Source organism: Phyllostomus discolor, chromosome 12 (assembly GCF_004126475.2).
Source record: "Phyllostomus discolor isolate MPI-MPIP mPhyDis1 chromosome 12, mPhyDis1.pri.v3, whole genome shotgun sequence".
NCBI lineage: Eukaryota > Metazoa > Chordata > Mammalia > Chiroptera > Phyllostomidae > Phyllostomus > Phyllostomus discolor.
In genome coordinates this window covers 22,303,716-22,590,697 of record NC_040914.2, presented here as the reverse complement: position 1 = coordinate 22,590,697, position 286,982 = coordinate 22,303,716, and the positions used below count along the sequence as shown (strand labels likewise).

General features: G+C 46.1%; 10 protein-coding genes, 3 long non-coding RNA genes and 4 pseudogenes across 13 annotated transcripts in view; 16 read left to right on the top strand and 1 right to left on the bottom strand.

The window, feature by feature from the left end:
- The first annotated feature begins 13,567 nt into the window (after positions 1 to 13,567).
- On the top strand, positions 13,568 to 16,585 carry LOC114510633 (sialic acid-binding Ig-like lectin 5). The gene is made up of 8 exons (XM_028529174.2): positions 13,568 to 13,739; positions 13,814 to 14,194; positions 14,414 to 14,692; positions 14,931 to 14,978; positions 15,204 to 15,458; positions 15,543 to 15,827; positions 16,292 to 16,409; positions 16,546 to 16,585. The coding sequence occupies exons 1-8, from the start codon at positions 13,703 to 13,705 to the stop codon at positions 16,583 to 16,585; spliced, it is 1,443 nt and encodes a 480-aa protein (XP_028384975.1). The 5' UTR covers positions 13,568 to 13,702.
- Positions 16,586 to 26,328: 9,743 nt separating this feature from the next.
- Positions 26,329 to 28,717, top strand: LOC114510632 (annotated as a pseudogene).
- Positions 28,718 to 35,950: 7,233 nt separating this feature from the next.
- Positions 35,951 to 38,839, top strand: LOC114511133 (sialic acid-binding Ig-like lectin 5). The gene is made up of 8 exons (XM_036012889.1): positions 35,951 to 35,987; positions 36,062 to 36,436; positions 36,657 to 36,935; positions 37,184 to 37,231; positions 37,458 to 37,712; positions 37,797 to 38,081; positions 38,546 to 38,663; positions 38,800 to 38,839. The coding sequence occupies exons 1-8, from the start codon at positions 35,951 to 35,953 to the stop codon at positions 38,837 to 38,839; spliced, it is 1,437 nt and encodes a 478-aa protein (XP_035868782.1).
- Positions 38,840 to 48,590: 9,751 nt separating this feature from the next.
- On the top strand, positions 48,591 to 257,607 carry LOC114510623 (sialic acid-binding Ig-like lectin 5). The gene is given in 6 exon segments (XM_036013257.1): positions 48,591 to 48,667; positions 255,412 to 255,786; positions 256,010 to 256,288; positions 256,543 to 256,590; positions 256,820 to 257,074; positions 257,158 to 257,607. Coding segments are annotated over 6 exon segments (1,302 nt in total). The 5' UTR covers positions 48,591 to 48,630; the 3' UTR covers positions 257,466 to 257,607.
- LOC114511130 (sialic acid-binding Ig-like lectin 5) lies at positions 58,200 to 63,018 on the top strand. The gene is made up of 9 exons (XM_036013268.1): positions 58,200 to 58,236; positions 58,311 to 58,685; positions 58,906 to 59,184; positions 59,427 to 59,474; positions 59,701 to 59,955; positions 60,040 to 60,324; positions 60,536 to 60,635; positions 61,770 to 61,851; positions 62,614 to 63,018. The coding sequence occupies exons 1-9, from the start codon at positions 58,200 to 58,202 to the stop codon at positions 62,806 to 62,808; spliced, it is 1,656 nt and encodes a 551-aa protein (XP_035869161.1). The 3' UTR covers positions 62,809 to 63,018.
- On the top strand, positions 70,068 to 70,946 carry LOC118497761. The gene is made up of 3 exons (XR_004900296.1): positions 70,068 to 70,143; positions 70,249 to 70,384; positions 70,521 to 70,946. It is a non-coding gene; the product is annotated as an uncharacterized LOC118497761 (long non-coding RNA).
- LOC114510629 lies at positions 78,088 to 80,598 on the top strand (annotated as a pseudogene).
- LOC114510626 (sialic acid-binding Ig-like lectin 5) lies at positions 85,887 to 179,934 on the top strand. Its single transcript, XM_036012749.1, has 9 exons — positions 85,887 to 85,896; positions 100,466 to 100,873; positions 101,096 to 101,374; positions 162,634 to 162,681; positions 177,118 to 177,372; positions 177,457 to 177,744; positions 177,965 to 178,064; positions 179,062 to 179,152; positions 179,690 to 179,934. The coding sequence occupies exons 1-9, from the start codon at positions 85,887 to 85,889 to the stop codon at positions 179,882 to 179,884; spliced, it is 1,674 nt and encodes a 557-aa protein (XP_035868642.1). The 3' UTR covers positions 179,885 to 179,934.
- Positions 105,234 to 118,357, top strand: LOC118497763. The gene is made up of 3 exons (XR_004900298.1): positions 105,234 to 105,244; positions 117,981 to 117,985; positions 118,193 to 118,357. It is a non-coding gene; the product is annotated as an uncharacterized LOC118497763 (long non-coding RNA).
- LOC118497747 (sialic acid-binding Ig-like lectin 5) lies at positions 112,196 to 116,829 on the top strand. Its single transcript, XM_036013242.1, is given in 10 exon segments — positions 112,196 to 112,232; positions 112,307 to 112,714; positions 112,937 to 113,215; positions 113,462 to 113,509; positions 113,741 to 113,995; positions 114,077 to 114,160; positions 114,163 to 114,387; positions 114,612 to 114,687; positions 115,936 to 116,017; positions 116,578 to 116,829. Coding segments are annotated over 10 exon segments (1,689 nt in total). The 3' UTR covers positions 116,773 to 116,829.
- Positions 144,892 to 152,503, top strand: LOC114511239 (annotated as a pseudogene).
- On the top strand, positions 189,361 to 193,289 carry LOC114510625 (annotated as a pseudogene).
- Positions 198,143 to 199,413, top strand: LOC118496644. The gene is made up of 3 exons (XR_004900292.1): positions 198,143 to 198,823; positions 198,947 to 199,221; positions 199,328 to 199,413. It is a non-coding gene; the product is annotated as an uncharacterized LOC118496644 (long non-coding RNA).
- On the top strand, positions 207,368 to 212,002 carry LOC114510624 (sialic acid-binding Ig-like lectin 5). Its single transcript, XM_036012748.1, has 7 exons — positions 207,368 to 207,446; positions 207,533 to 207,913; positions 208,133 to 208,411; positions 208,692 to 208,739; positions 208,969 to 209,226; positions 209,311 to 209,594; positions 211,808 to 212,002. The coding sequence occupies exons 1-7, from the start codon at positions 207,410 to 207,412 to the stop codon at positions 212,000 to 212,002; spliced, it is 1,482 nt and encodes a 493-aa protein (XP_035868641.1). The 5' UTR covers positions 207,368 to 207,409.
- Positions 257,608 to 269,298: 11,691 nt separating the features above from the next.
- LOC114510622 (sialic acid-binding Ig-like lectin 14) lies at positions 269,299 to 272,548 on the top strand. Its single transcript, XM_036012888.1, is given in 6 exon segments — positions 269,299 to 269,326; positions 270,099 to 270,479; positions 270,707 to 270,930; positions 271,201 to 271,246; positions 271,945 to 272,172; positions 272,270 to 272,548. Coding segments are annotated over 6 exon segments (1,047 nt in total). The 3' UTR covers positions 272,410 to 272,548.
- A 1,870-nt stretch (positions 272,549 to 274,418) lies between these two features.
- On the top strand, positions 274,419 to 279,061 carry LOC114511125 (sialic acid-binding Ig-like lectin 5). Its single transcript, XM_028529795.2, has 9 exons — positions 274,419 to 274,468; positions 274,545 to 274,925; positions 275,146 to 275,424; positions 275,649 to 275,696; positions 275,935 to 276,192; positions 276,278 to 276,556; positions 276,772 to 276,871; positions 277,660 to 277,741; positions 278,547 to 279,061. Exons 1-9 carry the CDS (start codon positions 274,426 to 274,428, stop codon positions 278,739 to 278,741), a joined length of 1,665 nt encoding a protein of 554 aa, XP_028385596.1. The 5' UTR covers positions 274,419 to 274,425; the 3' UTR covers positions 278,742 to 279,061.
- A 4,317-nt stretch (positions 279,062 to 283,378) lies between these two features.
- The window catches only part of CTU1 (cytosolic thiouridylase subunit 1), a 6,305-nt gene continuing 2,701 nt past the window's right edge, over positions 283,379 to 286,982 (bottom strand). The window contains 1 exon segment of the mRNA XM_028529167.2: positions 283,379 to 284,014. Within this exon segment, the coding sequence (XP_028384968.1) occupies positions 283,461 to 284,014 (554 nt within the window). The 3' untranslated portion in view covers positions 283,379 to 283,460.

The following is a 286,982-nucleotide window of genomic DNA, read 5'->3' as shown; positions in this document are numbered from 1 at the left end:
AGGCTGAGCTAACCTGAGGACACTTGTGAATGAATCTGAGTGCAGGTGGGGAGTGAAAGAGAGGACAGCTATCCCACCTTTCTGGTTCCCACCACCCCTCCTTGGGATGGAGTGTGTTCCATCAGGTGCTCCCCTCTGAAGTGGGGCCATATCTTTCTGTCCCAGATGCCCCATGGAACCTCAACATAGGCATGTTCTTCAGAAATGTCACAGGTAGGAAAGAACTACCCCTGTGGCTGGGACTTATCGCTGGAGCTTCCATGGAGCTGAGGGGGAATCAGAATGAGAATGGGATCAGATATGGGAGAGGCAAGGAGGAAAATCACCACCCTCTCTCCCTTACCTCTTGTGGGTTGTTGCATTCACCTGTGTTTTCTCTCTTTCTCTCTCTCTCTCTACCTTTTTCTCTCACCTGTGTCCTTGGAGGGCAGATACAACACTGACTCTCTTTTGGCTCCCCATGGACCCCCCCCATGGCTGCTGGGACCATCCTGCTATTGGGAGGATGAGGGTCTGTGCTGCAGCTGCCCCTCTTGAGCTCAGACAACTCTCTTGCTGCCCTGGAAGCTGGTGGAGGGGTTGCTGGAACGCAATCCCAGCAACGGCTCTTACATGGTCACCTCCAGCTCCTTGGAGCCCTGGGCCAACAGCTCCCTGAACCTTCAGGTGGGGTCAGCGCCTGCCTCAGACTCAGCTGCGATGCAGGGAATGTCCACAGGGCCCCAAACGCCACTATCCTGCTGCTGCCAGTTTGGGGGCCTGCTGGAAGAGAGGCTAGGAAGAAAGGAATGGATCAAAGAGAGAACGGAGCTGGGGAGAGAGGCTGTGGCGGGGAGGAGGGAGAACCCTAGGATGAGACCCTTCATTTCATGCCTGAACAGCACCTACAGCCAGTTCTGCAAGGAGCTGGGAAGACACTGAATCCTGGGAGTGGGTGGGCTCACACCCTCTTCTCTGCAGGGAAGTCAGTATCTGCTTCCAGAGAGTTTCCCCTGCTCTTGGAGGTGCTGGTGCCATGGTCCTCCTGTCCCTGTGCTTGTGTCTCATCTTCTTTTGCATGTAAGCCTGTGCCCTGGGGAGGTACAGGGAGGTGAGTCTTGGGGAGTATAGAGAGAGGCCCCTAAATTCCATGAAGGTGGAGCTGAGTGTTGGGAACCACCCTGCCTGGTTTCAGAAGCTGTAACCCTCCATGGCTAAGGCTGAGTAAAGAGACATTGAGGCCATAAGCCACTAATAAGACAAAGCTTATCTTCCTGGTAGGGGCACCATCTCTGCCCCCTTTCACTTCACTCTGCTTGGTCTTGGGCACGTGACTGGTTAGCCTATGATGGATAAGAGTCCTCAAAGGAGGGGTGACCTAGGATAGGCACGGTCATGAAGGTGCCCTCAAGGAAGGACTTGGGGGGCTATAGAGAAAGGGGGTGATGGACCCTTGCCCCTTGGCTTTGACATAGCCTGAGGCTCACTCTGCCTGCAAGAAGTCTCCTAATCTCTTGGCTGCCTTACTTCCCCTGCCTAACTTAAGCCTGAAACAATGCCAGAGGGTGCTCCAGCCCTGGGCAGGAATGGGAGGTCCCCTAGGGCAATCAGGCCTAAGAAAGAACACATAAAATCCTGTGAAACCTGCTTTGCTTCAGTTTTCTGATAAGGGTCCAAGCATGCAATGAGTTTGCTTCCCAAAGTTTTACAGCCCTTTAGCTAACTGACCCTGATTCAGAATAAGCCCTCATAGATCTTTGTATGTTATCTGTTGTTTGATCCTTACTGCCTGACAATGGTTGATGAGCTTTACCTGTATTCCTGTGCAAATTGAACCCAATAAAAGCCCATTGAGGAACAGTTCCTGGCCCTTCTTCTTTGAGAGATCGGCCACCTTTCCTCCCCAAGAAGATCATGTCTTGGAGACTTATTCTCATCTCTGGTGGCTGGAGTACACCTCTATGTACCCAGAGCTGAGTACATAGAGACGGGTCTTTTGGGGGGAGTAGGGTAGCATCTTTATTGAGATAAAATCCCCACATATTTAAAGGTACAATTCAATCGCTTTTAGTTCAGTCACGGACTTGTGCACCTCCCACCGCAATCAACTTTAAAATGTTTTCATTAGCACAAAATGAAGAAAGCAAAACCAAACCAAACATCCCTTATTTTGTCTTTTTGCCACCATTCTCCCTCCAGTGCCGAGCAACCACTAATCTATGTCTTGTTTCTATTTCTCTAGATTTGCCCAATCTTGATATTTCATAGAAATGGAATCCTATAATACATGGTCCTTTGTAACTTTTTTCACATAGCATATTTTCAAGGTTCATGTGTTATTATTTTATCCGTTTTGATTTCCAAATAATATTCCATGGTATGGACGGTGAACTTTTTATTTGTCTCCTCATTCATTGAAGCACAGTTGGGCCGTTTCTAGTTAACACTGTTATCATTGCTTGTGTAGATGTTTCTCCCTGTGTAGGGGCCTACTGTGATGTAAGGTTAGTCTTGGCCAAACACCTTGGGACAGAGCACTCACCTACATATGTGGAATGTCTCCAACTCTGATCCTGGGATCTGGATGCTTCAGTTTCTTGAGGGAGTAGGAGCATCCTGCCCACTTGAGCCTGAGCCATTGTGACTCCTGACTTCTTCCCTTAGAGTGAAATACCACAAGGAGCAAGCTGAGGGAAGACGAAAGGTCACGAATGATGAAGACACTGTCATGGGTATAGTCACGGGGGTGAGTGATGTGGGTGCCTTCTCATATTGTGTAAGGGGGAGGGGCTGGAAATGTCCATTCAACAAGTGCAGACTGAGCTTTCCTGCATTTCCCCAAATTAGCTTCTCTGTGGTCAGCTGGAGAGACAGCTGGGAGTTGACATCCCCTTCATCTCCCAGAGCCCAGGGTTAGACTCCTGCCCCAGCTCTGCTGACCACTGAGCCCACCTCACCTGTCTGCCCAGTACAGCCTGTCAGAACTGTCTCTCCAAAGCTATTACTTTCTACCCATTCCTGGCATGATAATTCACCTCTCCTCATCTCAGTTTTCCTATGTATAAATGGAAACAATAAGAGTATCATTTACACTTGGCTTCTGTGAGGATGAAATGCATGAATACTAGGCTCTCAATATGTTCTAATCAATTGTAGTATTACCAATTTTTAAATGAATGACTAACTAGTTGAGTTCATGAGAAGTATGTATAGAATAAGAGGATGAATGAAGAACTGCCCCATTAGCCCAACTACCCTTTGAGACCATGTCTGTTTTATTCTTCTCTGACTCTCTTCTGTTCCCTTTATTGAGGGTTCCCAGCTAAACCCTGGGCCAGATGGGCCTCCAGACCAAGTGTCACCCACTGGGGATACCTCTCCATCAGGAGAGGAGCAGAATACCCAGTACGCCAGCCTCAGGTTTCTCGAAAGGAAGCTGTGGGAGTCTCAGGACAAGTTGGCCACCACCTGCGAGTACTCAGAGATCAAGAAGACAAGCCAATGAGGACTCACTCAGAGGTGTTTCCCGGCCAGAGGTATCACAACCTCTCTGCGGAAAGAAGTTGGGGACTTATTGATGAAACATGAGGAGAGCTTGTGTCATGTTAACATTAACCACTGTAAGAGTATCTGCAGGCAGAGCAGAAAGAAGAAAGATGATGGATTTGGAGAGACTTGGGCTCAAGGGCAGACTTCAGCACTTCCTACAGTACTGTCTTCTAGAGATTCATTTCATTCCCGTGTCCTCAGTTTCCCATTCTGTACAGCAGAGACCATGCATCCTATTCAAAGGTGGTTGGGTGGTTGTGAACATTAAAGAAATCAACAGTCAACAGAGGTCGAGAGCTTGCCTGTCTCTCTTTTATAAACAGATAGGTCCTGGTGGCAAGTTTCCTGAAGCCAGGGGTAACCAGCCATAGAAAACAGGGTGGCGACTTGTTGCTGTCATTTTCCTCCCCTGAAGTCGTGAAAGCCTCCTCAGGGAAAGACCTGCCCGTCGGCCTGCTGTTGGGCTGTGATGAGGTACCTGATCCTCTGTCTGACTTCATCTCGTGTTACTTATTCCTGTCCATTTCCCAGCACCTTCTGACCACCAGCCCCTTCGCCATCCTAGTTACGGCCCCACAAGGATCTTTCCAACAGCTTGTCTACTGTAAACATGATCTGACTAGGAATTTCTTCACCAAAAGAATTTTTTCTAGGGACAAAAAAAGGGCTGCAATGCATCTGGTGCAGCCACAGTAAGCCACGGGCACACCCCGGGCAAGGAAGTATGCGGCAGGAAGTCCTCTTCACAGAGAGGAAGCGGAAATTTTGGGGAGGGGCTGTTACAACCATAGAGTGCTGCTGTGACCATAGAGAGTTTTTGGTAGGGCCTCCAGCATCATGTACGGTGTCACAGCGCCACCCACAGGCCTCCCGACTCATACCCGGGTTAGTTCTCCGTGGGAAAACGTGCCACACCAGAGAACTGACCCCGCCTCTGTCCTACACAAACACCTTTCTGACTCGTTGGCCTTAGACAATACGCCCCAGGCCCCTTCCCCTAGCATTTACCTCCTCACCCACCTTGTCCCCCCTGGCCTTTGTTCCTTAAACCTTCTATGGTGGTTCCTACAAAAGTCTTAGCAATTTGAGATCCTCTTCCTGGAGGCCACGCCCCCTTGCTTTCATTTGGCGCACCCCATCAAACCTGGGTTCTTGCACAGATTTAGGTTAAAAGTGTGGACTGAAGAGAGAGCTCATATCATTTGTCCTCTATATAGTTGATCTATTTTTTTTTAAAGATTTTATTTATTTATTTATTTTTAGAGAGGGAAGGGAGGGAGACAGAGAGAAAGAGAGAAACATTAATGTGTGGTTGCTGGGTGCCATGGCCTGCAACCCAGGCATGTGCCCTGACTGGGAATCGAACCTGCAACATTTTGGTTCTCAGCCTGAGCTCAATCCACTGAGCTACACCAGCCAGGGCATAGTTGATCTATTGTTAAAAAATGAAATTCTAAAATTAATCAGCCAGAATTTCACGAGCAGTACCATAGCTAAGGTGCCTCACCATATCCTGTTTTGATTGAGAGAATGGTAGCCTCCCTTATCATTGAGAGATAAAAAACCCCAGGTGATGCTTGAAACTACATATAGTAGCCAATCCTACATATACTGTGATTTTTCCTATACTCACTCATGTTAAAGTTTAATTTATAAATTAGGCAGTACAAGAGATTAAAAACAATAACTAATAATAAAACACAAGAATTATAATAATATACTGGATGAAGGTTATGTGAATTTGGTCTCTCCTGTCAAACTATCTTTTTGTACTGTACCCACCCCTCTTCTTGTGCTGCTGTAAGGTGTCCTGAATGCCCTGTGATGAGATGTAGGGAGGTGTCTGACACAGGCATTGTGACGAAACACGAGGCTACTACAAGGATGACTTGAACTGTGATACCATGAAAGTCGATCTGATGTCTAGATGGCTACTAAATGACTGACTACCATGTGGGTGGTGTGTGCAGTGTGGAGACTCGACAATGCGTCATTCACCTCAGGACAGGACAGAGAGAGCACAAAGTTAATCCTACTAATAAGAACAGTGCAAAATTTACAACTTTTGCTTTGTTTATGTCTTGAATTTTCCATTGAGTTTCTTTGAACTGCGGTTGCCCATCGGTCACTGAAATTGTGGAAAGTGAAACTGCAAATAAGGAGAAACAACGAAAATAAACCTGTTTTTTCAAAGTTTCCTGATTGTTGTTGGTGATGTGTCTCAATTAAAATACATCACAAGTTTTGGTCCAGCCACAAAATGAACTTCACTGCTGGAAATGTCTGTGGGAGTGGCTACAAGTAGTACTGAGCCCAGAGGACTGCCCCAGTGACACAAAACAATCACCCAACAGACATAACTTATTTCCTGAACTTTGCAAAGTGGCTCTGGGGGAAGATGTAGACATTTTCTTTTTTTAAAAAAGATTTTATTTATTATTTTTTAGAGAGAAGAAAAAGGAAGGAAGGAAGCAAGACAGGGAGAGAAACATCAAGGTGTGGTGCTTCTTGCACACCCCCACTGGGAACCAGGCCTGCAACCCAGGCATGTGTCCTGACTGGGAATTGAACCAGCAACCCCTTGGTTCACAGACTAACACTCAATCAACTGAGCGATGCAAGCCAGGATGAATTTCTGTATCTATATTAGCAATATCAGAAAATGAAATTCAAAATACAATATCATTTTAAAAAATGCCCCAAACCACAATATTCATAAAACTGAAACCAACAAAATCATTCCAAGACTTCTACACTAAAAACTGGACAATGTTGCTTAATCACTTCTGGATAATGTCCTTTACCACTTTTACAGGTTTCAGGGATTGGGACCTGGGGTCGCTATCTAGCCCAACACGTTTCATTATTAAATCCAGGTGGGTCAGGGTAATCTACCCTCAGCCTCCCCTAATTGTCACCATCGCCATTAAAGTGTCCTTGCCTATTTATGGCTCCAGCAGCTTCTGGGCCAGGGAACCAGATCCCTGTTGTGACTTCCTGCATTTGCCAGTCTCTGTAGATTTGGGGATGGTGGCTTACTCTGTGATTGTCACTCTCTGATGGTTCAAAGAAAAGTGATTGATTCCCAGTTGATGTTTATTTTCTTGTCCTACGAATGAGAGTGATACTGCAAGCAATTTCCATGTCAGAGCTAAAATCAGACATCTCCTGCAATGTCACTATTATTATTATTTCCTTTCTTTTGTAAATTTTTGTTGAAGGCTGGGCCTTGCATATGTGCACTTTGGAAACATGTGAAGCTTAATTTGGAGAATTAATATATATATGAGAGAAAGAAAAAAGTCGTTGGCAAAAATCAAGCAGGGGGTGCTGTTGCTCTTTGTTTTTTTTCCTTCTTCATCAGGTGAGTTTAGTTTCAAAGGCCAGTTATAGAAGGATACTCTGCAGCTGGTGGGGTTGTGCTGGGTGCATTCACAGCCCCACATATCAAGTCCTTCTGTAAATAAGACATTTAGAGGAAATGAGTGAAGTAGACGAGTGCAAGGAAAGAGACTGGGCATGTGTCCTGACAAATGGTGCTGGGAAGTGGCATGAGTGTAGGGAGAGGAGAGTGGGCAGTGGGGAGCCTGCCTGAGAAAAAAGTGTACAGGAGTCTGCAGAGAAGTTGTGAGCTGTGGACTGAAGTCAAGTTTCTCACAGGGAGGGTGTTGGCAGCTTCATGGGCTGAGGCAGAGCGGGGAGAGAGGGCATGGTGGTTAGGGTACAGGTTGTCTTAGCCACCTCAAGATCCTTGCAGCTTGAATTGGAAAAAACAAAACACAACAAAAGCCAAGTGTGGACTCAATCACTTTGAGAAGTTCTGAAGTGCCCTGACTTCAGGCAGAGAGGGTTGCAGAGCTGGGTCAATGTCACAGAAATCCTTCTTCTGTATGTGTTAACCCTGTAGCTCTGCTGCCCTCTGTGGGTTTAGTTCTCAGATTGCCTCTTGCTGCACAGTGGGCTCTGAGGTTGTCTGTTGATGGCTACTTCCTTCCTTAGAGATGTTGTAGGGAAACTTCCTTTTCTGCTCAATCTGGGTCCTTTTGTCCACATGCTGTGGCTTCTGGATGCGACTTCCTTCCCTCTCACTAATCTCAACTGCTCCAAGTCCTAATAGGTGAATCAGAGCTGCCAGTAGAGGATGAGGACATCCCAGGGCAGGGTCTTGACCCTGCAACCTCGATTCTTCTGTCCTTTCTGCTAGTGACCAGGTGAGAGCCTGTGGGTGTGCAGGAAGATAGTTTTTCAATCAACAGATTTGTTCGGTTCATAGCGACACCAACCTATCTCAGTTAAGTTCCCTTGGACTAAAATGTTGTTTCTTTCTAGGTCTCAAGCTGCTGGGCTACAGTCTGGAAAGACACACCAGCTTCCCTGGGTCTCTAGCTTGTTGACTATAGATTTGGAATTCGTCAACCTGCATAACCACATAAAACAATGTCTGAAAATAAGTCTCTTTATAGATGTACACACATCCTATTGGTTCTGTTTCTCTGGTGAACCCTGAATAAAACACCCTGAGTGAAAGTCAAGTTCTCACAATAGCCTCCATATCTCTTCATGGCCTGACCCAAGACCCCTTCCAGACCTGTGTTTCCATGTTCCCCAAGTCTGCTATGCTGTCACCTACCTGCTGTACACCTCACAGGCTTTCCCACCTTGGGACTGTTGGATGTGCACTGTAGCCTGAATACCCTCAGTTCCCACTCTCTCACTTTCCTCATGTCTTTACTCAAATGTCCATGTGGCCTGAGCCAGGCATGTCTTTGAAAACTCCAGCAGTCCTCACCAATTTCTCTTCTGTGTTCTGGTTCTTAGTTATTTTGCTTTTGCTTAAAATGTGTCCTTCTCTGAGAGATGATTTAAAAATATTCATGTTAAAGGTGTGTCGTATTGAAAGATGAGTTTTTGACTCACCTTTTCTTTCTTGTAGGAGCTTACCCTTTCTTGTATCTCAGCCACAAGAGCAGGCATGGAGACCCAGCTGGTGTTCACGAAACATTAGTGTAATGAGCAAATACTCAGTACCAGGCACTTTCTCACAAGCTTTTTCTCTCTCTCTCTCTCTTTTTTTTTTAAATTCAGAGAGTTACAGAGGCAGAAGAAGTGAGTCTTGGAAGAAATAGCTCAGGAAAGGAGCTAGAGAGAGGATGGAGTGGTGCAGGTGATGCCTCACAGAGAGAGAGGGCCCCTATGCTGTTGACATATATGAATTCCTTTAATCTTCACACAGCAGTAACAGTGAAGTTTCTATTTTATAGATGAGGAAACTGAAGCGAAGTAACTTTGTCAAAGTGGAACAGATGACAAGTGAGGTGGGGTGTGTGTGTCTGGCTTCTCACCCAGGCACTCTATGCCCCCACCTTCCATACTACAAATGCCTGACTCTCTGGCCTACTCTGGGCTTCAATGTCAGGACCAGACTCTGAGGCCACATGGGGTGAGGATAGTGATGGGAATGGCAACCCAGGTGAAAGGAGTTGGGAGGCAGGGTCACTGGTGGGGACCACAGGTCATGTCCACCTGACATATTCATCCATGTGAACATACCTTCTCTCCAGAGAGAGAAGACTCAGCTACCTGGACCCTCAGCATTGGCACCTCTCAGCACTGCACCAGTGATGTGATGACATATGTTGTCTGTGGTCTTCCTGAAACCCCCAAGGCTCTAGCTCTAGGGAGTTGGCCAAGTGGTGTTCTTCCCCCTGTGCAGCCTTGATGCCAAGTGAAAATGGCTTCCACTGTGGGATGTTATGATTCAACACAAACATGTCTAACTCAGTATCTTCCTGTGCAAATGGTGAGCAGGAGGACACAATATTTCTCAGCACCTGCCGACCCCACCCTGAAGGCTGGTGAAGCCCAAGTTTCCTTTCCAGGCCTGGCCACTGTAGTCTCCTATGGCTTCCTATTGGGACATCCTCGGCCATACCCATCAGCTCATAATTTTCACCCTTGACACAGAGACTTGGATCCACTCTGCCCTGTCAGATGCAGACATGGTGCTCCTGCTGCTGCTGCTGCCCCTGCTGTGTGGTGGTGAGTGGGTTCAGAAAGAGGGGTCAGGCAGGTAGGGGAGTGCCTGGGGCTGCAGCTGACTCTCTGTGTCCTGCCAGGGTCCCTGCAGGAGCAGCAACACTATGAGATCCAAATGCAGGAATTGGTGACAGTGCAGGAGGGCCTGAGCATCCATGTGCCCTGTTCCTTCTACCTGTGGAATCTGTGGTCTTCCTCTAGCAAACTCCACATCTGCTGGTACCAGCGTCAGAACCACATGTGCTACAGTAAACTAGTGACCACTAACAACCTCCATAAACCAGAGAAACTAAAGCTTCAGAGCCAATTCCTCCTTGGGGACCCCAGGAACAGCAACTGTTCCCTGAGCATCAGAAATGTCAGGAAGAGTGACAAACGAATCTACATTTTCCGAATGGAGAGAGCAAATACCATGAATATAATTACCAAGATAAGCAGCTGACCTTGAAGGTGACAGGTACGGCAGGGCCCAGGAGAGGACCAAAGGATATGGGACTCTATCTTAGAAGAGGGACAGGGCACTGGGACAATCCCTGATGCAGGCCTTGGGCCCAGGGTCTTCAGAAGAAACACAGGACATGGAGTGAGTTGGGGCCTTGAAGCATGAGTCTCCTTCAGAGTCTCAGTCTGTGTTCTGAACCCCCATACACCAAGCACCTCCATCTCTCCTCCTCAGTCCTGACATGGAAACCAGACATCCTTATTGCCTAGCCTCTGGAGTCTGGCCACCCTACACTGCTGACTTGCAGCCTTCCAGGGTCCTGCTAAGAGGAAGACCTTTCACCTTCTCCTGAGTGGGAGCTGCTGTTGACTCTTTTAACCCCAGAACCTCTTCTCCTCTGTAAGTGATAAGAGTACTTATCATCTTAGATACCACTACCATTCATCACATACAGAAATGAGTGCATGTACGTGGCATATAAATGCTGCAGATGTGTTTGCACTAAAACTCACTTGGTGCTAAATATTATTCCCAAGTGGTTTACAGGTGTTCAAGCATTTCTCTACAGTTTTATCAGAGGAAAATGCACTGGGAGGATGACAAGTGGATTGTTATCTTCATGCTCACATTGATATTCACAAACATGTACAGTCCCAGTCACATAGTAGATGTACATGCATGTCCTACGTGGGGCACACTTTTTTGCTTGGGAGAATACATTACATAAACTGTGGGCCAGAAGCTTATTCTACTTCAAAACTGCCATAGTTGTATGAATCCTTTGACTGAATCCTTTGTATGAATCACTGCACATGGAACAGTGATTGTAATACCTCTTTAGCAATCAAACTTATCCCTGAAGTGATCATTATTTCACAAAGATACTTCAACAGGTCTTCACAGAACAGAACTTATTATCTCGGACACCACTAGCATTCATCACATACATAAATGAGTACAGGTACAGGGTGAGCTTTTACTTATTGTTACAGCCTTTCTAGACCAGGACCTGATGCTACTGCCTTAGCTGTGATGTTTACTGAAGATAACCCTTATCTCATTAGGGAAATTCATCTTTATTCCCAGTTGTCCATGAGTTTTACCATGAAGGCATTTGAAACCATCCGCTGCTCATTGTTTTATCTCTTGAGATTCAATCAGTCAGGGGCAGATCAGGAATACAGAAGCCCCACTATGGATTTCAGCAGCAGGAATTCAATGTGAGGAATCTGTTATGCCGATGTTAGAGCACACATAGAGAAGAAGTGAAGATCTGCCTGGAAGACATGGACCTTCTAATCACACCCAAGCACCCAGGCTCAGTTATTTAGTATGTACATGAGAGTTATTGAGATATAATTGACATATACACTACTGCAGTCTGAAGCCCTACTTAATGATCTGACAGATGCATCTACTGTGATGTGCTTAGCACATATGTCTTATTAAATATCCATCACCACATAGACTTATGCACTTTTTACTTATGGTGAGAACTTTTAATGTTTTCTCTCAGTTATATGTTTTCTTAGCAATTCTTAAATACACAACATGGTGTTATTAATGATATTATTATAGTTAATGGTAGTAAAACCCTCTACAATTAACTATAGTCACCATGCTATACATTACCTCCTCATGATTTAATTATCAAATAACTGAAAGTTTGCACCTTTGACCACCCTCCCTCTTTTTGGTCCACTCCCATCCTCTGCCTCTGGCCACCACCAATCTGTATTCTCTGTGAGTTTGACTTTTTAAAAAGTTTTCTCATTTAGGTGAAAGTATATGGTATTTTTCTTTCTTTCTTTGATTTATTTCAGTTAGTAAAAAGACCTCACAGTCCATCCATGTTGAAAATGGCAGGATTTCCATCTGTTTTATGACACAAACACCTTCCACAGTGTATAAAGCACATTTTCTTCATCCCTTCATTTCTCAATGGACACTCAGGTTGCTCCCACATCTTGGCTATTGTAATAATGCTGCAAGGAACTCAGGGCTGCTTAGGTTATCTGAATTTCGTGTTTCACTTTCTTCAAATGAATACCCAGATGTGGAAGCACTGGATCTTATGGCAGCTCTATGTTTAATTTTTGGGGAATTGACATAGTGATTTCCATAGCAGCTGCCCTAAACTTACATTCCCAGGCACAGTGCAAGGGTATCCCTTTCTGTGCATTCTTGCCCACACCCATTCCTTAAGATTTTCTAGAGTGCTCAGTGCTGTCAATTATGGGGGGAACAACCATTGACATCATATCTCCTTTAATTCTTTGCTTGCACAAGTCAGTGTTCTTTGCAATATGTGGGGAGTCTTGGGTAGGTGGGTGCTGGTTACCTCTGGTTCATCTGTTCTCTGAGGCAGGAGCTGCCCCAGGTTCTGAGGAGCGTCATATTCATACTAATGTTGAGATCACTGCTTAAAAAAAAGCAACATGTGGCACCCATGGATATTCCTAATATGAGAAAACACTTCACATCAAGTAAGAAAAGCTGAAATGCTGAAAACCATATCATAAGACAATTCTAAACATCAGAGATATTTTCATCAGTAGTGGGGCATTCCTGTGTGGCCCACCTGCAGGACACATGACCCCCACATTTTTGATGGATGCTGCTTCATTGCTTCTTCATAGAGAATAATTCTGTTATATAGTAATAAATATTAATATATTAGTAATCACTATTCATGATTAAATACTATTATACACATATTACACAGAGAATAGGAAGAGAATTCAGTATTCCCCTCACTTGGCACTTCTTTGGCACTTCTTTCCTCCTGTAACAGTTTAAGAAACTTGTTTTTCATCATACAACTTGTCACTGGACTGTCAGAACTCTTCACATCATTGTCATAGTTGGGAATGTGTTTATCAAGTGTCTTTCTTTCCTAAAAGAGCAGTGGGCTTGCAGGTTATTTCCACACATCCCTGGAGACCCTGTGAGCCTTTGAGAAGGGACCCAGCTCTTCAGGGGCCCTGAGGATCCAGCTTCCTGAGGATTAAGGTGGCAAATTTGGTGCTGTGCTGAGGACTAGCAATTGGGGTCCCAGACAAAAGGGGTGAGGCCTCCCATGACACACCCCATCTTGAGGGTGTCTGTGCATTGTCACTGTCCCACAGGGCCCCAGACCCTAGAAGTCCATCACTTGTGCATCTCATGTCCCCCAAATCCTCAGGGCAAAGTGCTTTAATGCTCAGCTTCCCCCAGGGTTCCACCCTCCAATGGACATGCGTCTAAGTTCCTTCCACTTGTACCAGCACTTGGTGGTCTGAAGGAAATTTAAAAGTATCCTCTTCCAGAAAGTTCAGTGGTTTCAGCTGAAGGGTGGACCCCCCAGGTCACCAGGAGCAGCTCTGACTGCCATGACCCCTGGGTGACCTCCTTCTTGCCTTAAACATCAACTCTAAGGTGTTCACTTTCAGATTCCCACCTGGATGAGACTCTCAACCTCTGGCGGCCTGGGTATATCATTTGGAGGATCTCCAGAGGGCTGAGGTTGAAACAAGCAGATTTCTCAGCCTCTACCCAAGTCCCACGGTCTGGGGAGCCTAACTTCCCCTTTCAGGCCTGGCCACAGCTCTGTCACCCATGGCTTCCTGTTGGGGCGTCCTCAGCCCTACCACACAGCTTGGTATTTTCCTCCCTGACACAGAGACCTAGACCTGCTCTGCACTGTCAGATGCAGTCATGGTGCCCCTGCTGCTGCTGCCTCTGCTGTGGGGTGGTGAGTGGGCAGAAGGGAGGGGAGATGGGTAAGTGGGGGGCAGAGGCTGCAGCTGAGCCTTTGTGTTCCCACAGGGTCCCTGCAGGAGCAGGCAGGCTATGAGCTCGGAGTGCAGCAATTGGTGAATGTGCAGGAGGGTCTATGCATCCATGTGCCCTGTTCCTTCTCCTACCCGTGGTTTCCGTGGTATTCCTCTGGTGAACTCTACACCCACTGGTACCGGGTTGGGGACAACACACGCTATGTTCATCCTGTGGCCACAAACAACCCCCAAAAAGCAGTGAAGTTGGATACCAAGGGTCGATTCCTCCTCGCTGACCCCAGGACCAACAACTGTTCCCTGAACATCAGAGAAACCAGAAAGAGTGATACAGGAACCTACGTCTTCCGAGTGGAGAGAGGGAGAAATGTACAATATACTTACCAAGATAAGAAGCTGACATTGTGGGTGACAGGTATGGCGGGGGCCCAGGAGAGGATGCTGAGATATGGGACCTGGTCTGACAAAAGGAACAGGTCACTGAGAATGTTCCTGATCCAGGCCTTGAGCCCTGGGTGGTCAGAAGAGACACAGACTGGGGGTGAGCTCAGCCCCTGAGTCAGGCATCCCTCTCAGGTTCATACTCTAGTTTCCCAACCTCTGGGACCCAAGCACCTGCCCCTCTCCTCCTCAGAACTGACACAGAAGCCAGACATCCTCATTCAGGAGCCTCTGAAGTCTGGGCACCCTACAGAGCTGACCTGCAGCCTGCCAGGGTCCTGCCAAGGGGGAATATCTCCCTCCTTTGCCTGGGTGGGAGCAGGTATTGACTCTCTGGACCACCAAAACCTCCACTCCTCGGTGCTTACCTTCACCCCAAGGCCCCAGGACCATGGGATGAACCTCACCTGTCAGGTGAAACTGCAAGGATCAAGGGTGACTACAGAGAGAACCATCTGGCTTAATGTCTTCTGTGAGTGTTGGAGGGATGGCTGGTGTCCTAGGGGCAGTGGGACTGGTCTATGCACGTGTGTGTGTGTGCAGGAGGCTGAGCTTACCTGAGAACACTTGTGAATGAATCTGAGTGCAGGTGGGGATTGGGCGAGAAGGAGAGCAATTCCACCTTCCCGCTTCCCACCTCCCATCCTTGTTTTGGGGTGACTTCCATCTGCTCTTCCCCTCTGAGGCATGACCTTATCTCTCTGTCCCAGATGCCCCACAGAGCCTCACCATAGGCATGTCCTTCAGAAATGTGACAGGTAGGAAAGAACCTCCCTCTCTGGGGCTCAGACCCAATGCTGGGGCATCATGGAGCTCGGGGGTGTGGGAATCAGAGCCTGAATGGGATCAGATACAGGAGAGGCAAGGCGGAAAATCGTCATCCTCCCTCCCTCACTTTTTTGTGTGGATGCTGATACCTGTGTTCCACACCCTTCTCTCCCTGTTGTCTCTCTCTTCCTATCTCTGCACTTTTCTCCCCAAAGCCCTCAAGATTGTGCGCGATACCTTGATTCCCATCCTGGAGGGGGAGTCTCTGCATCTGCTCTGTGTGTCTGACAGCAACCCCCCTGCACAGCTGAGCTGGTTCCGGGGGTCCCCAGCCCTGAACACTATCCCCATCTCTACAACTGGAATCCTGGAGCTGCCCCAAATAAGGGCTGGGGAAGAAGGAAAGTTCACCTGCCAAGCTCAGCACCTGCTGGGCTCACAAAATATCTCTCTCAGCCTCTCTGTGGTCTGTGAGTGTGGGAAAGCCTGGGCTCAGGACATCTGTGTCCTGGGTGGGGAGAGGCACTGCTGACCCTTCTCCTTTCTCCTCACAGATCCCCCATGGCTGCTGGGACCCTCTTGCTCCTGGGAGGACGAGTGTCTCCACTGCAGCTGCTCCTCCCAAGCCCAGCCCGCCCCCTTGCTGCGCTGGCGGCTTGGGGATGTGCTGCTGGAAGGGCAACCAAGCAACGCCTCCTACAAAGTCACCTGCAGTTCTGCCGGGCCCTGGACCAACAGTTCCCTGAGCCTCTCTGCAGGGCTCAGCACCCACTTCAGACTCAACTGCGAGGCAGAGAATGTCCACGGCACCCAGCGCGCCAGTGTCCTGCTGCCGCCAAGTCAGTGGCCTGCTGAAGGAGGGGTTTAGGGAACACAAAAGGGTGAAAGGGAAGATGGAGCTGGGGGAGGGTCCTCCATGGAAGGGGCGATTTGTCAGGAAGGGATCCTCAGTCTCCTGACTGAGCTGAAGCTGCAGCCTGTCCTGCAAGGAGGGGGTAAGGCAAGACACTGAGTCCTGTGATTGGGTGGGCTCATGCTGAGCTTGTCCTTCTGAAGAGGGAAATGCCCTGAGCCCATCCCAGCCCTCAGTGCCTGGGGTCTTGGAGTTGCCCTACTTAGGGGCTGGAGGCAGAGGGGAGGGCACCTGCAGGGCTCAGCACCTGCTTGGTTCCCTGCATGTTTCCTTCAGCCTCTCTGTGAAGAGTGAATTGGAGGACAGGTGTGGCCAAACATGTCAGGTGTTGGGGCCGTGGCCAGGACTGAGACCAGGGTCAGTACTTTACCACCTTCTCCTCTTCCTCAGGATACCGCCCCAGAGAGCAGCAGGGCTCCTGGCCCCTGGTCCTCACTCTGATCAGAGGGGCCCTCATGGGGGTGGGCTTCCTCCTTACCTATGGCCTCACCTGGCTCTACTACACCAGGTGAGGAAGTCTGTCTCTCCACAGGGAAGATCAGGGTTTCGTCCCCAAAGCCAGGTGGGACTGGGGAGTCCCACTTGCCTGGCATTAGAGCTAATGGGTCTGAGTCCCTGAACTGAAATCTGTGTTGGCCCTGCAGGTGTGGGGGCCCCCAGAGAATAAAACCCACACCTGACTGACCCTCCCTTCTTGTGAGGATGGCACTGAGGCGAGACATGGAGTCGAGAGGGGCAGTCGTGGAGCATCAGTGTCACCTTCTCCCTGGGAACTCCTGACTCACCTTCCTCACTTGTACCCTTAGGGTTTTAATTTTTGTAAGTGACTGAGAGATGACAAGGAGAGTCAATGGCAATGAAAGAAGGCTTTTATTCCTCTCATTTCCTGAGAGGAGGCCCCGCCTGCCAGGCAGGGTCCTGGGGGGAAGCACCAGGTTGCCTCAGGGAGCAGATGGAAGTGGGGTACAGAGTAGCCAGAGTCTTATTGGGGTTTCCATGGGAAATGCAAGGCAAGGCAGGGAGAGCATTTAGGATCAGCTAGTATGAAGAAATCAGGGATGTTTATATCTGATGGGGAGGTCTTCATTTCCTTGGTCCCAGGACATGGGTGACTGAGAGCAGGTTGGGGTGATTGGGAATATGGGCTCAGGATTGGATGGTTTGCACCCAATTGGCTGTTCCTGGAAGAGGCTTTTCATGTGTTTGAGAATTGCCTGTCCTGGGTGGATCTGTCTCTCCTTGTTTAGCAGGGTTTTGAAGATTTGAAAGCATCATAAGATACAAAAATGAACCACAAGTGATACACACCCATGACGACCCCTTTGCTGCTGCCTGTGTCTCTCCCATTCTACTTGTCCTCTCTCTCCCCACCCCCTGCTCCTCTTTCTCCATTCATAGGCCCAGGAAGGGAATGAAGTTGGGGCGTTGCCCTCACATTGCCCAGAAGTTACCTGGTTAACACCTGAGTTTTTTGTCTCCAAAATGGCCCCGTCCATGTAGACATCCTTGTGCAGTAGTGTCAGGAGGACAGCTCTTCCTTTCGATTCAAAGACACCTGACCTGCCTTGTAATGATTACTGTTTGATTATAAATAAAAAATTTTAAGTAATACAACATAAAAATTCACTTTATGATTCTATTTAGTGCCTGTGCACATTTCTTGAGCCCATTCTCAGGATTCTGAGAATGACTGTGGTTAAGCTCATGGCTCTGAGGCAAACCTGTAATGAGTGTTTTCAGTGAATGCCTTCCTCTCCTCTTGTGGGTTTCTCAGGCTCTAGATTCAAAATATACAAAAACTGAATGCAGGTCAGCTTTATTTCCTGAAAGAACACTGAATCTGTGCCAACTCCCTAAAGAACTAGCACCTCACCAGTGTCAAGAGCAGGGAAGCAGGAGGTACTTGTTTCCTGTGGGGAGGGTCTCCTGTAAGATTATTCCAGAACATAGAAATGGGGATTGCACTGTGTCCGGCAGAGGGTGGTCTTGGCCTTGGTTTTCCATCCAAGATTTGAATGAGCCAGACCCTTGCTGAGAAGTTGAATTAAAGAGACACTCTATGGAATAGTCACTGTGATGCAGAGTGCATGAGAGGAAACATAGACAATAATAATGCAATGTCCATGTATGATGCCAGATGGGTCCTGGAAATATCAAAGGGAATCACTTTTTGAAGCATATGATTCTCACTCTGGTTGGTGTGGCCCTGTAGTTTGGAGTGTTGTCTTGTACACCAAAAGGTTGCAGGTTGGATCCCCAGTTGGGGGTGTGAGGAAGGTAGCAGACAGAGGTACAAATAATTTTTGTCGTTAGTTAACATACTCACACACACAGACACACACTCCTCTCTCTGAGATGAATTCTGGTGGCATTTCTAAAGTGAGATGGGTCCCTGAGTGACTCTGCCTAAAGTGAAATAGTGGCCCTGGCTGGTGTGGCTCAGTGGATTGAGTGCCTTCCTGCAAACCAAAGGGTCTCTGGTTCGATTCCCAGTCAGGGCACATGCCTGGGTTGCAGGCCAGGTCCCCAGTGGGGGGTGCATGAGCAGTAACCACACACTGATGTTTCTGTCCCTCTCTCTCTCCCTCCCTTCCCCTCTCTCTAAAAGTAAAAATAAAATAAAATCTTTAAAGTGAGATAGTGGTTTCTCCTTGCTCCCAGTTCACTGCTGTCGGTTGCTTAGGATGGCCATTTTGTTAAGAGGTGTTTCAGCCTGGTCTCCTCTGTGCCCCTGAGGCCCTCCCAACCTGGTGCAGGTTATGGCGAAATTTCCTCTTCTGCTCTTCTGTCCATACCTGTGGCTGTGGCCACAACTTTCTCTTCTCTCAGTGCCTCATCTACCATCCCATCTGTTCCTCAGTCTTGACCACAGGGCAGAGGATGGATCTAGGGGATGAGGCTGTGTTGCACCAAATCTGCAATCCCCACTGTGAGAGTTGCCTCCTGTGTCAGGTGGTGTGAAGGCCAGAGAGGACCAGGACAGGAGAGAGGCTGGGAAGAATCAACCAACAATGGTCTATGATTTATAATCATGACTACAAATGAAGCCGCCATGAAAACTAAGAAGGACACAGTTGGTGGGGTGGGGGGGGTGCTTCAGGTTAGTGGACACGTGTAGTGCTGGCAGAGAGGGGAACTCTGAGAGGCCATGGAAGCTCCACACCCCTTACTGCACACCCCATCCTCTGCATCTCTTCTGTCTGGCTGTTCCTGAGTCATATTCTTTTAAATCAACTTAGCGATCTAGTGAGTAATATGTGCTCTGAGCTCTGTGAGCTGCTTTGGTAAGTTAATAAATCCAAAGAGGTTGAGATTTTTGGAACCTCTGATTCAGAGCCAGTTGGTCAGAAGCACAGGTGACAACCTGGACTTCAGACTGGCATTTGATGTTGGGTTGGATTGGCAGGTTAAGAATTGAACTCCTGACCTATAGAATCTGATGCTCTCTCCAGATACATTTGGAGGTGGGGATGGGTAATGAGGCTGATGGCATTCTGTACTATAGCACAGAGATGTACCCCAAGTCCTCCTCAGTGTCCCTTTGGAAACCCTCACATCCTAGGGAAAAGGAGCTTTAGCCTCAGATAAACAATGCATTTCTCAGAGGTCTCTGGGGTCTTTGACCTTCATGGCTGACTCCAGAAAACCTATATCAGACCCTGGCCCTTCCTTCTTTTCCTCACAACAGTGGGTTGATGTTTTCTTCTTTTTAAAAATACCTTCCTTGTACTATCACGGAGCTCTGCATAAGAGGAAACATGATCTGCGAGTGTTTTCTGTGCCTGGCAGTATCCAGTCCCAATTCAGTTCAAATGAAGAAATGAAGAATCAGACGTCTGGCTGAGATATTGTATTTGGAGCTGTTAAGTCACTTAAATAAATTCTAAGCTTCAATTCATTCTACATGAAGGGGAAATATTCAGTTTGAGGAAAGGATTATGTGACTTCAGTGGATGATATCAGGGAGAATGCTAGCATGAAAGGCAGAGCAAGCCAAGCAAGGTCAGGGAAAAGTGGCGGTGGATTAAGGACAGGGAGATTCAGTAGACCCATAAAGATGGGGGGCCTTTTTTATTTGGAGGAACTGTAGAGAAGTCAGAGGGTGAGAGTACAGATTCCTGGGAATCCTGAGGATTGGCTCACAACCCCACATGAGTCCAGTGACTTTCCAACCTCAAGCTGACAGCAGAGACCCACCAGCAGCACCCTCACCTCTGGGACTGGAGTCAGGGCCTCTCTTCTCAGTTTGAGCTTCTGAGCATGATGGGCCCCTTGTCATGAGTACGAGTTCAACCACTTCTTCTTGAGGCTTCTTGTGTGACCAAGAAGGTCTGACCAGACCAGGGCTGAGGATGAGGACAGAGAGAGAGAGAATTTGGATTCTGGTAGGTCCAGGTTCCCAGACCTTCCTGCTCCAAGAGATGTTCTTAGAATTTTGATAGGGCAGAGACAGATCACCCTCTGTCCACTCTCTGAAGGGGCTGGGGATGAACACTTGGCACAGGTGACATGAGTGGGGAATGGGATTCAAAGGGGCCCTCCTGACAGGGTGTGACCAGACCTAAGGTGAGAAGAGCTCCACCTTCCCTTCCCTGTTTGTCTCTGGAGAGAAGAAAGCTTCTGAGAGAGGGTAGGTTTGGGAGAAAACCCTCCAGAATGCCCTGTGGGTAGACATCTACTGCTTCCAAGAGAGCAGGGACTGATGCTGTGACCTCAAGGATCCTGTATGTGACCTCCAAAGACATGCTGGTGCCACTGCCCCTGCTGTGTGTGTGTGTGGGGGGGAGCGGGTAAGAGAGCTGTGGGACACAGTCCTTTTCCTTTATTGTGGAGCAACTTAGAGAAGCATCAGGGCAGAAGCTGCAGGTGTGAGGACTGGGGACACAGTGAGGACAAAGTGCCTGTATGTTCTCATGCTCTGACCTTCTCTCATCCCAAAATCTATGGGTTTACTGTAGATAGTGTACACCTTCTGGTTGAAGGAAGAAACCAAATGTGCCACAATCATCCTATGTCCAAACAGACCAGGTCAGTATCTGAAGGAGACTATCAACAACCTTGGGTGGACTGTACCTCCTTGGGGACCTCTACCTGTGACTATTCCCTGAGTAACAAAGGTGTCAGGGTGGGGAGAGTAAGGCATTGCTCCTTCAGGAGGAGAATACTGCTTAGGAGATCCTGTCACAAATAGAAAATGCCCTCTCTGGATGGGACAGGTAGAGTCAGAGCATCAGCCAGAGGGCAGAGTTAAACAGAAGGACCCTCATGGTGTCACACATTTCTGAGCTGTGTCTCTGTTTCCTCCCTAGTGCTGACTCAGACCTGAAATCCACATCTTGGGGACTCCGGGGTCTGGGTGCAGGGGTCTGGTGAGGGACCATGACATTCACCTTTTACTGGTAAGATTTACCCTGAGTCACCCTCCACCAGACACATGTCATGATGTCAAAAGTCCTATGGATCCTTGCACCTGCTCCACTCAGGACCCCTAGGTGAACTCAGCTCTTGTTCATGCTGCTGCTTCTGGGAAAGAGCCATCATCACCTGATGGCTCCAGTGACCACACAGAACAAAGTGAGATCTGTAAGAAGAGGGCCAGGGCAACCTGTCTCCTCTGTGCCCCAAGACTGTCAATTGTTCCCAAGTGTGAGGGGTGCCCAGATGTGGACACAGGGACATGCTAACTGTCTGGGGTATGACAGGTCCTCACTGGGGTGGGCTAGAAGAGGATGTGGGGGATGGGGTGTGAGACCCAGAGCAGAGAGGGCATAGGGACTTGACCCAGACATAAACTTAGTGATTTAATATATGTATCTATCTCCAAGTACTCACCACAATATCTCATGTTAGCATTCATCACCACATAGAATTCCATATCTTTTCTCTTGTAAAGAGAACTTTTAACAATTTTCAGATGCATAACACATTATTAACTGCATCATTATAGTTAATAGCCACTCTTATTACTACAGTCACCATGCTCTTCCTGATGTCCCCATGATTCAGTTGTATGAGGACTGAAAGTTTGTACTTTGATCACCTCACCCATTTCTCCCTACCGACATTTATTTCTTCTGGCTACCTCCCGTCTGTTCTTGCTATCCATGAGTTTGATTTTTTATTTTAAATGCTTTATTGTATTTTCATGATCATTTAGTCCCCTTAGAGTTCCCCTTACCTTCACAATCACCCCACTGTTGGCCATGTCCGTGGGTCCTTTTGGCTTTTTGCCCAATCCCTCCACCCTGTACTTCCCCCCAACACCAGCTGTCATCTGCTCTCCATCTGTGAGTCTGTCTCTGGCTTCAGGTTCAGTTTGTTCATGAGATTCCACATATGAGTGAAATCTTGTGGTACTTTTCTTTCTGTGACTGGCTTATTTTACCAAGCATAATGCTGTCCAGGGCCATCCATATTGTCACAAAGGGTAAATTTTCCTTCTTTTTTATGGCTGAGTAGTTACCATTGTGTAAATGCCCCATAGTTGTTTTATCCACTCATCTACAGATGGACACTCAGACTGCTTCCATATCTTGGTGAGTGTAAATAACATTACAATGAACATAGGGGTGTTCATGTTCTTTGAAATTAGCGTTTTGGGTCCCTTTGGATATATTCCCAGAAGTGGGATCACTGGGTCAAGAGGCAGATCCATTTTTAATTTTTAAGGTATCTCCATACTGCTTTCCACAGTGGCTTCACCAGTCTGTGTTTTCACCAACAGTGCAAAAGTGTTCCCCTTTCTCCACATCCATGCCAGCACTTGTTGTCTGTTGATTGATTTCTGATAGCCATTCTGACAGGTGTGAGATGATATCTCATTGTGGTTTTATTTTGCATTTCTCTGATGTTTAGTGATGTTGAGCATCTTTTCTTTGTCTACTGACCATCAGTATGTCCTCTTTGGAGAATTGTCTATTCAGGCCCTTTGCCTATTTTTTCTTTGTGTGTGTGCGTGTGCGTGTGTGTGTGCGTGTGTGTGTGTGTGTTGAGGTTTGTAATTTCTTTATAAATATTGGATATTAACCCCTGATCAGGTATATCGGTAAATATGTTCTCCCATTCTGAGGATTGTCCTTTTATTTTGCACCCATTTTCCTTCTCTGGGAATCACCTACCTATTCTATCTATGAGTTTGATTTTTTTTTTAAGTTCCCACATACAAGTGAGATTGTACAGTATTTGTTTTTCTCTGTCATGTTGATTCACTTAGCATTATGGCACAATCGTATTTCATTGTACAGGCACCACATTTTCTTCATCCCTTCACTTATCAATAGACACTGAAGTTGCTTCCCCATCTTGGTTATTGTAAGTGATTCTGCAGTGAACATAGGGGTGCCTAGGGCATTTTAAGTTACTGTTTTCATTTCCTCCAAATAAATACCCAGAAGTGCAATTGCTGGATCTTAGGGCATCTCTATTTTCAGTTTTTTGAGGGACTTCCTTACTGATTTACATAGCAGCTGCTCTAACTTACATTCCCACAAGCAGTGAAAGGGGGTTCCCCTTTTTGAACATTTTTGCCAAGACTTCCTATTTGATAAATGAATTTATTTGTTTTTTCCTTTTTTATTATTACATTTTTATTGTTTTTCAAGTACAGTTTTCTGCCTTTTCTCCCACCTCTTCCCACCAACCCAGCCCTCCCCACCACCCTCCCCCATTTCCACCCCACCCTCGTTGTTGTCCACATGTCCTTTATAATTGTTCCTGTAAACCCTTTATTCTTTTACCCTTTTATCCCCTCCTCTCTCCCTTCTGGTCACTGTCAGCCTGTTCTCAATTTCAATGTCTTTGGATATACTTTGCTTGCTTGTTCATTTTGTCAATTAGGTTCCTGTTAATAGTGAGATGATATGGTATTTGTCTTTCACGGCCTGGCTTATTTCACTTAGCATAATGCTCTCCAGTTCCATCCATGCTGTTGCAAAAGGTAGGAGCTCCTTCTTTCTTTCTGCTGCACAGAATTCCTTTGTGTAGATGTACCACAGTTTTGTTATCCATTCATTTACTAATGGGCACTTGGGTTGCTTCCAGCACTTTGCCAAAACTTCTTATTTCTTGTCATTGTTGTAATCCAGGTGACATTTTCTAGACCTGTCAGTGATGTGTATTGTAGAGGCACCACCATGAAAATTCTAATTCTTAGTGCTTTGCTTGCACAAGACAATCTTCCTTGCAACATGTGAAGAGTCGGGGGTGGGGGGATCAAACTGGTTGCTTCTGGTTCACGTGTTCTCCATGGGAGAGGCAGACCCAGGTTTTGTGGATCCTGCTATTCATGCTAATGTTAAGATCACTGCTTCAATGAAAAGCAACATGTGGTACCCATGATTTTTTCTGAAATGAGAAAGCATATCACATCAAGTAGGAAGAGCCAAAATGCTGAAAACCAAAATATAAGACAATTCAGACAATTACAGACTATTTTCATTAGTAGTGTGGCATTCCTGTCTGGCACATCTGCAGGACACAGGCCCCCAACAGCTTTTTGAGTGACACTTTTTGATTGCTTCTTCACAGGAGAATAATTCAGTTTTATAGCAATAAATATTAATATTATATTGGTAATTGTTATGAATTATTACAATAATATAATGTTTATATAATATTGCCAATAGAAAGAGAATTAACATTTTCACTGGCACTGGAGATTGACATTTCATTTTCCTGTGAACCATCTTTTGCTGTGTATAAAGTGCACCTGTGTATAATGTGTGCCCACATTTTTGGTCCATAGTTTCAGGAAAAAAATCTTTTGCTTTAATTTTTAAATCAATTTTAAAAATGATTTTATTTATTTAGTTTCAGGGAGAGGGAAAGAGAGAAAGCGAGAGTGGGAGAGGAATATCAGTGCTCAGGAAAAACATCAGTTGGTTGCCTCCTGCACACCTCCACCAGGGAATGCCTTCTAAGCCAGGGATCTGCTCCTACTGGGAATCAAACCTGTGATCCTTCAGTTCACAGGCAAATGCTGAATGAACTGAGTCATCTCAACCAAGGCCAATTTTTTATTTCTCTATATTTAGAAACAAAACCAATTATTGTATCCAGGGTATTATTTTGCATATGGATATCATTATTGCTTTCTAGAGTTACACTTTTAACTCTTAAGCATTAAAGAAAGAGAGAGGGAAAGAAACATTGATGTGTGGTTGCTTCTCACACACACCCAACCAGGGAACTAGCCCGCAACCCAGGTGTGTGCCTCGACATGGATTCACACTTGTGACCCCTCAGTTCACAACAGAGCACTCAATCCACTGAGCCACACCAGCCAAGTCCAATTATTTATTTATTTATTTATTTATTCATTTATTCATTTATTTATGTATTTATTTATAGACAGAAACTAAACCAATTATCATATTCCAGGGTATCATTTTGCATATGGATATTAATGTCACTTTCAAGAGTTACACTCTTAATGCAAAAGCATAAATAAAAGAACTAAAAACAGTTATATAAGAACTGAATTAATACCATCTTTGTATAATGCACATCCTTATTTTCCTCTCAAAAATTTTGGCAAAACAATGTTCCTTATACCTAGCAAAATATGGCAGTTTAAGACACTTTCAATGACCCAAGTTGTTACAGGGAATATCTGACCTGTTTTATATCATCGTCATGTTTGAGAAAATGTTTATCAAGTTTCTATCTTTCATAAAGAGCAGTAGGACTGCAGGTTATTTCCACACATCTCTGGAGCCCTTGGTGGGTCTTTGAATATGGACCAAGCTGCTGAGGGGCACTGGGGATGGAGCTCCCTGAACTTCAAGGCTGAAAATGTGCTGCTGTGCTGAGGACCAGAGTCTGAGGTCCCCTGGAATGGGGTGAGATCTCCCTGCCCACATCCCACTTTGAGGGCAGCTGTGTGCTTTCACTGTGCCCTCACACCCTTTGACCTTTCTACACACCCTTTGACCATGGAAGACCATCACTTGTGCATCTCATGTTCCTGAAGTTTCTCAGAGCAAAGGGCTCTAATGCTCAACTTTCCTCTGGGTTCAACCCTCCACAGCAGTTTGGGTCTAAATTCCTTCTACTTTTACCAACACTTGGGGTATAAAGCAAATTTAAAATCATCCCAGAACATTCAATTGGTTTCAGCTGGAAAGTGTGTCTCCTGAGCCACCAGGAGCAGCTCTCACTGGAATGGACACCTGGGTGACCTCTCTCTCGACTTCAACATCAACTGCAAGGTGATCACATTGAGATTCACACCTGGAGGAGCCTCTCGACATCTGGAGACCATGGTAGATCCATCTTCAGGGTCAGGCTGGGGGAGGTGAGACAGGATATTTTCGCAGCCCTCATCACACCCCCCACAGCCTATGGAGCACAACTTCCCCTCCAGGCCTGGCCACAGCTCTGTCACCCATGGTTTCCTGTTGGGGTATCATTGGCCTCACCTCACAGCTGGGCATTTTCCTCCCTGACACAGGGACCTGTACATTCTCTGCTCTGTGAGAAGCAAACATGCTGCTCCTACTGCTGCTGCCCCTGCTGTGGGGAGGTGTGAGGGCCTGGGAAGGGGATGGACACAAGAGGAGGGGTTGGGGCCAATGCTGAGTGTCTGTGTCCTCCCAGAGTGCCAGCAGCAGCAGCAGCAGCAGCAACCAGGCTATGGTATCAAACTGCAGGAATCTGTGAGTGTGTAGGAGGGTGGATGCACCAACAGCACTGCTTTTTCCCCTCCACTTGGATATCATCCTATCCCTCTACTAAAATCTACATCCACTGGTATCAGAGTCAGTACCACCCACATAACCTTGAACTTGTGGCCACAAATGACCCAAATAAACAAGTGAACAGAGAAACTAAGAGCAGATTCTTCCTCATGGATCCCAGTGCCAACAACTGTTCCCTGAGCATCAGAGACGCCAGGAAGAGTGACAAAGGAACCTACATTTTCCAAATGGAGAGAGAATATCCTGTGAGATATACTTACCAAGAAAAGAAGCTGGCTTTGCAGGTGACAGGTGTGGTAGGGGCCCACGAGAGGATGCAGAGAAATGGGACCCATCTCAGAATGGCAACAGGACCCTGGGACACTACTTGATCCCAGCCTTGGGCCTAGGGTGTTGGAAGAGACACAGGACCTGGGGTGACCTCAGGCCCTGTAGCATGGGTCCCAGGAAGGGTCACATTCTGCCTCCTCATTGCAGCCCCAGGTTCAAGGTGCCTCCCTCTCTCCTCCTCAGACCTGACACAGAAACCTGACATCCACATCTGGTGGCTTCTGGAGTCTTGCCACCCCACACAGCTGAGCTGCAGCCTTCCAGAGTCCTGTAAAGGGGGAAGTCCTCTCATCTTCTCATGGGTGGGGGATGCTCTTGACTCTCTGAATCCCAAGATCTTTCACTCCTCAGTGCTCATCTTCACTCCAAAGCCCACAGACTATGGCACCACAGTCATCTGTTTGGTGACACTTGCAGGACCCAGAGTGACCACACAGAAAACCATTCAGTTCAATGTCTCCTGTGAGTGTTGGAGGGACAGCTGGTGTCCTGGCAGCAGAGGGACTGGTGAACCTGATTGTTTGTGTCTTTCTGTGTATTCTGTGTGTGTGTACAGTAGGCTGACTAAAAGGAGGAAACTTATTTACACATCTGAGTGTAGAAGGGGAGTGGGCCAGAACACAGCTATGCCACCATTCTGGTTCCCACTGCCCCTCCTTGGGTTGGGGTGGCTCCCATCTACTCCTCCCCTCTAAAGCAGGAACATACCTTTCTACCCTAGATTCCCCAATGGACCGCACCATAGCCATGCCTTACAGAAATGTCACAGGTAGGAAAGAACCTCCCTCTCTGGGGCTGGGATGTGTGCCTGGGGCCACCATGGAGCTGAGGGGGAATCAGAGTGAGTGGGATCAGATATGGGAGAGGCAAGGATGATAATCATCACCCTCCCTCCCTCACCTCTTGTGCCATAGGTGCCTATCTCTGTGTTGTTCATTCTCTCTGTTTCGTTCTTTCTCTTCTCTCTCTCTCTCTCTGTCTTTCTCCCTCTCTCCACTTCTGTTCTCAAACCCCTCAATGGTCTTCAGTACACCTCATCCCTTTGGATCCAGGAGGGCAAGGCTCTGTGGCTGCTTGGTATGGCTGACAGCAAGCCCCCTGCAGTGCTGAGCTGGGCTTGGAGGGGTCAGACCCTGAGTCCCTCCCAGCCCTCAGCATCTGGGTCCCTGGAGCTGCCCCACGTAGGGATTAAAGTGGCAGGGATCCTACTTGGCTCAGCACCTGCTTGGTTCCCAGCATATTTCCATCAGCCTGTCTGTGCCAAGTGAGTTGCAAGACAGGTGCTTGGGCAGGCAGTTAGGTCAGGTGTTGGGGCTGTGAATAGGACTGAGACCTGGGGTTACAGTTTCACTCCTTCTGCTCTTTCCCAGGAAGCCCCCCTTCCTGCATGTGTGTGGTTAAGGAGCAGCAGGGGTCCTGGCCCCTGGTCCTAACTCTGATCAGAGGGGCCCTCTTGGGGGCTGGCTTCCTCCTCACCTATGGTCTCACATGGCTCTACTACACCAGGTGAGCAGCTTTGTTACTCCACAGGGAGAGTCAGTGATTGGGCCCAAGTTCCAGGTGGGGCTGAGTGGTCCCACCTGCCTGGAGTAAGAAGTAAAATGGCTGAGTCCCTGAGCTGAAACCTGTGTTGGCCATGCATGTGTGAAGGCCCCTGGAGAAAGAGGCTGAAATCCTGAATAACCCTCCCTGACCCTCCCTTCTTGTGAGGACGGCACTGAGGTGAGACGTGGAGTCCAGAGGGACGGTCGTGGGACATCAATGTCACCTTCTCTCTGGGAACTCCTGAATCACCTGTCTCAATTGTACCCTTGGGGTTTTAATTTGTGTACGTGACTGAGTGACAAGAAGGGTCAATGCCAGTGAAAGATTTTTATTCCTTTAATTTTCTGAGACGAGGTTCCGTCTGGCCAGGCAGAGTCTGAGAGAAAGCACCAGGCTCCCTCAGAGAGCAGACAGAAGTGTGGGGGCAGACTAGCTAGAGCCTTTGTTGGGGATTCCTTGGGAAATGCAAGGCAGGACAGGGTAAGTAATTTCAGATCAGCTAGTATGAACAAGTCAAGGGGGTTTGTTCCTGGGGGTTAGTCGCTATTTCTCTGCTCCCAGGTCCTGGATGATTGAGGGCAGGTTGAGGTGATTGGAAATATGGGCCTGGATTGGGTGGTTTACCTCTAAAAGGCTGTTCCTGGTGGAGTCCTTTCTTGTCTCTGAGAATTGTCCAGTCCTGGGTGGGGCTACTCCTTTTTGTTAGCAAAATCTTTAAGATACAGAAAATAAGTAAGTGATACATACTCATTGTCCACCCTTGTGCTGCCTGTGTCTCTCCCATTTGAGGTGTCCTCTCTTTCTCCCCACCCTTCCTCCTCTGTCTCCATCTCCAGGCCCAGCAAAGGGATGAACTTGGGGCCTTACCCTCTTATTGCCCAGAAGTTATCTGTTAACACCTGGGTTTATTGTGTTCCAAATGGCCTCATCCAAGTAGACATCCGTGTGTGGTAGAGTCAGGAGCACAGGTCTTCCTTTCAATTCATTGACACTGGCCTTGTAATGATTTCTGTTTAATTATAAATAAAAATTGTTAAGTACAACATAAAAATTGACTTTACTATTTGGTGCCTGTGTGCATTTCTTCAGCCCAGTGGAGGGGTTCTGAAAATGACCGTGGTTAAGCTCACGGCTCTGGGGCAAACCTGTAATGAATGTTGGCAATGAATCTGTTCCTCTTCTCTAGTGGGTCTCCCAGACTCTATATCCAAAATATACTACACCAAACACAGGTCAATTTTAGCTCCTGAAGGACCACCGAGTCCGTGCTGACTCCCTGAAGAAGTAGTACCTCACCAATGTCAAGAGGAGGAAACCAGGAACCAGGAGGTACTTGTTTCCTGTGGGGAGGGTCTCCTGTGAGATTATTCCAGAATATAAAAATGCAGGTTGCACTGTATCCTGCAGAGGGTGGTGTTGGCCTTGATTTTCCATCCCAGAGTTGAATGACACAGACCCTTGCTGAGAAGTTGAACTAAAGAGACACTCCGTGGGATAGTCACTGGAATGCAAGGTGCTGCATAGGGAATGTAGACAATAACAACATAATAACTATGTATAGTGGGAGGTGGGTACTGGAAATATGGAGGGAAATTACTTTCTTAAAGTATATGATTCTGGCGGTGGCTGGTGTGGCTCAGTTATTTGGAGCATTGTCCCATAACTGAAAGGTTGTGGGTTTGATCCTTGGTAAGGGCATGTGTGGAAGGCAGCTGATTGATGTACAGATAATTTTTGTCATTAGTTTCTATTACAAAGAATTCACACACACACACAATCACACACACACACTCCCATCTCTAGAAAATTCCGTGGCCCTTGTTGAATGAGTTAGTGCTGGCTCCTTTCCTCCAGTTCACTGCTATGGGTTGTGCCTCATGCTGAGTTGGGTCAGTCTGGCCTCCTCTCTGCCCTGAGGCCCACCTTGCCTGGTGGCAGGTTATGGGGAAATGTCCTCTCCTGCCCTTTGGTTCATCCTTGTGGCTGTGGTCACAACTTCTTCTCCTCTCCCATCCCATTTGTCCCTCACAACTGACCCACAGGACAGAGGATGGGCCAGGGAGGTGAGGCTGTGTTGGGGCCATGTCTGCCATCCCCAGTGTGAGAGGGGCCTCCTGTGTGGGTGGTGTGAAGGCCAGAGAGAACCAGGGCATCAGAGGAGCTGGGTGGTGTCAATCACCACTGTTCTGTGATTTATAATGATGACTGTGTAATGAAGCCTCTATAAAAACTGAAAAGGAAGTGGTTTGGGAGGCTTTAGTCTGGTGAACACCTGTAGGTTCTGGGTGAGATGGCGTCTCAGAGAGGCCATGGAAATACCTCTTACTGCACACCCAGCCCTCTGCATCTTTTCTGTCTCACTGTTTCTGAGTCATATTTGTTGATAATAAATCTGTGACCTAGTGAGTAATATGTGCTCTGAGTTCTGTGAGCCTCTCTGTCAGTTAATAAATCCAAAGGGAGGACATCTTAGGAACCTCTGAATTATAGCTGGTTGGTCAGAAGCACAAGCGACAACCTACTTGAAACTGGCATCTGATGTGGGGTTGGGTTGGCTGATTAAGAACTGAGCCCTTAACCTGTGCAATCTGATGCTGTCTCCAGGTAGGTAGCGTCAGAATTGAGGTGAATTGCCTATTTGTGATGTGGGAGAAACTCCTCACCCCACCCCCACCCCAGTGGAATTGTCTCTGAATACCAGAATAGTTTACAATCGTTGTCTTATAGTAAGTCTTCCGAATCCAGCATGTGTTTTACTTTTATGACTCATCATCCAGCCCCTTACAGCTCACACCCTTACAGCCACCCTTCACGTGGTCACCTGACACAGTGGCCACAGGCTGCCCTGTGGTTCAGCACTGTTCTGGGGTGGATGTGGAGGATGGGATTGCTGGGGTGGTCAAGCCATCCTCAGTTCAGTAGATGAAGCTCGTGTTCTCTGCAGCACTGGTACCAGTTTACATGTCAGCAGCTGTTGCCCCCCACTGTCAGGAATGTGGTGGTTTTCACACTCTTCTATGCTTCTCTGCTTGCAGCCGGTGGAACAGTGTGGTTTGAACGTGCACTTTCCCCCTTGCTCTTGTTGTGAAGCTGCTTTTCATTTGTGTACTGGTTGGTTGTTTGCTCTCTTTTATGGGGTGCACCTGAAGTGAGCCCATTGTTCTGTAGTTTCTTTTTTAAATATATTTTTAGAAATACTTTTCTTATTCTTGAGACTGATACTTTGATGTTTACATGTGTTGTAAAGTTTGTCTCTCCCTTGATGGCTGATATTAGCACTACCTATGGTGTCTTATATAAAAAGTTCTTGATTTTAACATAGCCCAAATTTTCAATATTTCTCTTTATAAATACTGCTACTAATGTCTTGTTCAGGAAAACTTTCCTACCTTCTGTTCATGGAGGCATGCTGCTATATTATCACTTAATGACTCTATTGTCTTGTTTCTTGTAAAAAATAGATTTTTAATCCATCTACACTTGATTTTAGTGCATCGTTGGAGCTCGGGTTGCAATCTTATTTGAGTGCACATACATTTCTAGTTGCTCACATATATTATTGAAAAGTTTATCTTTTGTCAGTCTCTGCATCACCTCCTCTCTCACGCATGATGTTTCCTGTGGTTTTGGTCTATGGTATTGTGCATGCCCTACTCTATTCCAGTGGTCTAGCGGTCCCATCCTGTGTCAGTGCAACTGTGTCTCATTTTCTATAACATTTCAACATGTCTTGGCATCTTCCAGAGGCAGTCTTCATACATTGTTCTTCAGGATTGGCTTGGCTGGGTTTGGAAACATTTACGTCAATATAAATTATCCGATAGAGGTACCAAGTTCCACCAAAGTTAACTGGGAGATTGAGTGACATATTGCTTTAAGTCCTCAGATTAATTAGGGTAGAGTAGGCTTTTATGCAATATGGTTTTCATGTCCAGCAACATGCATATTTTCATGTTTGTTTACAAGCTTTATTTCTTTAAAGCTTGCTAACTTTCTTATTATGCCCCAAATATATCTATATATACTTGTAGATTTTTCTATATATGCAGTCATTCATGAAAAAAGCAGCTTTGTTTTCACTTTTCGTAGCTTACAACTATTGTTTTTTTTATTGTTTTGCTTCTGAAATAGCGATTTTAATATCACTTTAGTAATCAGCATTATCACTGAAGTGTTCATGTTTTACAAAGATATATCAACAGATCTTCACAGAAGAGGACCTATCATCTCAGATACCACTGCCATACATGACATACAGAAATGAGTGCATGTACATGGTGTATAAACGCTGCAAACGTGTTTGCACTAAAACCTGCTGGGTTCTAAGTATTCTTATCCCCAAGTGGTTTTGTGGTGTTCAAACATTTCACTACAGTTTTATCAGAGTGAAATGCACTGGGAGGACAAGTGGATTGTTATCTTCATACTCACATTGATGTTCATGAACATGTATGGTCCCAGTCATGTAGTAGATGTACATGCATATCCTAGGTGGGGCACACTGTTCTGCTTGGGAGAATACATTACATAAACTGTGGGGCAGAAGCTTAATTTGCTTCAGAACTGCCATAGTCGTATGAATTCTTTAACTGACTTGCACATGGAACAGTGATTTTAATACCTCTTTAGCAATCAAACTTATCCCTGAAGTGATCATTATTTCACAAAGATACTTCAACAGATCTTCACAGAACTGAGCTTATTATATTGGAGAGTACTAGCATTCATCACATACGGAAATGAGTGCAGGTACAGGGTGGGCTTATACTTATTGTCACAGCCTTTTTAGACCAGGACCTGATGCTACTGCCTTAGCTGTGATGTTTACTGAAGACATCCCTTATCTCATTAGGGAAATTCATCTTTATTCCCAGTTGTCCATGAGTTTTACCATGAAGGCATTTGAAACCACCCATTGCTCATTGTTTTATCTCTTGAGATTCAATCAGTCAAGGGCAGATCAGGAACACAGAAGCCCCACTATGGATTTCAGCAGCAGGAATTCAATGTGAGGAATCTGTTATGCCAGTGTGGGAGCACACATGGAGCAGAAGTGGAACTCGGTCTGGACAACTTGGACCTTCTAATCACACCCAAGTACCCAGGCTAAGTTATTTAGCATATATATATGTGTGTGTGTTATTGAGATATGATTGACATATGACACTACTGCAGCCTGAAGCCCTAATGATCTGATAAATGTATCTACTGTGATGTGCTCAGCACAATATGTCTTGTTAAATATTCATCACCACATAGTTACACACTTTGTGCTGGTGATGAGAAGTCTCAGTTTTTTTCTCTTAGCTATTATTAAATATACAACATGGTGTTATTAATGATATTATTATAGTTAATGGTATTAAAACCCTCTACTATTAACTGTAGTCACCATGCTATACATTACCTCCTCATGATATAATTATCAAATAACTCAAAGTTTGCACCTTTGACCACCCTCACCCTTTTGACCCACCCCACCCTCTGCCTCTGGCCACCACCAATCTGTCTTCTCTATTTGTGCGTTTGACTTTTTAAAATGTTTTCTCATTTAGGAGAAAGTATATGTATTTTTCTTTCTCTGTCTCATTTATTTCAGTTAGTAAAAAGCCCTCATAGTCCATCCATGTTGCAAATGGCAGGATTTCCATATGTTGTATGACACAAACACCTTCCACTGTGTATATAGCACATTTTCTTCATCCCTTCATTTCTCAATGGACACTGAGGTTGCTCCAACATCTTGGCTACTGTAAATAATGCTGCAAGGAACACAGAGCTGTATAGGTTATCTCAATTTCATGTTTTCACTTTCTCCAAATGAATACCCAGATGTGGAAACACTGGATCTTATGGCAGCTCTATGTTTAATTTTGGGGGAATTGACATAGTGATTTCCATAGCAGCTTCCCCAAACTTACATTCCCAGGCACAGTGCAAAGGTGTCCCTTTCTGTGCATTCTTGCCCACACTCACTCCTTGAGATTTGCTAGACTGCTCAGTGCTGTCAATTGTGGGGGGAACAACCATGGACATCCTATCTCCTTTAGTCCTTTGCTTGCACAAGTCAGTGTTCTTTGCAAAATGTGAGGAGTCTGGGGTAGGTGGGTGATAGTTACCTCTGGTTCACCTGTTCTCTGAGGCAGGAGCTGCCCCAGGTTCTGAGGAGCGTCATATTCATACTAATGTTGAGATCACTGCTTAAAAAAAGCAACATGTGGCACCCATGGATTTTACTAATATGAGAAAATGCTTCACATCAAGTAAGAAAATCTAAAATGCTGAAAACCAAATCATAAGACAATTCTAAACATCAGAGATATTTTCATCAGTAGTGTGGCCTTCCTGTGTGGCCCACATGCAGCACACATGTCCCCCACACTTTTGATGGATGATGCTTCATTGCTTCTTCATAGGAGAATAATTCTGTCATATAGTAGCAAATATTAATATTGTATTAGTAATCACTATTCATGATTAAATACTATTATACACATATTACACAGAGAATAGGAAGAGAATTCAGTATTTCCTTCAGCACCATTGACTGGCACTTCTTTTCTTCCTGTAACAGTTTATAAAACTTGTTTTTCATCACACAACTTGTCACTGGACTGTCAGAACTCTTCACATCATTGTCATATTTGGGAACGTGTTTATCAAGTGTCTTTCTTTTCTAGAAGAGCAGTGGGCTTGCAGGTTATTTTTACATATCCCTGGATCCCTTGTGGGGCTTTGAGAAGGGACCCAGCTCTTGAGGGGCCCTGAGGATCCAGCTTCCTGAGGATTAAGGTGGCAAATTTGGTGCTGTGCTGAGGATCAGCAGTTGGGGTCCCAGACAAAAGGGGTGAGATCTCCCTTCACAAATCCCATATTGAGGGCACCTGTGTATCATCACTGTCCCATAGGGCCCCAGAGCCTAGAAGTCCATCACTTGTGAATCTCATGTCCTCCAAACCCTCAGAGCAAAGTGCTTTAATGCTCAGCTTCCCCCAGGGTTCCACCCTCCACTCGACTTGCATCTAAATTCCTACCTCTCCTACCAGCATTTGATGGTCTAAAGGAAATTTAAAAGTATCCTCTTCCAGAAAGTTGAGTGGTTTCAGCAGGAGGGAGGACCCCCCAGGTCACCAGGAGCAGGTCTGACTGCCATGATCCCTGGGTCACCTCCTTCTTGACTTGAACATCAACTGTAAGGTGATCACTTTCAGATTCACACCTGGATGAGACTCTCAACCTCTGGGGGCCTGGGTATAATATTTGGAGGATCAGCCATTTGGCTGAGGTTGAGAGAAGCTGATTTCCCAGCCTCCACCCAAGTCCCACGGTCTGGGGAGCCTAACTTCCCCTTTCAGGCCTGGCTACAGCTCTGTCACCCACAGCTTCCTGTTGGGGCATCCTCAGCCCTACCCCACAGCTTGGCATTTCCCTCCCTGACACAGGGACCTAGGCCTGCCCTGCACTGTCAGATGCAGTCATGGTGCCCCTGCTGCTGCTGCCTCTGCTGTGGGGTGGTGAGTGGGCAGAAGGGAGGGGAGATGGGTAGGTGGGGGGCAGAGGCTGCAGCTGAGCCTTTGTGTTCCCACAGGGTCCCTGCAGGAGCAGGCAGGCTATGAGCTCGGAGTGCAGCAATTGGTGAGTGTGCAGGAGGGTCTGTGCATCCATGTGCCCTGCTCCTTCTCCTACCCGTTGAGTTCCGGGTCTTCCTCTAGCAAACTCTACACCTACTGGTACCGGCATGGAGACAGCACAACCTCTGCTGTGGCCACAAACAACCTAAATAAACCACTGAAGAGGGAGACCCAGGGCCGATTCCTCCTCGCAGACCCCAAGACCAACAACTGTTCCCTGAGCATCAGAGACATCAGGAGGAGTGACACAGGAACCTATGTCTTCCGAGTGGAGAGAGGAAGAAATGTACAATATACTTACCGAGATAAGAAGCTGACATTGCGGGTGACAGGTATGGCAGTGGCCCAGGAGAGGATGCTGAGATATGGCACCTGGTCTGACAAAAGAAACAGGTCACTGAGATAGTTCCTGATCCAGGCCTTGGGCCCAGGGTGGTCAGAAGAGCCACAGGACCCGGGGTGAGCTCAGGCCCTGAGTCAGGCATCCCTCTCAGGTTCATACTCTAGGTTCCCAACCTCTGGGACCCAAGCACCTTCCTTTCTCCTCCTCAGAACTGACACAGAAGCCAGACATCCTCATTGTGGAGCCGCTGAAGTCCGGGCACCCTACAGAGCTGACCTGCAGCCTGCCAGGGTCCTGCCAAGGGGGAAGAGCTGTCGCCTTCTCCTGGGTGGGGGCTGCTGTTGTCTCTCTGAACCACCAGAAGCTCCACTCCTCGGTGCTCACCTTCACTCCGAGGCCCCAGGACCATGGCACCAACCTCACCTGTCAGGTGAAACACCTATCGTCTTTGGTGACTACAGAGAGAACCATCTGGCTTAATGTCTTCTGTGAGTGTTGGAGGATTGGCTGGTGTCCTAGGGGCAGTGGGACTGGTCTATGCACGTGTGTGTGTGTGTGTGTGTGTGCAGGAGGCTGAGCTTACCTGAGGACACTTGTGAATGAATCTGAGTGCAGGTGGGGAGTGGGCGAGAAGGAGAGCAATTCCACCTTCCCGCTTCCCACCTCCCATCCTTGTTTTGGGGTGACTTCCATTTGCTCTTCCCCTCTGAGGCATGACCTTATCTTTCTGTCCCAGATGCCCCACAGAGCCTCACCATAGGCATGTCCTTCAGAAATGTGACAGGTAGGAAAGAACCTCCCTCTCTGGGGCTCAGACCCAATGCTGGGGCCACCATGGAGCTCAGGGGTATGGGAATCAGAGCCTGAATGGGATCAGATACAGGAGAGGCAAGGCAGAAAATCGTCATCCTCCCTCCCTCACTTTTTTGTGTGGATGCTGATACCTGTGTTCCACACCCTTCTCTCCCTGTTGTCTCTCTCTTCCTATCTCTGCACTTTTCTCCCCAAAGCCCTCAAGATTGTGCGCGATACCTTGATTCCCATCCTGGAGGGGGAGTCTCTGCATCTGCTCTGTGTGTCTGACAGCAACCCCCCTGCACAGCTGAGCTGGTTCCAGGGGTCCCCAGCCCTGAACACTATCCCCATCTCTACAACTGGAATCCTGGAGCTGCCCCAAATAAGGGCTGGGGAAGAAGGAAAGTTCACCTGCCAAGCTCAGCACCTGCTGGGCTCACAAAATATCTCTCTCAGCCTCTCTGTGGTCTGTGAGTGTGGGAAAGCCTGGGCTCAGGACATCTGTGTTCTGGGTGGGGAGAGGCACTGCTGATGCTTTTCCTCACTCCCCACAGACCCCCCATGGCTGCTGGGACCCTCTTGCTCCTGGGAGGACGAGTGTCTCCACTGCAGCTGCTCCTCCCAAGCCCAGCCCGCCCCCTTGCTGCGCTGGCGGCTTGGGGATGTGCTGCTGGAAGGGCAACCAAGCAACGCCTCCTACAAAGTCACCTGCAGTTCTGCCGGGCCCTGGACCAACAGTTCCCTGAGCCTCTCTGCAGGGCTCAGCACCCACTTCAGACTCAACTGCGAGGCAGAGAATGTCCACGGCACCCAGCGCGCCAGTGTCCTGCTGCCGCCAAGTCAGTGGCCTGCTGAAGGAGGGGTTTAGGGAACACAAAAGGGTGAAAGGGAAGATGGAGCTGGGGGAGGGTCCTCCATGGAAAGGGCGATTTGCCAGGAAGGGATCCTCAGTCTCCTGACTGAACTGAAGCTGCAGCCTGTCCTGCAAGGAGGGGGTAAGGCAAGACACTGAGTCCCGTGATTGGGTGGGCTCATGCTGAGCTTGTCCTTCTGAAGAGGGAAATACCCTGAGCCCATCCCAGCCCTCAGTGCCTGGGGTCTTGGAGTTGCCCTACTTAGGGGCTGGAGGCAGAGGGGAGGGCACCTGCAGGGCTCAGCACCTGCTTGGTTCCCTGCATGTTTCCTTCAGCCTCTCTGTGAAGAGTGAATTGGAGGACAGGTGTGGCCAAACATGTCAGGTGTTGGGGCCGTGGCCAGGACTGAGACCAGGGTCAGTACTTTACCACCTTCTCCTCTTCCTCAGGATACTGCCCCAGAGAGCAGCAGGGCTCCTGGCCCCTGGTCCTCACTCTGATCAGAGGGGCCCTCATGGGGGTGGGCTTCCTCCTTACCTATGGCCTCACCTGGCTCTACTACACCAGGTGAGGAAGTCTGTCTCTCCACAGGGAAGATCAGGGATTGGCCCCCAAAGCCAGGTGGGACTGGGGAGTCCCACTTGCCTGGCATTAGAGCTAATGGGTCTGAGTCCCTGAACTGAAATCTGTGTTGGCCCTGCAGGTGTGGGGGCCCCCAGAGAATAAAACCGACACCTGACTGACCCTCCCTTCTTGTGAGGATGGCACTGAGGTGAGACATGGAGTCGAGAGGGGCAGTCGTGGAGCATCAGTGTCACCTCCCTGGGAACTCCTGACTCACCTTCCTCACTTGTACCCTTGGGGTTTTAATTTTTGTAAGTGACTGAGAGATGACAAGGAGAGTCAATGGCAATGAAAGAAGGCTTTTATTCCTCTCATTTCCTGAGAGGAGGCCCCGCCTGCCAGGCAGGGTCCTGGGTGGAAGCACCAGGTTGCCTCAGGGAGCAGATGGAAGTGGGGTACAGAGTAGCCAGAGTCTTATTGGGGTTTCCATAGGAAATGCAAGGCAAGGCAGGGAGAGCATTTAGGATCAGCTAGTATGAAGAAATCAGGGATGTTTATATCTGATGGGGAGGTCTTCATTTCCTTGGTCCCAGGACATGGGTGACTGAGAGCAGGTTGGGGTGATTGGGAATATGGGCTCAGGATTGGATGGTTTGCACCCAATTGGCTGTTCCTGGAAGAGGCTTTTCATGTGTTTGAGAATTGCCTGTCCTGGGTGGATCTGTCTCTCCTTGTTTAGCAGGGTTTTGAAGATTTGAAAGCATCATAAGATACAAAAATGAACCACAAGTGATACACACCCATGACGACCCCTTTGCTGCTGCCTGTGTCTCTCCCATTCTACTTGTCCTCTCTCTCCCCACCCCCTGCTCCTCTTTCTCCATTCATAGGCCCAGGAAGGGAATGAAGTTGGGGCGTTGCCCTCACATTGCCCAGAAGTTACCTGGTTAACACCTGAGTTTTTTGTCTCCAAAATGGCCCCGTCCATGTAGACATCCTTGTGCAGTAGTGTCAGGAGGACAGCTCTTCCTTTCGATTCAAAGACACCTGACCTGCCTTGTAATGATTACTGTTTGAGTATAAATAAAAAATTTTAAGTAATACAACATAAAAATTCACTTTATGATTCTATTTAGTGCCTGTGCACATTTCTTGAGCCCATTCTCAGGATTCTGAGAATGACTGTGGTTAAGCTCATGGCTCTGAGGCAAACCTGTAATGAGTGTTTTCAGTGAATGCCTTCCTCTCCTCTTGTGGGTTTCTCAGGCTCTAGATTCAAAATATACAAAAACTGAATGCAGGTCAGCTTTATTTCCTGAAAGAACACTGAATCTGTGCCAACTCCCTAAAGAACTAGCACCTCACCAGTGTCAAGAGCAGGGAAGCAGGAGGTACTTGTTTCCTGTGGGGAGGGTCTCCTGTAAGATTATTCCAGAACATAGAAATGGGGATTGCACTGTGTCCGGCAGAGGGTGGTCTTGGCCTTGGTTTTCCATCCAAGATTTGAATGAGCCAGACCCTTGCTGAGAAGTTGAATTAAAGAGACACTCTATGGAATAGTCACTGTGATGCAGAGTGCATGAGAGGAAACATAGACAATAATAATGCAATGTCCATGTATGATGCCAGATGGGTCCTGGAAATATCAAAGGGAATCACTTTTTGAAGCATATGATTCTCACTCTGGTTGGTGTGGCCCTGTAGTTTGGAGTGTTGTCTTGTACACCAAAAGGTTGCAGGTTGGATCCCCAGTTGGGGGTGTGAGGAAGGTAGCAGACAGAGGTACAAATAATTTTTGTCGTTAGTTAACATACTCACACACACAGACACACACTCCTCTCTCTGAGATGAATTCTGGTGGCATTTCTAAAGTGAGATGGGTCCCTGAGTGACTCTGCCTAAAGTGAAATAGTGGCCCTGGCTGGTGTGGCTCAGTGGATTGAGTGCCTTCCTGCAAACCAAAGGGTCTCTGGTTCGATTCCCAGTCAGGGCACATGCCTGGGTTGCAGGCCAGGTCCCCAGTGGGGGGTGCATGAGCAGTAACCACACACTGATGTTTCTGTCCCTCTCTCTCTCCCTCCCTTCCCCTCTCTCTAAAAGTAAAAATAAAATAAAATCTTTAAAGTGAGATAGTGGTTTCTCCTTGCTCCCAGTTCACTGCTGTCGGTTGCTTAGGATGGCCATTTTGTTAAGAGGTGTTTCAGCCTGGTCTCCTCTGTGCCCCTGAGGCCCTCCCAACCTGGTGCAGGTTATGGCGAAATTTCCTCTTCTGCTCTTCTGTCCATACCTGTGGCTGTGGCCACAACTTTCTCTTCTCTCAGTGCCTCATCTACCATCCCATCTGTTCCTCAGTCTTGACCACAGGGCAGAGGATGGATCTAGGGGATGAGGCTGTGTTGCACCAAATCTGCAATCCCCACTGTGAGAGTTGCCTCCTGTGTCAGGTGGTGTGAAGGCCAGAGAGGACCAGGACAGGAGAGAGGCTGGGAAGAATCAACCAACAATGGTCTATGATTTATAATCATGACTACAAATGAAACCGCCATGAAAACTAAAAAGGACACAGTTGGTGGGGTGGAGGGGGGCTTCAGGTTAGTGGACACGTGTAGTGCTGGCAGAAAGGGGAACTCTGAGAGGCCATGGAATCTCCACACCCCTTACTGCACACCCCATCCTCTGCATCTCTTCTGTCTGGCTGTTCCTGAGTCATATTCTTTTAAATTAACTTAGCGATCTAGTGAGTAATATGTGCTCTGAGCTCTGTGAGCTGCTTTGGTAAGTTAATAAATCCAAAGAGGTTGAGATTTTTGGAACCTCTGATTCAGAGCCAGTTGGTCAGAAGCACAGGTGACAACCTGGACTTCCGACTGGCATTTGATGTTGGGTTGGATTGGCAGGTTAAGAATTGAACTCCTGACCTATAGAATCTGATGCTCTCTCCAGATACATTTGGAGGTGGGGATGGGTAATGAGGCTGATGGCATTCTGTACTATAGCACAGAGATGTATCCCAAGTCCTCCTCAGTGTCCCTTTGGAAACCCTCACATCCTAGGGAAAAGGAGCTTTAGCCTCAGATAAACAATGCATTTCTCAGAGGTCACTGGGGTCTTTTACCTTCATGGCTGACTCCAGAAAACCTATATCAGACCCTGGTCCTTCCTTCTTTTCCTCAAAACAGTGGGTTGATGTTTTATTCTTTTTAAAAATACCTTCCTTGTACTGTCACGGAGCTCTGCATAAGAGGAAACATGATCTGCGAGTGTTTTCTGTGCCTGGCAGTATCCAGTCCCAATTCAGTTCAAATGAAGAAATGAAGAATCAGACGTCTGGCTGAGATATTGCATTTGGAGCTGTTAAGTCACTTAAATAAATTCTAAGCTTCAATTCATTCTACATGAAGGGGAAATATTCAGTTTGAGGAAAGGATTATGTGACTTCAGTGGATGATATCAGGGAGAATGCTAGCATGAAAGGCAGAGCAAGCCAAGCAAGGTCAGGGAAAAGTGGCGGTGGATTAAGGACAGGGAGATTCAGTAGACCCATAAAGATGGGGGGCCTTTTTTATTTGGAGGAACTGTAGAGAAGTCAGAGGGTGAGAGTACAGATTCCTGGGAATCCTGAGGATTGGCTCACAACCCCACATGAGTCCAGTGACTTTCCAACCTCAAGCTGACAGCAGAGACCCACCAGCAGCACCCTCACCTCTGGGACTGGAGTCAGGGCCTCTCTTCTCAGTTTGAGCTTCTGAGCATGAGGGGCCCCTTGTCATGAGTACGAGTTCAGCCACTTCTTCTTGAGGCTTCTTGTGTGACCAAGAAGGTCTGACCAGACCAGGGCTGAGGATGAGGACAGAGAGAGAGAGAATTTGGATTCTGGTAGGTCCAGGTTCCCAGACCTTCCTGCTCCAAGAGATGTTCTTAGAATTTTGATAGGGCAGAGACAGATCACCCTCTGTCCACTCTCTGAAGGGGCTGGGGATGAACACTTGGCACAGGTGACATGAGTGGGGAATGGGATTCAAAGGGGCCCTCCTGACAGGGTGTGACCAGACCTAAGGTGAGAAGAGCTCCACCTTCCCTTCCCTGTTTGTCTCTGGGGAGAAGAAAGCTTCTGAGAGAGGGTAGGTTTGGGAGAAAACCCTCCAGAATGCCCTGTGGGTAGACATCTACTGCTTCCAAGAGAGCAGGGACTGATGCTGTGACCTCAAGGATCCTGTATGTGACCTCCAAAGACATGCTGGTGCCACTGCCCCTGCTGTGTGTGTGTGGGGGGGGGGAGCGGGTAAGAGAGCTGTGGGACACAGTCCTTTTCCTTTATTGTGGAGCAACTTAGAGAAGCATCAGGGCAGAAGCTGCAGGTGTGAGGACTGGGGACACAGTGAGGACAAAGTGCCTGTATGTTCTCATGCTCTGACCTTCTCTCATCCCAAAATCTATGGGTTTACTGTAGATAGTGTACACCTTCTGGTTGAAGGAAGAAACCAAATGTGCCACAATCATCCTATGTCCAAACAGACCAGGTCAGTATCTGAAGGAGACTATCAACAACCTTGGGTGGACTGTACCTCCTTGGGGACCTCTACCTGTGACTATTCCCTGAGTAACAAAGGTGTCAGGGTGGGGAGAGTAAGGCATTGCTCCTTCAGGAGGAGAATACTGCTTAGGAGATCCTGTCACAAATAGAAAATGCCCTCTCTGGATGGGACAGGTAGAGTCAGAGCATCAGCCAGAGGGCAGAGTTAAACAGAAGGACCCTCATGGTGTCACACATTTCTGAGCTGTGTCTCTGTTTCCTCCCTAGTGCTGACTCAGACCTGAAATCCACATCTTGGGGACTCCGGGGTCTGGGTGCAGGGGTCTGGTGAGGGACCATGACATTCACCTTTTACTGGTAAGATTTACCCTGAGTCACCCTCCACCAGACACATGTCATGATGTCAAAAGTCCTATGGATCCTTGCACCTGCTCCACTCAGGACCCCTAGGTGAACTCAGCTCTTGTTCATGCTGCTGCTTCTGGGAAAGAGCCATCATCACCTGATGGCTCCAGTGACCACACAGAACAAAGTGAGATCTGTAAGAAGAGGGCCAGGGCAACCTGTCTCCTCTGTGCCCCAAGACTGTCAATTGTTCCCAAGTGTGAGGGGTGCCCAGATGTGGACACAGGGACATGCTAACTGTCTGGGGTATGACAGGTCCTCACTGGGGTGGGCTAGAAGAGGATGTGGGGGATGGGGTGTGAGACCCAGAGCAGAGAGGGCATAGGGACTTGACCCAGACATAAACTTAGTGATTTAATATATGTATCTATCTCCAAGTACTCACCACAATATCTCATGTTAGCATTCATCACCACATAGAATTCCATATCTTTTCTCTTGTAAAGAGAACTTTTAACAATTTTCAGATGCATAACACATTATTAACTGCATCATTATAGTTAATAGCCACTCTTATTACTACAGTCACCATGCTCTTCCTGATGTCCCCATGATTCAGTTGTATGAGGACTGAAAGTTTGTACTTTGATCACCTCACCCATTTCTCCCTACCGACATTTATTTCTTCTGGCTACCTCCCGTCTGTTCTTGCTATCCATGAGTTTGATTTTTTATTTTAAATGCTTTATTGTATTTTCATGATCATTTAGTCCCCTTAGAGTTCCCCTTACCTTCACAATCACCCCACTGTTGGCCATGTCCGTGGGTCCTTTTGGCTTTTTGCCCAATCCCTCCACCCTGTACTTCCCCCCAACACCAGCTGTCATCTGCTCTCCATCTGTGAGTCTGTCTCTGGCTTCAGGTTCAGTTTGTTCATGAGATTCCACATATGAGTGAAATCTTGTGGTACTTTTCTTTCTGTGACTGGCTTATTTTACCAAGCATAATGCTGTCCAGGGCCATCCATATTGTCACAAAGGGTAAATTTTCCTTCTTTTTTATGGCTGAGTAGTTACCATTGTGTAAATGCCCCATAGTTGTTTTATCCACTCATCTACAGATGGACACTCAGACTGCTTCCATATCTTGGTGAGTGTAAATAACATTACAATGAACATAGGGGTGTTCATGTTCTTTGAAATTAGCGTTTTGGGTCCCTTTGGATATATTCCCAGAAGTGGGATCACTGGGTCAAGAGGCAGATCCATTTTTTAATTTTTAAGGTATCTCCATACTGCTTTCCACAGTGGCTTCACCAGTCTGTGTTTTCACCAACAGTGCAAAAGTGTTCCCCTTTCTCCACATCCACACCAGCGCTTGTTGTCTGTTCATTGATTTCTGATAGCCATTCTGACAGGTGTGAGATGATATCTCATTGTGGTTTTATTTTGCATTTCTCTGATGTTTAGTGATGTTGAGCATCTTTTCTTTGTCTACTGACCATCAGTATGTCCTCTTTGGAGAATTGTCTATTCAGGCCCTTTGCCTATTTTTTCTTTGTGTGTGTGCGTGTGCGTGTGCGTGTTTGTGTGTGTGTGTGTTGAGGTTTGTAATTTCTTTATAAATATTGGATATTAACCCCTTATCAGGTATATCGGTAAATATGTTCTCCCATTCTGAGGATTGTCCTTTTATTTTGCACCCATTTTCCTTCTCTGGGAATCACCTACCTATTCTATCTATGAGTTTGATTTTTTTTTAAGTTCCCACATACAAGTGAGATTGTACAGTATTTGTTTTTCTCTGTCATGTTGATTCACTTAGCATTATGGCACAATCGTATTTCATTGTACAGGCACTACATTTTCTTCATCCCTTCACTTATCAATAGACACTGAAGTTGCTTCCCCATCTTGGTTATTGTAAGTGATTCTGCAGTGAACATAGGGGTGCCTAGGGCATTTTAAGTTACTGTTTTCATTTCCTCCAAATAAATACCCAGAAGTGCAATTGCTGGATCTTAGGGCATCTCTATTTTCAGTTTTTTGAGGGACTTCCTTACTGATTTACATAGCAGCTGCTCTAACTTACATTCCCACAAGCAGTGAAAGGGGGTTCCCCTTTTTGAACATTTTTGCCAAGACTTCCTATTTGATAAATGAATTTATTTGTTTTTTTCCTTTTTTATTATTACATTTTTATTGTTTTTCAAGTACAGTTTTCTGCCTTTTCTCCCACCTCTTCCCACCAACCCAGCCCTCCCCACCACCCTCCCCCATTTCCACCCCACCCTTGTTGTTGTCCACATGTCCTTTATAATTGTTCCTGTAAACCCTTTATTCTTTTACCCTTTTATCCCCTCCTCTCTCCCTTCTGGTCACTGTCAGCCTGTTCTCAATTTCAATGTCTTTGGATATACTTTGCTTGCTTGTTCATTTTGTCAATTAGGTTCCTGTTAATAGTGAGATGATATGGTATTTGTCTTTCACGGCCTGGCTTATTTCACTTAGCATAATGCTCTCCAGTTCCATCCATGCTGTTGCAAAAGGTAGGAGCTCCTTCTTTCTTTCTGCTGCATAGAATTCCTTTGTGTAGATGTACCACAGTTTTGTTATCCATTCATTTACTAATGGGCACTTGGGTTGCTTCCAGCACTTGCCAAAACTTCTTATTTCTTGTCATTGTTGTAATCCAGGTGACATTTTCTAGACCTGTCAGTGATGTGTATTGTAGAGGCACCACCATGAAAATTCTAATTCTTAGTGCTTTGCTTGCACAAGACAATCTTCCTTGCAACATGTGAAGAGTCGGGGGTGGGGGGATCAAACTGGTTGCTTCTGGTTCACGTGTTCTCCATGGGAGAGGCAGACCCAGGTTTTGTGGATCCTGCTATTCATGCTAATGTTAAGATCACTGCTTCAATGAAAAGCAACATGTGGTGCCCATGATTTTTTCTGAAATGAGAAAGCATATCACATCAAGTAGGAAGAGCCAAAATGCTGAAAACCAAAATATAAGACAATTCAGACAATTACAGACTATTTTCATTAGTAGTGTGGCATTCCTGTCTGGCACATCTGCAGGACACAGGCCCCAACAGCTTTTTGAGTGACACTTTTTGATTGCTTCTTCACAGGAGAATAATTCAGTTTTATAGCAATAAATATTAATATTATATTGGTAATTGTTATGAATTATTACAATAATATAATGTTTATATAATATTGCCAATAGAAAGAGAATTAACATTTTCACTGGCACTGGAGATTGACATTTCATTTTCCTGTGAACCATCTTTTGCTGTGTATAAAGTGCACCTGTGTATAATGTGTGCCCACATTTTTGGTCCATAGTTTCAGGAAAAAAATCTTTTGCTTTAATTTTTAAATCAATTTTAAAAATGATTTTATTTATTTAGTTTCAGGGAGAGGGAAAGAGAGAAAGCGAGAGTGGGAGAGGAATATCAGTGCTCAGGAAAAACATCAGTTGGTTGCCTCCTGCACACCTCCACCAGGGAATGCCTTCTAAGCCAGGGATCTGCTCCTACTGGGAATCAAACCTGTGATCCTTCAGTTCACAGGCAAATGCTGAATGAACTGAGTCATCTCAACCAAGGCCAATTTTTTATTTCTCTATATTTAGAAACAAAACCAATTATTGTATCCAGGGTATTATTTTGCATATGGATATCATTATTGCTTTCTAGAGTTACACTTTTAACTCTTAAGCATTAAAGAAAGAGAGAGGGAAAGAAACATTGATGTGTGGTTGCTTCTCACACACACCCAACCAGGGAACTAGCCCGCAACCCAGGTGTGTGCCTCGACATGGATTCACACTTGTGACCCCTCAGTTCACAACAGAGCACTCAATCCACTGAGCCACACCAGCCAAGTCCAATTATTTATTTATTTATTTATTCATTTATTCATTTATTTATGTATTTATTTATAGACAGAAACTAAACCAATTATCATATTCCAGGGTATCATTTTGCATATGGATATTAATGTCACTTTCAAGAGTTACACTCTTAATGCAAAAGCATAAATAAAAGAACTAAAAACAGTTATATAAGAACTGAATTAATACCATCTTTGTATAATGCACATCCTTATTTTCCTCTAAAAAATTTTGGCAAAACAATGTTCCTTATACCTAGCAAAATATGGCAGTTTAAGACACTTTCAATGACCCAAGTTGTTACAGGGAATATCTGACCTGTTTTATATCATCGTCATGTTTGAGAAAATGTTTATCAAGTTTCTATCTTTCATAAAGAGCAGTAGGACTGCAGGTTATTTCCACACATCTCTGGAGCCCTTGGTGGGTCTTTGAATATGGACCAAGCTGCTGAGGGGCACTGGGGATGGAGCTCCCTGAACTTCAAGGCTGAAAATGTGCTGCTGTGCTGAGGACCAGAGTCTGAGGTCCCCTGGAATGGGGTGAGATCTCCCTGCCCACATCCCACTTTGAGGGCAGCTGTGTGCTTTCACTGTGCCCTCACACCCTTTGACCTTTCTACACACCCTTTGACCATGGAAGACCATCACTTGTGCATCTCATGTTCCTGAAGTTTCTCAGAGCAAAGGGCTCTAATGCTCAACTTTCCTCTGGGTTCAACCCTCCACAGCAGTTTGGGTCTAAATTCCTTCTACTTTTACCAACACTTGGGGTATAAAGCAAATTTAAAATCATCCCAGAACATTCAATTGGTTTCAGCTGGAAAGTGTGTCTCCTGAGCCACCAGGAGCAGCTCTCACTGGAATGGACACCTGGGTGACCTCTCTCTCGACTTCAACATCAACTGCAAGGTGATCACATTGAGATTCACACCTGGAGGAGCCTCTCGACATCTGGAGACCATGGTAGATCCATCTTCAGGGTCAGGCTGGGGGAGGTGAGACAGGATATTTTCTCAGCCCTCATCACACCCCCCACAGCCTATGGAGCACAACTTCCCCTCCAGGCCTGGCCACAGCTCTGTCACCCATGGTTTCCTGTTGGGGTATCATTGGCCTCACCTCACAGCTGGGCATTTTCCTCCCTGACACAGGGACCTGTACATTCTCTGCTCTGTGAGAAGCAAACATGCTGCTCCTACTGCTGCTGCCCCTGCTGTGGGGAGGTGTGAGGGCCTGGGAAGGGGATGGACACAAGAGGAGGGGTTGGGGCCAATGCTGAGTGTCTGTGTCCTCCCAGAGTGCCAGCAGCAGCAGCAGCAGCAGCAGCAACCAGGCTATGGTATCAAACTGCAGGAATCTGTGAGTGTGTAGGAGGGTGGATGCACCAACAGCACTGCTTTTTCCCCTCCACTTGGATATCATCCTATCCCTCTACTAAAATCTACATCCACTGGTATCAGAGTCAGTACCACCCACATAACCTTGAACTTGTGGCCACAAATGACCCAAATAAACAAGTGAACAGAGAAACTAAGAGCAGATTCTTCCTCATGGATCCCAGTGCCAACAACTGTTCCCTGAGCATCAGAGACGCCAGGAAGAGTGACAAAGGAACCTACATTTTCCAAATGGAGAGAGAATATCCTGTGAGATATACTTACCAAGAAAAGAAGCTGGCTTTGCAGGTGACAGGTGTGGTAGGGGCCCACGAGAGGATGCAGAGAAATGGGACCCATCTCAGAATGGCAACAGGACCCTGGGACACTACTTGATCCCAGCCTTGGGCCTAGGGTGTTGGAAGAGACACAGGACCTGGGGTGACCTCAGGCCCTGTAGCATGGGTCCCAGGAAGGGTCACATTCTGCCTCCTCATTGCAGCCCCAGGTTCAAGGTGCCTCCCTCTCTCCTCCTCAGACCTGACACAGAAACCTGACATCCACATCTGGTGGCTTCTGGAGTCTTGCCACCCCACACAGCTGAGCTGCAGCCTTCCAGAGTCCTGTAAAGGGGGAAGTCCTCTCATCTTCTCATGGGTGGGGGATGCTCTTGACTCTCTGAATCCCAAGATCTTTCACTCCTCAGTGCTCATCTTCACTCCAAAGCCCACAGACTATGGCACCACAGTCATCTGTTTGGTGACACTTGCAGGACCCAGAGTGACCACACAGAAAACCATTCAGTTCAATGTCTCCTGTGAGTGTTGGAGGGACAGCTGGTGTCCTGGCAGCAGAGGGACTGGTGAACCTGATTGTTTGTGTCTTTCTGTGTATTCTGTGTGTGTGTACAGTAGGCTGACTAAAAGGAGGAAACTTATTTACACATCTGAGTGTAGAAGGGGAGTGGGCCAGAACACAGCTATGCCACCATTCTGGTTCCCACTGCCCCTCCTTGGGTTGGGGTGGCTCCCATCTACTCCTCCCCTCTAAAGCAGGAACATACCTTTCTACCCTAGATTCCCCAATGGACCGCACCATAGCCATGCCTTACAGAAATGTCACAGGTAGGAAAGAACCTCCCTCTCTGGGGCTGGGATGTGTGCCTGGGGCCACCATGGAGCTGAGGGGGAATCAGAGTGAGTGGGATCAGATATGGGAGAGGCAAGGATGATAATCATCACCCTCCCTCCCTCACCTCTTGTGCCATAGGTGCCTATCTCTGTGTTGTTCATTCTCTCTGTTTCGTTCTTTCTCTTCTCTCTCTCTCTCTCTCTGTCTTTCTCCCTCTCTCCACTTCTGTTCTCAAACCCCTCAATGGTCTTCAATACACCTCATCCCTTTGGATCCAGGAGGGCAAGGCTCTGTGGCTGCTTGGTATGGCTGACAGCAAGCCCCCTGCAGTGCTGAGCTGGGCTTGGAGGGGTCAGACCCTGAGTCCCTCCCAGCCCTCAGCATCTGGGTCCCTGGAGCTGCCCCACGTAGGGATTAAAGTGGCAGGGATCCTACTTGGCTCAGCACCTGCTTGGTTCCCAGCATATTTCCATCAGCCTGTCTGTGCCAAGTGAGTTGCAAGACAGGTGCTTGGGCAGGCAGTTAGGTCAGGTGTTGGGGCTGTGAATAGGACTGAGACCTGGGGTTACAGTTTCACTCCTTCTGCTCTTTCCCAGGAAGCCCCCCTTCCTGCATGTGTGTGGTTAAGGAGCAGCAGGGGTCCTGGCCCCTGGTCCTAACTCTGATCAGAGGGGCCCTCTTGGGGGCTGGCTTCCTCCTCACCTATGGTCTCACATGGCTCTACTACACCAGGTGAGCAGCCTTGTTACTCCACAGGGAGAGTCAGTGATTGGGCCCAAGTTCCAGGTGGGGCTGAGTGGTCCCACCTGCCTGGAGTAAGAAGTAAAATGGCTGAGTCCCTGAGCTGAAACCTGTGTTGGCCATGCATGTGTGAAGGCCCCTGGAGAAAGAGGCTGAAATCCTGAATAACCCTCCCTGACCCTCCCTTCTTGTGAGGACGGCACTGAGGTGAGATGTGGAGTCCAGAGGGGCGGTCGTGGGACATCAATGTCACCTTCTCTCTGGGAACTCCTGAATCACCTGTCTCAATTGTACCCTTGGGGTTTTAATTTGTGTACGTGACTGAGTGACAAGAAGGGTCAATGCCAGTGAAAGATTTTTATTCCTTTAATTTTCTGAGACGAGGTTCCGTCTGGCCAGGCAGGGTCTGGGAGAAAGCACCAGGCTCCCTCAGAGAGCAGACAGAAGTGTGGGGGCAGACTAGCTAGAGCCTTTGTTGGGGATTCCTTGGGAAATGCAAGGCAGGACAGGGTAAGTAATTTCGGATCAGCTAGTATGAACAAGTCAAGGGGGTTTGTTCCTGGGGGTTAGTCGCTATTTCTCTGCTCCCAGGTCCTGGATGATTGAGGGCAGGTTGAGGTGATTGGAAATATGGGCCTGGATTGGGTGGTTTACCTCTAAAAGGCTGTTCCTGGTGGAGTCCTTTCTTGTCTCTGAGAATTGTCCAGTCCTGGGTGGGGCTACTCCTTTTTGTTAGCAAAATCTTTAAGATACAGAAAATAAGTAAGTGATACATACTCATTGTCCACCCTTGTGCTGCCTGTGTCTCTCCCATTTGAGGTGTCCTCTCTTTCTCCCCACCCTTCCTCCTCTGTCTCCATCTCCAGGCCCAGCAAAGGGATGAACTTGGGGTCTTACCCTCTTATTGCCCAGAAGTTATCTGTTAACACCTGGGTTTATTGTGTTCCAAATGGCCTCATCCAAGTAGACATCCATGTGTGGTAGAGTCAGGAGCACAGGTCTTCCTTTCAGTTCATTGACACTGGCCTTGTAATGATTTCTGTTTAATTATAAATAAAAATTGTTAAGTACAACATAAAAATTGACTTTACTATTTGGTGCCTGTGTGCATTTCTTCAGCCCAGTGGAGGGGTTCTGAAAATGACCGTGGTTAAGCTCACGGCTCTGGGGCAAACCTGTAATGAATGTTGGCAATGAATCTGTTCCTCTTCTCTAGTGGGTCTCCCAGACTCTATATCCAAAATATACTACACCAAACACAGGTCAATTTTAGCTCCTGAAGGACCACCGAGTCCGTGCTGACTCCCTGAAGAAGTAGTACCTCACCAATGTCAAGAGGAGGAAACCAGGAACCAGGAGGTACTTGTTTCCTGTGGGGAGGGTCTCCTGTGAGATTATTCCAGAATATAAAAATGCAGGTTGCACTGTATCCTGCAGAGGGTGGTGTTGGCCTTGATTTTCCATCCCAGAGTTGAATGACACAGACCCTTGCTGAGAAGTTGAACTAAAGAGACACTCCGTGGGATAGTCACTGGAATGCAAGGTGCTGCATAGGGAATGTAGACAATAACAACATAATAACTATGTATAGTGGGAGGTGGGTACTGGAAATATGGAGGGAAATTACTTTCTTAAAGTATATGATTCTGGCGGTGGCTGGTGTGGCTCAGTTATTTGGAGCATTGTCCCATAACTGAAAGGTTGTGGGTTTGATCCTTGGTAAGGGCATGTGTGGAAGGCAGCTGATTGATGTACAGATAATTTTTGTCATTAGTTTCTATTACAAAGAATTCACACACACACACAATCACACACACACACTCCCATCTCTAGAAAATTCCGTGGCCCTTGTTGAATGAGTTAGTGCTGGCTCCTTTCCTCCAGTTCACTGCTATGGGTTGTGCCTCATGCTGAGTTGGGTCAGTCTGGCCTCCTCTCTGCCCTGAGGCCCACCTTGCCTGGTGGCAGGTTATGGGGAAATGTCCTCTTCTGCCCTTTGGTTCATCCTTGTGGCTGTGGTCACAACTTCTTCTCCTCTCCCATCCCATTTGTCCCTCACAACTGACCCACAGGACAGAGGATGGGCCAGGGAGGTGAGGCTGTGTTGGGGCCATGTCTGCCATCCCCAGTGTGAGAGGGGCCTCCTGTGTGGGTGGTGTGAAGGCCAGAGAGAACCAGGGCATCAGAGGAGCTGGGTGGTGTCAATCACCACTGTTCTGTGATTTATAATGATGACTGTGTAATGAAGCCTGTATAAAAACTGAAAAGGAAGTGGTTTGGGAGGCTTTAGTCTGGTGAACACCTGTAGGTTCTGGGAGAGATGGCGTCTCAGAGAGGCCATGGAAATACCTCTTACTGCACACCCAGCCCTCTGCATCTTTTCTGTCTCACTGTTTCTGAGTCATATTTGTTGATAATAAATCTGTGACCTAGTGAGTAATATGTGCTCTGAGTTCTGTGAGCCTCTCTGTCAGTTAATAAATCCAAAGGGAGGAGATCTTAGGAACCTCTGAATTATAGCTGGTTGGTCAGAAGCACAAGCGACAACCTACTTGAAACTGGCATCTGATGTGGGGTTGGGTTGGCTGATTAAGAACTGAGCCCTTAACCTGTGCAATCTGATGCTGTCTCCAGGTAGGTAGCGTCAGAATTGAGGTGAATTGCCTATTTGTGATGTGGGAGAAACTCCTCACCCCACCCCCACCCCAGTGGAATTGTCTCTGAATACCAGAATAGTTTACAATCGTTGTCTTATAGTAAGTCTTCCGAATCCAGCATGTGTTTTACTTTTATGACTCATCATCCAGCCCCTTACAGCTCACACCCTTACAGCCACCCTTCACGTGGTCACCTGACACAGTGGCCACAGGCTGCCCTGTGGTTCAGCACTGCTCTGGGGTGGATGTGGAGGATGGGATTGCTGGGGTGGTCAAGCCATCCTCAGTTCAGTAGATGAAGCTTGTGTTCTCTGCAGCACTGGTACCAGTTTACATGTCAGCAGCTGTTGCCCCCCACTGTCAGGAATGTGGTGGTTTTCACACTCTTCAATGCTTCTCTGCTTGCAGCCGGTGGAACAGTGTGGTTTGAACGTGCACTTTCCCCCTTGCTCTTGTTGTGAAGCTGCTTTTCATTTGTGTACTGGTTGGTTGTTTGCTCTCTTTTATGGGGTGCACCTGAAGTGAGCCCATTGTTCTGTAGTTTCTTTTTTAAATATATTTTTAGAAATACTTTTCTTATTCTTGAGACTGATACTTTGATGTTTACATGTGTTGTAAAGTCTGTCTCTCCCTTGATGGCTGATATTAGCACTACCTATGGTGTCTTATATAAAAAGTTCTTGATTTTAACATAGTCCAAATTTTCAATATTTCTCTTTATAAATACTGGTACTAATGTCTTGTTCAGGAAAACTTTCCTACCTTCTGTTCATGGAGGCATGCTGCTATATTATCACTTAATGACTCTATTGTCTTGTTTCTTGTAAAAAATAGATTTTTAATCCATCTACACTTGATTTTAGTGCATCGTTGGAGCTCGGGTTGCAATCTTATTTGAGTGCACATACATTTCTAGTTGCTCACATATATTATTGAAAAGTTTATCTTTTGTCAGTCTCTGCATCACCTCCTCTCTCACGCATGATGTTTCCTGTGGTTTTGGTCTATGGTATTGTGCATGCCCTACTCTATTCCAGTAGTCTAGCGGTCCCATCCTGTGTCAGTGCAACTGTGTCTCATTTTCTATAACATTTCAACATGTCTTGGCATCTTCCAGAGGCAGTCTTCATACATTGTTCTTCAGGATTGGCTTGGCTGGGTTTGGAAACATTTACGTCAATATAAATTATCCGATAGAGGTACCAAGTTCCACCAAAGTTAACTGGGAGATTGAGTGACATATTGCTTTAAGTCCTCAGATTAATTAGGGTAGAGTAGGCTTTTATGCAATATGGTTTTCATGTCCAGCAACATGCATATTTTCATGTTTATTTACAAGCTTTATTTCTTTAAAGCTTGCTAACTTTCTTATTATGCCCCAAATATATCTATATATACTTGTAGATTTTTCTATATATGCAGTCATTCATGAAAAAAGCAGCTTTGTTTTCACTTTTCGTAGCTTACAACTATTGTTTTTTTTATTGTTTTGCTTCTGAAATAGTGATTTTAATATCACTTTAGCAATCAGCATTATCACTGAAGTGTTCATGTTTTACAAAGATACATCAACAGATCTTCACAGAAGAGGACCTATCATCTCAGATACCACTGCCATACATGACATACAGAAATGAGTGCATGTACATGGTATATAAACGCTGCAAACGTATTTGCACTAAAACCTGCTGGGTTCTAAGTATTCTTATCCCCAAGTGGTTTTGTGGTGTTCAAACATTTCACTACAGTTTTATCAGAGTGAAATGCACTGGGAGGACAAGTGGATTGTTATCTTCATACTCACATTGATGTTCATGAACATGTATGGTCCCAGTCATGTAGTAGATGTACATGCATATCCTAGGTGGGGCACACTGTTCTGCTTGGGAGAATACATTACATAAACTGTGGGGCAGAAGCTTAATTTGCTTCAGAACTGCCATAGTCGTATGAATTCTTTAACTGACTTGCACATGGAACAGTGATTTTAATACCTCTTTAGCAATCAAACTTATCCCTGAAGTGATCATTATTTCACAAAGATACTTCAACAGATCTTCACAGAACTGAGCTTATTATATTGGAGAGTACTAGCATTCATCACATACGGAAATGAGTACAGGTACAGGGTGAGCTTTTACTTATTGTTACAGCCTTTCTAGACCAGGACCTGATGCTACTGCCTTAGCTGTGATGTTTACTGAAGATAACCCTTATCTCATTAGGGAAATTCATCTTTATTCCCAGTTGTCCATGAGTTTTACCATGAAGGCATTTGAAACCACCCATTGCTCATTGTTTTATCTCTTGAGATTCAATCAGTCAAGGGCAGATCAGGAACACAGAAGCCCCACTATGGATTTCAGCAGCAGGAATTCAATGTGAGGAATCTGTTATGCCAGTGTGGGAGCACACATGGAGCAGAAGTGGAACTCGGTCTGGACAACTTGGACCTTCTAATCACACCCAAGTACCCAGGCTAAGTTATTTAGCATATATATATGTGTGTGTGTTATTGAGATATGATTGACATATGACACTACTGCAGTCTGAAGCCCTAATGATCTGATAAATGTATCTACTGTGATGTGCTCAGCACAATATGTCTTGTTAAATATTCATCACCACATAGTTACACACTTTGTGCTGGTGATGAGAAGTCTCAGTTTTTTTCTCTTAGCTATTATTAAATATACAACATGGTGTTATTAATGATATTATTATAGTTAATGGTATTAAAACCCTCTACTATTAACTGTAGTCACCATGCTATACATTACCTCCTCATGATATAATTATCAAATAACTCAAAGTTTGCACCTTTGACCACCCTCACCCTTTTGACCCACCCCACCCTCTGCCTCTGGCCACCACCAATCTGTCTTCTCTATTTGTGCGTTTGACTTTTTAAAATGTTTTCTCATTTAGGAGAAAGTATATGTATTTTTCTTTCTCTGTCTCATTTATTTCAGTTAGTAAAAAGCCCTCACAGTCCATCCATGTTGCAAATGGCAGGATTTCCATATGTTGTATGACACAAACACCTTCCACTGTGTATATAGCACATTTTCTTCATCCCTTCATTTCTCAATGGACACTGAGGTTGCTCCAACATCTTGGCTACTGTAAATAATGCTGCAAGGAACACAGAGCTGTATAGGTTATCTCAATTTCATGTTTTCACTTTCTCCAAATGAATACCCAGATGTGGAAACACTGGATCTTATGGCAGCTCTATGTTTAATTTTGGGGGAATTGACATAGTGATTTCCATAGCAGCTTCCCCAAACTTACATTCCCAGGCACAGTGCAAAGGTGTCCCTTTCTGTGCATTCTTGCCCACACTCACTCCTTGAGATTTGCTAGACTGCTCAGTGCTGTCAATTGTGGGGGGAACAACCATGGACATCCTATCTCCTTTAGTCCTTTGCTTGCACAAGTCAGTGTTCTTTGCAAAATGTGAGGAGTCTGGGATAGGTTGGTGATAGTTACCTCTGGTTCACCTGTTCTCTGAGGCAGGAGCTGCCCCAGGTTCTGAGGAGCGTCATATTCATACTAATGTTGAGATCACTGCTTAAAAAAAGCAACATGTGGTACCCATGGATTTTACTAATATGAGAAAATGCTTCACATCAAGTAAGAAAATCTAAAATGCTGAAAACCAAATCATAAGACAATTCTAAACATCAGAGATATTTTCATCAGTAGTGTGGCCTTCCTGTGTGGCCCACATGCAGCACACATGTCCCCCACACTTTTGATGGATGATGCTTCATTGCTTCTTCATAGGAGAATAATTCTGTCATATAGTAGCAAATATTAATATTGTATTAGTAATCACTATTCATGATTAAATACTATTATACACATATTACACAGAGAATAGGAAGAGAATTCAGTATTTCCTTCAGCACCATTGACTGGCACTTCTTTTCTTCCTGTAACAGTTTATAAAACTTGTTTTTCATCACACAACTTGTCACTGGACTGTCAGAACTCTTCACATCATTGTCATATTTGGGAACGTGTTTATCAAGTGTCTTTCTTTTCTAGAAGAGCAGTGGGCTTGCAGGTTATTTTTACATATCCCTGGATCCCTTGTGGGGCTTTGAGAAGGGACCCAGCTCTTGAGGGGCCCTGAGGATCCAGCTTCCTGAGGATTAAGGTAGCAAATTTGGTGCTGTGCTGAGGATCAGCAGTTGGGGTCCCAGACAAAAGGGGTGAGATCTCCCTTCACAAATCCCATATTGAGGGCACCTGTGTATCATCACTGTCCCATAGGGCCCCAGAGCCTAGAAGTCCATCACTTGTGAATCTCATGTCCTCCAAACCCTCAGAGCAAAGTGCTTTAATGCTCAGCTTCCCCCAGGGTTCCACCCTCCACTCGACTTGCATCTAAATTCCTACCTCTCCTACCAGCATTTGATGGTCTAAAGGAAATTTAAAAGTATCCTCTTCCAGAAAGTTGAGTGGTTTCAGCAGGAGGGAGGACCCCCCAGGTCACCAGGAGCAGGTCTGACTGCCATGATCCCTGGGTCACCTCCTTCTTGACTTAAACCTCAAGTGTAAGGTGATCACTTTCAGATTCACACCTGGATGAGACTCTCAACCTCTGGGGGCCTGGGTATAATATTTGGAGGATCAGCCATTTGGCTGAGGTTGAGAGAAGCTGATTTCCCAGCCTCCACCCAAGTCCCACGGTCTGGGGAGCCTAACTTCCCCTTTCAGGCCTGGCTACAGCTCTGTTACCCACAGCTTCCTGTTTGGGCGTCCTCAACCCTACCCCACAGCTTGGCATTTCCCTCCCTGACACAGGGACCTAGGCCTGCCCTGCACTGTCAGATGCAGTCATGGTGCCCCTGCTGCTGCTGCCTCTGCTGTGGGGTGGTGAGTGGGCAGAAGGGAGGGGAGATGGGTAGGTGGGGGGCAGAGGCTGCAGCTGAGCCTTTGTGTTCCCACAGGGTCCCTGCAGGAGCAGGCAGGCTATGAGCTCGGAGTGCAGCAATTGGTGAGTGTGCAGGAGGGTCTGTGCATCCATGTGCCCTGTTCCTTCTCCTACCCGTTGAGTTCCGGGTCTTCCTCTAGCAAACTCTACACCTACTGGTACCGGCATGGAGACAACACAGTCTCTGCTGTGGCCACAAACAACCTAAATAAACCACTGAAGAGGGAGACCCAGGGCCGATTCCTCCTCGCAGACCCCAAGACCAACAACTGTTCCCTGAGCATCAGAGACATCAGGAGGAGTGACACAGGAACCTATGTCTTCCGAGTGGAGAGAGGAAGAAATGTACAATATACTTACCGAGATAAGAAGCTGACATTGCGGGTGACAGGTATGGCAGTGGCCCAGGAGAGGATGCTGAGATATGGCACCTGGTCTGACAAAAGAAACAGGTCACTGAGATAGTTCCTGATCCAGGCCTTGGGCCCAGGGTGGTCAGAAGAGCCACAGGACCCGGGGTGAGCTCAGGCCCTGAGTCAGGCATCCCTCTCAGGTTCATACTCTAGGTTCCCAACCTCTGGGACCCAAGCACCTTCCTTTCTCCTCCTCAGAACTGACACAGAAGCCAGACATCCTCATTGTGGAGCCGCTGAAGTCCGGGCACCCTACAGAGCTGACCTGCAGCCTGCCAGGGTCCTGCCAAGGGGGAAGAGCTGTCGCCTTCTCCTGGGTGGGGGCTGCTGTTGTCTCTCTGAACCACCAGAAGCTCCACTCCTCGGTGCTCACCTTCACTCCGAGGCCCCAGGACCATGGCACCAACCTCACCTGTCAGGTGAAACACCTATCATCTTTGGTGACTACAGAGAGAACCATCTGGCTTAATGTTTTCTGTGAGTGTTGGAGGATTGGCTGGTGTCCTAGGGGCAGTGGGACTGGTCTATGCACGTGTGTGTGTGTGTGTGCAGGAGGCTGAGCTTACCTGAGAACACTTGTGAATAAATCTGAGTGCAGGTGGGGAGTGGGCCACAAGGAGAGCAATTCCACCTTCCCAGTTCCCACCTTCCATCCTTGGTTTGGGGTGACTTCCATCTGCTCCTCCCTTCTGAAGCATGGCCTTATCTTTCTGTCCCAGATGCTCCACAGAGCCTCACCATAGGCATGTCCTTCAGAAATGTGACAGGTAGGAAAGAACTTCCCTCTCTTGGGCTAAGACCTGATGCTGGGGCCACCATGGAGCTCAGGGGTCTGGGAATCAGAGCCTGAATGGGATCGGATACAGGAGAGGCAAGGTGGAAAATCATCATCCTCCCTCCCTATCTTTTTTGGGTGGATGCCGATACCTGTGTTCCACACCCTTCTCTCTCTGTTGTCTCTCTCTTCCTATCTCTGCACTTTTCTCCCCACAGCCCTCAAGATTATGCAAGACACCTCAATTCCCATCCTGGAGGGGGAGTCTCTGTATCTGCTCTGTGTGGCTGACAGCAACCCCCCTGCACAGCTGAGCTGGTTCCGGGGGTCCCCAGCCCTGAACACTATCCCCATCTCTACAACTGGAATCCTGGAGCTGCCCCAAATAAGGGCTGGGGAAGAAGGAAAGTTCACCTGCCAAGCTCGGCACCTGCTGGGCTCACAAAATATCTCTCTCAGCCTCTCTGTGGTCTGTGAGTGTGGGAAAGCCTGGGGCCAAGACATCTGTGTCCTGGGTGGGGAGAGGCACTGCTGATCCTTTTCCTCACTCCCCACAGACCCCCCATGGCTGCTGGGACCCTCTTGCTCCTGGGAGAATGAGAATCTGCACTGCAGCTGCTCTTCCCGAGCCCAGCCAACCCCTTCGCTGCGCTGGCAGCTGGAGGAGGGGTTCCTGGAGGGGAATCACAGCAACTCCTCCTACGTGGTCACCTCCAGCTCCACCGGGTCTTGGGCCAACAGCTCCCTGAACCTATGCAAGGGGCTCAGCGCCGGCCTCAGACTCAGCTGCCAGGCAGAGAATGTCCATGGGGCCCAGAGGGCCAGTGTCCTGCTGCTGCCAGGTCAGGGGCCTGCTGGGGGCAGAAGCTGAGGGAGAAAGGAAGGGATCGAAGGGAGGATGGAACTGGGAGAGGGGCTATGGCCAGGTACTGAGTGGTTGCTAGGGTGGGACACTCAGTCTTGTTTGGAACAGAACAGCAGGTTCTTCAAGGGGGTGGGAAGACAAGACTCTGAGTGTGGGAGTGGGTGGGTTCACACCCTTCTTCTCTGCAGGGAAGTTGGTATCTGTTTCGAGAGTGGTTCCTGCAGCTCTTGGAGGTGCTGGTGCCATGGCCCTACTCTTCCTGTGCTTGTGTCTCATCTTCTTTTGCGTGTAAGCCTGTGTCCTGGGGAGGTGCAGGGAGCTGAGTAGTGGGGAGTACAGAGAGAGGCCCCAGAGTCCCAGAAAGGCAGATCTGAGTCCACACAGATTGGTCCTCTGGCAAGGCAGGCAGGGTAACAGCTTTATTGAGAGAAAATTCTTGTAAAGTGTGCAATTCAGCAGCTTTTAGTTTAATCAGAGCTCTGCACCCATCACCACACACAGGAGTGTGTGTGGAATAACAGGATGAATGAAAATTTTAAGTTTTTCATTATGCTTAATTCATGAGGCTAAGTGAAATAAGCCAGGTGGTGAAAGGCAAATACTATATGATCTCACCTGTAAGGGGAATCTAATTAATGCAGCAAAGAAATGAGCAAAATAGAACCAGAGACTTGGAAATAAAGAACAACCTGACAGTGACCAGAGGTAGGGTGGGGGAGTGGGATCAGGGGGGAAAAAGGGTAAGGGCAAGGAAAGGAACATGAATAGAGAACTCATGGGTCTGCCAATGGGAGGATTGACTGTGGGAGTGGGGGGCAGTGGGGAAAAAGGCAGGACAACTGTAACTGAACAACAAGTAATTTAAAAAATCTTTCCTTAGATCCAGATGAGAAAACAACCCACATCCCTTATTTGTGATTCCACCAACATCCTAGCCCAGCCCCAGGCAGCCAGTCACTTCTTTTTGTTTCTCTTGACTTGCCCATTCTCCACATTTTGCCTAAATGGAAGCATATAATACATGGTCCTTTGTGACAGACTTACTCCACATAGCATAACATTTTCAAGGTTCATGTGTCATTACTTTATTCTTTAATTTCTAAATGATATTCTGTGGCATGGATGGGGCACATTTTAATTCTCCATTCGTTCATTGAAGGACTTTGGGTTGTTAGTTTTTGGCTATCATGGGTGACACTGTTATGATTGTTTTTGTACAAGTTTCTATGTGTAAGAGGGCCTTTAGTTTTGAAAATTTAGTCTAGGTCCAACACCTGGTCACAGGAACACAGCGCTCACTCGTATGTATGGAGGGTCTCCAGCTGTGGTTCTGGGTTGGATGCCTCTGTAGTTTTATCAGGGAGTGGGAGCAGCGGGACCACCAATGCTTGATTCACTCTGGCTGCTGAATTCTTCCCTTAGAGTGAAAAAGCACAGGAGGCAAGCAGCCGAGAGACGAAAGGTCACAAGTGATGAAGATCCTGTCCTGAGTACAGCCACCTGGGTGAGTGATGTGGGTGTCTTCTCATGAGGTGTAGTGGGGTATGGTGTAGGCCCTGGGTATGTCCATTCAGCACGTCCAGACTGAGCTCCTCTGTGGTCAGCTGGACAGACAGCTGGGAGGTGGCTTTCCCTTCACCTCCCAGAGCCCATGGTCAGCCTTTCACCCTAGCCCTGCTGACCACTGAAACCCACCTCACCTCTTGGCCAGGTACAGCTTGCCAGAAGCATCTCCCCCAAAATGGTTAGTTTCCACCCATTCTGGGCTGGTTACCTCACCTCTCCTCCATTCGTTTTCCCTTTCTGGGAATGGAAATAATAAAGTATCATTCATGCTTGGTCTCTTTGAGGATGAAATGTGTTATTATCCCTTAATAAGATCTAATCAATCATGATTCTGATCTTTTAAAAACATTTTATTTATTTATTTAGACAGAGGGGAAGGGAGGGAGAAAGAAAGGGAGAGAAGCATCAATGTGTGGTCTCCTCTAACACACCCCCTTATGAGGGAACTGACCTGGCTTGCAACCCAGGCATGTTCCCTGCCTGGGAATCGAACTGGTAACCCATTTGGTTCCCATGCTGGTGCTCAATTCACTGAGGCACACCAGGCAGGGCTCTGATTTTAAATAAATAGCAAATGGTTGAGTTCATGAGGATTGTGTGTGGAATAACAGGATGAATGAAAAACTGTTCAGTCAGCCCAACTTCCCCTTGAGCCATGTCTGTTTTCTTCTCTCTCTTCTCTCCCCTCCCCTTTACTCAGGGTTCCCAGCAAAACCCCAGAACACATGGGCCCTCAGACCAAGAGTCACCCCCATGGGACACCTCTGCACAGAGAGAGGAGCAGGATACCCAGTATGTCAACCTCAGGTTTCACGGGAGGAAGAAAAGGGAGCCTCAGGACAAGGAGGCCACCAGCACCTGCCTGTACTCAGAGATCAAGAAGACCAGCCACTGAGGATTTGCTCAGAGCTTAGTCCTGACCAGAGGCATCACAGCCTCTCTGAGGGAAAGAAGTCAAGGATAATTGATGAAACCTGAGGAGACCTTGTGCAACATTAACATGAATCACTGTAAGAGCATCCACAGGCAGAGCAGAAAGAAGAAAGAGGATGGGATTGGACAGACTTGGGCTCAAATGTAGACTTCGGCACTTCCTAAGGCATTGTCTTCAGGCAATTCACTTCTACACGCCCCGCCCCCCCCCCCCCCCCAAGTTTCCCTTCTGTACAGCAGGGATCATACATCCTAGTCAAAGGTGGCTGTGAGCATTAAAGAAACCACAACCAACAGAGGTCCAGGGCTTGACTGTCTCCCTTTTTTGAACAGAAAGGTCCTGGTGTCAAATTCTTCTGAATCCAGGGTGAACAGGCAGAGAAAACAGGGCGGCAACTTGTTGTTCTCATTTTCCATGCAGAACTCTTGAAAGCCTCCTCAGGGAAAGACACTGGACTCAGCTGGTGCTCTGTTGTGATGTGGTATCTTGTAGTTTCTGTGAGGTCATCTTGCCTCACTTTTGCCTGTGCCTTCTTCCTGCACTTCCTGAGTGCCAGTCCCTTCCCCATCCCATGTACAGCCCCACTGGGATCTTTCCAACAGCCTGGCGATTGTAAACAGGAGCTGACCAGATATTTCATCACCAAAAAGGATTTTTTTCAGAGACAAAGAAATGGCTGCAATGAAGCTGGTGCAGCTACAGTAAGTCAGCAGGTATGCAGTCCTTTTCACAGAGCAGAAGCGAAAGTTTGGGGGAGAGACTGTTTCAACCACAGAGCTCTGCTGTGACCCTAGAGTGTTTAGGTAGGGTCTCCAGCACCATGTAGGATGTGACAGCGCCACCCACAGGCCTCCCAGTTCCTGGCCAGATTAGTTCTTCAAGGTGAAACCTGATGTGCTAGAGAGCTGACCCCGCCTCTGTCCTTCACACACCCTTTCCTGATTCCCTTGTCTTAGACAACACATCCCAAACCTTTTCCCCTAGCATTCACCTCCTCATCCAGCTTCTCCCTGTGCCTTTGTTCCTTAAAGCTATGGTGTTTCCTACAAATGTCTCAGGTAATTGAGATTCCCCCTCCTGGAGGCTACACCCCCTTGCTTCACTCTGGCGCACCCCTCCTGTCCTTCAGAGCTGATCTTGCACAGATTTGTATTGAGAGAGCAAACTGAAGAAAGAGCTCATAGTCTCCCTCCTCTATACAGATGGTTTCATTTTTTTCTTTTTTTTTTTTGCAATTTTTACCATCATTTTATTTATTGTCTAGATGTGTTTCTACCAACTATTTATTTATTTATTATTTATTTATTTTCTATATATTTTATTCATTATGGTATTACAGATGTCCCATTTGCTTCCCTTCACTCCCCTTCACCCTGCACACCCTCTCCCACCCACATTCCCCCTCTTTCATTCATGTCCATGTGTCATAAGTTCTTTAGCTTCTACATTTCCCATACTATTCTTACCTCCCCCCTGTCTCTTTTCTACCTACCATCTATGCTACTTATTCTCTGTACCTTTTCCCCCTCTCTGCTCCTCCCACTCCCCTGTTGCTAACTCTGCATGTGATCTCTCCATTTCTGTGGTTCTGTTCCTGTTCTTGTTGTTTGCTTAGTTTGTTTTTCTTTTAGGTGTGGTTGTTAATAATTGTGAGTTTGCTCTCATTTTACTATACAGTTTTTTATCTTCTTTTTTCTTAGACAAGTCCCTTTAATATTTCATAAAATAGGGGCTTGGTGATGATGAACTCCTTTAACTTGACCTTATCTGAGAAGAACTTTACCTACCCTTCCATTCGAAATGAAAGCTTTGCTGGATAGAACAATCTTGGATGTAGGTCCTTGCCATTTGTGACTTGGAATACTTCTTTCCAGGCTCTTCTTGCCTGCAAGGTCTCTTTTGAGAAGTCAGCTGACAGTCTGATGGGAACTCCTTTGTAGGTAACTGTCCCCTTATCTCTTGCTGCTTCTAGGATTCTCTCCTGCATTTTTACCTTGGCTAATGTAATGATGATGTGCCTTAGTGTGTTCCTCCTTGGGTCCAACTTCTTTGGGTCTCTCTGAGCTTCCTGGACTTCCTGGAAGTCTATTTCCTTTGCCAGATTGGGGAAGTTATCCTTTATTATTTGTTCAAAGAACTTTTCCACTTGTTGTTCTTCCTCTTCTCCTTCTGGTATCCATATAATTCCAATGTTGGAAGATTTAAAGATGTCCTGGAGGTTCCTAAGCCTCTCCTCTTTTTTTTGAAGCCTTATTTCTCCATTTTTTTTCTGTTTGGTTGTTTCTTTGTTCGTTCTGGTCCACTCTATTGTTTTGAGTCCCAGTTTCCTTCCCATCACTATTAGTTCCCTGTGCATTTTCCTTCATTTCACTTAGTGTAGCCTTCATTTTTTCATGTAATTGGTGACTAAATTCAACCAATTCTGTGAGCATCCTGAGCACCAGTGCTTTGAACTGTGCATCGGATAGGTTGGCTATCTCTTGGTCACTTAAAAGTATTGGCTCTGGAGCTTTGAACTGTTCTTCTATTTGAGCCATTTTTTTTTTTTTTGGCAGTGGGAGGGTCTGGTGGCTCCTGTTACATAGTGAGGGGTGGAGGCTTTGGTGTTCTCCAGGGCAGGACAGCCCAGTTGCTGGGTTGTAACATTGTATGTGTGGTTGGGGTCTGAGATGAAACAATGGCACTTGCTCCTCTCTCCATTGGATTTCAGTCCCCTCTGCCACTTTCCCCAAGCTACCTCGGCCTTTCTGGTGCTAATTCCCATGTGGGTGGGCTTGTGCATATTCTAGGACCCCGTGGGTCTCTCCAACACATTCTTCTGCAAGGCTGGGAGTCTCTCCTTGCACCTCAACTCCCACACGTGTTTTCAATCATGTCCTGAGGTTCTATTTCTTGGCACTGGAACCCTGGGTTGCATGGTCTGTCTCACTGCCCAATTTCACCTGGTTTATCTGCACCCAAATGTGGTCCAGACAGCCAGGAGCCTTGTGTGAAGTGCCTCACTTCACAGTCACCGCCTCGCTGGGTCTGCCAGCTGCTTGTGTGCCCAGGGTCCAGCCACTGCAGTCTTGCACTCAGGATACCTTATGTGCCTGGGATGCATTAAGCATCTGGTGCCACCACTCTTTGTGCCTCGACCCCTTTCCTTCCAGGCTGGCCAACTCTGCCCCTCCTACCCGTCTGGATGAATGTGTCTATTTTAACTCCTTGGTTGTCCAACTTCCATACAGTTCAATTTTTTTGTCATATCTGGTTGTTATCTTGTTTCTAAATGTTTACAGACCTTTTTTGGTTGTGGGAGGAGGCACAGTGTGCCTACCTGTGCCTCCATCTTTGCCGGAAGTCCTCTATCTCATTTAATTTTTTCAAAAGAAAACTGAAACAAAAACAGCCAAAGTTTCATGAGCAATACCAGAGCGTACATGCGTAATAATAATCTCTCCGATTGTGAGGACACTAGTCTCCATTATGTGTGGGGGAGATGTTTCAAGATCCCCAGTTCATGCCTGAAACCACAGTTAATTCTGAATCTCATACATATTATGATTTTTCTATACACACCTAGTATAAAGATTAATTGGTAAATTAGGCACAATAAGAGATGAACAAGAGTAACTAATAAAACAGAAGATTTATAACAATATACTCTGATGGAAGTTATGTGAATGTGCTCTCTCCCACCCTTGAAATATCTTCTGTTTGTGTACTTACCCTTCTTCCTGTGTTAATGTGGGAAGTCATCATGCCTCTGTGATGAGATACAAGGAGGTGTATGGCATAGTTGATGAAGCATGCAACTACTATAAGGGTGACGTGAACACAGGCATGTGATACATGACAGTCGATCTAATACCCTGATGTATCAGGTATCATTTAATACTTAGATGTATCCAAATAGCTTTGTTTTCTTTTGACTTTTCATAGCCTATACCTATGGTTATTACCTTTCTAGACAAAGACTAAGACCTGATACTACTGAATTAGGTGTGATGTTTGCTGAAGACACCCTCTATCTTGGTAGGGAAATTGTCCTTCATTCCTTGTTGGCTGTGAGTTTTATCACAAAGGCACTTCAAATCACCCACTGCTCTTTTTTTTATCTCTTGAGAGTTAATCAGCCAAAAGCAAACCAGGAACACAGAAGCCCCACTATGTATTTCAGCAGCAGGAATTCAATGTGAGGAATTTGTTATGCTGATGTTGGAGCACACATGAAGCCAGAATGGAAGTCTGTCTTCTAATCTAATCTATGTACCCAGCCTGAATGCTATTCATATATATATATATATGATATATATATATGTACACACACATTTGTACAGTGAAGTGCTCACCACAATATGTCTTGTCAAATATCCATCACCACATACTTACACATTTTTTTGTAATGATAATTTCAACATTTTTGTCTTAGCAATATGCTCTCTTAGCAACTTTTAAATATATAACATGGTATTATTAACTATAGTATTACCGTTAATGCCCACTATTATTAACTATAGTCACCATGCTGTACATTACACCCTCATGCTTTAATTATCTTATAACTGTAAGTTTGTACTTTTGACCACCCTCACCTTTTGCCATGCCCCCACCCTCAGCCTCTGGCCACCACCAATCTGTTGTCTGTATCTATGAGTTTGAATTTTAACAATGTTTTTACATATATTTGAAATTATATGGTACTGGTCTTTCTCTGTCTGATACTTCACTTAGCATAATGCCCTCATGATCCATCCATGTTGCCACAAAGGCAGGATTTCCTACTTTTTTTTGGCAGACTAGTATTCCATTTATATACACCACATTTTCTCCATCCATTCATTTATAAATGGACACGTAGATTGCTTCTACATCTTGGCTATTATAAGTGATTCTACAGTGAATGTAGGGGTGTATATGTTAATGTTTTCATTTCTTTCAAATAAATGCACAGAAGTGGCATTGCTGGATGTTATCGGAGCTCTGTTTTTAATTTGTGAAGAACTGCCATAATGATTTACATGGCAGTGGCCCCAACTCACATTCCCAGCTCCATTGCAAGACGGTTCCCCTTTAGGACATTCTTGCCAACACTTACTATTTCTTGAGATTTTGTAGACTGCTTGGGGATGTGAATTGTGGGGAGAACGGCCACAGAAATCCTGCTTCCTTTAGTCCTTTGCTTGTACAAGACAGTCTTCTTTGCAATATGTGGGGAGTCTGGGGTGGACGGGGAGTAGAGTTGGTTACCTCTGCTTCACATGTTACCTATGGCAGGGGAAGATCCAGTTTTGTGGAGCCTGATATTTATACTGATGTTGAGACCACTGCTTCAACATAAAAAAGCAATATGTGGCACCTATGAATTTTTCTGAAATGAGAAAACACATAATATCAGTTGAGAAATGTTAAAAAGCAGAAAGTCAAAACATAAGCCAGTTTTAAAATTATAGACTATTACCATTAGTAGTGTGGTGTTCCTCTCTGGCACACCTGCCTGAAACATTTTTATTCAAACATTTTTTTAAGAAGTTTTTTTAAAAGATTTTATTTATTTATTTTTAGAGAGGGAAGGGAGGGAGAAAGAGAGAAACATCAATGTGCGGTTGCTGGGAGTCATGGCCTGCAACCCAGGCATGTACCCTGAATGGGAATCGAACCGGTGACACTTTGGTTTGCAGCCTGAGCTCAATCCACTGAGCTACACCAGCCAGGGTTATTCAAACATTTTTTATTCAAATACTTTGATTGCTTATTTATAGGAAAATAATTCTGTCATATAGTAATCAATATTAGCTTAATACACATCATTAGTTGTTATAATAATATGATATTTATGTAACATAGTAAATAGAAAGAGAACTCAGTATTTCCCTTGGCACCAACGATTGACATTTCTTTTTCTCTGATGTAGTTTTTTCTCCTATGTAGTTTAAAAAAGTTTTTAAATCACACAGTTTGTTACTGGGATGTGTGAACTGTTACACATCATTATCATATTTGGGGAAAAGTTTATCAAGTTTTTCTTTTATAAAAGAGCATCAGGATTGCAGGTGATTTCCACACATCCCTGGAGCCCTTGCTGGGGCTTTGAGAAGGGACTGAGCACATGAGGGGCACTGGGGATGGAGCTTCCTCAGCTTTAAGGTGGCACATTTACTGCTGTGCTGTGGGCCAGCCTTTGGGGTCTCCACTGAATGGAGCGAGATCTCTCAGCACACACCCCACTTTGAGGAGACCTGTGCACCGTCATTGTCCCACAGACCCTCAGACCCTAGAAGGCCATGACTTGTGCATCCCATGTACCCACAGAGCAAAGCACTTTAATGCCCAGCTTTCCCCTGGGTTCCACCTTCCACTGGAGTTGGGTCTAAATTCCTTCCTCTCCTATCAGCACTTGGTGGTCTAGAGGAAATTTAAAAGTATCCTCTTCTGGGAGGTTCAGTGGTTTATGCTGGAGGTTGGGTCCTCCCTGACCAGGGTTGAGCCACCATGACTGGTTCCGCCCAGGATGACCACTGGGAGACCCCCCTCTCAACTTAAACATCATCTGCAAGGTGATTGCTTTCACATTCACATCTGGAACAGCCTCTCAAATTCTGGGGGCCTGGGCACATCCACTTGGAGGGTATGGTAAAGGGCTGAAGTTCACAGGATGATTTCTCAGCTGCCACCCCACCCCCATGGCCTGTGGAGCCCAAGTTCCCCTTTCAGGCAGGGTCACAGGTCTGTCACTCACGGCTTCCTCTTGGGATGTCCTCAGCTCCACCCCATAGCTGGGCATTTTCCTACCTGACACAGGAACATAAACCATCTCTGCCCTGTCAGGGGCAGACATGATGCCCCTGATGCTGGGGCTTGAACCTGACCCTGGGGTCACCATGGAGCAGAGGGGGGATCACAGTGTGAATATTATCAGATATGAGAGAGGCAAGGATGAAAATCATCACCTTCCCTCCCTCACCTCTTGTGGGTGGGTGCCTGCCCTGTATTTCCCTCTCTCTCTCTCTCTCTCTCCCCCCACCCCACCCCACTTCTGTCCCCAGGGCACTCACAATTGTGCAAATCGCATTCCATCCCATCCTGGAGGGCAAGGCTCTGTACCTGCTGTGCATGGCTGACAGCAACCCCCTCCCTGCAGTGCTGAGCTGATTCTGGAGTTCTCCAGTCGTGAACATCCCCTGACACCCACCCTGCCCCTGATCTCCACCACCACGACCCTGGAGCTGCCTCATGTGGAAGAGGGACAGTACACCTGCCAGGCTCAGCCCCAACTGAGCTCCAAACATGTTTCCTTCAGCCTCTCTGTGCAGAGTGAGTTGCAGGATAAGTACTAGGGGTGGGGAGCCAAGTCAGGTGTTGGGCAGTGGGCAGACTGAGATCTGGAGTTACAACTTTACCCCCTCTCCTTTTCCCCAGGATGACCCCCTTCCTGCAAATGTGTGACTGAGGACTAGCAGGGCTCCTGGCCCCTGGTCCTTACTCTGATCAGAGGGGACCTCATGAGGACTGGCTTCCTCCTCAGCTATGGCCTCACCTGGCTCTACTACACCAGGTGAGTCGCTCTGTCTCTCTACTGGGAAGGTCAGTGATTGGCCCTGAGTTCCAGGTGAGGCTGAGCAGTCCCACCTGCCTGGAGTTAGAGCCAAAGGGTCTGAGTCCCTGAGCTGAGAGCTGTGTTGGCCCTGCAGGGGTGGAAACCCCCAGAAAATGAGGCTGACAGCCTGACTGACCCTCCCTTCTTGTGAAGACGGCACTGAGGTAAGACATGGAGTCCAGAGGGGTGGTCATGGGACATCAGTGTCACCTTCTCCCTGGGAACTCCTGACTCACCTGTCTCAATTGTACCTTTGGGGTTTTAATTTGTGTAAGTGACTGAGGATGACAAGTAGAGTCAACACCAATGAAAGAACGTTTTTATTCCTTTCATTTACTGAGAGGAGGCCCCACAAGGCCAGGCAGGGCCCCGGGGGAAGCACCAGGTTTCATCAAAGAGCAGATGGAAGTGGGGGACAGACTAGCCAGAGTCTTATTGGGGTTTCCATGGGAAATGCAAGTCAGGGCAGGGTGAACAGTTGAGGATCAGCTAGTATGAAGAAATGAGGGTTTTCTTTCTTCCTGTGGTCTGGTCTCTATTTCTCTGGTTCCAGGCCCTAGGTGATTGAGGGCAGGTTGGGGTGATTGGAAATATGGGCTCAGGATTAATTGGTTTGCACCTGAAAGGCTGATCGCGGCAGAGATCTTTCCTGTGTGTGAGAATTGGCTGTTCTGGGAGGGGCTGTGTCTCCTTGTTTAGCAAGGATTTTAAGATGTCAAAACATATAAGATGCAGAATATAAACAAGAAGTGATGCACACCAACTGACTGCCCCTTTGCTGTTGCCTGTACCTCTCCCACTCAACTTGTCCTCTCTGTCTCCCCACCCCCTGCTCCTCTGTTTCCATCACAGACCCAGGAAGGGAATGAACTTGGGGCCTTACACTCCCATTGCCCAGAAGTTACCTGGTTAGCACCTGAGTTTCTTGTCTCCCAAACAGCACCTTCCATGTAGATGTCCATGTGCGGTTGAGTTGGGAGCACAGCTCTGCCTTTCAATTCAAAGATGCCAACCTTGTTATGATTACTACTTAATTATAAATAAAAATTTTATTAAGTTATACAATATAAAATTTCTTGAGCCGAATTATGTGATTCTGAGAATGAATATAAATAAGCTAACAGTTCTGGAACAAACCTGTTATGAATGTTTGCAATGAATCCATTCCTCTTCTTCAGCGGGTTTCACAGAGTCTAGATCCAAAATGTACAAAACAGGATCCGAGTCAATTTTAGCTCCTGAAGGACCATCCAATTCTCCCCTGCTCCCTGAGGACTAGGCATCTCTTGAATGTCAGAGTAGGGAAGCAGAGTCATGTGAAATTTTCTGGAATGTAAAAATACAAATTACACCAAGTTCAGCCTAGGGTTTTACTGGCCTTGGTTTTCCATTCAGCATTTGAATGAGCCAGACCCTTGCTGAGAAGCTGAGTCAAACAGACACCCTGGGATGTAAAGTGAAGCATAGAGAATATAGACAATAATAATGTAATAAGTACATATGGTCCTGGTAGGCACTGGAAATATCAAGGGGATCACTTCGTAATGTATTTGATTGTCTGACCACCATGTTGTACACCTGAAACTAATACAAAATAATATGGAATATAAACTGTAACTGAAAAATAAAACTTAAATACTAAAGAGACACCCTTTGGCCTGTAGGACTTTTTGCCTGATGCATCAGTGCATCAATCATTCCAAATCCTCCATATCAGATTCCTATAAGGCAAGACAAAGGAGCACAGTAAGCCTGAGGAAAAGAAAATCATGGGGACGTGTAGTGATAAACAGCTTCAACATTTGCACATCCAAAATTAACATTAGTGATTTTATGCCATGTGAATATCACCCCCATAAAAATTTTGTTCATTAGTTTATTTGGAATAAAACAGACACTCTCTCTCTCACACACACACAGAAACTGACCTTCCTTTCTCTGAGGTGAATTCTGTGGCCTTTCTTGAATGAGATAGTGGTTATGCCTTTTCCCTAATTCATTACCGTGCATTGTATTAAGATAGTCCTTGTGCTCTGAGGTGGGTCAGCCTGGCCTTCTCTCTGCCCTGAGGCCCACCTTGCCTGGTGCAGGTATGGGAAATTTTCTCTTTTGCCTTCATCCATACCTGTGGCTGCAGTCAACTTTCTCTCCTCTCACCTCCTCATCTGTCCCTCACACCTGACCCACAGGACAGAGGATGGGCCTAGGGGATGAGGCTGTGTTGGGGCCAGGTCTGCAGTCTCCAGTGTGAGAGGTTCCTCCTGTGTTGGGTAGCGTGAAGGCCAGAGGGAAACAGGATGGGGAGGGGACCTGTGGAATCAGTCACCAATGGACTGCGATTTAATTAATCATGACTATGTCATGAGGCCTCCATACAAACCCCAAAGGACATGGTTTGGGAGCTTCAGGTTGGTGAACAGATGTAGGTGTTGGGAGAGAGGGCACTTCAGAGAGGCCATGGAAGCTCCACACCCCTTACACACCCCTTGCACACCCAGCCCTCTGCACCTCTTCCATCTGGCTGTCCCTGAGTCATATTCTTTTACTGTAAACCTATGATCTAGAGAGTAATATGTGCTCTGAGTTCTGTGAGCTCCTGTGTTACGTTGATAAATACAAAGAGGAAGAGGTCTTGGGAACCTCTGATTTATAGCTCTTTGTTCAGAAGTGCAGATGACAACCTGGACTTGAGACTGGCATCTTTTGTGGGATATGGGGGGACAGGTTACGAACTGAATCTTTAGTTGTGGAATCTGATGCTCTCTCCAGGTACATAGTGAAAGAATTGGGTTGAATTACTTGGTGGTGTGGGAGAAACTCCCCACTTTCACCTCCATTGAAATTGATCTCAGAACACAAAAACGGATAATTTACATTCCTTTCTTGTAGTAAGACTTCCGATTCCAGTGTGTGTTTTACTTTATCACCCATCGTCTGTCCCTTACAGTTCACATCCTTACAGACACCCTTCATGTCGTCACCTGACATGGTGGCCATGGGCTGCCCTGTGGGTTGATGCTGCTCTGGGTCAGAAGTGGAGGAGGGAATTGTTGGCGTGGTGTAAGCCACCCCAGTTCAGTAGATGATGCTCGTATTCTCTGCAGCACTGGTACCAGTTTACATGTCAGCAACTGTTGCCCCACACTGTCATGAACACGGGGGTTTTCACACACTTTAACATTTGTGCACTTGGAGCCAGTATAACAGTGTCTTATTGTGGTTTGAAGGTGCACTTTCCTGGCTGCTAATAACCTGGGGCTGCTTTTATTTGTTTACCCGCTGGTTGTTTGCTATCTTTTAAGAGGGGCAGCTCAAGTGAGTCCATTTTCCTGTTTTCTTTTTCTTATGTACTTTTAGAAATACCTCCTTATTCTGGAGACTGATACTTTGATGTTTACACGTGTTGTAAAACTCATTTCTCACTTGATGGCTGATGATTTAGTGTATCTATGAAGAGTCCTTAATTGTAGCCTTGTCCAACTTTTCAATGTTTCTTTTTATAAATATTTCTATTTATATCTTGTTATGAAACCTTCTTTCCCTTAAGTTTATGGAGACATTCTGCTATATTGTCTTCCATCCTCTCCATTGTCTTGTTTCTCCTAGAACAGCAGATCCTCAACTCATCTGCCCTTGATGTTCATGCATTGTAAGAGCTAAGCGTACAGTCTCATTTGAGTGCATTCGGATCACTAGTTGCCCACATGTATTATTGAAATGTTCATTGTCCCTGGACAGTAACACTGTTGGTTAGAGCATTGTCCCCATAAGCTAAGGTTCAGGGTTTGATCCTCAGGCAGGACACATGCAAGAATCAACCAATTAATGCATCAATAAGTGAAACTACAAAACTGATATTTCTCTTTCTTTCTCTCTGTTTCCCTTCCTCTCTCTCTAAGCAGGATGACAGCTAATGGGCAGGGGTGAGGTGGTCAGGGAATGAAAGAAACAGAAAAAGGACTCATGGGCATGGACAACAGTGTGGTGATTGCTCAGAGGAGAGGGGTAAAAGGAGACTAAATTATAATGGAAAAATACAATAAAGAGCAGATAAAAAATCAGACCAGAAATAAAAAAATTCTAAGGAGAAGTTTCTCTTTTTGTCACTTTTCTGCATCACCTCCTCTAACACACATGGCATTTCCTGTGGTTTTGGTCTTTGCTATTTCTAGCTGCCCTGTTCTGTTCCAGTGGTCTGGTGGTACCATGCATGTCAGTAAATGCCACACCATCATATTTTCTGTGACACTTTTACTATATCTTGAAGCCCTAAGGAGCCAGTCATCATACATTGTTCTTCTCCATGTTTGTCTTGACTGCTTTTGGAAAAATTTACTTTAATATAAATTTTACAATAGAGGTACCAAGTTTTACAGAAGTCTACTGGGAGATTGGGTAACACATTGCTTTAATTCTGCAGATTAATTTGGGTAGAGTGAACTTTTACACAATATTGTTTTAATATCCATCAACATGCATATTTCTTTATTTATTAACATCTTTAATGTCCTTCCAAAGGGATTTATAATCTTGTCCACTGAAAAAGTGCAGCTTATATTTCTATTATGTACACATCTGAATAGATATATTTTAGGTGTATCTTAGTTTTTTAAAATGATTTTATTTATTTATTTTCAGAGTGAGGGGGAGTGAGAGAGAAGGAGAGGGAGAGAAACATCAATGTGTGATTGCCTGTCACATGCTCTCAACTGGGGACCTGGCCCACAACCTAGGCATGTGCCCTGAATGGGAATCGAACCAGTGACTGCTTGGTTCAAGGCCAGCACTCAGTCCACTGAGCCACACCAGTCACGGCCAGATGTATCATAATTTTTGATGCTATTGTCAATGGCAACTTGATAACATCCTACCTTTTATTACTCTGATAGAAGAATGCATTTGATTGTTGTAATTTGATTTTGTCTCTAGCAACCTTGCTAACTCTCTTATTAAACCCCCCAATGTATCTATGGATATTTGTGGATTTTCCTATATATAAAATCATCTATGAAGACAGACAGTTTTGTCTTCTTTTTGCATTTCATATACCCTTTCTAGACTAGAACCCGATGATACTGCATTATGTATGATGCTGCTGAAGACACCCCTATCTCATCAGGGAAATTCTCCTTTATTCCTGGTTGGCTGTGAGTTTTATCATGAAGGCATTTGAAATCACCCACTGTTCACTGTTTTATCTCTTGAGAGTTAATCAGTCAAGGGAAGAACAGGAACACATAAGCCCCACTATGGATTTCAGCAGCAGGAATTCAATGTGAGGGATCTCTTATGCCGATGTGGGAGCACACATGGAGCAGAAGTGGAACTCTGCCTGGAAGACCTGGACCTTCTACTCTAACCCAAGCACTCAGCCTGAGGTTTTTAGTACATATATATTTTTGAGATATAATTGACATGTAACTTCATGATTCGATATACGTGTATATTGCAAAGTGCTCACCACATGTCTTGTTAACACCCATCACCACACAGAGTTTCTACACTTTTTTTTCTTGTAATGAGAACTTTCAACAATTTTATCTCTTAGCAATGTACACTCTCAGTAATTTTAAAATATCCAGCACAGTATTATTAAGTACATTACTACAGTTAATAGTATAATACTAATACCCACTATTATTAACTACAGTCACCATCTGAACAGTACATGTTTATGATGTAATTGTTTTATGAGTAGAAGTTTGTACCTTTGACCACCTTCTCCTATTTTTGCCCAACCTCCTTCCTCTGCCTCTGGCAACCACCCATCTATTCTGTCTATGAGATGGATTATTTTTTAAAAGTTTCCACATGATCATGGAGTCATGCAGTATTTGTCTTTTTCCACTTATTATACTTAATAAAATGCAGTCATGTTCCATCCATGTACAATAGTTGCAAATGGCAGTAGTTCTTCCTTTTTTATGGCACAATAACATCCCACTGCATGTGTACCACTTTTTCTTCATCATTTATTGGTGGATGAGATGTTTCTTCCACATCTTGGCTACTGTAAATGATGCTGCAATGAATGTAGAAGTATATATGTCTTTTTAAGTTAGTATTTTCATTTCCTCTAAATAGGAAGTGGAATTGCTGGATCTTATAGAAGCTCTATTATTAATTATTGAGGACCTGCCCTACTGATTTACACTGTGGTCCCCAATTTACATTTCTAGGAACAGTTCAGGGGCGTTCCCTTCTCTGAATATTCTTACCAACACTTATTTCATGTCATTTTTATAATCCAACTTGCAGTTTGCTAGACCTCTCAGTGATGTGAATTATGGGGGCACAACCCAGGAAATTCTGCTTCCTTTAGTCCTTTGCTTGAACAAGACAGTCTTATTTGTAGTACATGAGGAGTCTGGGGTGGGTGTGTGTAGAGTTGGTTACCTCTGGGTCACATGTTCCCTGTGGCAGGGGCAGCCCCAGGTTGAGTGGAGTCTGATATTTATGCTAATGTTGAGATCACTGCTTTGAAAAAGAAGCAATGAGTGGCATCTATCAACTTTTCTGAAGTAAGAAAACACATCCCATCAAGCAAGAAAAGCTAAATGCTGAAAACCAAAATATAGGACAATTCCAAAAATTACAGACTATTTTTATTAGTAGTATGGATTCTTGTCTGGCACACCTGCATAACATGTTCTCTACCTTTTTTGACTACACTTTTGTTGCCTCTTTTTTTTAAAAGATTTTATTTATTTTTAAAGAGGGGGAAGGGAGGGAAAAAGAGAGGGAGACAAATGTCAATGGTTGTTGCCTCCCACGCACTCCCTGCTGGGGAACTGGCCTGCAACTCAAGCATGTGCTCTGACTGGGAAATGAACCAGTGACCCTTTGGTTCTCAGTCCTGTGCTCAATTCACTGAGCTACACCAGCTGGGCTGTTGCCTCTTTATAGGAGAATAATTCTGTCATATAATAATAAATATTAATATTATATTTATATAATATAAAGAATAGAAGAGAATTCAGTATTTCCTCAGCACAGGTGACTGAGATTTCTTTTTATCCTGTACAGTTGAAGAATCTTTGTTTTTATCAAACAACTTGTTCCTGGAATATCTGACCTATTGCACCTCATTGTCATGTTTGGGAAAATGTTTTAACTTTTGTTCTATCATAAAAGAGCATAGGATTGCAGATTATTTCTGCATATCACTCTAGCCTTTGCTGGAGCTTTGAAAAGGGATTGAGCATGTAAGGGGCTCTAAGGAAGGAGTTTCATGAGCTTTACTGTGGCAAATTTGCTGCTGTGCCGAGGGCCAACCTCTGGGGTCCCCACCGAATGGGCCAAGATCTCCCAGCACATGTTTCATTTTAGGGGGGCCTGTGTGTCATTGCCGTCCCACAGATCCTCAGAACCTTGAGGAGGAACATGCGGGCATCCCATGTCCTGACAACTTCCAGAATAAAGGGCTTTAACGCTCAAGTTTTGCCTGGGCTCCACCCTTCATTGTGGTTGGGTCTAAATTCTTTCCTCTCTTGCTAGCACTTGAACCCTCTAAAATTTTTTTTAATTATCTTTTTTAAAATGTGAAATGGTTTCAGCTGGAGCATGGGTCCCCTGAGTCAACACAAACAGCTCTGACCTCTATGATCCCTGAATGACCTCCCTCTCCACTTAAAGATCATGTGCAAGGTGATCACTTTAAGATTCACATCTGGGTGAGCCTCTCAACCATTGGGGGCCTTGGCACATCCACCTGCAGGGTCGAATTGGGGGATGTAAGACAGGATGATTTCTCAGCCCTCAACACACCCCCACAGCCCATGGAGTCCAAGTTCTCCTCCAGGCCTTGTTACAGCTCTGTCACCCACAGCTTCCTGTTGGGGCTACTCAGCCCCACACCACAGCTCCCTATTTCCCTCCCTGGCACGGGGACTGGGACAGCTCTGCCCTGTGAGAAGCAGACATGGTGCCCCTGCTGCTGCTGCCCCTGCTGTGGTGGGGGGGGGTGAGTGGGCCTGGGAAGGGGGATGGGCAGGGGGGAGTGGCTGGGGCTGCAGCTGAGCTTCTGTGTTTCACCCCACCTCCAGAGTCCCTGCTGAAGAAGGAAGGCTATGAGCTCCAAGTGCAGGAATCTGTGAGGGTGCAGGAGGGCCTGTGTGTCCATGTGCCCTACTCCTTTTCCTACCAGCGGAGTTCGTGGCTTTCCTTTAATGAATTCTACACCTCCTGGTACCTCCAGAACCACACAGACTGCACTGATCCTGTGGCTACAAACAACTAATATAAACAAGTGAAGAAACAGACTGAGGGCCGATTCCTCCTCACAGACTCCAGGACCAATGACTGTTCCCTGAGCATCAGAGATGCCAGGAAGAGTGACACAGGAACCTACGTCTTCCAAGTGGAGCTGGATATCATGAGGAACATACTTACCAAGATAAGAAGCTGACTTTGCAAGTGACAGGAATAGCAGGGGCGCAGAGAAGGATGTTGAGACATGGGACCCAGCTTAGAATAGGAACTGGACCTTGGGGCACTACTTGGTCCTAGCCTTGGGCCCAGGGTGTTAGAAGAGACACAGGACCTGGGGTGAGCTCAGGCCCTCAGCCATGGGTCCCAGGCAGGGTCACATCCTGGGTCCCCATTGCAGCCCCAGGTCCCAGCCACCTCACTCTCTCCTCCTCAGACCTGACACAGAAACCTGACATCCACATTCGGGGGCCTCTGGAGTCTGGCTGCACCACACAGCTGAGCTGCAGCCTGACAGGGTCCTGCAAATGGGCAAGTCCTCTCATCTACTCATGTGTGGGGAGTGCTCTCGACTCTCTGAATCCCAGGACCCTTCGCTCCTCTGTGCTCACCTTCACTCCAAAGCCCAGGGACCATGGCACCACAGTCACCTGTCTGGTGACACTTGCAGGACCTGGGGTGACCACACAGGAAACCTTTCAACTCAATGTGTCCTGTGAGTGTTGGAGGGACAGCTGGTGTCCTGGGGGCAGAGGGACTGGCACACTCAAGCCTTTGTGGATTTTTGTGTAGTGTGTGTGTGTGTGTGTGTGTAGAGGAGGAGGCTGAGCTTACTTGAGAACACTTGTGCATACTTCTGAATGCAGGAGGGGAGAGATCCAGAAGGACAATAATCCTTCCTTCCTTGTTACCACTCCACCTCCTTGGGTTCAAGGTGACTTCCGTCTGCTCCTCCCCTCTGAAGTGGGGCCATATCTTTCCTTTCTAGATGCTCCACAGAACCTCACCATAGCCATGACCTACAGAAATGTCACAGGTAGGAAATAGCTTCCATCTCTGGGGCTGAGACATGTGCCGGGGCCACCATGGAGCTGAGGGGGAATCACAGTGTGAATGAGACCAGATATGGGAGAGGCAAGGAGGGAAATCATCGTTCTCCTTCCCTCACCTCTTGTTGGTGAGTGCCAGTCTCTGTGTTCTCTCTCTCCTCTCCTCCCCTCCCCTCCCCTTCTGTCTCTCTCTCCCTCTTTCTCTCCACTTCTCTCCCCAAAGCATTTGAGATTCTGCGAAATACCTCATCCCTTCCCATCCTGGAGGGGGAGGCTCTGCAGCTGCTCTGTGTGGCTGACAGCAACCCCCCTGCACACAGCTCAGCTGGTTTCGGGGGTCCTCAGCCCCGAACGCCACCCCCATCTCCACCACCGCGATCCTGGAGCTGCCCCGTGTTGGGACTGGGGAAGAAGGACAGTCCACCTGCCCAGCTCAGCACCCGCTGGGCTCCCAAGGTATCTCTCTCAGCCTCTCCGTGGTCTGTGAGTGTGGGGATCCCTGGTGGCAGGGCATCTGGGTCCTGGGAGGGCGGAGGCACCACTGATCCTTCTCCTGGCTCCCCACAGACCCCCCACAGCTGTTGGGGCCCTCCTGCTCCTGGGAGGACCAGGGTCTGCACTGCAGCTGCTCCTCCGGAGCCCAGCTGGCCCCCTTGCTTCTCTGGCGGAGGGGGAGGGGCTGCTGGAGGAGAACCTCAGCAACGCCTCTTACACCATCACCTCCTACACTTTGGGGCCCTGGGCCAACAGCTCCCTGAGCCTCTGTGTGTGGGTCAACGCAGGCCTCAGGCTCAGTTGTGAGGTGAAGAACGTCCACGGGGCCCAGAGCGCCAGTGTCCTGCTGCTTCTGGCAGGTCAGGGGCCTGCTGGAGGTGGAGGCTGAGGGAGCAAGGAAGGGATCAAAGGGAGGATGGAGCTGGGAAGAAGGGTAATGGCTGGGAAGGGCGTTATTTGTTCGGATGGGATCTTCTGTCTGTCATCTGAACAGAACCTACTGCCAGTTGTGCAAGGTTTGGGAAGACCAGACACTGAGTCCTGGGAGGGGGTGGGCTCACACCTCTCTTCTCTGCAGAGAAGTCAGTATCTGCTTCCAGAGTAGTTCCTGCAGCTCTTGGAGGTGCTGGTGCCATGGCCCTAGTATCCCTGTGCTTGTGTCTCATCTTCTTTTACATGTAAGCCCGTATCCTGGGGAGGTACAGGGAGCTGTGTCATGGGGAGTACAGAGAGAGGCCCCTGAGTCCCAGAAAGGCAGAGCTGAGTCCATACAGAGGGGTCGTTTTGGGGGAGGGGAGTGGATAGGATAGCAGCTTTATTGAGATAAAATTTACATATAGTTAAAGGTACAACTCAATGACTTTTACTTCAGTCATGGAGTTGTGCACCCATCAGCATAATGAATTTTAAAACTTTTCATTAGCACAAAACAAAAACAAAACAAAACATCCCTATTCATCATTTTGTCACCACCCTCAGCCCAGACCCCAGGCAACCACTAATCTATGTCTAGTTTCTTTAGATTCCCCTTTCTGGACATTTCATATAAAAGGGATCCCACAATCCATGGTGCATGGTGACTGACTCTTTTTTTCCACATAGCACAATAATTTCAAGGTTCATGTGTCATTTTTTTATTCCTTTTTGTTCCAAATACTATTCCATTGTAGGGACGGGGCACATTTTAATTGTCTCTTCATTCATTGATGGACGGTCAGGTTGTTTTTACATTGGGGTGCTCACGAATAGCACTGTTATGATTGAAGTTTCTCCCCAAGATGCAAGTTAGGTATCGGCCGAACACCTGGTCATCCAGGAGACAGAGCACTCACTTATCTGTCAGGAGGGTCTCCGAGTCTGGTTCTAGGATCTTGATGTATCAGTTGTCTTATCAGGGAGTGGGGGGTGGCAGCCTGCCCACCTGTGCCTGAGTCACTGTGGCTCCTAACACCTTCCTTTAGAGTGAAATTCCACAGGAAGCAAACAGATGGGAGGCAAAGAGTCACAAACGATGAAGACCCTGTCATGGGAATAGTCACCTGGGTGTATGATGTGAGTATCTTCTCATGAAGTGTAGGGGGAGGGGCGGGGCATGTCCCTTCAATGAGTGTGAGCTGAGCTTCCCAGCATTATAAACTCACTCCTCTGTTCTCAGCTGGACAGACAGCTGGAGGTGTGCTTCCCCTTCACCTCCCAGAGCCTAGGGTCAGCCTGCTGTCCCAGATCTGCTGACCACTTCGCCCGCCTCACCTCTCTGCCAGATACAGCCTGACAGAACCTTCTCTCCCAAACCATTACTTTCTACCAATTCTGGGCATGTTAATCCACCTCCACTCATCTCAGTTTCCCTATCGATAAATGGAGATGATAAGAGTATCATTTTTTAGAAGATATTTTATTTATTTATTTTTAGACAGAGGGGGAGGGAGGAAGAAGGAGAGAGAGAGAAACATCAGTATGTGGTTGCCTCTTGCATGTCCCCTACTAGGGACCTGGCCTGCAATCCAGGCATGAGCCCTGACTGGGAATCGAACAGGTGACACTGTGGTTTGCAGGCTGGCACTCAATCTACTGAGCCATACCTGCCAGGGCTGATAAGACTAGCATTTATACTCTTTTTAAAAAAGATTTTATTTATTTATTTTTAGAGAGAAGGGAAGGGAGGGAGAAAGAGAGGGAGAGAAATATCAATGTGTGGTTGCCTCTCATGTGGCTCCCACTGGGGACCCGGTCTGCAACCCAAGCATGTGCCCTGACTGGGAATTGAACCGGCAACCCTTTGGATCACAGCCCGCGCTCAATTTGCTGAGCTATGCCAGCTGGGGCGCATTTATACTTTTATCTGTGAGGATTAAATGTGATTAGGAAGCCCTCGATATGGTCTAATCAGTTGTAATATTACCAATTTTTAAATGAATGAGCAAATAGTTGAGTTCATGAGCAGTGTGTGTGGAATAAGAGGATGAATGAAAAACTGTTCCATTAGCCCAAGTTCTCCTTGAAACCACGTCTGATTTTTTCTTCTCTGACTCTCTTCTCTCCCCTTCACTCAGGGTTCCCAGCTAAACCTTGGGCCAGACGGGCCTCCAGATGTAGCATCACCCACCAGGGATGCCTCTCCATTGAGAGAGGAACAGGATATCCAGTATGCCAACCTCATCTTTCATGGGAGGAAGCAGCAGGGACCTCAGAACAAGAAGGCCACCATCATCTGCCAGTACTCAGAGATCAAGAAGAGATGCCAATGAGGACTTGCTGAGAGCTCCGTCCTAACTAGAGGCATCACAGCCTCTCTAGGGGAAAGAAGTTGGGGACTAATTGATGAAACCTGAGGAGACCTCATACAACATTAGCATGAATCACTGTAAGAGCATCTGTAGGCAGAGCAGGAAGAAGAAAGGTGATGGAATTGGAGAGACTTGGGCTCAAGTGCAGACTTTAGCACTTCCTAAGGCACTGCCTTCAAGTGATTCACTTCATTTCTCTGTCCTCAGTTTCACATTCTGTACAGCAGAGATCATGCATGCTACTGAAAGGCAGCTGTGAGCATTAAAGAAATCACTAGCAACAGAGGTCCAGGGCTTGCCTCTCTCTCCTTTTTGAACAGAAAGGTCCTGGTGGCAAGTTCTCCTGAAGCCAGTGGTGACCAGCCATAGAAGACAGGGTGGCAACTTGTTGCTCTCATTTTCTATCCCAGAACTCATCAAAGCCTATACAGGGAAAGACATCCCTGTCCACTTTGTGTTTGGTTCATGACGAGGTATCATAGTTTCTCTGGGGTCATCTCTCCTCACTTGCACATGTCCATTCTCCAGCACCTCCTGAGCGCCAGTCCCTTCCCATCCCATGTACAGCCCCACAGTGATCTTTCCAACCACCTGTTGGCAGTAAGCAGGAGCTGACTAGGCATCCTGTTACCAAAAATGATTTTTTTCAGAGGCAAAGGAAGGATTGAGATGCAGGTGGTGTAGCCATAGTGAGCCATGTGCACAATCCACGCAGGAAGCAGCCGCCAGGAAGCTCTTTACACAGAGTGAGAGAGGAAGTTCAAGAGAAGGGTCTGTTACCATCATAGAGCTCTGCTATGAACTTAAAGTATTTCCAGTAGAGCTACCAGCACCATGTAAGGTGTGGCAGTTCCTCCCACAGGCCTCCCGGTTCCTGGCTGGGTTTGTTCTCTGCTGTAAAACTGGCCAGGCCAGAGAGCTGACCCTGCCTCTGTCCTATACATAACCCTGCCTGACTCTCTGGTCTTAGTCGTTACATCCCAGGCCTCTTCCCCTGGCATTTACTTCCTCACCCACCTTCTCCCCATGGCCTTTGTCCCTGAAATCTTCTGTGGCATTTCCTACAAAAGTTTTAGCAATTTGAAATCCCCTTCTGGAGGCCAAGCCCCCTTGCTTTCATCTGGTGTACCCCACCTGTCCTTCAAACCTAATTCTTGGACAGACTTAGGTTAAAAGTATGGGATGAAGAAAGAGCTCATAGTCTCCCTCCTCTATATAGTTGGTTTAATTTAATTTTTTGAAGACAAAGTTCTAAAAGAAAAACAACTAGAGTCACGAGTGGTACCACAGTGTAGATCCCTAACAATAAGCTCTATGATTGTGAAGTCTGTAGTGTCCCTTAGCTCTGGGCAAGATGTCTCAAGATCTCCAGTGGATTTTTGAAACAGCAGATAGTACTGAGTCCTATATGTATTATGACTTTTCCTATACACACCTCTGATGAAGTTTAATATATAAATTAGGCACAAAAAGATATTAACAATAACTCATGGTAAAGCAGAAGAATTATAACAAAATACTGTGATAAAGGTTATGTGAATGTGATCTCTCCCTCTCTCAAAATGTCTTCTATTGCCCTGGCTGGTGTGGCTTAGTGGATTGAGTGATAGCCTGTGAACCAAAGGGTTGATGGTTCAGTTCCCAGTCAGGGCACATGCCTGGGTTGTGGGCCAGGTCCCCAGTGGGGAGCGTGTGAGAGGCAACCACACATTGATGTTTCCCTTCCTCTTTCTCCCTCCTTTTTCCTTTCTAAAAATAAATAAATAAATCTTATAAAAATATCTTCTATGAATGAACTCACCCTTCTTCTTATAGGACACCATTCCATGAGGCATGAGGAATGTAGCCCAGCCCCCCACTCAGAAAGGCCAGTGGGGAGCAAGATCCTGCACAAAGGACCCAGGCTCACAGATAGGTTCCCCTTGGGGAATCAGGCCTGCATTGTTCCTAGGCTGCTTTGAAGCTTGCTTTTGCTAAAACTTCCTCACCTTGAACTGAGGCAGCAAATGTTTACTGTGTATCTTTAAGGTAACTTCCTAAAATCTATGCTAAACCTCACAAGAATGAGTGTAACCAGTTCAACCACTTTTCCCTTTGCATTTGCAAATATCCTTCTTCTTTGATGTAATTAGCAACATCCTCTCCTTTGTTTTCTGTAAAAGGTAACCACCTAAAGCAAATCTGTGCATAGTAACTGAGGACCACCCTCGATGTAATGTGCCCATCAAAGCACTAAAAGCTTGTCTAGGCAAGGGCTGAGGTCCTCTCTCATCAGAGAGTGGCCATGCCATCTCCTTTTCCTCTACAGGAATTCCTTAGTCTGTGTGAATTTGTTTATCGCAGCCACAACACACGGACCCTGCTGGCCAGGGTCTGCATCACTTCCTGTGCTGTTGTAAGGTGTCACAATGCCTATGTGATGAGGTGTAGGGAGGTGAATGCCACAGGCATTGTGACATACATAGTATGAGGCTACTACTAGAGTGACCTGAACACAAGTCACCAGATACTGGGACAGTAGACCTGAAGATCTAATAAGCTACTAAGTGACTCACAAGTGGGCAGTAGATACAGTGTGGAGATGCTGGACAAAGAGATAGTTCACACCCAGGCAGCACACACAGAGGGAGTACATGATTCATCATACTTCTTAGAAAACTGCAACATTTTAAACAAGAATGGATTATTTCTGGAATCTTCCATTTAGTATTTTTGGACTGTGTTTGAACAGAGATGGCAGAAACCATGGAAAGCACAACTGTGGATAATAGGAGATGACTGTAATAAAGCTGTTTATTTTCCAAAGTTCCCTAATGGTTGTTGCTGAAGTGTGTCCTATGATCATAACAAGAACCATAAGGGCTGGTCCAGCCACAACATTGGCTGCAAGGGGGAAATGTCTGTGGGGTGTCCACAGGTAGAATGGGTCCAGGTGAGTGCCCCAGTGACACAAAACAAGCACCTGCATGTAAGTGATTTATTTCCTCAGTTTTAGAAAGTGGCCCTGAGGAAAGAAGGGGACAATTATAGTTTGTAACTGGGAGGATTTTGGTTCCCCACACCCACTATAGGAACTCCAATTTCAATATGGCAAGATGTTGAATTGTGACTCTTGTTTTGGTAATAACTGGTTAAATCATTCTGTTCAGGACTTGTGCTGAAAATAACAAAATTGTTTGGGAAAAAAGTAAATAGAGGAAATAAAATCCCTCATTTTAAAAGTATAGAATAATTGAAAATAAATGAAAATGGGCATTGTTAGGCTAGTATTTTGGGGAATACTTGAGTCCAGAAAATGAGACAGAATATTTAAGCCAAGATACCAAAGTTCCCAATGGCATTTGCCTACACTGATGATGTAGCTTTGGTTCTGTGGCCTTCATGATCTGGAAATGAAAGTGGCTTGGAGAGAAAGGGGAATGAAGAGAAATTCTGAGGCTCCTGGGGAGCCTTCCTGTTTTATTCTTGACTTGAGATATGATCCCATGGTGTAACTTATATGTTTATATAGTGTAGACTATTTTAATAAGGAACTATTTAAACCACATTATACATTTCTCATATTTATAAATGTATGACATTGTACTTTAATATATAAATTACAATATAAAAAAGTACAATGTATTACTCATTCTCATAATTAGTTATATATTCATTATAGTATTTATAAGACATTTATATAATATAAGCTATAATAAATATATAAGGTTTATGCGACATGAACTATATATATTTTTTGCACAACCAATACATGGAAAAATATTTCAAACCTGAAATATTTTTGTTCCCATGATTGCCTTTTGTGGAAAAATTTCAAGGAAGAACAACATTAAACAGCATGATGACAAATCAGAGGGATGAGAGGAAGAGCACAGACATAAACCCAGCCCACTGACACGCCTTCTCCTGACTCCTCCTTCTCAAGAAGAACCCCACCTTTCCGAAGCCCCTCCAGCCTAGGGGCCCTGCTTTCCTAAGGCTCAGGCTCTTGTGACTGTGAAGTGGGGTCTGTGGCAGAGGAAATCCAGCTGTGCTCCAGGACCACGGACAGCGCCAACCCTTCTACTGGGAGCTCTCAGGTCTGGCATGGAGGACGGGGCGCCCCCTGGAGGCACAGGTTTGACCTGCCTCATGCAGAGGTAAGGCTAGGGAATGAAGATGATGGCATTCTGTCCAACAGGACAAAGGGGCACCCACACTCCTCTTCAGTTCCCCTTGGACACCCTCACATCCTAGGGAAGAGGAGCCCTAGCTACAGAGAAACAGTGCATTTCTCAGAGGCCACTGGGTTCTATGCCCCTCATGGCTGACTCCAGAACACCTACATCAGACCCTTGCCCTTCTTTCTTTTCCTCACAACAGTGGGTTGATATGTTCTTTTTCCTTTAACCCCTTCCTTGTACTGTCACAGAGCTCTTCACAAGAGGAATCATGATCTGTCAGTCGTTTCTGTGCCTGGCACTATGCCCAGTCCCAATTCAACTCAAATGAAGAATTGAGGAATCAGAAGTCTGGTAGATATGTTCTTTCTGGAGCTGACAGGTGACTCAAATAAATTCTAAGTTTCAGTTTATTCTATCTGAAGAGTAAACATTCAGAATGGGAAAAGAATTCTGTGACATCAGTGGACCACAACAGGGAGAATGTTGTCATGAAGGGCAGAGTAGCAGGCAAGCTCAGAGGAAGTGGAGGTGGGGTAAGGAGAGGGAGATTCAATAGATCCATAAAGATGGGAGGGCTTTTCTGTCTGGAGAAAATGTAGAGAAGCTAGATGGTGAGAGCACAGGGTCCTGGGAATCCTGAGAATGAGCTCACAGTTGCACACAAGTTCAGTGACTTTCCAACCTCAAGCTGACAGCAGAGACCCACCAGAGGCACCCTCATCTGTGGGGCTGGAGTCAGGGCCACCCTTCTCACTTTGAGCCTCTGAGCATGATGGGCCCCTCATCATGAGTATGAGTTCTGTCACACCTTCTTGAGGCTTCTTGTGTGACCAGACCTGGTCTTCAGACCAGGACAGAGACAGAGAGAGGATTTAGATTCTGGTAGGTCCAGGTTCCTAGATCTTACTGCTCCTAGAGATGTTCTTAGAATTTTGAGAGAGCAGAAAGAGATGGCCCTCTATGTGTTCTCTGAGGGAGGGTGAGTATGAACACTTGGCACAGGTGACTTAAGTGGGGAGTGGGATGCAAGAGGCCCTCCTGACAGGGTGTCACCAGACCTACAGTGAGAAGAGCTCCACCTTCCCTTCCCTATTTGTCCTTGGGGAGAAGGGAAAACTTCTGAGAAAGGGTAGGTTTGGGTAATGACCCTCCAGAAAGCACTGTGGATACACATCTACTGCTTCCCAGAGAGCAGGGACTGACCCTGTGACCTCAAAGGTCCTGAAAGTGACCCCCGAGAACATACTGGTGCTTCTGTGCCTGCTGTGGATGTGGGGAGTAAGAGGGCTGTGGGCCACTGTCCTTCCTCTTTATTGAGGAACAACATAGAGAAGCATCAGGGCAGAAGCTGCAGGTTTGAGGATTGGAGACACAGTGAGGACAAAGTGCCTGTGTATTCTTGTGCTCTGACCTTCTTTCATCCTGAAATCAATGAGTTTACTGTAGATAGTGTACACCTTCTGGTTCAAGGAAGAAACCAAATGTACCATGATCATTCTGTGCCCAATCAGACCAGGTCAGCACCTGAAGAAGACGATCAACAACCTTGGGTGGACTCTACCTCCTGGGGACCTCCACCTGTGACTGCTCTCTGAAAAACATAGATGTCAGCGTGGGGAAAGCAGGACATTGCTCCTTCAGGAGGAGAACACTGCTTAGGAGACCCTGTCACAAATAGAAAATATCATCCCTGGATGGGACAGGTAGGGCCAGAGCATCATCAGCCAAAAGGCAGAGTTAAAGAGAAGGACCTTCCTGGTGTCATACCTTTCTGAGAGGTGTCTCTGTCTTCTCCCTAGTGCTGACTCAGATACCTGACATCCACATGCTGGGGACCCTGGGATCTGGGCATAGGAGTCTGGTGAGGGACCATGACATTCACCTTTTACTGGTAAGATTTACCCTGAGTCACCCTCTATTAACACACATGTCGTGATGCAGAAAGGCTTCTGCATCATTGCACCATCTCCACTCAAGACCTACAGGTGAACTCAGCTCTTATTATGCTGCTGCTTCTGGGAAAAAGCCATCATCACCTGGCGGATCCAGTGCCTACACAGAACAGAGTCAAATCTGTAAGTAGAGGGCCAGGGCAGCCTCTCTCCTCTGTGCCCCAAGACCATCAATTGTTCCCAAGTGTGAGGGGTGCCCAGATGTGGACACAGACATCCTAACTCTCTGGGGTATGACAGGTCCTCACTGGGGTGGGCTTGGAAGAGGATGTGGGGGATGGGGTGTGTGGGACCCAGAGCAGGGAGGGCATATGGACTTGACCCAGACATAAACTCAATGATTCAATATATGTATGTATCTCCAAGTGCTCACCACAATATCTCATGTTAGAATCCATCGCCACACAGAATACCACACCTTTTCTCTTATAAAGAGAACTTTTAACAATTTTCCCTCTTAGCAATTTTCAGATGTACAACACATTATTAACTGCATCCTTATAGTTAGTTGTACTAATACACACTCTTATTAGCTACCGTCACCACACTCTTCCTGATGTCCTCATGATTTAGTTGTATTAAAACTGAAAGTTTGTAGTTTGACCACCTAACCCATTTTTCCCTACCCACATTTACTTCCTCTGGCTGAGTTTAATTTTTTATTTTAAATCTTTTATTGTATTTTTCATTATCATTTAGTCCCCTCATAGTCCCCTTTTCATTTACAACCACCTCACTGTTGTCCATATCCATGAGTCCTTTTTGATTTTTGCTCAATCCTTCCATCTCATAACTGCCCTGAACACTAGCTGTGATTTGCTCTCCATCTGTGAGTCTGTCTCTGTTTGGTTTGTTAGTTCAGTTTGTTCATTAGATTCCACATATGCGTGAAGTAATATGGTGGAGTTTTTTGTAACTGGATTATTTTACTAAGCATAATGCTCTCCAGGGCCATCCATATTGTCACAAATGGTCAATTTTCTTCTTTGTCATGGCTGAGTAGTATTCCATTGTGTAAATGCCTCATAGTTATTTTTTTATATTTTATTTTAATTGTGGCAGTACAATTTTCTTTTACTCCCCTCCCAGCCCACCCATCCAGCCCTCCCCTCCTGCCTCCCATTTCCACCTGACCCTAGTTTTTTATCCATGTGTCCTTTATACTTGCTCCTGTAAATTCTTCCCTTTTTCCAATGAAATCCCCCTGAAATTCCCTCTCCCCTCCCCTCTGAACACTGTAAGTTTGTTCTGTATTTCAGTGTCTTTGGTTATATTTTGCTAGTTTCTTTGTTTTGTTGTTTAGGTTACTGTTAAAGGTGAGATCGCATGGTATTTGTCTTTCACTGCCTGTCTTGTTTCTCTTAGCATAATGCTCTCCAGTTGCGTCCATGCTGTTGCAAAGGGTAGGAGCTCCTTCTTTCTGTCTGCTGCATAGAATTCCATTGTGTAAATGTACCATAGGGTTTGATCCATTCATTTACTGATGGGCACCTAGGTTGCTTCCAACACTTGGCTATTGTAAATTGTGCTGCTATGAACATTGGGGTGCATAGGTTCTTTTGGATTGGTGTTTTAGGGTTCTTAGGATATAATCCTAGCAGTGGAATTGCTGGGTCAAAAGGCAGATCCATTTTTAGTTTTCTGAGGAAGTTCCATATTGCTTTCCACAGTGGTTGTCCCAGTCTGCATTCCCACCAACAGTGCACTAGGGTCCCTTTTTCTCCACAACCTCTCCAGCACTTGTTTGTTGCTTTGTTTATGATGGCCATTATGACTGGTGTGAAGTGGTATCTCATTGTGGTTTTAATTTGCAGCTCTCTGATAGCTAGAGATATTGAGCATCTTTTTATGTGTCTCTGGATCCTCTGTATGTCCTTCTTGGAGAAGTGTCTGTTCAAATCCTTTGCCCATTTTTTAATTGGATTGCAAAGGGTAGGAGCTCCTACCCTTTGCAACAGCATGGACACAACTTGGATTGCTAGAGTCCAGTTGTGTAAGTTCTTTATATATTTTGGAGTTTAAACCCTTGTTTGAGGTATCATTGGCAAATATGTTTTCCCATACAGTTGGTTCTCTTTTTATGTTAATACCGTTTTCTTTAGCTGTGCAGAAGCTTTTCAGTTTGATGAGATCCCATTTGCTTATTCTTTCCTTTATGTCCCTTGCTCTGGGGGATGTATCAGTAAAAATGTTGCTGCGTGAAATATCTGAGATTTTCCTGCCTATGTTCTCCTCCAGGACTTTAATAGAGACATGGCTTATATTGAAGTCTTTTATCCACTTTGAATTTATTTTTGAGTATGGTGTAAGTTGGTGCTCAAGTTTAATTTTTTTTTTTTTTTTTTTGCACATAGCTGTTCAGTTCTCCCAACACCATTTGTTGAAGAGGCTGTTTTTACTCCATTTTATGTTGCTTCCCCCTTTGTCAAATATTAATTGACCATTGAGACTTGGGTTTATTTCTGGGCTCTGTGTTCTGTTCCATTGGTCCATGTGCCTGTGTTTATGCCAGTACCAAGCTTCTTTGATTACAGTGGCCTTGTAATACAGTTTGGTATCATGTATTGTGGTCCTTCCTACTTTGCTTTTCTTTCTCAAAATTGCAGCACCTCTTCTGGGTCATTTATGGTTCCATACAAGTTTCTGAAGTGTTTGTCCTATGTCTGTAAAATATGCCATTGGTACTTTAATAGGTATTACATTGAATGTATAAATTGCGTTGGGTAGTATCGACATTTTGATGATGCTAATTCTTCCAATCCATGAACACAGTGTGTGTTTCCATTTGTTTGTGTCTTCCTTGATTTTTTTCTTCAGTGTTGTGTAATTTTCTGCATACAGGTCTTTTACCTGCTTGGTTAGATTTATTCCTAGGTATTTTATTTTTTGTTTTGCTATATCAAATGGGATTTTTTTTGGTAATTTCTGCTTCTGCTGTTTCATTGTAGCTGTACAGAAATGCGTTTGAATTCTGGATATTGACACTGTATCCCACTGTTTTGCCAAATTCATTTATTAAGTCAAGCAGTTCTTTTGTGGAGTCTATAAGATTTTCTATGCACACTATCATGTCATCTGCAAACAATGACAGTTTTGTTTCCTCCTTTCTGATTTGGGTGCCTTTTATTTCCTTTTCTTGTCTGATCGCTGTGGCTAAGATTTCCAATACTATATTGAATAGAAATGGTGAAAGTGAACAACCTATTCTTGTTCCTGTTCTTAGTAGAAAAGATTTTAGTTTTTGCCCATTGAGTATGATGTTGGCTGTAGGTCTCTCATATATGGCCTTTGTTATGTTGAGGAATGCTCCCTCTATTCCCATTTTGCTGAGTGTTCTTATCATAAATGAGTGCAGTACCTTGTAAAATGCTTTTTCTGCATCTATTGATATGATCATGTGATTTTTGTCTTTGGTTTTGTTTCTGTGATGTATTACATTTACTGATTTGCAAATATTGAACTACCCTTGCATCCCTGGGATGAATCCCACTTGGTAATAGTGTATGATCTTTTTAATGTAGTGTTGGATGCAGTTTGCCAATATTTTGTTGAGGATTTTAGTGTCTATGTTCATCAGCAATATTGGCCTGAAGTTTTCTTTCTTTTTTGTGTTTTTATCTGGCTTTGGGATTAGGATGATGCTGGCTTCATAAAAAGAGTTTGCGAGAGTCTGTCATTCTGGATTTTTTGGAATAGTCTGTGAAGGATATGGGTTAGCTCTTCCTTAAAGGCTTTGTAGAATTCTCCTGGAGATTTGTGTATTGGGAGTTTTTCATTAGTGCTTCAATTTCATCTGCTGTTATTGATCTGTTCAGGCTTTCTACTTTTTCTTCATTGAGTTTTGGAAGATTAGATTTTTCTAGAAATTTATCCATTTCACCTAGATTTTCAAATTTCTTGGCATACAGTTCTTCATAGCAATTTCTTACAGTCCTTTGTACTTCTGTGGTGTCGGTTGTAATCTCTCCTCTTTCATTTCTGATTGTATTTATTTGAATCCTTTTTCTTTTTTTCTTGATAAGCCTGCTTAAAGGATTGTCAATTTTTTTTTTGTCTTTTCAAAGAACCAGCTCATAGTTCTTTGAATCAACTCATTGATCCTTAGAATTGTGCTTGTAGTCTCTATGTCATTTAATTCTGGTCTGATCTTGGTTACTTACTTCCTTCTACTTGCTCTGGGCTGTCTTTCTTGTTATTCCTCGAGCTCTTGTCGACATAGGGTTAGGTTGTTTGTTTGAAATGTTTCTATCTTCTTTAGGTAGGCCTGTATCACTATGAACTTCCCTCTCAAGACTGCCTTTGCTGTGTCCCATAATTTTTGGGTTGTTGTGAGTTCATTTTCATTTGTTTCCAGAAACTTTTTGACTTCTTCCCTTATTTCATTCTTGACCCTTTCATTGTTTAATAGCATGCTATTCAATCTCCATGATTTTGAGTGTTTCTGGTTTCTTCCCTTGGGGTTGGTTTCTAGTTTCAGTCCCTTGTGGTCAGAGAAAATGCTCGGTATAATTTCAATTTTCTTGAATTTGTTGAGGCTTGCTTTGTGTCTTATCATGTGGTCTATTTTTGAAAATGTTCCATGTACGCTTGAAAAGAATGTGTGTTTTGCTTCTTTGGGATGAAGGGTCCTATATATATCAGTTAAGTCCATTTCCTTTAGGGCATTGTTCAATGCCACAATATCTTTGTTGATATTTTGTTTGGAAGATCTGCCCATTTTTGATAGTGGGATGATAAAACCCCCACTATAATTGTGTTGCTGTCAATATCTTTCTTTTGAAGTCCTCTAAGATTTCCTTTATGTATTTGGGTGCTCCTATGTTGGGTGCATATATATTTACAATGTTTATGTCTTCTTGGTGGATTCTTCCCTTGAGTATTATGTAGTGACCTTCTGGTTCTCTCTTTATGGCCCTATTTTGGGAGTCCATTTTGTCTGATATGAGTATTGCTACCCCAGCTTTTTTTCCCTGTCCATTTGCTTGGAATATTTGTTTACAGCTCTTCATTTTCAGCCTGTGCAGGTCTTTTATCCTGAGGGGCATTTTTTCTTATCTATTCAGCTATTCTATGTCTTTTGATTGGAGCATTTAATCTATTTACGTTCAAGGTTATTATTCATAGGTACTTATTCACTGCCATTTTTTTCATACCTGTGTTTCTCTCTCTCTCTCTTCCTTTCCTTAAAGCAGTCCCTTTAGCATATCTTGCAGGGCTGGTTTGGTGGAGGTGTTTTCTTTTAGACTTCTTTTGTCTGGGAAGCTCCTTATTTGGCCTTCTATCTTGATTGAGAGCCTTGCTGGGTAAAGGGGCCTTGTTTGCAGGCCTCCGGTTCTCATTACTTGGAATATTTCTTGCCATTCTCTTCTGGCTTGGAGTGTTTCCATTGAGAAGTCAGCTGCTAACCTTATTGGGGCTCCCTTGTATATTACTTCCTGTTTCTCCCTTGCTGGTTTTAAGATTCTCTCTTTGTCTTGGTATTTTGCCATTTTAATTATGATATGTCTTGAAGTGGCCCTCTTTGGGTTCCTCTTAATTGGAACTCTGTGTTTCCTGGATTTGTGTGACCTTTTCTCTCATCAAATTAGGGAAGTTTTCCATCATTACTCTTTCAAATAGGTTTTCAATCTCTTGCTCTTCTTCTCCTTCCGGTATCCCTAATATATGGATGTTATTATGTTTCATATTGTCTTGCATTTCTCTTAATCCCTCTTCATCCTTTCTGAACTTCTTTTCCTTTTCTTGCTGTCTGGGTGTTTTCTTCTACTTTGTCCTCTAGCTTGCTGATCCGATCTTCTGTTTCATCACTCCTGCTTTTCATTCCTTCTACTGTGTTCCTCAGTTCAGAAATGGCATTCTTCATTTCCTCTTGGCCCTTGTTGATAGTTTCTATTTCCTTTTTCATGTTGATATAGTTTTCAGTGAGGTCATTGTAGCTTCCCTGTAGTTTCTGGTAGCTCATTGTGAGCTCATTGAGCTTCCTGACAATCATTGCTGTGAACTGAATATCTAATAGTTGAGCTGCTTCTATTTCATTTAGCATTCTTTCTGAGGCTTCCTCCTTTCCTTTCATTTGGGGATTGTTTCTTTGTCTTCCCATTGTTTGCGAGACTCTTCTTGTTAGCCTCAGCTTCTTAAATTGATCTGTTCTGGCTCTCTGGGTTTATGGTGTGAACTTCTGTGGTAGAATACCAGTGAGATTCAGTGGTGCAGTTTCCTTGATCTCCCAAGCTCACTGGTCTTGGGCTGTCATTTAAGTTGGCTCTGTGTTTGTCTTTGGGTTTTGATTGTTGTTGGGTCTTTCTTTGGTGGTTCCTTCCCACCAGCTGGTTAAATGAGAGCCACTCTGTCCACCAACTCTTGTATTTTATTGTGCTGGTGAGGGCAGGTTTTGTTGAAGCTGGTTCTTCCGTGTGTATAAGGTTTTGAGGCTTCTCTCTTGCTCTTGTTCAGTTGTTTGTACTGAGTAGTGTCTCTACTGTTAAGCTGTATTTCTAGATAGGTCCTGGATTGAGGTTTGTGTGGTTTCCACTCTCTCCTTCACCTTCTCCTGTTGTTATCTGTTAGTGGTTCCTTTGTTGTTGGGTTTCTTCTTCCAGTGGGTATCCTCCAGTTCACCACTTCCACCTAATCTTTTTTGTGATCAGTTGGAGGGAGAAGGCAAAATGGTTAAGGCAGCAAGAGAGTATTCTATGATATTTACAGTAGGAGCCAGTAGGGAAGAGATAGGAGATCCTTTGGCTATGTGTAGTGTTAACTGTGATCTTCCAGCCAGCTAGCTGATTTTTAGAAAGGATGGAAAGAAGATAAGACTCTTGTTGTGGAAGGAAGGATTGTGAGTTGGATCTAGAAAGCAGTGAGGTTGTGGGAGGTCATATTCTGAGGTAAGGTGAGAGTAAAGGATAGTAAATAGGTGTAGTGTGTGAGAGAATAGAGTTAACCACTACAGTAACAGAGTTCAGGAAACTGTGAAGTGGGCTATGATCTGGGAGGGGTGTTGTGAAGTATTTACAATTGTATGGAACAGCTATTATTTACAATGATATTGTAGCAACAATCATATGACAGAATCTATGTGACCTAGATAACAAGAATAGGGAGTACAGAACCTTGAGTAGTGTGCTAATGGGACACAGGTAAAGTGAAGGACAGTAACTTAGCAATACACTATGAAAGAGATATCAGGGGAAGCCTGTCAAGTGATAGAATATAACCAGCCTAGCAAAGCAGACTATACAGAAAGAAGGGGAATACAAAAATACTATTAAAATAAAAGATGTAAAAATATTGGAATAATAATAATAATAATATAAATATGCAATAACTTGTAGGTTCTCTGTAATAGCAGAGTGGGATTTGTCTCACTGTCCTACCTGTTGTGATGCCTCTTCTCTGGGTTCAACTCTGGTCTTTTCACAGATCCAGGTTGTTGTCTCACTTGTAGGTATTAAAACAAAAAGGCAGATGAAGGAAGGAACAAGAGATAAAATTGGAGAGAAGAAAGGAAGAAGGAATAAAAGAAGAAAGCAGGAAAGAGGAAAATATCAAAAGAGAATAAAAATAATAAAAATTAAAAAATAAAGATTGTTAAAAAATACAATAAAATTAAAAAGCCTCTTGATTTCAAAGTGGCCAAACCGGTTTTTCTCCTCTTGCTGGCTGCAACAGGCTGAGGGGTGGTTGGCATGGCTTTTCTTCCTTCTAGGTCTGCACTCAGTCAGCTGCGTGCACTGTCTGGGGAGCTATTGTGGCACCTCTCCCCTGCACCCTGGGTGTGGGAACCAGGCTTTTCCCCAGGGTTATTGCTGTGGGCTGGGGTGAGGGGGTGCGCATCTGTGCACAGCCATCGGCCAGACTACCTCACCCTTCCCAGTGCTATGGGGGTGCACAGGGTCCTCCTCACAAGTACAACCTTCCTTGCAACCTTGGGATCAGGATCGCTGCCTGACTGGGTGGCAGAGAGGCCAGAGCTATTGCTGTAGGAGAATTCCCCAAACAGTGTCTGCCTTTTCACTCCTTCCTCTTGAGCATTTCCTCCTACTGAAGCCTGCCACTCCATGCAATGTCCTGGCTTCTCCCACAGCCCAACTCTCTAACCAGACTGGTGACCATGGGGGTCAGGGCCCATGGCTCAACCCAACCTCGTGGGTGTCCACAGACTCTGAGGGTGCTCACAGCCCCTGTGCATTTGCTAGCAACTGGGTACCTCCCAGTGCTGCTCAGACCTTGTTTGGCTGGGGAGGGAGCAGTTGCCCCAGCTCTCTCCCAAGGACTCTGTGGCAAACCCTGCAGTGGGCTCCAGGCCTGGAGCTTCAGCACCCCCAGGCCCTGCACTGGTCCCTGGAACCCTACCATCCTGCAGCACACTTCTTACCATCTGTTTTTTCGGTTCTGCCACAATTCTTGGTCCCTTATTTTCATATATGTTGAGGTATGTTGCTTGCTCTTTTACTCCATTTGTATGTTGATTGATTGATGACAGTCATTCTGACAGGTGTGAGAAGATATCTCATTGTGGTGTTAATTTCCATTTCTCTGATGTTTAGTAATGTTGAGCATCTTTTCATTGGTCTATTGGCTATTAGTATGTCCTCTTCAGAGAAGTGTCTATTGAGGTCCTTTGCTTATTTTTTAATTGTTTTTATTTTTTGTTGTTGAATTTGTAATTTCTTTATAAATATTGGATATTATCCCCTTATCAGGTATATTGGTGAATATGTTCTCCCATTCTGTGGGTTGTCTTTTCATTTTGCACCCATTTTCCTTCTCTGGGAATCACCTACCTATTCTATCTATGAGTTTGATTTTTTGTAAGTTCCCACATACAAGTGAGATCATCCAGTATTTGTTTTTCTCTGTCATGTTGATTCACTTAGCCTTATGGCAGAATCATATTCCATTGTACATACACCACATTTTCTTCATCCTTCTTTTACCAACAGACGCGGAGGTTGCTTCCGCATCTTGGCTATTGTAAGTGATTCTGCACTGAATGTAGGGGTGCCCAGGGCTTTTCAAGTTAGTGTTTTCATTTCTTCCAAATAAATACCCAGAAGTGGAATTGGTGGATCTCAGGGCAGCTTTGTGTGTGTTCAGTGTTTGAGGAACTAGCATACTGATTTACATAGCAGCTGCTCCAGCTTACATTCCCACAAGTAGTGAAAGAGGTTCCCCATTTTGAACATTGTTGCAAACTCTTACTATTTCTGCCATTTTTATAATCCACATTGAGACTTCTATACTGCTCAGTGATGTGAATTGTGGGGGCACAGCCATGGAAATGCTGCTTCCTTTAGTTCTTTGCTTGCACAAGACAGTGTTCTTCACAACATGTGAGGAGTCTGGGGTGAGTGTGGGGTCCAGCTGGTTACCTCTGGTTCACATGTTCCCCAGGGGACAGACAGACCCAGGTTTTGTGGATCTTGCTATTTCTACTAATGTTGAGATCAGTGCTTTAATGAAAAAGCAACATATGGAACCCATGAATTTTTCTGAAATGGGAAAACATATCACATCAAGTAAGAAGAGCCCAAATGCTGAAAACCAAAATATAAGACAATTCAGATAATTACAGACTACTTTCATTAGTAGTGTGGCATTCTTGTCTGGCCCACCTGCAGGACACAGGTCCCCAACAGTTTTTTGACTGATACTTTTTGATTGCTTCTTCAGACGAGAATAATTCTGTCTTACTGTAATAGGTATTAATATTACACTAGTAATCATTATTAATTATTATAATAATTTAATGTTTACATAATACAGCCACTATAAAGAGATCTAGCATTTCCTTGGCATTGGAGATTGACATTTCATTTTCCTGTGTGCCATATTTTGCTGTGTATAAAGCACTTCCCTGTATAATGTGTGTACCCCTTTTTGGCCCAAGGTTTCAGAAAAAAATCTTTCATTTTCAGTTTTGGACTCAAGTTTTGGAAAGATTTTATTTATTTAGTTTCAGAAAAAGGGAAAGAGAGAAAGAAAGAGAGGGTAAGAAATATCAATGTATGGTTGCCTCTTGTGGGCCCCCTGCTGGGGACCTGGCCTGCAACCCAGGCATGTGCCCTGACTGGGAATCAAACCTGTAACCCCTCAGTTCTCAACCCAGCACTCAATCCACTGAGCCATACCAGCCAGGGCCGATTTTTTCATTTATTTTTATGTAGAAACTGAACTGATTGTTGTATTCCAGGGCATTATTTTGCATAGAGATACCATTATTATTTTCTAGGTTTGCACTATTAATGCATAAACATAAATAAAAGAACTAAAAGTATTTACATAGATACAGAACTAGTACCACCCATGTATAATGTGCATCCTTATTTTTCCCTCAAAAATTTGGCCAAAAACTGTGCATTATACATGGCAAGATATGGTAGTTTAAGAAACTTTCAAACCCACAACTTGTTACAAGGGATGTCTGACTCTGGCACTTTCAGAACATTGTGATGGTTGAGAAAACGTTTATCAAGTTTCTTTCTTTGATGAAGAGCAGTAGGATTTCAGGTTATTCCACACATCACTTGAGCCCTTGCTGGGGCTTTGAGAAGGGGCTGGGCTCATGAGAGGCCTTGAGGATGGAACTTCTTGAGCTTTAAGACTGAAAATTTGCTGCTGTGCTGAGGGCCAGAGTGTGAGGTCCCCTTGAATGGGATGAGATCCCCCAGCCCACATCCCACACTGAGGGCACCTGTGCACTGTCACCATCACTGTCCCACATACCCTCCTACCCTGTACTTGTGCATCCCATGTGCCAGTGTCCACAATGCACAGGGCTTAACACTCAGCTTCTGTTCAGATTCCACCCTCCAGTGGAGTTGGGTGTAAATTCCTTCTACTCTTATCAGCACTTGGTAGTTGAGGCAAAATTATAATGCATTCTTTCCCAGCACATTCTGTGGTTTTGGCTGGAGGGTGGCTCTCCTGAAGCACCAGGGACACCTCTCACTGGAATGACCCCTAGGTGACCTCCTTCTCGACTTCAACATCAATTGCAAGGTGAACACATTGAGATTCACATCTGCACAAGTTGCTCAACATCTGAGGACTGTAGATCTACTTGCAGGGCCAGGTTGGGGGAGGTGACACAGGATGATTTCTCAGCCCTCACAGTACCCCCCAGAGCGTGTGGAGCCCAAGTTCCCCTCCAGGCCTGACCACAGTTCTGTCGCCCATGGCTTCCTGTTGGGGTGTCATTGGCCCCACCCCACAGCTGGGCATTTTCTTCACTGGCACAGGGCCCTGGACCAGCTCTGCCCTGTGAGAAGTGAATATGCTGCCCCTACTGCTGCTGCCCCTGCTGTGGGGAGGTGAGAGGGCATGAGAAGAGGGGTGGGGAGGTGGGGATGGGTTGGGGCCAATGCTGAGTGTCTGTTTCCCCCAGGTTCCCAGCAGCAGCAGCAGCAGCAGCAGCAGTGGCGGCGGCGGCCAGTCTATGGTATCGAGCTGCAGGAATCTGTGAGTGTGCAGGAGGGTGGATGCACCATTGTGCCCTGCTCCTTCCCCTCTTCTTGGATATCGTCGCATCCCTCTGATAAAACCTACATCCACTGGTACCACAGTGGTCACCACTTACATAGCTCTGAAGTTGTGGCTACAAATGACCTAACTACACCAGTGAGGATGGAGACACAGTGCCGACTCTTCCTCATGGATCCCAGCACCAACAACTGTTCCCTGAGCATCAGAGACACCAGGAAGAGTGACGCAGGAACGTACATCTTACGAGTGCAGAGACAATATACTCACCTTAATGATTACCAAGAGAAGAAGCTGACTTTGCGGGTGACAGGTATGGCAGGGGCCCAGGAGAGGATGCAGAGACATGGGACCCAGCTTAGAAGAGCAACAGGACCCTGGGACACTACTTGATCCCAGCCTTGGGCCCAGGGTATTAGAAGAGACACAGGACCTGGGGTGAGCTCAGGCCCTGTGGCATGGGTCCCAGGCCCAGGCACATTGTGGGTCCCCACTGGAGCCCCAGGTCCCAGGCACCTCCCTCTCTCCTCCTCAGACCTGACACAGAAACCTGACATCCACATTTGGGGGTCTCTGGAGTCTGGCCGCCCCACACAGCTGAGCTGCAGCCTGCCAGGGTCCTGCAAAGGGGGAAGTCCTCTCATCTTCTCATGGGTGGGGAGTGCTCTTGACTCTCTCAATCCCAAGACCCTTCACTCCTCGGTGCTCACCTTCACTCCGAAGCCCAGGGACCACGGCACCACAGTCACCTGTCTGGTGACACTTGCAGGACCTGGAGTGACCACACAGGAAACCATTCAGCTCAATGTCTCCTGTGAGTGTTGGAGGGATGGCTGGTGTCATGGGGGCAGTGGGACTGGCAAACCAGATTGTTTGTGTCTTTGTGTGTGTGTGTACAGTAGGCTGAGCTAAAAAGAGGAAACTTATTTGTGTATCTGAGTGTAGAAGGGGAGAGGACCAGAACACAGCTATCCCACCATTCTGGTTCCCACTGCACCTCCTTGGGTTGGGGTGACTTCTATCCACTCCTCTCTGAAGCAGGGCCATGTCTTTCTGTCCCAGATGCTCCAGAGAACCTCACCATAGGTGTGTCCTCCAGAAATGTCTCAGGTAGGAAAGAACCTCCCTCTGTGGGGTTGGGACCTGCCCCAGGGACAGCCAATGAGCTGAGGGGAATCAGAGTGTGAATGGGATCAGATGTGGGAGAGGCAAGGAAGAAAAATTACCACCCTCCTTCTCTCACCTCTTGTGGGTTGGTGCATTTACTTGTGTTCTCTCTCTCTCTCTCTCTTCCCACCACTCCACCTTCTTTCTGTCTCTGTCTGCATCTCTCTCCACTAGCCCTCAAGGTTCTGCAAACCACATCCCTTCCCATCCTGGAGGGTGAGGGTGTGCAGCTGCTCTGTGTGGCTGACAGCAACCCCCCTGCACAGCTGAGGTGGTTCCGGGGGTCCCCAGCCCTGAACGCCACCCTCATCTCCAGAACAGCGATCCTGGAGCTGCCTCTTGTGGGGACTGGGGAAGAAGGACAGTTCACCTGCCAAGCTCAGCACCCGCTGGGCTCCAGAAGTATCTCTCTCAACCTCTCTGTGGTCTGTGAGTGTGGGGACCCCTGTGGGCAGGACACCTGGGTTTTGGGAGGGCAGAGGCACCACTGACACTTCTTGCTCCCCACAGACCCCCCACGTCTGCTGGGACCCTCCTGCTCCTGGGAGGACCAGAGTCTGCACTGTAGCTGTTCCTCCCAAGCTAGGCCAGCCCCCTTGCTGCGCTGGTGGCTGGGCGAGGGGCTGCTGGAGGGGAACCCCAGCAATGCCTCCCACATGGTAACCTCCTGGTCCTCAGGGCCCTGGGCCAACAGCTCCCTGAGCCTCTCAGTGGGGCTCAGTGCCAGGCTCAGACTCACTTGCGAGGCGAAGAATGTCCACGGGGCCCAGAGAGCCAGTGTCCTGCTGCTCTTGCCAGGTCAGGGGCCTGCTGGGGGCAGAGGCTGAGGGAGAAAGGAAGGGATCAAAGGGAGGATGGAGCTGGGAAGAGCCTTGGCCTGGGAATGGGGAGATTTGCTACCACTGGATCCTCCATCTCTTGTTTGAACAGAACCTACAGCAGGTTCTGCAAAAAAGTGGGAAGATAAGACAGGGTGTGGTGAGTGGGTGGGCTCACTGAGCTGGACCCTGGAGGGAAAAGCCCTGAGCCCGTCCCAGTCCTCATCACCCAGGGTCCTGGAGCTGAACCATGTAGGGGCTGGAGATAGGGGAGTTCACCAGCTGGGCTCAGCACCCACTGGGATTTCAGCATGTTTCCTTCAGCCTGTCTGTGCTGAGCCAGTTGCAAGACAGGTGCTGGTGATGGGCAGCCAGGTCAGGTGTTGGGGCTGTGAGACCTGGAGTAACAGCTTGACCCCCTCTCCTCTTCCCAAGGACAACCCACTTCCTGCAAATGTGTGACTGAGGAGCAGCAGGGCTCCTGGCCCCTGGTCCTCACTCTGATCAGAGGGGCCCTCATGGGGGCTGGCTTCCTCCTCACTTATGGCCTCACCTGGCTCTACTACACCAGGTGAGCAGCTATTTCTCCACAGGGAAGGTCAGTGATTGGCCCCAAGTTCCAGGTAGGGCTGAGTGGTCCCACCTGCCCAGAATTAGAACTAAAGTAGCCAAGTCCCTGAGCTGAGACCCGTGTTGGCCTCACAGGTGTGGAGGACCCCGGAGAACGAGGCCGACACTTGACTGATCCTCCCTTCTTGTGAGAATGGCACTGAGGTGAGACATGGAGTCCAGAGGGGCGGTCGTGGGACATCAGTGTCACCTTCTCCCTGGGAACTCCTGACTCACCTGTCTCAATTGTATCCTTGGGGTTTTAATTGGTGTAAGTGACTGAGTGACCACAAGGAGAGTTAACACCAATAAAAGAAGGTTTTCATTCCTTTCATTTCCTGAGAGGAGGCCCCACAAGGCTAGGCAGTGCCCTGGGGGAAGCACCATGCTGCCTCAGGGAGAAGATGGAGGTTGGGGGCAGACTAGCCAGTCTTTATTGGAGTTTCCATGGGAAATGCAAGGCAGGGCAGGGAAAGCATTTTAAGATCAGCTATTATGAAAAAATCAGGAGTGTTTGTTTGTTGGAGAGGTCTTCATTTCCTTGGTCCCAGCTCCTTGGTGATTGAGGACAGGCTGCAATGACTGGGAATATGGGCTCAGGATTGAGTGGTTTACACCTGATCCGCTATTCCTAACAGAGATCTTTCCTGTCTGTGAGAATTAGCCACTTCTGGAAGGGGCTGTGTCTCCTTGTTTAGCAGAGCTTTTAAGATTTGAAAGCATCATAAGATACAAAAATGAACCACAAGTGATGCACACCCATGACGGCCCCTTTGCTGCTGCGTGTGTCTCTCCCATTCAACTTGTCCTGTCTCTCTCCCCACCCCCTGCTCCCGTGTCTCCATCCCCAGGCCCAGGAAGGGAGTGAATTTGGGGCCTTTACCTTCCATTGCCCAGAAGTTACCTGGGTAGCACCTGAGTTTCTTGTCCCCCAAACAGCACCGTCCATGTAGATGTCCGTGTGCAGTAGAGTTGGGAGCACAGCTCTTCCTTTCTTGTTTAAACACACCCACCTTGTGTTAGTTACTATGTAACAATAAATAAAAATTGTGTTAAGTTATACAACATAAAATTTTATTTTCCTATTTAGTGTCTGTGGGCCTTTCTTCAGCCCAATGGGGAGAGTCAGAGAATGACTGTGGTTAAGTTCAGCTCTGGGGCAAACCTGTAATGAGTGTTTGCAGTGAATCCATTCCCCTCCTCTAGCGGGTCTCCCTGACTCTAGATCCCAAATATATAAAATGTGATCCAAGTCAGCTTCAGCTCCTGAAGGATCACCAAATCTGCCCTGACTCTCTGAAGAGCTAGCACCTCACCAATGTCAAGAGGAGGGAACTAGGAACCAGAAAGTACTTCTTTCCTATGGAGAGGGTCTCCTGTGAGATTATTGTGCAACATAAAATTGTGGATTGCACTGTGTCCTGCAGAGGGTGGATTTGTCCTTGGTTTTCTATCCCAGATTCAATGAGTCAGAACCTAGCTGAAAAGTTGAGTTAAAGAGACACCCATTGGAATAATCTCTGGGATGCAGAGTGAATGAGATGGAACATAGACAGTAGTAATGTAATAAGTACGTGTGGTGGGAGGTGGATCCTGGAAATATTGAAGGGAATCACTTTTAAAGTAAATGGTTCTCAGTCTGGTTGGTGTGGCCCTGTTGGTTGGAGTGTCATCTTGTATACCAAAAGGTTGCAGGTTTGATCCCCAGTTGGGGGCGGGAAGAAGGTAGCAGACAGAGGTAGAAATAATTTTTATCATTAGTTAACATACACTCACACACACAGACACACACTCCTCTTTCTGAGATGGATTCTGGTAGCTTTTCTAAAGTGAGATAGGGGCTATGAGTGACCCTGGCTGAAGTGACACAGTAGCCCTGGCAGGCGTGGCTCAGTGGATTGAGCATATCATCCTTTGAACCAAAGGGTTAGTGGTTCGATTCCCAGTCAGGGCACATGCCTGGGTTGCAGGCCAGGTCCCCAGTGGGGGTCCTGTGAGGGACAACCACACACTGATGTTTCTCTCACTCTCTTTCTTTCTCCCTTCCCCTTTCTCTAAAAATAAAAATAAAATAAAATAAAATCTTTAAAGTGAGATAATGGTTTCTCCTTTCTCTCAGTTCACTGCTGAGGGTTGCTTAGGATGGGCCTTCTGTTCGTAGGTGTTTCATCCTGGTCTCTGTGCCCCTGAGGCCCTCCCAACATGGTGCAGGTTATGGGGAAATTTCCTCTTCTGCCCTTCTGTCCATACCTGTGGCTGTGGTCACAACTTCCTCTCCTCTCACAGCTCCACGCACAATCCCATCTGACCCTCAATCGTGACCACAGGACAGAGGATGGGTCTAGGGGACGAGGCTGTGTTGGGTCCACATGTGCAATCCCCATTGTGAGAGGTGCCTCTTGTGTCAGGTGGTGTGAAGGCCAGAGGGAACCAGGATGGTAGAGAGGCTGGGAAGGATCAATCACCAGTGATCTGTGATTTGTAATCATGACTACATAATGAAAACTCCATAAAAATTGAAAAGGACATCATCTGGGCAGTTTCAGGTTGCTGAACACGTGTAGGTGCTGGCAGAGAGGGCACCTCAGAGAGGCCATGGAAGCTCCACACCCCTTACTGCACTCCCCATCCTCTGCCTCTCTTCTGTCTCACTGTTCCTGAGTCATATTCTTTCATAATAAACCTGTGACCTAATGAGTAATATGTGCTCAGAGTTCTGTGAGCCACTCGGGCCAATTAATAAATCCAAAGAGGTTGAGATTTTGGGAACCTCTGATTCAGAGCCAGTTGGTCAGAAGCCCAGATGCTAACCTGGACTTCAGACTGGCATTTGATGTTGGCTTGGGTTGGCAGGCTAAGCACTCAGCACTTGAACTGTGTTATCTGATGCTGTCTCCAGGTAGATTTGGAGGTAAGGCTGGGGAATGAAGCAGATGGCATTCTGTACTATAGCACAGAGATGCACCCAAACTTCTCCTCAGTCTCCCCTTGGACACCCCCACATCCTAGAGAAGATGAGCCTTCACTTCAGATAAAGAATGCATTTCTCAGAGGTTACTGGGTCCTTTGACCCTCATGGCTGACTCCAGATAACCTATGTCATAACCTTTGCCCTTCCTTCTTTTCCTCACAACAGTGGGTTGATATTTTCTTTTTTCTTTTTTGTTTAAATCCCTTCCTTGTACGGTCACAGAGCTCTGCACAACAGGAAACATAGTCTGTGGGTCTTTTCTTTGCCTGGCGGTATGCCAAGTCCTGATTTGGCAGAAATGAAGTAATGAAGAATCAGAAGCCTGGTTGAGATTTTGTAATTGGAGCTGTTAAGTCACCCAAATAAATTCTAAGTTTAAATTCATTCAACATGAAGGGAAAATATTCATATTGGAGAAAGGATTCTGCAACTTCAGTGGATCAGCAGGGAGAATGTTAGTGTGAAGAGCACAGAAAGCCATGCCAGACCAGGGGAAAGTGGAGGTGGGGTAAGGACAGGGAGATTCAATAGATTCATGAAGAGGGGAGGCCTTTTCTGTCTGGAGGAACTGTAGAGAAGTTAGAGGGTGAGAGTGCAGGGTTCTGGGATCCCTGAGTATGAGCTCACAGCTGCACATGGGTCCAGTGTCTTTCCAACCCCAAACTGACAGCAGAGACCCACCAGCATACCACTGACCTCTGGGGCTGCAGTCAAGGCCCCCTTCTCAGTTTGAGCTTCTGAGCATGAGGGGCCCTTAGTCATGAGCATGAGTTCAGCCACCCCTTCCTGAGGCTTCTTGTGTGACCAGACCTGAGCTGAGGACCAGGACACAGAGAAGATTTGGATTCTGGTAGGTCCAGGTCCCTAGATCTTCCTGCTATGAGAGACGTTCTTAGAATTCTGATAGAACAGAGACAAGATTGCCCTCCATCCATTCCTGAGAGGGGTGGGGATGAACACTTGGCACAGGTGACATGAGTGGGGAGTGGGATGCAAAGGGGCCCTCCTGACAGGGTGTCACCACACCTACTGTCAGAAGAGCTCCACCACCTTCCCTTCACTGTTTATCTCTGGGGAGAAGAAAGCTTCTGAGAGAGGGAAGGTTTGGGAGATGACCCTCCACAATGCACTGTGGATACACATCTACTGCTTCCCAGAGAGCAAGGAGTGACCTTGTGACCTCAAGGGTCCTGTATGTGCGCCCCAAGAACATGCTGGTGCTGCTGCCCCTGCTGTGCCTGTGAGGGGTAAGAGGGCTGTGGGACACAGCTCTTGTTCTTTATTGGGGAACAACTTAGAGAAGCATCAGGGCAGAAGCTGCAGGTGTGAAGATTGGGGATACATGAGGACAAAGTGCCTGTGTATCCTCATGCTCTGACCTTCTCTAATCCCAAGATCTATGGATTTACTGTAGATAGTGTACACCTTCTGGTTTTAGGGGGGAAGCAAATGTACCATGATCATCCTGTGCCCAAACAAACCAGGCCAGTACCCGAAGGTCAGTACTATCAACAAGCTTGGGCCCACTACACCTCCTTGGGGACCTCCACCTGTGAGGTTTCCTGAGAAACACAGGTGTCAAGACAGGGAAAAGAGGACATTGCTCCTTCAGGAAAAGAAGTTTGCTTAGGAGATCCTGTCGCAAATAGAAAATGCCCTCCTTGGATGGGACAGGTAGGGTCAGAGCATCAGCCAGAGGTCAGAGTTAAAGACAAGGACCCTCCTGGTGTCACATTTTTCTGAGCGGTGTCTCTGTCTCAGCCCTAGTGCTGACTCAGATACCTGACATCCACATGCTGGGTGCCTTGGGGTCTGGGCACGGGGATCTGGTGAGGGAGGAGGACATTCACCTTTTACTGGTGAGATTTACCACCAATCACCCTCCACCAACACACATGTCATGATGCAGAAAGTCCTGTGCATGCTTGCACCTTCTCCACTCAGGACCTCCAGGTGAACTCAGCTCTTGTTTATACTGTTGCTTCTGGGGAAGAGCCAGCATCACCTGGTGGCTCCAGTGACTACACAGAACAGAGTCAAATCTGTAAGTAGAGGGCCAGGGCAAACTTTCTCCTCTGTGTCCACAAGACCATCAATTGTTCCCAAGTGTGAGGGGTGCCCAAATATGGACACAGGGACATCCTAACTCTCTGGGTATGACAGGTCCTCACTGGCATGGTCTTGGAAGAGGATGTGGGGGATGAGATGTGTGGGACCCAGAGCAGGGAGGGCATAGGGACTTGACCCAGACATAAACTTAGTGATTCAATATATGTATGTATCTCCTAGTGCTCACCACAATATCTCATTAGCATCCATCACCACATAGAATTCCACACTTCTTCTCTTGTAAACAGAGCTTTTAACAATTTTCTCTCTTAGCAGTTTTCAGATATACAACACATTATTAAACACATGTATCATTGTAGTTGATAGTGTTAATACTCACTCTTGTTAACTACAGTCACCATGCTCTTCCTGATGTCCCCATGACTTAGTTGTATTAGGACTGAAAGTTTGTACTTTTGACCACCTACCCATTTTTCCCTACCCACAATTTCCTCCTCTGGCTACCACCCATCTATTCTTGCTATCTATGAGTTTGATTTTTTGTTTTTATTTTTAAATGTTGTATTTTATATCACCATTTAGTCCCCTTGTAGTCCCCCTTACCTTCACAGTCACCACACTGTTGTCCATGCCCATGAGTCCTTTTTGCTTTTTGCTCAATCCCTCCACCCTGTAACTCCCCCCCAACACCAGCTGTCGTCTGCTCTCCATCCATGAGTCTGTCTCTGTTTGGCTTGTTAGTTCAGTTTGTTCATTAGATTCCACATATAGGTGAAATAATATGGTGTTTTTCTTTCTGTGACTCACCTATTTCACTAAGTATAATGCTCTCCAGGGCCATCCATATTGTCACAAAGGGTAAATTTTTCTTCTTTTTTTTGGCTCAGTAGTATTGCATTGTGTAAATGCCCCATAGTTCTTTTACCCATTCATCTATAGATCGACACTCAGACTGCTCCATATCTTGGTGAGTGTAAATCATGTTGCAATTAACAGGGGTGAACATGTTCTTCTAATTAGTGTCTTGGGTCCCTTTGGATATATTCCCAGAAGTGGAATGGTTGGGTCAAATGGTAGATCCATTTTTAATTTTTTAAGGTGTGTCCATACTGCTTTCCACAGAGGCTGCACAACTGTGCATTCCCACCAACAGTGCAAAAGTGTTCCCCTTTTCCACATCCTTGCCAGCACCTGTTTGTTGATGGATTGATGATAGCCATTTGACAGGTGTCAGATGATATCTTGTTGTGGTTTTAATTTGCATTTCTCTGACGTTTAGTGATGACGAGCATCTTTTTATTTGTCTGTTGGCCATCAGTTGTCTTCTTCAGAGAATTGTCTATTCAGGTCCTTTGCTTAATTTTAATTGGGTTTTTATTGGTGTTGAATTTGTAATTTCTTTATAAATGTTGGATATTAACCCTGCATCAGGTATATCAGTGAATATGTTCTCCCATTCTGTGTGTAGGCTTTTTATTTTGCACCCATTTTCCTTCTCTGAGAATCACCTATCTATTCTATCTCTGAGGTTCAGGGTTTTTTAAGTTCCCACATACAAATGAGATTCTACAGTATTTGTTTTTCTCTGTCATGTTGATTCACTTAGCCTTATGGCAGAATCATATTCCATTGTACATACACCACATTTTCTTCATCCTTCTTTTACCAACAGACGCGGAGGTTGCTTCCGCATCTTGGCTATTGTAAGTGATTCTGCACTGAATGTAGGGGTGCCCAGGGCTTTTCAAGTTAGTGTTTTCATTTCTTCCAAATAAATACCCAGAAGTGGAATTGGTGGATCTCAGGGCAGCTTTGTGTGTGTTCAGTGTTTGAGGAACTAGCATACTGATTTACATAGCAGCTGCTCCAGCTTACATTCCCACAAGTAGTGAAAGAGGTTCCCCATTTTGAACATTGTTGCAAACTCTTACTATTTCTGCCATTTTTATAATCCACATTGAGACTTCTATACTGCTCAGTGATGTGAATTGTGGGGGCACAGCCATGGAAATGCTGCTTCCTTTAGTTCTTTGCTTGCACAAGACAGTGTTCTTCACAACATGTGAGGAGTCTGGGGTGAGTGTGGGGTCCAGCTCGCTACCTCTGGTTCACATGTTCCCCAGGGGAGAGGCAGACCCAGGTTTTGTGGATCTTGCTATTTCTACTAATGTTGAGATCACTGCTTCAATGAAAAAGCAACATATGGAACCCATGAATTTTTCTGAAATGGGAAAACATATCACATCAAGTAAGAAGAGCCCAAATGCTGAAAACCAAAATATAAGACAATTCAGATAATTACAGACTACTTTCATTAATAGTGTGGCATTCCTGTCTGGCCCACCTGCAGGACACATGTCCCCAACAGTTTTCTGATACTTTTTGATTGCTTCTTCAGACGAGAATAATTCTGTCTTACTGTAATAGGTATTAATATTACACTAGTAATCATTATTAATTATTATAATAATATAATGTTTATATAATACAGCCACTATAAAGAGATCTAGCATTTCCTTGGCATTGGAGATTGACATTTCATTTTCCTGTGTGCCATATTTTGCTGTGTATAAAGCACTTCCCTGTATAATGTGTGTCCCCCTTTTTGGCCCAAGGTTTCAGAAAAAAATCTTTCATTTTCAGTTTTGAACTCAAGTTTTGAAAAGATTTTATTTATTTAGTTTCAGAAAAAGGGAAAGAGAGAAAGAAAGAGAGGGTAAGAAACATCAATGTGTGGTTGTCTCTTGTGGGCCCCCTGCTGGGGACCTGGCCTGCAACCCAGGCATGTGCCCTGACTGGGAATCAAACCTGTAACCCCTCAGTTCTCAACCCAGCACTCAGTCCACTGAGCCACACCAGCCAGGGCCGATTTTTCATTTATTTTTATGTAGAAACTGAACTGATTGTTGTATTCCAGGGCATTATTTTGCATAGAGATACCATTATTATTTTCTAGGTTTGCACTATTAATGCATAAACATAAATAAAAGAACTAAAAGCATTTACATAGATACAGAACTAGTACCACCCATGTATAATGTGCATCCTTATTTTTCCCTCAAAAATTTGGCCAAAAACTGTGCATTATACATGGCAAGATATGGTAGTTTAAGAAACTTTCAAACCCACAACTTGTTACAAGGAATGTCTGACCCTGGCACTTTCAGAACATTGTGATGGTTGAGAAAACGTTTATCAAGTTTCTTTCTTTGATGAAGAGCAGTAGGATTTCAGGTTATTCCACACATCACTTGAGCCCTTGCTGGGGCTTTGAGAAGGAGCTGAGCTCATGAGAGGCCTTGAGGATGGAACTTCTTGAGCTTTAAGACTGAAAATTTGCTGCTGTGCTGAGGGCCAGAGTGTGAGGTCCCCTTGAATGGGATGAGATCTCCCAGCCCACATCCCACACTGAGGGCACCTGTGCACTGTCACCATCACTGTCCCACATACCCTCCTACCCTGTACTTGTGCATCCCATGTGCCAGTGTCCACAATGCACAGGGCTTAACACTCAGCTTCTGTTCAGATTCCACCCTCCAGTGGAGTTGGGTGTAAATTCCTTCTACTCTTATCAGCACTTGGTAGTTGAGGCAAAATTATAATGCATTCTTTCCCAGCACATTCTGTGGTTTTGGCTGGAGGGTGGCTCTCCTGAAGCACCAGGGACACCTCTCACTGGAATGACCCCTAGGTGACCTCCTTCTCGACTTCAACATCAATTGCAAGGTGAACACATTGAGATTCACATCTGCACAAGTTGCTCAACATCTGAGGACTGTAGATCTACTTGCAGGGCCAGGTTGGGGGAGGTGACACAGGATGATTTCTCAGCCCTCACAGTACCCCCCAGAGCGTGTGGAGCCCAAGTTCCCCTCCAGGCCTGACCACAGTTCTGTCGCCCATGGCTTCCTGTTGGGGTGTCATTGGCCCCACCCCACAGCTGGGCATTTTCTTCACTGGCACAGGGCCCTGGACCAGCTCTGCCCTGTGAGAAGTGAATATGCTGCCCCTACTGCTGCTGCCCCTGCTGTGGGGAGGTGAGAGGGCATGAGAAGAGGGGTGGGGAGGTGGGGATGGGTTGGGGCCAATGCTGAGTGTCTGTTTCCCCCAGGTTCCCAGCAGCAGCAGCAGCAGCAGCAGCAGTGGCGGCGGCGGCCAGTCTATGGTATCGAGCTGCAGGAATCTGTGAGTGTGCAGGAGGGTGGATGCACCATTGTGCCCTGCTCCTTCCCCTCTTCTTGGATATCGTTGCATCCCTCTGATAAAACCTACATCCACTGGTACCACAGTGGTCACCACTTACATAGCTCTGAAGTTGTGGCTACAAATGACCTAACTACACCAGTGAGGATGGAGACACAGTGCCGACTCTTCCTCATGGATCCCAGCACCAACAACTGTTCCCTGAGCATCAGAGACGCCAGGAAGAGTGACGCAGGAACGTACATCTTACGAGTGCAGAGACAATATACTCACCTTAATGATTACCAAGAGAAGAAGCTGACTTTGCGGGTGACAGGTATGGCAGGGGCCCAGGAGAGGATGCAGAGACATGGGACCCAGCTTAGAAGAGCAACAGGACCCTGGGACACTACTTGATCCCAGCCTTGGGCCCAGGGTATTAGAAGAGACACAGGACCTGGGGTGAGCTCAGGCCCTGTGGCATGGGTCCCAGGCCCAGGCACATTGTGGGTCCCCACTGGAGCCCCAGGTCCCAGGCACCTCCCTCTCTCCTCCTCAGACCTGACACAGAAACCTGACATCCACATTTGGGGGTCTCTGGAGTCTGGCCGCCCCACACAGCTGAGCTGCAGCCTGCCAGCGTCCTGCAAAGGGGGAAGTCCTCTCATCTTCTCATGGGTGGGGAGTGCTCTTGACTCTCTCAATCCCAAGACCCTTCACTCCTCGGTGCTCACCTTCACTCCGAAGCCCAGGGACCACGGCACCACAGTCACCTGTCTGGTGACACTTGCAGGACCTGGGGTGACCACACAGGAATCCATTCAGCTCAATGTCTCCTGTGAGTGTTGGAGGGATGGCTGGTGTCATGGGGGCAGTGGGACTGGCAAACCAGATTGTTTGTGTCTTTGTGTGTGTGTACAGTAGGCTGAGCTAAAAAGAGGAAACTTATTTGTGTATCTGAGTGTAGAAGGGGAGAGGACCAGAACACAGCTATCCCACCATTCTGGTTCCCACTGCACCTCCTTGGGTTGGGGTGACTTCTATCCACTCCTCTCTGAAGCAGGGCCATGTCTTTCTGTCCCAGATGCTCCAGAGAACCTCACCATAGGTGTGTCCTCCAGAAATGTCTCAGGTAGGAAAGAACCTCCCTCTGTGGGGTTGGGACCTGCCCCAGGGACAGCCAATGAGCTGAGGGGAATCAGAGTGTGAATGGGATCAGATGTGGGAGAGGCAAGGAAGAAAAATTACCACCCTCCTTCTCTCACCTCTTGTGGGTTGGTGCATTTACTTGTGTTCTCTCTCTCTCTCTCTCTTCCCACCACTCCACCTTCTTTCTGTCTCTGTCTGCATCTCTCTCCACTAGCCCTCAAGGTTCTGCAAACCACATCCCTTCCCATCCTGGAGGGTGAGGGTGTGCAGCTGCTCTGTGTGGCTGACAGCAACCCCCCTGCACAGCTGAGGTGGTTCCGGGGGTCCCCAGCCCTGAACGCCACCCTCATCTCCAGAACAGCGATCCTGGAGCTGCCTCTTGTGGGGACTGGGGAAGAAGGACAGTTCACCTGCCAAGCTCAGCACCCGCTGGGCTCCAGAAGTATCTCTCTCAACCTCTCTGTGGTCTGTGAGTGTGGGGACCCCTGTGGGCAGGACACCTGGGTTTTGGGAGGGCAGAGGCACCACTGACACTTCTTGCTCCCCACAGACCCCCCACGTCTGCTGGGACCCTCCTGCTCCTGGGAGGACCAGAGTCTGCACTGTAGCTGTTCCTCCCAAGCTAGGCCAGCCCCTTGCTGCGCTGGTGGCTGGGCGAGGGGCTGCTGGAGGGGAACCCCAGCAATGCCTCCCACATGGTAACCTCCTGGTCCTCAGGGCCCTGGGCCAACAGCTCCCTGAGCCTCTCAGTGGGGCTCAGTGCCAGGCTCAGACTCACTTGCGAGGCGAAGAATGTCCACGGGGCCCAGAGAGCCAGTGTCCTGCTGCTCTTGCCAGGTCAGGGGCCTGCTGGGGGCGGAGGCTGAGGGAGAATGGAAGAGAACAAGGGAGGACTGAGCGGGGGAAAGAGGCTGTGGCCGGCAAGGGCGTTATTTGCTAGGACAGGACCCTCCATCTCCTGTCTGAACAGAACCTACAGCTACAGTGGGTTCTGCTAAGATTTGCGAAGACAGGACCCAGAGTCCTGAGAGAGGATGGGCCCACACTCCTTTTCTCTGCAGAACAGGGAGTATTCGTGTGCAGAGTGGTTCCCGCTGCTCTTGGAGGTGCCGGTGCCATGGTGTTCCTGTCCCTATGCTTGTGTCTCATCTCCTTTTGCATGTAAGCCTGTGTCCTGGGGAAGTACAGGGAGCTGTGTCCTAGAGGGTACAGAGAGAGGCCCGTAAATCCCAAAGGTGGAGCTAAGTCCATATGGAGAGGCCTATTTTAATATCTCATATTTTTAAAGTTTTTATTCATGTATTTTTAGAGAGGTGAAGGGAAGTAGAAAGAGAGGGAGAGAAATATCACTGTGTGATGTCCAATATCAATGTCCTTCATGTGTCCCCCACTGGGGGGACCTGGCCCATAACCCTGACATGTGGCCTGACTGGGAATGAAACTGGCTACACTTTGTTTTGCAGCCCATGCTCAGTCTGCTGAGCTACACCAGCCAGGGGAAGAGGGGTCTTTTTTGAGAGAGATTGGGTAGCAGCTTTATTGAGATAAAATTCTTGTATTTATTTTTTAAAATATATTATTTATTTATTTTTAGACAGAGGGGAAGGGAGGGAGACAGGGAGAGAAACATCGATGTGTAGTTGCCTCTCGTGCACCCACTACTGGACACCTGGCCTGTACCGCAGGTATTTTTTTCTGGCTGGGAATTAAACTAGCAACCCTTTAGTTGATAGGCTTGTACTAAATCCACTGAGCCACACCAGCCAGGGTAAATTCTTATATATTTAAAATGTACAGTTCAATGGCTTTTTGTTCAGTCACAGAATTGTGCACTTATCACCATAATTAATTTTAAATCATTTTCATTAGCACAAAATGAACTAAAAAATCCCTTATTTGTCATTTTTGCCACCATCTTCGCCCCAGCCCCAGATAGACACTAATCTATTTCCTGTGTCTCTAGATTTGCCCATTCTGAACGTTTTGTATAAATAGGATCCTACAACAATGATCCTTTTTTACTCTTTTTTCACATAATGATATTTTCAAGGTTCATGTGTCACTTTTTTATTCCTTTTTTTTTCAAATAATATTTCATGGCATGGATGCTACACTTTTTATTGATCTCCCAATTCATTGGTGGACAGTTGGATTGTTTCTACTTTGGAGCTCTCAGGAATAACACTGGTATGATTGCTTATGTAGAAGTTTCTCCCTGTGTAGGGGCCTATTGTGATGTAAGTTTAGTCTCGGCCAAATACCTGGTCATCCAGGGGATGGAGCACTTGCATGTCAGAAGGTCTCTGAGTTAGTTTCTGGGATCTGGATGCCTCAGTGGTATTCTCAGGAAGTGGAAGCAGCCAGCCCACCTGTGCCTGAGCCATTGTATCTCCTGACTTCTTCCCTTAGAGTGAAATTCCACAAGAAGCAAACAGGTGGGAGACAAAAGGTCATGAATGATGAAGACCCTGTCATGGGTATAGTCACCTGGGTACGTGATGTGAGTATCTTCTCATGCAGTGTAGGGGGAGGGGCTGGGCAAGTCCCATCAGTGAGTGTGGACTGAGCTGCTCAGGATTTCCCCAAACCCGCTCCTCTGTGGTCAGCCAGACAGACAGCTGGGAGTTGACTTCCCCTTCCTAATCTAGAGGCCAGGGTCAGCCTCCTGCCCCAGCACTACTGACCACTGAGATCACCTCACCTCTATCCCAGTATAGCCTGCCAGAACTGTCTCTCCAAAACTATTATTTTCTACCTATTCTGGGCATGTTTCTTCAACTCTCCTCATCTCAGTTTTCCTGTCTGTAAATGGAAATAGTAAGAGTATCATTTAGACTTGGTTTCAGTGAGGATAAAATGTGATTAGTAAGCCCTCAATGTGGTGTAATCAACTGTAGCATTACAAAATTTTAAAGGAATGAGCAAATAGTTGAGTTCCTGTGGAGTGTGTGGAATAAGAGGATGAATAAAAACTGTTCTATCAGCTGAACTTCCCCTCAAGAGCATGTCTGATTTTTTCTTCTCTGACTCTCTTCTCTCCCCTTCACTCAGGGTTCCCAGCAAAATCCACAGCCAGACAGGCCCCCAGGCCAAGCATCACCCATGGAGGATTCTTCTCAATTGGGAGAGGAGCAGGATAGCCAGTACGCCAACCTCAGTTTTCAGAGGGGAAACCTGTGTGAGGGTCAGGACAAGGAGGCCACCAGCACCTGCGTGTACTCAGAGATCAAGAAGACCAGCAAATGAGAACTCTCTCAGAGATTAGGCCTGACCAGAAACATTACAGCCTCTCTGAGGGACTGAAGTTGGGGACTAGTTGGTGAAGCATAAGGCAACCTCGTGCAACATTAGCATGAATGCTCTTACAGTGGTAAGAGCATCTGCAGGCAGAGCAGAAAGAAGGTGACGGGATTGGAGAGACTTGGGCTCAAGTGCAGACTTCAGCACTTCCTATGGCATTGTCTTCAACTGATTTGCTTCATTTCTTTGTCCTCAGTTTCTCATTCTGTACAGAATGGGTTCATACATGCTACTCAAAGGCAGCTGTGAGCATTAAAGAAATCATAAGCAACAGAGGTCCAGGGCTTGCCTGTCTCTCTTTTTTGAACAGAAAGGTCCTGGTGGCAAGTTCTCCTGAAGCCAGGGGTGACTAGCCATAAAAGACAGGGTGACAACTTTTTGTTCTCATTTTCCATCCCAGAACTCCTTGAAGCCTATACAAGCAAAGACATCCCTGTCTACCTTTTCTTTTATTCATGATGAGGTATCATAGTTCCTCTGGGTTCATTTCACCTCACTTGTACCTGTCCATTCTCCAGCACGTCCTGACTGCCATTCCCTTCACTGTCCCATGTGCAGCCCCACAGGGATCTCTCCAACCACCTGTTGGCTGTAAGCATAAGCTGACTAGGCATTCCATCACCAAAAAGAAATTTTTTCAGAGACAAAGGATTGAGATGCAGCCGGTGCAGCCACAGTGAGCCACGTGTTTTCTGTAAAAAAAAAAAAAAAAAAAAGTAACCACCTAAAGCTAATCTGTGCATAGTAAATGAGGACCACCCTCGATGTAATGTGCCCAGAAATGCAATAAAAGCTTGTCCAGGCAGGGGTTGAGGTCATCTCTCACTCAGAGAGTAGCCATGCCGTCCCTTTTCTCCACAGGACTTCTGCAGTCTGTGAATTTGTTTATTGCAGCCACAACACACGGAACAACACATGGACCCTGCGAGCCAGGGTTCACATAATTTCCTGTGCTGTGGTAAGGTGTCACAAGGTCTATCTGATGAGGTGTAGGGAGGTGAATGCCACAGACATTATGATGTAGCATGAGGCTACTACAAGCCTGACTTGAACAAAAGTCACCCAGATACTGGGACAGTAGATCTGAAGACCTAATTGACTACTAAGTGACTCACAAGTGGGCAGCGTACACAGTGTGGAGATGCAGGACAAAGAAATGGTTCACACCCACGCAGGGCATACAGAGGGAATACAAGATTCATCATACTACTAAGAAAATTGCAAAATTTAAAATATGAATGGTTTACTTCTGGAATCTTCCATTTAGTATTTTTGGACTGTGTTTGAACACAGATAACAGAAACCATGGAAAGCACAACTGTGGATAATAGGAGACGACTGTAATAAAGCTGTTTATTTTCCAAAGTTCCCTAATGTTTATTGCTGAAGTGTGTCTTATAATCATAACAAGAACCACAAGGCTGGCCCAGCCACAACATTGGCTGCAAGGGGGAAATGTCTGTGGGGTGTCCACAGGTAGAATGGGCCAAGGTGAGTGTCCCAGTGATACAAGACAAGCACCTGCACATAGGCAATTTAATTCCACAATTTTAGAAATTGAGGAAATGGCCCTGAGGAAAGAAGGGGACAATTACAGTGTGGAACTAGGAGGGCTTGGGTTCCCCACATCCACTACATGAACTCCAATTTCAGTATGGCAAGAAGTTGAATTGTGACTCTTGTTTTGGTAATAACTTGTTAAATCATTCTGCTCAGGACTTGTGCTGAAAATAACAAAATTGTTTGGGAAAAAAGTAAATAGAAGAAATAAATCCCTTCACTTTAAAAGTATAGAATAATTGAAAATAAATGAAAATGGGCACTTCTTAGGCTAGTATTTTGGGGACTACTTGAAACCACAAAATGAGAGAATATTTAAGCCAAGATACTAAACTTCCCAATGGCATTTACCCACATTGATCATGTAGCTTTGGTTCTGGGGCCTTCATGACCTGGAGATGAAAGGGACTTGGAGAGAAAGGGAAATGTAGAGAAATTCTGAGGCTCCTGGGCAGCATTCTTGTTTTATTATTGACTTGAGATATAATCCCATAGTGTAACTTACATGTTTATATAATGTAAACTATTTTAATAAGGTATTACATTATATGTATCTCATATTTATAAATGTGTAATATTATACTATAATATATGAAATGCAATATAAAAAGTATAGTATATTACTCATTGGAGTGATTAGTTATATGTTTATTATAATATTTATAGGACATGTATATAATATAAGCTATACTAAATACATAAGGTTTATGCAACATGAACTATATATATTTTTTCACAACCAATACAAGCAAAAATATTTTTTTAATATATTTTATTGATTATGCTATTACAGTTGTCCCATTTCCCCCCTTCTCTCCCCTCCACCCTGTACCCCCTCCCACCCACATTTCCCCCTTTAGTTCATGTCCATGTGTCATATTTATGAGTTCTTTAGTTTCTACATTTCCTGTACTATTCTTGCCCTCCCCCTATCTATTTTCAACCTACATTCTATGCTACTTATTCTCTATACCTTTTTCCCCTCTCTCCTCCTCCCACCCTCCTGCTGCTAACCCTCCATGTGCCCTTAATTTCTGTGGTTCTGTTCCTGCTCTAATTGTTTACTTAGTTTCTTTTGGTTTTGCTTTAGGTGTGGTTGTTGATATTTGTGAGTTTGCTGTCCTTTTACTATACATGTCTTTTCTTTATCTTCTTTTCTTAGATAAGTCCCTTTAGCATTTCATAAAATAAGGGCTTGGTGATGATGAACTCCTTTAACTTGACCTTATCTGAGAAGCACTTTATCTGCCCTTCCATTCTAAATGAGAGCTTTGCTGGATAGAGCAATCTGGGATGTAGGTCCTTGTCTTTCATGACTTGGAATATTTCTTTCCAGCCCCTTCTTGCCTGTAAGGTCTCTTTGGAGAAATCAGCTGACAGTCTGATGGGAACTCCTTTGTAGGTTACTGTCCCCTTACCTCTTGCTGCTTCTAGGATTCTCTCCTTCGTTTTTACCTTGGCTAATGTAATTATGATGTGCCTTGGTGTGTTTCTTCTGGGGTCCAACTTCTTTGGGGCTCTCTGAGCTTCTTGGATTTCTTGGAAGACTGTTCCCTCTGCCAGATTGGGGAAGTTCTCCTTTATTATTTGTTCAAATACGTGCTCAATCTGTTGCTTTTCCCCTTCCGATTCTGGTACCCCTATAATTCGGATATTGGAACGTTTAAAGGTGTCTTGGATGCTCTTAATCTTTTCCTCAATTTTTTGGATTCTTATTTCATCATGCTTTCCTGCTTGGTTGATTCTATCTTCCTTCTGGTCCACTGTATTGTTTTGAGACTCATATTCCTTCCTTTCACTATTGGCTCTCCTCTGCGTGTCTTCCTGCATCTGTTTTATGGTACTCTGCATTCGTTCATCTAAATTTCGTCCAAAATCCACCAGTTCCGTGAGCTTTCTGATCACCAGTGTTTTGAACTGTGCATCTGATAGATTGGTTAATTCTTGGTCGCTCAAAGGATGAGTCTTGGGGGACTGATTTGCTCTGTTGAAAACATGGTTTGTTTGTTTTTTTTTCCTCCTTTCTTTTTTTTTTTTTTTCCCCGGTCTGGTTGCTCTTGTTACGGTGGGGGGTGGGGCCTTAGGTGGTCCCCGGGGCTGGGCACCCCGCTCGCTAGATTGTGACGTTATATGTGGGGGCGGAGCAGGAGCAGGGCGGGACAAAACAATGGCGGTAGTTCCGTTCCCCTGGACTCTGACCCTTGTCTGGGCTTCCGGGCCACGAGTTCTGCCCTGGTCCACAATCGCTGCCCCTCTGGGTCTGCCAGCTGCAGCTTGCGTACTCAGGGATCACCGCTGCCTTCTTACGCGCCCGATGGCTTTTGCGCCGATTTCGCGCCAAACCTTCCCCCGACCTCCGTGTGCCGCCGACCCAAGCCAGCCCCGCGCCCGCCGGCTCGTCTTCTCCTACCAGTCCGGATGAACGCGTCTACTTCAACTTCTTGGCTGCCCAACTTCCATTCAGATAAATCCTCTGCCGGATCTGGGTGTTATTCTGATAGTAAATTATTGTTGTAAATTATTGGTTTTCTAATCTTGGTTGTATGAGGAGGTACGGTGCGACCACCTATTCCTCCATCTTGCCGGAAGTCCGACAAGCAAAAATATTTCAAACCTGAAATATTTTTGTTCCCATGGTTGCCTTTTGTGGAAAATTTTCAAGGAAGAATAACATTAAACAGCGTTATGAGAGATCAGAGGGATGAGAGGAAAAGCACAGACATGAACCCAGCCCACTGCCACGCCTTCTCACTCCTCCTTCCCAAGAAGTACCCCACCTTGCGGAAGCGCCTGTGTCCTAGGTGCCCTGCTTACCTAAAGCTCAGGCCCTCGTGCTTGTGGGTTGAATTCCTTGGTAGAACTAACCCAGGGGCGCTCCAGCAGCACAGAAAGCGCCAACCTTTCCTGGAGGAGCTCTCACGTCTGGCATGGAGGATGGTGTGACCCCTGGAGGCAGAGCCTTGACCTGCCTCATGAGGGGGTAAGGCTGGGGAATGAGGGCAGTTGGCCTTCTATCCTACAGAACAGAGGTGCACCGAAACCCTCCTCAGTCTCCCCTTGGACACGCCCCCATCCTTGGTTAGAGGAGCCTTAATTTCAGAGACACAATGCATTTCTCAGAGGACACTGAGTTCTTTGATTGTCAGGGCTAAATCTACTGTCAACTCGCCCTTTTTAGAGTCTGAAAACCTGGGTCAGACTCTTCCCATTCCTTCCCTCTTTCCCTCACAAGAGTAGGTTGGTATTTTCTCTTGCTTTTAATTCCTTCCTTGTACTGTCACAGAGCTCTGCACAACAGAAAATAGAACCTGTGAATCTTTTCTGGGCCTGTCAGTGTGCCCAGTCCCAGTTCAGCTCAAATGAAGAATTGAAGAATCAGAAGTCTGGTAGATATGTTCTTTCTGGAGCTTACAGGTGACTCAAATAAATTCTAAATTTCAGTTCATTCTACCTGAAGAGTAAACATTCAGAATGGGGAAAGAGTTCTGTGACATCAGTGGACCACAGCAGGGAGAATGTTATCATGGAGGGCAAAGCAAGCCAGGCAAGGTCAGAGGAAGTGGAGGTGGGGCAAGGAGAGGGAGATGCAATATTTCCACAAAGATGGGAGGCCTTTTCTGTCTGGAGGAACTGTAGAGAATTCAAAGGGTGAGAGTACAGGGTCTTGGGAATCCTGAGAATGAGCTCACAGTTGCAGACAAGTTCAGTGACTTTCCAACCTCAAGCTGACAGCAGAGGCCCACCAGAGGCACCCCCATCTGTGGGGCTGGAGTCAGGGCCACCCTTTTCACTTTGAGCTTCTGAGCATGATGGGCTCCTTGTCATGAGTATGAGTTCAGTTACTCCTTCTTGAGGCTTCTTATGTGACCAGACCTAGTCTTAGGACAAGGACAGAGAGAGAGGATTTAGATTTTGGTAGGTCCAGGTTCCCAGAGCTTCTCTGAGAGAAGTCCTTGCAATTCTGAGAGAGCAGAAATAGATGACCCTCCCTGTGTTCTCTGAGGGGGGTGGGGATAAATACTTGGCACAGGTGACATGAATGGGGAGTGGGCTGCAAAGGGGCCATCCTGACAGGGTGTCACCAGACCTACAGTGAGAAGAGCTCCACTTTTGCTTCCCTAATTGTCCCTGGAGAGAAAGAAAGCTTCTGAGAGAGGGTAGGTTTGGGAAATGACCCTCCAGAAAGAGCCATAGATAGAAATCTACTGCTTCCCAGAGAGCAGGGAGTGTGACCTCAGGTGTCCTGTGCATGACCCCCAAGGACATGCTGGTGCCACTGCCTCTGCTGTGCGTGTGGGGAGTCAGAGGGCTGTGAGCCACTGTCCTTCCTCTTTATTGGGGAACAACATAGAGAAGCATCAGGGCAGAAGATGAAGGTGTGTGGACTGGGGACACAGTGAGGACAAAGTGTCTGTGTATTCTCATGCTTTGACCTTCTCTCATTCAGAATTCAATGGGTTTACTATAGATACTGTATTCTTGTGGTTGAAGGGAGAAACCAAATGTACCATGATTATCCTGTGCCCAAACAGACCAGGTCAGTACCTGAGGGTCAGTACTGTCAATAACTTTGAGCCAACTCCACCTCCTTGGGAACCTCCACCTGTGACTGTTCCCTGAGAAACACAGGTGTCAGGATGGGGAGGGCAGGACATTGCTCCTTGAGGAGGAGAAGGCTGCTTAGGAGATCCTGTCACAAATAGAAAATGCCCTCTCTGGATGGGACAGGTGGGGTCAGAACATCATCAGCAAGAGGGCAGAGTTAACATGAAGGACCTTCCTAGTGTCATACATTTCTGAGTGGTATCTCTGTCTCCTCCCTAGTGCTGGCTCAGATACCTGACATCCACATCCTAGGGACACTGGGATCTGGGCACAGGGGTCTGGTGAGGGACCATGACACTCATATTTTACTGGTAAGATTTACCCCCAATCACCCTCCACCAACACACATGTCATGATGCAGAAAGTCCTGTGCATCCTTGCACCATTTCCACTCAGGACCTCCAGGTGAACTCAGCTCTTGTTTGTGCTTCTGCTTCTGGGAAAGAGCCAGCATCACTTGGTGGCTCCAGTGACTACACAGTAAAGGGTCAAATCTGTAAGTAGAGGGCCAGGGAGGTCTCTCTCCTCTGTGCCCCCAAGACCTTCAATTGTCCCCAAGTGTGAGGGGTGCCCAGACGTGGATACAGGGACATCCTAACTCTCTGGGTACAACAGGTCCTCACTGGGGTGGGCTTGGAAGAGGATGTGGGGGATGGGGTGTGCGGGACCAAGAGCAGGGAGGGCATAGGGACTTGACCCAGATGTAAACTTCATGATTTCATATATGTATGTGTCTTCAAGTGCTCACCACAATATCTCATATTAGCATCCATCACCACATAGAATTCCACACCTTTTCTCTTATAAGAACTGTTAACAATTTTCTCTCTTGGCAATTTTGAGATGTACAACACATTACTAATGGCATCATTATAGTTAATAGTACTAATACCCACTCTTATTACTACAGTCACCATGCTCTTCCTGATGTCCCCGTGATGTAGTTGTGTTAGGACTGAAAGTTTGTACTTTGACTACCTCACCCATTTTTCCCTACCCACATTTACTCCCTCTGGCTGCCACCCATCTGTTCTTGCTATCCATGAGTTTGATTTTTTATTTTAAATGTTTTATTGTAGTTTTTCATTACCATTTAGTCCCCTTATAATTCTCCTTACCTTCACAATCACCACACTGTTGTTCATGTTCCTGAGTCCTTTTTGCTTTTTGCTCAGTCCCTCCATCCCATAACTCCCCACCACAATGCCAGCTGTCATCTGCTCTCCATCTGTGAGTCTCTCTCAGTTTGGCTTGTTAGTTCAGTTTGTTCATTAGATTCCACATGTAAGTGAAATCATGTGGTATTTTTTTCCTGTGACTGACATATTTCACTAAATATAATGCTCTCCAGGGCCATCCATATTGTTGCAAATGGTGAATTTTTCTTCTTTTTTATGGCTGAGTAGTATTCCTTTGTATAAATGCCCCATAGTTTTATCCACTCATCTACAGATGGACACTCAGACTGCTTCCCTATCTTGGTGAGTGTAAATATTGCTGTAATGAACATAGGGGTGCTTATGTTCTTTCAAATTAGTGTTTTGGGTCCCTTTGGGAATAATCCCAGAAGTTGGGTGGCTGGATCAAATGGTAGATCCATTTTAAATTTTTTAAGGTATCTCCATACTGCTTTCCACAGTGGCTTCACCAGTCTGTGTTCCCACCAACAGTGCAAAAGTGTTCCTCTTTCTCCACATCCTTGCCAGCACTTGTTGTTTGTTGATTGATTGATGATGGCCTTTCTGAGAGGTGTGAGAAGATATCTCATTGTGGTGTTAATATGCATTTCTCTGATATGTAGTGATGTTAAGCATTTTTTCATTAGTCTATTGGCCATCAGTATGGCCTCTTCAGAGAAGTGTCTGTTCAGGTCCTTAGCTTATTTTCTAACTGGTGTTGAATTTGTAATTTCTTTATAAATGTTGGATATTAACCCCTTATCAGGTGTATTGGTGAACATATGGTATCATTCTGTGGGCTTTTTATTTTGCACCCATTTTCCTCCTCTGAGAATGACCTACCTATTTTACATATGAGTCTGATTTTTTTTAAGTTCCCACATACAAGTGAGATTGTACAGTGTTTGTCTTTCTCTGTCATGTTGATTCACTTAGCCTTATGGCACATCATATTCCATTGTACATACACCACTGTTCTTCATCCCTTCATTTACCAACAGACACTGAGGTTGCTTCCCCATCTTGGCTATTGTAAGTGATTCTGCAGTGAATGTAGGGGTGCCCAGGCCTTTCCAAGTCAGTTTTAATTTCTTCCAAATAAGTACCCAGAAGTGGAATTGGTGGATCTCAGAGCAGCTCTGTTTCCAGTTTTTGAGGAACTGCCATACTGATTTACATAGCAGCTGCTCCAACTTACATTCCCACCAACAGTGCAAGAGGGTTCTCCTTTTTGAGCATTTTTGCCAAGACTTCTTTTTTCTTGTCATTTTTATAACCCAGATAGGTTGAGAGTTTCTAGACCACTCAATGATGTGATGTGGGGGCACCACCATGGAAATCCTACCTCCTTAGTACTTTGCTTGCACAAGACAATCTTCTTGGCAACATGTGAAGAGTCAGGGGTAGGTATGGGTTGAGTTGGTTACCTCTGGTTCACATGTTCCCCATGGGAGAAGTTTTGTGGATCCTCCTATTTACACTGATGTTGAGATATGTGCCTTGATGAAAAAGCAACATGTGGCACCCACGAATTTTTCTGAAATGGGAAAACACATCACATCAAGTAAGAAGAGCCAAAATGCAGAAAACCAAAATACAACACTAATCAGACAATTACAGACTATTTTCATTAGTAGTGTGGCATTCCTGTCTGGCAGAGCTGCAGGACAGAGGCCCCCAACAGTTTTTTGGCTGATACTTTTTGATTGCTTCTTCATAGGAGAATAATTCTGTCTTACTGTAATAGGTATTAATATTACACTAGTAATCATTATTAATTATTATAATAATATAATGTTTATATAATATAGCCACTACAAAGAGATTTAGCATTTCCTTGGCACTGGAGATTGACATTTCATTTTCCTGTGTACTGTATTTTGCTGTGTATAAAGTACTTCCTTGTATAATGTGTGCCCACCTTTTTGGCCCAATGTTTCAGAAAAAAAATCTTTCATTTTTAGTTTTGAGCTCTACTTTTTAAAAGATTTTATTTATTTAATTTCAGAGAATTAAATAAATAAAATCCCACACTGAAGGCACCTGTGCGCTGTCACTGTCCCACCCACTCTCTGACCGTGTACTTGTGTACCCCATGTCTCAGTGTCCACAATGCACAGGGCTTTAACACTCAGCTTCCTTTTGGATTCCACCCTCCAGTGGAGTTGGGTATAAATTCCTTCTATTCTTATCAGCACTTGGTAGTTGAGGCAAAATTTAAATGCATCCTTTCCCAGCATGTTCTGTGGTTTTGGATGGAGGGTGGGTGTCCTGAGGCACCAGTGACACCTCTCACTGGAATGACCCCTAGATGACCTCCCTCAGGACTTCAACATCAACTGCAAGGTGATTACATTCAGATTCACATCTGGACAAGCCTCTCATCATCTGGTGCCTGTAGATCCACCTTCAGGGTTAGGTTGGGGGAGGTGACACAGGATGATTTCTCAGCCCTCACAGCACTCCCCACAGCCTGCAGAGCCCAAGTACCCCTCCAGGCCTGACCACAGCTCTGTCACCCATGGCTTCCCATTGGGGTGTCATTGGCTCCACCCCACAGTTGGGCATTTCCCTCCCTGACACAAGGCCCTGGACCAGTTCTGCCCTGTGAGAAACAAACACGCTGCCCCTACTGCTGATGCCCTGCTGTTGGGGAGTGAGAGGGCCTGAGGAGAGGGATGGAGAAGTGGGGATGGGTTGGGGCCAATTCTGAGTGTCTGTGTCCCTGCAGGTTCCCTGCAGCAGCAGCCGCAGCAGCAGCAGCAGCAGCGAGCCTATGGTATCAAGCTGCAGGAATCTGTGAGTGAGTGTGCAGGAGGGTGGATGCACCAATGTGCCCTGCTCCTTCCCCTCTTTTTGGATATCATTGTATCCCTATGCTAAAATCTACATCCACTGGTACCACATTCGGCACCACTTACATAGCTCTGAAGCTGTGGCTACAAATGACCTAAATACACCAGTGAGGATGGAGACACAGCACCGATTCTTCCTCATGGATCCCAGCACCAACCACGCTTCCCTGAGCATCAGAGACGCCAGGAAGAGTGACGCAGGAACGTACATCTTACGAGTGCAGAGACAATATACTCACCATAGTGATTATGAAGAGAAGAAGCTGACTTTGCAGGTGACAGGTATGGCAGTGGTCCAGGAGAGGGTGCAGAGACATGGGACCCATCTTAAAACAGCAACAGGACCTTGGGACACTACTTGATCCCAGCTTTGGGTCACAGTGTTAGAAGACACACAGGACCTGGGATGAGTTCAGGCCCTCAGCCATAGGTTCCAGGCAGGGTCACATTCTGGGTCCCCATTGCAGCCCCACATCCCAGGCACTTCCCTCTCTCCTCCTCAGACCTGATACAGAAACCTGACATCCACATTCGGGGGCCTCTGGAGTCTGGCCACCCCACACAGCTGAACTGCAGCCTGCCAGGGTCCTGTGAAGGGGGAAGTCCTCTCATCTTCACATGGGTGGGGAGTGCCCTTGACTCTCTGAGTACCAAGATCCTTCACCCCTCCATGATCATCTTCACTCAAAAGCCCAGGGACCACGGCACCAAAGTCACCCGTATAGTGACACTTGCAGGACCCAGGGTGACCACACAGAAAGCCATTCAGCTCAGTGTGTCCTGTGAGTGTTGGCGGGACAAGTGGTGCCCTGGGGGCAGAGGGACTGGCAAACCTGATTGTTTGTGTCTTTGTGTGTATTTTGTGTGTGGGCGTACAGTAGGCTGAGCTAAAAGGAGGAAACTCAATTCTGCATCTGAGTGTAGAAGGGGAGTGGGCCACAACACAGCTATGCCACTTTTCTGGTTCCCACTGCCCCTCGTTGGGTTAGGGTGACTCCCATCCACCCATCCCTGCTAAGGCAGGAACATGTCTTTCTGTCCCAGATGCCCCAGATAACCTCTCCATAGGCGTATCATTCAGAAATGTCACAGGTATGAAAGAACCTCCCTCTGTGGGGTTGGAACCTGCCCCAGGGACAGTCATGGAGCTGAGGGGAATCAGTGTGATTGGGATCATATATGGGGAGAGGCAAGGAGGAAAATTACCACCTTCCCTCTCTCACCTCTTGTGGTTTGTTGCCTTTACCTGTGTTTTCCCTCTCTCTCCCCACCACTCAGCCCTCTTTCTGTCTCTGTCTGCATCTCTCTCCACTAGCCCTCAAGGTTCTGCAAACCACATCCCTTCCCATCCTGGAGGGTGAGGGTGTGCAGCTGCTCTGTGTGGCTGACAGCAACCCCCCTGCACAGCTGAGGTGGTTCCGGGGGTCCCCAGCCCTGAACGCCACCCTCATCTCCAGAACAGCGATCCTGGAGCTGCCTCTTGTGGGGACTGGGGAAGAAGGACAGTTCACCTGCCAAGCTCAGCACCCGCTGGGCTCCAGAAGTATCTCTCTCAACCTCTCTGTGGTCTGTGAGTGTGGGGACCCCTGTGGGCAGGACACCTGGGTTTTGGGAGGGCAGAGGCACCACTGACACTTCTTGCTCCCCACAGACCCCCCACGTCTGCTGGGACCCTCCTGCTCCTGGGAGGACCAGAGTCTGCACTGTAGCTGTTCCTCCCAAGCTAGGCCAGCCCCCTTGCTGCGCTGGTGGCTGGGCGAGGGGCTGCTGGAGGGGAACCCCAGCAATGCCTCCCACATGGTAACCTCCTGGTCCTCAGGGCCCTGGGCCAACAGCTCCCTGAGCCTCTCAGTGGGGCTCAGTGCCAGGCTCAGACTCACTTGCGAGGCGAAGAATGTCCACGGGGCCCAGAGAGCCAGTGTCCTGCTGCTCTTGCCAGGTCAGGGGCCTGCTGGGGGCGGAGGCTGAGGGAGAATGGAAGAGAACAAGGGAGGACTGAGCGGGGGAAAGAGGCTGTGGCCGGCAAGGGCGTTATTTGCTAGGACAGGACCCTCCATCTCCTGTCTGAACAGAACCTACAGCTACAGTGGGTTCTGCTAAGATTTGCGAAGACAGGACCCAGAGTCCTGAGAGAGGATGGGCCCACACTCCTTTTCTCTGCAGAACAGGGAGTATTCGTGTGCAGAGTGGTTCCCGCTGCTCTTGGAGGTGCCGGTGCCATGGTGTTCCTGTCCCTATGCTTGTGTCTCATCTCCTTTTGCATGTAAGCCTGTGCCCTGGGCAGGTACAAGGGAGATGTGTCCTGGAGGGTACAGAGAGAGGCCTCTAAATCCCAAAGGTGGAGCTAAGTCCATATGGAGAGGCCTATTTTAATATTTCATATTTTTAAAGATTTTATTTATTTATTTTTAGAGAGCAGGGAAGGGAAGTAGAAAGAGAGGGAGAGAAATATCAATGTGTGATAGTCTTTTATGTGTCCCCACTGGGGACACCTGGCCCACAACCCCAACATGTGCCCTGATGGGGAATCAAACTGGCGACACTTTGGTTTGCAGCCCATGCTCAGTCTGCTGAGCTACATCAGCCAGGGGAAGAGGGGTCTTTTTTGAGAGGGATTCGGTAGCAGCTTTATTGAGATAAAATTCTTGTATTTATTTTATTTTAAAATATATTATTTATTTATTTTTAGACAGAGGGGAAGGGAGGGAGACAGGGAGAGAAACATCGATGTATAGTTGCTTCTCACGCACCCACTACAGGATACCTGGCCTGCAACCCAGGTATTTGCCTTGACTGAAAATCACACTGGCAACTCTTTCGTTGACAGGCCCACAATCAATCCACTGAGCCACACCAGCCAGGGTAAATTCTTATATATTTAAAATGTACAATTCAGCGATTGGGAAGATGGCGGCTTTACTGTAGGCAGCGTTTTTCTCGGCTTCTGTGAAGAGGGGTGAAACTCGCAGATCGGTGGAGAAACTGAGCAAGTGGGCTAGGTTACTGAATCACTTTTGAAAGCAGGACATCAAAAATTATTGCACTCACGGAAAACCAGACGGTAAGGAATCTGCTACAGGACAAAAGGGGCCCAGGGATCAGCGCGGGGTCTAGGGGTGTGCAGACCCCAGGCCTGCCTCGTGCTCTGGGATCTGCCCCAGGGCACCCGGGAGAGGGAAGTCGCTGCTCCCTCCCCCGAATACGGGGGGTGAGCAACTCCAGGGGAGAACATGTTGCTAAAAGGAACATATTGGCCAATTGGACTGGGGAAAAAATTGCCCAGGGACTATGAACACCCGCCCAGAGGCCTGGGAGGAGTGAGGGACTCTAGCCGACAGGACCAGGGGCAGCCTGGAAGGGTGCCTGCTCCCCTAGCCCGGTGGAAGTGTAGATTGGTGGAGAGTACAGAACCGGCCAAGCTCCGCTTGCGCCCCAAAGGGAGGCCTGAATCTCGCGCTGCGATCCCGGGAGGGACATGGCACTTGGTGCTTCCAACAGTGGTGGCTCAGAGATTTCCAGCCAGCCTGACCGGGGGAGCAGGGAAAGGCGCCCACAGCCAATCCGAGTGCGGTTCGGCGGGAAACACGGAGCTGGAAACGGCTTGGCTCGCGCACCGTCAGGATGACTGACTTTCGCGCGCTTTGATCCCGGAAGGATCAGAGCGAGGCGCTTAGGGCGATCCTAGACCCCGAATCTCAAAAGTTTGGGGGAGGGGCATGCCCTTTTATGATCCCCAGGGAGGGCGCAGTGAATCCCAAAATGTCACGGCTGCCTCCTGAGATCATAGAGCTGGAAACCTGCAGGACCCCGGAGTCCGGAAGAACGTGGAAGTGAGATCCAAAGAACCAGTGTGTTCAGGAGCACCCAGGCTACTGGACAGACCTGCTGAGGTCTGGCTGGGAGAGAAAGAAGCATTTCAAAGGTCCCTCAGCCAGCTGAAGCCAGCAAGATCAGAAAAACTGGTCTGGCCAGTTAGAAACCAACAAGAGGTTTTTGTTGTTGTTGTTGTTGTTGTTCTTTTTTGGTTTTGTTTGGTTTCTCTGGCTGTTGTTGGATGATTGATTTTATCTTGTGTTTTATGTGACATTTTATTTTTCAATTCTTATTATTTTTATACATCGCAATCCCTTATGTTTCTCTTCCATTCATCCTAATATTATTCTTTCCACTCCAAATTTATCTCTCCTGCACTACATCTTCTGCTTTTCTTTCCTTTTTTTTTAATCTTGCAAGTTACTGTAATTTTGTATTATCTTTTTCTCACTCTTCCAACATTTTTTATTTTAATAATATTTTGGTATTCTTTTTCTTTCTGTATAATCTTCTTTGCTTGGCTGGTTATACTGTCATTTGATAGGTTCCCCCTGGTATCTCAGTCACAAGGTGTTGATACGTTACTATCCTTCATCTGTGTTCCATTAATATACCTCTCAAGGTTCTATACTCTTTATTCTTGTTATCTAGACCTCATCAATTCTGCCACAAGACTGTCACTTCACTATTACTGCTAGTAAGCCCTAGTCTATACAATTGTAAATGCTTCTCAATACCCCTACCTGATCTCAGCCCACTTTGCAATTTTCTGAACTATACTATTGTGGGGGTTGTCTCTATTCTTTTACTCACTACTCCTATATACTAATCTTTAGTCCAACCCTACCTTAGAATCTGACCTCCCACAGCCTCACAGCTTTCTAGATCCAACTAACAATCCTCTCATCCCCAATAAGAGTCTTACCTTCTTTCCATCCTTTCTAAAACGTGGATAGTGGGGTGGAGGATCACGGTTAACACTATCAAGAGCCAAAGGATAACCCATCTCTTCTCTACTGGCTGCTAAAGTAAATATCATAGTATACTGTCTTGCTGTTTTAAACCATTTTGCCTTACTCCTCCAACTGATCACAAAAAATAATAGGGAGAAGCTGTGAACACCAGGATACACGAAGGAGATTGCACCACTGAATCTCACAAATATTCTATCACAGAAGTTCACACCATAATTAAAGGAAATTAGAACAGATCAAACTAACAAACAAGAAGAAAAAAGAAGAAACCCACAAACAATGAGAAAACAAAGAAACAACCCCCAATTGAAGGGAAATGAGGAAGCCTCAGGAAAAATGCTAAATGAAATAGAGGCAACTCAACTATCTGATAGTGAGTTCCAAACAATGATTACCAGGAAGTTCAATGAACTCACAATGAGCTATCAGAAATTAGAGGGAAACTACATCAATCTCACTGCAAACTATATACACATGAAAAAAGAAATAGAAACTCTCAACAAAGGTCAAGAGGAAATGAATACAATTTCTGAACTGAAGAACACAGTAGAAGGAATGAAAAGCAGGATTGATGAAGCAGAAGATTGGATTAGCGAGCTGGAGGACAAAATAGAAAACAGCATCCAGAAAGAGCAAGAAAAGGAAAAGAGGCTCAGAAAGAATGAAGAGGGATTAAGAGAAATGCAAGACAATATGAAACGTAATAATATCCGTATAATAGGGATACCAGAAGGAGAAGAAGAGCAAGGGATCGAAAACCTAGTTGAACAAGTAATGAAGGAGAACTTCCCTAATTTGATGAGAGAAAAAGTCACACAAATCCAGGAAACACAGAGAGTTCCAATCAAGAGGAACCCAAAGAGACCCATCCCAAGGCACATCATAATTAAAATGACAAAATTTCAAGACAAAGAGAGAATCTTAAAGGCAGCAAGGGAGAAAAAGGAAGTAACATACAAGGGAGCCCCAATAAGGCTAACAGCTGACTTCTCAATGGAAACACTTCAAGCCAGAAGAGAATGGCAAGAAATACTCCAGGTAATGAGAACCAGAGGGCTGCAACCAAGGCTACTATATCCAGCAAGGCTCTCAATCAAGATAGAAGGCCAAATAAGAAGCTTCCCAGACAAAAGAAGTCTAAAGGAATACACCTCCACCAAACCAGCTCTGCAAGAGATTCTAAAAGGACTGCTTTAAGGAAGGGAGGGAAGAGAGAGAGAGAGAGAGAGAGAGAGAGAGAGAGAGAGAGAAACACACGTACATAAAAGACTGAATAAGTACCTATCAATAATAACCTTAAACGTAAATGGATTAATTGCTCCAATCAAAAGACATAGAATAGCTGATTGCATAAGAAAAAATGACCCACATATCTGCTGTCTACAAGAGACCCACCTCAGGATAAAAGACCCACACAGGCTGAAAGTGAAGGGCTGGAAACAAATCTTCCAAGCAAATGGACAGGAAAAAAAAGCCAGGGTAGCAATACTCATATCAGACAAAATAGACTTCCATAAAAGGTCCATAAAGAGAGACCCAGAAGGTCACTTCATAATACTCAAGGGAAGAATACATCAAGAAGACATAAATATTGTAAATATATATGCACCCAACATAGGAGCGCCGAAATACATAAAGAAAATCTTAGAGGACTTCAAGAAAGATATGGACAGCAACACAATTATAGTGGGAGAATTTAATACCCCACTATTAAAAATGGACAGATCTTCTAAACAAAATATCAACAAAGATATTGTGGCATTGAACAATACCCTTGATGAAATGGACTTTACTGATATATACAGAGCCCTCCATCCAAAAGAAGCTAAATATACATTCTTTTCAAATGTACATGGAACATTCTCAAAGGTAGACCACATGATAGGACACAAAGCCTCAAGAATTTGAAGAAAATTGAAATCATACCAAGCATTTTCTCAGACCACAAGGGACTGAAGCTAGAAACCAACCCCAAGGAAAAAAACCAAAAACACTCAAAATCATGGAGATTAAATAGCATGCTATTAAACAATGAATGGGTCAAGAATGATATTAGGGAAGAAATCAAAAGGTTTCTGGAAACAAATGAAAACGAACTCACAACAACCCAAAACTTATGGGACACAGCCAAGGCAGTCCTGAGAGGGAAGTTCATAGCGATACAGGCCCAACTAAAAAGGTTAGAAACATTCCAAACAAACAACCTAACCCTACGTCTACAAGAACTCGAGGAACAACAACAAAGGCAGCCCAGAGCAAGCAGAAGGAAGGAAATAACCAACATCAGAGCAGAATTAAATGACATAGAGACTAAAAGCACAATTCTAAGGATCAATGAATCCAAGAGCTGGTTCTTTGAAAAGATAAACAAAATTGACAAGCCTTTAAGCATGCTCATCAAGAAAAAAAGAGAGAAGACCCAAATAAACACAATCAGAAATGAAAGAGGAGAGATTACAACAGATACCACAGAAATACAAAGGATTGTAAGAAATTACTACAAAGAGCTGTATGCCAAGAAATTTGAAAACTTAGGTGAAATGCACAACTTTCTAGAAAAATATAATCTTCCAAAACTCAATGAAAAAGATGCAGAAAGCCTCAACAGACCAATAACAACAAAAGAAATTGAAGCAGTAATCAAAAAACTCCCAACACACAAAAGCCCTGGACCAGATGGTTTCACAGGAGAATTTTACAAAGCATTTAAGGAAGAGCTAACCCCTATCCTTCACAGACGATTCCAAAAAATCGAAGAAGATGGGAGTCTCCCAAACTCTTTTTATGAGGCCAACATCATCCTAATTCCAAAACCAGATAAAGACACAACAAAGAAAGAGAACTTCAGGCCAATATCACTGATGAACATTGACGCTAAAATCCTCAACAAAATACTGGCGAACCGCATCCAACAATACATTAAAAAGATCATACACCATGACCAAGTGGGATTCATCCCAGGGATGCAAAGATGGTTCAATATTCCCCAGTCAGTAAATGTAAGACATCACATAAACAAAAGCAAAGCTAAAAACCACATGATTATATCAATAGATGCAGAAAAAGCATTTGATAAGGTACAGCACCCATTCATGATAAAAACACTCGGCAAAGTGGGAATAGAGGGAGCATTCCTCAACATAATAAAGGCCATATATGAGAGACCTTCAGCCAACATCATACTCAATGGCAAAAAATTAAAATCTTTTCCACTAAGATCAGGAACAAGACAAGGCTGTCCACTTTCACCACTTCTATTCAATATAGTACTGGAAGTTTTAGCCACAGCAATCAAACAAGAAAAAGAAATAAAAGGCATTCAAATCAGAAAGGAGGAAACAAAACTGTCACTGTTTGCAGATGACATGATAGTATACATAGAAAATCCTATAGACTCCACCAAAAACCTGCTTGACCTAATAAGTGAATTTGGCAAAACAGCGGGATACAAAGTCAATATCCAGAAATCAAAGGCATTTCTGTACACCAACAATGAAACAACAGAAACAGAGATCAAGGAAAAAATCCCATTTGAAATAGCAAAAAGAAAAATAAAATATCTAGGAATAAACCTAACCAAAGAGGTAAAAGACCTGTATTCAGAAAACTACACAACACTGAAGAAAGAAATCAAGGAAAACACAGACAAATGGAAACATATACCGTGTTCATGGATTGGAAGAATTAATATCATCAAAATGTCCATACTACCCAAAGCAATTTACACATTCAATGCAATACCTATTAAAGTACCAATGGCTTATTTCACAGACATAGAATAAACACTTCAAAAATCTATATGGAACCATAAACAACCCCGAATAGCTGCTGCAATTTTGAGAAAGAAGAGTAAAGTAGGAGGGATAACAATACCCGACACTAAACTATACTACAAGGCCACTGTAATCAAAACAGCCTGGTACTGTCATAAAAACAGGCACATAGACCAATGGAACAGAACAGAGAGCCCAGAAATAACCCCAAGTCTCTATGGTCAATTAATATTTGACAAAGGAGGCAGCAACATAAAATGGAATAAAAATAGCCTCTTCAACAAATGGTGTTGGGAGAACTGGACAGCCATGCGCAAAAAAAATGAAACTTGAGCACCAACTTACACCATATACAAAAATAAATTCAAGGTGGATAAAAGACTTAAATATAAAACATGACACCATTAAAGTCCTAGAGGAGAACGTAGGTAGGAAAATCTCAGATATTTCATGAAGAAACTTTTTTACTGAAGTGTCTCCTAGAGCAAGGGACATAAAGGAAAGAATAAGCAAATGGGACCTCATCAAAATTAAAAGCTTCTGCACATCTGAAGAAAACAGTATCAAAATTAAAAGAGAACCAACTGTATGGGAAAACATATTTGCCAATGATACCTCAGACAAGGGTTTAATCTCTAAAATATATAAAGAACTTACACGACTGCACTCTAAGAAGACAAGGAATCCAATTAAAAAGTGGGCAAAGGACTTGAACAGACACTTCTCCAAGGAGGACATACAGAAAATCCAAAGACACATGAAACGATGTTCAATATCGCTAGCTATCAGAGAGATGCAAATTAAAACCACAATGAGATACCACTTCACACCAGACAGAATAGCCATCATAAACAAAGCAACAAACAAGTGTTGGAGAGGTTGTGGAGAAAAGAGGACCCTAGTGCTCTGCTGGTGGGACTGCAGACTGGTACAACCACTATGGAAAGCAGTATGGAACTTCCTTCGAAAACTAAAAATGGATCTGTCTTTTGACCCTGCAATTCCACTGCTGGCACTCTATCCTAAGAACACTAAAACACCAATTCAAAAGAACCTATGCATCCCAATGTTCATAGCAGCACAATTTACAATAGCTAGATGCTGGAAGCAACCAAGATGCCCATCAGTAAATGAATGGATCAAAAAAGTATGGTACATTTACACAATGGAATTCTATGCAGCAGAAAGAAAGAAGGAGCTCCTACCCTTTGCAACAGCGTGGATGGAGCTGGAAAACATTATGCTTAGTGAAACAAGCCAGTCAGTGAAAGACAAATACCATATAATCTCACCTTTAACAGGAACCTAAATAACAAAACAAAGAAACAAGCAAAATATAACCAAAGACACTGAAATAGAGGACAGGCTGACGGTGACTGGAGAGGAGAGAAGAGGGAATTTAAGGGAACAGTGGGAAGGGTTCACAGGAACAAACTTAAAGGACACATGGTCATAAACTAAGGGGAGGGTGGTAATAGGAGGGAAGTGGGGAGGATGGGAGGGAGGACTGGATTGGGAGTAAAAAGGGGAAAACCGTATTTGAACAATGATTAAAATAAAAAAAGAGAAATATTTATAAAAAGGCAAAAAAAAATAAAATGTACAATTCAATGGCTTTTTATTCAGTCACAGAGTTGTGCACTTCTCACCATAATTAATTTTGAATCTCTTTTATTAGCACAAAATGAATTAAAAAATCCCTTATTTGTCATTTTTGCCACCATCCTTGCCCCAGCTCCAGATAGACACTTATCTATTTCCTGTGTCTCTAGATCTGCCCATTGTGGACATTTCATATAAATGGAATCATACAACACATGACCCTTTTTGACTCTTTTTTCAGATAATGATATTTTCAAGGCTCATGTGTCATTTTTTATTCTTTTTTATTTCAAATAATATTCCACAGCATGAATGTTGCACTTTTTATTTTCTCTTCATTCATTGATGGACAGTTGGGTTGTTTCTACTCTGGGGCTCTCAGGAATAACACTGGTATGATTGCTTATGTAGAAGTTTCTCCCTGTGTAGGGACCTATTGTGATGTAAGTTTAGTCTTGGTGAAACACCTGGTCATCCAGGGGACGGAGCACTCACTTGAATGTCAGAAGGTCTCTGAGTTAGTTTCTGGGATTCAGATGCTTCAGTGGTCGTCTCAGAAAGTGGAGGCAGCCAGCCCACCTGTGCCTGAACCATTGTGGCTCCTGACTTCTTCCCTTAGAGTGAAATTCCACAAGAAGTGAATACTCAGGGGACAAATTGTCACAAATGATGAAGACCCTGTCATGGGTACAGTCACCTGGGTGAGTGATGTGAGTATCTTCTCATGCAGTGTAGGAGGAGGGGCTGGGCAAGTCCCTTCAGTGAGTGAGGACTGAGCTGCTCAGAATTTCCCCAAACCTGCTCCTCTGTGGTCAGCTAGACAGACAGCTGGGAGTTGACTTCCCCTTCCTTATCTAGAGCCCAGGGTCAGTCTCCTGCCCCAGAGCTGCTGACCACTGAGCCCAACTCACATCTCTGCCTGGTACAGCCTGGCAGAACTCTCTCTCCAAAACTATCACTTTCTACCCATCTGGGCATGTTACTTAATCTCTCTGTATCTCACTTTCCCCATCTATAAATGGAAGGAGTAAAACAATCATTTATAGTTGGTTTCTGTGAGAATGCAATATGATTAGTAAGTCCTCGATATGGTCTAATCAACTGTAGTATTACAAAATTTTAAATGAATGACAAATAGTTGAGTTCATGTGGACTGTGTAACTAAAAAGCTTTCCATTAGCTCAACTTCCCCTTGAGGCCATGTCTGATTGATTCTTCTCTGGCTCTTTTCTCTCCCCTTCACTCAGGGTTCCCAGCAAAATCCACAGCCAGACAGGCCCCCAGACCAACTGTCACCCATGGAACATGCTTCTCCATCAGGAGAGGAGCAGGATACCTAGTACGCCAACTTCACCTTTCATGGGAGGAAGCTGTGTGAGGCTCAGGACAAGGAGGCCACCAGCACCTGCATGTACTCAGAGATCAAGAAGACCAGCCAATGAGGACTCTCTCAGAGCTTAGTCCTGGCCAGAAGCATCACGGCCTCTCTGAGGGAAAGAAGTCAGAGACTAATTGATGAAATCTGAGGAGATCTTGTGCAACATTAATGAATCACTGTAAGAGCATCCACAGGCAGAGCAGGAAGAGAGCTGAAGTGCAGTCTTCAGCACTTCCTAAGGCATTGTCTTCAAGTGAGTCACTTCCTTTTTTCTCCCTCAGTTTCCCTTCTGTACAGCAGAGATGATACGCGCTACTCAAAGGCAGCTGTGAGCATTAAAGAAATCACAACCAACAGAGGTCCAGGGCTTGCCTGTCTCTCTTTTTTGAACAGAAAGGTCCTGGTGGCAAGTTCTCCTGAAGTCCGGGGTGACCAGTCATAGAAAACAGGGTGGTAGCTTGTTGGTGTCATTTCCATGCAGAAGTCTTCAAAGCCTCCTCAGGGAAAGACATTGGACTCAGCTGGTGTTCCATTGTGATGTGGTATCTTGTAGTTTCTGTGGGGTCATCTCGCTTCACTTTTGCCTGTACATTCTTCCAGCATTTCCTGAGTGCCAGTCCCTTCCCATCCCATATACAACCCCACTGGAATCTTTCCAACAGCCTGTCGACTGTAAACAGGAGCTGACTAGGTATTTCATCACCAAAAAGAATTTTTTCAGAGACAAAGAAACGGCTGCAATGCAGCTGGTGCAGCCACAGCTAGCCATGTGCACACCCTGGGCAGGGAAGCAGCAGACATGAAGCCCTTGTCACAGAGCAGAAGAGGTTTGGGGGAGGGGCTGTTACCACCATAGAGCTCTGCTGTGACCATGGAGTGTTTCCAGTAAGGCTGCTAGCACCACGTATGATGTGACAGGACCACTGATAGGCCTCCCAATTCCTGGTGGCGTTAGTCTTCTGCAGTAAAACTGCACACAGCAGAGAACTGACCCCACCTTTCTCCTCCAAAATCCCCTTCTCACTCCCTGGCCTTAGATGGCAGATCCCAGGTCTCTTCCCTTGGCACTTAGCCTTCACCCACCCTCTCTCCCTTTGGCTTTGTTCCTCCAACCTTGTATGGTGGTCCCTACAAAAGGCTTAGCAATTTGAGATACCCCTCCTGGAGGCAATGCTCCTTGGCTTTCATCAGGCACACCCCACCTGTCCTTCAAAGGTGAGTTCTTGGGCAGCATTGCTTGAGAGGGTGGACTGAAGAAACAGCTCACCATGTCCAAGACAGAAACACAGAAATGCTATCTTGCTGGGGTCTCAGCTTCTTTGGTGGGGAACACTCCCCATTTCTCTCCAGGAGTCCTTCTCTGGTAAACTGGTGAGTGGATGTGTCATTCTGAAACAGGAGGGACATTTGTTATGATATTGCTGCTGAACATGTCTGTGTCCTTGGTGGGGAGAGCCAGGACTGAAAGAGAGCTCTTTGTTCAGGGACCTCGATGCTGTACATGGACATGTGAATTGTTGGTTATAGCTACTAACAAGACTGATTCCTTCAGGAACGAGTGTAATCAGCTATGATTTCATCTTTTTGTGGCTCCAAAGGCCACTTCTTCGCATTGATTGTAGACTGAGCAGATATTAGAAAGTTTCTCTTCTTTCTTTCCTTGTATTCTTTTCTTTTGACTTAGAGGAGTGAAAAATATCTGTATGATTCTACCTATTATTCTAATAATTTGTTTCTTTTTAAAGTTTGTTGATTTGCAGATTGGAGAAATAAAATTACATTCCTCTAAAAAAAAGAGCTCACATTCTTTCTCCTCTGTATAGATGATCTGATTTAATTTTTAAAGAAAGCTCTGAAACAAAATCAGCCTACATTCAAGAGCAGTACCATAGTGTTTAGTGCCTATCAATAAGCTTTTGGGTTGTAAGTACATTAGTCCCCCTTATCTGTGGGAAAGATGTTTCATGCCTGACACTGCAGATAGTACATCTTATTTACACCTGATTTTTTCTGTATACACCTATGATAAAGTTTAATTCATAAATTAGGCACAATTAAAGATGAACAGAATTACTAATAATAGAAGAATTCTAACAATACACTGTGATGAAGGGTATATGACTGTGGTCTCCCCTTCTCTCACAATATCTTCTTGTACTTTACTCACCCCACGTCCTGTGCTGTTTTAAGATACCACAATGCCCATGTGATGAGGTGCAGGGAGGTGAATGACGCAGGCATTGTAATAGAACATGAGGCTACTGTAAGGGTGACTTGACACAGGCACTTGGTAGTGGGCCAATAAATCTGACAACCTAATAGGCTACTAAGGGACACACAAGGGGGTAGTGTATACAGTATGGAGATGTCAGTCAAAGGGATGCTTCATGACAGGGCAGGACAGACAGAGGCAGGAGAGGATTCATTATATTACTCAGAAAATCACAAAATTTAAAACATGAATGGTTTATTTTTGGGGTCTTCCATTTAGTAATTTTGGACCATGTTTGAACATGGATAACAGAAACCATGGAAAGCACAACTGTGGATAATGGGAGGCCACTGTAATATACCTGTGTTTTCAAAGTTCCCTTATGGTTGCTGCTGAAGTGTGTCTTACAACAAGAACCACAAGGGCTGGTTGAGCCACAACATTGGCTGCAGTGGAGGAAATGTCTGTGGGGGCCCAGGTGACTGCCCCAGTGACACAAAACAAGCACCTGAATGCAGGTGACTTACTTTGGAAAGTGGCCTCCAGAAAAGAAGGAGACAATCACAGTGTGGAACTAGGAGGGCTTGGGTTGAACACATCCACTACATGAACCCCAATTTCCATGTGGTAAGAAGTTGAATTGTGACTCTTCTTTTGGTAATAACTGGTTAAATCATTCTGCTCAGGACTTGTGCTGAAAATAAGAACATTCTCTGGGAAAAAACTAAATAGATGACATCAAATTCCTCAGTGTAGAAGTACGGAATAATTAAAACAAAATGAAAATTGTAACTTATTGAGCTAGTATTTGGGGGAATGCTTTAATCCAGAAAATAAGACAGAATATCTAAGCCAAGATACCAAAGTTTTCAATGGCATTTACCTACACTGATCATGTACCTTTGGTTCTGTGGCCTTTGAGGCCTGGAAATGATAGTGAGGATACTGGCCCTGCCCAAGGTGGGGAGTTTCAAAGGAGACCATTCCCACATTGAGTAGGCATCAGGAGAAGGGTGAGTCAAAAAAAAATTAAAGATGAGAAGAATGTCTGAACAGCATCCACAGGGAAAAAAAAACAGATTACATTCTAAAGAGGAGCATTTTTAAATGGAAATATCAGTAGCAACCATGGAAATCAGAAGAAAGCAAATGCTATCTTTAACTATCACTTTATAGTCTGTACTCAGTAGAGATGATTCAAAAATGAGGAAGTAATGCAGACCCTTTGGATCAAGTACATGGGGAAAATCATTGCCAGTAGAATAAAAACATAGTTTTGAAATTCCTGAGAATAATAACAGCTAAGTCCAATGTGGTTTGGTGGGTAAATAGACTTTACATTTTCTCATATTTACATATTATCTAGGAGGTGAGAGAGCTTTTCCTTTACTAAAACTTTGGTAAGTTAATTATTTATGCAGTAAGCTTTATGGTCATGACTATACAAACAGAGTCATAATGTATAGGGAAATAGAATACTTCAAAACTTAGTAAACCAAAGGAGAGAAGACTAAAAAGATAAAGTAATGTGGCATTGTTGGCACATATGTAAAATAAATTTAATGTAAGAAACTTATGTTGAATACAATTGGATAAAAGCTTCAGTTAAAACCAGAAAGTCAGCTTGGATTAGTAGTATGTACTTTATAAGATATGCTTCTAAATTACAAGAATAGAAATGTCAAAATTCAAAGAAGACAAGATTATATACTGTACTAACATAATAGAAAGAAAGCTGGAGGAGTCTCAATTAAGTCATACAAAAACCACATCACTACATCACTACATTTATATGAAGTTCTGTAGCAACTATCTTGTTGAAGAACAGGTATGCAGGTGTTATGATTACAGGGAAGGGCAGAAAATAGAGGACCCCAAGTGTCAATATGGTGGCAACCAATGAGGGGCTTGGAGAGGAAGGGAAACAAAGAGAAATTCTGAGGCTCCTGGGGAGTTTTCCTGTTTTTTTCTTGACTTGAAATATGATCCCCTAGAGTAACTTATATGTTTATATATTATAAAATATTTTAATAAGATACCATATTACATATTTGTAATTTTTATAAACATAATATTATTCTATTAAAGAACAATATAATAAAGTACTATAGGTTATTATTAATTATAACAACTTATATATAATTATATTTATAAGACATATTTATATAATGTAAACTATAATTAATATATAACATTTACAAAATGTAAACTCTAAACATATTTTTCACAAGCAATACATGTAAAATATTTCAAGCCAGGACATGTCTTAGGTTCCAATGGTTGCCTTTTGCGGGAAAGTTAGAAGGAAGAATAACATTAAACAGCATGATGACAAATAAGAGGGATAAGAGGAAAAGCACAGACATGAATCCAGCCCACTCCCACACCTTCTCCTAACTTTGCCTTCTCAAGGACCCCTGCCTTTCCAAAGCTTCTCCATCCCAGGAGCCCTGCTTCCCTAAGGCTCAGGCCCTTTTGACTGTGAACTGGGGTCTGTGGCAGACGGAAACCCAGGTGTGCTCCAGGACCAGGGACAGCGCCAACCCTTCCACTAGGAGCTCTCAGGTCTGACAGGAGGAGAGGGCGCCTCCTGGAGGCACAGGCTTGACTTGCCTCATGCAGAGGTAAGGCTGGGGAATGAAGCTGATGGCATTCTGTCTAATAGGACAAAGGTGCACCCAAGCTCCTCCTTAGTCTGCCTTGGACAGCCTCACATCCTAGGGAAGAGGAGCTCTAGCTACAGAGAAACAGTGCATTTCTCAGAGGCCACTGGGGTCTATGTCCCTCATGGCTGACTCCAGAACACCTACATCAGACACTTGCCCTTCCTTCTTTTCCTCACAACAGTGGGTTGATATTTTCTTTTTCCTTTAACCCCTTCTTTCTACTGTCAGGGAGCTCTTCACAATAGGAAACATGATCTGTGGGTCTTTTCTGTGCCTGGCAGTATCCAGTCCCAATTCAGGTCCAATGAAGAAATGAAGAATCAGAAGTCTGTTTGAGATGTTGTATTTAGAGCTCTTAGGCCACTGAAAGAATTTCTAAGTTTCAATTCATTGTACATGAATTGGAATATATTCAGATTGGGAAATACTTCTGTGACCTCAGTAGAGCAGAGCAGGGAGAATGTTATCATGAAGGGCAGAGCAAGCCAGGCAAGGTCAGGAGAAAATGGAGGTGGGGTAAGGAGAGCCAGATTCAATAGATCGACAAAGATGGGAGGTTTTTCCTGACTGGAAGAAATGTAAAGAAGTTACAAGGTGAGAGTGCAGGGTCCTGGGAACCCTGAGATTGAGCTCACAGCTGCACATGAGTCCAGTAGCTGTCTAACCACAAACTGTGAGAAGAAACCCACCAGCAGCACCCTGACCACTGGGGCTGGAGACAGGGCTGTCCTTCTAAGTTCTGAGCACAAGGGGCCCCTTGACCTGAGTGTGAGTTCAGCCACCCCTTCTTGTGGCTTCCTGTGTGAACAGACTTGGGCTGAGGACCAGGACAGGGAGAGGATTGGGTTTCAGGTAGGGCCTGTCCCCCTGCCCCTCCTGCTCCTACAGATGTTCTGAGAAATATGAGAGAGCAGAGACAGACCACTCTTGGTGCATTCTCTGAGGGGGATGGGGATGACTACTTGGGACAGGTGACATGAGTGGCAAGTGGGATACAAAGGGGCCATCGAGATAGGCTGTCACCAGAACTAGGTGAGGAGATGTCCAACTTCCCTCCCCTTCTTGTCACTGGAAAGAAGGAAAGCTTCTTGCACAGGGCAGGTTTGGGATACCACCCTCCAGAAAGAGTGATAGATAGCAATCTACTCCTTCCCAGAGAGCAGGGACTAACCCTGTGACCTCAGGGGTGCTGGACATGACCCTCCAAGGTCACGTGGTGCTGCTGCACCTGCATGTGGGGTAAGGGGGCTGTAAGACACTGTGCTTCTTTTTTATTGGGGAACAACTTAGAGAAGCATCAGAGGAGAAGCTGCAGGTGTGAGGATTGGGGACACTGAGGACAAAGTGCCTGTGTATCCTTATGCTCTCATCTTCTCTCATCTCAAAATCTATGGGTTTACTGTAGAATAGTCTATGTCTTCTGGTTTAAGGAAGAGACCAACATATACCATGATCCTCCTGTTCTGGAACAGAGTTGGTCAAGAGCTGCAGGAGGTGAGCAGCAACCTTGGGCCAATACAACCTCCTTTGGAACCTCCACCTGTTATGGTCCCCTGAGAAACACAGGTGTCAGGATGGGGAGGGCAGGACATGGCTCCTTCAGGAGAAGACTGCTTAGGAGATCCTGTCACAAAGAGGAAACACCCTCTGTGGTTGGGACACATAAGGTCAGAGCCTCAGACAGAAGGCAGGGTTAATGTGGAGGACCCTCCTGGTGTTATATGTTTCTGAGTGGTGTCTCTGTCCCCTTTCTCCTGCTGACTCAGGTACCTAACATCCACGTCCTGGGGACCCTGGGGTCTGGGCACAGGGGTTTGGTGAGGGAATATGGCATTCTGCCTTTACTGGCAACATTTGACCCTGAGTCCAGCACACATGTCATGATGCAGAAAGTCCCGTGTATTCTTGCACCTTCTCCACCCAGGACCCGTGTATGAACTCAGCTCTTGTGTATGCTGCTGGTTCTTGGAAAGAACCATCCTTGTTTTTGTATCATGATTTTCATGCTGTTGACCATGACATCTTATATAACATCATTTTTGTTTATACTGTGACAGAGGAATGCATTTGCATTTTGAAATTTGATTTTGTCTTTAGTACCCTTACTAACTCTCTTATTAATCTCTGAAATGTATCTGTATATACTTGTGGAGTTTTCTATATATATGCAATCTTTAATGAAGAAGGAAAGCTTTGTTTTCTTTTCAATTGTTACAGCTTTTACTGATTGTTTTAGGTTTTATAGACTAGGACCCAATACTACTGCATTAGGTGTGATGTTTGCTGAAGACGACCCTTACCTTGTCAGGGAAATTCATTTTTATTCCTGGTTGTCTGTGAGTTTTATCATGAAGGCATTTGAAATTGCTAATGATCATTGTTTTATCTCTTGATATTTAATCAGTAAATTGAAGATGAGGATCACAGATTTGTTGGAGCACACGTGGACCTGCAATGGAATTCTGTCTGGAAGACTTGAGCCTTGTAATCTAACCCAAGTATCAGGCTCAGTTTTTTAGTGTATATGTGTGTGTGTGTTATAGAGATATAATGCCCTATGACATTACTTCAGTCCAAAGTCGTACTTAATGATCTGACACATATATCTATTGTGATGTGCTCAGCACAGTATGTCTTGTCAAATATCCATCACCACATAGAGTTACACACTTTTTTGTTTTGATGAGAACTTCAAAAAATTTTTATGAATAATATGCTTTCCTAGCAAATCTTTTTTAACAAAGATTTTATTTGTTTATTTTTAGAAGAGGAGAAGAGGGATGATAGAGAGATAGAGAAACATCACTGTGTGACAGAAACATTGTTGGGTTGCCTCTCAGCACACAACCCGGACGTGTGCCCTCACTGGGAATTGAAGTGATGACCCTTTGGTTCTCAGGCTGGTACTCAATTCAGTGAGCCACACTAGCCTGGGCTCTTAGTAATTCTTAAGTATACAATATGTTGTTATTAACTATATTACTATAGTTAATGGTATTAATACCCACTGTTATTAACAGTAGTCACCATGCTGTACATTACAGCCTCATGATTTAATTATCTAATAACTGCAAGTTTGCACTTTTGACCACCTTCAACCCTTTGGCCCACTCCCCACCCTCTGCCTCTGGCTACCAGAAGTCTCTTGTCTCTATCTGTGAGCTTGAATATAAAAAATTTTTTCACATTTAAATGAAATGATATGAGCTTTTCTCTGCCTGATTTACTTCACTTAGTCTAGAGCCTTCTTGGTCCACCCATGTGTCACAAATAGCAGGATTTCCTTTCATTGTATGACATGAACGACTTCCACTGTGTATATAGTGCATTTTCTTCATCCTTTCATTTATCAATGGACACTTAGGTAGCATTCGGATCTTGGCTATTATAAATAATGCTGCAAGAAATACAGGGATGCATATATGTTCTCAGGTTAGTATTTTCATATCCTCCAAGTGAATACCCGGGAGTGGAATTGCTGGATCTTATGGCAGCTCTATGTTTAATTTTGGGGGGACTGACATAGTGGATTTCCATAGCAGCTGCCCCATCTTACATTCCTAGGCACAGTGCAAGGGTGCCCCTTTCTGTACTTTCTTGCCAACATTCATTCCTTGAGATTTGCCAGACCACTCAGAGATGTGAATTGTGGGAGCACAACCATGGACATCCTACCTCCTTTAGTCCTTTGCTTGCACAGGACAATCTTCTTTGCAATATGTGAAGAGTCCCAGGTAGGTGGGGCATAGAGCTGGTTCACATGTTCCCCAAGGCAGGGGAAGCCCCAGGTGTCATGGAAGCTGATGTGAATACTAATGATGATATCACAGCTTCAAAAAAAAATAGTAAAGGAACATGTGGCACCTATGAGTTTTTCCAAAAAGGCAAAACACATCACATCAAGCAAGAAAAGATAAAATTCCTCTGGCTGGTGTGGGTCTTGGATTGAGCACCAGCCTGTGCATCAAAGGGTCTCCCGTTCAATTCCCAGACAGGGCATTTCCCTGGGATGGGGGCCAGGTCCCCAGTAGGGGGCACATCAGAGGCAACTACACACTGATATTTCTCTCCCTCTCTTTCTCCCTCCATTCTCCTCTCTCTAACAATAAATAAATAAAAGATTTCAAAAAAGTAAAACTAAGATGCTGAAAACCAAAATACAAGAGAATTCAGACAGTTGCAGACTATTTTCATTCGTGTATGGTGTTCCTGTTGGACCCACCTGCATGGCACATACCCCCCACATTTTCAACTGATCCTGTTTGATCGTCTCTTTATGGGAGAATAATTCTGTCTTATAGGAATAAACATATATATTATATTAGTAATCATTATTAATTATTATCATAATATAATATTTATGTAATGGAGCCAATAGAAAGAGAGTCAGTACTTCCTCTGGCTCAGGAGACTGACATTTCACTTTCCAGTATAGTTTAGAAACTTTCGTTGATCACAAGACATGTTACAAGGAAACTCTGAATTGTTTTACTTCATGGTCATGTTTGGGAAAATGTTCATCAAGTTTCTATCATTCATAAAAGAACAGCAGGATTGCAGGTTATTTCCACACATCTGTAGAGCAGGGATTTGAAAGGATACCGAGCTTGTGAGGTGACCTGAGGATGGAGCTTCCTGAGTTTAATGTGGTAGGTTTGCTGCTGTGCTGAGGGCCAGCATTTGGGTCCCCTGGAATGGAGTGAGATCTCCCACCAGACACCCCATTTTGAGGGTGCCTGTGCATTGTCGCTGTCCCCCAGATCCCCAGACTCCAGAAGACCATCACTTGTGCACACCATGTCTCCAAAGAGGCCTCAGAGCACAGCGCTTTAACATTCAGCTTCTCCCTGGGTTCCACCCTTCACTGGACTTGGGTCTAAATTCCTTCTGCTCCCACCAGCACATGTGTGGTCTAAAGGAAATTTAAAATTATCCTTTTCCAGAATGCTTAGTGGTTTCAACTTGAGGGTGGGTCCCCTGAGTCACCTGGAGCAGTTCTGACTGCCATGATTGTTGGGAACCGCTCTGCCTGGTATCAGAAGCTGTAACCCCACCAAGGCTAAGGCTTAGGGAGTGCCCTTGGACCATAAGCCAGGAAAGAAACAAAAGCTTATCTCCCTGACAGGAGCGCTGCTTCTTATGCTTCATTCATAACTGAACCCCAAAGCTTGGTCAGTTAGCCAATGACGGGTAAGATTCCCCAATGGGGGAATGATCTAAGACAGGCATGATCACGTGGGAGGCTCCCAAGAAAGGACTTTGGGGGCTACAGCAAAAGGGGTGATGGACCCTCGCTCCTCGGCTGTGATACAGCCTGAGTCCTCATTGTCTGGGAGAAAATCTCCTTATCCCTTGGCTGCCTTACTTCCCTTGCTCCACCTAAGCCTGAAACAATGACAGGGTGGTGCAGCTCTGGGCTGAAAAGGGTGGGTTCTGCAGGTGATCAGGCCTAAGAAAGAATATGTAAGATCCTGTGAAACCTGCTTTGTTTAGAATGCTCCCAGGGAAATGATAAGGGTCCAAGGAAGAAGTAAATTTGTTCTTTAAAGTTTTACAGCTGTTTGACCCTGACTCAAAATAGGCCCTCAGACTTCCTTGTTATCTGTTGTTTGATCCTTACTTCCCAGCAATGAGTAATGAGCTTTTACTTGAATTCTTATTCAAACGAAACCAATAAAAAGCCTCTCCAGAGGGGGAACGAGGCACGCTCCCCACGTGAGGAGTGGCCCTGCTGTTCCTATTCTCCAAAAGGACCTGGTTGTCTCTGTGTATGTTTTTAGCATGTTTTGACAAACATCCACAGCCGAGATGGATACTGCAGGCCGGGATCCATCCACACATGATCCCTGGGTGACCTCCCTCTTCAGTTAGGTGATCAGCTTCCCATCTGGACAGGCCTCTCAAACTCTTGGTATAAATACTTGCAGGATCTGGCAGAGGGCTGAGGCTGAGACAGGGTGATTTTTCAGTCCCCTCCACACCCCCACAGCATGTGGAACCCAACTTCCCCTCCAGGACTGACCACAGCTCTGTCACCCATGGCTTCCTGTTGGGGCATCATTGCCCCACCTCACAGCTGTGCATTTCCCTTCCTGATACAGGGACTGGGACAGATCTGCCCTGTGAGTACAGACATAGTGCCTCTGCAGCTGCTGCTGCCCCTGCTGTGGGGGGTGGGTGAGTTGTCATGGGAAGGGGGCATGGCCTAGTGGGAGAGTGACTGAGGTTGCAGCTGAGTGTCTGTGCCCCCTCCAGGGTCCCTGCAGGAGAAGAGAGGCTATGAACTCCAAGTGCAGGAATTGGTGATGGTGCAGGAGGGTCTGCGCATCCATGTGCCCTGCTCCTTCTCCTACCCGTGGAGGTTGTGGTATTCCTCTGGCCCCTCTACATCTACTGGTATCGAAATGGGGTTCTCACCCGGCAGAATGTTCCTGTGGCCACAAACAACCCATATACACCAGTGAAGAGGAAGACCCAGGACCAATTCATCCTCGCAGACCCCAGGACCAACAACTGTTCCCTGAACATCAGAGATGCCAGGAAGAGTGATGCAGGCCCCTACATCTTCCGAGTTGAGAGAGGAGATGATGTGAAATATACTTATAAAATTAAGATGTTGACTTTGCAGGTGACAGATATGGTAGGGGCCCAGGAGAGGACACTGAGACATGGGACCCCATCTTAGAACAGGAACAGGACACTAGGACACCCCCTGATCCAGGCCATGGGCCCAGGGTGGCCAGAGGACACACAGGACCCGGGATGAGCTCAGGCCCTGAGTCAGGCGTCCCTCTCAGGTTCATACTTTAGGTTCCCAACCTCTGTGGGGAGGTGTTCCCAAGCACCTCCCCCTCTCCTCCTCAGAGCTGACACAGAAACCAGACATCGATGTTTTGGAGGAGCCTCTGGAGTCTGATCACCTCACACAGCTGACCTGCAGCCTGCCAGGGTCCTGCAAAGGGGGAAGCTCTCTTGCCTTGTCCTGAGTGGGAGCTGCTGTTGACTCTCTGAACCCCCAGACCCTCCACTCCTTGGTGCTCACCTTCACCCCAGGGCCCCAGGACCAACCTCACCTGTCAGGTGAAACACCAGTGGTCTTTGGTGACTACACAGAGAACCATCTTGCTTAATGTTTTCTGTGAGTGTGGGAGGGATGGCTGGTGTCCTAAGGGCAGTGAGACTGGTGTGTGCACATGTGTGTATGTGTGTGCAGGAGGCTAAGCTACCCTGAGAACACTCTTGCATGGATCAGAATGCAGGTGGGGAGTGAGCCAGAAAGACAGCAATACCACTTTTCCAGTTCCCATCATCCTGCTTCCTACTGCTCTTCCCTTGCGATGTGAGGCCATATCTTTTGTCCCAGATGACCCAAGGAAGCTCACCATTGATGGATCCTACAGAAATGTCACAGGTAGGAAAGAAGCTCCCTCTCTGCGTCTGACACCTGCCCCTGGGGCTGCCATGGAGCTGAGGGGGAATCACAGTGTGAGTGGGATCAGATATGGGAGAGGCAAGGAGGAAAACCACCACCCTCCCTCCCTCACCTCTTCTGGGTGGGTGCTGCCCTATGTGTCCTTCCTATCTATCTATCTATCTATCTATCTATCTATCTATCTATCTATCTATCTATCTATTTCCCCCTTGCCCTTCTCTCCCCAAAGCCTTCAACATTCTGCAAAAAATCCCATCTTTTACCATCTTGGAGGACAAGGGTCTGTAGCTGCTCTGTGTGGCTGACAGCAACCCCCTCCACAGTTGAGTTGGTTCCTGGGATCCCCAGCCATGAGCCCCGCCCCCATCTCCAGCACCAAGATACTGGAGCTGCCTCTTCTGGAGGCTGGGGAAGAAGGAGGTTCAACCGCCAAGCTTGTCACTGGCTGGGCTTCCCAAATCTCTCTCATTCTCTCCTTGGTCTTTGAGTGTGGGGACCCCTTGGCACAGGACTTCTGGATTCTGGCAGGGTAGGGGCACTGCTGACCCTTCTTCTCACTCCCCACAGACCTCCCACAGCTGCTGGGACCCTCCAGCTCCTGGGAGGACCAGGGTCTGAGCTGTAGCTGCTCCTCCTGAGCCAAGCCTACTCCCTAGCTGCAATGGTGACTGGGGGAGGGGGCTGCTGGAGGAGAACCCCAGCAATGCCTCCTACACCATCACCTCCAGCTCCATAGGGACCTGGGCCAACAGCTCCCTGAGCCTCTTCGTGTGGCTCAGAGCCCACCTCAGACTTGGCTGTAAGGCTGAGAATGTCCACGGGGCCCAGAGTGCCAGTGTTCTGCTGCTGCTGCTGCCAGGTCAAGGGCCTGCTGGGGGCGGAGCCTGTGGGAGAAGGAAGGGATCAAAGGGGAGATGGAGCTGGAAGGGGCTTGGCCCGAGGAGGGGGAGATTTGCTACCACAGGATCCTCCATTGCTTGTTTGAACAGAATCTACAGCAGGTTCCACAAAAAGGTGGGAAGACCAGACAGAGTCTGGTGAGTGGGTGGGCTAACTGAGCTGGACCCTGGAGGGAAAAGCCCTGAGCCCGTCCCAGCCTCAGCACCCAGGGTCCTGGAGCTGAACCATGTAGGGGCTGGAGACAGAGGGGAGTTCACCCGCTGGGCTCAGCACCCACTGGGATCCCAGCATGTTTCCTTCAGCCTGTCTGTGCTGAGCTAGTTGCAAGACAGGTGCTGGTGATGGGCAGCCAGGTCAGGTGTTGGGGCTGTGGAGAGACTGAGACCTTTTGTAACAGCTTGACCCCCTCTCCTCTTCCCCAGGACAACCCACTTCCTGCAAATGTGTGACTGAGGAGCAGCAGGGCTCCTGGCCCCTGGTCCTCACTCTGATCAGAGGGGGCCTCATGAAGGTTGGCATCCTCCTCACTTATGGCCTCACCTGGTTCTACTGCACCAGGTGAGCAGCTCTTTCTCCACAGGGAAGGTCAGTGATTGGCCCCAAGTTCCAGGTAGGGCTGAGTGGTCCCACCTGCCCAGAATTAGAACTAAAGTGGCCGAGTCCCTGAGATGAGACCTGTGTTGGCCCCGCAGGTGTGGAGGACCCTGGAGAACGAGGCTGACATTGTGACTGACCCTCCCTTCTTGTGAATACAGCACTGAGATGAGACATGGAGTCCAGAGGGGCAGTCATGGGACATCAGTGTCACCTTCTCCTTGGGAACTCCTGACTTACCTGTCTCACTTGTATCCTTGGGGTTTTAATTTGTGTAAGTGACTGAGTGACAACAAGCAGAGTTAACACCAATAAAAGAAGGTTTTCATTCCTTTCATTTCCTGAGAGGAGGCCCCACAAGGCCAGGCAGGACCCTGGGGGAAGCACCAGGTTGTCTCAGGATGCAGATGAAAGTGGGGGGAAGATTAGCCAGTCTTTATTGGAGCTTCCATGGGAAATGCAAGACAGGGCAGGGGAAGCATTTTAAGATCAGCTATTATGAAAATATCAGGAGTGTTTGTTTGTTGGGGAGGTCTTCATTTCCTTAGTCCCAGCTCCTGGGTGATTGAGGACAGGCTGTGGTGATTGGGAATATGGGCTCAGGATTGAGTGGTTTGCACCTGATCGGCTATTCCTAACAGAGATTTTTCCTGTCTGTGAGAATTAGCCACTTCTGGAAGGAGCTTTGTCTCCTTGTTTAGCAGGGTTTAAAGATTTGAAAGAATCATAAGATACAAAAATGAACCACAAGTGATACACACCCATGACGGCCCCGTTGCTGCTGCCTGTGCCTCTCCCATTCAACATGTCCTGTCTCTCTCTCCCCACCCCCTGCTCCTGTGTCTCCATCCTCAGACCCAGGCAGGGAGTGAATTTGGGGCCTTTACCTTCCATTGCCCAGAAGTTACCTGATTAGCACCTGAGTTTCTTGTCTCCCAAACGACCCCGTCCATGTAGATGTCCGAGCACAGTAGAGTTGGGAGCACAGCTCTTCCTTTCTTGTTTAAACACACCCATCTTGTGTTAGTTACTATGTAACAATAAATAAAAATTGTGTTAAGTTATACAACATGAAATTTGATTTTCCTATTTAGTGTCTGTGGGCCTTTCTTCAACCCAATGGAGGGGTTCTGAGAATCACTGTGGTTAAACTCACGGCTCTGGAGCAAACCTGTAATGAGTGTTTGCAGTGAATCCATTCCCCTCCTCTAGCGGGTCTCCCTGACTCTAGATCCCAAATATATAAAATGTGATCCAAGTCAGCTTCAGCTCCTGAAGGATCACCAAATCTGCCCTGACTCTCTGAAGAGCTAGCACCTCACCAATGTCAAGAGGAGGGAACTAGGAACCAGAAAGTACTTCTTTCCTATGGAGAGGGTCTCCTGTGAGATTATTGTGCAACATAAAATTGTGGATTGCACTGTGTCCTGCAGAGGGTGGATTTGTCCTTGATTTTCTATCCCAGATTCAATGAGTCAGAACCTAGCTGAAAAGTGGAATTAAAGAGACACCCATCGGAATAGTCCCTGGGATGCAAAGTGCACAAGAGGGAACATAGACAGTAATAATGTAATAACTATGTGTGGTGGAGGTGGATCCTGGAAATAGCAAAGGGATTCACTTTTTAAAGTAAATGGTTCTCAGTCTGGTTGGTGTGGCCCTGTTGGTTGGAGTGTCATCTTGTACACCAAAAGGTTGTACGTTCGATCCCCAGTTGGGGGCGGGAAGAAGGTAGCAGACAGAGGTACAAATAATTTTTATCATTAGTTAACACATACTCAAACACACACACACTCCTCTCTCTGAGATGAATTCTGGTGGCTTTTCTAAACTGAGATAAGGGCTATGAGTGACCCTGGCTGAAGTGAGATAGTAGCCCTGGCAGGTGTGGCTCAGTGGATTCAGCATCGTCCTTTGAACCAAAGGGTTAGTGGTTCGATTCCCAGTCAGGGCATACGCCTGGGTTGCAGGCCAGGTCCCCAGTGGGGGCCCTGTAGGGGACAACCACACATTGATGTTTCTCTCCCTCTTTTTTTCTCCTTTCCCCTCTCTCTAAAAATAAAAATAAAATAAAATCTTTAAAGTGAGATAATGGTTTCTCCTTTCTCCCAGTTCACTGCTGAGGGTTGCTTAGGATGGGCCTTCTGTTCAGAGGTGTTTCAGCCCAGTCTCCTCTGTGCCCCTGGGGTCCTCCCAACTTGGCACAGGTTATGGGGAAATTTCCTCTTCTGCCCTTCTGTCCATACCTGTGGCTGTGGTCACAACTTCCTCTCCTCTCACAGCTCCACGCACAAGCCCATCTGACCCTCAATTGTGACCACAGGACATAGGATGGGCCTAGGGGAAAAGGCCGTGTTGGGTCCACATGTGCAATCCCCATTGTGAGAGGTGCCTCTTGTGTCAGGTGGTGTGAAGCCAGAGGGAACCAGGATGGGAGAGGGGCTGGGAAGGATCAATCACCAGTGATCTGTGATTTGTAATCATGACTACATAATGAAAACTCCATAAAAATTGAAAAGGACATCATCTGGGTGGTTTCAGGTTGCTGAACACGTGTAGGTGCTGGCAGAGAGGGCACCTCAGAGAGGCCATGGAAGCTCCACACCCCTTACTGCACTCCCCATCCTCTGCATCTCTGCTGAGGGTTGTGACCTAGTGAGGTTGTGACCTAGTGAGTAATATGTGCTCGGAGTTCTGTGAGCCACTCTGGCCAATTAATAAATCCAAAGAGGTTGAGATTTTGGGAACCTCTGATTCAGAGCCAGTTGGTCAGAAGCCCAGATGCTAACCTGGACTTCAGACTGGCATTTGATGTTGGCTTGGGTTGGCAGGCTAAGCACTCAGCACTTGAACTGTGTTATCTGATGCTGTCTCCAGGTAGATTTGGAGGTAGGGCTGGGGAATAAGGCTGATGGCATTCTGTACTATAGCACAGAGATGCACCCAAACTTCTCCTCACTCTCCCCTTGGACACCCCCACATCCTAGAGAAGATGAGCCTTCACTTCAGATAAAGAATGCATTTCTCAGAGGTTACTGGGTCCTTTGACCCTCATGGCTGACTCCAGATAACCTATGTCATAACCTTTGCCCTTCCTTCTTTTCCTCACAACAGTGGGTTGATATTTTCTTTGTCTTTTTTGTTTAAATCCCTTCCTTGTACGGTCACAGAGCTCTGCACAAGAGGAAACATGGTCTGTGGGTCCTTTTCTTTGCCTGGCAGTATGCCAAGTCCTGATTCGGCAGAAATGAAGTAATGAAGAATCAGAAGCCTGGTTGAGATTTTGTAATTGGAGCTGTTAAGTCACCCAAATAAATTCTAAGTTTAAATTCATTCAACATGAAGGGAAAATATTCATGTTGGAGAAAGGATTCTGCAACTTCAGTGGATCGGCAGGGAGAATGTTAGTGTGAAGGGCAGAGAAAGCCATGCCAGACCAGGGAAAAGTGGAGGTGAGGTAAGGACAGGGAGATTCAATAGATTCATGAAGAGGGGAGGCCTTTTCTGTCTGGAGGAACTGTAGAGAAGTTAGAGGGTGAGAGTGCAGGGTTCTGGGATCCCTGAGTATGAGCTCATAGCTGCACATGGGTCCAGTGTCTTTCCAACCCCAAACTGACAGCAGAGACCCACCAGCATACCACTGACCTCTGGGCCTGCAGTCAAGGTCCCCCTTCTTAGTTTGAGGTTCTGAGCATGAGGGGTTCTTTGTCATGAGCATGAGTTCAGCCACCCCTTCCTGAGGCTTCTTGTGTGACCAGACCTGACCTGGGGACCAAGACAGAAAGAGAGAAGATTTGGATTCTGGTAGGTCCAGGTGCCCAGACCTTCCTGCTATGAGAGATGTTCTTAGAATTCTGATAGATCAGAGACAGATTGCTCCCCATCCATTCCTGAGAGGGGTTTGGGATGAACACTTGGCACAGGCGACATGAGTGGGGAGTGGGATGCAAAGGGGCCCTCCTGACAGGGTGTCACCACACCTAAGGTGAGAAGACTCTGCCTTCCCTTCCCTATTTGCCCCTGGCAAGAAGGAAAGCTTCTGACAGAGAATTGGTTTAGGAGACAACCCTCCAGAAAGCACCGTGGATAGACATCTACTGCTTTCCAGAGAGCAAGGAGTGACCCTGTGACCTCAAGGGTCCTGTATGTGACCCCCAAGAACATGCTGGTGCTGCTGCCCCTGCTATGCCTGTGAGGGGTAAGAGGGCTGTGGGACACAGTTCTTGTTCTTTATTGGGGAACAACTTAGAGAAGCATCAGAGCAGAAGCTGCAGTTGTGGGGATTGGGGACACAGTGAGGACAAAGGGCCTGCATATCCTCATGCTCTGACCTTCTCTAATCCCAAGATCTATGGATTTACTGTAGATAGTGTACACCTTCTGGTTTTAGGGGGGAAACCAAATGTACCATGATCATCCTGTGCCCAAACAGAACAGGTCAGTACCTGAAGGTCAGTACTATCAACAAGCTTGGGCCAACTCCACCTCCTTAGGGACCTCCACTTGTGAGGTTCCCTGAGAAACACGGGTGTCAAGATAGGGATAAGAGGACATTGCTCCTTCAGGAAGAGGTTTGCTTAGGAGATCCTGTGAAAAATAGAAAATGTACACTTTGGATGGGACAGGTAAGGTCAGAGCATCAGCCAGAGGGCAGAGTTAAAGACAAGGACCCTCCTGGTGTCACATTTTTCTGAGCAGTGTCTCTGACTCAGCCCTAGTGCTGACTCAGATACCTGACATCCACATACTTGGGACCGTGGGGTCTGGGCACAGGGATCTGGTGAGGGAGGAGGACATTCACATTTTACTGGTAAGATTTACCCCCAATCACCCTCCACCAACACACATGTCATGATGCAGAAAGTCCTGTGCATGCTTGCACCTTCTCCACTCAGGACCTCCAGGTGAACTCAGCTCTTGTTCATGCTGTTGCTTCTGGGAAAGAGCCAGCGTCACCTGGTGGCTCCAGTGACTATACAGTAAAGGGTCAAATCTGTAAGTAGAGGGCCAGAGCAGCTTCCCTCCTGTGTGCCACCAAGACAATCAATTGTTCCCAAGTGTGAGGGGTGCCCAGATGTGGACACAGGGACATCCTAACTCTCTAGGTATGACAGGTCCTCACTGGTGTGGTCTTGGAAGAGGATGTCGGGGATGAGGTGTGTGGGACCCAGAGCAGGGAGGGCATAGGGACTTGATCCAGACATAATCTTAGTGATTCAATATATGTATGTGTCTCCAAGTGGTCATCACAATATCTCATGTTAGCATCCATCACCACATAGAATTCCACATCTCTTCTCTTGTAAACAGAACTTTTAAAAATTTCCTCTCTTAGCAGTTTTCAGACGTACAGCACATTATTAAACACATGTATCATTTTAGTTAATAGTTCTAATACCCACTCTTGTTAACTACAGTCAGCATGCTCTTCCTGATGTCCCCATGACTTGGTTGTAGTAGGACTAAATGTTTGTACTTTTGACCACCTACCCATTTTTCCCTACCCACAATTTCCTCCTCTGGCTACTACCCATCCATTCTTGCTATCAGTTTGATTTTTTATTTTTATGTTTAAATGTTTTATTGTATTTTTATCACCATTTAGTCCCCTTGTAGTCCTCTTACCTTCACAATCACCACACTGTTGTCCATGAGTCCTTTCTGCTTTTTGTTCAATCCCTCCACCCTGTAACTCCCCCCAACACCAGCTGTCATCTGCTCTCCATCCATGAGCCTGTCTGTTTGGCTTGTTAGTTCAGTTTGTTCATTAGATTCCACATATAGGTGAAATAATATGGTGTTTTTCTTTCTGTGACTCACCTATTTCACTAAGTATAATGCTCTCCAGGGCCATCCATATTGTCACAAAGGGTAAATTTTTCTTCTTTTTATGGCTGAGTAGTATTGCATTGTGTAAAGGCCCCATAGTTCTTTTACCCACTCATCTAGAGATCGACACTCAGACTGCTTCCATATCTTGGTGAGTGTAAATCATGTTGCAATTAACAGGGGTGAACATGTTCTTCTAATTAGTGTTTTGGGTCCCTTTGGATCTATTCCCAGAAGTGGAATGGCTGGATCAGATGGTAGATCCATTTTTAATTTTTTAAGGTATCTCCATACTGCTTTCCACAGAGGCTGCACAAATCTGCATTCCCACCAACAGTGCAAAAGTGTTCCCCTTTTCCACATCCTTGCCAGCACTTGTTTGTTGATGGATTGATGATAGACATTTGACAGGTGTCAGATGATATCTTGTTGTGGTTTTAATTTGCATTTCTCTGATATTTAGTGGTGATGAGCATCTTTTCATTTGTCTGTTGGCCACCGGTATGTCCTCTTCAGAGAAGTGTCTATTCAGGTCCTTTGCTTAATTTTAATTGGGTTTTTATTGGTGTTGAATTTGTGATTTCTTTATAAATGTTGGATATTAAACCTTTATCAAGTATATCATTGAATATGTTCTCCCAACTGTGTTTTGTCTTTTTATTTTGCACCCATTTTCCTTCTCTGAGAATCACCTATCTATTCTATCTCTGAGGTTCAGCGTTTTTTAAGTTCCCACATAGAAATGAGATTGTACAGTATTTATCTTTCTGTCATGTTGATTCACTTAGCATAATGGCACAATCATATTCCATTGTACATACACCACGTTTTCTTCATCCTTCTTTAACCAACAGACACTGAGGTTGCTTCCCCATCTTGGCTATTGTAAGTGATTCTGCAGTGAATGTAGGGGTGCCCAGGGCTTTTCAAGTTAGTGTTTTCATTTCTTCCAAATAAATACCCAGAAGTGGAATTGGTGGATCTCAGGGCAGCTTTGTGTGTGTTCAGTTTTTGAGGAACTGCCATACTGATTTACATAGCAGCTGCTCCAGCTTACATTCCCACAATTAGTGAAAGAGGGTTCCCCTTTTTGAACATTCTTGCCAAGAGTTCTTTTTTCTCATCATTTTTATAATCCAGACAGGTTGAAAGTTTCTAGACCACTCAATTATGAGATGTGGGAGCACCCCCAAGGAAATTGTACCTCCTTTTGATTTTTGCTTGCACAAGACAATCTTCTTGGCAACATGTGAGGAGTCAGGGGTAGATATGGGTCGAGTTGGTTACCTCTGGTTCACATGTTCCCCAGGGGAGAGGCAGACCCAGGTTTGTAGATCTTGCTATTTCTACTAATGCTGAGATCACTGCTTCAATGAAACAGCAACATGTGGTACCCATGCGTTTTTCTGAAATGGGAAAGCACATCACATCAAGTAAGAAGAGCCAAAATGCTGAAAACCAAAATATAAGACAATTCAGACAATTACAGACTATTTTGATTAGTAGTGTGGCATTCCTGTCTGGCCCACCTGCAGGACACATGTCCCCAACAGTTTTTTGACTGATACTTTTTGATTGCTTCTTCATAGGAGAATAATTCTCTTACTGTAATAGGTATTAATATTATACTAGTAATCATTATTAATTATTATAATAATATAATGTTTATATAATATAGCCACTACAAAGAGATCTAGCATCTCCTTGGCACTGGAGATTGACATTTTGTTTTCCTGTGTACCCTATTTTGCTGTGTATAAAGCATTTCCTGGTATAATGTGTGCCCCCCATTTTGGCCCAAGGTTTCAGAAAAAAATCTTTCATTTTCAGTTTTGAACTCAAGTTTTGAAAAGATTTTATTTAGTTAGTTTCAGAAAAAGGGAAAGAGAGAAAGAAAGAGAGAGTGAGAAACATCAATGTGTGGTTGCCTCTTGTGCACCCCCTGCTGGGGACCTGGCCTGCAACCCAGGCATGTGCCCTGACTGGGAATCAAACCTGTAACCCGTCAGTTCTCAACCCAGCACTCAATCCAGTGAGCCACATCAGCCAGGGCCGATTTTTCATTTATTTGTATGTAGAAAGTAAACTGATTGTTGTATTCCAGGGTATTGTTTTGCATAGAGATACCATTATTATTTTCTAGATATGTACTATTAATGCATAAGCATAAATAAAATAATTAAAAGGATTTATATAGATACAGAACTAGTACCACCTATGTCTAATGTGCATCCTTATATTTCCCTCAAAAATTTGGGCAAAAACTGTGCATTATACATGGCAAGATATGGTAGTTTAAGAAACTTTCAATCCCACAACTTGTTACAAGGAATGTCTGACCCTGACACTTTCACAACATTGTGATGGTTGAGAAAATGTTTACCAAGTTTCTTTCTTTCATAAAGCACAGTAGGATTTCAGGTTATTTCCACGCATCACTTGAGCCGTTGCTGGGGCTTTGAGAGGGGCTGCGCAAATGAGAGGCCTTGAGGATAGAGCTTCTTGAGCTTTAAGACTGAAAATTTGCTGCTGTGCTGAGGGCCAGAGTGTGAGGTCCCCTTGAATGGGATGAGATCTCCCTGCCCACATCCCACACTGAGGGCACCTGTGTGCTGTCACCATCACTGTCTTACATACCCTCTGACCCTGTACTTGTGCATCCCATGTCCCAGTGTCCACAGTGCATCGGGCTTAATATTCAGCTTCTGTTCAGATTCCACCCTCCAGTGGAGTTGGGTGTAAATTCCTTCTACTCTTATCAGCACTTGGTAGTTGAAGGAAAATTTAAATGCATCCTTTCCCAGCATGCTCTGTGGTTTTGGCTGAAGGGTGGGTCTCGTGAGGCACCAGGAACACCTCTCACTGGAATGACCCCTAGGTGACCTCCCTCTGGACTTCAACATCAACTGCAAGGTGATCACATTCAGATTCACATCTGGACACACCTCATCTGGTGCCTGTAGATCCACCTTCAGGGTCAGATTGGGGGAGGTGACACAGGATGATTTCTCAACCCTCACAGCACTCCCCACAGCCTGTGGAGCCCAAGTTTCCCTCTGGCCTGACCAGAGTTCTGTCACCCATGGCTTCCCTTTGGGGTGTCATTGGCTCCACCTCATAGTTGGGCATTTCCCTCCCTGACACAGGGCCTTGGATGTGCTCTGCCTTGTGAGAAGCAAACATGCTGCCCCTACTGCTGCTGCCCCTGTTGTGGGCAAGTGAGAGGACCTGAGAAGAGGGGTGGGAAGGTGGGATATTTTGGGGCCAATCCTGAGTGTCTGTGTCCCCCCCATGTTATGTACAGCAGCAGCAGCTAGCCTATGGTATCAAGCTGCAGGAATCTGTGAGTGTGCAGGAGGGTGGATGCACCAACACGCCCTGTCCTTCCCCTCTTTCTGGATATCCTTGTATCCCTCTGCTAAAATCTACACCCACTGGTACCACAGTGGTCACCAGTTACATAGCTCTGAAGCTGTGGCTACGAATAACCCAAATATACTAGTGAAGATAGAGACACAGCACTGATTCTTCCTCATGGACCCCAGCACCAACAACTGTTCCCTGAGCATCAGAGGCACCAGGAACAGTGACACAGGAACCTATGTCTTACGAGTGCAGAAAGAATATACTCACCATAATGATTACCAAGAGAAGAAGCTGACATTGCAGGTGACAGGTATGGCAGGGGCCCAGGAGAGGATGCAGAGACATGGGACCCAGCTTAGAAGAGCAACAGGACCCTGGGACACTACTTGATCCCAGCCTTGGGCCCAGGGTATTAGAAGACACACAGGACCTGGGGTGAGCTCAGGCCCTGTGGCATGGGTCCCAGGCCCAGTCACATCCTGGGTCCCCAGTGGAGCCCCAGGGCCCAGGCACCTCCCTCTCTCCTCTTCAGACCTGACACAGAAACCTGACATCCACATTCAGGGGCCTCTGGAGTCTGGCTGCCCCACACATCTGAGCTGCAACCTGCCAGGGTCCTGCAAAGGAGGAAGTCCTCTCATCTTCTCATGGGTGGGGGATGCCCTTTACTCTCTGAATCCCAAGATCCTTCACTCCTCAGTGCTCACCTTAACCCTAAAGCCCAGGGACCACAGCACCACAGTCACCTGTCTGGTGACACTTGCAGGACCTGGGGTGACCATACAGAAAACCATTCAGCTCAATGTGTACTGTGAGTGTTGGAGGGACAGCTGGTGTCCTGGGGACCTTGGGACTGGCAAACCTGATTTTTTGTGTCTTTCTGTGTATTTTGTGTGTGTGTGTACAGTAGGCTGAGTTAAAGGAGGAATCTTTTGTGCATCTGAATGTAGAAATGCACTGGGCCAGAACACAGCTATGTGACCATTCTGGTTCCCATTACCCCTCCTTGGGTTGGGGTAACTCCCATACACCCCTCCCCTCTAAGGCAGGAACTTATCCTTCTGTCCCAGATGCCCCACAGAACCTCACCATAGGCGTATCATTCAGAAATGTTACAGGTATGAAAGAACCTCCCTCTGTGGAGTTGGGACCTGCCCCAGGAGCAGCCTTGGAGCTGAGGGGAATCAGAGTATGAGTGGGATCAGATATAGGGGAGGCAAGGAGGAAAATTACCACCCTCCTCTTACCCCTTGAGGGTTGGTGCATTCACCTGTGTTTTCCCTCTTTCTCCCCACCACTCAGCCCTCTTTGTGTGTCTGTCTGCATCTCTCTCCACTAGCCTTCAAGGTTTTGCAAACCACATCCCTTCTCATCCTAGAGGACGAAGGGATGCAGCTGCTCTGTGTGCAGCTGCTCTGTGTGGCTGACAGCAACCTCCCTGCACAGCTGAGCTGGTTCTGGGAGTCCCCAGCCCTGAAGACTGTCCCCATCTCCAGCACCACGATCCTGAAGCTACTTCGTGTGGGGACTGGAGAGGAACAGTTCACCTGCCAAGCTCAGCAACCACTGGGCTCCCAAAATCTCTTCCTCAGCCTCTCAGTGGTCTATGAGTGTGGGGATCCCTGGTGGCAGGGCACCTGAGTCCTGGGAAGGAAGAGGCACCACCGATCCATCTACTTCCTCCCCACAGACCCCCCATGTCTGTTGGGACCATCCTGCTTTCCTGAAGAGGAGAGTCTGTGTTGCAGCTGTCCCTCCCAACCTCAACCGACCCCCTCCCTGTGCTGGTGGCTGGGGGAGGGGGTGCTGGAGGGGAACCCCAGCAAAGCCTCCTACACAGTCACCTCCAGCTTTGTGGGGGCCTGGGCCAAAAGCTCCCTGAGCCTCCCCGCAGAGCTCAGAGCTGGCCTCAGACTCAGTTTCAAGGCAGAGAATGTGCATGGGGCCCAGAGCACCAGTGTCCTGCTGCTGCCAGGTCAGAGTCCTGCTGGGGTGGAGGCTGAGGGAGAAAGTAAGGGATAAAAGAGGGGATGGAGGTCGGGAGAGGGGCTGTATCCAACAAGGGTGTTATTTGCTAGGACAGGACCCTCCATCTCCTGTCTGAACAGACTCTACAGCTACAGCGGGTTTTGCAAAGACGTGGTAAGACATGACACAGAGTTCTGAGAGAGGATTGGCTCATGAGGCTCTTCTCTGCAGGGCAGGCAGTATACGTGTGTGGAGTGGTTCCCGCGGCTCTTGGTGGTGCTAGTGCCATGGTCCTCCTGTCCCTATGCTTGTGTCTCATCTCCTTTTGCATGTAAGCCTGTGTCCTGGGAGAAAGCTGTGTCACGGAGAGTACAGAGAGAGGCCCCTGAATCCCAGAAAGGCAGAGCTAAGTATATACGGAGGTGTCTTTTAAATATTTTATATTTTAAAAGATTGTATTTATTTATTTTTAGAGAGAGCAGACGGGAAGTAGAAAGAGAGGGAGAGAAATATCAATGTGTGATTGCCTCTCACGTGTCCCCCACTGGGGGGACCTGGCCCACAACCCTGACATATGCCCTGACTGGGAATCAAACCAGCTACCCTTTGGTTGATAGGCTAGTGCTCAATCCACTGAGCCATACCAATCAGGGCAAATTTTTATATATTTAAAGCATACAATCCAATGGTTGTCTAGTCACAAAGTTGTGCACCCAGCACCATAGTCAATTTTAAATCTTCTTCATTAGCATAAAATGAATTAAAAAATCCCTTATCTGTCATTTGTGCCACTATCCATGCCCCAGCCCCAGACAGACACTAATTTCCTGTGTCTCCAGATTTGCCCATTCTGGACATTTCATATAAATGGAATCATATAACACATGATCCTTTTTGAGTCTTTTCACATGACAATATTTTCCAGGTTCATGTGTCACTTTTTTATTTTTTTTATTCCTAATAATATTCCATGGCACGGATGCTGCACTTTTTATTTGGCTCCTCATGCATTGATGGAAAGTTGGGTTGTTTCTACTTGGGGCTCTTAGGGATAATACTGGTATGATTGCTTGTGTAGCGGTTTCTCCCTGTGTAGGGGCCTATTGTGATGTAAGTTTAGTCTTGGTGAAACACATGGTCATGTGGAAGACAGAGTACTCACTTGCATGTCAGAAGATCTCTGAGTTAGGTCATGGGATCTGGATGCCTCAGTGGTCTTCTCAGGAAGTGGAGGCAGCCTGCCCACCTGTGCCTGAGCCATTGTGGCTCCTGACTTCTTCCCTTAGAGTGAAATTCCACAAGACGCAAACAGGTGGGAGACAAAAGGTCATGAATGATGAAGACCCTGTCATGGGTACAGTCATCTGGGTGTGTGATGTGAGTATCTTCTCATGCAGTGTAGGGGGAGGGACTGGGCATGTCCCTTCAATGAGTGTGGACTGAGCTGCTCAGAATTTCTCCAAACCTGCTCATCTGTGGTCACCTGGACAGAAAGCTGGGAGTTGACTTCCCCTTCCTTATTCAGAGCCCAGGGTCAGCCTCCTGCCCTAGTCTGCTGACCACTGAGCAACCTCACCTCTTTCCCAGTATAGCCTGCCAGAACTGTCTCTCCAAAACTATTACTTTCTACCCATTCTGGGCATGCTTCTTCAACTCTCCTCATCTCAGATTCCCTATCTGTAAATGGAAATAGTAAGAGTATCGTTTAGACTTGGTTTCAGTGAGGACAAAATGTGATCGGTAAGCCCTCAATGTGGTGTAATCAGCTTTATCATTACAAAATTTTAACGGAATGAGCAAATAGTTGAGTTCACGTGGAGTGTGTGTAGAATAAGAGGATGAATAAAAACTGTTCCATCAGCCCAACTTCCCCTTGAGACCATGTCTGATTTTTTCTTCTTTGACTCTTCTCTCCCCTTCACTCAGGGTTCCCAGCAAAATCCACAGCCAGACAGGCCCCAGGCCAAGCATCACCCATGGGGAATGCTTCTCCATGGGGAGAGGAGCAGGATACCTAGTACACCAACATTAGTTTTCACAGGGGGTATCTGTGTGAGGCTCAGGACAAGGAGGACACCTTGTGTACTCAGAGCACCTGAGTGTACTCAGAGATCAAGAAGACCAGCAAATAAGGACTTGCTCAGAGCTTAGGCCTGGCCAGAAACATCACAGCCTCTCTGGGGAAAGAAGTCAGGGACAAGTTGGTGTAGCATAAGGTGACCTCATGCAACATTAACATTAACCACTGTAAGAGCATCTGCAGGCAGAGCAGAAAAAAGAAAGGTGATGGGCTTGGAGAAACTTGGGCTTGAGTGCAGACTTCAGCACTTCCTAAGGCATTGTCTTCAAGTGATTCACTTCATTTTTCTGTCCTCAGTTTCACATTCTGTACAGCAGAGACCACACATCGTAGTCAAAGGCAGCTGTGAGCATTAAAGAAACCACAGCCAACAGAGGTCCAAGGCTGGCCTATGTTTCTTTTTTGAACAGAAAGGTCCTGGTGGCAAGTTCTCCTGAAGCCAGGGGTGACCAGCCATAGAAAACAGGATGGAAACTTGTTACTCTTGTTTTCCATCTGAGAACTCCTCAAACCCTGTAAAGGGAAAGACACTGCTGTCCAATTTGTGTTTGGTTCATGACGAGGTATCATAGTTTCTCTGGGGTCATCTGTCCTCACTTGTACCTGTCCATTCTCCAGCACCTTCTGAGCGCCAGTCCCTTTCCCATCCCATGTACAGCCCCACAGGGATCTTTCCAATTGCTTGTTAGGTGTAAGCAGGAGCTGACTAGGCATCCTGTCACCAGAAATGATTTTTTTCAGAGACAAAGGACTGAGATGCAGGAGGTGCAGACACAGAGAGCCACGTGCATAATCTGCCCAGGATGCAGCCGCCAGGGAGCCCTTTTCACAGAGCTAAAGAGGAAGTTCCCGGGAAGGGGCTGTTACCACCATAGAGTGCTGCTGTGAACATAGTGTTTCCAGTAGGGCTGCCAGCACCACATACGGTGTGACAGTGCCTCCCACAGGCCTCCTGATTTTTGGCTGGGTTTGTCCTCTGCTGTAAAACTGGCCAGGCCAGAGAGCTGACCCTGCCTCTGTCCTACACAAACTCCTACCTGACTCCCTGGACTTAGTCATTACATCCCAGGCCTCTTCCCCTGGCATTTACCTCCTCACCCACCTTTTCCCCATGGCCTTTGTCCCTGAAATCTTCTATGACATTTCCTACAAATGTTTTAGCAATTTGAGATTCCCTTCTGGAAGCCACACCCCCTTGCTTTCATCTGGCGTACCCCATGCTGTCCTTCAAACCCAATTCTTGGGCAGATTTAGGTTAAAAGTATGGCATGAAGAAAGAGCTCATAGTCCCCCTCCTCTATATAGTTGATTTAATTTAATTTTTTGAAAACAAAGTTCTAAAACAAAAACAACCAGAGTCAGGAGTGGTACCACAGTGTAGATCCCTAACAATAAGCTCTATGATTATGAAGTGTGCAGTGTCCCTTAACTGTGGGTGAGATCTTTCAAGACCTCCAGTGGATTTTTGAAATAGCAGATAGTACCAAGTCCTATATATATTGTGACTTTTCCTGTACACACCTATGATGAAGTTTAATATATAAATTAGGCACAAAAAGATATTAACAATAACTAATGGTAAAGCAGAATTATAACAATATACTGTGATAAAGGTTATGTGAATGTGGTCTCTCCCTCTCTCAAAATGTCTTCTATTGCCCTGGCTGGTGTGGCTCAGTGGATTGAGTGACAGCCTGTGAACCAAAGGGTTGGTGGTTCAGTTCCCAGTCAGGGCACATGCCTGGGTTGTGGGCAAGGTCCCCAGTGGGGAGCGTGTGAGAGGCAACCACACATTGATGTTTCCCTCCCTCTTTCTCCTTCCTTTTTCCTCTCTAAAAATAAATAAATAAAATCTTATAAAATATCTTCCATTAATGAACTCACCCTTCTTCTTATAGGACACCATTCCACAAGGCATGAGGAATGTAGCCCAGCCCCCACTCAGAAAGGCCAATGGGGAGCAAGATCCTGCACAAAGGACCCACGCTCACAGATAGGTTCCCCTTGGGGAATCAGGCCTGCATTATACCTAGGTTGCTTTGAGGCTTGCTTTTGCTAAAACTCCCTCACCCTGAATTGAGGCACAAATGTTTACTCCATATCTTTAAAGGAACTTCCTAAAATCTATGCTAAACCTCACAAGCAGGAGTGTAACCAGTTCAACCACTTTTCCCTTTGCATTTGCAAATATCTTTCTTTTTTTATGTAATTAGCAATATGTTCTGCTTTGTTTTCTGTAAAAGGTAACCACCTAAAGGGAATCTGTTCATAGTAAATGAGGACCATTCTTGATGTAATGTGTCCAAAAAAGCAATAAAAACTTGTCCAGGCAAGGGTTGAGGCCCTCTCGCATTCAGAGAGTGGCCATACCATCCCCTTTTCTCCACAAGACTTCTGTAGTCTGTGTGAATTTGTTTATCACAACCACAACACACGGAACAACACAGGGCCCCTGCCATCCAGGGTCCATATCACTTACTGTGCTGTTGTAAGGTGTCACAAGGCCTATGTGATGAAGTGTAGGGAGGTGAATGCCACAGGCATTGTGACACAGCATGAGGCTACTACAAGGGTGACCTGAACACAAGTCACCAGATACTGGGACAGTAGACCTGAAGACCTAATCGACTACTAAGTGACTCACAAGTGGGCAGTATATACAGTATGGAGATGCTGGACAAAGAGATGGTTCACACTAAGGCAGGACAGACAGAGGGTATACAAGATTCATGATACTACTTAGAAAATTGCAAAATTTAAAACATGAATGGTTTATTTCTGGAATCTTCCATTTATTATTTTTGGACTGTGTTTGAACACAGATAACAGAAATCATGGAAAGCACAACTGTGGATAATAGGAGATGAGTGTAATAAAGCTCTTTTTTTTTGCCAAAGTTCCCTAATGGTTGTTGCTGAAGTGTGTCTTATAATCATAACAAGAACCACAAGGGCTGGCCCAGCCATAACATTGGCTGCAAGGGGGAAATGTCTGTGGGGTATCCACAGGTAGAATGGGCCCAGGTGAGTGTCCCAGTGACACAAGACAAGCACCTGTATGTAGGTGATTTATTTCCTCAATTTTAGAAATTGAGGAAATGGCCCTGAGAGAAGAAGGAGACAATTATAGTTTGTAACTAGGAGGACTTTGGTTCCCACATCCACTACAAGACTCCAATTTCAGTATGGCAAGATGTTGAATTGTGACTCTTGTTTTGGTAATAACTGGTTAAACCATTCTGCTCAGGACTTGTGCTGAAAATAACAAAATTGTTTGGGAAAAAAGTAAATAGAACAAATAAAACTCTTCATTTAAAAATGTAGAATAATTGAAGATCAATGAAAATGTGCACTTGTTAGACTAGCATTTGGGGGAATACTTGAGTCCAGAAAATGAGACAGAATATTTAAGCCAAGATACCAAAGTTCCCAATGGCATTTACCCACACTGATGATGTACCTTTGGTCCTGTGGCCTTCATGACCTGGAGATGAAAGGGGCTTGGAGGGAAAGGGGAATGAAGAGAAATTCTGAGGCTCCTGGGAGCCTTCCTGTTTTATTCTTGACTTGAGATATGATCCCATAGTATAACTTATATGTTTATATAATGTAGACTATTTTGACAAGGTGCCATAGTATATATTTATAAACGCATAATATTGTACTATAATATAGGAAATGCAATATGAAAAAGTATAGTATATTACTCATTGTAATAATTAAACATCCATTACAATATTTATAAGACATTTATATAATATAAGCTATAATAAATACATAAGGTTTATACAACATGAACTAGATATATGTTTTCACAACCAATACATACAAAAATATTTTAAACCTGAAATTTTTTGTTCCCATGGTTGCCTTTTGTGGAAAATTTTCAAGGAAGAATAACATTAAACAGTGTGATGAGAGATCAGAGGGGTGAGAGGAAAAGCACAGACATGAAAAGCACTGCCACGCCTTCTTCTGGCTCCTCCTTCCCAAGAAGGACCCCGCCTTGCTGAAGCCCCTGTGTCCTAGGTGCCCTGCTTACCTGAAGCTCAGGCCCTTGTGCCTGTGGGCAGAATTCCTTGGCAGAACTAACCCAGGTGTCCTCCAGCACCACGGACAGCGCCAACCTGTCCTGGAGGAGCACTCAGGTCTAGTATGGAGGATGGTGCAACCCCTGGAGGCAGAGACTTGACCTGCCTGATGCGGGGTAAAACTGGGGAATGAGGGCAGTTGACAGTCTATCCTACAGAACAGAGGTGCACCCAATCATGCTCAATCTCCCCTTGCACACATCCCCATCCTTGGGTAGAGGAGCCTTAATTTCAGAGACACAGTGCATTTCTCAGAAGCCACTGGGTTCTTTGCCTGTGAGGACTGGATCTACTGTCACCTCATCTAGAAAACCATCTGGGTCAGACTCTTCCCATTCCTTCCTTCTTTTCCTCACAAGAGAGGCTGGTATTTTCTCTTGCTTTTAATCTCTTCCTTGTACTGTCACAGAGATCTGCACAACAGAAAATAGGATCTCTGAGTCTCTTCTGTGCCTGGCAGTATGCGCAGTCCCAATTCAGCTCAAATGAAGAATTGAAGAATCAGAAGTCTGATAGATATGTTGTTTTGGAGCTGACAGTTGAGTCAAATAAATTCTAAGTTTCAGTTCATTCTACATGAAGGGTAAACATTCAGAATGGGGAAAGAATTCTGTGACATCAGTGGACCACAGCAGGGAGAATGTTATCATGGAGGACAAAGCAAGCCAGGCAAGGTCAAAGGAAGTGGAGGTGGGGCAAGGAGAGGGACATGCAATATTTCCATAAAGATAGAAACATTGGCCTTTTTTGTCTGGAGACAATGTAGAGAAGTTAGAGGGTGAGAGTACAGGGTCCTAGCAACCCTGAGAATGAGCTCACAGCTGCACATGAGTCCAGTGACTTTCCAACCTCAAGCTGACAACAGAGACCAACCAGAGGCACCCTCATCTGTGGGGCTGGAGTCAGGGCCACCCTTCTCACTTTGAGCTCTGAGCATGAGGGGCCCTTCATCATGAGTATGAGTTCTGTCACACCTTCTTGAGGCTTCTTGTGTGACCAGACCTGGTCTTCAGACCAGGACAGAGACAGAGAGAGGATTTGGATTCTGGTAGGTCCAGGTTCCCAGATCTTACTGCTCCTAGAGATGTTCTTAGAATTTTGAGTCAGGACAAAGAGATGGCCCTCTATGTGTTCTCTGAGGGAGGGTGAGTATGAACACTTGGCACAGGTGACATGAGTGGGGAGTGGGATGCAAAGGGGCCCTCCTGACAGGGTGTCACCAGACCTACAGTGAGAAGAGCTCCACCTTCCCTTCCCTATTTGTCCTTGTGGAGAAGGGAAAACTTCTGAGAGAGGGCAGGTTTGGGAAATGAGCCTCCAGAAAGCACTGTGGATAGACATCTACTGCTTCCCAGAGAGCAGGGAGTAACCCTGTGACCTCAAGTGTCCTGTACATGACCCCCATGGACATGCTGGTGCCACTGCCCTTGCTGTGCATGTTGGGGGTAAGAGGGCTGTGGGCCACTGTCCTTCCTCTTTATTGGAGAACAACATAGAGAAGCATCAGGGCAGAAGCTGCAGGTGTGAGGACTGGGGACACAGTGAGGACAAAGTGCCTGTGTATTCTTGTGCTCTGACCTTCTTTCATCCCGAATTCAATGCCTTTACTGTAGATATTGTACTCCTTCTATCTGAAGGAAGAAACCAAATTTACCATGATAATCCTGTGCCCAAACAAACCAGGTTAGTACCTCAAAGAGACAATGAACAATCTGGGGCCAACTCCACCTCCATAGGAATCTCTCTACCTGTGACTGCTCCTGAGAAACACCAGTGTCAGGAGGGGGAGAACAGGGCATTGCTCCTTCAGGAGGAGAAGAGTGCTTAGGAGATCCTGTCACAAATAGAAAATGCCCTCTCTGGATGGGACAGGTAGGGTCAGAGCATCATGAGCCAGAGGGCAGAATTAAACATAAGGATCATCCTGGTGTCACACATTTCTGAGTGGTATCTCTGTCTCCTCCCTAGTGCTGACTCAGATACTTGGTGTTCACATCCTGGGACCCTGGGATCTTGGAACAGAGGTCTGGTGAGAAAGCATGACATTCCCCTTTTACTGGTAAGATTTACCAGGAGTCACCCTCCACCAACACACATGGCATGATGCAGAAAGTCATGTGCATCCTTGCACCATTTCCACTTGGGACCTCCAGGTGAACTCAGCTCTTGTTCATCCTGTTGCTTCTGGGAAAGAGCCAGCATCACCTGATGGCTGTAGTGACAACACAGAAGAGCCAAACCTGTAAGTAGAGGGCCAGGGCAGCCTCTCTCCTCTGTGCCACCAAGACCATCAATTGTTCCCAAGTGTGAGGGGTGCCCAGATGTGGACACAGGGACATCCTTACTCACTGGGTACAAAAGATGGTTACTGGGGTGGGCTTGGAAGAGGATGTGGGGGAGGGAGTGTGTGGGACCCAGAGCAGGGAGGGCATAGGGACTTGACCCATACATAAACTTCATGATTTCATATATGTATGTGTCTTCAAGTGCTCACCACAATATCTCATGTTAGCATCCATCACCACATAGAATTCCATACCTTTTCTCTTATAAAGAGAACTTTTAACAATTTTTTCTCCCGGCAATTTTCAGATGTACAACACATTATTAACTGCATCCTTATAGTTAATTGTACTAATACCCACTCTTGTTAGCTACAGTCACCACACTCTTCCTGATGTCCTCATGATTTAGTTGTATTAAAACTGAAAGTTTGTAGTTTGACCACCTCACCCATTTTTCCCTACCCATATTTACTTCCTCTGGCTACCACCCATCTGTTCTTGCTATCCATGAGTTTTATTTTTTATTTTATTTTTAAAAGATTTATTGTATTGTATATCACTATTTAGTCCCCTTATAGTCCCCCTTACCTTCACAATCACCACACTGTTGTCCATGTCCATGAGTCCTTTTTGCTTTTTGCTCAATCCCTCCACCCTGTAACTCCTCCCAACACCAGCTGTCATCTGCTCTCCATCCATGAGTCTGTCTCTGTTTGACTTGGTAGTTCAGTTTGTTCATTAGATTCCACAAAGAGGTGAAATAATATGGTGTTTTTCTTTCTGTGACTCACTTATTTCACTAAGTATAATGCTCTCCAGGGCCATCCATATTGCCACAAAGGGTAAATTTTTCTTCTTTTTTATGGCTTAGTAGTATTCCATTGTGTAAATGCCCCATAGTTCTTTTACCTACTCATCTATAGATCGACACTCAGACTGCTTCCATATCTTGGTAGTGTAAATCTTGTTGCAATTAACAGGGGTGAACATGTTCTTGTAATTACTGTTTGGGGTCTCTTTGGATATATTCCCTGAAGTGGAATGGCTGGATCAGATGGTAGATCCATTTTTAAATTTTTAAGGTGTCTCCATACTGCTTTCCACAGAGGCTGCACAACTCTGCATTCCCACCAACAGTGTAAAAGTGTTCCCTTTTTCCACATCCTTGCCAGCACTTGTTTGTTGATGGATTGATGATAGCCATTTGACAGGTGTCAGATGATATCTTGTGGTTTTAATTTGCATTTCTCTGATATTTAGTGATGACGAGCATCTTTTCATTTGTCTGTTGGCCATTAGTTGTCTTCTTCAGAGAAGTGTCTATTCAGGTCCTTTGCTTAATTTTAATTGGGTTTTTATTGGTGTTGAACTTGCAATTTCTTTATAAATGTTGGATATTAACCCTGCATCAGGTATATCAGTGAATATGTTCTCCCATTCTGTGTGTTGGCTTTTTATTTTGCACCCATTTTCCTTCTCTGAGAATCACCTACCTCTGAGTTTGAGTTGTTTTTTAAGTTTCCACATACAAGTGAGATCGTACAGTATTTGTCTTTCTCTGTCATGTTGATTCACTTAGCCTTATGGCACAATCATATTCCATTGTACATACACCACGTTTTCTTCATCCCTTTATTTACCAACAGACACTGAGGTTACTTCCCCATCTTGGTTATTGTAAATGATTCTGCAGTGAACATAGGAAACCCTAGGGCTTTCCAAGTTAGTGTTTTCATTTCCCCAAAATAAACACCCACAACTGGAACTGCTGATCTTAGGGCAGTTCTGTGTTCAGTGTTTGAGGAACTGCCATACTGATTTACATAGCAGCTGCTCCAGCTTACATTCCCACAAGCAGTGAAAGAGGGTTCCCCATTTTGAACTTTCTTGCAAACTCTTATTATTTCTGCCATTTTTACAATCCACATTGAGATTTTCTATACTGCTCAGTGATGTGAATTTGGGGGGGCACAACCATGAAAATACTGCTCCCTTTAGTTCTTTGCTTGCACAAGACAGTGTTCTTTGCAACATGTGAGGAGTCTGGGGTGAGTGTGGGGTTGAGCTGGTTACCTCTGGTTCTCATGTTCCCCAGGGGAGAGGGAGACCCAGGTTTATACTCAACATTAGTACAAATATTTTCCTGTGAACTGTATTTTGCCATGTCTAAAGCACTCCTGTGTATAATGTGTGCCCACGTTTTCAGCCCAAAGGCTCAGGGAAAAAAATCACTTATTTTAATTTCTTTATTCAACTTTAAAAATATTTTATTGAATCCATTTCAGAGAAGGGGAAGAGAGAAAGACACAAAGGGAAAGAAACATTAAGGTGTGGCTGCCTCTAGCACATACCCAAGCAAGGAACTGGCCCGCAATCCAGGTGTGTGCCCCGAATGGATCGACTTGTGATCCCTCAGTTCACAACGCAGCACTCAGCCCACTAGCCACACCAGCCAATTATTTATTTATTTATATACAGAAACTAAACCGATTATCATATTTCAGGGTATTATTTTGTATACAGATATCATTATTGCTTTCGAGAGTTACACTATTAATGCAAAAGCATAATTAAAAAATTAGAAACATTTATATAGAAACTGAATTAATGTCACCAATGTATAATACACATGCTTATTTTTCTCTCAAAAATTTGGGGAAAAGTGTGCCTTATACGCGGCAAAATACAGTAGTTTAAGACATGTTCAATCACACAACTTGTCACAGGGAATATCTGACCTGTTTCACATCATTGTCATGTTTGAGAAAATGTTTATCAAGTTTCTTTCTTTCATAAAGAGCAGTAGGATTGCAGGTTATTTCCACACATCCCTGGAGCCCTTGCTGGGGCTTTGAAAATGGACTAAGCTCATGAGGGACACTGGGGATGGAGCTTCCTGAACTTTAAGGCTGAAACTTTGCTGCTGTTCTGAGGACCAGGGTCTGAGGTTCCTTTGAATGGTGTGAGATCTCCCTGCCCACGTCCCACTTTGAGGGCACCTGTGTGCTTTTGCTGTTCTACATACCCTTTGACCATGGAAGGCCATCGCTTGTGCATCTCATATTCCCAAAGTCTCTCAGAGCAAAGCACTTTAATGCCCAAGTTTTCCCTGGGTTCCACCATCCACTGGAATTGGGTCTAATTTTCTTCCTTGCCTACCAGTACTTGGGTTGTCCAAAGAAAATTTAAAATCCTCCTTTCCCAGAATGTTCAGTGATTTTGGCTGGAGGGTGGAACTCAGGAGGCCCACCCTCCAACCAAAAGAGTCAGTAGCAACTCTCACTGGAATGACCCCTAGGAGAGCTCTCTGTTAACTTCAACATCAACTGCAAGGTGAACACATTCAGATTCACATCTGGACAAACTGCTCAACATCTGGGGACCATGGTAGATTTACCTTCAAGGTCGGGCTGGAGGAGATGAGACAGGATGATTTCTTAGCCCTCACAGCACTCCCCACAGCCTGTGGAGCCTAAGTTCCTCATCCAGGCCTGGTCACAGCTCTGACACGCATAGCTTCCTTTTGGGATATCATTGGTCCCACCCCATAGCTGGGCATTTCCCTCCCTGACACAAGGAACTGGACCCACTCTGCCAATGGGAAGCAAACATGATGCCCCTACTGCTGCTGCCCCTGCTGTGGGGAGGTGAGAGGGCCTGGGAAGGGGAATGGGCAGGTGGGGGAAGCTTAGGGGTCAATGCTGAGTGTCTGTGTCCCCCAAGGGTCCCTGCAGCAGCAGCAGCAGCAGCCAGGCCATGGTATCCAAATGCAGGAATCTGTGAGCGTGCAGGAGGGTGGATGCACCAACGTGCCCTGCTCCTTCCCCTCTGCTTGGACTTCATTGTATCCCTCTGTCAATATCTACATCTACTGGTACCACAGTGGGCACTACTCACAAAACCGTGAACTTGTGGCCACGAATGCCCGAAATACACCAGTGAATGGCGAGACGCAGGGCCGATTCTTCCTCATGGATCCCAGGGCCAACAACTGTTCCCTGATCATCAGAGGCGCCAGGAAGAGTGATGCAGGAATCTACCTTTTACAGGTGTATTATCACCTTAATTATTACCAAGAGAAGAAGAAGCTGACTTTGCAAGTGACAGGTATGGCAGGGGCCCAGGAGAGGATGCTGAGACATGGGACCCAGCTTAGAACAGCAACAGGACCCTGGGGCATTACTTGATCCCAGCCTTGGGCCCAGGGTGTTAGAAGACACACAGGACCTGGGGTGAGCTCAGGCCCTGTGGCATGGGTCCCAGGTGGGGTCACATTCTGGGTCCCCATTGCATCCCCATGTCCCAGGCACCTCCCTCTCTCCTCCTCAGACCTGACACAGAAACCTGACATCCACATTCAGGGGCCTCTGCAGTCTGGCCGCCCCACACAACTGAGCTGCAGCCTGCCAGGGTTCTGTGAAGGGGGAAGACCTCTCACCTTTTCATGGGTGGGGAGAGCTCTTGGCTCTCTGAATCCCAAGACCCTTCACTCCTCGGTGCTCACCTTCATCCCAAAGCCCTGGGACCACCGCACCACAATCACCTGTCTGGTGACACTTGCAGGATCCAGGGTGACCACACAGGAAACCATTCGACTCAATGTGTCCTGTGAGTGTTGGAAGGACAGCTGGTGTCCTGGGGGCAGTGGGATTGGTGAACCTGATTGTTTGTGTCTTTGTGAATATTTTGTGTGTGTGTGTACAGTAGTCTGAGCTAATGTGAGGGAACTCATTTATGCAGCAGAGTGTAGAAGGGGAGTGGGCCAGAACACAGCTATGCTACCATCATGGTTCCCACTGTTAGTCCTTGGTGTGGAGTGACTTCTATCCACTCCTCTCTGAAGCCGGGCCATGTCTTTCTGTCCCAGATGCCCCACTGAACCTCATCATAAGTGTGTCCTACAGAAACCTTACAGGTAGGAAACAACCTCCTTCTCTGGGGCTGGGACCTACCCTGGGGCCCCCATGGAGCTGAGGGGAAATCAGAGTGTGAGTGGGATCAGATATGGGGGAGGCAAGGAGGAAAATCACCACCCCCACCCCATCCCCTCCCCTCTTGTGGGTGGGAACTGCCTCTGAGTTCTCCTTCAGTCTCTCTCTCTGTTTCTTTTCTCTGCATTTCTTTTCACCAGTCCGCAAAATTCTGCAAACCACAACCCTTCCCATCCTGGAGGGGGAGGCTCTGAGGCTGCTCTGTGTGGCTGACAGCAACCCGCCTGCACAGCTGAGCTGGTTCCAGGGGTCCCCAGCCCTGAACACCACCCCTATCTCCAGCACCGCGATCCTGGAGCTGCCTCCAGTGGGGACTGGAGATAAAGGACAGTTTACCTGCCAAGCTCAGCACCCGCTAGGCTCCAGAAGTATCTCTCTCAAGCTCTCTGTGGTCTGTGAGTGTGGGTCAACCTGGGGGCAAGCCGCCTGGGTCCTGGTAGGGCAGAGAAACCACTGACCCTTTCCCTCACTCCCCACAGACCCCCCACAGCTGCTGGGACCCTCCTGCTCCTGGGAGGACCAGAGTCTGAACTGCAGCTGCTCTTCTCGAGCTCATCCAGCCCCCTCGCTGCGCTGGCGGCTGGGGGAGGGGCTGCTGGAGGGGAACCTCAGCAACACCTCCTACACAGTCACCTCCAGCTTCGCGGGGCCCTGGGCCAACAGCTCCCTGAGCCTCTCCGCTAGGCTCAGCCCAGGCAGCAGACTCAGTTGTGAGGCAGAGAATGTCCACGGGGCCCAGAGCGCCAGTGTCCTGCTGCTGCTGCCAGGTCAGGGGCCCGCTGGGGGTGGATGCTGAGGGAGAAAGGAAGGGATCCAAGAAAGGATGGAGCTGGGAAATAGGCTGTGGCTGGCGAGGGCATTGTATGCTAGGACAGGACCTCCATCTCCTGTCCAAGCAGAGCCTACAGCTGGTTCTACAAAGACGTGGGAAGAAAACAAGACATTGAGTACTGTGAGAAGGTGGGTTCACTCCCCTGTTCTCTGCAGGTCAGGCAGTACGTGAGTGCAGAGTGCTTCCCGCGGCTCTCGCTGGTGCTGGTGCCATGGTGCTCCTGTTTCTATGCTTGTGTCTCATCCTGTTTTGCATGTAAGCCTGTGTCCTGGGGAGGTACAGGGAGCTGTGTCATGGGGAGTCCCCAGAGAGGGCCCAGGGTCTCAGAAAGGTGCAGTTAAGTACAAACAGAAGGGTCTTTTGAGGGTTGCATGGGGGAGCAACTTTATTGAGATAAAATTCTTAATGAACCTATTTAATTTTTCCAAGATTTTAACTATTTTTAGACAGAGGGGAAGGGAGTGAGAGAGGGAGAAAGACATTAATGTGTTGTTGCCTCTTGTGTGCCCTCTACTGGGGACCTGACCAGGAATTCAGGCAAGTGCTCTGATTGGGAATCCCATGGTTCACAGGCCCACGCTCAATTCACTGAGCAACACCAGCCAGGGCAAATTCTTATATATGTAAAGTGTACAACTGAATGGCTTTTAGTTCAGTCACAGAGTTGTGCAGCAATCACCATAGTCAATTTTAGATATTTTTATTAGCACAAAGTGAAAAAAAATTCCCTTATTTGTAATTTTGCCACTATCCTCACCCAAGCCCCAGGCAGACACTAATCTATTTCCTGTGTCTCTAGATCTGCCCATTCTGGACATTTCATGTAAATGGAATCCTACAACACATGATCTTTTCTGACTCTTTTTTCACATACCATGATTTTTCAAGATTCATATGTCATTTTTTTTTATTCCTCCTAGTTTCAAATAATAACCCATGATATGAACTGTGCACTTTTTATTTTCTCTTCATTCATTGATAGATAGTCGGGTTGTTTCTACTCTAGGGCTCTCAGGAATAACATTGGTACGACGGCTTGTGTAGAAATTTCTCCCTGTGTAGGGGCCTATCGTGATGCAAGTTTAGTCTTGGCCAAATACCTGGTCATCCAGGGGACTGAGCACTCACTTGCATGTCAGAAGGGTCTTAAAGTCTTCATCTGGAGTCTCAATGCCTCAGTTGTCTTACAGGGAGTGGCAGCAGCCTGCCATCCTGTTCCTGAGCCATTGAGGCTGCTGACTTCTTCCCTTAGAGTGAAAGCCCGCAGGAAGCAAACAGCCAGGGGACGAAAGGTCACAAATGATGAAGACCCTGTCAGGGATATGGTCACCTGGGTGAGTGATGTGAGTATCTTCTCATGCAGTGTAGGGGGAGGGGCTTGGCATGTCCTTTCAATGAGTGTGGACTGAGCTGCTCAGCATTTCCCCAAACCCGCTCCTCTGTGGTCAGCTAGATAGACAGCTGGGCGTTGACTTCCCCTTCATTACCAGAGTGCAGGGTCAGCTTTTTGTCCCAGCTCAGCTGTCCACTGAGCCCACCTCACCTCTCTGCCTGGTACAGCCTGGCAGAACTCTCTCTCCAAAACTATTACTTTCTACCCATCTGGGCATGTTACTTAATCTCTCTGTATATCAGTTTCCCCATCTATAAATGGAAGGAGTAAAACAATCTTTTACAGTTGGTTTCTGTGAGAATGCAATATGATTAGTAAGTCCTCGATATGGTCTAATCAACTGTAGCATTACAAAATTTTAAATGAATGACAAATAGTTGAGTTCATGTGGACTGTGCAAGTAAAAAACTGTTCCATTAGCTCAACTTCCCCTTGAGACTATGTCTGATTGATTCTTCTCTGGCTCTTTTCTCTTGCCTTCACTCAGCATTCCCAGCAAAATCCACAGCCAGACAGGCCCCCAGACCAACTGTCACCCATGGAACATGCTTCTCCATCAGAAGAGGAGCAGGATACCCAGTACGCCAACTTCACCTTTCATGGGAGGAAGCTGTGTGAGGCTCAGGACAAGGAGGCCACCAGCACCTGCAGGTACTCAGAGATCAAGAAGACCAGCCAATGAGGACTTGCTCAGAGCTTGGTCCTGGCCAGAAGCATCACCGCCTCTCTGAGGGAAAGAAGTCAGGGACTAATTGATGAAACCTGAGGAGACCTTGTGCGACATTAACATGAATCAGTGTAAGAGCATCCACAGGTAGAGCAGAAAGAGGGCTGAAGTGCAGTCTTTGGCACTTCCTAAGGCATTGTCTTCAAGTGAGTCACTTCCTTTTTTCCCCTCAGTTTCCCTTCTGCACAGCAGAGGTCACACATGCTACTCAAAGACAGCTGTGAGCATTAAAGAAATCACAACCAACAGAGGTCCAGGGCTTGCCTGTCTCTCCTTTTTGAACAGAATGGTCCTGGTGGCAAGTTCTTCTGAAGCCAGTGGTAACCAGCCATAGAAAACAGGGTGGCAGATTGTTGGTGTCATTTCCATGCAGAACTCTTTAAAGCGCCCTCAGGGAAAGACACTGGACTCAGCTGGTGTTCCATTGTGATGTGGTATCTTGTAGTTTCTGTGGGGTCATCTCGCTTCACTTTTGCCTGTACATTCTTCTAGCATTTCCTGAGTGCCAGTCCCTTCCCATCACATATACAACCCCGCTGGAATCTTTCCAACAGCCTGTCAACTGTAAACAGGAGCTGAATAGGTATTTCGACTCCAAAAGGAATTTTTTCAGAGATAAAGAAAGCGCTGGAATGCAGCTGGTGCAGCCTCAGCAAGCCACATGCACACCCTGGGCAGGGAAGCAGCAGACATGAAGCCCCTGTCACAGAGCAGAACCAGAAGTTTGAGGGAGGGGCTGTTACCACCATCTAGCTCTGCTGTGACCATGCAGTGTTTCCAGTAAGGCTGCCAGCACCACATATGATGTGACAGCATCACTGAAAAGCCTCTTGATTCCTGGTGGGGTTTGTCTTCTGCAGTAAAATGGACACACCAGAGAACCGACCCCACCTTAGTCCTCCAAAATCCCCTCCTCACTCCCTGGCCTTAGATGGAACATCCCAGGCCTTTTCCCTTGGCACTTACCTCCTCACCCTCCCTCTCTCCCAATGGCTTTGTAACTTCAACCTTCTGTGGTAGTTCTTACAAAAGGCTTAGCAATTTGAGATCCCCCTCCTGGATGCCGCACCCCCTGACTTTCATCAGGCACACCTCACCTATCCTTCAAAGCTGAGTTCTTGGGCAGCATTGCTTGAGAGGGTGGACTGAAGAAACAGCTCACCATGTCCAAGACAGAAACACAGAAATGCTATCTTGCTGGGGTCTCAGCTTCTTTGGTGGGGAGCACTCCCCACTTCTCTCCAGAAGTCCTTCTCTGGTCTAATGGTGAGTGGATGTGTCACCCTGAAACAGGAGGGACATTTGTTATGATATTGTTGCTGGACGTGTTTGTGTCTTTGGTGGTGAGAGCCAGGACTGGAAGAAGGCTCTTTGTTCAGGGACCCTGATGCTGTGCATGGACATGTGAGTTGTTGGTTACAGCTAGTAGCAAGACTGACTCCTTCAGGAACGAGTGTAATCAGCTATGATTTCATCTTTTTTGTGGCTTCAAAGGCCACTTCTTTATATTGATTGTAGACTGAGTAGATTTTAGAAAGCTTGTCTTCTTTCTTTCCTTGTATTCTTTTCTTTTGACTTAGAGGAGTGGAAAATATCTGTATGATTCTACCTCTTATTCTAATAATTTGTTTCTTTTAAAGTTTGTTGATTTGCAGATTGGAGAAATAAAATTACATGCCTCTAAAAAAGGAGCTCACATTCTCCCTCCTCTATATAGCTGATCTGATTTAATTTTTTAAAGAAAGCTCTAAAACAAAATCAGCCTATGTTCAAGAGCAGTACCATAGTGTTTAGTGCCTACCAATAAGCTTTTGGGTTGTAAGTACATTAGTCCCCCTTATATGTGGGAAAGATGTTTCATGCCTCAGAGTGCAGATAGTACATCTTATTTACACATGATTTTTTGTGTACACACCTATGATAAAGTTTAATTCATAAATTAGGCACAATTAAAGATGAACAAACTACTAATAATAGAAGAATTATAATGATATATTGTGATGAAGGGTATATGACTGTGGTCTCTCTTTCTCTCACAATATCTTCTTGTACTTTACGCACCCCACATCCTGTGCTGTTTTAAGATACCACAATGTCTGTGTGATGAGGTATAGGGAGGTGAATGACACAGGCATTGTGATGGGACATGAGGCTACTGTAAGGGAGACTGGACACAGGCACTTGGTAGTGGGACAATAGATCTGATAACCTAATTGGCTACTAAGGGACACACAAGGGGGTAGTGTATACAGTATGGGGATGTCAAAGGGATGGTTCATGATGGGGCAGGACAGACAGAGGCAGGGGAGGATCCATTATATTACTCAGAGCATCACAGAATTTAAAACATGAATGGTTTATTTTTGGGGTCTTCCATTTAGTAATTTTGGACCATGTTTGAACATGGATAACAGAAACCATGGAAAGCACAACTGTGGATAATAGGAGATGACTGTAATACACCTGCTTTCTCAAAGTTCCCTAATGGTTGCTGCTGAAGTGTGTCTTATAACAAGAACCACAAGGGCAGATTGAGGCACAACATTGGCTGCAGTGGAGGAAATGTCTGTGGGGGCCCAGGTGACTACCCCAGTGACACAAAACAAGCACCTGAATACAGGTGACTTATTTTGGAGAGTGGCCCCAAGGAAAAAAAGGAGACAATCACAGTGTGGAAATAGGAGGGTTTGGGTTCACCACATCCACTACATGAACCCCAATTTCCATGTGGTAAGAAGTTGAATTGTGACTCTTCTTTTGGTAATAACTGGTTAAATCATTCTGCTCAGGACTTGTGCTGAAAATAACAAAATTCTTTGGGAAAAAACTAAATAGAAGACATAAATTTCCTCAATGTACAAGTATGGAATAATTAAAAGGAAATGAAAATTGGAACTTATTGGGCTAGTATTTGGAGGAATGCTTTAATCCAGAAAATAAGACAGAATATCTAAGCCAAGATACCAAATTTTTGGTGGCATTTACCCACACTGATCATGTAGCTTTGGTTCTGTGGCCTTCAAGGCCTGGAAATGATAGTGAGGATTCAGGCCCTGCCCAAGGTGGGGAGTTTCAAAGGAAACCATTCCCACATTGAGTAGGCATCAGGAGAAGGGTGAGTCAAAGAAAATCAAAGATGAGGAGAATGTCTGAACAACATCCACAGGAAATCCAAGTCAGCTTGGATTAGTAGTATGTACTTTATAAGATATGCTTCTAAATTATAAGGATAAAAAATGTCAAAATTCAAAGAAGACAAGATCATATACTGTACTAACATAATAAAAAGAAAACTGGAGGAGTCTTAATTAGGTCATACAAAAACCACATCACTACATCACTACATTTATATGAAGTTCTGTAGCAACTATCTTGTTGAAGAACAGGTATGCAGGTGTTATGATTACAGGGAAAGGCAGAAATATAGAGGACCCCAAGTGTCAATATGGTGACAACCTGAGGGGCTTGGAGAGGAAGGGAAACAAAGAGAAATTCTGAGGCTCCTGGGGAGTCCTCCTGTTTTTTTCTTGACTTGAAATATGATCCCCTAGAGTAAATTATATGTTTATATACTATAACTATTTTAATAAGATATTGTATTATGTATATAAATATTACATTTGTAATATTTATACACATAATATTATTCTATTAAAGGACAATATAATAAAGTAATATAGGTTATTATTAATTACAATAACCATTTATACATAATAGTATTTATAAAACATATTTATGTTATATTTATATAACATAAACTATAATTAATATATAACATTTACAAAATGTAAACTCTAAACATATTTTTCACAAGTAATACATGTTAAATATTTCAAGCCAGGACATGTCTTAGGTTTCAATGGTTGCCTTCTGTGGGAAAATTAGAAGGAAGAATAACATTAAACAGTGTGATGACAAATAAGAGGGATGAGAGGAAAAGCACAGACATGAATCCAGCCCACTGCCACGCCTTCTCCTGACTCCTCCTTCTCAAGAAGGACCCCACCTTTTTAAAGTTTCTCCAGCTTAGGGGCCCTGCTTTCCTAAGGCTCAGGCCCTTGTGACTGTGAACTGGGGACTGTGACGGAGGGAAACCCAGGTGTGCTCCAGGACAAGGGACAGCGCCAACCCTTCTACTGGGAGCTCTCAGGTCTTGCATGGAGGTCGGGGCGCCTCCTGGAGGCAGAGGCTTGACCTGCCTCATGAGGAGGTAAAGCTTGGGAATGAAGCTGATGGCATTCTGTCCAACAGGACAAAGGTGAACCCAAACTCATCCTCAGTCCCCCTTGGACACCCTCACATCCTAGGGAAGAAGATCCCAAGCTACAGAGAAACAGTGCATTTCTCAGAGGCCACTGGGTTCTATGCCCCTCATGGCTGACTCCAAAACACCTACATCAGGTCCTTGCCCTTACTTCTTTTCCTCACAACAGTGGGTTGATATTTTCTTTTTCCTTTAACCCCTTCCTTGTACTGTCACGGAGCCATCCACAACAGGAAACATGATCTGTAGGTCTTTTCTGTGCCTGGCAGTGTCCAGTCCCTCTTCAGGTCCAATGAAGAAATGAAGAATCAGAAGTCTGTTTAGATGTTGTATTTAGAGCTCTTAGGCCACTGAAAGAATTTCTAAGTTTCAATTCATCCTACATGAAGGGAATATATTCAGATTGGGAAAGACTTCTGTGACCTCAGTGGAGCAGAGCAGGGAGAATGTTATCATGGAGGGCAGAGCAAGCCAGACAAGGTCAGGAGAAAATGGAGGTGGGGCAAGGAGAGCCAGATTCAATAGATCCATAAAGATGGGAGGTCTTTTCTGTCTGGAGGAAATGTAAAGAAATTACAAGGTGAGAGTGCAGAGTCCTGGGAATCCTGAGATTGAGCTCACAGCTGCACATGAGTCCAGTGGCTGTCTAACCACAAACTGTGAGAAGAAACCCACCAGCAGCACCCTCACCCCTGGGGCTGGATACACGGCTGTCCTTCTAAGTTCTGAGCACGAGGGGCCCCTTGACCTGAGTGTGAGTTCAGCCACCCCTTCTTGTGGCTTCCTGTGTGAACAGACTTGGGGTGAGAACCACGACAGGGAGAAGATTGGGTTTCAGATAGGTCCTGTACCCCTGACCCTCCTGCTCCTATAAATGATCTGAAAAATATGAGAGCAGAGACAGACTACCCTTGGTGCATTCTCTGAGGGGGATGGGGATGACTACTTGGGACAGGTGACATGAGTGGCAAGTGGGATACAGAGGGGCCATCATGATAGGCTGTGACCAGAACTAGGTGAGGAGATCTCTGCCTTCCCTCCCCTTTTTGCCACTGGAAAGAAGGAAAGCTTCTTGCACAGGGCAGGTTTGGGATACCACCCTCCAGAAAGAGTGATAAAAATCTACTGCTTCCCACAGAGCAGGGACTGACTCTGTGACCTCAGGGGTGCTGGACATGACCCTCCAAGGCCACATGGTGCTGCTACACCTGCATGTGGGTTAAGAGGGCTGTAGGACACTGTGCTTCTTCTTTATTGGGGAACAACTTAGAGAAGCATCAGAGGAGAAGCTGCAGGTGTGAGGACTGGGGACACTGAGGACAAAGTGCCTGTGTATCCTTATGCTCTCATCTTCTCTCATCCCAAAATCTATGGGTTTACTGTAGAATAGTCTGCACCTTCTGGTTTAAGGGAGAGACCAACATATACCATGATTCTGCTGTTCTGGAACAGAGTTGGTCAAGAGCTGCAGGAGGTGAGCAGCAACCTTGGGCCAATACAACCTCCTTTGGAACCTCCACCCGTTATGGTCCCCTGAGAAACACAGGTGTCAGGATGGGGAGGGCAGGACATGGCTCCTTCAGGAGAAGGCTGCTTAGGAGATCCTGTCACAAAGAGGAAACACCCTCTGTGGTTGGGACACATAGGGTCAGAGCCCCAGACAGAAGGCAGAGTTAACATGAAGGACCCTCCTGATGTCATATGTTTCTGAGTGGTGTCTCTGTCCCCTCCCTCCTGCTGACTCAGATACCTGACATCCACATCCTGGGGACCCTGGGGTCTTGGCACAGGGGTTTGGTGGGGAATATGGCATTCTGCCTTTACTGGCTACATTTGACCCTGAGCCCAGCACGCATGTCCTGATGCAGAAAGTCCTGTGCATCCTTGCACCTTCTCCACCTGGAACCCTGGGTGAACTCAGCTCATGTTTATGCTCCTGAATCTGGGAAAGAGCCATCCTTGTTTCTGTGTCATGATTTTCATGCTGTTGACCATGACATCTTGTATAACATCATTTTTGTTTATTACTGTGATAGAGAATGCATTTGCATTTTGAAATTTGATTTTGTCTTTAGTACCCTTACTAACTCTTATTAATCACTGAAATGTATCTGAATATACTTGTGTATTTTACTATATATGCAATCTTTTATGAAGAATGACAGCTTTTTTTTTCAATTTTTACAGCTTGTACTGATTGTTATAGCTTTTATAGACTAGGACCCGATACTACCGCATTAAGGTGTGATGTTTGCTGAAGACACTGCCTATTTCATAGGCAAATTCATTTTTATTCTTAGTTGTCTTTGAGTTTTGTCATGAAGGTATTTGAGATCACCAAATGCTTATTGTTTTATCTCTTGAGATGTAATCAATCAAGGGCATATCAGGAACACAGAAGCCCCACTATGGATTTCAGCAGTGGAAATTCAACATGAGGAATCTGTTATGCAGATGTGGGAGCACACATGGAGCAGAAGTGGAACTCTGCCTGGAAGACTTGGACCTTCTACTCTAACCCAAGTACCAAGCCTCAGTTATTTAGTATATATGTGTGTGTTATTGAGATATAATTGGCATATGATATTACTGCAGTCTGAAGTCGTACTTAATGATCTGATAGATGTATCTACTGTGGTGTGCCCAGCACAGTATATCTTCTTAAATATCTATCACCACATAGACTTACACACATTACTTGTGATGAGAAGTTTTAATATTTTCTCTCAGCTATATTTAGCTGTATATTTAGCAATTCTTAAATGTGTAACATGGTATTATTAACTACATTATTATAGTCAATGGTATGAATACCCACTGTTATTAACCGCAATCACCATGCTGCACATTACATCCTCATGATTTAATAATCTAATAACTGCAGGTTTGTACCTTTGATTACACTCAATTCTATGGCCCAATCCCCACCCTCTGCTTCTGGCCACCAGCAGTCTGTTGTCTCTATGTATGAGTTTGATTTTTAAAATGTTTTCACATTTAAGTGAAATTATATGGGCTTTTCTCTGCCTTATTTACTGCACTTAGTCTAATGCCCTCATGGTCCAACCACATGTCACACATGGCAGGATTTCCTTCTATTTTATGACACAAACACCTTCCACTGTGTATATAGTGTATTGTCTTCATCCTTTCATTTATCAACAGACACTGAGGTTGCTTCCAGATCTTGGTTATTGTAAATAATGTTGCCAGATACATAGGGGTGCTTACATTTTCTCAAGTTAGTGTTTTCATTTCCTCCAAATAAACACCCAGAGTGGAATTGCTGAATGTTATGGCAGCTCCATATTTAATTTTGAGGAATGTACATAGTGATTTAGTGATGAACTGAGATAGTGATTTCCATAGCAGCTGCCCCAACTTACATTCCCGGGCACAATGCAAGGGTGCCCCTTTCTGTACTTTCATGCCAACACTCATTCCTTGAGATTTGCCAGACCACTCAGAGATGTGAATTGTGGGGGCACAACCATGGACATCCTACCTCCTTTATTCCCTGGCTTGCACAAACCAATCTTCTTTGCAGTATGTGAAGAGTCCCAGGTGGGTGGGAGGTAGAGCTGGTTCATGTGTTCCCCAACGGAGGGGCAGCCCCAGGTTTTGTAGGACCTGATATTTATACCGATGATGAGATCACAGCTTCAAAACAAATATTAAAGAACCATGCAGCACATATGAGATTTTTCCAAAAAGGGAAAACACATCACATCAAGCAAGAAAAGATAAAATTTCCCTGGCTGGTGTGGGTCACTGGACTGAGCACTGGTCTGCACATCAAAGGGTCGCTGCTCCAATTCCCAGGCAGGGCACTTACCTCGGATGGGGGCCAGGCCCCCAGTAGGGGGCACATCAGAGACAACCACACACTGATATTTCTCTCCCTCTCTTTCTCCCCACTCCCTCTCTCTCTAAAAATAAATAAATAAAAGATTTCAAAAAAGTAAAACTAAGGTGCTGAGAACCAAAATACAAGAGAATTCAGACAGTTACAGACTATTTTCATTCGTGTATGGTGTTCCTGTTGGACCCACCTGCGTGGCACATACCCCCCACATTTCCAACTGATCCTGTTTGATTGTCTCTTTATGGGAGAATAATTCTGTCTTATAGATATAAACATATATATTATGTTAGTAGTCATTATTAATTATTATCATAATATAATATTTATGTAATGTAGCCAATAGAAAGAGAGTCAGTACTTCCTCTGGCACAGAATACTGACATTTCACTTTCCGTATAGTTCAAGAAACTTTCATTGATCTCAAGACATGTTACAAGGAAACTCTGAATTGTTTTACTTCATGGTAATTTTTGGGAAAATGTTCATCAAGTTTCTTTCACTCATAAAAGAGCAGCAGGATTGCAGGTTATTTCCACACCTCCCTGGAGCCCTTGTGGGGCTTTGAGAAGGGACCATGATATTGAGGGGCCCTGAGGATCGAGCTTCCTGAGGATTGTAGTGGCAAGTTTGGAGCTGTGCTGAGGACCAGCAATTGGGGTCCTAGACAAAAGGGGTGAGGCCTCCCTTCACATGCCCGATCTTGAGGGTACCTGTGTATTGTCACTATCCCACAGGGCCCCAGAATCTAGAAGTCCATCACTTGTACATCTCATGTCCCCCAAACCCTCAGAGCAAAGTGCTTTAATGCACAGCTTCCCCCAGGGTTCTACCCTCCACTGGACTTGGGTCTAAATTCCTTCCTCTCCTACCAGCACTTGGTGGTCTAAAGGAAATTTGAGAGTATCCTCTTCCAAAAAGTTCAGTGGTTTCAGCAGGAGGGAGGACCCCCCAGGTCACCAGGAGCAGCTCTGACTGCCATGGCCCCTGGGTGACCTCCTTCTTGACTTAAACATCAACTGTAAGGTGATCACTTTCAGATTCACACCTGGATGAGACTCTCAACCTCTGGGGGCCTTCATATGTCACTTGCAGGATCAGGTATCTGGCTGAGGTTGAAACAAGATGATTTCTCAGCCTCCACCCTGCTCTCACAGCCTGTCAAGTCTAACTGCCCTTTCAGGCCTGGCCACAGCTCTGTCACCCACAGCTTTCTGTTGGGGCGTCCTCAGCCCTACCCCACAGCTTGGCATTTCCCTCCCTGACACAGGGACCTAGACCTGCTCTGCACTGTCAGATGCAGTCATGGTGCCCCAGCTGCTGCTGCCTCTGCTGTGGGGTGGTGAGTAAGCAGAAGGGAGGGGAGATGGGTAGGTGGGGGTTAGGGGCTGCAACTGAGCCTCTGTGTTCTCCTAGGGTCCCTGGAAGAGAAGGAAGGCTATGAGCTTAGAGTACAGGAATTGGTGACACTGCAGGAGGGTCTGTGCATCCACGTGCCCTGCTCCTTCTCCTACCTGTGGAGTTCCTGGTCATCTTCTAGCAAACCCTACACCTACTGGTACCAGCATGGGGACAACACAGACTACAATTATCCTGTGGCCACAATCGACCTCAATAAACCAGTGAAGAGGGAGACCCAGGGCCGATTCCTCCTTGCATACCCCTGGAGAAACAACTGTTCCCTGAGCATCAGGGACACCAGGAGGAGTGATATAGGAACCTACATCTTCCGAGTGGAGAGAGGAAGAAATGTACGATATACTTACCAAGATAAGAAGCTGACATTGCAGGTGACAGGTATGGCAGGGGCCCAGGAGAGGATGCAGAGACATGGGACCCATCTTAGAACAGCAACAGGACCCTGGGATTCTACTTGATCCCAGCCTTGGGCCCAGGGTGTTAGAAGAGACACAGAACCCGGGGTGAGCTCAGGCCCTGAGTCAGGTGGTCCTCTCAGGTTCATACTCTAGGTTTCCAACCTGTGGGACCCAAGCACCTCCCCTCTCCTCCTCAGAATTGACACAGGAACCCGACATCCTCATTGCGGAGCCTCTGAAGTCTGCCCACCCTACAGAGCTGACCTGAAGCCTGCCAGGGCCCTGCCAAGGGGGAAGACCTGTCACCTTCTCCTGGTGGGAGCTGCTATTGACCCTCTGAACCACCAAAGCCTCCACTCTTCAGTGCTCACCTTCACCCCAAGACTCCAGGAACATAGGAAAAACCTCCCCTGTCAGGTGAAACTGCAAGGATCAAGAGTGACTACACAGAGAACCATCTGGCTTAATGTCTTCTGTGAGTGTTGGAGGGATGGCTGGTTCCATGGGTGCAGTGGGGCTGGTATGTGCACATGTGAATGTGTGTGTGTGCAGGAGGCTGAGCTTACCTGAGAACACTTGTGAATGAATCTGAGTGCAGGTGGGGAGTGGGCCAGAAGGAGAGCAATTCCACCTTCCTGGTTCCCACCTCCCATCCTTGATTTGAGGTGACTTCCATCTGCTCCTCCCCTCTGAGGCACGACCTTATCTTTCTGTCCCAGATGCCCCACAGAGCCTCACCATAGACATGTCCTTCAGAAATGTGACAGGTAGGAAAGAACTTCCCTCTCTGGGGCTAAGACCTGATGGTGGGGCCACCATGGAGCTTGGGGGTGAGGGAATCAGTGCGTGAATGGGATTAGATATGGGAGAGGCAAGGAGAAAAATCACCTCCCTCCCTCCCTCCCTCCCTCCCTCCCTCCCTCCCTCCCTCCCTTTTTTGATGGATGCCGACACCTGTGTTCTACACCTTTGTCTGTCTGTCTATCTCTTTCTATCTCTGCACTTCCCCCCCACGCCCCCAAAGTCCTCAAGATTGTGCAAGACACCTCCATTTCCATCCTGGAGGGTGAGGATCCAGGTCTGCTCTGTGTGACTGACAGCAACCCCCCTGCACAGCTGAGCTGATTCCGGGGGTCCCTAGACCTGAACATTGTCCCCATCTCCAGAAACACGATCCTGGAGCTGCTCGAGTCAGGGCTGGGGAAGAAGGAAAGTTCACTTGCCAAGCTCGGCACCCGCTGGGCTCTCAAAACATCTCTCTCAGCCTCTCTGTGGTCTGTGAGTGTGGGAAAGCCTGGGTTCAGGACATCTGTGTCCTGGGTGGGGAGAGGCACTGTTGACCCTTTCCTCACTCCCCACAAACCCCCCATGGTTGCTGGGACTCTCTTACTCCTGGGAGGACAAGGGTCTCAGCTGTAGCTGCTCCTCCCGAGCCCAGCCGACCCCTTCGCTGCGCTGGTGCCTGGAGGAGGGGTTCCTGGAGGGGAACCACAGCAACTCCTCCTACATGGTCACCTCCAGCTCCACTGGGTCTTGGGCCAACAGCTCCCTGAACCTCCGAGAGGGGCTCATTGCCGGCCTCAGATTCAGCTGCCAGGCAGAGAATGTCCATGGGGCCCAGAGCGCCAGTGTCCTGCTGCTGCCAGGTCAGGGGCCTGCTGGGGACAGAGGCTGAGGGAGAAAGGGAAGGATCAAAGGGAGGATGGAACTGGGGAGAGGGGCTATGGCCAGGTACTGAGTGGTTGCTAGGGCGGGACACTCAGTCTTGTTTGGAACAGAATAGCAGGTTCTTCAAGGGGGTGGGAAGACAAGACTCTGAATGTGGGAGTGGGTGGGTTCACACCCTTCTTCTCTGCAGGGAAGTTGGTATCTGTTTTGAGAGTGGTTCCTGCAGCTCTTGGAGGTGCTGGTGCCATGGCCCTGCTCTTCCTGTGCTTGTGTCTCATCTTCTTTTGCATGTAAGTCCGTGTTCTGGGGAGGTGCAGGGAGCTGAGAAGTGGGGAGTACAGAGAGAGGCCCCAGAGTCCCAGAAAGGCAGATCTGAGTCCACACAGATTGGTCCTCTGGCAAGGCAGGCAGGGTAACAGCTTTATTGAGAGAAAATTCTTGTAAAGTGTGCAATTCAGCTGCTTTTAGTTTAATCAGAGTTGTGAACCAATCACCACACACAGGAGTGTGTGTGGAATAACAGGATGAACGAAAATTTTAAAAGTTTTTCATTATGCTTAATGCATGAGGCTAAGTGAAATAAGCTAGGTGGTGAAAGGCAAATACCATATGATCTCACCTGTAAGGGGAATCTAATTAATGCAACAAACAAATGAGCAAAATAGAACCAGAGACTTGGAAATAAAGGACAAACTGACAGTGACCAGAGGTGGGGTGGGGGAGTGGGATCAGGGGGGAAAAAGGGGAAGGGCAAGGAAAGGAACATGAATAGAGGACTCATGGGCCTGCCAATGGGAGGATTGACTGTGGGAGTGGGGGGCAGTGGGGAAAAAGGCAGGACAACTGTAACTGAACAACAAGTAATTTAAAAAATCTTTCCTTAGATCCAGATGAGAAAACAGCCCACATCCCTTATTTGTGATTCCACCAACATCCTAGCCCAGCCCCAGGAATCCAGTCACTTCTTTTTGTTTCTCTCGACTTGCCCATTCTCCACATTTTGCTTAAATGGAATCATAAAATACATGGTCCTTTGTGACAGACTTACTTCACATAGCATAACATTTTCAAGGTTCAGGTGTCATTACTTTATTCTTTTATTTCTTTTTTTTTCTAAGATTTTATTTATTTATTTTTAGGGAGGGAAGGGAGGGAGATAGAGAGAGAGAGAAACATCAATGTGCGGTTGCTGGGGGTTATGGCCTGCAACCCAGGAATGTACCCTGGCTGGGAATCGAACCTGGGACACTTTGGTTCCCAGCCCACGCTCAATCCACTGAGCTACGCCAGCCAGGGCTTATTCTTTTATTTCTAAATGATATGCTGTGGCATGGATGGGGCACATTATACTTCTCCATTCATTCACTGAAGGGCGTTTGGGTTGTTGTTAGTTTTTGGCTATCATGAGTGACACTGTTATGATTGTTTTTGTACAAGTTTCTATGTGTAACAAGGCCTTTAGTTTTGAAAATTTAGTCTAGGTGAAACACCTGGTTGCAGGGAACAGAGCGCTCACTCCTATGTATGGAGGGTCTCCTGCTGTGGTTCTGGGTCTGGATGCCTCTGTAGTTTTATCAGGGAGTGGGGGCAGCCTGACCACCAGTGCCTGACTAACTCTGGCTGCTGAATTCTTCCCTTAGAGTGAAAAACCACAGGAGGCAAGCAGCCGAGAGACGAAAGGTCACAAATGATGAAGATCCTGTCCTGAGTACAGCCACCTGGGTGAGTGATGTGGGTGTCTTCTCATGAGGTGTAGTGGGGTATGGTGTAGGCCCTGGGTATGTCCATTCAGCACGTCCAGACTGAGCTCCTCTGTGGTGAGCTGGACAGACAGCTGGGAGGTGGCTTTCCCTTCATCTCCCACAGCCCATGGTCAGCCTTTCACACTAGCCCTGCTGACCACTGAAACCCACCTCACCTCTTGGCCAGGTACAGCTTGCCAGAAGCATCTCCCCCAAAATGGTTAGTTTCCACCCATTCTGGGCTGGTTACCTCACCTCTCCTCCATTCGTTTTCCCTTTCTCAGAATGGAAATAATAAAGTATCATTCATGCTTGGTCTCTTTGAGGATGAAATGTGTTATTATCCCTCAATAAGATCTAATCAATCATGATTCTGATCTTTTAAAAACATTTTATTTATTTAGACAGAGGGGAAGGGAGGGAGAAAAAAGAGAGAAAAGCATCAATGTGTGGTCTCCTCTAGCACACCCCCTATGAGGGAACTGACCTGGCTTGGAACTCAGGTATGTGCCCTGACTGGGAATTGAACTGGTGACCCTTTGGTTCCTATGCTGGTGCTCAATTCACTGAGCCACAACAGGCAGGGCTCTGATTTTAAATAAATAGCAAATGGTTGAGTTCATGAGGAGTGTGTGTGGAATAACAGGATGAATGAGAAACTGTCCAGTCAGCCCAACTTCCCCTTGAGCCATGTCTGTTTTCTTCTCTCTCTTCTCTCCCCTCCCCTTTACTCAAGGTTCCCAGCAAAACCCCAGAACACATGGGCCCTCAGACCAAGAGTCACCCCCAGGGGATACCTCTGCACAAGGAGAGGAGCAGGATACCCAGTATGTCAACCTCAGGTTTTGTGGGAGGAAGAAAAGGGAGCCTCAGGACAGGGAGGCCACGAGCACCTGCCTATACTCAGAGATCAAGAAGAGAAGCAAGTGAAGACTCACTCAGAGCTTGGTCCTGCCCAGAGGCATCACAGCCTCTCTGGGGAAAGAAGTCAGGGCCAATTGATGAAACCTGAGGAGACCTCATGCAACATTAATATTAACCACTGTAAGAGCATCTGCAGGCAGAGCAGCAAGAAGAAGGATGATGGGATTGGAGATACTTGGACTCAAGTGCAGACTTTAGCACTTCCTAAGGCATTGTCTTCCAGTGATCCACTTCCTGCCCCGCCCCCCAAGCTTCCCCTCTGTACAGCAGAAGTCATACATGCTACTCAAAGACAGCTGTGAGCATTAAAGAAATCACAACCAACAGAGGTCCAGGGCTTGCCTGTCTCCCTTTTTTGAACAGAAAGGTCCTGGTGGCAAGTTCTCCTGAATTCAGGGGTGACCAGCCAGAGAAAACAGGGCCGCAACTTGTTGGTGTCATTGTCCATGCAGAACTCTTCCAAGCCTCCTCAGGGAAAGACACTGGAATCAGCTGGTGTTCTGTTGTGATGTGGTATCTTGTAGTTTCTGTGGGGTCATCTCACCTCACTTTTCGCCTGTGCCTTCTTCCAGCCGCTCCTGAGCACCAGTCCCTTCCCCATCCCATGTACCGCCCCACTGGGATATTTCCAACAGCCTGGCAATTGTAAACAGGAGCTGGCCAGGTATTTCATCACCAAAAAGGGTTTTCTTTTCAGAGACAAAGAAATGGCTGCGATGAAGCTGATGCGGCTACAGCAAGTCAGCAGGTATGAAGTCCTTTTCACAGAGCAGAAGCAAAAGTTTTGGGGCGGGACTGTTTTGACCATAGAGCTCTGCTGTGACCCTAGAGTGTTTCAGTATGGCCTCCAGCACCATGTAGGATGTGACATCGCGTCCCACAGGCTTCCCAATTTCTCACCAGATTAATTCTTCAGGGTCTAAGGGGTATGCTAGGGAGTTGACCCTGCCTCTGTCCGTCATACACCCCTTCCTGACTATCTTGTCATGGTCAACACATCCCAAATCTTCCCCCCTAGCATTCACTTCCTCACCCAGCTTCTCCTCGTGCCCTTTGTTCCTTAAACATTGTATAGTGTTTCCTGCAAAAGTCTTAGCTAATTGAGATCCCCCTCCTGGAGGCCACGCCCTCTTGCTTCACTCGGTGCACGCCTTGCTTCATGCACCCCTCCTGTCCTTCAAACCTGACTTCTTGCACAGATTTGTATTGAGAGAGTGAGCTCAAGAAAGAGCTCATAGTCTCCCTCCTCTATATAGTTAGTTTCATTTAATTTTTTCAAAAGAAAACTCTAAAACAAAAACAAACGGAATTTCATGAAAGGTACCAGAGTGTATGTGCCTAACAGTAATCTCTCTGATTGTTAGAATGGTAGTCTCCCTTATGTCTGGGGGAGATGTTTCAAGATCCCCAGTTTTGTCTGAAACCACAGTTAGTACCAAATCTTATATATATTATGACTTTTTCTATACACACCTATGATAAAGTTTAATTGGTAAATTAGGCACAGTAAGAGATGAACAAGTGTAACTAATAAAACAGAAGAATTATAACAATATACTCTGATGAAAGTTATGTGAATGTGTTCTCTCCTGCCCTTGAAATATCTTCTTTTTGTGTACTCACCCTTCTTCCTGTGTTAGTGTGAGAAGTCACCATGCCTCTCTCATGAGATACAAGGAGGTGTATCATGTAGGCGGTGAAGCATGAGACTGCTGTAAGGGTGACATGAACACAAGCATGTGATACATGACAGTCGATCTGATAACCCAATGTATGAGGTATCACTTAATATCTAGATGTATCCAAATAGCTTTGTTTTCTTTTCATTTTTCATAGCCTATGCCTATGGTTATTGTTTTTCTAGACTAAGACTGATGCTACTGCATTAGGTGTGATGTTTGCTGAAGACACCCTCTATCTCATTAGGGAAATCATCCTTCATTCCTACTTGGCTGTGAGTTTTATCATGAAGGCACTTCAAATCACTCACTGCTCATTGTTTTATCTCTTGAGATTCAATCAGTCAAGGGCAGATCAGGAACACAGAAGCCCCACTATGGATTTCAGCAGCAGGAATTCAATGTGAGGAATCTGTTATGCTGATGTTGGAGCACACATGGAGCCAGAATGGACTCTGTCTTCTAATCTAATCTATGTACCCAGCCTGAATGATATATATATATATATATATATAACATATAACTATGATATATATGTGTACACACACACCTGTACAGTGAAGTGCTCACCACAAAATGTCTTGTTAAATATCCATCACCACATAGTTACACATTTTTTGTAATGATAATTTCAACATTTTTCTCTTAGCAATATGCTCTCTTAGCAGTTTTTAAATATATAACATGGTATTATTAACTATAGTATTACAGTTAATACCCACTATTATTAACTGTAGTTACCATGCTGTACATTACACCCTCATGCTTTAATTATCTTATAACTGTAAGTTTGTACTTTTGACCACCCTATCCCTTTTGCCCTGCCCCCACCCTCAGCCTCTGGCCATCACCAATCTGTTGTCTATATCTATGAGTTTGAATTTTAACAATGTTTTTACATATATTTGAAATTATATGGTACTGGTCTTTCTCTGTCTGATACTTCACTTAGCATAATGCCCTCATGATACATCCATGTTGCCACAAAGGCAGGATTTCCTACTTTTTTTTGGCAGACTAGTATTCCATTTATATACACCACATTTTCTCCATCCATTCGTTTATAAATGGACACTTAGATTGTTTCTACATCTTGGCTATTATAAGTGATTCTGCAGTGAATGTAGGGGTGCATATGTTAATGTTTTCATTTCTTCCAAATAAATGCACAGAAGTGGCATTGCTGGATGTTATCGGAGCTCCGTTTTTAATTTGTGAAGAACTGCCATAATGATTTACATAGCAGCGGCCCCAACTCACATTCCCAGCTCCATTGCAAGACGGTTCCCCTTTAGGACATTCTTGCCAACACTTACTATTTCTTGAGATTTTGTAGACTGCTTGGGGATGTGAATTGTGGGGAGAACGGCCACAGAAATCCTGCTTCCTTTAGTCCTTTGCTTGTACAAGACAGTCTTCTTTGCAATATGTGGGGAGTCTGGGGTGGGCGGGGAGTGGAGCTGGTTGCCTCTGCTTCACATGTTCCCTATGGCAGGGGCAGATCCAGTTTTGTGGAGCTGATATTTATACTCAGGTTGAGACCACCGCTTCAAAATAAAAAAGCAACATGTAGCACCTATGAATTTTTCTAAAATGAGAAAACACAATATCAGTTGAAAAATGTTAAAAAGCAGAAAGTCAAAACATAAGCCAGTTTTAAAATTATAGACTATTACCATTAGTAGTGTGGTGTTCCTCTCTGGCACACCTGCCTGAAACATTTTTATGCAAACTCTTTGATTGTCTATTTATAGGAAAATAATTCTGTCATATATTAATCAATATTAATATAAGCTTGATATACATCATTAGTTGTTATAATAATATATTAACATATATTATTTACTATGTTATTTAAGATAGTAAATGACTGGAGTTACATATATTATTTACTATGTTCTGTAACATAGTAAATAGAAAGAGAATTCAGTATTTCTCTTGGCACCAATGATTGACATTTCTTTTTCTCTGATGTAGTTTAAGAAAGTTTTTAAATCACACAGTTTGTTACTGGGATGTGTGCACTGTTACACATCATTACCATATTTGGAAAGAACTTTACCAAGTTTTTTCTTTTATAAAAGAGCATCAGGATTGCAGGTGATTTCCACACATCCCTAGAGCCCTCGCTGGGGCTTTGAGAAGGGACTGAGCACACAAGGGGCACTGGGGATGGAGCTTCCTCAGCTTTAAGGTGGCACATTTGCTGCTGTGCTGTGGGCCAGCCTTTGGGGTCTCCACTGAACCAGCGAGATCTCTCAGCACACACCCCACTTTGAGGAGACCTGTGCACCGTCATTGTCCCACAGACCCTCAGACTCTAGAAGACCATGACTTGTGCATCCCATGTCCCCACAGAGCAAAGCGCTTTAACGCCCAGCTTTCCCCTGGGTTCCACCTTCCACTGGAGTTGGGTCTAAATTCCTTCCTCTCCTACCAGCACTTGGTGGTCTAGAGGAAATTTAAAAGTATCCTCTTCTGGGAGGTTCAGTGGTTTCAGCTGGAGGTTGGGTCCTCCCTGAACAGTTCTGCCCACAATGACCCCTGGGAGACCCCCCGCTCGACTTAAACATCATCTGCAAGATGATTGCTTTCACATTCACATCTGGACCAGCCTCTCAACTTCTGGGAGCCTGGGCACATTCACTTGGAGGGTATGGTAAAGGGCTGAAGTTCACAGGATGATTTCTCAGCTGCCACCCCACCCCCATGGCCTGTGGAGCCCAAGTTCCCCTTTCAGGCAGGGTCACAGGTCTGTCACTCACGGCTTCCTCTTGGGATGTCCTCAGCTCCACCCCATAGCTGGGCATTTTCCTACCTGACACAGGAACATAAACCATCTCTGCCCTGTCAGGGGCAGACATCATGCCCCTGATGCTGGGGCTTGAACCTGACCCTGGGGTCACCATGGAGCAGAGAGGGAATCAGAGTGTGAATGGTATCAGATATGGGGGAGGCAAGGATGAAAATCATCACCTTCCCTCCCTCACCTCTTGTGGGTGGGTGCCTGCCCTGCGCGCACTCTCTCTCTCTCTCTCTCTCTCCACTTCTGTCCCCAAAGCACTCAAGATTGTGCAAATCATATTCCATCCCATCCTGGAGGGCAAGGTTCCGTGCCTGCTGTGCATGGCTGACAGCAACACCCTCCCTGCAGTGCTGAGCTGATTCTGGAGTTCTCCAGTCCTGAACATCCCCCCACCCCCACCCTGCCCCTGATCTCCAAAAGCACGATCCTGGAGCTGCCTCGTGTGAAGACTGTGGAAGAGGGACAGTACACCTGCCAGGCTCAGCCCCCACTGAGCTCCAAACATGTTTCCTTCAGCCTCTCTGTGCAGAGTGAGTTGCAAAATAAATACTAGGGGTGGGGAGCCAAGTCAGGTGTTGGGGCTGTGGCCAGATTGAGATCTGGAGTTACAACTTCACACCCTCTCCTTTTCCCCAGGACCTCCCTGTTCCTGCAAATGTGTGACTCAGGAGCAGCAGGCCTCCTGGCCCCTGGTCCTCACTCTGATCTGAGGGGGCCTCATGGGAGCTGGCGGCTCTATTATACCAGGTGAGCAGCTCTGTCTCTCTACTGGGAAGGTCAGTGATTGGCCCTGAGTTCGAGGTGGGGCTGAGCAGTCCCACATGCCTGGAGTTAGAGCTAAAGGGTCCAAGTCCCTGAGCTGAGAGCTGTGTTAGCCCCACAGGTGTGGGGACCCCCAGAGAACGAGGCTGACATCCTAACTGACCCTCCCTTCTTGTGAAGACGGCACTGAGGTGAGACACAGAGTCCAGAGGGGCAGTCGTGGAACATCAGTGTCACCTTCTCCCTGGGAACTCCTGACTCACCTGTCTCACTTGTACCCTTGGGGTTTTAATTTGTGTAAGTGACTGAGTGACGACAAGGAGAGTCAATGCCACTGACAGAAGGGTTTTATTCCTTTCATTTCCTGAGAGGAGCCCCACAAGGCCAGGCAGGGTCCCAGGGGAAGCACCTGGCTGCCTCAGGGAGCAGATGAAAGTGGGGGGCAGACTAGTCAGAGTCTATTGGCGTTTCCATGGGAAATGCAAGGCAGGGCACGGTGAACAGTTGAGGATCAGCTAGTATGAAGAAATGAGGGTTTTCTTTCTTCCTGTGGTCTGCTCTCTATTTCTTTGGTCCCAGGTCCTGGGTGATTGAGGGCAGGTTGGGGTGATTGGAAATATGGGCTCAGGATTAATTGGTTTGCACCTGATAGGCTATTCATGGCAGAGATCTTTCCTGTGTGTGAGAATTGGCTGTTCTTGGAGGGGCTGTCTCTCCTTGTTTAGCAAGGATTTGAAGATGTCAAAACGTATAAGATGTAGAATATAAACAAGAAGTGATGCACACCAGCTGACTGCCCCTTTGCTGTTGCCTGTATCTCTCCCACTCAAGTTGTCCTCTCTGTCTCCCCACCCACTGCTCTTCTGTTTCCATCACAGACCCAGGAAGGGAATGAACTTGGGGCCTTACACTCCCATTGCCCAGAAGTTACCTGGTTAGCACCTGAGTTTCTTGTCTCCCAGACAGCACCTTCCATGTAGATTTCCGTGTGCAGTTGAGTTGGGAGCACAGCTCTGCCTTTCAATTCAAAGATGTCAACCTTGTTATGATTACTATTTAATTTTAAATAAAAATTTTATTAAGTTATACAATATAAAGTTTCTTGAGCCAAATTATGTGATTCTGAGAATGAATATAAATAAGCTAACAGTTCTGGAACAAACCTGTTATGAATGTTTGCAATGAATCCATTCCTCTTCTTTAGCGGGTTTCACAGAGTCTAGATCCAAAATGTACAAAACAGGATCTGAGTCTATTTTAGCTCCTGAAGGACCGTCCAATCCTCCCCTGCTCCCCAAGGACTAGTATCTCTTGAATGTCAGAGTAGGGAACCAGAGTCATGTGAAATTTTCCGGAACGTAAAAATACAAATTACACCGAGTTCGGCTGAGGGTTTTACTGGCCTTGGTTTTCCATTCAGGATTTGAATGAGCCAGACCCTTGCTGAGAAGCTGAGTCAAACAGACACCCTGGGATGTAAAGTGAGCATAGAGAATATAGACAATAATAATGTAATAAGTACATATGGTCCTGGTAGGCACTGGAAATATCAAGGGGATCACTTCGTAATGTATTTGATTGTCTGACCACCATGTTGTACACCTGAAACTAATACAAAATAATATGGAATATAAACTGTAATTGAAAAATAAAATTTAAATACTAAAGAGACACCCTTTGGCCTGTAGGATTTTTTTGCTTGATGCATCAGTACATCAATCATTCCAAATCCTCCATATCAGATTCCTATAAGGCAAGACAAAGGAGCACAGTAAGCCTGAGGAAAAGAAAATCATGGGGACGTGTAGTGATAAACAGTTTCAACGTTTGCACATCCAAAATTAGCATTAGTGATTTTATGCCATGTGAATATCACCCCTATAAAAATTTTGTTCATTAGTTTATTTGGAATAAAACAGACACTCTCTCTCACACTCACACACAGAAACTGACACACAGAAACCGACCCTCCTTTCTCTGAGGTGAATTCTGTAGCCTCTCTTGAATGAGATAGTGGTTATGCCTTTTCCCTAATTCATTACCGTGCATTGTATTAAGATAGTCCTTGTGCTCTGAGGTGGGTCAACCTGGCCTTCCCTCTACCCTGAGGCCCACCTTGCCTGGTACAGGTTATGGAAAATTTCCTCTTTTGCCCTCGTCCATACCTGTGGCTGCAGTCAATTTTCTCTCCTCTCACCTCCTCATCTGTCCCTCACACCTGACCCACAGGACAGAGGATGGGCCTAGGGGATGAGGCTGTGTTGGGGCCAAGTCTGCAGTCTCCAGTGTGAGAGGTTCCTCCTGTGTTGGGTAGCGTGAAGGCCAGAGGGAAACAGGATGGGGAAGGGACCTGTGGAATCAATCACCAATGGACTGCGATTTAATTAATCATGACTATGTCATGAGGCCTCCATACAAACCCCAAAGGACATGGTTTGGGAGCTTCAGGTTGGTGAACAGATGTAGGTGCTGGGAGAGAGGGCACTTCAGAGAGGCCATGGAAGCTCCACACACCTTACTGTACATCCGGCCCTCTGCACCTCTTCCATCTGGCTGTCCCTGAGTCATATTCTTTTACTATAAACCTATGATCTAGCCAGTAATATGTGCTCTGAGTTCTGTGAGCTCCTGTGTTATGTTGAGAAATACAAAGAGGGAGAGGTCTTGGGAACCTCTGATTTATAGCTGGTTGTTCAGAAGTGCAGATGACAACCTGGACCTGAGACTGGCATCTTTTGTGGGATATGGGGGGACAGGTTACGAACTGAATCTTTAGTTGTGGAATCTGATGCTCTCTCCAGGTACATAGTGAAAGAATTGGGTTGAATTACTTGGTGGTGTGGGAGAAACTCCCCACTTTCACCTCCATTGAAATTGATCTCAGAACACAAAAACGGATAATTTACATTCCTTTCTTGTAGTAAGACTTCCAATTCAAGCGCGTGTTTTACTTTTATCACCCATCGTCTGTCCCTTACAGCTCACATCCTTACAGACACCCTTCATGTGGTCACCTGACATGGTGGCCATGGGCTGGCTGCCCTGTGGGTTGATGCTGCTCTGGGTCAGAAGTGGAGGAGGGAATTGTTGGCGTGGTGTAAGCCACCCCAGTTCAGTAGATGATGCTCGTATTCTCTGCAGCACTGGTGCCAGTTTACATGTCAGCAACTGTTGCCTCACACTGTCATGAACACGGGGGTTTTCACACACTTTAACATTTGTGCACTTGGAGCCAGTATAACAGTGTCTTATTGTGGTTTGAAGGTGCACTTTCCTGGCTGCTAATAACCTGGGGCTGCTTTTATTTGTTTACCCGCTGGTTGTTTGCTATCTTTTAAGAGGGGCAGCTCAAGTGAGTCCATTTTCCTGTTTTCTTTTTCTTATGTACTTTTAGAAATACCTCCTTATTCTGGAGACTGATACTTTGATGTTTACACGTGTTGTAAAACTCATTTCTCACTTGATGGCTGATGATTTAGTGTATCTATGAAGAGTCCTTAATTGTAGCCTTGTCCAACTTTTCAATGTTTCTTTTTATAAATATTTCTATTTGTATCTTGTTATGAAACCTTCTTTCCCTTAAGTTTATGGAGACATTCTGCTATATTATCTTCCATCCTCTCCATTGTCTTGTTTCTCCTAGAACAGCAGATCCTCAACTCATCTGCCCTTGATGTTCATGCACTGTAAGAGCTAAGCATACAATCTCATTCAAGTGCATTCGGATCACTAGTTGCCCACATGTATTATTGAAATGTTCATTGTCCCTGGACAATAACACTGTTGGTTAGAGCATTGTTCCCATAAGCCAAGGTTCAGGGTTTGATCCTCAGGCAGAACACATGCAAGAATCAACCAATTAATGCATCAATAAGTGAAACTACAAAACTGATATTTCTCTTTCTTTCTCTCTGTTTCCCTTCCTCTCTCTCTCTAAGCAGGATGACAGCTAATGGGCAGGGGTGAGGCAGTCAGGGAATGAAAGAAACAGAAAAAGGACTCATGGGCATGGACAACAGTGTGGTGATTGCTCAGAGGAGAGGGGTAAAAGGAGACTAAATTATAATGGAAAAATACAATAAAGAGCAGATAAAAAATCAGACCAGAAATAAAAAAATTCTAAGGAGAAGTTTCTCTTTTTGTCACTTTTCTGCATCACCTCCTCTAACACACATGACATTTCCTGTGGTTTTGGTCTTTGCTATTTCTAGCTGCCCTGTTCTGTTCCAGTGGTCTGGTGGTACCATGCATGTCAGTAAATGCCACACCATCATATTTTCTGTGACACTTTTACTATGTCTTGAAGCTCTAAGCAGCCAGTCCTCATACATTGTTCTTCTCCATGTTTGTCTTGACTGCTTTTGGAAAAATTTGCTTTAATATAAATTTTACAATAGAGGTACCAAGTTTTACAGAAGTCTACTGGGAGATTGGGTAACACATTGCTTTAATTCTGCAGATTAATTTGGGTAGAGTGAACTTTTACACAATATTGTTTTAATATCCATCAACATGCATATTTCTTTATTTATTAACATCTTTAATGTCCTTCCAAAGGGATTTATAATCTTGTCCGCTGAAAAAGTGCAGCTTATATTTCTATTATGTGCATATCTGAATAGATATATTTCAGGTGTATCTTAGTTTTTTAAAATGATTTTATTTATTTATTTTCAGAGTGAGGGGGAGTGAGAGAGAAGGAGAGGGAGAGAAACATCAATGTGTGATTGCCTGTCACATGCTCTCAACTGGGGACCTGGACCACAACCTAGGCATGTGCCCTGGATGGGAATCGAACCAGTGACTGCTTGGTTCAAGGCCAGCACTCAGTCCACTGAGCCACACCAGCCATGACCAGGTGTATCATAATTTTTGATGCTATTGTCAATGGCATCATGATAACATCCTACCTTTTATTACTCTGATAGAGGAATGCATTTGATTGTTGTAATTTGATTTTGTCTCTAGCAACCTTGCTAACTCTCTTATTAAACCCCCCAATGTATCTATGGATATTTGTGGATTTTCCTATATATAAAATCATCTATGAAGACAGGCAGTTTTGTCTTCTTTTTGCATTTCATATACCCTTTCTAGACTAGAACCCGATGATACTGCGTTATGTATGATGCTGCTGAAAACACCCCTATCTCGTCAGGGAAATTCTCCTTTATTCCTGGTTGACTGTGAGTTTTATCATGAAGGCATTTGAAATCACCCACTGTTCACTGTTTTATCTCTTGAGAGTTAATCAGTCAAGGGAAGAACAGGAACACATAAGCCCCACTATGGATTTCAGCAGCAGGAATTCAATGTGAGGGATCTCTTATGCCGATGTGGGAGTACACATGGAGCAGAAGTGGAACTCTGCCTGGAAGACCTGGACCTTCTACTCTAACCCAAGCACTCAGCCTGAAGTTTTTAGTACATATATGTTTTTGAGATGTAATTGACATGTAACTTCATGATTCAATATCTGTGTATATTGCAAAGTGCTCACCACATGTCTTGTTAACACCCATCACCACATAGAGTTTCTACACTTTTTTCTTGTAATGAGAACTTTCAACAATTTTATCTCTTAGCAATGTACACTCTCAGTAATTTAAAAATATCCAGCACAGTATTATTAAGTATATTACTACAGTTAATAGTATAATACTAATATCCACTATTATTAACTACAGTCACCATCTGAACAATACATCTTTATGATGTAATTGTTTTATGAGTAGAAGTTTGTACCTTTGACCACCTTCTCCTACTTTTCCCAACCTCCTTCCTTTGCTTCTGGCAACCATCCATCTATTCTGTCTATGAGATGGATTATTTTTTAAAAGTTTCCACATGATCATGAAGTCATGCAGTATTTGTCTCTTTCCACTTACTATACTTAATACAATGCACTCATGTTCCATCTATGTACAATAGTTGCAAATGGCAGGAGTTCTTCCTTTTTTATGGCACAATAACATCCCACTGCATGTGTACCACTTTTTCTTCATCATTTATTGGTGGATGAGATGTTTCTTCCACATCCTGGCTACTGTAAATGATGCTGCAATGAATGTAGAAGTATATATGTCTTTTTAAGTTAGTATTTTTATTTCCTCTAAATAGGAAGTGGAATTGCTGGATCTTATAGAAGCTCTATTATTAATTATTGAGGACCTGCCCTACTGATTTACACTGTGGTCCCCAATTTACATTTCTAGGAACAGTGCAGGGGGGTTCCCCTCTCTGAATATTCTTGCCAACACTTATTTCTTGTGATTTTTATAACCCAACTTGCAGTTTGCTAGACCTCTCAGTGATGTGAATTATGGGGGCACAACCAAGGAAATTCTGCTTCCTTTAGTCCTTTGCTTGAACAAAACAGTCTTGTTTGCAGTACATGAGGAGTCTGGGGTGAGTGTGGGTAGAGTTGGTTACCTCTGGGTCACATGTTCCCTGTGGCAGGGGCAGCCCCAGGTTGAGTGGAGTCTGATATTTATGCTAATGTTGCGATCACTGCTTTGAAAAAGAAGCAATGAGTGGCACCTATCAACTTTTCTTAAGTAAGAAAACACATCCCATCAAGCAAGAAAAGCTAAATGCTGAAAACCAAAATATAGGACAATTCCAAAAATTACAGACTATTTTTATTAGTAGTATGGATTCTTGTCTGGCACACCTGCATAACATGTTCTCTACCTTTTTTGACTACACTTTTGTTGCCTCTTTTTTTTAAAAGATTTTATTTATTTTTAAAGAGGGGGAAGGGAGGGAAAAAGAGAGGGAGACAAATGTCAATGGTTGTTGCCTCCCACGCACTCCCTGCTGGGGAACTGGCCTGCAACTCAAGCATGTGCTCTGACTGGGAAATGAACCAGTGACCCTTTGGTTCTCAGTCCTGTGCTCAATTCACTGAGCTACACCAGCTGGGCTGTTGCCTCTTTATAGGAGAATAATTCTGTCATATAATAATAAATATTAATATTATATTTATATGATATAAAGAATAGAAGAGAATTCAGTATTTCCTCAGCACAGGTGACTGAGATTTCTTTTTATCCTGTACAGTTGAAGAATCTTTGTTTTTATCAAACAACTTGTTCCTGGAATATCTGACCTATTGCACCTCATTGTCATGTTTGGGAAAATGTTTTAAGTTTTGTTCTATCATAAAAGAGCATAGGATTGCAGATTATTTCTGCATATCACTCTAGTCTTTGCTGGAGCTTTGAAAAGGGTTTGAGCATGTAAGGGGCTCTGAGGAAGGAGTTTTATGAGCTTTACTGTGGCAAATTTGCTGCTGTGCTGAGGGCCAGCCTCTGGGGTCCCCACCGAATGGCACAAGATCTCCCAGCACATGTCCCATTTTAGGGGGGCCTGTGTGCCATTGCCATTCCACAGACCCTCAGACCCTTGAAGAGGAACACGTGGGCATCCCATGTCCTGACAACTTCCAGAATAAAGGGCTTTAATGCTCAAGTTTTGCCTGGGCTCCACCCTCCATTGTGGTTGGGTCTAAATTCTTTCCTCTCTTGCTAGCACTTGAACCCTCTAAAATTTTTTTTAATTATCTTTTTTAAAACGTGAAATGGTTTCAGCTGGAGCATGGGTCCCTTGAGTCAACACAAACAGCTCTGACCTCTACGATCCCTGAATGACCTCCCTCTCCACTTAAAGATCATGTGCAAGGTGATCACTTTAAGATTCACATCTGGGTGAGCCTGTCAATCACTGGGAGCCTCGGCACAACCACCTGCAGGTCAGGTTGGGGGATGTAAGACAGGATGATTTCTCAGCCCTCAACACACGCCCACAGCCCATGGAGTCCAAGTTCCCCTCCAGGCTTTGTCACAGGTCTGTCACCCACAGCTTCCTGTTGGGGCTACTCAGCTCCACACCACAGCTCCCTATTTTCCTCCCTGACACAGGGACTGGGACAGCTCTGCCCTGTGAGAAACAGACATGGTGCCCCTGCTGCTGCTGCCGCTGCTGTGGGGGGGTGAGTGGGCCTGGGAAGGGGGATGGGCAGGGGGGAGTGGCTGGGGCTGCAGCTGAGCTTCTGTTTCTCCCCCCACCCACCCCCAGAGTCCCTGCAGAAGAAGGAAGGCTATGAGCTCCAAGTGCAGGAATCTGTGACGGTGCAGGAGGGTCTGTGTGTCCATGTGCCCTGCTCCTTTTCCTACCAGCGGAGTTCGTGGCTTTCCTTTAATGAACTCTACATCTCCTGGTACCGGAGTGAGGACCACACAGACTACACTGATCCTGTGGCTACAAACAACCAATATAAACAAGTGAAGAAACAGACTGAGGGCCGATTCCTCTTCACAGACCCCAGGACCAATGACTGTTCCCTGAGCATCAGAGATGCCAGGAAGAGTGACACAGGAACCTACATCTTCCAAGTGGAGACTGGATATTATGAGGAATATATTTACCAAGATAAGAAGCTGACTTTGCAAGTGACAGGTATGGCAGGGGCTCAGGAGAGGATGTTGAGACATGGGACCCAGCTTAGAACAGGAACTGGACCTTGGAACACTACTTGATCCTAGCCTTGGGCCCAGGGTGTTAGAAGAGACACAGGACCTGGGGTGAGCTCAGGCCCTCAGCCATGGGTCTCAGGTTGGGTCACATTCTGGGTTCCCATTGGAGCCCCATGTCCCAGGCACCTCCCTTTCTCCTCAGACCTGACACAGAAACCTGACATCCACATTCGGGGGCCTCTGGAGTCTGGCCGCCCCACAAAGCTGAGCTGCAGCCTGCCAGGGTCCTGCAAAGGGGGAAGTCCTCTCATTTACGCATGGGTGGGGAGTGCTCTCGACTCTCTGAATCCCAAGACCCTTCGCTCCTCTGTGCTCACCTTCACTCCAAAGCCCAGGGACCATGGCACCACAGTCACCTGTCTGGTGACACTTGCAGGACCTGGGGTGACCACACAGGAAACCATTCGACTCAATGTGTCCTGTGAGTGTTGGAGGGATAGCTGGTGTCCTGGGGGCAGAGGGACTGGCACACTCGAGCTTCTGTGGATTAGTGTGTAGTGTGTGTGAGTGTGTGTGTGTGTGTGTGTGTAGAGGAGACTGAGCTTACTAGAGAACACTTGTGCATACTTCTGAATGCAGGAGGGGAGAGATCCAGAAGGACATCAATCCCATCTTCCTTGTTACCACCCCGGCTCCTTGGGTTCAAGGTTACTTCCGTCTGCTCCTCCCCTCTGAAGTGGGGCCATATCTTTCTTTTCCAGACGCTCTACAGAACCTCACCATAGGCATGTCCTACAGAAATGTCACAGGTAGGAAATAGCTTTCATCTGTGGGGCTGAGACATGTGCTGGAGCCACCATGGAGCTGAGGGGGAATCAGAGTATGAAGGAGACCAGATACAGGAGAGGCAAGGAGGGAAATCATCGTTCTTCCCTCACCTCTTGTTGGTGGGTGCCAGTTTCTGTGTTCTCTCTCTCTCTCTCTCTCTCTCTCTCTCTCTCTCTCTCTCTCTCTCTCTCTCTCCTTCTCTCCCTAAAGCATTCAAGATTCTGCAAAATACCTCATCTATTCCCATCCTGGAGGGCGAGGCTCTGCAGCTGCTCTGTGTGGCTGACAGCAACCCCCCTGCACAGCTGAGCTGGTTCTGGGGGACCCCGGCCTTGAACACCGCCCCTATCTCCAGCACCTCGATCCTGGAGCTGCCCCATGTGGGGACTGGGGAAGAAGGACAGTTCACCTGCCAAGCTCAGCACCTGCTGGGCTCCCAAAGTATCTCCCTCAGCATCTCCGTGGTCTGTGAGTGTGGGGATCCCTGGTGGCAAGGCATCTGGGTCCTGGGAGGGCAGAGGCACCACTGATCCTTCTCCTGGCTCTCCACAGACCCCCCACAGCTGCTGGGGCCCTCCTGCTCCTGGAAGGACCAGGGTCTGCACTGCAGCTGCTCCTCCCGAGCCCAGCCGGCCCCCTTGCTTCACTGGCGTCTGGGGGAGGAGCTGCTGGAGGAGAACCCCAGCAATGCCTCCTACACCATCACCTCCTACTCTGCCGGGCCCTGGGCCAACAGCTCCCTGAGCCTCTGTGCAGGGCTCAACGCAGGCCTCAGGCTCAGCTGTGAGGTGAAGAACGTCCACGGGGCCCAGAGCGCCAGTGTCCTGCTGCTTCTGGCAGGTCAGGAGCCTGATGGAGGTGGAGGCTGAGGGAGCAAGGAAGGGATCAAAGGGAGGATGGAGCTGGGAAGAAGGGTTATGGCTGGGAAGGGCGTTATTTGTTCGGATGGGATCTTCTGTCTGGCATCTGAACAGAACCTACTGCCAGTTGTGCAAGGTTTGGGAAGACCAGACACTGAGTCCTGGGAGGGGGTGGGCTCACACCTCTCTTCTCTGCAGAGAAGTCAGTATCTGCTTCCAGAGTAGTTCCTGCAGCTCTTGGAGGTGCTGGTGCCATGGCCCTAGTATCCCTGTGCTTGTGTCTCATCTTCTTTTACATGTAAGCCCATATCCTGGGGAGGTACAGGGAGCTGTGTCATGGGGAGTACAGAGAGAGGCCCCTGAGTCCCAGAAAGGCAGAGCTGAGTCCATACAGAGGGGTCGTTTTGGGGGAGGGGAGTGGATAGGATAGCAGCTTTATTGAGATAAAATTTGCATATAGTTAAAGGTACAACTCAATGACTTTTACTTCAGTCATGGAGTTGTGCACCCATCAGCATAATGAATTTTAAAACTTTTCATTAGCACAAAACAAAAACAAAACAAAACATCCCTATTCATCATTTTGTCACCACCCTCAGCTCAGACCCCAGGTAACCACTAATCTATGTCTAGTTTCTTTAGATTCCCCTTTCTGGACATTTCATATAAAAGGGATCCCACAATCCATGGTGCATGGTGACTGACTATTTTTTCCACATAGCATGATAATTTCAAGGTTCATGTGTCATTTTTTTTATTCCTTTTTGTTCCAAATACTATTCCATGGTAGGGATGGGGCACATTTTGTCTCCTCATTCATTAATGGACGGTCGGGTTGTTTTTACATTGGGGCTCTCAGGAATAGCACTGTTATGATTGTTCACGCATAAGTTTCCCCCTGTGTAGGGGCCTATCGCGATGCAAGTTTAGTATCGGCCAAACACCTGGTCATCCAGGGGACGGAGCACTCACTCATATGTCAGGAGGATCTCTCAGTCTGGACCCAGGGTTTTATTGCATCAGTTGTCTTATCAGGGATTGAGGGGCAGCCTGCCCACCTGTGCCTGAGTCACTGTGGCTCCTAACACCTTCCTTTAGCATGAAATTCCACAGGAAGCAAACAGACGGGAGGCAAAGAGTCACGAACGATGAAGACCCTGTCATGGGAATAGTCACCTGGGTGCGTGATGTGAGTATCTTCTCATGCAGTGTAGGGGGAGGGGCGGGGCATGTCCCTTCAATGAGTGTGAGCTGAGCTTCCCAGCATTATAAACTCACTCCTCTGTTCTCAGCTGGACAGACAGCTGGAGGTGGGCTTCCCCTTCATCTCCCAGAGCCATGGGTCAGCCTCCTATCCCAGATCTGCTGACCACTCAGCCCACATCACCTCTCTGCCAGATACAGCCTGACAGAACCTTCTCTCCCAAACCATTACTTTCTACCAATTCTGGGCATGTTAATTCACCTCTACTCATCTCAGTTTCCCTATTGATAAATGGAGATGATAAGAGTATCATTTTTTTAGAAGACATTTTATTTATTTATTTTTAGATAGAGGGGGAGGGAGGAAGAAGGAGAGAGAGAGAAACATCAGTATGTGGTTGCCTCTTGCATGTCCCCTACTAGGGACCTGGCCTGCAATCCAGGCATGAGCCCTGACTGGGAATCGAACAGGTGACACTGTGGTTTGCAGGCCGGAACTCAATCTACTGAGCCACACCTGCCAGGGCTGATAAGACTAGCATTTATACTCTTTTAAAAACAGATTTTATTTATTTATTTTTAGAGAGAAGGGAAGGGAGGGAGAAAGAGAGGGAGAGAAATATCAATGTGTGGTTGCCTCTCATGTGGCTCCCACTGGGGACCTGGTCTGCAACCCAAGCATGTGCCCTGATTGGGAATTGAACCAACAACCCTTTGGTTCACAGCCCACATTCAATCTGCTGAGCTACGCCAGCTGGGGCGCATTTATACTTTTATCTGTGAGGATTAAATGTGATTAGTAAGCCCTCGATATGGTCTAATCAGTTGTAGTACTACCAATTTTTAAATGAACGAGCAAATAATTGAGTTCATGAGCAGCATGTGTGGAATAAGAGGATGAATGAAAAACTTCCATCTGCACAAGTTCTCCTTGAAACCACGTCTGATTTTTTCTTCTCTGACTCTCTTCTCTCCCCTTCACTCAGGGTTCCCAGCTAAACCTTGGGCCAGACGGGCCTCCAGACCTAGCGTCACCCACCAGGGATGCCTCTCCATTGAGAGAGGAACAGGATATCCAGTATGCCAACCTCACCTTTCCTGGGAGGAAGCCGCAGGGGCCTCAGAACAAGAAGGCCACCACCATCTGCCAGTACTCAGAGATCAAGAAGAGATGCCAATGAGGACTTGCTGAGAGCTCCGTCCTAACTAGAGGCATCACAGCCTCTCTAGGGGAAAGAAGATGGGGACTAATTGATGAAACCTGAGGAGACCTCATGCAACATTAGCATGACTCACTGTAAGAGAATCTGCAGGCAGAGAAGGAAGAAGAAAGGTGAGAGACTTGGGCTCAAGTGCAGACTTCACCACTTCCTAAGGCATTGCCTTCAAGTGATTCACTTCATTTCTCTGTCCTCAGTTTCCCATTCTGTACAGCAGATATCATGCATGCTACTCAAAGGCAGCTGTGAGGATTAAAGGAATCACTAGCAACAGAGGTCCAGGGCTTGCCTGTCTCTCTTTTTTGAACAGAAAGGTCCTGGTGGCAAGTTCTCCTGAAGCCAGGGGTGACCAGCCATAGAAGACAGGGTGACAACTTGTTGCTCTCATTTTCTATCCCAGAACTCATCAAAGCCTGTACAGGGAAAGACATCCCTGTCCACTTTGTGTTTGATTCATGACAAGGTATCATAGTTTCTCTGGGGTCATCTCTCCTCACTTGCACCTGTCCATTCTCCAGCACCTCCTGAGCGCCGGTCCCTTCTCCATCCCATGTACAGCCCCACAGTGATCTTTCCAACCACCTATTGGCAGTAAGCAGGAGCTGACTAGGCATCCTGTCACCAAAAATGATTTTTTTCAGAGACAAAGGAAGGATTGAGATGCAGGTGGTGCAGCCACAGTGAACCATGTGCACAATCTATGCCAGAAGCAGCCGCCAGGAAGCTCTTTACACAGAGTGAGAGAGGAAGTTCGAGGGAAGGGTCTGTTACCATCATAGAGCTCTGCTGTGAAGTATTTCCAGTAGAGCTACCAGCTCCATGTAAGGTGTGACAGTGCCTCCCACAGGCCTCCCGGTTCCTGGCTGGGTTTGTCCTCTGCTGTAAAACTGGCCAGGCCAGAGAGCTGACCCTGCCTCTGTCCTATACAAACCCCTGCCTGACTCCCTGGTCTTAGTCATTACATCCCAGGCCCCTTCCCCTGACATTTACTTCCTCACCCACATTCTCCCCATGGCCTTTGTCCCTGAAATCTTCTGTGGCATTTCCTACAAAAGTTTTAGCAATTTGAAATCCCCTTCTGGAGGCCATGCTCCCTTGCTTTCATCTGGTGTACCCCACCTGTCCTTCAAACCCAATTCTTGGACAGACTTAGGTTAAAAGTATGGGATGAAGAAAGAGCTCATAGTATCCCTCCTCTATATAGTTGATTTAATTTAATTTTTTGAAAACAAAGTTCTAAAACAAAAACAACCAGAGTCAGGAGTGGTACCACAGTGTAGATCCCTAACAATAAGCTCTATGATTGTGAAGTCTGTAGTGTCCCTTAGCTGTGGGCGAGATGTTTCAAGATCTCCAGTGGATTTTTGAAATAGCAGATAGTACCGAGTCGTATTTTTACTATGACTTTTCCTATACACACCTATGATGAATTTTAATATATAAATTAGGCACAAAAAGATATTAACAATAACTAATGGTAAAGCAGAATTATAACAATATACTGTGATAAAGGTTATGTGAACATGATCTCTCCCTCTCTCAAAATGTCTTCTATTGCCCTGGCTGGTGTGGCTCAGTGGATTGAGTGATGGCCTGTGAACCAAAGGGTTAATGGTTCAGTTCCCAGTCAGGGCACATGCCTGGGTTGTGGGCCAGGTTCCCAATGGGGAGCGTGTAAGAGGCAACCACACATTGATGTTTCCCTCCCTCTTTCTCCTTCCTTTTTCCCTCTCTAAACATAAATAAATAAAATCTTATAAAAATATCTTCTATGAATGAACTCACTCTTCTTCTTATAGGACACCATTCCACAAAGCATGAGGAATGTAGCCCAGCCCCCACTCAGAAAGGCCAATGGGGAGCAAGATCCCGCACAAAGGACCCACGCTCACAGATAGGTTCCCCTTGGGGAATCAGGCATGCATTGTTCCTAGGTTGCTTTGAGGCTTGCTTTTGCTAAAACTCCCTCACCCTGAATTGAGGCACAAATGTTTACTCCATATCTTTAAAGGAACTTCCTAAAATTTATGCTAAACCTTCTAAGGATGAGTGTAACCAGTTCAACCACTTTTCCCTTTGCATTTGCAAATATCTTTCTTTTTTTATGTAATTAGCAACATGTTCTGCTTTGTTTTCTGTAAAAGGTAACCACCTAAAGCAAATCTGTGCATAGTAAATGAGGACCACCCTCGAAGTAATGTGCCCAGAAATGCAATAAAAGCTTGTCCAGGCAAGGGTTGAGGCCCTCTTGCATTCAGAGAGTGGCCATGCCATCCCCTTTTCTCCACAGGACTTCTGTAGTCTGTGTGAATTTGTTTATCACAGCCACAACACACGGAACAACACACGACCCTGCCATCCAGGGTCCGCATCACTTACTGTGCTGTTGTAAGGTGTCACAAGGCCTATGTGATGAGGTGTAGGGAGGTGAATGCCACAGGCCTTGTGACACAGCATGAGGCTACTACAAGGATGACCTGAAGACAAGTCACCAGATACTGGGGCAGTAGATCTGAAGACCTAATCGACTACTAAGTGACTCACAAATGGGCAGTATATACAGTGTGGAGTTGCTGGACAAAGAGATGGTTCACACTCAGGAAGGGCATACAGAGGGAGTACAAGATTCATCATACTACTTAGAAAACTGCAAAATTTAAAACATGAATGGTTTACTTCTGGAATCTTCCATTTAGTATTTTTGGACCATGTTTGAACACAGATAACAGAAACCATGGAAAGCACAACTGTGGATAATAGGAGATGAGTGTAATAAAGCTCTTTTTTTTCCAAAGTTCCCTAATGGTTATTGCTGAAGTGTGTCTTATAATCATAACAAGAACCACTAGGGCTGGTCCGGCCACAACATTGGCTGTAAAGGGGAAATGTCTGTGGGGTGTCCACAGGTATAATGGGCCGAGGTGAATGTCCCAGTGACACAAGACAAGCACCTGCATGTAGGTGATTTATTTCCTCAATTTTAGAGAGTGGTGCTGAGGAAAGAAGGGGACAGTTACAGTGTGGAACTAAGAGGGCTTTGGTTCCCCACTCCCACTACAGTAACTCCAATTTCAGTATGGCAAGAAGTTGAATCATGACTCTTGTTTTGGTAATAACTGGTTAAACCATTCTGCTCAGGACTTGTGCTGAAAATAACAAAATTGTTTGGGAAAAAAGCAAATAGAACAAATAAAACTCTTCATTTTAAAAATGTAAAATAATTGAAGATCAATGAAAATGTGCACTTGTTAGACTAGCATTTGGGGGAATACTTGAGTCCAGAAAATGAGACAGAATATTTAAGCCAAGATACCAAAGTTCCCAATGGCATTTACCCACACTGATCATGTAGCTTTGGTTCTGTGGCCTTCATGACCTGGAGATGAAAGGGGCTTGGAGAGAAAGAGGAATGAAGAGAAATTCTGAGGCTCCTAGGGAACCTTCCTGTTTTATTCTTGACTTGAGATATGATCCCATGGTATAATTTATATGTTTATATAATGTAGACTATTTTGACAAGGTACCATATTATATATTTATAAATGTATAATATTGTAGTATAATATAGGAAATGCAATATGAGAAAGTATAGTATATTACTCATTGTAATAATTAGTTATATATCCATTACAATATTTATAAGACATTTGTGTATTATAAGTTATAATAAATACATAAGGTTTATGCAACATGAACTAGATATATGTTTTCACAACCAATACATACAAAAATATTTTAAACCTGAAATTTTTTGTTCCCATGGTTTCCGTTTGTGGAAAATTTTCAAGGAAGAATAACATTAAACAGTGTGATGAGAGATCAGAGGGGTGAGAGGAAAAGCACAGACATGAAAAGCACTGCCACGCTTTCTTTTGGCTCCTCCTTCCCAAGAAGGACCCCGCCTTGCCGAAGCCCCTGTGTCCTAGGTGCCCTGCTTACCTGAAGCTCAGGCCCTTGTGCCTGTGGGCAGAATTCCTTGGCAGAACTAACCCAGGTGCGCTCCAGCACCACGGACAGCGCCAACCTGTCCTGGAGGAGCCCTCAGGTCTAGTATGGAGGATGGTGCAACCCCTGAAGGCAGAGACTTGACCTGCCTGATGCGGGGTAAAACTGGGGAATGAGGGCAGTTGACAGTCTATCCTACAGAACAGAGGTGCACCCAAATCATGCTCAATCTCCCCTTGGACATGCCCCCATCCTTGGGTAGAGGAGCCTTAATTTCAGAGACACAGTGCATTTCTCAGAGGCCACTGGGTTCTTTGCCTGTGAGGACCGAATCTACTGTCACCTCATCTAGAAAACCTTCTGGGTCAGACTCTTCCCATTCCTTCCTTCTTTTCCTCACAAAGTGGTTGATATTTTCTTTTGCTTTTAATCCCTTCCTTGTACTGTCCTTCCTTGAGCTCTGCACAACAGAAAATTGGATCTTTGAGTCTCTTCTGTGCCTGGCAGTATGCCCAGTCCCAATTCAGCTCAAATGAAGAATTGAAGAATCAGAAGTCTGATAGATATGTTGTTTTGGAGCTGACAGTTGAGTCAAATAAATTCTAAGTTTCAGTTCATTCTACATGAAGAGTAAACATTCAGAATGGGGAAAGAATTCTGTGACATCAGTGGACCACAGCAGGGAGAATGTTATCATGGAGGGCAGAGCAAGCCAGGCAAGGTCAAAGGAAGTGGAGGTGGGGCAAGGAGAGAGAGATTCAATATTTCCATAAAGATAGAAACATTGGCCTCTTTTGTCTGGAGAAAATGTAGAAAAGTTAGAGGGTGAGAGTACAGGGTCCTGGCAACCCTAAGAATGAGCTCACAGCTGTACACGAGTCCAGTGACTTTCCAACCTCAAGCTGACAACAGAGACCCACCAGAGGCACCCTCACCTGTGGGGCTAGAGTCAGGGCCACCCTTCTCACTTTGAGCTTATGAGCATGAGGGGCCCTTCATCATGAGTATGAGTTCTGTCACACCTTCTTGAGGCTTCTTGTGTGACCAGACCTGGTCTTCAGACCAGGACAGAGACAGAGAGAGGATTTGGATTCTGGTAGGTCCAGGTTCCCAGATCTTACTGCTCCTAGAGATGTTCTTAGAATTTTGAGTCAGGACAAAGAGATGGCCCTCTATGTGTTCTCTGAGGGAGGGTGAGTATGAACACTTGGCACAGGTGACATAAGTGGGGAGTGGGATGCAAAGGGGCCCTCCTGACAGGGTGTCACCAGACCTACAGTGAGAAGAGCTCCACCTTCCCTTGCCTATTTGTCCTTGTGGAGAAGGGAAAACTTCTGAGAGAGGGCAGGTTTGGGAAATGACCCTGCAGAAATCACTGTGGATTGACATCTACTGCTTCCCAGAGAGCAGGGAGTAACCCTGTGACCTCAAGTGTCCTGTACATGACCCCCATGGACATGCTGGTGCCACTGCCCCTGCTGTGCATGTTGGGGGTAAGAGGTCTGTGGGCCACTGTCCTTCCTCTTTATTGGAGAACAACATAGAGAAGCATCAGGGCAGAAGCTGCAGGTGTGAGGACTGGGGACACAGTGAGGACAAAGTGCCTGTATATTGTTGTGCTCCTACCTTCTCTCATCCCAAATTCAATGCCTTTACTCTAGATAGTGTACACCTTCTATTTGAAGGAAGAAACCAAATATACCATGATCATCTCATGCCCAAACAGACCAGGTTAGTACCTCAAGGAGACAATGAACAATCTGGGGCCAACTCCACCTCCATAGGAACCTCCACCTGTGACGGTTCCCTGACAAACACAGGTGTCATGATGGGGAGAACAGGGCATTGCTCCTTCAGGAGGAGAAGAGTGCTTAGGAGATCCTGTCACAAATAGAAAATGCCCTCTCTGGATGGGACAGGTAGGATCAGAGCATCATGAGCCAGAGGGCAGAATTAAACATAAGGATCATCCTGGTGTCACACATTTCTGAGGGGTATCTCTGTCTCCTCCCTAGTGCTGACTCAGATACTTGGTATTCACATCCTGGGACCCTGGGATCTTGGAACAGAGGTCTGGTGAGAAAGCATGACATTCCCCTTTTACTGGTAAGATTTACCAGGAGTCACCCTCCACCAACACACATGGCATGATGCAGAAAGTCATGTGCATCCTTGCACCATTTCCACTTGGGACCTCCAGGTGAACTCAGCTCTTGTTCATCCTGTTGCTTCTGGGAAAGAGCCAGCATCACCTGATGGCTGCAGTGACTACACAGAACAGAGTCAAATCTGTAAGTAGAGGGCCAGGGCAGCCTCTTTCCTCTGTGCCACCAGGACCATCAATTGTTCCCACGTGTGAGGTGTTCCCAGATGTGGACACAGGGACATCCTAACTCTCTGGGTACAAAAGATGGTTACTGGGGTGGGCTTGGAAGAGGATGTGGGGGACGGAGTGTGTGGGACACAGAGCAGGGAGGGCATAGGGACTTGACCCAGACATAAACTTCATGATTTCATATATGTATGTGTCTTCAAGTGCTCACCACAATATCTCATGTTAGCATCCATCACCACATAGAATTCCACAATTTTTTTCTTGTAAAAAGAACTTTGAACAACTTTCTCTATTAGCAATTTTCAGATGTACAATACATTATTAGCTGCATCTTTATAGTTAATTGTACTAATACTCACTCTTATTACTGCAGTCACCATGCTCTTCCTTTTTTCCCTGTGATGTAGTTGTATTAGAACTGAAAGTTTGTACTTTGACCACCTCACCCATTTTTCCCTACCCACATTTACTTCCTCTGCCTGAGTTTAATTTTTTATTTTAAATGGTTTATTGTAGTTTTATTATCATTTAGTCCCCTCACAGTCCTCTTTTCATTCACAACCACCCCACTCTTTTCCATGTCCATGAGTTCTTCTTGATTTTTGCTCAATCCCTCCATCCCATAACTGCCCTCAACACTAGTTGTGATCTGCTCTCCACCTGTGAGTCTGTCTCTGGCTTGTTAGTTCAGTTTGTTCATTAGATTCCACATATGTGTGAAATAATATGGTGGGTTTTTTTGTGACTGGATTATTTCACTAAGCATAATGCTCTCCAGGGCCATTCATATTGCCACAAATGGTAAATTTTGCTTCTTTGTTATGGCTGAGTAGTATTCCATTGTGTAAATGGAATTTTTAAATTTTATTTTAATTGTTGCAGTGCAATTTTCTATTTTTTACTCCCCTCCCAGCCCACCCACCCAGCCCTCCCCTCCTGCCTCCCATTTCCACCTGACCCTAGTTTTTTATCCATGTGTCCCTTATACTTGTTCCTGTAAACCCTTCCTCTTTTCCCATGATATTCCCCCTAAATTCCTTCTCCCTTCCCCTCTGAACACTGTCAGTCTGTTCTGTATTTCAGTGTCTTTGGTTATATTTTGCTTGTTTCTTTGTTTTGTTGTTTAGGATCCTGTTAAAGGTGAGATCATATGGTATTTGTCTTTCACTGGATGGCTTGTTTTGCTTAGCATAATGCTTTCCAGTTACATCCATGCTGTTGCAAAGGGTAGGAGCTCCTTTCTTTCTGCTGCATAGAATTCCATTGTGTAAATGTACCACAGTTTTTGATCCATTCATTTACTGATGGGCACCATCACTAGGTTGCTTCCAACACTTGGCTATTATAAATTGTGCGGCTATGAACATTGGGGTGCATAGGTTCTCTTAGGTTGCTGTTTCACGGTTCTTAGGATATAATCCTAGCAGTGGAATTGCTGGGTCAAAAGGCAGATCCATTTTTAGTTTTCTGAGAAAATTCTACACTGTTTTCCACTGTGGTTGTCCCAGTCTGCATTCCCACCAACAGTGCACTAGGCTCTCTTTTTCTCCACAACCTCTCCAACACTTGTTGTTTGTTGCTTTGTTTATGATGGCCATATGACTGGTGTGAAGTGATATCTCACTGTGGTTTTAATTTGCAGCTCTCTGATAGCTAGTGATATTGAGCATCTTTCATGTGTCTCTGGATGCTCTGTAGGTCCTTCTTGGAGAAGTGTCTGTTCAAGTCTTTTGCCCATTTTTTAATTGGGTTCCTTGTCTTCTTAGAGTTGAGTTGTGTAAGCTCTTTATATATTTTGGTGATTAAACCCTTGTCTGAAGCATCATTGGCAAATATGTTTTCCCATACAGTTGGTTTTCTTTTCATGTTAATACTGTTTTCTTTAGCTGTGCAGAAGGTTTTTATTTTGATGAGGTCCCATTTGTTTATTCTTTCCTTTATGTCCCGTGCTCTGGGGAACGTATCAGTAAAAATGTTGCTGTGTGAAATATCTGAGATTTTCCTGCCTATGTTCTCCTGTAGGACTTTAATAGTGGCATAGCTTATATTGAAGTCTTTTATCCACCTTGAATTTATTTTTGAGTATGGTGTAATTTGGTGCTCAAGTTTCATTTTTTTTTTCACATAACTGTCCAGTTCTCCCAACACCATTTGTTGAAGAGGCTGTTTTTACTCCATTTTGTGGTGCTGCCCCCTTTGTCAAATATTAATTGACCATGGAGACTTGGGTTTATTTTTGGGCTCTGTGTTCTGTTCCATTGGTCCATGTGCCTGTGTTTATGCCAGTACCAGGCTGCTTTGATTACAGTGGCCTTGTAATACAGTTTGGTATCAGGTATTGTGATCCCTCCTACTTTGCTTTTCTTTATCAAAATTACAGCAGCTCTTCAGGGTCGTTTATGGTTCCATATAAATTTTTGAAGTGTTTGTTCTATGTATCTGAAATATGCCATTGGTACTTTAATAGGTATTGCATTGAATGTATAAATTGCGTTGGGTAGTATAGACATGTTGATGATGCTAATTCTTCCAATGCATGAACACAGTGTTTTTTTCCATTTGTTTGTGTCTTCCTTGATTTTTTTCTTCAGTGTTGTGTAGTTTTCTGCCTACAGGTCTTTCACCTCCTTGGTTTGATTTATTCCTAGGTATTTTGTTTTTCTTTTTGGTATATGAAATGGGATTTTTTTTTCTTGATTTCTGCTTGTGCTGTTTCATTGTTGGTGTACAGAAATGCCTTTGATTTTTGGATATTGACCCTGTATCCTGCTGTTTTGCCAAATTTTTTATTAGGTCAAGCAGGTTTTTGGTGGAGTCTATAGGATTTTCTACATACACTAGCATGTCATCTACAAACAATGAGTTTTTTTTCCTCCTTTCCAATTTGAATGCCTTTTATTTCCTTTTCTTGTCTGATCGCTGTGGCTAAAACTTCCAATACTATATTGAATAGAAGTGGTGGAAGTGGACAACCTTGTCTTGTTCCTCATCTTAGTAGAAAAGATTTTAGTTTTTGCCCATTGAGTTTGATGTTGGCTGAAGGTCTCTCATATATAGCCTTTATGATGTTGAGGAATGCTCCCTCTATTCCCACTTTACTGACTGTTTTTATCATAAATGAGTGCAGTACCTTATCAAATGCTTTTTCTGCATCTACTGATATGATCATGTGGTTTTTGTGTTTGTTTTTGTTTATGTGATGTATTGCATTTACGGATTTGCGAATATTGAACTATCCTTGCATCCCAGTGATGAATCCCACTTGGTCATAGTGTATGATCTTTTTAATGTATTGTTGGATGCAGTTTGCCAATATTTTGTTGAGGATTTTAGTGTCTATGTTCATCAGCGATATTGGCCTGAAGTTTTCTTTCTTTTTTGTGTCTTTATCTGGTTTTGGGATTAGGATGATGCTGGCTTCATAAAAAGAGTTTGGGAGTCTTCCATCATTCTGGGTTTTTTGGAATCGTCTGTGGGAATGGGTTAGCTCTTTCTTAAAAGCTTTGTAGAATTCTTCTGGAATTTTGTGAGTTGGGAGTTTTTTGATTGCTGCTTCAATTTCATCTGCTGTTATTGGTCTGTTCAGGCTTTCTTCTTTTTCTTCATTGAGTTTTGGAAGATTAGATTTTTGTAGAAATTTGTCCATTTCATCTAGATTTTCAAATTTCTTGGCATACAGTTCTTCATAGTAATTTCTTACAATCCTTTGTATTTCTGTGGTGTCAGTTGTAATCTCTCCTCTTTCATTTCTGATTGTGTTTATTTGGATCCTTTCTCCTTTTTTCTTGATGAGCCTGCTTAAAGGCTTGTCAAGTTTGTTTATCTTTCCAAAGAACAGAAATACAAAAGAACCAGGCTCCTGGTTCTTTGAATCAACTTATTGATCCTTAGAATTGTGCTTTTAGTATCTATGTCATTTAATTCTGGTCTGATTTTGGTTATTTCCTTCCTTCTACTTGCTCTGGGCTGTCTTTCTTGTTATTCCTCGAGCTCTTGTAGGTGTAGGGTGAGGTTGTTTGTTTGAAATGTTTCTATCTCCTTTAGGTAGGCCTGTATCGCTATGAACTTACCTCTCAGGACTGCCTTCACTGTGTCCCATAATTTTTGGGTTGTTGTGAGTTCATTTTCATTTGTTTCCAGAAACTTTTTGACTTCTTCCCTTATTTCATTCTTGACCCGTTCATTGTTTAATAGCAGGCTATTCAATCTCCACGATATTGTTTCTGGTTTCTTCCTTTGGGGTTGGTTTCTACTTTCAGTCCCTTGTGGTCAGAGAAAGTGCTTGGTATAATTTAAATTTTCTTGAATTTGTTGAGGCTTGCTTTGTGTCCTATCATGTGGTCTTTGAAAATGTTCCAAGTGCAATTGAAAAGAATGTGTATTTTGCTTCTTTGGGTTGAAGGGTTGTATATATATCAGTTAAGTCCACTTCCTTTAGGGCATTGTTCAATGCCACAATATCTTCGTTGATATTTTGTTTGGACGACCTGTCCATTTTTGATAGTGGGGTGTTAAAATCCCCCACTATAAGTGTGTTGCTGTCAATATCTTTCCTGAAGTCCTCTAAGATTTCCTTTATGTATTTGGGTGCTCCTATGTTGGGTGCATATATATTTACAATGTTTATGCCTTCTTGGTGGATTCTTCCCTTGAGTACTTTGTAGTGACCTTCTGGGTTTCTCTTTATGGCCCTTTTTTGGAAGTCTATTTTGTCTGATATGAATATTGCTACCCCAGCTTTTTTTCCTGTCTGTTTGCTTGGAATATTTGTTTACAGCTCTCCACTTTCAGCCTGTGTAGGTGTTGTGTTCTGAGGTGGGTCTCTTGAAAGCAGCATATGTGTGGTTCATGTTTTCTTATCCATTCAGCTATTCTATGTCATTTGATAGGAGCATTTAATCCATTTATGTTCAAGGTTATTATTGATAGGTACTTATTCATTGCCATTTTTCCATCTCTCTCTCTCTCTCTCTCTCTCTCTCTCTCTCTCTCTCTCTCTCTCTCTCTATTTCCTTAAAGCAGTCCCTTTAGCATATCTTGCAGGGCTGGTTTGGTGGAGGTGTATTCTTTTAGACTCTTTTGTCTGAGAAGCTCCTTATTTGGCCTTCTGTCTTGATTGAGAGCCTTGCTGGGTAAAGTAGCCTTGGTTGCAGGCCTCCGGTTCTCATTCCTTGGAGTATTTCTTGCCATTCTCTTCTGGCTTGGAGTGTTTCCATTGAGAAGTCAGCTGCTAACCTTATTGGGGCTCCCTTGTATGTTACTTACTGTTTCTCCCTTGCTGCTTTTAAGATTCTCTCTTTGTCTTGGTATTTTGCCATTTTAATTATGATATGTCTTGAAGTGGCCCTCTTTGGGTTCCTCTTAATTGGAACTCTGTGTTTCCTGGATTTGTGTGACCTTTTCTCTCATCAAATTAGGGAAGTTTTCCATCATTACTTTTTCAAATAGGTTTTCTATCCCTTGTTCTTCTTCTTCTCCTTCTGGTATCCTTAATATACATTTGTTATATGTTTCATATTTTCTTGCATTTCTCTTAATCCCTCTTCATTCTTTCTGAATCTCTTTTCCTTCTCTTGCTCTCTCACACTTTGAGAGAGCAGGAGTGAATACTCCTCCACTTCTACTTTGTCCTCTAGCTTGCTGATCCGATCTTCTGTTTCATCACTCCTGCTTTTCATTCCTTCTACTGTGTTCTTCAGTTCAGAAATTGCATTCTTCATTTCCTCTTGGCCCTTGTTGATAGCTTCAATTTCCTTTTTCATGTTGATAGAGTTTTCAGTGAGGTCATTGTAGCTTCCCTGTAGTTTCTGGTAGCTCATTGTGAGCTCATTGAGCTTCCTGACAATCATTGCTTTGAACTGAATATCAAATTGTTGAGTTTCCTCTATTTCATTTAGCATTCTTTCTGAGGCTTCCTCCTTTCCTTTCATTTGGGGGTTGTTTCTTTGTCTTCTGATTGTTTGTGAGACTCTTCTTCTTAGCCTCAGCTTTTAAATTGATCTGTTCTGGCTCCCTGGGTTTATGGTATGAACTTCTGTGGTAGAATACCAGTGAGATTCAGTGGTGCAGTTCCCTTGATCTCCCAAGCTCACTGGTCTTGGGCTGTCATTTAAGTTGGCTCTGTGTTTGTCTTTGGGTTTTGATTGCTGTTGGATCTTTCTTTGGTGGTTCCTTCCCACCAGTTGGTTCAATGAGGGCCACTCTGTCCACCACCTCTTGTATTTTGTTGTGCTGTTGAGGGCAGGTTTTCTTGAAGCTGGTTCTTCCGTGTGTATAAGGTTTTGAGGATTCTCTCTTGCTCTTGTTCAGTTGTTTGTACTGGGTAGTGTCTCTACTGTTTAGCTGTATTTCCAGATAGGTCCTGGATTGAGGTTTGTGTGGTTTCCACTCCCTCCTTCACCTTCTCCTGTTGTTACCTGTTAGTGGTTCCTTTGTTGTTGGGTTTCTTCTTCCAGTGGTTATCCTTCTGTTCACCACTTCCACGTAGCCTTTTTTTTGTGATCAGTTGGTGGGGAAAGGCAAAATGGTTTAAGATAGCAAGAGACTATTCTATGATATTTACAGTAGGAGCCAGTAGGGAAGAGATAGGAGATCCTTTGGCTATGTGTAGTGTTAACTGTGATCTTCCAGCCAGCTAGCTGATTTTTAGAAAGGATGGAAAGAAGATAAGACTCTTGTTGTGGAAGGAAGGATTGTGAGTTGGATCTAGAAAGCAGTGAGGTTGTGGGAGGTCATATTCTGAGGTAAGGTGAGAGTAAAGGATAGTAAATAGGTGTAGTGTGTGAGAGAATAGAGTTAACCACTACAGTAATAGAGTTCAGGAAACTGTGAAGTGGGCTAAGATCTGGGAGGGGTGTTGTGAAGTATTTACAATTGTATGGAACAGCTATTATTTACAATGATACTGTAGCAACAATCATATGACAGAATCTATGTGACCTAGATAACAAGAATAGGGAGTATAGAACCTTGAGTAGTGTGCTAATGGGACACAGGTGAAGTGAAGGACAGTAACTTAGCAATACACTATGAAAGAGATATCAGGGGAAACCTGTCAAGTGATACAATATAACCAGCCTAGCAAAGCAGACTATACAGAAAGAAGAGGAATACAAAAATACTATTAAAATAAAAGATGTAAAAATATTGGAATAATAATAATAATATAAATATGCAATAACTTGTAGGTTCTCTGTAATAGCAGAGTGGAATTTGTCTCACTGTCCCAGCTATTGTGATGCCCTTTCTCTGGGTTCAACTCTGGTCTTTTCACAGTTCCAGGTTTTTGTCTCACTTGTAGGTATTAAAAAAAGAGGCAGATGAAGGGAGGAACAACAGATAAATTTGGAGGAAAGAAAGGAAGAAGGAGTAAAACAAGAAAGCAGGAAAGAGAGAAAAAAATCAAAAGAGAATAAAAATAATAAAAATTTAAAAAATAAAAATTGTTAAAACATAGAATAAAATTAAAAAGCCTCTTGGTTTCAAAATGGCCAAACCGGTTTTTCTCCTCTTGCTGGCTGCAGCAGGCTGAGGGGTGATTGGCATGGCTTTTCTTCCTTCCAGATCTGCACTCAGTCAGCTGAGTGCACTGTCTGGGGAGCTATTGTGGCACCTCTCCCCTGCACCCTGGGTGTGGGAACCAGACCTTTCCCCAGGGTTACTGCTGTGGGCTGGGGTGAGGGGGTGCACTCCTGCCCACAGCTGTCAGCCAGACTGCCTCACCCTTCCCAGTGCTATGGGGGTGCACAGTGTCCTCATCACAAGTACAACCTTCCCTGCAACCTTGGGATCAGGATCGCTGCCTGACTGGGTGGCACAGAGGCCAGAGCTATTGCTGTAGGAGAATTACCCAAACAGTGTCTGTCTTTTCACTTTTTCCTCTTGAGAATTTCCTCCTACTGAAGCCTGCCACTCCATGCAATGTCCTGGCTTCTCCCACAGCCCAACTCTCTAACCAGACTGGTGACCATGGGGGTCAGGGCCCATTGCGAGACCCAACCCCATGGGTGTCCACAGATTCTGAGGGTGCTCAAAGCCCCTGTGCATTTGCTAGCAACTGAGTTCCTCCCAGTGCCCCTCAGACCTTGTTTGGCTGGGGAGGGAGCAGTTGCCCCAGCTCTCTCCCAAGGACTCTATGGCAAACCCTGCAGTGGGCTCCGGGCTTGGGGCTGCAGTACCCCCAGACCCTGCACTGGTCGCTGGAACCCTACCATCCTGCAGCACACTTCTTACCATCTGTTTTTTCGGTTCTGCCACAATTCTTGGTCCCTTATTTTCATATATGTTGAGGTATGTTGCTTGCTCTTTTACTCCATTTGTTTGTTGATTGATTGATGACAGTCATTCTGACAGGTGTGAGAAGATATCTCATTGTGGTGTTAATTTCCATTTCTCTGATGTTTAGTGATGACGAGCATCTTTTCATTGGTCTATTGGCCATCAGTATGTCCTCTTCAGAGAAGTGTTTATTGAGGTCCTTTGCTTATTTTTTAATTGTTTTTATTTTTGGGTGTTGAATTTGTAATTTCTTTATAAATATTGGATATTATCCCCTTATCAGGTATATTGGTAAATATGTTCTCCCACTCTGTGGGTTGTCTTTTCATTTTGCACCCATTTTCCGTCTCTGGGAATCACCTACCTATTCTATCCATGAGTTTGATTTTTTGTAAGTTCCCTCATAGAAGTGAGATCGTACAGTATTTGTCTTTCTCTGTCATGTTGATTCACTTAGCCTTATGGCACAATCATATTCCATTGTACATACACCACGTTTTCTTCATCCCTTTATTTACCAACAGACACTGAGGTTACTTCCCCATCTTGGTTATTGTAAATGATTCTGTAGTGAACATAGGGGTGCCCGGGACTTTCCATGTTAGTGTTTTCATTTCCCCAAAATAAACACCCACAACTGGAATTGGTGGATCTTAGGGCAGCTCTGTTTTCAGTGTTTGAGTAACTGCCATACTGATTTACATAGCAGCTGCTCCAGCTGACATTCCCACAAGCAGTGAAAGAGGGTTCCCCATTTTGAACATTGTTGCAAACTCTTATTATTCCTGCCACTTTTATAATCCACATTGAGATTTTCTATACTGCTCAGTGATGTGAATTGTGAGGGCACAACCATGGAAATGCTGCTTCCTTTAGTTCTTTGCTTGCACAGGACAGTGTTCTTCACAACATGTGAGGAGTCTGGGGTGAGTGTGGGGTTGAGCTGGTTACCTCTGGTTCTCATGTTCCCCAGGGGAGAGGGAGACCCAGGTTTATACTCAACATTAGTGCAAATATTTTCCTGTGAACTGTATTTTGCCATGTCTAAAGCACTCCTGTGTATAATGTGTGCCCACGTTTTCAGCCCAAAGGCTCAGGGAAAAAATCACTTATTTTAATTTTTTTATTCAACTTTGAAAAGTATTTAATTGAATCCATTTCAGAGAAGGGGAAGAGAGAAAGACACAAAGGGAAAGAAACATTAATGTGTGGCTGCCTCTAGCACATACCCAAGCAGGGAACTGGCCCACATTCCAGGTGTGTGCCCCGACATGGAATCGACTTCTGATCCCTCAGTTCATAACCCAGCACTCAGCCCACTAGCCACAACAGCTAAGTCCAATTATTTATTTATTTATATACAGAAACTAAACCGATTATCTTATTCCAGAGTATTATTTTGTATACAGATATCATTATTAAGAGAGTTACACTATTAATGCAAAAGCATAATTAAAAAATTAGAAACATTTATATAGAAACTGAATTAATGCCACCAATGTATAATACACATGCTTATTTTTCTCTCAAAAATTTGGGGAAAAAGTGTGCCTTATATATGGCAAAATACAGTAGTTTAAGACATGTTCAATCACATGACTTGTTATAGGGAATATCTGACCTGTTTCACATCATTGTCATGTTTGAGAAAATGTTTATCAAGTTTCTTTCTTTCATAAAGAGCAGCAGGATTGCAGGTTATTTCCACACATCCCTGGAGCCCTTGCTGGGGCTTCGAATATGGACTGAGCTGGTGAGGGGCACTGGGGATGGAGCTTCCTGAACTTTAAAGCTGAATCTTTGCTGCTGTTCTGAGGACCAGGGTCTGAGGTTCCCTTGAATGGTTTGAGATATCCCTGCCCACATCCCATTTTGAGGGCACCTGTGTGCTTTTGCTGCAGGGACCCTTGGGGGACACAGACACCCTTTGACCATGGCAGACCATCACTTGTGCATCTCAAGTTCCCAAAGTCTCTCAGAGCAAAGCACTTTAATGCCCAAGTTTTCCCTGGGTTCCACCATCCACTGGAATTGGGTCTAATTTCCTTCCTTGCCTACCAGCACTTGGGTTGTCTAAAGAAAATTTAAAATCCTCCTTTCCCAGAATGTTCAGTGATTTTGGCTGGAGGGTGGAGCTCAGGAGGCCCACCCTCCAGCCAAAAGAGTCAGTAGCAACTCTCACTGGAATGATCCCTAGGAGAGCTCCTGTTAACTTTAATATCAACTGCAAGGTGAACACATTCAGATTCACATCTGGATAAGCTGCTCAACATCTGGGGACCATGGTAGATTTACCTTCAGGGTCAGTATGCAGGAGATGGGACAGGACGGTTTCTTAGCCCCCACAGCACTCCCCACAGCCTCTGGAGCCCAAGTTCCCCATCCAGGCCTGGCCACAGCTCTGGCACCCATAGCTTCCTTTTGGGATATCATTGGCCCCACCCCACAGCTGGGCATTTCCCTCCCTGACACAAGGAACTGGACCCACTCTGCCAATGGGAAGCAAACATGATGCCCCTACTGCTGCTGCCACTACTGTGGGGAGGTGAGAGGGCCTGGGAAGGGGAATGGGCAGGTGGGGGAGGCCTACGGGTCAATGCTCAGTGTCTGTGTCCCCCAAGGGTCCCTGCAGCAGCAGCAGCAGCAGCCAGGCCATGGTATCCAAATGCAGGAATCTGTGAGCGTGCAGGAGGGTGGATGCACCAATGTGCCCTGCTCCTTCCCCTCTGCTTGGACTTCATTGTATCCCTCTGTCAATATCTACATCTACTGGTACCACAGTGGGCACTACCCACAAAACCGTGAACTTGTGGCCACGAATGCCTGAAATACACCAGTGAATGGCGAGACCCAGAGCCGATTCTTCCTCATGGATCCCAGTGCCAACAACTGTTCCCTGAGCATCAGAGGCTCCAGGAAGAGTGATGCAGGAATCTACGTTTTACAAGTGTATTATCACCTTAATTATTACCAAGAGAAGAACCTGACTTTGCAGGTGACAGGTATGTCAGGGGCCCAGGAGATGATGCTGAGACATGGGACCCAGCTTAGAACAGCAACAGGACCCTGGGGCATTACTTGATCCCAGCCTTGGGCCCAGGGTGTTAGAAGACACACAGGACCTGGGGTGAGCTCAGGCCCTGTGGCATGGGTCCCAGGTGGGGTCACATTCTGGGTCCCCATTGCATCCCCATGTCCCAGGCACCTCCCTCTCTCCTCCTCAGACCTGACACAGAAACCTGACATCCACATTCAGGGGCTTCTTCAGTCTGGCCGCCCCACACAACTGAGCTGCAGCCTGCCAGGGTTCTGTGAAGGGGGAAGACCTCTCACCTTTTCATGGGTGGGGAGAGCTCTTGGCTCTCTGAATCCCAAGACCCTTCACTCCTCGGTGCTCACCTTCACCCCAAAGCCCTGGGACCACCGCACCACAGTCACCTGTCTGGTGACACTTGCAGGATCCAGGGTGACCACACAGGAAACGATTCGACTCAATGTGTCCTGTGAGTGTTGGAAGGACAGCTGGTGTCCTGGGGGCAGTGGGATTGGTGAACCTGATTGTTTGTGTCTTTGTGAATATTTTGTGTGTGTGAGTACAGTAGGCTAAGCTAATGTGAGGGAACTCATTTATGCAGCAGAGTGTAGAAGGGGAGTGGGCCAGAACACAGCTATGCTACCATCATGGTTCCCACTGTTAGTCCTGGGCTTGGAGTGACTTCTATCCACTCCTCTCTGAAGCTGGGCAATGTCTTTCTGTCCCAGATGCCCCACTGAACCTCATCATAAGTGTGTCCTACAGAAACCTTACAGGTAGGAAACAACCTCTGTCTCTGGGGCTGGGACCTGCCCTGGGGCCCCCATGGAGCTGAGGGGAAATCAGAGTGTGAGTGGGATCAGACATGGGAGAGGCAAGGAGGAAAATCATCACCCCATCCCCTCCCCTCTTGTGGGTGGGTGCTGCCTCTTGAGTTCTCCTTCAGTCTCTCTCAGTTTTTCTTTCTCTCTCTCTCCATTTCTTTTTACAAGTCCGCAAAATTTTGCAAACCACAACCCTTCCCATCCTGGAGGGGGAGGCTCTGAGGCTGCTCTGTGTGGCTGACAGCAACCCCCCTGCACAGCTGAACTGGTTCCAGGGATCCCTGGCCCTGAACGCCACCCCCATCTCCAGCACCGCGATCCTGGAGCTGCCTCGAGTCGGGACTGGAGAGGAAGGACAGTTTATCTGCCAAGCTCAGCACCCGCTGGGTTCCAGAAGTATCTCTCTGAACCTCTCTGTGGTCTGTGAGTGTGGGCGAACCTGGGGGCAGGTCCCCAGGGTCCTGGGAGGACAGCGGAACCACTGACCCTTTTCCTCACTCCCCACAGACCCCCCACAGCTGCTGGGACCCTCCTGCTCCTGGGAGAACCAGAGTCTGAACTGCAGCTGCTCCTCTCGAGCTCAGCCAGCGCCATCGCTGCGCTGGCGGCTGGGGGAGGGGCTGCTGGAGGGGAACCTCAGCAACACCTCCTACACAGTCACCTCCAGCTTCGCGGGGCCCTGGGCCAACGGCTCCCTGAGCCTCTCCGCGGGGCTCAGCGCAGGCCGCAGACTCAGTTGTGAGGCAGAGAATGTCCACGGGGCCCAGAGTGCCAGTCTCCTGCTGTTGCTGCCAGGTCAGGGGCCTGCTGGGTGCGGAGGCGCAGGGAGAAAGGGAGGGATCAAAGAGAGGATGGAGCTGGGAAATAGGCTGTGGCTGGCGAGGGCATTGTATGCTAGGACAGGACCTTCCATCTCCTGTTCAAACAGAGCCTACAGCTGGTTCTGCAAAGACGTGGGAAGAAAACAAGACACTGAGTACTGTGAGAAGGTGGGCTCACTCCCCTGTTCTCTGCAGGTCAGGCAGTACGTGAGTGCAGAGTGCTTCCCGCGGCTCTCGCTGGTGCTGTTGCCATGGTGCTCCTGGCCCTATGCTTGTGTCTCATCCTCTTTTTCATGTAAGCCTGTGTCCTGGGGAGGTACAGGGAGCTGTGTCATGGGGAGTCCCCAGAGAGGGCCCAGGGTCTCAGAAAGGTGCAGTTAAGTACAAACAGAAGGGTCTTTTGGGGGTTGCACGGGGGAGCAACTTTATTGAGATAAAATTCTTAATGAATATATTTAATTATTAATTATTTTTAGATAGAGGGGAAGGGAGTGAGAGAGGGAGAAAAACATCAATGTGTTGTTGCCTCTTGTGCGCTCCCTACTGGGGACCTGACCAGGAATTCAGGCAAGTGCTCTCTCTGACTGGGAATCCTGTGCTTCACAGGCCTGAGCTTAATCCACTGAGCCACACCAGCCAGGGCAAATTGTTATAATGTTTAAAGTGTACACCTGAATGGCTTTTAGTTCAATCGCATATTTGTGCACCCATCACCCTAATCAATTTTAAATCTTTTTCATTAGCACAAAATGAAAACAAAATCCCATATTTGTAATTTTGCCACCATCCTGACCCAAGCCCCAGGCAGACACTAACTTATTTCCTGTGTTTCTAGATCTGCCCATTCTGGACATTTCATATAAATGGATTCCTACAACACATGATCTTTTCTGACTCTTCTTTCACATAGCATGATATTTTTAAGGTTCGTATGTTATTTTTTTATTCCTCCTAGTCCCAAATAATAGCCCATGATATGGAATGTGCACTTTTTATTTTCTCATTCATTGATAGTCAGGTTGTTTCTACTTTGGGGATCTCAGGAATAACACTGGTATGATTGCTTGTGTAGAAATTTCTCCCTGAGAAGGGGCCTATTGTGATGCAAGTTTAGTATCGGCTAAACACCTGGTCATCCAGGGGACTGAGTACTCACTTGCATGTCAGAAGGGTCTTAAAGTCTGCGTCTGGAGTCTCAATGCCTCAGTTGTCTTACAGGGAGTGGGAGCACCCTGCCCCCCCTGTGCCTGAGCCATTCTGGCTGCTGACTTCTTCCCTTAGAGTGAAAGCCCACAGGAAGCAAACAGCCAGGGGACAAAAGGTCACAAATGAAGACCCTGTCAGGGGTATGGTCACCTGGGTGAGTGATGTGAGTATCTTCTCATGCAGTGCAGGGGGAGGGGCTGGACATGTCCCTTCAATGAGTGTGGACATGAAGCCCTATTCACAGAACAGAAGCAGAAGTTTAGGGGAGGGGCTGTTACCACCACAGAGCTCTCCTGTGACCATGGAGTGTTTCCAGTAAGGCTGCCAGCACCACATACGATGTGACAGCATCACTGAAAGGCCTCCTGATTCCTGGTGGGGTTTGTCTTCTGCAGTAAAACTGTACACACCAGAGAAGTGACCCCACCTTTCTCCTCCAAAATCCCCTCCTCACTCCCTGGCCTTAGATGGAACATCCCAGGTCTCCTTCCTTGGCACTTACCTCCTCACTCTCCCTCTCTCCCAATGGCTTTGTTCCTTCAACCTTCTGTGGTAGTTCTTACAAAAGGCTTAACAATTTGAGATCCCCATCCTGGAGGCCACGTCCCCTGGCTTTCATCAGGTACACCCCACCTGTCCTTCAAAGCTGAGTTCTTGGGCAGCCTTGCTTGGGAAGGTGGACTGAAGAAACAGCTCACCATGTCCAAGACAGAAACACAGAAATGCTATCTTGCTAGGGTCTCAGTTTCTTTGGTGGGGAACACTCCCCATTTCTCTCCAGGAGTCCTTCTCTGGTCTACTGGTGAGTGGATGTGTCACCCTGAAACTGGAGGGACATTTGTTATGATATTGTTGCTGGACGTGTTTGTGCTCTTGGTGGGGAGAGCCAGGACTGAAGAAGGCTCTTTGTTCAGGGACCCTGATGCTGTGCATGGACATGTGAATTGTTGGTTACAGCTACTAGCAAGACTGATTCGTTCAGGAACAAGTGTAATCAGCTATGATTTCATCTTTTTTTGTGGTTCCAAAGGCCACTTCTTCCTATTGATTGTAGACTGAGAAGATATTACAAAGCTTGTCTTCTTTCTTTCCTTGTATTCTTTTCTTTTGACTTAGAGGAGTGGAAAATATCTGTATGATTCTACCTATTATTCTAATAATTTGTTTCTTGTAAAGTTTGTTAATTTGCAGATTGGAGAAATAAAATTACATTCCTCTAAAAAAAGAGAGCTCGCATTCTTCCTCCTCTATATAGTTGATATGATTTAATTTTTTACAGAAAGCTCTAAAACAAAATCAGCCTAAATTCAAGAGCAGTACCATAGTGTTAAGTGCCTAGCTTTTGCTTGTAAGTACATTAGTCCTCCTTATCTGTGAGAAAGATGTTTCATGCCTGACACTGCAGGTAGTACATCTTATTTACACATGGTTTTTTCTGTACACACCTATGATAAAGTTTAATTCATAAATTAGGCACAATTAAAGATGTACAGAACTACTACTAATAGAAGAATTGTAATGATATACTGTGATGAAGGGCATATGACTGTGGTCTCTCTTTCTCTCACAATATCTTCTTGTACTTTACACACCCCACATCCTGTGCTGTTTTAAGATGCCACAATGCCTATGTGATGAGGTGTAGGGAGGTGAATGACACAGGCATTGTGATGGAACATGAGGCTACAGTAAGGGTTACCTGACACAGGCACTTGGTAGTGGGACAATAGATCTGATAACCTAATTGGCTACTAAGGAACACACAAGGGGGTAGTGTATACAGTATGGGGATGTCAGTCAAAGGGATCATTCATGCCAGGGCAGGACAGACAGAGGGAGCAGAGGATCCATCATATTACTCAGAAAATCACAAAATTTAAAACATGAATGGCTTATTTCTGGGGTCTTCCATTTAGTAATTTTGGACCATGTTTGAACATGGATAACAGAGACCATGAAAAGCACAACTGTGGATAATAGGAGATGATTGTAATGCACCTGTTTTCTCAAAGTTCCCTAATGGTTGCTGCTGAAGTGTGTCTTATAACCAGAACCACAAGGGCTGGTTGAGCCACAACTTTGGTTGCAGTAGAGGAAATGTCTCTGGGGGCCCAGGTGACTGCTCCAGCAACACAAAACAAGCACCTGAACGCAGGTGACTTACTTTGGAAAGTGGCCCCAAGGAAAGAAGGAGACAATCCCAGTGTGGAACTAGGAGGGCTTGGGTTCACCACATCCACTACATGAACCCAAATTTCCATGTGGTAAAAAATTGAATTGTGACTCTTGTTTCGGTAATAACAGGTTAAATCATTCTGCTCAGGACTTGTGCTGAAAATAACAAAATTCTTTGGGAAAAAACTAAATAGAAGACATAAATTTCCTCAATCTAAAAGTATGAATATTTAAAAGGAAATGAAAATTGGAAGTTATTGGGCTAATATTTGGGGGAATGCTTTAATCCAGAAAATAAGACAGAATATCTAAGCCAAGATACCAAAGTTTTTGATGGCATTTACCCACACTGATCATGTAGCTTTGGTTCTGTGGTCTTCAAGGCCTGGAAATGATAGTCAGGATTCAGGCCCTGCCCAAGGTGAGGAGTTTCAAAGGAGACCATTCCCACATTGAGTAGGTGTCAGGAGAAAGGTGAGTCAAAGAAAATCAAAGATGAGGAGAATGTCTGAACAGCATCCACAGGAAAAGAAACAACAGATTACATTCAAAAGAGGAGCATTTTTAAATGGAAATATCAGTAGCAACCATGGAAATCAGAAGAAAGCAAATGCTATCTTTAACTATCACTTTATCATCTGTGCTCAGTAGAGATGATTCAAAAATGAGGAAGTAATGCAGACCCTTTGGATCAAGTATATGGGGAAAATCATTGCCAGTAGAATAAAGACATAGTTTTGAAATTCCTGAGAATAATAACAGCAAAGTCCAATGTGGTTTGGTGGGTAAATAGACTTTACATTTTCTCATATTTACATATTATCTAGGAGGTGAGAGAGCTTTTCCTTTACTAAAACTTTGGTAAGTTAATTATTTATGCAGTAAGCCTTATGGTAATGACTATACAAACAGAGTCATAATGTATAGGGAAATAGAATACTTCAAAACTTAGTAAACCAAAGGAGAGAAGACTAAAAAGATAAAGTAATGTGGCATTGTTGGCACATATGTAAAATAAATTTAATGTAGGAAACTTATGTTGAATACAATTGGATAAAAGCTTTGGCTAAAACCAGAGAGTCAGCTTGGATTAGTAGTATGCACTTTATAAGATATGCTTCTAAATTACAAGAATAGAAATGTCAAAATTCAAAGAAGACAAGATTATATACTGTACTAACATAATAGAAAGAAAGCTGGAGGAGTCTTAATTAAGTCATACAAAAACCACATCACTACATCACTACATTTATATGAAGTTCTATAGCAACTATCTTGTTGAAGAACAGGTATGCAGGTGTTATGATTACAGGGAAAGGCAGAAAAATAGAGGACCCCAAGTGTCAATCTGGTGACAGCCAATGAGGGGCTTGGAGAGGAAGGGAAACAAAGGGAAACTCTGAGGCTCCTGGGGAGTCTTCGTGTTTTTTTCATGACTTGAAATATGATCCCCTAGAGTAACTTATATGTTTATATACTATAAACCAGTTTAATAAGATATCATATCACATATTTGTAATATTTATACAGATAATATTATTCTATTAAAGGACAATATAACAAAGTACTACAGGTTATTATTAATTATAATAACCACTTACATATAATTATATTTATAAGACATATTTATATAATGTGAACTATAATTAATGTATAACATTTACAAAACATAAACTCTGAATATATTTTTCACAAGCAATACATGTTAAATATTTCAAGGCAGGACATGTCTTAGGTTCCAATGGTCACCTTTTGTAGAAAAATTGGAAGGAAGAATAGCATTAAACAGTGTGATGAGAAATCAGAGGGATGAGAGAAAAAGCACAGACGTGAACCCAGCCCACTGCCACGCCTTCTCCTGACTCCTTCTTCTCAAGAAGGACCCTGCCTTTCCTAAGCCCCTCCAGCCCAGGGGCCCTGCTTCCCTAAGGCTCAGGCCCTTGTGGCTGTGAACTGGGGTCTGTGGCAGAGGGAAACTCAGGTGTGCTCCAGGACCAGGGACAGCGCCAACCCTTCTATTGGGAGTTCTCAGGTCTGGCATGGAGAACAGGGCGCCCCCTGGAGGCAGAGGCTTGACCTGCCTCATGCGGGGGTAAACCTGGGGAACGAAGCCGATGGCACTCTGTCCAACAGGGCAAAGGTGCACCCACACTCCTCCTCAGTCCCCCTTGGACACCCTGACATCCTAGGGAAGAGGAGCCCTAGCTACAGAGAAACAGTGCATTTCTCAGAGGCCACTGGGTTCTATGCCCCTCATGGCTGACTCCAGGACACCTACATCAGACACTTGCCCTTCCTTCTTTTGCTCACAACAGTGGGTTGATTATGTTCTTTTTCCTTTAACCCCTTCCTTGTACTGTCATGGAGCCATCCACAAGAGGAAACATGATCTGTGGCTCTTTTCTATGCCTGGCAGTATCCAGTCCCAATTCAGGTCCAATGAAGAAATGAAGAATCAGAAGTCTGTTTGAGATATTGTATTTGGAGCTGCTAGGCCACTGAAATAATTTCTGAGATTCAAATCATCCTACATGAAGGAAATATATTCAGATTGGGAAAGACTTCTGTGACCTCGGTGGACCAGAGCAGGGGGAATGTTATCATGAAGGGCAGAGCAAGCCAGACAAGGTCAGGAGAAAGTGGAGGTGGGGTAAGGAGAGCCAGATTCAATAGATCAACAAAGATGGGAGGTCTTTCCTGTCTGGAGGAAATGTAAAGAAGTTACAAGGTGAGAGTGCAGAGTCCTGGGAACCCTGAGACTGAGCTCACAGCTGCATAAGAGTCCAGTAGGTGTCTAACCACAAACTGTGAGAAGAAACCCACCAGCAGCACCCTGACCACTGGGGCTGGAAACAGGGCTGTCCTTCTAAGTTCTGAGCACGAGGGGCCCATTGATCTGAGTGTGAGTGCAGGCACCCCTTCTTGTTGCTTCTTGTGTGACCAGACTTGGGCTGAGGACCAGGACAAGGACAGGATTGGGTTTCAGGTAGGGCCTGTCCCCCTGCCCCTCCTGCTCCTACATATGTTCTGAGAAATATGAGAGAGCAGAGACAGACCACTCTTGGTCCATTCTCTGAGGGGGATGGGGATGACTACTTGGGACAGGTCACATGAGTGGCAAGTGGGATACAAAGGGGCCATTGTGATAGGCTGTCACCAGAACTAGGTGAGAAGATCTCTGCCTTCCCTCCCCTCTTTTCACTGGAAGAAGGAAAGCTTCTTGCACAGGGCAGGTTTGGGATACCACTCTCCAGAATGAATGATAGATAGAAATCTACTCCTTCCCAGAGAGCAGGGACTGACCCTGTGAGCTCAGGGGCTGGACCTGACCCTCCAAGGCCACATGGTGCTGCTGCCCCTGCATGTGGGATAAGAGGACTGTGGGACACTGCTTCTTTTTTATTGGGGAACAACTTAGAGAAGAATCAGAGAAGCTGCAAGTGTGAGGACTGGGGATACTGAGGACAAAGTACCTGTGTATCCTCATGCTCTTATCTTCTCTCATCCTGAAATCTATGGGTTACTGTAGAATAGTTTGCACCTTTTGGTTTAAGGAAGAGGCCAACTTATACCATGATCCTCTTGTGCTGTAACAGACTAGCTGAAGAGCTGCAGGAGGTGACCAGCAACCTTGGGCCAATCCAACCTCTTAGGGAACCTCCACCTGTTATGGTTTCCAGAGAAACACAGGTGTCAGGATGGGGAGGGAAGGACATGGCTCCTTCAGGAGAAGACTGATTAGTAGATCTTGTCACCAAGAGGAAACACCCTCTGTGGTTGGGTCAGGAAGGTCAGAGCCTCAGATAGAAGGCAAAGGTAACATGAAGGACCCTCCTGGTGTCATATGTTTCTGAGTGGTGTCTCTGTCCCCTCCCTCCTGCTGACTCAGATACCTGACATCCACATCCTGGGGACCCTGAGGTCTGGACACAGGGGTTTGGTGAGGGAGTATGACATTCAGCCTTTACTGGCCACATTTGACTCTGAGTCCAGCACACATGCCATGATGCAGAAAGTCCAGTGCATCTTTGTACTTTCTCCACCTGGGACCTGTGGGTGAACTCAGCTCTTGTGTATGCTGCTGGTTCGTGGGAAGAGCCATCCTTGTTTTTGTATCATGATTTTCATGCTGTCGACCACGACATCTTGTATACCATTATTTTTGTTTATTACTGTGATAGAGGAATACATTTGCATTTTGAAATTTGATTTTGCCTTTTGTACCCTTGCTAACTCTCTTATTAATCTCTGAAATGTATCTGTATATACTTGTGGATTTTTCTATATATGCAATCTTATATGAAGAAGGAAAGCTTTGTTTTCCTTTCAATTGTTACAGCTTTTACTGATTGTTATAGGTTTTATAGACTAGGATCCAATACTACTGCATTAGGTGCAATGATTGCTGAAGGCGACCCTTACCATGTCAGGGAAATTCATTTTTATTCCTGGTGTTCTGTGAGTTTTATCATGAAGGCATTTGAAATTGCTAATGATCATTGTTTTATCTCTTGAGATTTAATCAGTAAATTGAGGATGAGGATCACAGATTTGTTGCAGCACACGTGGACCTGCAACGGAATTCTGTCTGGAAGACTTGGGCCTTGTAATATAATCCAAGTACCTATCCTCAGTTTTTTAGTGTGTGTGTGTGTTATAGAGGTATAATGACATATGATATTACTTCAGTCTGAAGTCGTACTTAATGATCTGACACACGTATCTATTGTGATGTGCTCAGCACAATATGTATTGTCAAATACACACTTTTTTGTTTTGATGAGAACTTTAAAAATTTTTATTAATAATATGCTCTCCTAGCAAATCTTTTTTAACAAAGATTTTATTTGTTTATTTTTAGAAGAGGGGAAGGGGGATGATAGAGAGGTAGAGAAACATCACTGTGTGAGAGACACATTGTTGGGTTGCCTCTCAGCACACAACCCAGGCGTGTGCCCTGACTGGGAATTGAACTCATGACCCTTTAGTTCACAGGCTGGTACTCAATTCCCTGAGCCACACTAGCCTGGGCTCTTAGTAATTCTTAAATAAACAACATGGTCTTATTAACTATATTACTATAGTTAATGGTATTAATACCCACTGTTATTAACAGTAGTCACCATGCTGTACATTACAGACTCATGATTTAATTATCTAATAACTGCAAGTTTGCACTTTTGACCACCTTCAACCCTTTGGCCCACTCCCCACCCTCTGCCTCTGGCCACCAGCAGTCTCTTGTCTCTATCTGTGAGCTTGATTTTTTTAAAAATTTTCACATTTAAGTGAAATGATATGAGCTTTTCTCTACCTGATTTACTTCACTTTGTCTAAAGCCTTCATGGTCCATCCATGTGTCACAAATGGCAGGATTTCCTTTCATTGTGTGACACAAACATCTTCCACTGTGTATATAGTGCATTTTCTTTATCCTTTCATTTATCAATGGATACTTAGATTGCATTTGGACCTTGGCTGTTATAAATAATGCTGCAAGGAATACAGGGGTGCATATATTTTCTCAGGTTAGTATTTTCGTATCCTCCAAATAAATGCCCAGAAGTGGAATTGATGCATCTTATGTCAGCTCTATGTTTAGTTTTGGAGGAACTGACATTGATTTCCATAGCAGCTGCCCCAACTTACATTCCCAGGCATAGTACAAGGGTGCCCCTTTCTGTACTTTCTTGCCAACACTCATTCCTTGAGATTTGCCAGACCACTCAGAGATGTGAATTGTGGGGGCACAACCATGGACATCCTACCTCCTTTATTCCTTGGCTTGCACAAGACAATCTTCTTTGCAATATGTGAAGAGTCCCAGGTGGGTGGGGGGTAGAGCTGGTTCATATGTTCCCCAACGGAGGGGCAGCCCCAGGTTTTGTGGGACCTGATATTTATACTAACGATGAGATCACAGCTTCAAAAAAATTATGAAAGGAACATGTGGCACCTATGAATTTTTCTAAAAAGAGAAAACACATCACATCAAGCAAGAAAAGATAAAATATCCCTGGCTGGTGTGGGTCTTGGATTGAGCACCAGCCTGTGCATCAAAGGATCGCCAGTTCAATTCCCAGACAGGGCACTTGCCTGGGATAGGGGTCAGGTCCCCAGTAGGGGGCACATCAGAGGCAACCCACACTGATATTTCTCTCCCTCTCTTTCTCCCTCCCTTCTCCTCTCTCTAACAATAAATAAATAAAAGATTTCAAAAAAGTAAAACTAAGGTGCTGAGAACCAAAATACAAGAGAATTCAGACAGTTGCAGACTATTTTCATTCGTGTATGGTGTTCCTGTTGGACCCACCTGCATGGCACATACCCCCCACATTTTCAACTGATCCTGTTTGATTGTCTCTTTATGGGAGAATAATTCTGTCTTATAGATATAAACATATATATTATGTTAGTAATCATTATTAATTATTATCATAATATAATATTTATGTAATGTAGCCAATAGAAAGAGAGTCAGTACTTCCTCTGGCACAGGAGACTGACATTTCACTTTCCAGTATAGTTCAAGAAACTTTCATTGATCTCAAGACATGTTACAAGGAAACTCTGAATTGTTTTACTTCATGGTCATGTTTGGGAAAATGTTCATCAAGTTTCTATCATTCATAAAAGAGCAGCAGGATTGCAGGCTATTTCCACACATCTGTGGAGCGGGGATTTGAAAGGGTACTGAGCTTGTGAGGTGACCTGAGGATGGAGCTTCCTGAGTTTAATGTGGTAGGTTTGCTGCTGTGCTGAGGGCCAGCATTTGGGTCACCTGGAATGGAGGGAGATCTCACACCACACACCCCATTTTGAGGGTGCCTGTGCATTGTTGCTGTCCCCCAGATCCCCAGACTCCAGAAGACCATCACTTGTGCACACCATGTCTCCAAAGAGGCCTCAGAGCACAGCGCTTTAACATTCAGCTTCTCCCTGGGTTCCACCCTTCACTCGACTTGGGTCTAAATTCCTTCTGCTCCCACCAGCACATGTGTGGTCTAAAGGGAATTTAAAATTATCCTTTTCCAGAATGCTTAGTGGTTTCAGCTGGAGAGTGGGTCCCCTGAGTCACCAGGAGCAGCTCTGACTGCCATGCTCCCTGGGTGACCTCCCTCTTCAGTTAGGTGGTCAGCTTTCCATCTGGACAAGATTCTCAAACTCTTGGTATAAGTACTTGCAGGATCTGGCAGAGGGCTGAGGCTGAGACAGGGTGATTTCTCAGTCCCCTCCACACCCCCACAGCATGTGGAGCCCAACTTCCCCTCCAGGACTGGCCACAGCTCTGTCATCCAAGGCTTCCTGTTGGGGCATCATTGGCCCCACCTCACAGCTGTGCATTTCCCTCCCTGACACAGGGACTGGGACAGCTCTGCTCTGTGAGAAGCAGACATGGTGCCCCTGCTTCTGCTGCCGCCACTGCTGTGGAGGGGTGAGTGGTCCTGGGAAGGGGGGATGGAGCAGTGGGAAAGTGACTGAGGTTGCAGCTGAGTGTCTGTGCCCCTTCCAGGGTCCCTGCAGGAGGAGGCAGGCTATGAGCTCAGAGTACAGGAAAAGGTGATGGTGCAGGAGGGTCTGTGCATCCATGTGCCCTGATCCTTCTCCTACCCGTGGAGGTCATGGTAGTCCTCTGGCCCCCTCTACATCTACTGGTATCGAAATGGGGCCATCACCCAGCAGAATGTTCCTGTGGCCACAAACAACCCATATAAACCAGTGAAGAGGGAGACCCATGGCCGATTCATCCTTGCAGACCCCAGGACCAACAACTGTTCCCTGAACATCAGAGACGCCAGGAAGAGTGATGCAGGCACCTACATCTTCTGAGTTGAGAGAGGAGATGATGTGAAATATACTTATAAAACTAAGATGTTGACTTTGCAGGTGACAGATATGGCAGGGGCCCAGGAGAGGACACTGAGACCTGGGACCCCATCTTAGAACAGGAACAGGACACTGGGACACCCCCTGATCCAGGCCATGGACTCAGCACCCTGGGAGGACACACAGAGGACACACAGGACCCAGGATGAGCTCAGGCCCTGGGTCAGGCGTCCCTCTCAGGTTCATACTCTAGGTTCACAACCCTGTGGGGAGGTGTTCCCAAGCACCTCCCCCTCTCCTCCTTAGAACTGACACAGAAACCTGACATCCACACTTCAGAGGAGCCTCTGGAGTCTGGCCGCCTCACACAGCTGACCTGCAGCCTGCCAGGGTCCTGTGAAGGGGGAAGCACTCTTGCCTTCTCCTGGGTGGGGGCTGCTCTTGACTCTCTGAACCCCCAGACCCTCCACTCCTCGGTGCTCACCTTCACCCCAAGGCCCCAGGGTCATGGCACAAACCTCACCTGTCAGGTGAAACGCCAGTGGCCTTTGGTGACTACAGAGAGAACCATCTTGCTTAATGTTTTCTGTGAGTGTGGGAGGCTGGCTGGTGTCCTAAGGGCAGTGAGACTGGTGTGTGCACATGTGTGTGTGTGTGTGTGCGCAGGAGACTGACCTAGCCTGAGAACACTGGTGCATGCATCTCACTGCTTGAGGGGAGTGAGCTAGAAAGGCAGAATCCCACCTTCCTGCTTCCCACCATCCTGCTTCCTGCTGCTCCTCCCCTCTGAAGTGGGGCCATATCTTTTGTCCCATATGCCCCAAGGAGGCTCACCATTGATGGGTCCTACAGAAATGTCACAGATAGGAGAGGACCTCCCTCTCTGGGGCTGGACCTGCCCCTGGGGCTGCCAAGGAGCTGAGGGGGAATCACACAGCGGCTTTCACACAGCGGTGAATGGGATCAGATATGGGAGAAGCAAGGAGGAAAATCACCACCCTCCCTCCCTCACCTCTTCTGGTGGGTGTCTGCCCTGTGTTCTCTCATTCTCTCTCTCTCTCTCCCTCTCTCTCTTCCTCCTTCCCCTTCTCCTTCTCTCCCCAAAGCCTTCAACATTCTGCAAAAAATCCCATCTTTTACCATCTTGGAGGACAAGGGTCTGTAGCTGCTCTGTGTGGCTGACAGCAACCCCCTCCACAGCTGAGCTGGTTCCTGGCTTCCCCAGCCATGAGCCCCACCCCCATCTGCGGCGCTGAGATCTTGGAGCTGCCTCTCCTGGAGGCTGGGGAAGGAGAGTTCACCTGCCAAGCTGGGTCCCCGGCTGGGCTTCCCAAATCTCTCTCAGTCTCTCCTTGGTCTTTGAATGTGGGGACCCCTCGGGCAGGACTTCTGTATTCTGGCAGGGTAGGGACACTGCTGACCCTTCTCTTCACTCCCCACAGACCCCCCAACCCTTGGGACCCTCCTGCTCCTGAAAGGACAAGGGTCTGGGCTGAAGCTCCTTCTCCCGAGCCAAGAAGACTACCTCGCTGCACTGGAGACTCTGCTGGAGGGAGACAGCAGCAACGACTCCTACACCATCACTTCCAGCTCCACAGGACCCTGGGCCAACAGCTCCCTGAGCCTCTGTGCAAGGCTCAGGGCTGGCCTCAGACTCAGCTTCCAGGCTGAGAATGTCCAAGGGGCTCAGAGCGCCAGTGTCCTGCTGCTGCTGCCAGGGAAGGGGCCTGCTGGGGGCGGAGCCTGTGGGAGAATGGAAGGGAACAAGGGAGGACTGAGCTGGGGAAAGAGGCTGTGGCCAGCAAGGGCGTTATTTGCTAGGACAGGACCCTCCATCTCCTGTCTGAACAAAACCTACAGCTGCAGCGGGTTCTGCAAAGATGTGGGAAGACAGGACACAGAGTCCTGAGAGAGGATAGGCTCACGCTCCTCTTCTTTGCAGGACAGGCAGTATACATGTGCAGAGTGGTTCCTGCAGCTCTTGGTGGTGCTGGTGCCATGGTGCTCCTGTCCTTATGCTTGTGTCTCATCTTCTTTTACATGTAAGCCTGTGTCCTGGGGAGGTACAGGGAGCTGTGTCATGGAGAGTACAGAGAGAGGCCTCTAAATCCCAAAGGTGGAGCTAAGTCCATATGGAGAGGTCTATTTTAATATTTCATATTTTTAAAGATTTTATTTATTTGTTTTTAGAGAGGGGAAGGGAAGTAGAAAGAGAGGGAGAGAAATATCAATGTGTGATTGTCCTTCACATGTCCCCCACTGGGGACAACTGGCCAACAACCCTGACATATGGCCCGACTGGGAATCAAACTGGCGACACTTTGGTTTGCAGCCCATGCTCAGTCTGCTGAGCTACACCAGCCAGAGGAAGAGGGGTCTTTTTTGAGAGGGATTGGGTAGCACCTTTATTGAGATAAAATTCTTGTATTTATTTTATTTTGAAAATATATTATTTATTTATTTTTAGACAGAGGGGAAGGGAGGGAGACAGGGAGAGAAACATCGATGTGTAGTTGCCTCTCGTGCACCCACTACTGGATACGTGGCATGCAACCCAGGTATTTGCCCTGACTGGGAATCAAACCGGCAACCCTTTAGTTGATAGGCTGGTGCTAAATCCACTGAGCCACACCAGCCAGGGTAAATTCTTATATATTTAAAATGTACAATTCAATGGCTTTTTGTTCAGTCACAGAGTTGTGCACTTATCACCATAATCAATTTTACATCTTTTTCATTAGCACAGATGAACTAAAAAATCCCTTATTTGTCATTTTTGCCACCATATTCGCCCCAGCCCCAGATAGACACTAATCTATTTCCTGTGTCTCTAGATTTGCTCATTCTGAACCTTTCGTATAAATAGGATCCTACAAAAATGATCCTTTTTGACTCTTTTTTCACATAACAATATTTTCAAGATTCATGTGTCATTTTTTATTCCTTTTTATTTCAAATAATATTCCATGGCATGGATGCTGCACTTTTTGTCTCCTTATTCATTGATGGACAGTTGGGTTGTTTCTACTTTGGGGCTCTCTGGAATAACACTGGTATGATTGCTTACGTAGAAGTTTCTCCCTGTGTAGGGGCCTATTGTGATGTAAGTGTAGTCTCAGTGAAACATCTGGTCATGTAGGGGACTGAGTACTCACTTGCATGTCAGAAGGTCTCTGAGTTAGTTTCTGCAATCTGGATGCCTCAGTGGTCTTCTCAGGAAGTGGAGGCAGCCTGCCCACCTGTGCCTGAGCCACTGTGGCTCCAGACTTCTTCCCTTAGAGTGAAATTCCACAAGAAGCAAACAGGCAGAATACAAAAGGTCATGAATGATGAAGACGCTGTCATGGGTATAGTCACCTGGGTGCATGATGTGAGTATCTTCTCGTGCAGTGTAGGGGGAGGGGCTAGGCATGTCCCTTCAATGAGTGTGGACTGAGCTGCTCAGAATTTCCCCAAACCCGCTCCTCTGTGGTCACCTAGACAGACAGCTGGGAGTAGACTTCCCCTTCTGAATTCAGAGCCCAGGGTCAGCCTCCTGCCCCAGCACTACTGACCACTGAGTTCACCTCACCTCTTTCCCAGTATAGCCTGCCAGAACTGTCTCTCCAAACCCATTAATTTCTACCCATTCTGGGCATGTTTCTTCAACTCTCCTCATCTCAGTTTCCCTATCTGTAAATGGAAATAGTAACAGTATCATTTATATTTGGTTTCAGTGAGGATAAAATGTGATTAGTAAGCCCTTGATGTGGTCTAATCAACTGTAGCATTACAAAATTTCAAAGGAATGAGCAAATAGTTGAGTTCCTGTGGAGTGTGTGTGGAATAAGAGGATGAATAAAAACTGTTCTATCAGCTCAACCTCCCTTCAAGACATGTCTGATTGATTCTCCTCTGACTCTCTTCTCTCCCCTTCACTCAGGGTTCCTAGCAAAATCCACAGCCAGACAGGCCGCCAGACCAAGTGTCACCCATGGGGGATTCTTCTCCATTGGGAGAGGAGCAGGATAGCCAGTACGCCAACTTCAGTTTTCAGAGGGGGAAACTGTGTGAGGCTCAGGACAAGGAGGCCACCAGCACCTGCGTGTACTCAGAGATCAAGAAGACCAGCAAATGAGAACTCTCTCAGAGATCAGGCCTGACTAGAAACATTACAGTCTCCCTGAGGAAAAGAATTTGGGGACTAATTGGTGAAGCATAAGGCAACCTCGTGCAACATTAACATTAACCACTGTAAGGGTATCTGCAGGCAGAGCAGAAAGAAGGTGATGGGATTGGAGAGACTTGGGCTCAAGTGCAGACTTCAGCACTTCCTATGGCATTGTCTTCAACCGATTTACTTCATTTCTTTGTCCTCAGTTTCCCATTCTGTACAGTAGGGATCATGCATGCTACTCAAAGGCAGCTGTGAGCATTAAAGAAATCATAAGCAACAGAGGTCCAAGGCTTGCCTGTCTCTCTTTTTTTAACAGAAAGGTCCTGGTGGCAAGTTCTCCTGAAGTCAAGGGTGACCAGCCATAGAAGACAGGGTGACAACTTTTTGCTCTCATTTTCCATCCCAGAACTCTTTGAAGCCTATACAGGCAAAGACATCCCTGTCTACCTTTTGTTTTATTCATGATGAGGTATCATAGTTCCTCTGGGTTCATTTCACCTCACTTGTACCTGTCCATTCTCCAGCACCTCCTGACTGTCATTCCCTTCCCTGTCCCATGTGCAGCCCCACAGGGATCTTTCCAACCACCTGTTGGCTGTAAGCATGAGCTGACTAGGCATTCCATCACCAAAAAGAAATTTTTTCAGAGACAAAGGATTGATATGCAGCCAGTGCAGCCACAGTGAGCCACGTGTTTTCTGTAAAAGGTAACCACCTAAAGCTAATCTGTGCATAGTAAATGAGGACCACCCTCGAAGTAATGTGCCCAGAAATGCAATAAAAGCTTGTCCAGGCAGGGGTTGAGGTCATCTCTCACTGAGAGAGTGATCATCCCGTCCCCTTTTCTTTACAGGACTTCTTTAGTCTGAGTGAATTTGTTTATCACAGCCACAACACATGGGCCCTGCCGGCCAGGGTCTGCATCACTTCCTGTGCTGTTGTAAGGTGTCACAATGCCTATCTGATGAGGTGTAGGGAGGTGAATGCCACAGACATTGTGACACAGCATGAGACTACTACAAGGGTGACTAGAACACAAGCACCCAGATACTAGGACAGTAGATCTGACAACCTAGTTGGCTACTAAGTAACTCACAAGTGGGCAGTATATACAGTGTGGAGATGCAGGACAAAGAGATTGTTCACACCCAGGCAGGGCATACAAAGGGAGTGCAAGATTCATCATATTACTTAGAAAACTGCAAAATTTAAAACATGAATGGTTTACTTCTGGAATATTCCATTTAGTATTTTTGGACCATGTTTGAACACAGATAACAGGAACCATGGAAAGCACAACTGTGGATAATAGATGACTGTAATAAATCTGTTTTTTCAATGTTTCCTAATGGTTGTTGCTGAAGTGTATCTTATAATCATAACAAGAACCACAAGGGATGGTCTGATCACAACAATGGCTGCAAAGGGGAAATGTCTGTGGGGTGTCCACAGGTAGAATGGGCCTAGGTGAGTGCCCCAGTGACACAAGACAAGCACCTGCATGTAGGTGATTTATTTCCTCAATTTTAGAAAGTGGTGCTGAGGAAAGAAGGGGGCAGTTACAGTGTGGAACTAGGAGGGCTTTGGGTCCCACATCCACTACATGAACTCCAATTTCAGTATGGCAAGAAGTTGAATTGTGACTCTTGTTTTGGTAATAACTGGTTAAACCATTCTGCTCAGGACTTGTGCTGAAAATAACAAAATTCTTTGGGAAAAAAGCAAATAGAACAAATAAAACTCTTCATTTTAAAAATGTAGAATAATTGAAGATCAATGAAAATGTGCACTTGTTAGACTAGTATTTGGGGGAATACTTGAGTCCAGAAAATGAGACAGAATATTTAAGCCAAGATACCAAGGTTTCCAATGGCATTTACCCACACTGATCATGTAGCTTTGGTTCTGTGGCCTTCATGACCAGGAAATGAAAGGGGCTTGGAGACAAAGGGGAATGAAGATAAATTCTGAGGCTCCTGGGGAACCTTCCTGTTTAATTCTTGACTTGAGATATGATCCCATAGTGTAACTTACATGCTTGTGTAATGTAAGCTATTTTAATAAGGTACCATATTATGTATTTCTCATATTTATAAATGTATAATATCATACTATAATATATAAAATACAATATGAAAAAGTACAGTATATTACTCACTGTAATAATTAGTTATATGTTCATTATAATATTTATAAGACATTTATATAATATAAGCTATAATAAATATATAAGGTTTGTACAACATGAACTATATATATTTTTTTCACAACCAATACATAGAAAACTATTTGAAACCTGAAATATTTTTGTTCCCATGGTTGCCTTTTGTGGAAAAATTCCAAGGAAGAATAACATTAAACAGCGTTATGAGAGATCAGAGGGATGAGAGGAAAAGCGCAGACATGAACCCAGCCCACTGCCACGCCTTCTCCTGACTCCTCCTTCCCAAGAAGGACCCTGCCTTGCCGAGCCCCTGTATCCTAGGTGCCCTGCTTACCTAAAGCTCAGGCCCTTGTGCCTGTGGGCAGAATTCCTTGGCAGAGCTATCCCAGCTGTGCTCCAGAATCACGGACAATGCCAACTTTTCCTGGAGGAGCCCTCAGGTCTAGCATGGAGGATGGTACGACCCCTGGAGGCAGAGCTTTGACCTGCCTCATGTGGGATAAGGCTGGAGAATGGGGTCGTTGGCCTTCTATCCTACAGAACAGAGGTGCATGGAAACCCTCCTCAGTCTCCCCTTGGACACGTCCTCATCCTTGGATACAGGAGCCTTAATTTCAGAGACACAATGCATTTCTCAGAGGCCACTGGGTTCTTTGCCTGTCAGGGCTGAATCTACTGTCACCTCATCCAGAAAACCATCTGGGTCAGACTCTTCCCATTCCTTCCTTCTTTTCCTCACAAGAGTGGTTGGTATTTTCCCTAGCTTTCAATCCCTTCCTTGTACTGTCACAGAGCTCTGCACAACAGAAAATAGGATCTCTGAGTCTTTTCTGTGCCTGGCAGTGTGCCCAGTCCCAATTCAGCTCAAATGAAGAATTGAAGAAACATAAGTCTGGTAGGTATGTTCTTTCTGGAGCTGACAGGTGAGTCAAATAAATTCTAAGTTTCAGTTCATTCTACCTGAAGAGTAAACATTCAGAATGGGGAAAGAATTCTGTGACATCAGTGGACCACAGCAGGGAGAATGTTATCATGGAGGGCAGAGCAAGCCAGGCAAGGTCAGAGGAAGTGGAGGTGGGGCAAGGAGAGGGACATGCAATATTTCCATAAAGATGGGAGGCCTCTTCTGTCTGGAGGAACTGTAGAGAAGTTAGAGGGTGAGAGCACAGGATCATGGGAATCCTGAGAATGAGCTCACAGCTGCACACAAGTCCAGTGATTTTCCAACCTCAAGCTGACAACAGAGACCCACCAGAGGCACCCTCATCTGTGGGGCTGGAGTCAGGGCCACCCTTTTCACTCTGGGTTTCTGAGCATGAGAGGCCCCTCATCATGAGTATGAGTTCAGTCACTCCTTCTTGAGGCTTCTTATGTGACCAATGTGACCAGACCTGGTCTTAGGACCAGGACAGACAGAGAGAGGGTTTGGATTCTGGTAGGTCCAGGTTCCCAGATCTTACTGCTCCTAGAGATGTTCTTAGAATTCTGAGAGAGCAGAGAGGGACAACTCTCCATGTGTTCTCTGAGGGGGGTGGGTATGAACACTTGGTACAAGTGACATGAGTGGGGAGTGGGCTGCAAAGGGGCTCTCCTGACAGGGTGTCACCATACCTACAGTGAGAAGAGCTCCACCTTCCCTTCCCTATTTGTCCTTGGGGAGAAGGGAAAGCTTCTGAGAGAGGGCAGGTTTGGGAAATGACCTTCCAAAAAGAGCTATAGATAGAAATCTACTGCTTCCAAGAGATCAGGGAGTGACCCTGTGACCTCAAGGGTCCTGTACATGACCCCCACTTCTCTCTTCCCAAAATCTATGGGTTTACTGCAGATAGTGTACACCTTCTGGTTGAAGGAAGAAACCAAATGTACCGTGATCATCCTGTGCCTGAACAGGTCAGGTCAGTACCTGAAGAAGACAATCAACAACCTCAGTTGGACACTACCTCCTTGGGGACCTCCACCTGTGACTGCTCTCTGAAAAACATAGATGTCAGTGTGGGGAAAGCAGGACATTGCTCTTTCAGCAGGAGAAGACTGCTTAGGAGATCCTGTCACAAATAGAAAATGTCATACCTGGATGGGACAGGTAGGGCCAGAGCATCATCAGCCAGAGGGCAGAGTTAAAGAGAAGGACCCTCTTGGTGTCATACCTTTCTGAGTGGTGTCTCTGTCTCTTCCCTAGTGCTGACTCAGATACCTGACATCCACATCCTGGGGACCCTGGGATCTGGGCACAGGCGTCTGGTGAGGGAGTATGACATTCACCTTTTACTGGTAAGATTTACCCTGAATCACTCTCCACCAATACACATGTCATGATGCAGAAAGCCCTGTGCATCTTTGCACCTTCTCTACTCGGGACCTCCAGGTGAACTCAGCTCTTGTTTATGCTGCTGCTTCTGGGAAAGAGCCATCATCACCTGGTAGCTCCAGTGACCACACAGAACAGAGTCAAATCTGTAAGTAGTGGGCCAGGGCAAACTTTCTCCTCTGTGCTCCAAGACCATCAATTGTTCCCAAGTGTGAAGGGTGCCTAGATGTGGACACAGGGACATGCTAACTCTCTGGGTATGACAAGTCCTCACTGGGGTGAGCTTGGAAGAGGATGTGGGAGATGGGGTGTGTGGGACCAAGAGCAGGGAGAGCATATGGACTTTACCCAGACATAAACTTAATGATTTAATATATGTATGTATCTCCAAGTGCTCACTACAATATCTCATGTTAGCATCCATCACCACATAGAATTCCACACCTCTTCTCTTGTAAACAGAACTTTTAACAATTTTCTCTCTTAGCAATTTTCAGATGTACAATACATTATTAAACACACGTATCATTGTAGTTAATAATACTAATACCCACTCTTATTAACTACAGTCACCATGCTCTTCCTGATGTCCCTATGACTTAGTTGTATTAGGACTGAAAGTTTGCACTTTGACCACCTCACCCATTTTTCCCTACCCACAATTTCCTCCTCTGGCTACCACCCATCTGTTCTTGCTATCCATGAGTCTGACTTTTTGTTTTAAATGTTTTATTGTATTTTCATTATCATTTAGTCCCCTTACCTTCACAATCACCCCACTGTTGTCCATGTCCATGAGTCCTTTTTGCTTTTTGCTCAATCTCTCCACCCTGCAACTCCCCCCAACACTAGCTGTCATCTGGTCTCCATCCATGAGTCTGTCTCTGTTTGGCTTGTTAGTTTAATTTGTTCATTAGATTCTACATATTAGTGAAATCATGTGGTACTTTTCTTTCTGTGGCTGGATTATTTCACTAAGCATAATGCTCTCCAGGGCCATCCATATTGTCACAAAGGGTAAATTTTTCTTCTTTTTTATGGTTGAGTAGTATTCCATTGTGTAAATGCCCTATAGTTGTTTTACCCACTCATCTACAGATGGACACTTGGGTTGCTTCCATATCTTTGTGATTGTAAATAATGCTGCAATGAACACAGCAGTGCTTATGTTCTTTCAAATTAGTGTTTTGGGCCTATTTAGGTATAATCCCAGAAGTGGGGTGACTTGGTCAAAAGGTATATCGATTTTTAATTTTTTAAGGTACCTTCGTACCGTTTTCCATAGTGGTTGCAACAGTCTGTGTTCCCACCAACAGTGCAAAGTGTTCCCCTTTCTCCACATCCTTGTCAGCAGTTGTTGTTTGTTGATTGATTGATGATAGCCATTCTGACAGGTGTGAGAAGATATCTCATTGTGGTTTTAATTTGTATTTTTCTGATGTTTAGTGATGGTGAGCATCTTTTCATTTGTCTGTTGGCCATCAGTATGTCCTCTTCAGAGAAGTGTCTATTTAGGTCCTTTGCTTATTTTTAATTGTTTTTTTTTGGTGTTGAATTTGTAATTTCTTTATAAATATTGGATATTATCCCCTTATCAGGTGTATTGGTGAATATGTTGTATCCCTCTGTGGGTTGTCTTTTCATTTTGCACCAATTTCCCTTCTCTGGGAATCACCTACGTATTCTATCTCTGAGTTTGATTTTATTAAAGTTCCCACATATAAGTGAGATCGTACAGTATTTGTCTTTCTCTGTCATGTTAATTCATTTAGCCTAAAATATGGCACAATCATATTTTATCATACATACACCACATTTTCTTCATCCTTCATTTACCAATGGGCACTGAGCAGTCTACCAACTGAGGTTGCTTCCCCATCTTGCCTATTGTTTATGATTCTACAGTGAACATAGGGGTGCCTAAGGGTTTTCAAGTTAGTGTTTCATTTCCCCCAAATAAACACTCAGAACTGGAATTGCTGGATCTTAGGGCAATTCTCTATTTTCAGTTTTGGAGGAACTGCCATATTGATTTACATAGCAGCTGCTCCAACTTAACATTCCCACAGACAGTGCAAGAGAGTTCCCCTTTTTGAACATTCTTGCAAACTCTTATTATTTCTTGCCATTTCTATAATCCACATTGAGATTTTCTAGACAACTCAGTGATGTGAATTGTGGGGGCACAGCCATGGAAATCCTACCTACTTTGATTCTTTACTTGCACAAGACAATCTTCTTGATAACGTGTGAGGAGTCTGAGGTGGGTGTGGGTTGAGCTGGTTACCTCTGGTTCACATGTTCTCCATGGGAGAGGCAGACCCAGGTTTTCTGGATCCTGCTATTTATACTAATGTTGAGATCACTGCTTCAATGAAACAGTGACATGTGGCATCCATGAGTTGTTCTGAAATGAGAAAACACATCACATCAAGTAAGAAGAGCTAAAATGCTGAAAACCAAAATACAACACTAATCAGACAATTACAGATGATTTGCATTAGTAATGTGGTTTTCCTGTCTGGCACAGCTGCAGGACTACCATGTTCCTCATAGTTTTTTGACTAATAGTCTTTGATTGCTTCTTCATAGGACAACAATTCTGTGTTACAGTAATATATATTAATATTACATTAGTAATCATTATTAATTATTACAATACAATATTTATATAATATAGGCAATACAAGGAGAATTAACAGTTCCTTTGGCACAGCAGATTGGTGTTTAATTTTCCTGTGAGCAGTATTTTGCCATGTATAAAACACTCCCATGTATAATACACACCCACGTTTTTGGCCAAAAGATTCAGGAAAAAAATCATTTATTTTAAATTTTTAATTCCATTTTTAAAAATTTTTATTTATTTAGTTTCAGAGAAGGAGAAAAGAGAAAGACAGGGAGGGAAAGAAACATCAATATGTGGCTGCCTCGCCCAAGCACCCAACCAAGGAAATGGCCCTCAATCCAGGTACGTGCTCCGACATGGAATCAAACTTGTGAACCGTTGATTTACAACAGAACACTCAGTCCACTAGCCACACCAGCTAGGGCCAACTATTTATTTATTTATTTATTTATTTATAGAAACTAAACTGATTATCATATTCTAGGATATTATTTTGCATATGGATATCATCATTGCTTTCTAAAGTTACACACTTAATGCAAAAGCATAATTAAAAGAATTTAAAACATTTATATAGAAACTGAATTAATGCCACCTGTGTATAATGCACATGCTTATTTTTCTCTCAAAAATTTGGGGAAAAAGTGTGCCTTATACATGGCAAGACATGTTCAATCACACAATTTGTTACAGGGAATATCTGACCTGTTTCACCTCATTGTCGTGTTTGAGAAAATGTTTATCAAGTTTCTTTCTTTCATAAAAAACAATAGGATTGCAGGTTATTTCCACACATCCCTGGAGCCCTGGCTGGGACTTTGAAAATGGACCAAGCTCATGAGGGGTACTGGGATGGAGCTTCCTGAACATTAAGGCTGAAACTTTGCTTCTGTGCTGAGGACCAGGGTCTGAGATTCCTTTGAATGGGGTGAGATCTCCCTGCCCACATCCCACTTTGAGGGTTCCTGTGTGCTTTTGCTGTCCCATGCACCCTCTGACCATGGAAGACCATCACTTGTGCATCCCATGTCCTCAAAACGATCAGAGCAAAGGGGTTTATCACTAGGCTATCCCCTGGGTCCCATCCTCCACTGGAATTGGGTCTAATTTCCATCGTCACCTACCAGCACTGGGGTTGTCTAAAGAAAATTTAAAATCATCCTTTTCCAGAATGTTCAGTGGTTTAAGCTGGAGGGTAGGTCTCCTGAGTCACCAGGAGCAACTGTTACTGGAACAGTCCCTAGGTGCCCTCCATCTCGACTTCAATGTCAACTGCAAGATGATCACATTCAGATTCATATCTGGACAAGCCACTCAACATCTGGGACCATGGTAGATCCACCTGCAGGGTCAGGTTGGGCGAAGTGAGATAGGATCATTTCTCAGCCCTCACAGCACCCCCCCATAGCATGTGGAGCCCAAGTTCCCTATCCAGGCCTGGCCACAGCTCTGTCACCCACGACTTCCTGTTGGGGCAAAATTGGCCCCGCCCCACAGCTGGACATTTCCCTCCCCGACACAAGGAACTGGACCCACTCTGCCAGTGAGAAGCAAACATGCTGCCCCTGCTGCTGCTGCCCCTGCTGTGGGGAGGTGAGAGGGCCTGGGAAGGGGGATGGGCAGGTGGGGGAGGCCTTGGGGCCAATGCTGAGTGTCTGTGTCCCCCAAGGGTCCCTGCAGCAGCAGCAGCCAGGCCATGGTATCCAAATGCAGGAATCTGTGAGCGTGCAGGAGGGTGGATGCACCAACGTGCCCTGCTCCTTCCCCTCTGCTTGGACTTCATTGTATCCCTCTGTCAATATCTACATCTACTGGTACCACAGTGGGCACTACCCACAAAACCGTGAACTTGTGGCCACGAATGCCCGAAATACACCAGTGAATGGCGAGACCCAGAGCCGATTCTTCCTCATGGATCCCAGTGCCAACAACTGTTCCCTGAGCATCAGAGGTGCCAGGAAGAGTGATGCAGGAATCTATGTTTTACAAGTGTATTATCACCTTAATTATTACCAAGAGAAAAAGCTGACTTTGCAGGTGACAGGTATGTCAGGGGCCCAGGAGAGGATGCTGAGACATGGGACCCATCTTAGGACAACAACAGGACCTTGGGACACTACTTGATCCCAGCCTTGGGCCCAGGGTGTTAGAAGAGACATAGGACCTGGGGTGAGCTCAGGCCCTCAGCCATGGGTCCCAGATGGGGGTCAAATTCTGGGTCCCCATTGCATCCCCATGTCCCAGGCACCTCCCTCTCTCCTCCTCAGACCTGACACAGAAACCTGACATCCACATTCGGCGGCCTCTGGAGCCTGGCCACCCCACACAGCTGAGCTGCAGCCTTCCAGGGTCCTGCAAAGAGGGAAGTCCTCTCATCTTCTCATGGGTGGGGAGTGCTCTTGACTCTCTGAATCCCCAAATCCTTCGCTCCTCTACATTTTCCTTCACCCCGAAGCCCAGTGATGATGGCACCAAAGTCACTTGTCTGGTGACACTTGTAGGACCTAGGGTGACCACATGGGAAACCATTCAACTCAACGTCTCCTGTGAGTGTTGGAGGGACAGCTGGTGTCCTGGGGGCAGTGGGACAGGCGAGCTTGATTTTGTATTTGTGTATTTTGTGTGTGTGTACAGTAGGCTGAGCTAAAAGGAGGGAACTTATTTACGCATCTGAGTGTAGAAGGGGAGAGGGCCAGAACACACCTATCCCACCATCTTGGTTCCCACTGTTAGTCCTTGTGTTGGAGTGACTCCCATCCACTCCTGTCCTCTGAAGTAGAGACATATCTTTCTCTCCCAGATGCCCCACAGAACCTCACCATAGGCATGTCCTTCAGAAATGTCACAGGTAGGAAAGAACTTCCCTCTCTGGGGCTGGGGCCTGACCCTGGGACCACCGTGGAGCTGTGGGTGGAATCACAGTGTGAATGGGATCAGATATGGGAGCGGCAAGGAGAAAAACCATCACCCTCCCTCCCTCACCTCCTGTGGGTGGGTGCTGCCCCTGTATCCACTACCCCCCCCCACTCTCTCTCTCTGTCTCTCTCCTTCTCTGAATCTGCATTTCTCTCCACTAGCTCTCAAGATTCTGCAAACCACATCCCTTCCCATCCTGGAGGGGGAGGCTCTGAGGCTGCTCTGTGTGGCTGACAGCAATCCCCCTGCACAGCTGAGATGGTTCCGGGGGTCCCCAGCCCTGAACACCACCCCCATCTCCAGCACCGCGATCCTGGAGCTGCCTCCAGTGGGGACTGGAGAAGAAGGACAGTTCACCTGCCAAGCTCAGCACCCGCTGGGCTCCAGAAGTATCTCCCTCAGCCTCTCTGTGGTTTGTGAGTGTGAGCGAACCTTGGGGCAAGTCGCCTGGGTCCTGGTAGGGCAGAGAAACCACTGACCCTTTCCCTCACTCCCCCAGACGCCCCACAGCTGCTGGGACCCTCCTGTTCCTGGGAGGACCAGAGTCTGAACTTCAGCTGCTCTTACTGAGCCCAGCCTGCCCCCTCGCTTTGTTGGCGGCTGGGGGAGGGGCTGCTGGAGGGGAATCACAGCAACGCCTCCTACATTATCACCTCCAGCTCCTCGGGGCCTTGGGCTAACAGCTCCCTGAGCCTCCACACGGGGCTCAGCACCGGCCTCAGCTGTGAGGTTGGGAATGTCCACCGGGCCCAGAGTGCCAGTGTCCTGCTGCTGCCAGGCCAGGGGCCTGCTGGGGGCAGAGGCTGAGGAAGAAAGGAAGGGATCAAAGGGAGGATGGAGCTGGGAAAGAGGCTGTGGCTGGCAAGGGCATTATATGCTAGGACAGGACCCTCCAACTCCTGTCCAAGCAGAGCCTACAGCTGGTTCTGCAAAGACGTGGGAAGAAAACAAGACATTGAATACTGGGAGAAGGTGGGCTCACTCCCCTGTTCTCTGCAGGTCAGGCAGTACGTGAGTGCAGAGTGCTTCCTGTGGCTCTTGGCGGTGCTGGTGCCATGGTGCTCCTGTCCCTATGCTTGTGTCCCATCCTGTTTTGCATGTAAGCCTGTGTCCTGGGGAGATACAGGGAGCTGTGTCATGGGGAGTCCCTGGAGAAGGCCCAGGGTCCCAGAAAGGTGCAGTTAAGTACAAACGGAAGGGTCTTTGGGGGGTTGGATGGGGTAGTGGCTTTATTGAGATAAAATTCTTAATGAATCTATTTAATTTTTAAAAGATTTTAATTATTTTTAGACAGAAGGAAGGAGTGAGAGGGGGAGAGAAACATCAATATGTTGTTGCCTTTTCTGTGCTCCCTACTGAGGAGCTGACTCAGGCAAGTGCTCTCATTGGGAATCCCATGGTTCACAGGCCTGCGCTCAATCCACTGAGCCACACCAGCCAGGGCTAATTCTTATATGTGTAAAGTGTACAACTGAATGGCTTTTAGTTCAGTCAGAGTTGTGTAACCCATCACCGTAATCAATTTTAAATCTTTTTCATTAGCACAAAATGAAAAAAATACCATATTTGTAATTTTGCCACCATCCTCACCCAGGCTCCAGGCAGACACTAATCTATTTCCTATGTCTCTAGATCTGCCCATTCTGGACATTTCATATAAATGGAATCCTGCAACATGTGATCTTTCCTGACTCTTTTTTCACACAGCACGATATTTTCAAGGTTCATATGTTATTTTTTTTATTCCTCCTAGTTCCAAATAATAGCCCTTGGTATGGACTGTGCACTTTTTATTTTCTCATTCATTGATAGGTAGTCGTGTTGTTTCTACTCTGGGGCTCTCAGGAATAACACTGGTACGATGGCTTGTGTGGAAATTTCTCCCTGAGAAGGGGCCTATCGTGATGCAAGTTTAGTCTCGGCCAAACACCTGGCTATCCAGGGGATGGAGCACTCACCTGCATGTCAGATAGGTCTTAAAGTCTGCGTCTGGAGTCTGAATGCCTCAGTTGTCTTGCAGGGAGTGGGAGCAGCCTGACCCCCTGTGCCTGAGCCATTCTGGCTGCTGACTTCTTCCCTTAGAGTAAAAGCCCACAGGAAGCAAACAGCCAGGGGACGAAAGGTCACAAATGAAGACCCTGTCAGGGGTATGGTCACCTGGGTGAGTGATGTGAGTATCTTCTCATAAAAGGTAAGGGGAGGGGCTGGGCATGTCCCTTCAATGAGTGTGGACTGAGCTGCTCAGCATTTCCCCAAACCCACTCCTCTGTGGTCAGCTAGATAGACAGCTGGGAGTTGACTTCCCCTTCCTTATCCAGAGTCCACGGTCAGCTTCTTGTCCCAGCTCAGCTGTCCACTGAGCCCACCTCACCTCTCTGCCTGGTACAGCCTGGCAGAACTCTCTCTCCAAAACTATTACTTTCCACACATCTGGGCATGTTATTTAATCTCTCTGTATCTCAGTTTCCCCATCTATAAGTGGAAAGAGTAAAACAATCATTTACAGTTGGTTTCTGTGAGAATGAAATATGATTAGTAAGCCCTCAATATGGTCTAATCAACTGTAGTATTACAAAATTTTAAATGAATAACAAATAATTGAGTTCATGTGGAGTGTGTAAGTAAAAACCTGTTCCATTAGCTCAACTTCCCCTTGAGACCATATCTGATTGGCTCTTTTCTCTCCCCTTCACTCAGCATTCCCAGCAAAATCCACAGCCAGACCAGCCCCCAGACCAACTGTCCCCCATGGAAGACGCTTCTCCATCAGGAGAGGAGCAGGATACAGAGTACGCCAACCTCACCTTTCATGGGAGGAAGCTGTGTGAGGCTCAGGACAAGGAGGCCACCAGCACCTGTGTGTACTCAGAGATCAAGAAGACCAGCAAGTGAGGACTCCCTCAGAGCTTAATCCTGGCCAGAGGCATCACAGCCTCTCTGAGAGAAAGAAGTCAGGAACTAATTGATGAAACCTGTGGAGACCTCGTGCAATATTAACATTAACCACTGTAAGAGCATCCACAGGCAGAGCAGAAAGAAGAAGGATGATGGGATTGGAGAGACTTGGGCTCAAGTGCAGGCTTCGGCACTTCGGAAGGCATTGTCTTCATGTGAGTCACTTCCTTTTTTTCCCTCAGTTTCTGTTCTGTACAGCAGAGATGATACATGCTACTCAAAGACAGCTGTGAGCATTAAAGAAATCACAACCAACAGAAGTCCAGGGCTTGCCTGTCTTTCTTTTTTCAACAGAAATATCCTGGTGGCAAGTTCTCCTGAAGTCAGGGGTGAACAGCCATAGAAAACAGGGTGGCAGCTTGTTGGTGTCATTTCCATGCAGAACTCTTTAAAGCCCCCTCAGGGAAAGACACTGGACTCAGCTGGTGTTCCATTGTGATGTGGTATCTTGTAGTTTCTGTGGGGTCATCTCACCTCACTTTTCGCCTATGCCTTCTTCCAGCCCCTCCTGAGCACCAGTCCCTTCCCCATCCCATGTATGGCCCCACTGGGATATTTCCAACAGCCTGTCAACTGTAAACAAGAGCTGACCAGGTATTTCATCACCCAAAAGGACTTTTTCAGAGACAGAAAGGTCTGAGATGCAGCTGGTGCAGCCACAGCAGGCCATGTGCACACCCTGGGCAGGGAAGCAGCAGACATGAAGCCCCTGTCACAGAGCAGAAGCAGAAGTTTGGGGGAGGGGCTGTTACCACCATAGAGCTCTGCTGTGATCATGGAGTGTTTCCAGTAAGGCTGCCAGCACCACGTATGATGTGACAGGGTTACTGATAGGCCTCCCGATTCCCGGTGGGGTTTGTCTTCTGCAGTAAAACTGGGCACACCAGAGAAGTGACCCCACCTTTCTCCTCCAAAATCCCCTCCTCACTCCCTGGTCTTAGATGGAACATCCCAGGCCTCTTCCCTTGGCACTTACCTCCTCACCCACCCGCTCTCCCCATGGCTTTGTTCCTTCAGCCTTCTGGGATGGTTTTTACAAAGGCTTAGCAATTTGAGATCCCCCTCTTGGAGGCCACACCCCCTGGTTTTCAGCAGGCACCCCCCACCCCCTTCAAAGCTGAGTTCTTGGGCAGCATTGCTTGAGAGGGTGAACTGAAGAAACAGCTCACCATGTCCAAGACAGAAACACAGAAATGCTATCTTGCTAGGGTCTCAGTTTCTTTGGTGGGGAACACTCCCCATTTCTTCCCAGGAGTCCTTCTCTGGTCTACTGGTGAGTGGATGTGTCACCCTGAAACAGGAGGGACATTTGTTATGATATTGTTGCTGGACATGTCTGTGTCCTTGGTGGGGAGAGCCAGGACTGAAAGAAGGCTCTTTGTTCAGGGACCCTGATGCTGTATATGGACATGTGAATTGTTGGTTACAGCCAGTAGCAAGACTGATTCCTTCAGGAACAAGTGTAATCAGCTATGATTTCATCTTTATTGTGGCCCCAAAGGCCACTTCTTCATATTGATTGTAGATTGAGCACATCTTAGAAAGTTTCTCTTCTTTCTTTCCTTGTATTCTTTTCTTTTGACTTAGAGGAGTGAAAAATATCTGTATGATTCTACCTATTATTCTAATAATTTGTTTCTTTTTAAAGTTTGTTGTTTTGCAGATTGGCGAAATAAAATTACATTCCTCTAAAAAAAGAGCTCACATTCTCCCTCCACTATATAGTTGATCTGATTTAATTTTTTAAAGAAAGCTCTAAAACAAAATCAGCCTAAATTCAAGAGCAGTACCATAGTGTTAAGTGCCTATCAATAAGTTTGGGTTGTAAGTACATTAGTCCCCCTTATCTGTGGGAAAGATGTTTTATGCCTCACACTGTAGATAGTACATTTTATTTACACATGATTTTTTTGTGTACACACCTATGATAAAGTTTAATTCATAAATTAGGCACAATTAAAGATGAACAGAACTAATAATAGAAGAATTATAACAATCTACTGTGATGGAGGGTATATGACTGTGGTCTCTCCTTCTCTAACAATATCTTCTTGTACTTTACACACCCCACATCCTGTGCTGTTTTAAGATACCACAATGTCTATGTGATGAGGTGTAGGGAGGTGAATGACACAGGCATTGTGATAGAACATGAGGCTACTATAAGGGTGACTTGACACAGGCACTTGGTAGTGGGACAATAGATCTGATAACCTAATTGGCTACTAAGAGACACACAAGGGGGTAGTGTATACAGTATGGGGATGTCAGTCAAAGGGATGGTTCATGCCAGGGCAGGACAGACAGAGGGAGCAGAGGATCCATCATATTACTCAGAAAATCACAAAATTTAAAACATGAATGGCTTATTTCTGGGGTCTTCCATTTAGTAATTTTGGACCATGTTTGAACATGGATAACAGAGATCATGGAAAGCACAACTGTGGATAATAGGAGATGATTGTAATACACCTGTTTTTTCAAAGTTCCCTAATGGTTGCTGCTAAAGTGTGTCTTATAACAAGAACCACAAGGGTTAGTCCAGCCACAACATTGGCTGCAGTTGAAGAAATGTCTGTGGGGGCCAAGGTGACTGCCCCAGTGACACAAAACAAGCACCTGAATGCAGGTGACTTACTTTGGAAAGTGGCCCCAAGGAAAGAAGGAGACAATCCCAGTGTGGAACTAGGAGGGCTTGGGTTCACCACATACACTACATGAACCCCAATATCCATGTGGTAAGAAGTTGAATTGTGACTCTTGTTCTGGTAATAACTAGTTTAATCATTCTGCTCAGTACTTGTGCTGAAAATAACAAAATTCTTTGGGGAAAAAGTAAATAGAAGACATAAATTTCCTCAATGTAAAAGTATGGAATAATTAAAAGGAAATGAAAATAGGAACTTATTGCACTAGTATTTGGGGGAATGCTTTAATCCAGAAAATGGACAGAATATCTAAGCCAAGATACCAAAGTTTTCAATGGCGTTTACCCACACTGATCATGTAGCTTTGGTTCTGTGGCCTTCAAGGCCTGGAAATGATAGTCAGGATTCAGGCCCTGCCCAAGGTGGGGAGTTTCAAAGGAGACCATTCCCACATTGAGTAGGCATCAGGAGAAGGGTGAGTCAAAGAAAATCAAAGATGAGAATGTCTGAACAGCATCCACAGGAAAAGAAACAACAGATTACATTCAAAAGAGGAGCATTTTTAAATGGAAATATCAGTAGCAACCAGGGAAATCAGAAGAATGCAAATGCTATCTTTAGCTATCACTTTATAGTCTGTACTCAGTAGAGATGATTCAAAAATGAGGAAGTAATGCAGGCCCTTTGGATCAAGTACATGGGAAAAATCATTGCCAGTAGAATAAAGACATAGTTTTGAAATTCCTGAGAATAATAACAGCTAAGTCCAATGTGGTTTGGTGGGTAAATAGACTTTACATTTTCTCATATTTACATATTATCTGGGAGGTGAGAGAGCTTTTCCTTTACTAAAACTTTGGTAAGTTATTTATGCAGTAAGCCTTATGGTAATGACTATACAAACAGAGTCATAATGTATAGGGAAATAGAATACTTCAAAACTTAGTAAACCAGCCCTGGCTGGTGTAGCTCAGTGGATTGAGCGCGGGCTGGGAACCAAAGTGTCCCAGGTTTGATTCCCAGCCAGGGTACATGCCTGGGTTGCAGGCCATAACCCCCAGCAACCGCACATTGATGTTTCTCTCTCTCTTTCTCTCTCTCTCTCTCTCTCTCTCTCCCTCCCTCCCTCCCTTCCCTCTCTAAAAATAAATAAAAATAAATAAAATCTTTTAAAAAAATCTTTTTAAAAAAAAAAACTTAGTAAACCAAAGGAGAGAAGACTAAAAAGATAAAGTAATGTGGCATTGTTGGCACATATGTAAAATAAATTTAATGTAGGAAACTTATGTTGAATACAATTGGATAAAAGCTTCAGTTAAAACCAGAGAGTCAGCTTGGATTAGTAGTATGCACTTTATAAGATATGCTTCTAAATTACAAGAATAGAAATGTCAAAATTCAAAGAAGACAAGATTATATACTGTAGTAACATAATAGAAAGAAAGCTGGAGGAGTCTTAATTAAGTCATACAAAAACCACATCACGACATCACTACATTTATATGAAGTTCTGTAGCAACTATCTTGTTGAAGAACAGGTATGCAGGTGTTATGATTACAGGGAAAGGCAGAAAAATAGAGGACTCCAAGTGTCAATATGGTGATAGCCAATGAGGGGCTTGGAGAGGAAGGGAAACAAAGGGAAACTCTGAGGCTCCTGGGGAGTCTTCCTGTTTTTCTCTTGACTTGAAATATGGCCCCCTACAGTAACTTATATGTTTATATACTATAAACTATTTTAATAAGATATCATATCACATATTTGTACTATTTATACAGATAATATTATTCTATTAAAGGACAATATAATAAAGTACTATAGGTTATTATTAATTATAATAACCACTTATATATGATTATATATAAGACATATTTATATAATGTAAACTATAATTAATATATAACATTTACAAAATGTAAACTCTAAATATATTTTTCACAAGCAATACATGTTAAATATTTCAAGCCAGGACATGTCTTAGGTTCCAATGGTTGCCCTTTGTGGGAAAATTAGAAGGAAGAATAACATTAAACAGTGTGATGACAAATCAGAGGGATGAGAGGAAAAGCATAAACATGAATCCAGCCCACTGCCACGCCTTCTCCTGACCACGCCTTCTCCTGACTTCGCCTTCTCAAGAAGAACCCTGCCTTTCTGAAGCTTCTCCAGCGCAGGGCCCTGCTTTCCTAAGGCTCAGGCCCTTGTGATTGTGAACTAAGGTCTGTGGCAGAGGGAAACCCAGCTGTGCTCCAGGATCAGGGACAGCGCCAACCCTTCTACTGGGAGCTCTCAGGTCTGGCATGGAGAACAGGGCGCCCCCTGGAGGCAGAAGCTTGACCTGCCTCATGCGGGGGTAAACCTGGGGAATGAAGCTGATGGCATTCTGTGCAACAGGGCAAAGGTGCACCCACACTCCTCCTCAGCCCCCCTTGGACACCCTCACATCCTAGGGAAGAGGAACCCTAGCTACAGAGAAACAGTGCATTTCTCAGAGGCCACTGGGTTCTATGCCCCTCATGGCTGACTCCAGGACACCTACATCAGACACTTGCCCTTCCTTCTTTTGCTCACAACAGTGGGTTGATATGTTCTTTTTCCTTTAACCCTTTCCTTGTACTGTCACGGAGCCATCCACAATAGGAAACATGATCTGTGGCTCTTTTCTATGCCTGGCAGTATCCAGTCGCAATTCAGGTCCAATGAAGAAATGAAGAATCAGATGTCTCTTTGAGATGTTGTATTTAGAGCTGTTAGGCCACTGAAAGAATTTCTAAGTTTCAATTCATCCTACATGAAGGAAATATATTCAGATTGGGAAAGACTTCTGTGACCTCAGTGGAACAGAGCAGGGAAAATGTTATAATGAAAGGCAGAGTAAGCCAGGCAAGGTCAGGAGAAAATGGACGTAGGGTAAGGAGAGCCAGATTCAATATTTCCATAAAGATGGGAGGTCTTTCCTGTCTGGAGGAAATGTAAAGAAGTTACAAGTTGAGAGTGCAGGGTCCTGGAAACCCTGAGATTGAGCTCACAGCTGCACATGAGTCCAGTAGCTGTCTAACCACAAACTGTGAGAAGAAACCCACCAGCAGCACCCTGACCACTGGGGCTGGAGACAGGGCTGTCCTTCTAAGTTCTGAGCACGAGGGGCCCATTGATCTGAGTGTAAGTTCAGCCACCCCTTCTTGTGGCTTCCTGTGTGACCAGACTTGGGCTGAGGACCAGGAGAGGGAGAGGATTGGGTTTCGGGTAGGGCCTGTCCCCCTGCCCCTCCTGCTCCTACAGATGTTCTGAGAAATATGAGAGAGCAGAGACAGACCACTCTTGGTCCATTCTCTGAGGGGGATGGGGATGACCACTTGGGACAGGTGACATGAATGGCAAGTGGGATACAAAGGGGCCATCGTGATAGGCTGTGACCAGAACTAGGTGAGATCTCTGCCTTCCCTCCCCTTCTTGTCACTGGAAAGAAGGAAAGCTCCTTGCACTGGGCAGGTTTGGGACACCACCCTCCAGAAAGAGTGATAGATAGAAATCTACTCCTTCCCAGAGAGCAGGGACTGACCCTGCAACCTCAGGGGTGCTGGACATGACTCTCCAAGGCTCCATGGTGCTGCTGCCCCTGCATGTGGGATAAGAGGGCTGTAGGACACTGTGCTTCTTCTTTATTGGGGAACAACTTAGGGAAGCATCAGAGGAGAAGCTGCAGGTGTGAGGATTGGGGACACTGAGGACAATATGCCTGTGTATCCTCATGCTCTGACCTTCTCTCATCCTGAAATCTATGGGTTTACTGTAGAATAGTCTGCACCTTCTGGTTTAAGGAAGAGGGCAACATATACCATGATCCTCCTGTGCTGAAACAGACTAGCTCAAGAGCTGCAGGAGGTGACCTGCAACCTTGGGCCAATCCAAACTCCTTGGGAACCTTCACCATTTATGGTTCCCTGAGAAACACAGGTGTCAGGATGAGGAGAGCAGGACATGGCTCCTTCAGGAGAAGACTGATTAGTAGATCTTGTCACCAAGAGGAAACACCCTCTGTGGTTGGGTCAGGAAGGTCAAAGCCTCAGACAGAAGGCAGAGTTAACATGAAGGACCCTCCTGATGTCATATGTTTCTGAGTGGTGTCTCTGTCCCCTCCCTCCTGCTGACTCAGATACCTGACATCCACATCCTGGGGACCCTGAGGTCTGGACACAGGGGTTTGGTGAGGGAGTATGACATTCAGCCTTTACTGGCCACATTTGACTCTGAGTCCAGCACACATGTCCTGATGCAGAAAGTCCTGTGCATCTTTGTACCTTCTCCACCTGGGACCCGTGGGTGAACTCAGCTCTTGCTTATCCTGCTGGTTATGGGAAAGAGCCATCCTTGTTTCTGTATCATGATTTTTATGCTGTTGACCATGAAATCTTACATAACATTATTTTTGTTTATTACTGTGATAGAGGAATGCATTTTGCGTTCCTCTATCACATTAATGCATTGCATTTTGAAATTTGCTTTTGTCTTTAGTACCCTTGCTAACTCTCTTATTAATCTCTGAAATGTATCTGTATATACTTGTGGATTTTTCTATATATATGCAATCTTTAATGAAGAAGGAAAGCTTTGTTTTCTTTTCAATTGTTACAGCTTTTTCTGACTGTTACAGGTTTTATAGACTAGGACCCGATACTACTGCATTAGGTGTGATGTTTGCTGAAGACAACCCTTACCTATTTGGGGAAATTCATTTTTATTCCTGGTGTTCTGTGAGTTTTATCATGAAGGCATTTGAAATTGCTAATGATCATTGTTTTATCTCTTGAGATTTAATCAGTAAATTGAGGATGAGGATCACAGATTTGTTGGAGCACATGTGGACCTGCAATGGAATTCTGTCTGGAAGACTTGGGTCTTGTAATCTAATCCAAGTCCCTAGCCTCAGTTTTTTAGTGTATGTGTGTGTGTGTGTGTGTGTGTGTGTGTGTTTGTGTTATAGAGATGTAATGACATATGACATTACTTCAGTCTGAAGTTGTACTTAATGATCTGACACATGTATCTATTGTGATGTGCTCAGCACAATATGTCTTGTCAAATACACACTTTTTTTGTTTTGATGAGAACTTTAAAAAATTTCATTAAAATATGCTCTCCTAGCAAATCTTTTTTAACAAAGATTTTATTTGTTTATTTTTAGAAGAGGGGAAGGGGGATGATAGAGAGGTAGAGAAACATCACTGTGTGAGAGAAACATTGTTCGGTTGCCTATCAGCACACAACCCAGGCGTGTGCCCTGACTGGGAATTGAACTCACAACCCTTTGGTTCACAGGCTGGTACTCAATTCCCTGAGCCACACTAGCCTGGGCTCTTTGTAATTCTTAAATAAACAACATGGTCTTATTAACTATATTACTATAGTTAATTGTATTAATACCCACTGTTATTAACAGTAATCACCATGCTGTACATTACAGCCTCATGATTTAATTATCTAATAACTGCAAGTTTGCAACTTTTAACCACCTTCAACCCTTTGGCCCACTCCCCACCCTCTGCCTCTGGCCACCAGCAGTCTCTTGTCTCTATCTGTGAGCTTGATTTTTAAAAAATTTTCACATTTAAGTGAAATGATATGAGCTTTTCTCTACCTGATTTACTTCACTTTGTCTAAAGCCTTCATGGTCCACTCATGTGTCACAAATGGCAGGATTTCCTTTCATTGTATGACATGAACACCTTCCACTGTGTATATAGTGCATTTTCTTCATCCTTTCATTTATCAATGGACACTTAGGTTGCATTGGGATCTTGGATATCATAAATAATGCTGCAAGGAATACAGAGATGCATAAATGTTCTCAGGTTAGTGTTTTTGTATCCTCCAGGTGAATACCCGGAAGTGGAATTGCTGGATCTTATGGCAGCTCTATGTTTAATTTTGGGGGACTGACATAGTGATTTCCATAGCAGCTGCCCCAACTTACATTCCCAGGCACAGTGCAAGGGTGCCCCTTTCTGTACTTTCTTGCCAACACTCATTCCTTGAGATTTGCCAGACCACTCAGAGGTGTGAATTGTGGGAGCACAACCATGGACATCCTACCTTCTTTAGTCCTTTGCTTGCACAAGACAATCTTCTTTGCAATATGTGAAGAATCCCAGGTAGGTGGGGCATAGAGCTGATTCACATGTTCCCCAAAGCAGGGGAGCCCCAAATTTTGTGGAACCTGATATTTATACTAATAATGAGATCACTGGCTCAAAAAATTATTAAAGGAACATGTGGCACCTATGAATTTTTCTAAAAAGAGAAAACACATCACATCAAGCAAGAAAAGACAAAATTTCCCTGGCTGGCGTGGGTCTTGGATTGAGCACCAGCCTGTGCATCAAAGGGTCGCCGGTTCAATTCCCAGGTAGGGCACATTCCTAGGTTGGGGGCCAGGTCCCCAGCAGGGGGCACATCAGAGGCAACCCACAGTGATATTTCTCTCCCTCCCTTCCCCTCTCTCTAAAAATAAATAAATAAAATCTTTGAAAAAAGGAAAACTAAAATGCTGAAAACCAAAATATAAGAGAATTCAGACAGTTACAGGCTATTTTCACTCGTGTATTGTGTTTCTGTCTGACATTCCTGCATGATAGGAGTGTTCCCCACGTTTTACACCAATCCTGTTTGATCGCCTCTTTATGGGAGAATAATTCTGTCTTATAGGAATAAACATATATATTATGTTAGTAATCATTATTAATTATTATCATAATATAACATTTATATAATGTAGCCAATAGAAAGAGAATTAGTACTTCCTCTGGCACAGGAGATAGACATTTCACTTTTCAGTGTATTTTAGAAATAGAAACTTTCATTGATCACACAACTTGTTACAAGGAAACTGAATTGTTTTACTTCATGGTCGTGTTTGGGAACAGGTTCAAGTTTCTTCCATTCACTAAAGAGCAGCAGGATTTCAGGTTATTTCCACACATCCCTGGAGCCCTTGTGGGGCCTTGAAAGGGTACTGAGCTTGTGAGGGGACCTGAGGATGGAGCTTCCTGAGTTTAATGTGGCAAGTTTGCTGCTGTGCTGAGGGCCAGCATTTGGGCCCCCTGCAATGGAGTGAGATCTCCCACCACACACCCCATTTTGAGGGTGCCTGTACATTGTCATTCTCCCCCAGGTCCCCAGACCCCAGAAGATCATCACTTGTGCACCCATGTCCCCAAAGAGGCCTCAGAGCAAAGAGCTTTAAACTTAGCTTCTCCCTGAGTTCCACACTCCACCGGAGTTGGGTCGAAATTCCTTCTGCTCTCCCCAGCACTTGGTTGTCTATAGGAAATTTAAAAGTACCCTCTTATAGAATATTTAGTAGTTTCAGCTTGAGGATGGGTCCATTCTGACCATGATGGCTCCTGAGTGACCTCCCTCTTGAGTTAGGTGATCACATTCAGCTTCCCATCTGGATGAGCCTCTCAAAGTCTGGGGATCTTAACCCTCCAGTTTACTCACTTGCAGGATCTGGCAGAGGGCTGAGGCTGAGACAGGGTGATTTCTCAGTCCCCTCCACACCCTCACAGCATGTGGAGCCCAAGTTCCCCTCCAGGCCTGGCCTCAGCTCTGTTACCCAAGGCTTCCTGTTGGGGCACCCACTGCCCCACCCCACAGCTCGGCATTTCCCTCCCTGACACAGGGACTGGGACAGCTCTGTCCTGTGAGAAGCAGACATGGTGGCCCTGCTGCTGCTGCTGCTGCCCCTACTGTGGGGGGGAGAGTTGTCCTGGGAAGGGGGGATGGAGCAGTGGGAGAGTGGCTGAGGTTGCAGCTGAGTGTCTGTGCCCCCTCCAGGGTCCCTGCAGGAGGAGGCAGGCTATGAGCTCAGAGTACAGGAAAAGGTGATGGTGCAGGAGGGTCTGTGCATCCACGTGCCCTGCTCCTTCTCCTACCTGTGGAGGTCATGGTATTCCTCTGGCCCCCTCTACATCTACTGGTATCGAAATGGGGTCATCACCCAGCAGAATGTTCCTGCAGCCACAAACAACCCATATAAACCAGTGAAGAGGGAGACCCATGGCTGATTCATCCTCGCAGACCCCAGGACCAACAACTGTTCCCTGAGCATCAGAGACACCAGGAAGAGTGATGCAGGCACCTACATCTTCTGAGTGGAGAGAGGAGATCATGTGAAATACACTTACCAAGATAAGATGTTGACTTTGCAGGTGACAGGTATGGTAGCAGCCCAGGAGAGGACACTGAGACATGGGACCCCATCTTAGAACAGGAACAGGGCACTGGGACACCCCTGATCCAGGCCATGGGCCCAGGGTGGCCAGAGGACACACAGGACTCAGGATGAGCTCAGGCCCTGGGGCAGGCATCCCTCTCAGGTTCATGCTCTAGGTTCACAACCCTGTGGGGAGGTGTTCCCAAGCACCTCCCCCTCTCCTCCTTAGAACTGACACAGAAACCTGACATCCACACTTCAGAGGAGCCTCTGGAGTCTGGCCGCCCCACACAGCTGACCTGCAGCCTGCCAGGGTCCTGTGAAGGGGGAAGTCCTCTCATCTTCTCCTGGGTGGGAGCTGCTCTTGACTCTCTGAACCCCCAGACCCTCCACTCCTCGGTGCTCACCTTCACCCCAAGGCCCCAGGACCATGGTACCAACCTCACCTGTCAGGTGAAATGCCAGTGACTACAGAGAGAACCATCTTGCTTAATGTTTTCTGTGAGTGTGGAAGGGCTGGCTGGTGTCCTAGGGGCCTTGGGGCCAGTGTGTGCACATGGGTGTGTGTGTGCAGGAGGCTGAGCTACCCTGAGAACACTCTTGCATGGATCAGAGTGCAGATGGGGAGTGAGCCAGAAAGACAGAATCCCACTTTTCCAGTTCCCACCAACCTGCTTCCTGCTGCTCCTCCCCTCTGAAGAGGGGCCATATCATTCGTCCTAGATGCCCCAAGGAAGCTCACCATTGATGGGTCCTACAGAAACATCACAGATATGAAAGAACCTCCCTCTGTGGGTCTGAGACCTGCCCCTGGGGCTGCCATGGAACTGAGGGGGAATCACAGTGTGAGTGGGATCAGATATGGGAGAAGCAAGGAGGAAAATCACCACCCTCCCTCCCTCACCTCTCCTGGGTGGGTGCCTGCCCTATGTCATCCCTCTCTCTCTCTCTCTCTCTCTCTCTCTCTCTCTCTCTCTCTCTCTCTCTCTCTCTCTCCCCCCTCCTTCCCCTTCCCCTTCTCCTTCTCTCCCCAAAGCCTTGAACATTCTGTAAAAAATCTGATCTTTTACCATCATGGAGGACAAGGGTCTATAGCTGCTCTGTGTGGCTGACAGCAACCCCCTCCACAGTTGAGTTGGTTCCTGGGGAACCCAGGCATAAGCCTCATTCCCATCTCCAGCGCTGAGATCCTGGAGGCTGGGGAAGGAGAATTCAGCTACCAAGCTGGGCACTGGCTGGGCTCCCCAAATCTCTCTCAGCCTCTCCTTGGCTGCGAGGCTGAGAATGTTCACGGGGCCCACAGTGCCAGTGTTCTGCTGCTGCTGCTGCTGCCAGGTCAGGGGCCTGCTGGGGGTGGAGGCAGAAGGAGAAAGGAAAGGATCAAAGGGAGGATGGAGCTGGGAAGAGGCTTGGCCCAGGAAGGGGGAGATTTGCTACCACTGGATCCTCCATCTCTTGTTTGAACAGAACCTACAGCAGGTTCCACAAAAAGGTGGGAAGATAAGACAGAGTCTGGTGAGTGGGTGGGCTCACTGAGCTGGACCCTGGAGGGAAAAGCCCTGAGCCTGTCCCAGCCCTCAGCACCCAGGGTCCTGGGGCTGAACCATGTAGGGGCTGGAGACAGAGGGGAGTTCACCAGCTGGGCTCAGCACCCACTGGGATCCCAGCATGTTTCCTTCAGCCTGTCTGTGCTGAGCCAGTTGCAAGACAGGTTCTGGTGGTGGGTACCCAGGCCAGGTGCTGGGGCTGTGAGATCTGTGGTAACAGCTTGACCCCCTTTCCTTTTCCCCAGGACAACCCCCTTCCTGCAAATGTGTGACTGAGGAGCAGCAGGGCTCCTGGCCCCTGGTCCTCACTCTGATCAGAGGGGCCCTCATGGGGGCTGGCTTCCTCCTCACTTATGGCCTCATTTGGCTCTACTACACCAGGTGAGCAGCTCTGTCTCTCTACAGGGAAGGTCAGTGATTGGCCCCAAGTTCCAGGTGGGGCTGAGTGGTCCCACCTGCCCAGAATTAGAACTAAAGTGGCCGAGCCCCTGAGCTGAGACCTGTGTTGGCCCCGCAGGTGTGGAGGACCCTGGAGAACGAGGCCGACACCTGACTGATCCTCCCTTCTTGTGAGAACAGCACTGAGGTGAGACATGGAATCCAGAGGTGGGTCGTGGGCCATCAGTGTCACCTTCTCCCTGGGAACTCCAGGTCATTCCTGACCTGTCTTATTTGTATCCTTGGGGTTTAATTTGTGTAAGTGACTGAGTGACAAGAAGGAGAGTTAATGCCAATAAAAGAAGGTTTTCATTCCTTTCATTTCCTGAGAGGAGGCCCCACAGGGCCAGGCAGGGCCCCAGGAGAAGCAGCAGGCTTCCCTGGTTCACATGTTCCCCAAGGGAGGGGCAGCCCCAGGTTTTGTAGGACCTGATATTTATACTAATGATGAGATCACAGCTTCAAAACAAATATTAAAGAACCATGCAGCACATATGAGATTTTTCCAAAAAGGGAAAACACATCACATCAAGCAAGAAAAGATAAAATTTCCCTGGCTGGTGTGGGTCACTGGACTGAGCACTGGTCTGCACATCAAAGGGTCGCTGCTCCAATTCCCAGGCAGGGCACTTACCTCGGATGGGGGCCAGGCCCCCAGTAGGGGGCACATCAGAGACAACCACACACTGATATTTCTCTCCCTCTCTTTCTCCCCACTCCCTCTCTCTCTAAAAATAAATAAATAAAAGATTTCAAAAAAGTAAAACTAAGGTGCTGAGAACCAAAATACAAGAGAATTCAGACAGTTACAGACTATTTTCATTCGTGTATGGTGTTCCTGTTGGACCCACCTGCATGGCACATACCCCCCACATTTCCAACTGATCCTGTTTGATTGTCTCTTTATGGGAGAATAATTCTGTCTTATAGGAATAAACATATATATTATATTAGTAATCATTATTAATTATTATCATAATATAATATTTATGTAATGGAGCCAATAGAAAGAGAGTCAGTACTTCCTCTGGCACAGGAGACTGACATTTCACTTTCCAGTATAGTTCAAGAAACTTTCATTGATCACAAGACATGTTACAAGGAAACTCTGAATTGTTTTACTTCATGGTAATTTTTGGGAAAATGTTCATCAAGTTTCTTTCACTCATAAAAGAGCAGCAGGATTGCAGGTTATTTCCACACATCCCTGGAGCCCTTGTGGGGCTCTGAAAGGGTACTGAGCTCATGAGGAGACCTGAGGATGGAGCTTCCGGAGTTTAATGTGGCAAGTTTGCTGCTGTGCTGAGGGCCAGCATTTGGGTCCCCTGGAGTGGAGTGAGAGCTCCTATCACATACCCCATTTTGATGTCCCCCACTTTGAAGGGGACATCATCACTCTCCTCCAGATTCCCAGACTCCAGGAGGCCATCACTTGTGCATCTCATGTCCCCAAAGAGGCCTCAGAGCAAAGGGCTTTAACACTCAGCTTCCCCCTGGGTTCCAGCCTCCACTGCAGTTGGTTCTAAATTCCTTCCTCTCCCACCAGGACTTGGTGGTCTAAAGGAAATTTAAAAGTACCCTCTTACAGAACATTCAGTGGTGTCAGCTGGAGGCTGTGTTCCCTGAGTCAGCAAGACCAGTTCTGAATGCAGTGTCCTCTGGGTGACCTCCCTCTTGTTTTAGGTGATCACATTTAGCTTTACATCTGGACAAGCCTCTCAAACTCTGGGGACCTAGGTATAGCCACTTGGAGGAACTGGCAGAGGGCTGAGGCTGAAACAGGGTGATTTCTTAGTCTGCTCCCCACCCCCACGGCATGTGGAGCCAGAGTTCCCCTTCCAGGTCTGGCCACAGCTCTGTCACCCAAGGCTTCCTGTTGGGGTGTCCTCGGCCCCACCTCACAGCTGTGCATTTCCCTCCCCGACACAGGGACTAGGACAGATCTGCCCTGTGAGAAGCAGACATGGTGCCCCTGCTGCTGCTGCTGCTTCCTCTGCTGTGGGGGGGTGAGTGGTCCTGGGAAGGGGTTTGACCCAGTGGGAGAGTGGCTGGGGCTGCAGCTGAGCTTTTGTGTTCCCCCAGGGTCCGTGCAGGAGGAGCCAGGCTATGAGCTTGGAGTACAGGAATTGGTGATGGTGCAGGAGGGTCTGTGCATCCACGTGCCCTGCTCCTTCTCCTACCCATGGAGTTCCCGGTCTTCCTCTAGCAAACTCTACACCTACTGGTATCGGCATGGAGGCAACAAAGACTACAATTATCCTGTGGCCACAAACAACCTAAATAAACAAGTGATGTGGGAGACCCAGGGCCGATTCCTCCTTGCAGACCCCAGGACCAACAACTGTTCCCTGAGCATCAGAGATGCCAGGCAGCGTGATGCAGGAATCTATGTCTTTCGAGTGGAAAGAGGATATGATGTGAAATATACTTACCGAGATAAGAAGCTGACATTACAGGTGACAGGTATGGCAGGGTCCCAAGAGAGGATGCTGAGATATGGGACCTGCTCTGACAAAAGGAACAGATCACTAAGATACTTTCTGATCCAGGCCTTGGGCCCAGGGTGGTCAGAAGAGACACAGGACCCAGGATGAGCTCAGGCCCTGAGTCAGGCGTCCCTCTCAGGTTCATACTCTAGGTTCACAACCTCTGGGACCCCAGCACCTTCCTCTCTCCTCCTCAGAACTGACACAGAAGCCAGACATCCTCATTGTGGAGCCCCTGAAGTCCGGCCACCCTACAGAGCTGACCTGCAGCCTGCCAGGGTCCTGTGAAGGGGGAAGTCCTCTCATCTTCTCCTGGGCGGGAGCTGCTCTGGACTCTCTGAACCCCCAGAACCTCCACTCCTCAGTGCTCACCTTCACCCCGAGACCTCAGGACCATGGTACCAACCTCACCTGTCAGGTGAAACGCCAATGGCCTTTGGTGACTACAGAGAGAACAATCTGGCTTAATGTTTTCTGTGAGTATGGGAGGGATGGCTGGTGTCCTGTGGGCAGTAGAACTGGCATCTGCACATGCGTGTGTATGAGTGCACAGGGGCCTGATCTAACCTGAGAATGCTTGTGCGTGGATCTGAGTGCAGGTGGGCAGTGGGCAGGACAGCAATCCCACCTTCCCAGTTCCCACCATCCCTCTTTCAGACGATCCTCCCCTCTGAAGTGGGGCCATATCTTTCTGTCCCAGATGCCCCAAGGACCCTCACCATAGGTGTGTCCTTCACAAATGTCACAGGTAGGAAAGAACCTCTCTCTCTGGGGCTTGGACCTGAGCCTGGGGCTGCCATAGACCTGAGGGGGAATCACAGTGTGAATGGGATCAGATATGGGAAAGGCAGGGATGAAAATCATCACCCTCATACCCTTACCTCTTGTGGGTGTGTGCTGCCCTATATTCTCATCTCTTCCTCTCTCTCTCTCTCTCACTCTCTTGCTTTCTCTCTTTCTCTCTCTCTGCATTTCTCTCCCCAAAGTCCTCAAGATTCTGCAAAACACCTCATCCCTTCCCATCCTGGAGGGTGAGGCTCTACAGTTGCTCTGTGTGGCTGACAGCAACCCCCCTGCACAGCTAAGCTGGTTTCGGGCATCCCCAGCCCTGAACACCCACCCCATCTCCAGCACTGCAATCCTGGAGCTGCCTCCCATGGGGACTGGGGAAGAAGGCCAGTTCACCTGCCAAGCTCAGCACTGGCTGGGTTCCCAAAATATCTCTCTGAACCTCTCCATGGTCTGTGAGTGTGGGGACCCCCAGGGGGCAGGACATCTGAATTCTGGGAGGGCAGATGGACCACTGATACTTCTCCTTGCTCCCCACAGACCCCCCACAGCTGTTGGGACCCTCCTGCTCCTGGGAGGATGAGGGTCTGCACTGTAGCTGCTCCTCCCAAGCCCAGCCACCCCCCTTGCTGCGCTGGTGGCTGGGGGAGGAGCTGCTGGAGGGGAACTCCAGGAACATCACTGCTTTGTCCAGCTCTGAGGGGTCCTGGGCCAACTGCTCCCTGAGCCTCCGTGTGGGGCTCAGGGCAGGCCTCAGACTCACCTGCGAGGCGGAGAATGTCCATGGGGCCCAGAGCGCTAGTGTCCTGCTGTTGCCAGGTCAGAGGCCTGCTGGGGCAGAGGCTGAGGGAGAAAGGAAGGGATCAAAGGGAGGATGGAGCTGCAGAGAATGGCTGTGGTCAGGAGAGGCATGATTTGCTAGGATGGGACCCTTTGTCTGGTGTCTGAACAGAACCTACAGCTGGATCTGCAAGAAGGTGGGAAGACAAGACAGAGTGCTGTGAGTGGGTGGGCTCACGTCCTCTTCTCTGCAGGGCAGTCAGCATCCACTTCCAGAGTGGTTCCTGCAGCTCTTGGTGGTGCTGGTGCCATGGCCCTACTGTTCCTATGTTTGTGTCTCATCTCCTTTTGCATGTAAGTCCATGTCCTGGGGAGGTATAGAGAGCTATGTCGTGGGGAGTACAAAGAGAGGCCCTGAATCCCAGAAAGGCAGAGCTAAGTCCCTACAGAGGGGCCCTTTTGAAGGCGAGATGGCACAGCAGCTTTATTGAGATAAAATTCCCATATATTTAATGTGTGCAAGTCAACACCATTTAGTTCAGTCACAGAGTCGTGCACCCATCACCACAGTCAATTTCAAAACTTTTCCTTTAGATCAAATGAAAAAACAACCCACATCCCTTATTCATCATTTTGCCACCATCCTTCCCTCAGCTTCAGGCAGCCAGTAATCTAATTCCTCTCTCTTAATTTGCCCGTTCTCGGCATTTCCTATAATTAAAATCATACAATACATGGTCCTTTGTGACTGACTTTTTCACAGACTATATTTTCAAGGCATATATGTTAGTACTTCATTCATTTTTATTCCCAAATAATGTTGAATGGTATGGATGGGACACATTTTATTTGTCTCTTCATTCATTGAAGGATAGTTGGGTTGTTTCTAATTTTTGTCTCTGAGGAATAACACTGTTATGATTGCTCATGCATTAGTTTCGCTCTGTGTAGGGGCCTATCATGATGTAAGTTTGGTCTCAGTCAAACACCTGGTCATCCAGAGGACAGAGCAGTCACTTACATGTCAGAAAAGTCTCTGAGTCAGGTTCCTGGGTCTGGATGCCTCAGTGGTCCTCTCAGGAAGTGGAGGCAGCCTGCCCACCTGTGCCTGAACCATTGTGGCTCCTGACTTCTTCCCTTAGAGTGAAATTCCACAGGAAGCAAACAGTCAGGAGACGAAAGGTCACGAATGATGAAGACCCTGTCAGGGGCACAGTCCCTTGGGTGAGTGATATGGGTGCCTTCTGATGAGGTATAGAGGGAGGGGCTGGGTGTGTCCATTCAATGTGTGTGAACTGAGCTGCTCAGAATTTCCCCAAACCCGCTCCTCTGTGGTCAGCTAGACAGACAGTTGGGAGTAGGCTTCTCCTTCATCTACTGGAGTCCTTGGTTAGTCTTGCACCCCAGCCCTGTTGACCACTGAGCCCACTTCACCTCCCTGCTGGGTACAGGTTGCCAGAACTTCTCTCTGCTCCTCCCATCAAACTATTACTTTATGCTCATTTTTGGCTTGTTAATTCGCTTCTCCTCACCTCAGTTTCCCTATCTGTAAATGGAAATAATAAGAGTATCATTCATATTTGGTTTCCATGAGGATGAATGTGATTATTAAGCCCTTGATATAGTCTAATCATTTGTAGTATTATTATATTCTATTTCTTTTATTTTTTTTACTTTTAGTGAGAGGGGAAGGCAGGTAGAAAGAGAGGGAGAGAAACATTAATGTGAGACAGATTTGGTTGCCTCTCACAACCCCCACCTGGGGGACTCAACCCACAACCCAGGCATGTGCCCCGACTGGGAATCAAACCAGTGACTTCTCAGTTCACAAGCTGGTGTTCAGTCCACTGAGCCACACCAGCCAGGGCAGTATTACAATGTTTTTAAATGAATGAGAAAATAATTGAGTTCATAAAAAATGGGTATGGAATAAGAGGATGAATGAAAAACTGTTCCTTTGGCCCATCTTTCCATTAGGACTATGTCTGCCTTATTTTTTCTCCAACTTCCTCATCTCCCCTTCACTCAGGGTTCACAGCAAAAGTCCCAGCCAGACAGGCCCCCAGACCAAGCATCACCCACCAAGGATATTCCTCCATCAGGGGAACAGCAGGAGCTCCACTACGCCAACATCAGTTTTCACGAGTTGAAGCCACAGGAGCCCCAGAACCAAGAGGCCACCAGCACCTCTGAGTACTCAGAGATCAAGATGACAAGCAAATGAGGACTCACTCAGAGCTTGGTCCTGGCTGGAGGCATCACAGCCTCTCTGGGGGAAAGAAGTTGGGGACTAGTTGGTGAAGCATGAGACCTTGTGTAAAATTAACATTAGCCACAGTAAGAGCATGAGCAGGCAGAGCAGATAGAAGAAAGTGACGGGATTGAAGAGACTTGGGCTTCAGTGCAGGCTTCAGTGCTTCCTACGACACTGTCCACAAGAGATTCACTTATTTTTTCTGTTCCTGTTTTCCATTCTGTACAGCAGAGTTCATGCATCCTACTCAAAGGTGGCCGTGAGCATTAAAGAAATTAACACATGGAAATCAACCAACAGAGGCCATTAATGCTCAGCTCTCCCATTGGGTTCCACCCTCCACTGGAGTTGGGTCTGAATTTCTTAAGACTACTTGGGTGGTCTAAAGAAAAATTTAACTGATCCTTTTCCAGAGTGTTCACTGCTTTCCATTGGATGATGAGTCTCCCCAAGTCACCAGGACCAGTTCTGACTGTGGTGGTGTCCTGGGTGACCTTCCTCTTGACTTAAACATCATCTGCAAGGTGGATCACTTTAGATTCACATCTGGACAAGCCTCTCCACCTCTGGAGGCCTTGGTATATCCCCCTGCCATGTTGGGGTGAGGTGAGACAGGATGATTTCTCAGCCTTCACAGCACCCCCACAGCCTGTGAAGTTCAAGTTCCCTTTGCAGGCCACAGTTCTGTCACCCATGGCTTCCTGTTAGGGTGTTGTGGGTCCCAGCCCACAGCTGGGGACTTCCTTCCCTCACACAGGGACTGGGACTTGCACTGCCCTGTCAGATGCAGACATGGTGCCCCTGCTGCTGCTCCTTTTGAGGGGGGTGGGTTGTGAGTGAGCCAAAGGGATGGTGGAGGTCACGTGGGGGAGGGGTGTGGGCTGCAGCTGAGCCTCTGTGTCCCCCCAGGGTCCCTGCAGGAGGAGCCAGGCTATGAGCTCAGAGTGTGGGAGTCAATGAGGGTGCAGAAGGGTCTATGCAGCCACATGCCCTGCTCCTTTTCCTACCCATGGTGTTCTCATTATTCCTCTACCAAACTTTACACCTACTGGTTCTGGTGTGGGGTCAGTCCATGCCTGAAACTCCTACACCTGGATCACCTGGACCATGTCCATGCTGTTTTCCTCTTGGTGTTCAGTTGTTGTCCCATCACCTGGCATGCCTGTAAATCTTTTATTGAATAGTGGGTATTTTGTGTGAAAAATTGTAGAGATTTTGAGACTGTGGTTGAGAAATTTTCCCTCTGGATTCTAGAACAGTCTAGAATAGCACTGCAGAATGGAATTTTCTGTAATAAAAATGTTCTGTATCTGTGCTGTTCACCTGGCTACATGTGGCTATGAAGCACTTCAAATGTGTTTAGTATGACTTAAGAATGAAGCTTTAAATTTAATTTTAACCAATTTAAATGGAAATAGGGTCATGTGGCTAGGGCTACCCCACTTTTGCTTCCTGGAAAACAGAGTATATTAATCCAGTGTCGGATTGAATTTGAACATGGGTTCGGGTCTCCTTGTGAATAGGCCTACTTGCCCATGACCCTTACTTCTAATTTGTAATTCTGTTTGGGTCCTAAGTGAGGTATTTATGGGGTCTCTCCTTCTTAGAGACCCTGAACATCAAGTTTTGTTTACCTGGTTCCCTGACACTGCCCAGGGGTTATCTGAGCACATTGTTATGCTCTCCTCAATGCTCTTTCCTGCTCCCCAGGATTTTGGCCCCTTGAGCCCCAGTGGCCTTGGGAGCCCCGGATGCTATTTCTGTCTCCATCCCCATGATGCTGCTAAAAATTCAGCTCAGGTTTCCAGCCTCTTAGTGTAAGCTTTCTGGCCAGTTTCTCAGTCTTCTGGCCCTCCTGCAAGTTAAACTTCCCTTTTCTCTGGGATTGTGGTTGCTCTTTGGTGTCTTCAAATAGATTCTGTTTTCTTTCTGTGTGTGTGTGTGTGTATGACTTCCCTGCATTTGGTTTCACTATAAGGATTGTTGACATGAAACATTCCATCATGGCTAGAAACCTCCATGGCTTTATTTTGGTCTCTAACCCAAGTCACCTCCTCAAAGGAGCCCTGACCTCCCCAAATAAAACAGCTCCCTCCATAGCCTTTCCCCTCATGTTCCTTCATTTTATTTATTCTTATTTTATTTTAATCATTGTTCAAGTACATTTTTCTGTCCTTTACTCCCATTCCAGCCCACCCACACATCCCTACCCACCTCCCTCCCATTTCCACCCCCCCCTAGTTTTTGTCCATGTATTCTCTATATTTGTTCCTGTAAACCCTTCCCACTCTCCCCTGAAATTCCCTCCCCTCTCCCCTCTGAACACTGTCAGTCTGTTCTCTATTTCAGTGTCTTTGATTATATTTTGCTTGTTTTGTTGTTTAGGTTCCTGTTAAAGGTGAGATCATATTGAGGCAGGAGATAGTCAGGAAGGAAGCTCCAGAGGCCCCGCAGGGCTGAGGTAGAAAACATCTATACATGACAAAGACCCCCTAAGACGGGTTGTTCCTGTTTTCTGGGGTAACTCTGAATCAAAGAATGCGCCTGCACGCTACCCCTGATTCATTATAATATCATTATAATGAAATAACATTGTGGGACTCCCTTCTCCAGTAGCCAATCAAGAAAATGATGGGAAACCACACATGCGCAGTAGCTTTGAAATCCAACTCCTTGTACCTGTGCAGGAAAAGCCCACCAAAGATTAGCAAGGGGGCTTCTGCCCTATAAGAATAGAATCCCCCAGCCCACGGGCCCTTTTCTCTGCTCAGAGCTGGCCCACTCCCGTGTCCTGTGGAGTGTACTATCACTTAATAAATCTTCCCTCTTTCTTTATGCTATAAACTTTGTGTGTTCAGTTCAATTCTTTGTCCTCGATCACTAAGAACCTGGTTACCTGTGCACACCTGTGACAATATGGTATTTGTCTTTCACTGCCTGGCTTATTTTGCTTAGCATAATACTCTCCGGCTCCATCCATGCTGTTGCAAAGAGTAGGATCTCCTTATTTCTTTCTGCTGCATAGAATTCCATTGTGTAAATTACCGTAGTTTTTTGACCCATTCATTTACTGATGGGCACCTAGGTTGCTTCCAGCACTTACCTATTGTAAATTGTGCTGCCATGAACATTGGGGTGCATAGGTTCTTTTGGATTGGTGTTTCAGGGTTCTTAGTATATAATCCCAGCAGTGGAATTGCTGGGTCAAAAGGCAGATCCATTTTTAGTTTTCTGAGGAAGTTCCATACTGTTTTCCATAGTGGTTGTACCAGTCTGCAGTCCCACCAACAGTACACTAGGGCCCACTTTTCTCCCCAACCTCTCCAACACTTGTTGTTTGTTGCTTTGTTTATGATGGCCATTCTGACTGGTGTGAAGTGGTATCTCGTTGTGGTTTTAATTTGCATCTCTCTGATGGCTGGCAATATTGATCATGTTCCTTCATTTTCTAAGCATAGCACTCATCATCATCAGTTCTTACAGAATGTATTTACTTCTCTTAGTCTCTTCCCACAAGACTGTAAGCTCCACAAGCAAGACATTCTGTCTTTTTCATCAACCCATGTATACATTAGGGGCCCCATAAATGTTGGAAGAATGCTGCTGTGTTATCTGGTCTCTGCCCTGAAAGTCCAGTCCAGTTGGGAAAAATGACACCCAGAAACTGTGGATGGGCTCACAGGAGGGCCAGTCCCAGTGGATGGGGTGTGGGTCTGGTGGAAGAATCAGGGAGTCTTCCAGGAAGACCCTGGAGGATTTGAGCAGGAAGATGGGGAAGGGCAGGCATTCTTGACTCAGGACCAGCCTAGGAAAGCTGAGAGGTGGGACTGAAAACACCACGTCTCCCCAGGGGTCCCACAGGAAGCATGTGGGCCTTAAACCTGCTTGGACCAGCAAGGTGGCAATCCTGAAACCCAGAGCCCCTGGTGTCCAAACTTTAATGTGACAACCAACCCATTTATGGAGCGCTTTATCAAATCCTCACAAGAGTGCTTCGATTCCACTTTCAGAGGAGGAAACTGAAGATCAAATATGGTAAGTTAAATCACTGACCCAGGCTCACCCAGCTTTGCCTCCAGAAGCCGAAGTCTGGGGACCCACCCAGCTGCTCCTCATCCATCACAGAGACACCAGGAGGGATTAAAGTGTGAGGGGGTGGGGGGCAAGAGCCCCACGCAGACCCTGGTGTGAGCCCCCAGTTCAGTCCCTCTCCATCCAGGTGACCTCAGGCTAGTTGCTAGTGCTCAGGCTACAGCCAATGAGACGGTGGGAGTGAGCTGAGGGGGCGGCGCCCGCAGAGTGCACAGGGCTCAGAGAAGCACCAGGATTACAGTGAGTGCCGTGTGCCCATCAAGGCAGGTGGCTTTGCTTACCCCGCTACAGGCAAACAGGAAATGTCTGTGCACAGCAGGTGCTCAGGAAGGGCTGGGGCTGGCTGAGAACCTGGCAGAGGTACCAGGCAAGCAGCCCCCCAACTCCTACTCGCTCAGGAGTGGGAAGCTGTTCAGCCCCCTCCTCCCTCAGACCCAGGAGCTCAGGCCCCAGCTCCTGCAGGGTCACAGGTAACCGGTTCCATCCCCCTCCGGATTTCACGCGGAAGCCTTGGGCAAAGGTAACGGGGGTTTATTCACAGTGTCATTTGCAGGCTCCCTGAGTTCCAGGTCGGATCCCAGCAGAAAACTGTGGTCCCTAGAAGGAGGGAACAGCCTCGGAGGCTGCGGCCTTGGAGCCTGGGGTTTGGACCTCCTCCCGATGCGCCCCAGGCGGCCACATCTCGTCCAGCCCCCGGCCGCCCTTGCGGATGGCCAGGCGGGGCCGGCCGCGGTCCAGGCCGTCCAGAAGGGCGCAGGCCTGGCAGAGCGCGCGGCTGGCCAGCGCCCCGCAGCGGGAGCAGGCGCAGGCGGGCGGGAGCCGGGCCGAAGGGGCCAGAGCCAGGCGCTCCGCCGAGTGCACGAGGTCCAGCACCGCGGAGGGCCGCGCGGCCTCCAGCAGCTTGAGCAGGTCGCGCGCGTGGCCGCGGAAGGCCTCGGGCGCGTAGACGCACTCCTCGGAGAAGTAGTCCAGGCGGCGGAAGTGCGCGTACAGCACCACCTCCTTCTGCGAGGCCAGGTGCAGCGGGAGGCAGCGCGGCAGGGCGCCCCCCTCGCCCGGGGAGCCCAGGCCCCCGCCCCGGGCCAGCCAGCCCTCGTCGCCCCGCAGGAAGTTCATGAGCAAGGTCTCCGCCTTGTCATCGGCGTTGTGGCCTGGGAGAGAGAAGGGGAGCAGGTCAGGAGGGGGCGGAGGGTGGGGGAGGCTGTTGGTCAAGGGGACACCACGGGGCAGCCAGAACCCAGAGAGACGGGGAGGGGCATGGCGAATGACATAGCATGGGTGACCCCACTATGGGGACACCCTCCCCCTAAAAAGTTTCTGGGGCAGCGAGGACTCAGAAAGAGACCAGCAGGTAGGGGCAAGGGGTGCAGGCCGAGGAGATCCCAGGGACCATGGGGCAGTCGGTGAAGGCGCAAGGCAGACACAGCGAGAAACAGGAGGGGGCTCCCACGGAGCAATTGGGGTGCCCTCACCTCCACCCACCGACCGGGCCGGGCAGGCCCTGTGCTAGATGCCCTTTTGTAGGAGGGTGCAGCCAAAGGGTCCCCAAATAGAGATTTGGAATGGGGTTCAGAACTCAAGGTGTCCAGGAAATATTAGAAAAATATATAGAATGTCCTCACCCCCCACCCCAGGGGAAGGAACAAATGGAGCAGGGCCATTTAGAGCTGTTTCCCATAGCAACAGCCTTGCAGCTACCCTCTGGCGTGGTCTTTTAACATATCTATGGCCTTTGGCTGGTTGCATGGATATGTTAAATAGCTCTGGCCAAGCTCTAAGCCAGGGAAATGGAAGTAACTTTCCCTAGTTACGGAGCCTGGGAGGCAACTCCCCCTGGTTACTGCGCCTGTACCTGCGTGAGAACTTGGAAATGATTGGTTCCATGACATGGGGCCACACCTGCCCAGACCCACAATGGCAGTTCAGTAAAGCTGGAAGGCTTTGAGAGTTCTGGCATGTGAGGCCGAGTGTGGGAGGAGTCGGAAATGGGGCTGCAGAAGAAGACTGGCGCGGGATTTAAATACCCAGACTTGGCGGCCATTGAAGAGAGTACCATGCGGCTTCAGCAGAGTGGGGACTCCCGCAGCGGTGCAGACACCGTCCGGGATGCAGCCGCCTGCAGCTCCTCTACCACCCGGCTCCGAGCCCCAGCCAGCTCTGCAGCCGAGGCTGAGAGAAGGGGCCACCAGTAAGTGACTCGGGAGCACCGGGTCACTGCCCGGCCGCCGCAGCCACTGCCAGGCCTCCACAAGCTGCGCCCGCGCTCTCACCTCTCTTGGGCTCAGCTAACCTTGCAGCCACCTGCCCTGGCCAGGACACAATGAGCTCCGAGGTAGCCCTCTCGGTGCCGCCGCTGCCGCCGTCACTCTCCCAGAAAGAGGGATCCTCCCCCCCCCCCGCCCCCCCCCGCAGCCATGGGAGGAATCACCACGCGGCTTTAGCTGGCGACCCTGGCAACACAACCAGCGGTACTGGGAACTAAGGAAGGACTGCCAGCTGAGCACAAATTACTAGGAAAAACCAGGAGCTGCCTAAGCCACGGACTTCTATTTCTTCTCCTGAGATACGGTACCCCAGACTGGGCAAAGGGGGGAAGGAAGGACTGTGTGTTTGTGGGTGTTTCAAGGGACTTTGGGATTTTAACAAAGACACTAAGTCATTACTTTTAGTTTGTATAACTTAAATAAATAACTCTTTTCTTTTTCACCAATCTCTAGCACGGAGAGCTATAATTCTCTGGCTTAGAGAAAGGTGAACCTAGTACAGGGGAACCCCAGGAGAAACGGGGATCAATTCCCTAGCATTGTGGGACCCTCTTCCCTGGTGGCTAATAGGGGAAAATCATGGGAAACCACATGCGCAGTAGTTTTAATGCAACTACTTGTACACACTCAGTAAAAGCCCACCACAACTAGCCAGGAAAGATCTGCTCTATAAGCATAAAGTCCCTCCAGCCCATGAGGTCAATCTCTGCTTGGAGTTGGCCTGCTCCCATATTCTCTTCTATGAACTCTGGGTGTTCGGTTCAATTCTTTGTCCCGATCACTAAGAACCTGGTTACCTGTGCCCACCTGTGACACTTTCACGGAGGCGGTAAAGTGCTTTATGCTACAAACATCCTGCCAGTCTCGGTTAAAAGTGTGCTTCGGACCGCACGGGAGGCGTCAAAACCGCACTTACCGGAGACTCTCCACAGCGCTGCCCACACAGGTGTCCCTGTGAAGGCGGATGGGGGACAGTGACCACACAACAGTCGCCACAGGATTTCAGCCACATCCCTGTTTCCTCCGCGTCTTCCCATCCCACACCCGAGTCTCCGCAGTAAAACCCTGCTCTTCCCGGGGCTTCTCCATCGGCCCCACATCCTCACCTTCGGGCCTTTGCATCAGCGGCTTCCTTTGCTCGGAACCCTCTCTCCAACCTCGTTCACCCCTCACTAGTTACCCGCGCAGCCTTCAGGTCCCGGCTCGCTCAGGAAACGCTTCCTTAGTCCCCGCCTTTCTCCTCCCACTAGGGCCTCCTGCCGAAAACTCCCACAGCATCATCTTCCTGATTGGCACCCAGGTTACAGTGAGCACGTGAGAACCGGGCAGGAGCAGGGACTGTGTTGTGCGTAAGAGCAAAGGCTTGTATCACGGTCACTGCTTTTCAGCGTCTGCTCTGAATGCTTCACACACCTAGTTCTCAGCATCCCCGGAATGGAGATGGTATGAATGCCCCCGTTTAACCGAAGAGAAAACCGAGGTTTGGAGCTTTGCTCTGGGCTACACGGCCCGTAGTGTCTGAAGTAATGACGGGAAGAAAATTAGACCATTATCAGAGAAGGGAAGTGAGCAAAAGGAAGGAGTTAAAAAAGATACAGTTGCGTTTCAGTCTTTGGATGGCTTCTACTGGGAGACACCCCTGCACACCCCTCCTTTTGTGAGGGAAACCTAAAAAATGCCATTTAAAAATGCAGAGAAGAGAACCACAGTCTTAAGAGAACCCCCCCTCTCCATTTGCCATTGTGTGTGCGTGTGCGCGTGTGCACCAGGGTGATGACAGTGACTCAAAATCTTGCCACGCCTGCCCTGCACCATCCCTGAGCCACGCACCTACTGTGGCCCAGAACAATACTGA

What these genes read in the sequence shown, in the direction of transcription:
- LOC114510633 (XM_028529174.2), top strand. Translation starts at nt 13,703, where the DNA reads ATGGTGCCCCTGCTGCTGCTGCCTCTGCTGTGGGGTG. An exon ending in GCTGACATTGTGGGTGACAG is followed by an intron (nt 14,195 to 14,413) that starts GTATGGCGGGGG and finishes TCTCCTCCTCAG; the next exon opens with AACTGACACAGAAGCCAGAC. An exon ending in ACCTGGCTCTACTACACCAG is followed by an intron (nt 16,410 to 16,545) that starts GTGAGGAAGTCT and finishes TTGGCCCTGCAG; the next exon opens with GTGTGGGGGCCCCCAGAGAA.
- LOC114511133 (XM_036012889.1), top strand. Translation starts at nt 35,951, where the DNA reads ATGGTGCCCCTGCTGCTGCTGCCTCTGCTGTGGGGTG. An exon ending in CATCTGGCTTAATGTCTTCT is followed by an intron (nt 36,936 to 37,183) that starts GTGAGTGTTGGA and finishes TTTCTGTCCCAG; the next exon opens with ATGCCCCACAGAGCCTCACC. An exon ending in GTCCTTCAGAAATGTGACAG is followed by an intron (nt 37,232 to 37,457) that starts GTAGGAAAGAAC and finishes TTCTCCCCAAAG; the next exon opens with CCCTCAAGATTGTGCGCGAT.
- LOC114511130 (XM_036013268.1), top strand. Translation starts at nt 58,200, where the DNA reads ATGGTGCCCCTGCTGCTGCTGCCTCTGCTGTGGGGTG. An exon ending in GCTGCCTCTGCTGTGGGGTG is followed by an intron (nt 58,237 to 58,310) that starts GTGAGTGGGCAG and finishes GTGTTCCCACAG; the next exon opens with GGTCCCTGCAGGAGCAGGCA. An exon ending in TCTCAGCCTCTCTGTGGTCT is followed by an intron (nt 59,956 to 60,039) that starts GTGAGTGTGGGA and finishes CACTCCCCACAG; the next exon opens with ACCCCCCATGGCTGCTGGGA.
- LOC114510626 (XM_036012749.1), top strand. An exon ending in CATTCAGCTCAATGTCTCCT is followed by an intron (nt 101,375 to 162,633) that starts GTGAGTGTTGGA and finishes CTTCTGTCCCAG; the next exon opens with ATGCCCCACAGAACCTCACC. An exon ending in TGTCCTGCTGCTGCTGCCAG is followed by an intron (nt 177,745 to 177,964) that starts GTCAGGGGCCCG and finishes TGTTCTCTGCAG; the next exon opens with GTCAGGCAGTACGTGAGTGC.
- LOC114510624 (XM_036012748.1), top strand. Translation starts at nt 207,410, where the DNA reads ATGGTGCCCCTGCTGCTGCTGCCGCTGCTGTGGGGGG. An exon ending in GCTGCCGCTGCTGTGGGGGG is followed by an intron (nt 207,447 to 207,532) that starts GTGAGTGGGCCT and finishes ACCCACCCCCAG; the next exon opens with AGTCCCTGCAGAAGAAGGAA. An exon ending in CCTCAGCATCTCCGTGGTCT is followed by an intron (nt 209,227 to 209,310) that starts GTGAGTGTGGGG and finishes GGCTCTCCACAG; the next exon opens with ACCCCCCACAGCTGCTGGGG.
- LOC114511125 (XM_028529795.2), top strand. Translation starts at nt 274,426, where the DNA reads ATGGTGCCCCTGCTGCTGCTGCTGCTTCCTCTGCTGTGGGGGG. An exon ending in TAGTGTCCTGCTGTTGCCAG is followed by an intron (nt 276,557 to 276,771) that starts GTCAGAGGCCTG and finishes TCTTCTCTGCAG; the next exon opens with GGCAGTCAGCATCCACTTCC. An exon ending in TGTCTCATCTCCTTTTGCAT is followed by an intron (nt 276,872 to 277,659) that starts GTAAGTCCATGT and finishes TTCTTCCCTTAG; the next exon opens with AGTGAAATTCCACAGGAAGC.